Here is a 201,888-nt window from a genome sequence, read left to right on the forward strand (position 1 = left end):
TCTCACTTCTTCAATTCATGTTTATAATCCCTGACTTTTAAATTGGGCTGGTAAGTCTATTATGTTTCTCCTTTTCTGCCTTCTTTTGGATTAGTATCTTTTAAAACTCCTTTTAACTTATACGCTGACTCATATTTTTTATTAAGACAGTCTCACTCTGTCATTCAGTGTGGAGTGCAATGGTGTGATCTTGGCTCACTGCAACCTCCACCTCCCGGGCTCAAGCGATCCACCTCAGCTTCCTGAGTAGCTGGGACTACGGGCTTGTGCCACCATGCCCGGATAATTGTTGTATTTTTTGTAGAGATGGGGTCTTGCCATGTTGCTCAGGCTGTTTTCAAACTGCTGGACTCCAGCAATCCACCCACCTCAGCCTCCGAAAGTGCTGGGATTACACATGTGAGCCACTGTGCCCAGCCTATATTTTTATTTGTACTGCTCAGGACTCAACTGTGCTTCCTAAAGCTGAATATTTGTCTTTTTCAACTCTGGAAATCCCATTAGAAATTGATTGGGGCCGGGCACGGTGGCTCCAATCTCAGCACTTTGGGAGGCCGAGGCGAGCAGATCACCTGAAGCCAGGAGTTCAAGATCAGCCTGGCCAACATGACGAAACCCCTTCTCTTCTAAAAGTACAAAAATTAATTAGCTGGGTGTGGTGGCGTGCAGCTGAAATCCCAGCTACTTAGGAGGCTGAGGTAGGAGAATTGCTTGAACCTGGGAGAGAGGTTGCAGTGAGCAGAGATCACGCCACTGCACTCCAGCCTGGGCGACAGAGTGAGACTCCGTCTAAAAAAAAAAGAAAAAGTTGACTGGAGCTTTTCATTCAACTTTTTTTTTTTTTTTTTTTGACCCTGTTACCCAGGCTGGACTGCAGCGGTACCATCATAGCTCACTGGAGTCTTGCTCTTCGGCTCCAGTGATCCTATCTTTCTTACCCTCCTGAGTAGCTGGGACTACAGGCATGCACCACCATGTGGCTAATTTTAAATTTTTTTGTAGAGACAGGGTCTTCCCGTGTTGCTTATGCTGGTGTTGAACTCCTGGACTCAAGCAATCCTCCTGCTTTGGCCTGCTGAAGTGCTGGGATTAGGAGCCACCCCGCTTGGCTTTCCTTTCCTTCACACTGCATGTTTGGTCATTTCACTATTCTGATCACTGATTTTCTCTTCTTACCTGCTGCTGTTTAGCTGATCTTTTGGAGTTTCTCTTTTGTTTCAGGTCTTTATTCCTATCTGCTTCAGATGCAGGGCCTCGGTGGGTGGGAGTAGATGCTTGCTGGGTCTAGTCACACAAAGATTTTGGAGTTCCAGAGCACAGCACTTCAAAATGAGCAAGAGGGAAAGACTAGAGCAGTGGGAAGATGCTGCGGAGAGCCACAGACAGGCCCCCACGGCAGCCCTGAGGGAGACAGTTTTGGAGCGGGCAGACAGCAGTCAGGACAAACACAATGTGTGTTTTGGTGCACCTATGCCGTGGTGAGATTGTGGGAATCTCATGTTTGTTAAGCCACAACCCGTGCTCCTGGGCCCCAGCCTATGAGTGCAGCCAACACTGGGCCCCCCTCTCTAGGGGCAAATCCAGGAACTGCCCTTTGGCTGAAGGTGGACTTAGGACTTGACACAAAACCTCACAGATTCCAACACAGCACTATTTTGGGTTTTTATTTTGTTGATGTTGGTTAAATCTTATCTCTTTTTTTATACACAATACTTCATGTACCTATGAAATAAGACAGGTAGGGAATATGTCCAGTGCAAACAGAGGACTCACACCTGTGCATAGACAGCACCATCCATTGATTGTCGCTGCAGTCCATGGCGTTACCAAGGCTGCGCCACCCACGTGCTGCCCCAGGAGGCGCTACCAGGTTCTTTGGGCCACAGGCCTCTCCTCCACTGCATGTGGCGGCAGGGCAGGGAGGTCGCAGGGCTCCATGATTGTGGGACAGCTTTGAGGGCACATGGGGCAGAGGCCCTCGAAGGTCCCCTCCTCAGTAGGGGATGTCATTCTGATAGTACTGGATCATGTCGTAGGTCCGGCTCCTGAAAGGCCAAGGAAGAGTGAAGGGAGATTCGAGGAGCCAGCAGGGTCTGGGGTCCCTCCCCACAGGGAGCCCTACCTGTCCAATCAGCCCCTTATGGCTGCCCAGCACCTGAAGGTACAAATGTCCCAGGCGTGCCCTCCCCCACCCAGTGACCACATCTCCTGCTCCAACCCGGGGGACTCCGAGGCCACCTCATGCTCCTCAGCCAAACCGCTTCCATCCGTGGGAGCCACTGCTCTGCCCCATGGGACTCGGGCCCCTTGGCTCGTCCTGGCCAGATGCCTCCAAGGGGTCTGTACGCTCTCCTCGCACCTCTGGAGAGCCCCTTCTCGCCCTGCCCCAGCCCCTCTTGAGGTCCTGGCCGCCTGGCTTCTCTGCTTCCTATCAGCAAGAGCTCCTTCCGTGCCCAGCCTCCACAGTGCCCTTGTTAGGGTGCCGGACCCGGGCGCCACCTGGGGGCAGGTCTCAGCTTCCTCTCACGCTCCTCCGGCAGTTCCCCATGCAGATGGCCACACCTGGGCCCCTCCTCCTAGTCTGTGAATGTGGTCTGTCCCATGGCACAGCCTTGGGCTCCCACATGCCCCTCAGGGCCTTACCAACCCCACATGTTTAAGTGCTGCCCCCTTCGGGGATGGCTCACTTGCTGGGATCGCCATCCTCCCTTTGTTCAGGCCGGACCCCTCAAAGCCACCTCTGACTCCCACAGCAGGGAGCCTGTCAGCCCGGTGCTCTGCCTTCAGACCCTGAGCCAGCCCTCCCCAGGGCCCCCTGCACCCATCTCCTCCCACCACAGTAGTGACCAGCAGCCCGGCCTGCACCTCCAGTCACTGCCCACGAAGCAGCCCGAGGCAGGCGCAGGGAAGGAGTGGGCTCTGACTCCTCAGCCCTCCTGGGAGGAGGGAGGCCTGACACCACACTCAGTTCTAATACTCCTGGCCTTGTGTCCCTATTGCTCCTTCGGCCTCACGAGCCCTGCCCAGGTGGGCCCGGCCTCTGCCAAGTGTTCCCCTCGGCACACCACAGCCCCCTAAACCAGCACCCCACTGCTCCTCAAGAGCTCCTGTCAAGACTTGGGTCTTCATGAGAGGGGCGGCTTGGGGACAGCAGAATCCTCATCGCCTGGTGCAGGCAAGGCCCTGCAGGTGCCCAGTGGCCACCGAGGCAGTGGGAGAAGGCAGGGGGGCGGGGCACTCACCTGTTGCTGAGGAAGCAGCTCTGGATGACCTTCATGATGAAATTTGCAGCCTCGCGCTCAGTCATGTTGGGGCTAAACCTGTGCCTGGGGGAGAGGCTGTGTCAGGGCTGCCATGGGCAGGGCCGTGCTGGCTCCCTGGCCCAGTGGGAGGAGGGTCTTCCATGGGGACGGACTTCAGCTGAGAGCCACGCCCTGGAAATGTACCTTTGGGGTCCACATGTTGGAAGATGGGGTGCTGTGAAGGCCACGCCTGGCCTATCATGGGCCCTGTCCCCTTCCCAGCATCACCTGAGTGGCCCCATGGCATTAGGGGACTAAGCATTGGGGAGCTAAGCTACTGCAGCCCCAGACCTTAGGGTGGAGGTGGGTTGGGCGTAGCATCCTTGACATAAAGAGGCCCCTGGGTGGGTCTCTGGTGTGGCCGGCACAAGCAGGGGCCCCTCACAGTTGTGGTCTAGGGGCAGAGCCTCACCCAAGAACCCTGTCTGCTCTGAGGTTCCAAGGAGATGACAACCACAGTGACAATTACATGAAAGGTACCTATCTTGGATGGAGCCTCAGCTAATGGACAACTGTCCCCCAGATGGCCTGCGTGTCCACCAAGGAACCTACTTCAAGAGCTTGATTGTCTGGCCGCGAAAACAGGGCAGGCCCGTGTCCAACATGAGAGTGACCAGGGAGACGACCGCGTCCATGTAGGGCCTGGGGAGAGATAGGAGGGAGCGGTGGGCTGAGGCCAGCCTAGGTGGTGGCCCTGCCTGTAGTCCTGTGGACTGGCTGATGCCAACAGCCTCAGGTGTGGGCTCCTGCCACCCACCTCGCCTGCCACATCTTGCACATCCCCGAGGCAACTTTCGATCTGCTGCACTTGGTAACCCATACCGCCCAGGCAAGGGCTGCCCACACGCACTCTGGACAGGCTGAGTGTCCTGCCCTGTCCCCCACATAAGGCTGCCGGCCATGGCTTCTGCACTTGGGTGGGATGCAGACACGCTGACCTGCCTTTCTCTGCAGGGCAGTGGGGATGAACCCAGGTTGGACTGTGGCCTTGGCCAAGTGACCTGTATATGAAACTGGGACAAAGCCCATCTTTGGCACGTAGCCTGTGGGGTGGCAGGTGCTCAGGCTTTGGTGACAGGGTGGATGGGATGCCCAGAAAGGGAGAGCCCATGGCTGAAGGCGTGGGCAGGATCGTGGGGAAGGTGGTTGGAATTAGATGTCCAGAGCAAGAATTTACTGGCACAGGTGGGCAGACAGAGGTGACCAAAGGACAGGTGTAGGTCAGCAGGTGGCTGCTAGCACCTACCTCACTCTCTGGAACCGGATTCCCTTCATCCTAAAGGGGATCTCAGAACGTTCCACACACCCCCTCCGCCTCCACCCTGGCCCTCACCCAGGCTCACCGCACAGCCAGGTAGCCTCGGACACACATCTCCATGAACCACTTGAAGGGTGTGGCCTCCATCTTGCCCCCCATGATCATCACCATCTCATCCGTCAGCTTGATGTCGGGTTCCCAGCCGAGATTGCCGCCCGGCGAGCTTTCAAACATGAAGCCAAAGTCTGCAAAACCCCAAAGAGCTGCCTGTGACTGGGTAGGAGCCAGGGCGGGCAAGGACAAGTGGTCTGTTTTGAGGAGTGGAAAAGGACTGCAACAGGAGCACCCCCTCCACCCCCAACAGGCAGGTTGTGTTTTCTTGGAGACAGTGATGGGGTGGGTGGTGGGGCAGCAGGCAGAGAAAGAGAAGGGAGGAAGTGGAGGAAGGAGCCAAGCTGGGGCACTGAACCTGGACCAGCCCCACTCCGCCCAGCTCCAGCTTCTGACTCAGAGCAATGGCGGCTCTCGCCCTAGCTCCCTGGGGCCGGGGCCAGGCACCCTCTACAGCAGAACAGCTTGGTGGCCGACAGTTCGGACCTCAGAGCTGGACCCTGACACTCCTGGCAGGGTGGTCCTGGGCATTCTCCTCTCTGTGGGGTGGGGATCCCTATCCACCCCTGGGTGCCAGGGGTGAAGGGAGAGGAGGGTGGCGCTGTGGCTGGCTGACCGATGTGGATGATATGACCCTTCTTGTCCAGCATAATGTTGCCGTTGTGTCTGTCCTTGATCTGCAGCAGGAACAGCAGGAGGCTGTAGGCGGCCATGCTTCGGATGAAGTTGTAGCGGGCCTGTGCAGAGAGCGCCCTGGGCTCAAAAAGGCCCTGGGGCCTGTGGGCATTCTCCCTGGTCCCACACCCAGGATCCCTGGGCCTGTGGGCACTCTCCCTGGCTCTGTACCCCCACTGTGGAAGCAGAGCCCGAATCAGCAAGCCAGTCTTCGGTAGCAGGAGTGACAGGGGCTCTCTGTGGAAGTGGGCGTGCAGGCACTTCCTCCCACACTCAGAACTTAACTTTCTTCTAAGGAGTCCAACCCAGCCCTACATTCTTTTGACTCCCAAAGTGGCTTACAGATGCCCTGGTGTTTTTTTTTTAAATGGAGTCTCGCTCTGTCGCCAGGCTGGAGTGCAGTGGCATGATCTTGGCTCACTGCAACCTCTGCCTCCTGGGTTCAAGAGATTCTCCTGCCTCAGCCTCCCGAGTAGCTGGGACTACAGGTGCCCACCACCATGCCCAGTTAATTTTTTTACTTTTAGTAGAGATGGGGTTTCACCATGTTGGTCAGGATGGTCTCGATCTCTTGACCTCATGATCTGCCCATCTTGGCCTCCCAAAGTGCTGGCATTACAGGCGTGAGCACTGCGCCCGGCCAGGTGCCCTGGTTTTTTTGTGTTTTTTTTTTTTTGAGATGGAGTCTCACTCTGTTGCCCAGGCTGGAGTGCAGTGGCGCAATCTTGGCTCACAGCAACCTCTGCCTCCTGGGTTCAAGCGATTCTCCTGCCTCAGCCTCCTGAGTAGCTGGGACTGCAGGCGCGTGCCACTATGCCCAGCTAATTTTTGTATTTTTAGTAGAGACAGGGTTCACCATTTTGGCCAGGATGGTTTTGATCTCTTGACCTCGTGATCTGCCCGCCTCGGCCTCCCAAAGTGCTAGGATTACAGGTGTGAGCCACCGTGCCCGGCCCAGGTGCCCTGGTTTTAACCCTTAACAAAGGATGACTGAGGAGAGCAGGGTGTGGGTGGAGGCTGGGTATGGGTGGCTGGGGTGGGGTGGAGCACACACGACCTCCCCCGGCCTGTGGCCACCCTGGCTACCTGCTGGAAGGCCAGAGTGGACTCATCCCCGTACTGGCGTGTGAAGTAGTCGTACATGCCGAAGTCTGTCTGGCGGCCCAGCTGGTCCCGGGAGGTGCAGTCGGGGATGCACTCGATCACCCCGCACTAGGAGGAAAGGCCAGTTCTGAGGCCCGCTGGGTGCGAGGTGCCCAGGGCTGCCCTACTGGCTCCACTCAGGGAACTTACCCCAGGGGCAGTGGCCACCACGCGGTAGGGAAAAACAAAGAGGTCCAGGCCGACCAGCTGGAAGATGTTCTTGAAGAGGTCGATGATCTGCAGGGCCAGCATGTCCTGGGAAGCCGGGAGGCGCAGGATGCGGTCAGTTGGCGTCCTTGCACCCCAGCAGCTCTTCTGGCTCATGCAGGGCAAAAGCCAAGCACCCAGAGATGGAGTGAGGTGGGGAGACCACAGCCGAGCAAGAGTCTGGAAGGCCTTCCTTTCTGACCACCGGGGGCTGGACTCAGGCTGCTGGGACCACCAGGCCCTGGGCTGAGCATGAGGCTGAGCTGTCTGGTGGGGTGTGTGAGATAAGGCACCCAACCCCTGGACAGTTCCCTCAGGTGGGCACTGGCATGGCGGGGACAGTGGGAAAGGGGCTGGAAGGAGAGGCCTCTGGGTTTTGCAGAAGCCCTAATTTACCCCGTGGCACCTGAACCATATAAGAGAAGGAAAAGATTCACATTTCTGCATATGAGATTGGACTCTGGCGGGCCTGGAGCCTTGGGGAGCAGCAAGCCCAGTCCCCAAGCCTACTCGAGGCCTGACCCTGCTTACCTGCCGGCAGTCGTCTCCCACCTTGAAGATGGCTGCCTGCCAGGAGATCTTCTGGCCGTCGGCCTCCTGCGTGCTGCACTCATCCTCGGAGTCTGAGCGGCACCGCAGACCTGCCCGCAGGGAGAGAGGCCGCTGTTAGCCTGTAGGCAGTGAGAAGCCCTCTGAGGGGGCCAGGGATGAGTCCTCTCACATGCCTGAAAGGAACCCCAGCAATCTTGGGGATCACTTCTTCAAAACCCCAAGGAGGCCAAGGAGGAGCCCAGCAGGGCCCAAGGAAAGCCTTGGAACAGCAGGTGGAATCCAGGGTTGGAGTCTAAGAACATTTAGGCTTAAATGGAACTAAAAACAGAGCCCCATTTCATCTGCAGTGAAGACCCAGGTGTGCCTGGGTCAGTGTTGGGTGCTGTGAGCTAGGGGGCAGGAGGAATGTGTCTGTACACTGGGGTCCTGGGAGGGCTCGGGGCCAGCGTGCAGACATGGCCATGGGAGGCAGGTCCCTGCAAGGGGTGGCAGCCCCCTCTCCACAGCTGGCCACACCGTCTGTACTGGGTTGAAGAGTGTCTCCCTAAAATTCATGTTCACCCCAAACCTTAAAATGTGTCCTTATTTGGAAACAGGGTCTTTGCAGATGTAATTAGGTTAAGACAAGGTCACAGTGGATTAGGACAGTCCCTAATCCAATGACTGATGTCCTTCAAGGGAGATCATCATGTGAAGAGGGAGGCGGAGATGGGAGTGGAGCATCTGCAGGCCAAGGAGTGCCAGGACTGCTGGCAACACCACCAGAAGCTGAGGAGGCAAGGTGTGACCTGCCCAGAGCCTTCAGAGGGGGCACGGCCCTGATGATGGACTCCAGCCTCCAGAACTGAGATCGTCCGTACGGTAGCCCTGGGAAACTAACACCCCCCAACAGCCCCGGGCCCCTCAGCCTCAGGAAGGAGCCTGCTGGAGCATGCCAGCTGACTCACGGCAGACAGACCTCTGGGGTGGCACATCTGTCAGTGCATTTGAGCTCCCTGCCATCCCCCAATGAGGGATCTGACTGAGTGAGGGCAGACAGATGGACAGACATCATCTTTTATGGAGAGCTATACTAAATTTAACACATGCCAGAAGAAACTGGCATTAGCAAGGAAAAGCACTGAGCTCCCAAACAAAATCAGGGTTCTTTACTGACCTTCTTTTTCAAGTTCACTAACTCCACATCGCTTCACCTTGAACTTGGCCAGATATGGGGCTTTTGCAGCACTGAAAACAACAAAAAGAATGTGGCACCCATGATGCAGCCGAGAAAAACTTCGCACGCGGACGCGTGGAAGTGGGGGATGGGTAGGGTGAGGCGCCCACCTCTGCATCGGGGTCCCAGACTTGTAGTCGATGTCCAGCACAATGGCCTCAGGGTTGCTGGGCAGGTAGCAGCCTGTGCAGGGACAGAGGCAGTCACAGGGAGTGCATGTGTCACCACAGGTGAGCCAGAGTCAGTTTCCAACACGGATGTTACATGCGTGTCCACCCTGCAGGCACACCCCGCCCCTGTGGAGGGGCCTCTGGTCCTTGTCCAGGGCACCACTAACTTATTATTCCATGGCCGCTAAGGGTCCGTCCTCCTTGACTCTTCGACTCTTCCAGCCATCAACCAAATAAGTCTGCACCTTCTGGGAAATGCTCTTCCTGGAGGAGCACTGAGCCCCATCCTCACGGATACAGCCCTACTGCTTCTGGGGGTGCGTGTGAGGCCTGTCCTGCCTCCACCTGCCTGAGCAACCCTCTGAACAGCCCTCCATTCTTGGAGTCCTTTTTTTTTTTTTTGGATAGAGTCTCACTCTGTCACCCAGGCTGGAGTGCAGTGGTGCGATCTTGGCTCACTGCAACCTCCGCCTCCCAGGTTCAAGCAATTCTTCTGCCTCAGCCTCCTGAGTAGCTGGGATTATAGGCGCCTGTCACCATGCCTGGCTAATTTTTGTATTTTTAGTAGAGATGGGGTTTCACCATGTTGGCCAGGCTGGTCTCAAACTCCTGACCTCAAGTGATCCACCTGTCTTGGCCTCCCAAGTGCTGGGATTACAGGTGTGAGCCACTGCGCCTGGCCTTCCTTACCCATTTGAATACTACTCTCTCAAAAGGCTTACTTAAATGTCACTATGTCCATGAACTGTCCTTGGTTCTCCCAGCCTTTAGGACTTTTGTCTAAGACGTTTCTTTTTTTCTTTTTGAGACGGAGTCCTACTCTGTCGCCCAGGCTGGAGTGCAGTGGCTCGGTCTCAGCTCACTGCAACCTACGCCTCCCGGGTTCAAGCGATTCTCCTGCCTCAGCCTCCCGAGTAGCTGGAATTACAGGCGCCTGCCACCGCGCCTGGCTAATTTGTGTACTTTTAGTTGAGACGGGGTTTCACCAAGTTGGCCAGGCTGGTCTGGAACTCCTTACCTGAGGTGATCCACCCGCCTTGGCCTCCCAAAGTGCTGGGATTAAGGCATGAGCCACCGCGCCCGGCCAACATTGTTTCTTTATGTTTATTTTATATCTCTGTGAGTTCAAGCTTCTTCAGCTCAGGGACCATGTCTTACTCATCTTTTTAACAGCTACAATACCTAATGTCATGCCTTTTCTTTTCTTGTTTTTGCTTTTTTGAGATAGAGTCTCACTCTGTCACCCAGGCTGGAGTGCAGTGGTGCAATCTCGGCTCACTGCAACCTCCACCTCCTGGGTTCAAGTGATTCTTGTTCTCAGCCTCCCAAGTAGCTGGGATTACAGGCACGCGCCACCATGCCTGGTTAGTTTTTTTTTTTTGAGACCAAGTCTTGCACTGTCATCCAGGCTGGAGCGCAGTGGCGCAATCTTGGCTTACTGCAAGCTCTGCCTCCCGGGTTCACGCCATTCTCCTGCCTCAGCCTCCCGAGTAGCTGGGACTACAGGCGCCCGCCACCACACCCGGCTGATTTTTTGTATTTTTGGTAGAGACGGGGTTTCACCGTGTTAGCCAGGATGGTCTTGATCTCCTGACCTCAGGTGATCCACCTGCCTTGGCCTCCCAAAGTGCTGGGATTACAGGCATGAGCCACCGCACCCGGCCCAGGCTCCCCTTTCTCAGTGAGTGCTCAGTAAATGTGTGAAATAAGAGGACAAGGGAAAGCCTGTTTCTGGCCAAGGAACTGCCAGTCCCCAAGGGGGATGTGTGCTCCTTGAGCCCTGAGAGGTGGGCTTTGAGGGGAGCCAAGCTTGGCCTTGCTGTGGGGTACAGGGAGAGGGGGGCATGCCATCTCCTCCTCTTCCTCACCTGCCCTTCTTCCTGCTCCAGGCTGTGGCTCACACTCAGGCCCCTCTGTGCTCTCCTGCTAGAGCCCTGCTGGCTTCCCTGACCTCTGGGGCAAGACTCAGCCAACACAATCTAGAGCCAGGGGCTGGGGACTTCTGTGCATGCCCCCTGCAGTACAATGCTTCCAGCTCTTTTTGCCCCTCCCCAGCAGTTGTGGCCTTCCCGATGCGGGAACAGAGGCCCTGCATACATGTCCTGCCCTCTCTGGGAAGCCGTGCTGTTGTGTGAGCTCAACACAATGTGTTGGGAAGAAATGGTTAAACCGGGGTCCTGCAGGGCACTCCACAGCTGAGACCAGCCGCTGTGAACATCTGCACAGGACAGAGTTTGGAAGACAAGTTTGTGCCAATAGTTAGAAATGCAGAGAGAGGCCGGGCACAGTGGCTCATGCCTGTAATCCTAGCACTTTGGGAGGCCGAGGCGGGCAGATCACAAGGTCAGGAGATTGAGGCCATCCTGGCTAACACGGTGAAACTCTGACTCCACTAAAAATACAAAAAAATTAGCCGGGTGTGGTGGCGGGTGCCTGCAGTCCCAGCTACTCGGGAGGCTGAGGCGACACAGCGAAACTCCATCTCAAAAAAACAACAACAAAAAAAGAAATGGAGAGAGAGCTGCCCAGTGAAGTCTGGATTTCCATCTTCTCTTGAAAAGCTCAGCTTGAATTCCCATGTGGCCACAGCCACAGGCACCCAGGAGCGACTTCCCATGGAGGCGGTGGGGGGGTGGTGCTGATGGGTCCCAGCACACCTGAGCCGTCCCACACTGGGCCCGCCATCCCCTCGTCTGTGTGACCTGCTCCTGTAATGCTGGAGCCTAGGAACCCTCTTCTAGAGTAACAGCTACTGAGGTCACTGTCAGCCTCCAGAAAAACAGCAGGCAGCAAGGAAGATGAAGGGCACCCACTGACGAGCAGCTCCCGCTCACTAGCGGCAGATTCTGGGGAGGGGCTGGGGTCCTGGGGCACCAGGCACCGTGGGCCCAAGCAGGTGTGGGGCTGGCCAAGCCACTGTGTCCACATCCTGCAGTGCCTGGAGAGGGCAGCAGCCTTCACGCCCCGCCGCCCGCCTGCAGGAAGAGGTTGGTCTGAGCCTCCAGAAGCCACCTGCTCACCCGGCTGCACCTTCACTTCAGACAGGGCCGACAGACAAGCCTTCTTTCTCTCGTCGCCTTTAGGGTAGGGCCTGAGAAACAGGAAAGAAATTCTTGCTTTGTCTCCTGGAGGAACTGGCTGCTGGGGGACAGCCCAGGGCCCCTCCTGCCTGGATTGCCCTCTCTGTCCCTCTCTTCCCGGCTCTAGCTGCTCCTAGCGCAGCCAGGCACCACTGGCAGCGATTCTTGCCCTGCATTCCTCATGGAGAATCCCCGACAGCCCCGGAAGGGCTGTTTTCTGGCAGGCTCTGCCCCTGCTGTGTGCGGGGGTGTGTGGCTGGGGGTGGTGGGGGTAATAATGCCTGCCACCTGCTGCCACCCAGGAAACGCTAGCTCCCGTCCTTCATCTCGTGGGTTAGAAGCTGCCAGCACTGCTATTCTCAGCACCCAGCCCAGAAAAGGACCTCAAAGTGACCAAGGTCAGAGCAGTGTAAGCACTGGAGACAGCCCAGCCAGCGTGCCCAGCATTGATGACTCCAGGGTTTCATCCCTTATGAATGCACAAAGCCATCAACATCCAAGGATGGTGTCAGGTCCACATGAATGGAAGGTCTAGGAAAACGATGACAGGACCTGCAAAGGCAGTCTGGTTTTCCTGACACCATGAGGATCGATCCTTCAAAGTGTGGAGAGGGCAGGGTGGCCTCAAATTGTGGAGCCATGTGCTAAATTCCACAAACCTCAGGAATGAAACTAAGCTGTGTTTCCTGAAACTGGCGTGGCCGTGCATTCTGCCATACCTTCAAGAGCCCTGGCTCACCCCAAGCAGTGCTTCCCCACCCACCCTGGCTGTCCATCAGAACCACCAGCGGCCCCGCTGCTAGAGACTCTCATTCATCTGGTTGGGGCCAGGCACGGGTATTTTTAAAGCTTCCCAGGCAATTCTGTTAAGCTGCAGGGACTGGAAGGAGATCCCAGAAGGTGGTTTCTGAAGCACTGCACTTACTTGATGATAGCCGACACGTTGGTGATCTTGTTAAAGAAATCAAACTCCCGCTGGTAAAAGTCCTTCGCTGGGCCGGACAAGGAGCCTGTGATCTCCTCTACCAACTGATCCAGGAGGTCGCCGATGTCAGCTGCCAAGGAAGCAAAGAGGCTTAAGTCTCTGTGGCTGTGGCAGAGGCCCCTCAGGAATACCAGCCCTGTTTCCCAGGCCCCAGACTGGCAGTGCCCAGAGTATGCTCTGCAGGCTTGGTGAGACCATAACAGCTGCCGTGTGCCCCTTTTGCTGTGTTGACACAGCTGACGCTGCTGGGAAGCTAAGCTGGTGCCTAAGCGGAGCTCAAGGCAGGGGCCAAGCGCACAAGTGGACGTGGAATCCTCACTGCTGCACACGCTACACACGCAGGAAGAAAAAAGCCCGTGTCATTTATGAATGTCACAGGGCATAGAATCCTCACTGCTGCACACGCAGGGAGAAAAAAGCCCGTGTCATTTATGAATGTCACAGGTGAAGCAATGAAAACTAATTCTTATTAAACTCTACCCTGAATACATGTCTTTTTTTTTTTTTAATAGAGGCACACAGTGGGCGGGGCTCTATATTAAATAGTGCCTCTCACTATTCAAATCCCAGGCTGAATTTAAATTCCTGGGCTCAAGAGATCCTCCTGTCTCAGTCACCTGAGTTGCTGGGACTACAGCTAGTAGGTGGGACTACAGGTGCGCATCACCACATCTGGCTTTTAAAGTATCCTTTGTGATGAAATGGGATGTGCACGAAGCACTCTTGCCGCATCTAAGGCAGGCGCTGTCCTGAGAAGCACCTGGAGCTTGTCTGATTTTGGAGCCTGGACTAACCTTTTTCACAGACCTTTGTTTTTACTTGAAGAAATGACTGACAGACAACATATAGCTATTCAGACTTAGGGATGTGGCAGATGTTTTCCTGAAAATGAACAAAAAATAAATCTTCCACTCAAAGGAACTGAAACATTTTTTTGGAAAACTTGGATCTGCTGCTGTGAGCTCAACAGCTTCCCTTAAAAACTCTTTCTGGGCCGGGCGTGGTGGCTCATGCCTGTAATCTCAGCACTTTGGGAGGCCGACGTGAGTGGACCACAAGGTCAGGAAATTGAGACCATCCTGGCTAACATGGTGAAACACCGTCTCTACTGAAAATACAAAAAAATTAGCAGGCGTGGTGGCAGGCGCCTGTAGTCCCAGCTACTCGGGAGGCTGAGGCAGGAGAATGGCGTGAACCTGGGAGGCGGAGCTTGCAGTGAGCCGAGATCGTGCCACTGCACTCCAGCCTGGGCGACTAATCAAGACTCTGTCTCAAAAAAAAAAAAAAAAAAAAAAAAAACCCTTTCTGGTAAGACTGGCAGATGTGAACAAATATGATTTTTCCACACTGTACAAAGAAATGCATCAACCTTTGAAAGATGTGCATAACTCACTGGCCTATATTTTACAAATGCCCACCGTTTGATGTTATAAAAGCTTTTGTGGGTCCAGGTGCGACGTAGACAGACTTGAACAAAACACAGCATGAGAAGTTTACTGCCAAGTTTAAGATGCCACACTGCAATTAACCTTTTTTTTGGCGATCCTCCTGCCTTGGCCTCCCAAAGTGTTGGGATTACAAGCATGAGCCACCATGCCCAGACTGCAAGTAATCATTAAGAAGCTAGGCTGAGCTACAAAAAATTAAAAATTAGCCAGTCGTGGTGGCGTGCACCTATAGTCTCAGCTACTTGGGAGGATGAGGCAGGAGGATCGCTTAAGCCCAGGTGGTCAAGGCTGCAGTGAGCCGTGATTGCGCCACTGCATTCCTGCCTGGGAGAGGGACCCTGCCTCTAAAAAAATAAAACAAAAGCTACCACTTCTCAAGTGTGGTGCAGTATCAAAAAGAATCTCCACAATGACCTGAGAGACTACTAACATACAACTTCCTTTTTCAACTACATTCACTTCAACTGAAACAACACTGCAACAGATCAACTGCAGAAGTGGAACGAGAATGAGAATCCAGCCGTCTTCTACAAGGAAATGCCACTCTTTTGGCTCATTTTTTAGTTTTTTGGGGAAAGTTATTTTCCCAAAAAGATGTTATTTATATTAACATGTAATGAATGGGCTTACATTTTCTGAAATTCTGTCTTAATCTCTAATACTCGTTAACACTGACAGCTAATGCTCACATTAAACAGCGCTCTTTGAGGACCTCAATAAACATTTCTGACAGTGCAGGGGTCCTGAGGCTGTGCTATTTGGGAACCGCTGCCCTGGGCTGACGGCCCCTTCCTCACATGCAGTCACAGTTGTGTTGACCATGGAGACTCTGCAGAAGCAGCCACTGGAGCAGAAGGGTCTCACTCGCACTTGGGAGTGCAGGGTGGCATCGGACAGCAAGTTAGCAAAGGTGTCATGAAGGAGGGGTCCTGCTCCCCTGTGTGCTGAAAGGTGAGAAGTGCCCCAGCAAAGGGTGGGAGTGGAGGGGTCGGTGAGCTGGGGCAGTGCAGGCTGGCGAGAGCCCTGGGGGCTGTAGAAGGTGCTTGGCAGTGCACTGAAGACAGTAAGTGAGGCCTGTGGGAGGACAAAATACTCACGGTCTTTCTGGTGGCCCTCTTCATCTAGATAAATGTTAGTCTTCATGTTCCAGATGAACTGGTGTGCCAGAAGCTGGGATTTAGACGCTGCCCACAGAATATACTCCCGCACATAGCCCATCTGCAGGAGAGCAAGGTCCCTGTCAGCCAGGCTCGGCCCTCTCCATGAGGAGGGCCTTGTCAGCAGCTGCTGACTCCCGGCATTTGGTAGACCAGGCAAGGGTAAGGCCCGGTGGCTCTAGTGGTGTGGACAAGCTCTCCAGGATTGATGTTGAGTCCAGCCAGTGGCCAGGCCAAGTTCCAGCTGGCTGGGGGCTGGGACCTGGGGGGCAGGGTTGCAAAGCGGGCGACAGTCAGCCTTTGTCTCCTCTGTGTCTTCCCATGGGTTTAAGAAGCACAACTCTCAAACCAATTTCTGGAGTTGTCAAGTACGAGAAAAAGCAGGCTGGGTACTAAAAACTCACTTGTGAGCTGGTTGTTTAGAACAATGTTCCAAAGTGACAGACAGGTTCCAGAAACATGCAGAGATACCTCCTTCACAAACTGACACACTGATATGATTAGGTTTTGTGTCCCCACCCAAATGTCATCTTGAATTGTAATCCTCAGGTGTTGAGGAAGAGACCTGGTGGGAGGTGACTGGATCATGGGGACGGTTCCCCCTTGTTGATCTCATGACAGCGAATGAGTTCTCAGGAGATCTGATGGTTTTATAAATGTTTGACAGTTCCTCCTACACACACACTTGCTCTCTTTCGCTTGCTGCCAGGTAAGACGGACCTACTTCCCCTTCCACCATGATTCTGTTTCCTGAGGCCTCCCCAGCCACGTGGAACTGTGAGTCAATTAAGCCTCCTTTATAAATTACCCAGTCTCGGGAAGTTTTTTTGTTTGTTTGTTTGTTTTTGAGACAGAGTCTCGGTCTGTCACCCAGGCTGTAGTGCAGTGGTACAATCTCAGCTCACTGCAACCTCCACCTCCCAGGTTCAAGCAATTCTCTTGCCTCAGCCTCCCGAGTAGCTGGGATTACAGGCGCACACCACCACATCTGGCTAATTTTTGTATTTTTAGTAGAGACAGGGTTTCGCCATGTTGTTCAGGCTGGTCTTGAACTCCTCACCTCAGGTGATCCACCCACCTCAACCTCCCAAAGTGCTGGAATTACAGTTATGAGCCACCGCACCTGGCCAGGAAGTTCTTTATAGCAGTGTGAAAATGGACTAATATACACAACTGTGGTCACCATCCTAAGGACCTATCCTCCTCTTCCTTCTTGGTCATTTTCCGCCACTCATAGTAGTAACTCCAGTTTTTCTTTTTAATTAAAAAAATTTTTTTTGTTCCTAGAGCCATAAGTTTTGAAACTCCAGTTTTAATTCCATGCCCTAGGTTTAAAAAGGTGAGCTGGCCTTTCTGGGCAGCCTCCTGGAGTCTGTGGCCACTGATCTGGTGAAGTGTCCCTTGGATGGACATTTTTGACCTGGGTGAGTCGGGGGTGGTCTTACCACACAGGCAGAAGTCTTCACTTTGGGTTTCCCAATTCTAACCCGGCAAATGGATCTAAAGACAAACTATGAATGTTCAATGTGTAGTGTTTTTAAATATAAGTTTGCTTTTTAATTATGTAAACACTGACAGAGTTCCAAAGTCAAAATTATTAAATATGGTACATATCTGTCAGTTCCATCCTGATCTCTCCCTCTTTGGCCATTTTTATTAACTTTTGATTTACTGTTCCTTTTTTTTTTTGAGACAGAGTCTCGCTCTGTCTCCCAGGCTGGAGTGCAATCTCAGCTCACTGCAAGCTCCGCCTCCCGGGTTCACGCCATTCTCCTGCCTCAGCCTCCCGAGTAGCTGGGACTACAGGTGCCCACCAAGCCTGGCTAATCTTTTTTTGTATTTTTAGTAGAGACGGGGTTTCACCGTGTTAGCCAGGATGGTCTCGATCTCCTGACCTCGTGATCCACCCGCCTCGGCTTCCCAAAGTGCTGGGATTACAAGCGTGAGCCACCGCGCCCGGCCTACTGTTCCCTTTTTTTGTAAAAGTATAAACAAATATGTATATACATTTGTATTGCCATAGTGATATAAATTTTTTTAAACTTAAAAAATATTCCAGGCTGGGTGTGGTGGCACACGCCTGTAATCCCAGCATTTTGGGAGGCCGAGGCAGGTGGATCACCTGAGGTCAGGAGTTTGACACCAGCCTGACCAACATGGGGAAACCTCATGTCTATTAAATACAAAAATAGGCTGGGTGTGGTGGCTCACGCCCGTAATCCCAGCACTTTGGGAGGCCAAGGCAGGTGGATCACCTGAGGTTAGGAGTTCGAGACCAGCCTGGCAAACATGGTGAAACCCTGTCTCTATTAAAAATATAAAAATTAGCCAGGCGTGGTGGTACACGCTTGTAATCCTAGCTACTCGGGAGGCTGGGGCAGGAAAATCACTTGAACCTGGGAGGTGGAGGTTGCAGTGAGCCGTGATCGTGCCACTGCACTCCAGCCTGGGCAACAAAGACTCTATCTCAATAAATAAATAAATATTTATTATTTTTTTGAGACGGAGTCTCACTGTATAGCCCAGGCTGGAGAGCAGTGGCATGATCTTGGCTCACTGCAAGCTCTGCCTCCCGGGTTCATGCCATTCTCCTGCCTCAGCCTCCCAAGTAGCTGGGACTACGGGCTCCCGCCATCACACCTGGCTAATTTTTTGCATTTTTAGTAGAGACGGGGTTTCACTCTGTTAGCCAGTATGGTCTCGATCTCCTGACCTCGTGATCCGCCCGCCTCAGCCTCCCAAAGTGCTGGGATTACAGGCGTGAGCCACTGCGCCTAGCCATTAATTAATTAAAATAATTAACCAGGTGTGGTGGCACATGCCTGTAATCACAGCTGCTTGGGAGGCTGAGGCAGGAAAAGTGCTTGAACCTGGGAGGCAGAGGTTGTAGTGAGCTGAGATCACACCATTGCACTCCAGCCTGGGCAACAAGAGCGAAACTCTGTCTAAAAAAAAAAAAAAATTCTGGCTGAGCGCAGTGGCTCATGCCTGTAATCCTAGCACTATGGGATGCCAAGGCAGGTGAATCACCTGAGGTCAGGAGTTTTGAGACCAGCCTGGCCAACATGGTGAAACCCTGTCTCCACTAAAAATACAAAAAATAAGCCGGGCGTGGTGGCATGCACCTTCAATCCCAGCTACTTGGGAGGCTGAGGCAGGAGAACTGCTTGAATCTGGGAGGCAGAGGCTGCAAGGAGCCGAGAATGCCACTGCACTGCAGCCTGGGCAACAGAGCGAGACTCTGTCTAAAACAAAACAAAACGAACAAAAAAAAATTCCCTAAAAATGGAAAGCAAGAAAGAAACCAGTGAAACTAGCTGAGTCCTGAGTTGGTACAACCACACACAGAAGAATCATTTCAGGCGGCCTTTCTCTGGTAGCCACCACCAAGAGTTCACACGGAGGCCCTGGGTACTGGCTCCCCTCCCCACTGCCTCTGGATCTCACCCTTATGCTAGGCCTGTATGCAAGCAGAGAGCCAAGCAGTCAAGGGAAAATAATGTGGGAGGGGAGCCAGGGGGAAGGAAACAGGTTGCTGAAGAGAAGGTGCCTCATGACAATCCTGTAAGTTGCCACCAGTGTGAAGGCTCCGGCTTGGTGAGTGTGGCTCCACACATATCACCACTCAGAGGCGCAGAGAGTGTGGCACTACCTAGTGAGGGCAGTGAATGATTCCACAGGACTCAGTCTTTCAGCAGAGGCTGGCTGCTGTTCTAGAAGCACTTTGGTCTACAGACTCCAAGGCTAGCCCCTGGGACACCCAGCCATGTAACTCAGCCAGCCCACAGGTGGGCCAGAGTGGTGAGGACTCAGCCAGGACACATGGAGTCTGCTGCCCAATTCATCCAGGGAAATGAGGTCAGCCCTGGGGTTGGGGAATAGGGCAGACAAGCTGCACTCAGACACAGGGTGCAGTGGGCAGGCTGGCGCGAGGGCAGAGGCGGCTCGGGCTCCTGGCTGTGGTCATTCCCATGGATATTTTCTGTGCCATGACCTGTGCTGAGCACTTTATGTCCATGGATACTGTTACGGGCTGAACTGTGTCCCTTCAAATTCATATGTTACAGGACCTCAGAATGGTACTGTATTTGGAGATAGGGTCTTTATAGAGATGATTAAGGTAAAATGAGGTCAATAGGGTGGGTCCTAATCTAGTATGACAGGTGTTCTTATAAGGGGAGATTAGGACACAGACACACACAAAAGGATGACCCTGTAAGGACTCAGGGAGAAGATGGCTATCAATAAGCCAGGGAGATGGGCACAGTGGCTCAGGCCTATAATCCCAGCACTTTTGGAGGCGGAGGTGGGCAGATTGCCTGAGCTCAGGAGTTTGAGACCAGCCTGGGACAACATAGCGAAACTCCATCTCTACAAAAAATACAAAAATTAGCTGGGCGTGGTCGCACACGCCTGTCATCCCAGTTACTTGGGAGGGGTAGCGGGGAAGGTGCTGAGGTGGGAGGATAGCTTGAGCCCGAGAGGTTGAGGCTGCAGTGAGCTGAGATCACGCCACTGCACTCTAGCCTGAGTGACAGAGCGAGACCCTGTCTCTTAAAAAAAAAAAAAAAGCCAGGGAGACAGGCCTCAGAAGGAAACAACCCTGTTCGAACAATGACCTTGGACTTCTGGCCTCCAGAATTCATGTTTTTTGTTTGTTTGTTTGTTTTGTTTTTTGGCCTCCACAATTCTGAGAATGAGAATAGACATTTCTGTCGTTTAAGCTGCCCAGTCTGTGGTGCTTCGCTATGCAGCCCTGGCAGACTAATGCATATGTCATCTCGTTAATTTTCCTCACCACTTCCGGCTGAAGAGGGCAGGATTCAGGGATTTGAGGGGACCCCACCGATGAGAGGGAAGCCTGGCCAGGCTGCCTAGCCAGGCTGGCAACAGCCCCAGAACCGGCTCGCTCCACAGAGCATGCTTGGGCCTCAGGGTGAGGCAGTGGGTGAACATGGGTATCAAGGGACAATCACAGGGCCTGGGGTAGGGGGAGCAAGGGGACTGCTGGGCAGCCCTGCCCCTGAGGAGGCTCTGAGGAGCCTGTGAGGGCTGGGGACAGACCGGGCACAAGCTGGTGTGGAACACACTCTGTGAGTGAAGAGGACGGCCATGCAGGTGCAGGCTTACCTTGTCGTACCTGAGGGCCTGCACAATCTGGGGGATGTAGAAGAGGATGGCGTCCTGTGGAGGTGGAGCAGAGTTGGCCATGACTTCTGAGAGCAGAGCCACCCAACCCTACGGCCCAGGCCCTGCCTCTGCTTCTGCTCTGCCCACAGCAGGGCTGAGAACTGGGGAAAGCCCAGAGGATGGCAGGCAAAATGACCGATGGCTCAGAACACAGGAATGGAGGAAACAGGTAAAAGGAGCAAGGCTCCCGCTCTACAGCGGGCGAGGGCCTCGTGCTCCTCACTAGGGAGCCTGCCTCAGGGAATGGTCTGCTGTGGGTCAGACTCTAGAATATTCCAGAGACCCTTCTCCACCATCATCATGGCTATCTCGTGGGCTCCCTGGGCTCCCACAAGGAGTGAGGGACCCTCCACGGGTGAGGTCACTGTGGGGTTCCAAGGCACAGCTAGCTGCACTGCTGTGTGGGGTGTGCACAGCTGCCGCGCCGCCTCGTAATCAAACTCAAGTTAACTTTATGTCTTTAACTCAAACGCCTCACTAGATTAAAAAACAAATGTAACTAGAGAACACATTTGAATTAGAACTAAATCCATCTTCTACAACTACTTGAGCAAAAAACAGGGAAAGGACCAGTATGTAACGGGGCGACCTCATGGCCAATGGTGGGGCCTGTGCCTCTCACCAGGTAAGACCCCTCCCAACAGTCCTACCAGAGGCCAGCTCAGCAGGGCCCTGGGCTCACCGGAGGGAAGGACCGCAGGACTTTCACCCCGTACTGCGCCGTGAGAGGGTGCGGCGGGTACATGCTGGAGAAGTAGGAGAGGCCTGTGGGTGGGTCCGTGGGCGCCCAGCACAGCACATGGCTGAGCTCTGGAGCATCGGCGTCGATGGTGTGCCAGGTGACCAGGAACTGCAGAGAAGGTGGGGAGATGCTGTGGCTTGGGCAGTCCCGGGACCTCTGGAAATACCTGGTCCACGGGCCACACAAGGACGGCCATGAGAAGTGATGTTTCTAAGCATCGGTAACCATGGGGAAGATGCTTCTGATGTGTTATGGAAAACAACGTAACTGCAATTAGGGTGAAGTGCATTACATTTTTTTCTACTGTGAACAAAATAAATGCTACAGACAAGAAATAGAAAACACAGGAAATCAGAAAAACCATGAATAGCACTGAAGTTGCCAAGCGGCTGTTTTTGTCTCATTTCTAGTTTCAGGCATTTCTGGGTGCAGTGTGCTATTTTGTGCAGTTTGAACTCAGGCCCTGGTACGTGGGCTACACTACCTTGATTGCTTCAGGCACATCACTAACGGCTCCCGGGTCCAACCGAACGAGACGGGTCACTTCGTTCCCAATGGCTTCTGTGTTCTTAAACCTACAGTGCACAGAGGGTATGGGTGGTGCTGCCTCGCCAGGGAACCTGCACTCTCCCACCACACTGGAGTGAGGGGAGCCAGGGGGAAACACTGAACTGGAGGGATTCACATCAATACCAAGTGACGGCTTGGGTACAAACAAATAGAAAGAATGAAGACCTGCTATTTGATAGCACAACAGGGGGACTACAGCCAATAATAACTTAATTGTATATTGAAAAATAACTTTAAAAGAGTGTAACTGGATTGTTTGTAACTCCAAGGACAAATGCTTGAGGGGATGGATACCCCATTCTCCAAGATGTGCTTATTTCACGTTGCATGCCTGTATCAAAACATCTCATGCACCTCATAAATACAGACATCTACTACATATGCACAGAAATTTAAAAAAAAAGTTTAAATAAAAAAATGTTTAGCCAGGTGACGGCTAAATGTTCTATTATGCCACTAACTAGTAGGTCTGAACATTAGTGTTTTTTAAAAAGAGGATTATAATCTGCTGTGATGAAATGCTGGAACTTTCTTAAAGAAACAGGAATTTTTCTACACTTAACTGTTTAAAGGGCTTCCTTTCACCATCCTTGTCTTAAAACCCCTGCCTCTTACTCCTTTTCCTACCATATCCTCTCCTGACTCTCCACAGCTGCTCATCCAGTGAGTCAGTGTCTCAGTCAACAGTCCAGGGGCCACAAGGCACCTGGTCCATGAAGGGGCAGCTACTGGTTTCCAGGTGTTCCCACCTCAGGCTAATGCAAGGCGGATGTCCCATGAGCACTGTGCTTTGAGACAATGCAGAGCTGCGCTGCGATCCTATTCCAGAGGATCAAAGTAGGGCTGGAGAGAGGATGCAGTACATTGGCAAGTCTGGGCTCACAATGGAGAATCACCCACCCTGGACACATTCACAGGAGGCTGTGGACCATCTGGTGGGATTCTAAACAGGGACTCTGCAGTCCCTCTCAGCCACCATCGGTCTGAAGTTCTGTCCCCATAAGAGCTGCCACAGAGAGATCACAGGAATGTCACTGCTGTCTGCAGCATGTGCCTCCTCCAAATACTCTGCCACTGAAAGGTGACATCCAGGAACAAACCCAAACCCTCCCCAAGGCGGTTCCGGCAGCCACCTGCCAGGAGTGACAGCCTCCACATGCTTCCTATCCGGCAGGAATCAGATCTTGGCTCTGAATTCACCCTGCTGCTACCTCCCTAGGCTCCAGCTGCTGCAGCACCCCAGGCAGGCATCTGAAAAGATCACGAGGGTTGCTGGGTTATCTCTGCACAGAAGGGCTCGGGGAGTGTCCTGGGGCTCGAGGACTAGACTACTTCCTGACTATCCTTGAAAGGGGCTGCAGGGCACTCCTGAGAACTCATGACCCAGCTGGCAAGCACCCTGCGCTGGACCTCTGGTGAGGCCTGTGTCAGGCTGTGGTGCCCGGGGGCCCACCTGGCAGGCAGCTGCACGGCTAGGTAGGGAGAGATGCTCCAGGCGAGGTTCACGTTGTCCTTCCACTGCTTCTCACTCAGGCTGATGTACTTAGATCTCCAGTTGGCCACGCTGTTCTCTCCGGCCTGGTCTAGTTCCAGTTCCGGGGCTGACAGCGGGTTGTACCATGTGATGAGACGCTCGATCTCAGTGGCCTGGCAAGATAAGACATAAGGCCTGATATGCACCCCTTCTGTGAGTGCCCACACACTGCCCCGGCCACCAGGTGTCGTACAGGCAGGTGGCGGGCAGCAGGCACAGCTGCACCTGTGGGCCTTACCAGCAGGGACAGCAGCAGCGTCCTGCGCTTCATGTAGTATTTGTGCAGCTGGGAGCCCCGGTTGGTTTTCTTAGACATGCCTAGGAGGAAAGACAAAGCACAGGTGTAGTCCTCAGATGCTACCTGTCTGCCCTGAGATTCTAAACCTAGAGGAAGCTTGCAGTGCTCTGTTCTGCTGTCTGAGCAAGTGTCCATCAAGCAGCTTGCAACTAGAATGATAGCTTGCATGTGATGGCCCCAGCAGCACACCTCCCACCGACCTGATTTCTTGGAGATGGTGGACATGCCGCTGGACAGGGGGTATGTGTTGATCCAGCCTTGGGTGGCTTGTTGCCGAGAGCCGACAGTTATGTCCAGGTTGCTCCGGGTGTCCTGATTATCTGAGGGCAAACACATTGTTGATTCTAGAGTGAGGTGGCTCAAGAAAAGGTACCACAAAAAATAAACTACTATTCACCAGAGATAAAGCAATTAGTGGCAGAGCAGGCATTTTCTGGAGTCCTGGAATCGACTGCAGGAACAAATCTGTCTGGATGGTGGGTTTTCCAAAAGCATGAGAAGTTCTTTATTTTAACTATTCTAGATGGAATGTTTAAACATTTTTATTATATTTCTTTTAACCTTTTCAAAATTTATTTATTTATTTACTTATTTATTTTTGAGATGGAGTTTCGCTCCTGTTGCCCAGGGTGGAGTGCAATGACGTGATCTCAGCTCACTGCAACCTCCGCCTCCTGGGTTCAAGTGATCCTCCTGCCTCAGCCTCCCAAGTAGCTGGGATTACAGGTGCCTGACACCATGCCCAGTTAATTTTTGTATTTTTAGTAGAGACAAGGTTTCACCACGTTGGCCAGGCTGGTCTCAAACTCCTGACCTCAGGTGATCCACCCACCTCGGCCTCCCAAAGTGCTAGGATTACAGGAGTGAGCCACTGTGCCCAGCCTATGTTTTATTTTTGAGAAGGAGTCTCGCTGTGTTGCCCAGACTGGAGTGCAATGGCGCGATCTCAGCTCACTGCAACCTCTGCCTCCCGGGTTTAAGCAATTCTCCTGTCTCAGCCTCCCGAATAGCTGGACTACAGACGCCCACCACCATGCCTGGCTAATTTTTGTATTTTTAGTAGAGATGGGGTTTCACCATATTAGCCAGGCTGGTCTCGAACTCCTTACCTCAAATGATCCACCTGCCTTGGCCTCCCAAAGTGCTGGGATTACAGGCGTGAGTCACTACACCTGGACTTCTTCTAGCCTTTAAAATAGAATAGGCTGAGCACAGTGGCTCATGCCTGTAATCCCAGCACTTTGGGAGGCTGAGGCAGGTGGATTGCTAGACGCCAGGAGATCGAGGCCAGCCTGGACAACAAGGCAAGACGCCCTATCTCTACAACAACAATAAAAATTAGCCAGGGGACCTGGCATGTGTCTGTAGTCTTAGCTGCTTGTGAGGCTGGGGTGGGAGAATTGCTTGCACCCAGGAGTTTGAGGCTGCAGTGAGCTATGATTACACTATTGCACTCTAGCCTGCGCGACAGAATGAGACTGCATTTCTAAAAAAAAGTAGAAAATAAAATAGAATAAAACAAATATCATAATTTTCTTGATAAAAGATGGCAGTTATCTGATCACCGGCAACGTATAGTCCTTTAGTACGGTGACAACTTGAGGGCCTGTGGGGGCAGACTGTAAGGACTGTTTGCCCTCTTCTAAGTGGAGCCAGAAAGCTGCCTTAGAAAGTCACTGCATCTGCTTTTTTCTTTCCTTTTCCTGCTAGTTAGGTTGTCAGCCGTGGGTCTGCTAAAGAAAACCATCTCAGCCAGGCAATGTGGCCCACACCTGTAATCCCAGCACTTTAGGAGGCTGAGGCGGGCGGATCAGAAGGTCTCAGCCAGGCAATGTGGCCCACACCTGTAATCCCAGCACTTCAGGAGGCTGAGGCGGGCGGATCAGAAGGTCAGGAGTTTGAGACCAGCCTGGCCAATATGGTGAAGCCCTGTCTCTACTAAAAAATAAAAAAATTGGCCGGGCACGGTGGCTCACGCCTGTAATCCTAGCACTTTGGGAGGCCGAGGTGGGCAGATCACGAGGTCAGGAAATCGAGACCATCCTGGCTAACACGGTGAAACCCCATCTCTACTAAAAATACAAAAAATTAGCCAGGTGTGGTAGCGAGCGCCTGTAGTCCCAGCTACTTGGGAGGCTGAAGCAGGAGAATGGTGTGAACCCGGGAGGCGGAGCTTGCAGTGAGCGGAGACTGCACCACTGCATTCCAGCCTGGGCGACAGAGTGAGACTCCGTCTCAAAAAATAAAAATAAAAAAAAAAGTCTGGGCGCGGAGATCGAGACCATCCTGGCTAACACGGTGAAACCCCGTCTCTACTAAAAAAATACAAAAAATTAGGCAGGCGTGGTGGCAGGCGCCTGTAGTCCCAGCTACTCAGGAGGCTGAGGCAGGAGAATGGCACATACCCGGGAGGCAGAGCTTGCAGTGAGCCGAGATTGTGCCACTGCACTCCAGCCTGGGCGACAGATCAATACTCTGTCTCAAAAAAATAAAATTAAATTAAATTAAAAAATAAAAATAAATAAATAAAATTAAAAAATTAGCCAGGCATGGTGGTGAGCACCTGTAGTTCCAGCTACTCAGGAGGCTGAGGCAGGAGAATCGCCTGAACCCAGGAGGCAGAGGTTGCAGTGAGCCAAGATTGCGCTACTGCACTCTAGCCTGGGAGAACAGGGCATGGCCTCCTTACAGAGGTTTGCTGCTTCTTTGCGTGGCATGTTTTCATTCGGCATACCCTTCCCTGGAATGCTTTGCCCTGTCCACCCTGCATGCCGGTGCAGCCATTCAGACTCAGCTCAACTGTCTCTCTTCCAGAAAACCATCTCTGATTCCTCAACTCTGGATGGGCCAAGTGCCTGTCCCCGAGGAGTGCTCCCATAGTTCCCTCATATTGAAATCACCTGTCCATTTGACTGCCTCCTACAAGACAACAACAGACCATACCCCAGTCATGTGGGTGTGCACCAGCCTCAGCCCAATCCTGGGCCGTCAGCTGCTCAGAGGGGTGTGTGAACGCAGCTGGTGCCAGTGCAGGGAAAGTGCGGTGAGTGGAGTCTGCTCAGCTGCCTCGGGTGCGTGTTTATGCTTCTCAGCTCAGGCCAGAGGAGAAGCAGAGCCAGGCATGCACCGGCCTCCAATGACCGTGCAACACAGCCAAGGCCAGGGCTCAGGGGGGTCTAACTGCTTTTCCGTCCCTACCTCTGGCACCCTCGGGGCAGCCCACGTGGCACCCCTGTCCTGCCTGCCTCCACCATGAGCAGCTGCACTGTTGAGGGTTACCTGGGGGAACAAGCTGGCTGGCGGTCAGGTACTTCTTATCTGAGAACATGGCGGTCCAAAATTTAATCATGATGCTTATGTCTTCACGCAGCCGCTTCTCTCCTTGAGTAGGGAACTTTGGGGGACAGCTTCAAACAACCATAAGAGGACAAGGGCTGAGTGTCTGGAGTCAGGGACTAGAGGCCAGTCACACAAAGCAGTGAGAAGGTGATGCAGACAGTTTCTTAATGACAAAAGGTCAGCCCAAAGCCAGTCATTAGCAAGGATGATCTGGCCCATTCCCATGGGAAGGTGTGGTGGCTCGGGAGCCCTCTTATGCCCTCCTCCCTCACTGCCCACAGCAGCCCCTACAGCTTTCCACTGAAGCTGCACTTGTGGCAGATCAGGGCAAGGAAGCTGCACTCACACAACAGCACAGCCTATGGGTGCAGAGCCCCAGGCAGTGGGTGTTTGCAATTCTTCGTGCAATAAGCCTTCACATTAACAGGGAAATTAAATGGACGCACTTAATCTCCTAAATCAGTTGAACTGAGGGAAAATTTGCCTACATCTCGCTGGGAGGCTAGCTCTAAGTACACGGGACACATGCACAGGGCTGAAGGGTATTTAAATCCACAGGGCCAGGGATACTGAAGGAGGAGGTTGGTGAGCACAACTGGGCAACTGTGTATTCCTGTGAGTGACTTCCTGGGGGTTTGGGGCGATGGAGCACTTGGAGGGGCTGCGCCGTCCCTGGACGCTGCACAGCACATCTTGGGGGAGTACCTGAAGTAGTCAAAGGCAGTGGAGTAGATCTTCTCGCGAAGCACATTGCGGATGGTTGCATTTGGAACCACATCGGCATGCAGGAGGGACAGCCCCAGGGTCAGCAGCCTGTGAGGGAGCCCCGGACCCAGTTAGAGCAGGAGCCTGGCCTGGGGCCAAGTTCACCTTATGGACTCTCTTCCCTGCCCTTCCAGGAGCAGCTCACTGAAATGTGTTCCCCGTCTACAGAAGTACCGTGATACACAGACGCCCCATGACACACTGTACACACCAGGGGCCCTGTGCTCCCCAGGAAGAGGGCCCTCACTTGAAGCGGGGCCCGATGGCCGCCACGTGCCGGTTCATGCTCCCCTTGGCCCCGCCGATGTTCAGGGACATGGAGCGCTGCAGCAGGCTGGAGAAGATCTCCACTTGGTCAGAGCTGCAGTACTTGGCGATCTCAAACCGCTGCACCAGGAACTGAGCGAAAAGAGGAAGACGCTGTGGTGGTGGGGCTGAGCCGGGCTAACCCTGGGGCCGGCAGAGACAGCTGAGGAGGGGTTCTGGGCTGACTGGCCGAGCTTGCCGAAGGCCTTGGGCTCGGCTACCCCCACCCCAGGAACAGTCCTGGCCCCCCAGGTGGAGCACCCCACAGCCTTCGTGGGGGAACAGGCACGTACGTCGATCCAGATGTAGTGGGGGGTCACTTCGGGGGGACAGGGTTTGGGTTGACTTGCTTCCGAGGCAGCCAGGGGGTCTGCTTCCTTTATCTCAGCAGAAAACAGGCCAAATTTCTGCTCCACCGTCATGTGCCAGGCCCCTGCCATCTCCCGCATGAACTACAGGTACAGAAGGAATGTTAGCTCCTCTGTGAAACACAAAAAGGGGCTACTGTCAAGTTTTCTCTAATTAAAAAAAGGAACACGTGCTCACTGAATAAGATTTAGAAACCAAGAAAAGTATGAAGAAAAAAATGAAGATCGCCTATAGTCCCACATCCCAGGGTCATCTGTGTCAGTGCTTGGTGTATTTTCTCCAGCCTCTCGAGGCTGCCTTCTGTTCAACCCGGTTCACCGTGTGGACATTGCAGGTGTGAGGTGGCAGCACCCGGGATGTACCTGATGCCCTGACAGGCACTGGGTAGGTGACTCTTCTCTATAACCCTGATAACCCTCTGTGGCTGTGAGCGGGAAGACCCCTCTGTGGGATGCTGAGCTGGCAAGGGCAGAAGAGGGTTCTGGATCCAGAGCCTGGCTCCTCCTCTCCACCCCACACAGACCCTACCTGATGCCTTCATCCCGCTAACCAGATTAGGAAAGGCCCATGGAGCCGAGGCGAGCCTGCAGCCACCATGGCCAGGCCTGGGAGCCCAGGGTCAGGCTGCTCCCATGGCCCAGTCATGCTCAGCCAGGTCCCCATTCCGTGGGGGGGCATGAGGGGTGCCCAGAGGGAGCAGCATGGTGCCCGGGAGACACCTGGGTGCTGCAGAGAGTAAGAGGTGCAGCTCACACATGGAAAGCCCCCATGATTTCTGGGTGTTTTTACAAGGAGACCAACAAACAGCATTTGGCATCTGGCCAAAGAGGATTCTATCCCTCTGTTGTCCCAGCAGCACCAGCTTCTACAAGGGCTCCAAGCGCCTGTGCAGAGGTGGCAACGAGGCCTAGTGAGTAGAACACACACCGCGGCTCCCTCCCCAGTACCATCCCCTCCCTTCTTCCTCATGAGGTGGATCAGGGTGGCCACGTGGCCAGTCACAGGGCTCTCAGCCAGGGTCCCTGCTGGCTGAGGCGGCCACTGTTCTCCCCGGCCACTCTAATGAGCCAGGGAGAGTGAACTGGGCAAGGCCCTGGGAACACATGCCAGGGTGAGCTTCATAAGGTCAAGGCAGCTGGCCTCTGCCTTTTGCACTCTGTCCTTGTCTTCCTTCCTGCTGGGAGGCACAGAAGCCATCTGGAGGCTGTGAGGGTGGAGACAAAGGCCACATAAGCCCAGGATGGCCAGGAGCCGACGGGAGCCCGGGGCGGGGCTCTGTCTGCTGCTTCCCTCTAAGCTGCCCATGGGGTGAGGACTCCTGGGGGACGAGGCACTAGAGCCTGCTTTCTGTTTCCTGCAGACCGATTAGTCTTATGGAAGCAGACAAGGGAGAAAAAAATGGGGGGGACCCCAGAACTGCCATGGACAAGAAGCCATGGAAGAGACACACTCCCACCTATTTGTTACACAACCACATCCTGGTGGCTGCCTCTGTGCCAGGGCCTCGTGGACTCTGGGCATGGTGCTCTGAATGAAGACAAACATGACCACACAGTCTATGGTGGGGACCACAGACAACAAGAAATAAGCTACACACACTGAGAAACACTAAGAAACAGCAGTGCGAGTGAGCGTGTGACAGACCAGGTGGCCAGGGAGAGCCCTGGCAAGGAGGGGATATCTGAGATGAGCCCTGGAGGAGACGCAGGAGTGAGGCGCAAGGCACGGCCATCTGAGAAGAGGGAATGCATGACGCGGCCTATGGTGGGAGCAGCCCAGGAGGGCAGCTTCAAAAGTGAAACTGATGGGATGTGCTGAGAATCATCCGTGGGAAGTGCAAGCAGGACCCCAGCATGGCCACAGCACAGCAAGCAAGGGGAAGAGAGAGGATGGAAGTCAGGTGGGAAGGGGGCTTGCAGGTCACAGAAACAAGCCCACCTTCGAGTCTGTAGGGGGGCTCTGATTCCCCCCTGGCTTGCGCCAACCGCATGTGGAGAAGGGGAAGATGCCTGGGGTTGGGGAGCAGGAGGCCAGGCCAGAGGGCAGCAGCTGGGATGCTGGGACTTGTCAGATCCTGGATAAACCTCAAAGGTGAAGGTGATGGGATGTGCTGAGAGTCATCTGTGGGATGTGCATAAGAGGGAGTCAAAGACGTCTGAGCAGACAGAAGGACCTCGCTGGCATCTACAGTGAAGGGAAGGGCCATGCTGGCATCTACAGTGAAGGGAGGGACCTTGCTGGCATCTACAGTAAAGGGAGGGACCTCGCTGGCATCTACAGTGAATGGAGGGACCTCGCTGGCATCTACAGTGAATGGAGGGACCTCGCTGGCATCTACAGTGAAGGGAAGGGTCACACTGGCATCTACAGTAAAGGGAGGGACCTCACTGGCATCTACAGTGATGAGAGGGACCTCGCTGACATCTACAGTAAAGGGAGGGGCCACACTGGCAGCTACAGTAAAGGGAGGGGCCACACTGGCATCTACAGTGAAGGGAAGAACCACCCTGGCATCAACAGTGATGGCGGATGGGCGACCAGTGTAGCGGTGTCTGGAGCTGTGGTTGGACCCATTAGTTGGGGCTGCTAATCAGTTCACCATGCAGGCTGTGGGCCAAGCCACTGAAGGGATGCACCTGGACTAGGAGTGACTGGGCTGGGTAAGCAGTGGAGCTGGCCAGAGTACCCAGGCAGGGAGGAGGAGCCCTGGGGCATGCCAGTACTGAGAAGGCCCTGAGCTCAAGAAGGTCCCTTTATTCTGGAGGATGAAAGGGCTACAAAAATTACAAAGGCCTTAAGTCCCTGGGAAAAGCAGTTAGGCTCCCAGAACAGCTGCTTTCAAGACCCAGAACTCTGAAGGAGGCTGTGAGCAGCTTTCCCTAGGCTGATCTGTCCTCCTACCATCTGGGGCCTGCTAGTGATATCTGTACTCCAACTGCCCTGCCCCCAGGGGTCAACCAACCCACTCCTATCTGAGGACCCACTCCTATCTGAGGACCAGACAGGGAGGCCAGAAGTTCAAGGGCACCTGGACTAAGGAAGTGGAGAGGAGAGAGGTGGATCTGGGCTCCAGAGCCCCAGGTACAATGTGAGGGCTGACACGTGGTCAGGAGCACCCCCAGTGCCCTATGAAATGGGAACGGCTACAGCCCCTACTCTTTTTCTTTTTTTTTTTTTTGAGACGGAGTTTCGCTCTTGTTGCCCAGGCTGGAGTGCAATGGTGCGATCTTGGCTCACCGCAACCTCCGCCTCCTGGGTTCAAGCGATTCTCCTGCCTCAGCCTCCTAAGTAGCTGGGATTACAGGCACATGCCACCACACCTGGCTAATTTTGTATATTTAGTAGAGACAGGGTTTCTCCATATTGGTCAGGCTGGTCTCGATCTCCCGACCTCAGGTGATCCACCCGCCTCGGCCTCCCAAAGTGCTGGGATTACAGGCGTGAGCCACTGCGCCTGGCTGAGCAGCCCCTACTCTTAAGGCCCACCGAGGTCTGAGGCTGAAGCAGCATATGGAAAGGAATCCTGACCATAGCAGCACTGTGTCCTGACAGTCACAATTTGTGGTGAAACCAGGGCTTCCAGAAGACCCTGAGAGGAGGGCACACTTGTCCTCTTCTGGGAAGTGGAGAGTCCCACCAAGAGATAGTGTGTAGGCAGGTGTGTGTAGGCAGGTGTGTGCAGGCAGGTGGGCACCTGGGCCCACACAGGAGTGAGCGTGGCTAAGACTTCCCAGGATCGGGTCCCTCCTGAGCCCACAGGAGGACAGCCTCAGGGTGTGGGGGAAACTGCAACCATCAGCCTAGACCCCAAGGCCTGGGTTCAATGGACAGGAGAGTAATATACATATAATGCCCTGCTTAAGTTGGGCACACAGCAGGACCAGAGCAAGTTATCAGTTACTAGTGCAGCCCACATGCATTTATTTTGGGTCATGAATTTTAAGTATCATACAAGGATCATGAATCTTTCCCCTCTCAGTGAAATGAAGGTCCCAGACCCCTGTAAGGAGGTCAGGCTCCCCACTGTTCCCACGCTGAGATGCGAACAGCAAGTGTGACATCTCTTCATCTCCTGGGCACTATGGGACCTGGACAGGTCAGGTCCTTGTGGAGGCAGAGACAGGGAGTGAGGACCTGAATGACCACGTGCTGCTGGGGCCAGTGCCAGGTGTGAGTGTGAGTGGGTGGAGAAGCCTGACACAGGCCAAGGGACCTGAGGCCAGCTGAGCCACTGGAGATGGTAGGAGCAGGAAGTGCAAGCTGGACTCCAAAAGACCCCAAATGAAACAGTAATTTGGTTTGTATAAAAATCCCTTTAAGACACCTTTCCCAATTTTGCTTAAAATAAAAAAAAAAGGAAGTGGGGTAAAAAGCAGGAAGAACCCATACTTCCTGCCAAGACCAGCTATTGAGTAGGAGGAGGAGCCACCAGACATAAGAAAGACATCTCGGACAGGCGCGGTGGCTCACGCCTGTAATCCCAGCACTTGGGGAGGCCGAGGCAGGCGGATCACAAGGTCAGGAGATCGAGACCATCCTGGCTAACAAAGTCAGGAGACTCAGTCACAAAAAAAAAAAAAAAAAAAAGCAACTGGCTGGGCGCAGTGGCTCACGCCTAAAATCCCAACACTTTGGGAGGCCGAGGCGGGCGGATCACAAGGTCAGGAGATCGAGACCATCCTGGCTAACACAGTGAAACCCCGTCTCTACTAAAAAATACAAAAAATTAGCCGGGCGTGGTGGCAGGCGCCTGTAGTCTCAGCTACTCGGGAGGCTGAGACAGGAGAATGGCGTGAACCCGGGAGGCGGAGTGAGCCAAGATCGGGCCACTGCACTCCAGCCTGGGTGACAGAGCGAGACTCCATCTCAAAAAAAAAAAACAAAAAAAAGCAACAACAAAAAAAGTCCCAGCTACTGGGTCAGGAGGCCGAGGCAGCAGAATCACTTGAGCTCAGGAATTTGACGTCAGCCTGGGCAACATAGCAAGACTGTCTTCAGGAAAAAAAAAAAAACAAAAGAAAAAAAATAAAGACCTCCTTCTCTCTGGGAAAATATACAGCAGTCCTCCTCAACTGTCAGTTTTATTTAAATGTACAATGTCCAGTATAGAAACAAAAACTTTCAAACATTGAAGAAAAAAGATAAAAAGAAACTGACCCAAGATGACTCAAATACAAGAACAGACCAGATAACGATATAAAAATAATTACAATAAATATGCTCAAAGATTTATAAGAAATAATGGAAAGAATGCATGAAGGTAAGAGAATCTCAGCAGCAGAAAATGCAAACTATAAAAAAGAATTAAATGGCTGGGCGTGGTGGCTCATGCCTGTAATCCCAGCACTTTGGGAGGCTGAGGCAGGTGCATCACCTGCGGTCAGGAGTCCAAGACCAGCCTGGCCAACATGGTGAAACCCTGTCTGTACAAAAACACAAAAATTAGCCAGGCATGATGGCTGGTGCCTGTAATCCCACTTACTTGGGAGGCTGAGGTGGGAGAATCACTTGAACCCACGAGGCGGAGGTTGCAGTGAGCCAAGATTGTGCCACTGCACTCCTGCCTGGGCAACAGAGTGAGACCCCATCTCAAAAAAAAAAAAAAAAAAAAAAAAAGAATTAACTAGAAATCCTAGATCTGGAATTGTTTCTTTTTCTTATTTTTAAATTAAATATTTATTTTTTGTTTTGTTTTCTAGACCTGAGAATTGTATCTGAAATAAAAAATATACAAGATGGTTTTACAGCAGAATGAATAAAGCAGAAGAAAAGAACAGTGAACTGGTATACAGGTTAAAAAAAAAATTAACCAAATGAAAGAGTGAGAAAAACCCTGAAAAACTGAAAAAGACTACAGAGAATGTCGATGATCTATGGGACAATACCAAGTCACTAATATATGTGTACCTGGAATCCAAAAAGGAGAAGAGAGAGAGAATGAAGTAAAAAAAAATTAAAAAAATATTGACCTTAAGAGCCTAGGAAGTAAAAAAAAAAAAGAAAAAGAAATGACAAAGAAATACTGACCTCAAGATTTCCAAGTTTGATGAAAATCCTAAATCCCTGAAATTAAGAAGCTCAATGAATTCCAACAGGATAAATACAATGAAATTCACACACAGTCAAACAACTAAAAATGAAAGATAAGGAGAAACATCCAACAAGTAGTCAAAAGAAAAACAATAACATATACAGTCATCCTTGGTATCCTCAGGAGAACTGGTTCCAGGATGTGGAACCCATGGATATGGAGGGCCGGCTGTACTGAGAAACAAAAAGACTGTTGACTTCTCTCCAGAAACAATGCAAGCTACTAGACAATAGAAGATAATATCTGAAATGCTAAAAACAATAAAACAAAAAACTATCAACCTAGAATCCTGGGCCTAGAAAAAATAATCCATATGCATCAAAGATGAAGGTGAACTAAGATGAGAGAATTTATTTCCAGCAGACCTGCATTACTGGAACTGTTAAAGAAAATTACTTGGCAGAGGAGATCACAGGAAGACTGTAAAAGTGTGAGTGATGAAAAACATTTGGATAAATTATAATGCTGTAACAAAGCCTTGTCTTAATTTCTTTGAAAGACTTTTGATTTTTTTGAACAGAAACAACATTATAAGGTCTAATGCATATAGTAGTAAAATATGAAAACAGGACACAAGGAATTAGAGGGAGAAATTGGGTGTCATAATGGCAGTGGGTATCCACAGTGGCAATGGTATACAGCTGTCTCTGCAGAATCCTCTCCCTGGCAAGAACTATAACTGATGTGGCCACTCCAGTTGTCATTTACTGACAGCTCACTAGGATGCAGGTGCTCTTGTAATGATGTCCACCATGCAGGTGAGGAGCCCCGCCCAGGAATCAGAGCCCTGCAGGCTGAAGCGTGACTTCCACAGGCCCTTCTGCATATCTTTGATGGGAGCAGGCTGGTCAGGCTGAGAACCCAGCACTCCCCTGACTTCACAGGTGTCCCCCTGACTAGACAACCTCCCCCAGGCGCCCACTGGACCAAAATGTTTCCTAACAGCGCTCAATGGTGTGATTGATACAAACCCCACGAGGTTATAAAATAGCAGGCAAATGTGAGATATTATCATCACTGCCACCACCACCAGCCCGGAACATTTTAATTACATTTTTGGAAATATTCCAATTTTCCTGAGGGAAGAAGAAAATCAAAATCCCCCTTTTTGACCACTCATTTCAACTAATCCTAAGAAATACAGAAAGAAAACATGTCAAATTCCCTGCTACCCTGACAGTTAACAGAATCTTTGAAAAATAAAATTGTTCTTAAGCGTTTATCTAATCAGCTGAAACGTGAGTATAAACTTCCTTGTGGGCACCCCCTGCAGTAGCAACTCCAGAAATACGGATGCAGGGAAAGGGGGCTGATCCCAAGATTAGGTCAAGAAAAACATTCCCGTGGACAAACACAACTGCTCCCAATCAAATTCAAAGTTAACAGGTGTTCAAAAAGCTGGATTTCCAATTTCAGTAGAGAAATGGCTCCCCCTACCGAGGTTTTGGGAGATAACGGCTTCTAGGCACCAGTGGGATGCTGTTAACATATATTCTATTTTCTGTGACTGTCAGGTATAATAATAGAATCTGTAAGGAGACTGAGGCTTGAGAAGGTGAGGGGCTTGCCCAGTGTCTCCATGCTTGGTGGTGGCGGCACCAGGGAAGGCTCTTCCCGTCTGTTATCCCATCCCATCCTCACTGCCAACCCGAGGTCAGGGTCCTACCGGCACTTCCACTCCATCCTTGCCAGCCAGCAGCCACTCCCAGCAGGCCAGGGCCGTCTCCATGCCATGCTCATTGAACATCCGGAGGGGACCCCAGCACAGATGATGAAGGAGCTGCGGGTCACAATCTGGAACCAAACACACGTCAGTCAGAGGCCTCCAACAACAGCTGAACCCCAAAACAGCTTCCCTGGGCCAACAAGAGTTGACCAGCTGGGGCCAGTGATGGCCTTTTATTGACTTTCCACTCATGAGAGATACTCCTCTACTGGGGGAGCTCCTGCTCTTTCTCCGGCCAGTACTCCAGCTGGCTATGGGTCATCAAGGCCAGCATTCATTTAGAAACGAGCCCAGAATTCCACAGTGCTTCAGTGAGTTACCTTTACTGCTAATGAGCATTGCGGTCAGCTTGAACATGGCCTGCGTGTAGTGCTGAGGATGACTGCGGTCTAAAGCTGAATGTAGATCCTGGACCATCATTTTGTTCAGGTCAGACATCTGGCCTGTGGTGCCTGAGAACCGAATCATTCCATACACCTGCAAAAACATTCTCATCAGCAACTAAGCATATAATCCAGGCAATGTGGGTAAGGTTCTGGAAGCCACCAGACCACACTTGTGGTGGCACTGGTGGGTGCCTCGCTGCCCCAAAGTGGAGCTCATGCATGCAGAGAGACAGGCTCATTTCAATGATGCTACCACTGATCACAGCTTTTTTTTTTTTTAAAGAACAGCTCCTCTAGAAATGCATGTTGGCAGTGCCACCACTGCAGATGTTCCCCAAGGGTGGGAACCTTGTCCCTCATCATTGTACCCAGCAGTGAGCCCGGGGTCTGACCCATGGTGGGACTGCATGAATGTGAGCTGGATAAATACATTTCCTCAAACTCAATTAATGACTCAAACAACAATATCAGCCTCATTATTATTTTTTGAGAGAGGGAGTCTCGCTCTGATGCTCAGGTTGGAGTGCAGTGGCGTGATCTCGACTCAGTGCAACCTCCGCCTCCTGGGTTCAAGTGATCCTCCCACCTCAGCCTCCCAAGTAGCTGGATTACAGGCATGCGCCACCACGCCTGGCTAATTTTTCTATTTTAGTAGAGACAGGGTTTCACCATGTTGGCCAGGCTGGTCTTGAACTCCTGACCTCAAATAATCCGCCCACCTTGGCCTCCCTAAGTGCTGGGATTACAGGCGTGAGCGGCCACACCCAGCCCTCCTTACTATTATTAATAATTTTTTCTTTGAGACAGAGTCTTGCTCTGTTGCCCAGGCTGGAGTGCAGTGGTGCGATCATAGTTCACTGCATCCTCGAACTCCTGGGCTCAGGTGATCCTCCTGTCTCAGCCTCCCAAAGTGCTGGGATTACTGGCGTGAGCCACTGTGCTTGGCCAACCTATCTATTTTTAAAGACAAATATAACTTTTTTTTCCAGAGAGAAGAACATACAAGTGACAGAGTGCTAAGAAGGAGTGAACTCCCACTCAGACCAGGCCACTGATAGACTTTCAGAGTCACCAGGGAGCTTAGAAATGGCATAGACTAGGCTGGGCGCGGTGGCTCACGCCTGTAATCCCAGCAGTTTGGGAGGCCGAGGCGGGCAGATCATGAGGTCAGGAGATCAAGACCGTCCTGGCTAACACAGTGAAACCCCGTCTCCACTAAAAATACAAAAAATTAGCCGGGCGTGGTGGTGGGTGCCTGTAGTCCCAGCTACTCGGGAGGCTGAGGCAGGAGAATGGCGTGAACCCAGGAGGCAGAGCTTGCAGTGAGCCAAGATTGTGCCACTGCACTCCAGCCTGGGCAACAGAACGAGACTCTGTCTCAAAAACAAAAACAAAAACAAACAAACAAAAAGAAATGGTATAGATTAGCTTCTGAGTTTATGGAGCAGGAAATGGAGGCCCACAGATGTGATGGCACTGGTGAGGCTGGAATAAACTGTGGTGTGGTGGGTGAAAGCCCACGATGTGGAGTTGGAAGATGTGGTTCCAGACCCCACTCCACTTGTGCGACTTTGGCAAGTTACTTAATCTTGGGAACCTCCGTTTATCTATAAAACTGGAATAATAATACATACATCTTACCGAGTGCCCAAGAGCCTATGGCATGTAAGTGTTTGTTACTGCTGTAAAAAAAAGCCAAAAAAATTAAAAACCTTCATTCAGTGTAGCCAAAGTGTACACAGAGTTACCCTCTTGTGGAAAAAACAAGTAACTGGTCATTAACACTCTGGAATGTGCCAAGAATCCTCCTAAAATGTGCTCTTTAAATCCTCCTAAAATATGTTAATTCCACATCACCGGGACGCTTTGTTCATTTTCCACTAGGAAGCGGCCAACAGGCCTCAAAACAAGAGGACACGTTAAAGGCCCTAGGGCGCAAGGACAAGAGAAGCACCTCGCCCGCGTAGCGGTTGCGCAGATTCAGGGATGCCATGAAGTTGGAGTAGTCTTTCTTCACACAGGCCGGGCGCTCGCTCAGCTGAGTTGCCTACAGACAGATAACCATTATTGTAGACTATGGCAGCACTATCCTTTCCTCGTGTTTACCATGGCTAAGCCTAAACCCAATGAAGCAGTCACACTCGGGTCTGGGGGTTACTATTAATAAAAATCTTCACTGCTGGCAAGTTAATAAAGCAAAATATTTTAGAATACCCAGCAGTTTGATATGTTCCATAAGAAATTAAAAAAAAAAGTCTCTGGAAGGCAGTTTCTGCTACTGGTAAATAGGCCTTTGCAAGAAAAAGAATCACTAGATTGTGAGAGCAATGTCACCTGTGATGGAAACGCCATGAAAGCATTCACAGCCGTCTCCTTGAGAGTTGCGTGTGCAGCTTATAAATGTCACTTACAGACCGTAAAGGGGCTGAAGGGGAGAGCCAAGGCCAGCAGGCTCTTAAACATCTGCTGGCTGCTCTTCAGTCTAATGGGAAGAGACAGAAAAGGGTACACCTTGAATACAAAGGCAACCCACAGAATGGGAGAAAAATATTTGAAAACTACCGCCCACCCACTCCACCCCTCCAGCCACTCTCTCTGCTTCAGCCTCAGCCTCCCAGCCCCAGGGCCTCAGTGACCTGGCTTCCTAACCCAGGCTGGCTGCTGTGCCACACCTTTCAGTTCCTGTTCATCCACGGTCACTGCAGAGTACAGCATGCATTGAAAAGGACCTCCTTTCGCATTTCCCTTTAGCATCAGTACTAATGGGGAAAGTGAGCTTCTCAACTGTTTTGAGTTTAGAGGGATTTTTTTTTGAGGGGACATGGTGTGGAGAAAGAGGACCAGGAGAAGAAAATACAGATGTTGGGGAACATCAAAATATAAACAAGAACAAAAATACATGATTTCTCTCATGAAATTATTAAACTGGTTTATTTAAAAAAATAAATTACGTGAAACTGCTTTACATTTTCTGGAAACAATGCGGTCTTTGGCACCAAGCAGGACTGAGTTAGAGCTTGGCTCTGATACTAATCAGCTGTGAGACCTTGGGAAGTCAATGTCTCTGAGCCTCAATGTGCTCATCTGTAAAGTGGGCATAACCCTCTCACAATGTTGTTACACGTTCAACGTAATGACACACACAATGTCCTGGCATGGCAAACAGCACCTGGTGGGCAGTGCAGGCCGGCTCCCTCCCTTCCACCATCACTCCTCACTGCCCAATGCGATCTCGGCTCACTGCAGCCTCCACCTCCCTGGTTCAAGTGATTCTCCTGCCTCAGCCTCCCGAGTAGCTGGGATTACAGGTGCATGTCACCACGCCTGGCTAATTTTTGTATTTTTACTAGAGATGGGGTTTCATCAAAAAAAAAAAAAAAAAAAAGAATTTTTTTTTTTTTTTTTTTGAGATGGAGTCTTGCTCTGTTGCCCAGGCTGGAGTGCAGTGGCGGGATCTCGGCTCACTGCAAGCTCCGCCTCCCGGGTTCACACCATTCTCCTGCCTCAGCCTCCCAAGTAGCTGGGACTACAGGCGCCTGCCACCATGCCCGGCTAATTTTTTGTATTTTTAGTAGAGACGGGGTTTCACCGTGTTGGCCAGGATGGTCTCGATCCACTGACCTCGTGATCCGCCCGCCTTGGCCTCCCAAAGTGCTGGGATTACAGGCATGAGCCACCGTGCCTGGCCCCAGAATTAATTTTTAAAAATTAAAAAAAATAACTTAGAGAAAACCTAACTTACATCAAATTTTCTGGGGAAAAAGAACAAAATATTTTAGGCAAAACAGATCTTTCACAAGTCAGCTGGCTAGAGTCTAGAAAAGGCTTACAAATGAGAACACATATTCTATTTTATGTAATAAAGCTTTGCTCCTACCACCCCCAAAAAGGAAAAGGCTTATGACTATCATAAACACTTACAGTCTATGAGTTCCGCCTCTGGCCTCTGTGGCCACCCAGTGGCAGAGACGTCCAGGTCAGGGCACTGATACCTGGTGCCCCGTCAGAGTAGGAGGCCCAGGGCGGGTGGCCCTGCAGGTGCAGGCTGGACCCAGCTCAACCATGTCTGCTAGACTGGTGTCTTTAGAGATAGTGCAGTGACCTCGAGGAGAGTGCCCTGATAGCAAAATGAGGCGAGAAGACACCAGCATTCTCTGGCACATCCTCAGGCCCCACAAAAGCCAGAGGGCACTCAGGCCCCTCTCTCCCGCCGGTATCCCAAGGGAGGCCTGTCACCCTTCCTCCTGGGTACACAGCCTCTGCACCTCCACATATCCCATCCCATGCTCCATTTGGAGAGAGTTGGGAAGCACACATGGCCAGGCTCTAGATTCACATTAACCAACAAAATCTCTGACCAGCCCCAGTCACATGGCCAGGTGGAACTGCCTGCTTTAATCCTTTTTAACTCTTAGCTCTAATTTAACTCAGAAAGTATTGCTGTGTGAACCCTCTGTCCTCTAGATTAATCTCTAGCAGAACAAGAAGCTGAAGGCATTCATGTGCGGTTCAGCACCTGCAGAAAACAGAACTGTTCAGGAGTCCAGTATACGCTCCAGATAAGTGCAACTGTGGCATCGCGCTGCCCGTGTCAGGCGGAGCTCTGTTTCCATCCTCTCAGATGGGGACATTCAAATCAAAATCTGATCACTGACATATCAAGCACTGATCCCCATAAATCCATAAATTTAAAAAAAAAAAAGCACAATAAGGAAACACTCATTTCAATGGCCACCTCTTCTTTGGGCCAAGGTGCGGCTTGCACCACTACCATTGTCAACAGACATCCACAGCACCCTGCATGTACTCATGTGCGTCATGAAAAGCGACAGCCGAGCTCTAAGCCTTCCCCTGCACTGTGGCTCCTATGGTCTAAGGGGTCACTGCTCTTCAGAAGGCTCGCACATACCCCAAGAGTTGTGTTCTGCTTGTTGTAGCCAGCAAAGTGAAGGATGCTCTCAGTGGCCATGGCCAGCCCCGTGTGCTGGGACAGTCCCGATACCCAGTTCTGATGTTTGTTCAGATATTCCTGAAATAGGAAAAACACATGGGGTTTCAGTTATTTATCTGATTTTTTTAGAGGCAGGGTCTCGCTCTGTCACCCAGGCTGGAGTGTGGTGGCACGATCATGGCTCATTGCAGCCTCGACCTCTTAGACTCAAGCCATCCTCCCGCCTCAGCTTCCCAAGTAGCTGGGACTATAGGGGCACGCCACTATGCCTGGCTAATTTTGCAATTTTTTTTGTAGAGATGGTGTCTCACTATATTGCTCAGGTTGGCTTGAATTCCTGGGCTCAAGTGATCCTCCCGCCTCAGCATCCCAAAATGTCAGGATTACAGGCATGAGCCACTGTGCCTGGCCTTGCTATTTCATTTAAAGGGGAAAATAAAACTTTATAAATTAAGGTGTGGGCAAATGGACCAAACACTGGGTTTCTGTCCTGGGTCTGCCCCTCCCTAACTAGCTGTGGGACTGTCAGTAAGTCAAAGCCCCTCTATGACCAGCTACTGCTCATTTGACTGAGGACAAGGCCAATTCCCCGAGCGGCTGTCATGCAGTCACTGCGGTGTTGCACCGTCAATGGGAGAGGGCCATTTATTCTTTCAGCACATCCTTGCTGAGCATCTGCTGTGGTAGCCACCAGGCAAATAAGCTACAAAGCCTTGGCCTTGCGGTCAACAGGCAGGCTGTGTGGTGTGGAGCCTCGGTTCTCTACTGCAGCATACCAGCAGCCTGGTGTGGGTGAACTGGACAGCAGGAACGAAGAACAACACCTGTGTCCACCTGGCCACCCAGTGGGAGAAGGGTGCTGGGCAATGGGATACCTGGCAGAGCCCAGGGGTGTGAGGGAGGCCTCCTGCTCTGGGGACCACAGGGGGCTCAGCCTGCAGGAGTACCAAGGACAAGGGTCTCGAGGGTGGGGGCAAGCCTGGAACAGATGCAGGCCCTGTTTACAGGCGTGAACCAACTAATTCCCTTAAGAAGAAATGTACAGGAGTATATACATGCAGAATTGTCTCAATGGTTTTGGGGGACTCCTGGAGCTCCAGAAACCCATCCTTGGACACTATGACGATGAAGAGTGACTAATAATCAAGTTTAAAAGGGAAGTACACTGACCAGATACCCTATTAAAACCAGACTACTCTGGTGGGTGGAGGAGAGGGCAGATTCGGGGAAGGCTGAGGCTGGGCACGGAGGGTGGGGAATAAGCACACTGCAGGGGAAGTGAAAGGGCAGGCCTGGGGCACGCCAAGGGGACACCTGGTGGAAAAATCAAGACCGCTTCAAGCCTTTTCATTTTCCATTTCCTTCTTAGGCCAGACCTGCGTGAGAAAGTAAAAAGCTCTATCAGCTGCTTTTTTTGTCCACTTAAACTTTCTAGGCATTAGAGGGGGCCTCCCCTCTTCAGACGACAGACAGCCTTGGGACCTGAGGCCCTTTTGCTGTAAATGAACAAAGGGAAATAGTTTCTTGCCACTGCGTTTCCACACAGCTCTCAGGGCTCTTGGAGCTGGCTGCTCTATCCTTCCTGGACTCCACAACCAGAAACACTTTTGAGCCTGTTTCATCTTTAAAGTGCTGCCAGGGTAAACCTCACAAGAGTTCCTCTCAGCACACCCACTCTCTGCTAACACAGATTCCTTCCAGAGGTATTTTTCTCATCTTTGATTCCTTTTAAGGCAATTCTTTCCTCTCACACCCTGTGGCATTACATGGTTTACTTCGTGGCCATCTGAGTTTCCAAACCAGTGTTTTTGTCTGAAAGACTCCCATGCACCTACATGTGCAGCTTATGTGGAGCTTTAATGGGACACAAGTCCCCAACTCTGCCTCTGCTCCACCAGCCTTGGTCAGGCCCCTGCCTTTGGGCACAGGTGCCAGCAATGCACTTGGCACTTAGAGATGCTGCCATCTGGCAGCCTCCCACATCCACCACACAAGCCCTTCCTCTCGTGAGCAGCCCCCAAGTCTTGCCACAGACCTGGCACCTCACCTGGTGTGAGCCGTCAGATGCCCTCCTTGTGCCCTGGCCAGCACTGGCCCCACAGGCGCTCCTAACACACAGAGCAGCCTCTGAGGCATCTATTATTCTCAGGCCCTAGACTGATGCTTCCAGTCTCCATTCACACTAGTGCTATTTGGATTTTGAGTTCTTCATGTCTCTGTAAAGCTTTTTTGGGAGTTTGAAGGAGCTTATGGCAATTGCCTTTTGATGGTTTCAAGTACCTGCAGGTGGGACTTGGTGACGGTAGGTGCCCACTTCATGGCCTCCTGGAGGATCATCCCACAGCGTGCAGCGAAGTCCTTCACAATGCTCTGGAAGAGGGTGAAGCTGCTTCTCAACAACCCGAGGTCAGTTCATCTGAGCTGCCGTAGTGACTGTCATGGGCTGAACTATGTCTCCCCAAATCCCTATGCTGCGCCTTAACTGGTACCAGTACCTCAGAGTGGAACTCATTTGGAGATAGGGCTTTAAAGAGGTGATTCAATTAAAAGGCTGATAGGGTAGGTCCTGATCCAATCTGGCCAGTATCCTTCCTTACGTGTGTGCAGAGGAAATCTGGACACACAGAAATACTGGGGCAGGGAGGAGGGTGTGCACAGAGGGAAGAACACGTAAAGACACAGGGAGAAGGCTGCCATTCACAAGCCAAGGAGAGAGGTCTCCACAGAAACCAGCTCTGCCAACACTTTGATTTTACACTTCGGCCCTCAGAACTGTAAGACAATCAATGTCTGTCAAGACCTTTCAAGCTGCCCAGTCTATTGTCTTTTGCTACAGAAGCCCAAGAGACTAGCACAGCCACTAAGTTTGAACCTCAAGGCCCCTGGGGCCAGGAAGCCCACACACACTATGATCTGTATGTAATTCCTGCACAAGGTTTGTGGCAGAATCTACAAGAATAACATGTCACAGGGACACTGTGCAACTTGTGTCCTGGGTCTGGGACTGGATGGAAGGGCAGGCTCTGCGTGGCAAAATCCTCTTCGGTGCCACACCACTCTGTGGGAAACTCCCCATTGACAGCTGGTCTGGCAGAGGTCCAGAGGTAGGACATGACTCAGCCCAGGCTGAAGGAGCTGTGAGCTGAGTTGCAGTCTTGCCACAGTGAGGGCTCTGAGACCGAGTTGGGGAGAGGAGAGACCCAGTACATCCTCCTCTTTTGGAGTGATTTATTCTGCCAGTTTCCCCATTGGATAGCACAAGTCAAAGGCATGATCCCCTATTACCACAATAACAAAATGTCAGTGCACCTCAGAGAAGTGAAGTCCACCTGAAAATCATGCTTGTGCGACGCAGACTCGAGAGGCTATAAACTGGCTGGTAGCTGAAGACCTCTTTGGCAGCTAAACCGAGAACACAGCTGAGTCAACATGGCTGAGGTGGGGGAGCTGGGCTTGGAAGACAGAGCGACCTGGGGGCAGCCAGCTCCCCTTGCACTCGGTGGAGCCTGGCAATGGCTTGGTCTCCTCACTGGGGGATGGGGCCAGCACCACCCACACCTCAAATTGCTGGGGACTGGGTGAGCTCATGCAGGTTGACCATCTCGTGGAAATACTCAGGGAATTGTGGTAAAGATGGCCCTTAGTGCAGGGGATCGTGTCGGGCCTACCTCACGGGCTTCGTACGTGTCAGGAACCGTGATCCGGTAGGGGGCGTCGGGGATGTCATAGTAAGGCTGATCCTTGTGAATATCCTGCAAGCACAGCAAGACTCCCTCTTCCAAACTGCCTTCCCCAAGTTGCCACTAGCAACCACATGGGCCACCCCTACCCACCACCTGTCTGTCTGTGACAGGCCTCCATACTTGATGCAACTTATTGCAAAACACCAGGTGGATTTGGGCCCCCTCACCCCCAACTCGACACCTGTAGCATTAATTATGTTCAGGCTTATTGTCAGAGAAGCATGCCACAACACAGGGCGGACAGGGCCGGCGGGGTGGTGGTAGAGCGGGTGGTGTTTGGGCCCTAGGTCTCCTGGGGACACTCACAGCGCTCAGTGACAGTGACAGGGTCTGCAGGATGTCCAGCATGGTCTTCAGCACAGTCCCGCTCCAGAGCAAGTGGGGAAACCTGCACCAAGAGCCAGCTCTCAGGACCAAGAGCCAAACCTCCAAGGAAGGTCTGCTTCTAGGAGCCCCCTCAGCTGCCAGCCCGAGCCCATATCTGCTTCAGGCCAGCTGAAGGAGGAGGTCGGGAGGCCCTTGCAGCAGGATGCCTGGCCTCCTCAGGCTCATTGCAGTAAGGTGAGCAACGCCTGGTCAGAAAGGCTCCCCAGGCCCCTGCCAGCCCCACTTCTTAGGGCCAGACAAACCTGACACCAACTGCCTTGGTTATGCACTGGCCAGGACACCCCTCACTTTCCAAAGCAATCCTCTTAGTTTCTGACCAGGGTTCTCCATTATTTCTCACATAATGGAGAAAACAACAGTATCTACCTGACACCCTGGGGTAAGACAGGCCATGGGCTCCGATGGCCCCAGGGCTGAAGGAGAGGTGTCTCTGCACAGCTGTGACCCACCAGTGGCCCACTGCTCAGGAAGCCCAGCTCAGACACACGCCACGTGTGTGCTGGACTCGTTCTCGTGACCCCTGGCTGGCTCCTGACCACCTGTGGTGGCGCTGCTGCCTGGACCAGGCACACAGTATCTGCAACAGGCTCCAGAACCACTGGATACCTCTGGGGAGCTGCAGGCAGCCTCCATGTGGGTGTTTTGCTGCCTCTGGCCTTCTCACCTTGGAGAAGCTGGTCCAGCCCACCTGTGAGAGTTCTCATCAGTGTGGGGACATGTCCCAACAGGGTCTGTTTTGGCTCCCAGAACAAAGAGTATACAGCACAGAAGGGTCTGTGTGGGCTTTTGTTCCTGAGAAGCCCAAAGATACTGATCCTACCAGGGGACCTCTGGCTGGGCCCTGGGCTAGAAGATGGTGCACCAGGTCATGCCAGAGTGGGTGGGACTGAGAGACACAGGGATGTGGCACCCAGCAAATGTGCTGTAAGTAACATCGATAGCTCAGAATGAACAGAAGTTTCTGCACCAAAATTCAGACTCTGCAGGAAACTCACAGACATTGGAGGGAGGCTGCATCACCCTTAGGAGTTTTCATTCTGACTCCATTTTTTCCTAGATTAATAATATAAGGATGATTTTTCCCAGCATTTGAAATCACAGAAGTTTATATACATACACACAAAACATTAGCAGGAAAATGAGCTTACTTATCCACCAGACCAGATAGATACTTGTCTGCCACCCTCCTTATCCTCTTGTGGATGTGGTTGAAGTTCACCAACAGGAACTGAGCGTGCCGCTCCAGCTCCTCCTCGTTCTCCTTGGTCTTGGCCTAGAGATGCAAAAGAAACAGGTACCGCAGTGCCCCAGATGCCTCCAGCAGACAGACACGCATTCATGCTGGAGAGGCTTACTTTATCCGCCATCATGTTCAGGAAGGCATCGAATACTTTGTCCGCGACTGCAATCACACACTGCATCATCCCTGAAACGAGAAGGTTTCCATGGATAAGGTGCAGCAACAGAGAGAGAATCCTAGCAACTTTCAATCATTTTCTTTTGAAATGATTTTAGACTTACAGAGAGTGGCAAAGACAGCACAGAGCTCCCATATACCCTTCACCTAGCTTCCCTGGATTTTAACATCTGCAGTAACCAGGCTGATGTGTCAAAACTGAGTCAGATATTGATATAATCCTATTACCTAAACTTCAGACTTCGTCTGGATTTCCCAGGTCTCCCACACATGCCCCGCTTCTGTTCCAGCATCCAACCCAGGACACCAGGTGGCATTTAATCTGTGTCTCCTACTCCTGTCCAATATGTGGTGACTCCTCAGTCTGTCAATGTCTTTTGTGACTTTGACACTTTTGAAGAACAGTTATTTTGTTGAATGTCCCCTAATTTAGGTTTGTCTGATGCTTGTCCATGATAAGACTAGGGTTACAGGATTTGAGGGAGAACTCCATAGAGTGGATGTGCCCTTTCTTTTTTCTTTCTCTTTTTTTTGAGATTGAATCTCGTTCTGTTGCCCAGGCTGGAGTGTGGTGGCGCGATCTTGGCTCACTGCAACCTCCGCCTCCTGGGTTCACGCCATTCTCCTGCCTCAGCCTCCTGAGCAGCTGAGACTACAGGTGCCCACCACCACGCCCGGCTAATTTTTTGTATTTTTAGTAGAGACAGGGTTTCACCACGTTGGCCAGGATGGTCTTGATCTCCTGACATCGTGATCCGCCCGCCTCGGCCTCCCAAAGTGCTGGGATTACAGGCGTGAGCCACCGTGTCCGGCCTGGATGTGCTCTTTCTGCATCACGTAAGTGGTATGTGATAACAGTATCTCTTATTACTGGTGAAGCTAACCTTGATCCCTTGGTTTGAGTTACCGTTTTTCCCTTTTTCTATTTTTTTTGAGACAGGGTCTCACTTTGTTGCCCAGTCTGGAGTGCAATGGTGAGATCATAGCTCAGCTGCAACCTTGATCTCCCAGGCTCAAGGGATCCTCCCACCTCAGCCTCCCTGGTGGCTGGGATTACAGATGTACAACACCATGCTCAGCTAATTGATTATTTTTTGTAGAGACTGGGAGTCTCACTATGTAGCCCAGGCTGGTCTTGAACTCCTGGGTCAAGCAATCCTTCTGCCTCGGCCTCCTAAAGTGCTAGGATTACAGGCGTGAGCCACTATGCCCAGTCCCTTTCTCTATTCTTTAGAAGCAAGTCACTAAGGACAGCCCACACTCAGAGCCAAGGAATTAAATGCTACCTCCTGAAGGAAATTTGTGAATGAGAATTACAGCCACCACAGCGATTGATATTTTGGGGAAGATACTTTGAAGTTATGCAGAGATCATGTCTTTTAAGATTTTGCCCCTTCACTTTGGCATCCACGAGTGAATTCTGCCTGCAGTAGTTACTGTGGTTGTCATAGGAATTTTCTATTTCCCTCAATTCTTTCTACTTTTTAAAAAATGTTGGCCAGGCATGGTGGCTCACGCCCATAATCCCAGCACTTTGAGAGGCCGAGGTGGGTGGATCACGAGGTCAGGAGTTCGAGACCAGCCTGGCCAACATGGTGAAACCCCATCTTTACTAAAAATACAAAAATTAGCCAGGCATGGTAGCGTGCCACTGTAATCCCAGCTACTTGGGAGGCTGAGGCAGGAGAATCGCTTGACCCCAGGAGACAGAGGTTGCAGTGAGCTGAGATCATGCCACTGCACTCCAGCCTGGGTGACAGAGCGAGACTCCATCTCAAACAAAACAAAAATTTATTTTTTAGGGACAGGGTATCGCTTTGTTGCCTAGGCTGGTCTTGAACTCCTGGGCTCAAGCAATCCTCCTGCCTTGGCCTCCCAAAATGCTAGGATTACAGGCATGAGCCACCGTGCCCAGCCTCTTCTATTTTTATTAATAGTAACTGGAATTCTGTAAGGAAGGTTCAGCCTTTTTCCCCATTTTTTATTTATTCGGTAGTCTAATCATTACAGAACCGTGGATGTTTATTCGTTGGGTTATAATCCAATACCATTTATTCTATTCAAATCATTCCAGCTTTGGCCACTCGGAGCTCTTTCAGGTTGGCTCCTGTGTCATTCGGACAGGCCCCATGTCTTGTCTTTTCTTCTTCTTTCTTGGCGTGTCCTTACTTTCTGGTGTAACAAGGTGCCCCAGGCTCATCCTGTACAGGCCTCCCTAGAATCAACCATTTCTCCATGGAGCCCTGGTTCCTTTTATTGGAGAATACTATTTAGAAACCAAGATCTGAGCACCGGATATGCTCATTGTTACAGAGGTGCCAAGTAGGCTGTAAAAGGCAACAGAATGGGCTGGGCACAGTGGCTCATGCCTGTAATCCCAGCATTTTGGGAGGCTGAGGCGGGTGGATCACTTGAGGTCAGGAGTTTGAGACCAGCCTGGCCAACATGGTGAAACCCCGTCTCTACTAAAAATACAAAAATTAGCTGGGCACGGTGGTGCACACCTGTTAATTCCAGCTACTTGGGAGGCTGGGGCATGAGAATCACTTGAGCCTGGGAGGTAGAGGTTGCAGGGAGCTGAGATTGTGCCACTGCACTCTAGGCTGGGTGACAGAGCGACACACTGTCACATAAAAAAAAAAAAAAGAAAAGAAAAAGAAAAAAAGCAACAGAACACAGTGATCATCACAGTGCAGATGAAGAAACTGTAATAAAATGCCAATTCACACTCCATAATGCTGTTTCTCTATCCAGTGTTTTTAATTTGCATGACTACATGCTGGGTCTGCCCTCTGCCTCCAGGCAGAGAGACAAGGCAGGTGCTATCAGCTTGGCACCTCACACCCAGCATGAAGCCTGAGACATAAAGAGGCCTTTCATAGCTATCTGTTATAAGGGTAAGTGGGACCGCAGCAATTTGAAAAGTTATCAGTGTGACCTGGACAGATGCTCAAGGGTAGTGAGAGGCTGCTTTCTTAAGAGGCTGGGTTGGGTGGGTGAAATCTTATTTTGGGCCATGTGTTTAGTATAATAGCTTTTTTTTTTTTTTTTAATTTTTTGAGACAGAGTTTCGCTCATCGCCCAGGCTGGAGCGCAGTGGTGCGATCTCAGCTCACTGCAACCTCCGACGGGTTGCATTCCCAGATTCAAGCAATTCTCCTGTCTCAGCCTCCCGAGTAGGTGGGATTACAGGCATGCGCCACCATGCAGGGCTAATTTTGTATTTTCAGTAGAGATGGGGTTTCTCCGTGTTGGTCAGGCTGGTCTCAAACTCCTGATCTCAAATGATCCACCCGCCTTGGCCTCCCAAAGTGCTGGGATTACAGGCGTGAGCCACCACACCTGGCCTAGTATAATAGTTTTTTCATATAGTTCTTTGGAAACTGAAACTGTAAATTCCTGATAATCAGATAGACATCAGATGCCAATCAATGTCATGTAGTAGCATCTAAGGAGATTAAAAAAAATTTTTTTTTTGAGACGTAGTCTTGCTCTGTTGCCCAGGCTGGAGCGCAGTGGTGTGATCTTGGCTCACTCCAACCTCTGCCTCCCAGGTTCAAGTGATTCTCCTGCCTCAGCTTCCCAAGTAGCTGGGATTACAGTCACCTGCCATCACACCCAGCTAATTTTTGTATTTTTAGTAGAGATGGGTTTCATCATGTTGGCCAGGCTGGTCTCAAACTCCTGACCTCAAGTGATCTGCCCACCTCGGCTCCCAAAGTGCTGAGATTACAGGTGTGAGCTACCACACCCGGCCCTAAGGTAAGTAAGATTTTTACTTTAAAAAGGCCACTCTCCTCTTAACCCCTTAGTTTAGCTCTGGATTACTGGTGAACTGACTCACAGGATGGTGGGCAGGTGAGCAGCAGGCTCCTGCCCTCACGTTCCTGTGCAGCTGAGAACATAACAGAGGCTCATCTTATACCTGCAGAGAGGAGGCAGAAGTCCCCACTTTAGTGGGGCTGCTAGATATTTCATATACCCTCTCCTCCTGGTAGGTTCTGAAAATTCAAGAATAATATATGTCTCCAAAGACATTTCCTTCTTATCTTTCATGTTTTAGAGGAAAAATATAAGAGGGATATACACTCAATAGCTGTACATTTACTGGCTAAGTGCCACGCTCAGAACAAAAATAATCAGTTTGAAACCATGTGGAAGAGTACAATGTACTGCAAAAATGAAAATCGCTTTATTTTGAATTAAGGTGAGGAGGAACAATCAGTCCCCCGGAACAATTTAACGTCCTCTGATGTCACAGGAACAGAAAAACAGAGCTCAGAGAGAAGGGCGAATGAGACATCTCACTTCAGAAAGGGATCTGATTCGGTTTATGAATATTCTCTAGAAGGCTGGCAAAATCTGCTAGGTTCTCCTTCCTTTTTTTTTTTGAGATGGAGTTTCACTCTGTCTCCCAGGCTGGAGTGTGTGGTGTGATCTCAGCTCACTGCAACCTCTGCCTCCCAGGTTCAAGTGATTCTCCTGCCTTGGCCTCCCAAGTAGCCAGGACTACAGGCACACGCCACCGCACCTGGCTAATTTTTGTATTTTTAGTAGAGATGGGGTTTCATCATGTTGGCCAGGCTGGTCTCGAACTCCTGACATCAAGTGATCCACCCACTTCAGCCTCCCAGAGTGCTGGGATTACAGGCGTGAGCTACCGCACCCAGCCTTTTTCTTCCTTTTTTTGTCTCCTCAGGTCTTGTCTGAATAATGTGCTAGGTGCTTAATTCTTCTAGAGGTTGGCAGTTTCAATTTTGTTGTTGCTTAGTCTCTCTCCTAGAACCAAAGAATCGCAGGGTGGGCCAATTGTCTAGCACAAGCTTTTCCAATCTGCAGTCCACACACAGCCCAGGATGGCTTTCAATGTGGCCCAACACAAATTTGTAAACTTAAACATTATGAGATTCTGGGCCGGGCGCAGTGGCTCATGCCTGTAATCCCTGCACTTTGGGAGGCCGAGGCGGGCGGATCACGAGGTCAGGAGATCGAGACCATTCTGGCTAACACAGTGAAACCCCGTCTCTACTAAAAATACAAAAAATTAGCCAGGCGTGGTGGTGGGCGCCTGTAGTCCCAGCTACTTGGGAGGCTGAGGCAGGAGAATGGCATGAACCTGGGAGGCGGAGCTTGCAGTCAGCTGAGATCGTTCCACTGCACTCCAGCTTGGGCAACAGAGCAAGACTCTGTCTCAAAAAAAAAAAAAAAAAAAAAAAAACATGAGATTCTGTGTCTTAAATGTCTTAAAATATTATAAGATTTTTTGTGTGTGATTTTTCTTTCTTTTCTTTTTTTTTTTTTTTTTTGCTCATTAGCTATCGTTAGTGTTAGTATGTTTTATGTGTGGCCCAAGACAATTCTTTTTCTTCCAATGTGGCTCAAGGAAGCCAAAAAATTGGACACCCCTGGTCTAGCACAAAACTTAGCACAAAATCTGCTACTACATGGACAAATGCAAGGTGGACGGATGAGGGGAACAGATCAATGAACAGTTCAGCCAGAGCTTGACAGCATCTCTCTTATAGCCCCAACTGGTCCTGGGGCATGTGTGTGAGACTCTCTGAATGTGGCCCCCACCCCGCCCTGTGTCTACATCCCCTCTGGAAGAGGCTTCTCTGTAGAAACTGCCTGCCTGCACCTCCCATCCCTGGCCTCAAATGGGCTCCTTGCTCACTCCAATCCCCTCCTTACTGCCAGAAGGGGGAGCTTCCAGAACCCTCACAGTCTTTCCTTGCCAACTCCACTGGCTCCCAGCTGCAAAAATAAATTCATGCACCTGACTTCCTGACTGTTGTACAGCAGTGTGAAGTGCTCCACAAAGGACTTACTAGAAGAGTCTTACCTGAAGCAGTATCTCAGAGCCCCTGGGGCATTTTTTTGTTTGTTTGTTTTTTAAGAGACAGGGTCTTGCTCCGTCACCTAGGCTGGAGTGCAGTGGTGCGATCCTGGCTCACTTCAACCTTGAACTGGGCTCAAGGGATCCCCCTGCCTCAGCCCCCAGACTAGCTAGGACGACAGGCATGTTCCACCATGCCCAGCTAATTATATTTTTTGTACAGATGGGGTATTGCTATGTAGCCCAGGCTGGTCTTAAACTCCTGGCCTCAAGTAATCCACTTGGGTTGGCCTCCCAAAGTATTGGGATTACAGGCGTAAGCCACTGCACCTGGCCTGGGGTGATTTTTAAAAAACATTTCTTGAAGCGTTGATTTTTCTTTTTCTTTTCTTTTCTTTTTTTTTTTTTTTTTTTTTGAGACAGAGTCTCTCTGTCACCCAGGATGGAGTGCTGAGGCACGATCTCGGCTCACCTCAACCTCCGTCTCCCAGGTTCAAGCAATTCTCCTGCCTCAGCCTCCCCAGCAGCTGGGACTACAGGCGTGCACCACCACGCTCGGCTTATTTATTTATTTTTGAGACAGAGTCTCACTCTGTCACCAAGGCTGGAGTACAGTTGCGTGAACTCCACTCACTGCAAGCTCCACCTCCCGGGTTCATGCCATTCTCCTGTCTCAGCCTCCCGAGTAGCTGGGACTACAGGCGCAGGCCACCACGCCCGGCTAATTTTTTGTATTTTTAGTAGAGACAGGGTTTCACCGTGTTAGCCAGGACGGTCTTGATCTCCTGACCTTGTGATCTGCCTGCCTCGGCCTCTCAAAGTGCTGGGATTACAAGTGTGAGTCACCGCACCCAGCCAATTTTTTTATTTTTAGTAGAGACGGGGTTTCACCATGTTGGCCAGGCTGGTCTCAAACTCCTGACCTCAGGTGATCTACCTGCCTCAGCTTCCCAAAGTGCTGGGATTACAGCTGTGAGCCACTGTGCCCAGCCTGATTTTTCAACAAAAGAAAAAATGGTACAAGAAGTATCGGAAATAATTTCTCCATAAGCAAGAACAAGTTGATAGATTCACCAACCTATCAAAGGCTTCTGGTGCGGAAAGGACTACACACTGTTAGTTGTACTTCATTAATACTAAATTTGTCAATCTCAAGAATTTATCAATAAGCATGCCTCAAAGAATTTATTCATACAGTTAATCAAAATTTGTGGATTCTCCCCAATTCCCTTGCATATTTAAACATGATTTCATCATAATTACAAAAATTATCAAATTATTCTAAGCATTTAATTAAAACTTAGGTCTAACATTTCAGCATATTTTAAATTTTTGATTTTAAACACCTTATAAATCAGACTTCTTAGTGCCCTTACACTAAAACTGGCCAAAAAGTGCTTATACGCAGCATTTAACTTTTTCCTTTGTTGTCTCTATTTTAATATCTTTTTATTGGCTAAATACACTTTTGTAAAACTAATATTAGCCTTTTGCAATTTAAAAAAATTAAGGTATAATTTGCATATAATAAAATCCACAGGTCTTATGTGCTCAATTCCATGACTTAACAACTGTACACACTCACGGGACCACTACCCAAACAATCTAGAGGACACTTCCATCAATCCAGAGGGTCTCCTGGTAACCTTCCCAGTTTCCATCTCTCCTTTTTATTCTTATCTTAGCTTTGTCTTCATAGGGTTTTGATCATTGTAACATTTTTATGCCTTCCTACAGTTTCCACCATTTCTCTGTCTTCCCAGGAGTTGGTCTCCTGGGCTAGGGCTGGTAACAGCTGAGGCCCTCTGTGCACTCAGGGTCTGACGACAAGTTGCATCTGGAAGCAAGTGGCATGATCATAGCTCACTGCAATCTTGAACTCCTGGGCTCAAGCGATCCTCCCACTCAGCCTCCCAAGTAACTTGGGACTACAGGCACAAACTACTGTTTCCTGCTCCTGACGTTTAAAAACCATGACTGCTCTCTGGCAACAGCAAGTTGCTGCAGGTCCATCAGTGCCCATCCGAGGAGCCCTGGTCCCTCTAGATGAGTGCTGGAGCACACTTGAGCATAGATAGTGGGCTAGAATGACCATCCTTCTGTTCGGGGCCCTTGCACCAGCAGTAGAACCATTAAGGCGTATATTTGAAGGCTATATGTTTTATACTGATCTTTCTCATGCAATATTTAACTTCATAAAACATTTTCTACATGTAGACAGAAAAGAGGAAGTAGTACGCCTTTTTACCCTATTAAAGCTCAATTCATCATGAAAGCACCATAATAATGAGCTTACCAGATTTGTCTTTCTGAATAGCTTTATCCTCAAAGTAGCAGAACATTACCTGGAAGCGATCAGGATCTGTTGAACGCAGTACCCTAAGAAGAAAACAGCTTTAAATAAATTTTGAAAAATCTGGGCCCTCCCTATCACAGATTTGACACTGCCCATAAGTGGTAAGGATGTGAAGAACATTTGCCCTCTGTCATTCATAAGGGTGCACACTGAGGTGGACTTTTTGGAGGGTGAGGTGCACCATCTATTATACATTCCCATATTTTTCACTCCAGCAGCCCCACCATTAGGATATATCTTCAGGGTTACATGCACAAGGATTCTCCTAACAGCACTGACTGCATTATCCAAAATGGAAAGACTCTGAATGCTCACCAACAGGAGACTGGGCAGATAAGCCAAAGCATACCCATTCGATGACACATCATGCAGCCACCAAACGAGAGGCAGCTCTCTATGTGAGCTGTTACAAAAAAAGTCTGAGACATACTATTAACAGAAAAAAGGAAGGTGCAGGGAACACATGTCCAGCATGACCCCACTTACAGGTTTCCTAAAGGTCTGTCTTTGCATGTGTATGTGTAGGCTATGCATGCTTGCCTATGCACAGAAAATTTCTAGAGGAAAATTAAGAGGCCATTAACAGTAGGATAGTAGAAATGAAGTATTCACGTCTACAAAAGTGATACCTGTATTTTTTCATCTTTAGTATCTTCTGTACTATTCCAGTGTTTTCTCTTCTCTTTTTTGTTTTATGCACTCTGTACATTTTTCTTTTATGGTAAAAAAAATATCTTTAACCTCAGGGGGAAAGGGAGAAAAAGGAAAAAGCGCATGCACTTGTCCCATGGGTGCTGTGAAGGGCTGTTCAGAGTTCCAGGGGCTCCACTAAGGCAGCAGCGGCTCGGCAGGCCATGTCTTTTGGCCTCTGCACCAACCTGTCAAGAGTTAAGCCTCAGGAGGGCAGGCCAGGTGACTTTCAGCACACGCATTCGAGTGTGCACGTGCACACACCTTTAACTTGATTTCCCAAATTCTCCACTTTGTGGTTTTAAAGCTCTCTCAATACCCAGTGGCTGGGAACCTGAGCCAGGTTCCTGAATAAAGGCTTTGAGGTTGCCTCTCTATGCTAACAGAGTGCTCTCAAGGGCCTGGTAGGCAGCCCGAGGTGGAAGGTGGGCTCACAGGAGCTGCTATGGGCTGCGTCTTAGAGTCTTCCTCTGCCAGTTAAGAGCCCGTCCTGAGAACCTGAGAAAACTACTCAGGGGCATACTCATGGGAAAGGCAGAGGTAGCTCTGCCTTCAAACCACATGAGGTTGAGAGGGTCTGGAGATACCTCTTCTAGCCGTACATGCTGGGATGAAAGCCATGTTTTTGCTCTGTTTGGGTCTGGCTTGTTTTGTTTTGGCTGTTTTTTCTTTGAAAATACATTGTTTAGAAAAAAGACTACAAACAGCTATACTAACAGGCTATAGGGGATGACAGTGAGGTCAGTGTTTTTTCTCTCTCTACTTATTTTGCAAGATTTTGTATAAATGTTTTGTTTTTATAAGACAGGGTCTTTTGCCCAGGCTAGAGTGCAGTGGTTTGATCATAGCTCACTGCAGCCTCAACCTCCTAGGCTTAAGCAACCCCCTTGCCTCAGTCTCCTGAGTAGCTGGGACTACAGGCATGTGCCACCACAACTGGCTAGGTTTTTTTGCTTTTTTTTTTGGGGGGGGGGGGGGTTAGAGACAAGTTCTTGCTCTGTTGCAGAAGCTCAAAACTTCCGGGCTCAAGTGATCCTCCCACCCCTCAAAATGCTGGGATTAGCCATTTGTTTTTTTGAGACAGAGTCTCACTCTGTCGCCCAGGCTGCAGTGCAGTGGCACCATCTTGGCTCACTGCAACCTCCACCTCCTGGGTCAAGCAATTCTCCTGCCTCAGCCTCCTCAGTAGCTGGGACTACAGGCATGCACCACCACATCCAGCTAATTTTTATATTTTTAGTAGAGACGGGGTTTCACCATGTTGGTCAGACTGGTCTCGAACTCCTGACCTCAGGATCTGCCTGCCTCGGCCTCCCAAAGTGTTGGGATGACAGGAGTGAGCCACTGCAACCGGCCGTGCCTAGCCATTTTTGTGCAATGTTCTTTTTTTCTTTTTTTTTTTTTGAGACGGAGTCTCGCTCTGTCGCCCAGGCTGGAGTGCAGTGGCGCGATCTCAGCTCACTACAAGCTCCACCTCCTGGGTTCATGCCATTCTCCTGCCTCAGCCTCCTGAGTAGCTGGGACTATAGGCACCCGCCACCACATCTGGCTAATTTTTGTATTTTTAGTAGAGATGGGGTTTCACCACGTTGGCCAGGCTGGTCTCGAACTACTGGCCTCAGGTGATCCACTCGCCTTGGCCTCCTAAAGTGCTGGGGTTACAGGTGTGAGCCACCACATCCAGCCAAAATAAAAGACACTTACAATGAAAAAAGAACAAAGTCAACACTCCCTTGGCTCTGTGGGACTTGGGGAGAATGCGTCACTGATTTCCACATTTGGCTGTGTGTGGAGCCCCGGGCTGAGGGCAGGGAGGAGGAGACTGAGCAGGAGGGTAGGGTGCATTCCCATGCAACCAAAGCACTCTGCCTTTCTTTTATGTATTGAGCTTTCAAGGACTATTTTACTAGAGGGTTGGTGGCAACAATGAAAGGCTAAAATAGTGTTTTCCAAATAGCCTTTCTCTCAGGAACACTTTCTTTTTCAAATCATTTGGGAAAGAAATTATTCTACGACTTATTTGCATCCCTCCCGACTTAAGCTGAGTGTAATTTGACCTTTTCTTGACAACAGGAATCATCATTTTGTAGCCAATGTACTCAGCTGCTGTCCCAGGGCGCCTGAGGCCTCAGCACAGTGGGTCTGTATAGCACTGCCTACCTCACAAGCATGTCGGGGAGTGCGTAAACATGTGTAATGCAGCACAGTACCTGGTACAGCACAGACACTCAATCCAAGCTTACTTCTGAGGTCAACATGATAACAGCTGTAGATCCTAAGTGTCACTACCACTGTTAGGACTGCTGTGGCCACAGATGTGTCCTGAGCATCGGGCCACATGCAGGACTGTTTTGGAGCCGGCCCCACCCCATGTCGCATTTGCTGTTTGTACTCAACCATGGTCCTGGGAAACAGCTCAGTGAGTGTCCTAGACACGCACTCAGCGAGGCTGGGTCCTCAGAAGGGCCTCGCTCAGTCCGTGGGCTGAGTTCACAACACTGACTGCAACTGCTCAGAAGCCTGTTTCCTATCAGAGAGAAGATGATGCGGAGCTTAGATACTGGGAGGTGTTACTATACGTGGTGTCTGGTGGTCATGAAGGAGGGGCATACGAGAAAAGTAGAGGGTGTTTTTGCTTGGTTTTTCAGAAAGTTTGCATGTCTTGGGAGAAGTTGAAAAAAGTCTCATGCTTACGAGGGCACAAAAATGAAAACCCTGCTCAAATGTGGATGTGCATGTGCATGGTGGTGAAGGCACGTGTACCTCATGTACTCCAGCCGGTACACAGAGAGGAGGTAGGTGGACATGGCGAAGTCCAGCTTGTTGATGAGTGCGGACACCTCGGGAGGGGGGTCCAGCAGGTTGATGATAGTGCTGCGGAGCTCACTCAGCTCAGCCTGGAGGGAGAGAAACATCCGAGGGCTCATGGGGCATCCCCCAGGACAAACAGGTCCCAGTGGCTGGCAACATGTGTTAATAATGACAGTGAAAAGATCTGCCCTAATTGGCACAGAGAGCATGGTAAAAATGAGATGTGAATCCTTACGGGGGTGACCGTGTCATTCTTCATGGCTGAGTTATACTGGAGGACGGACCGCAGTGGCTCCTTGCTGGGAAAGGTGAGCAAGGGGGACTTAGTGGCTATTTCACAGACCCCCTCGTACCATTCTTCTGGCCAGAGTCCTGCAATAAAGTGAACATAAATGAGGAAATCACCTTGGTCGGAAAGCACTGCAGTGAGGTTGACTGACAATTTCTATAGTCATGGGTCCTTTGAGACAATTATCCCAAAAACTAGGCACAGAAACGAAGTCTGTTACCTGACTTGGACAGACTTTTCCTAAGGTGTATGGCATTCTCAGCACCCTAAACTACATCTGGGGACAGTAACACTTGCTAATACTTGCAGAAAGAAGCAGCTGCATGTGGACTCATTTAAACATGCTCACATTCATAATTACGTGGGCTCTGACCTCACCTTTACCTTCACTCTGCACTCCGTCTTCACTGGGAGAGAGATGATCCCCCTACCTGAGCCCTCCACAGCGAATCCCATCAGAACGGAATACAGCCAGAAGTCTCGGAAGAGCTTCTGTAACCGAGGCTTAGCTTCTTTGATGGGTGGCAGTCGTCGGGTGAGCTGATGTGCCAAGAAGAGAGGGAGAAAGGAGGTTATTTGCTGAGGAAACCCTAAGCCCTGTAGGTGTAAAATCAACCACAGATTCATTCTCTAAGAGCATTCTCAGAAACTCAGACTGGGTAGGAAAAGGCACACTGAGCAGTGATGATTCTGCCAATAAGCATTGTCCATCCACTCATTTACTGAGTCCCTAGTGTGCACCAGGTGCTGTGCCAGGGAGGAAAAAGCCCTGTTCCTGCACTTGAAGGACTTCCTGTCTAGTTTGGAGGCAGGTGAGCAACAGTTACAGTGGGGTGGAGTTCCCAGAGAAAGTGTCATGGGTCTCAGAGTTAACATTTGAGGAAAACTTAGCCAGGAAAGAAGAGAAGGCAGCCTGTCCAGCCACAAGAGCATTAGGTCCTAAGCCTGGCACTGTGGAGGGTAACAAATGCTCAGGAAAGGCAAACAATGGATGCGAGCCAGAGCTTGAGGAAGGGATGCCACTGGGGAGGCAGGGAGAGCACAAGAACTCTCATGGGCCAGGCAGCACAAATTTTCCAAACAGTAATCTTCGGCAGAATCCCCATATATGTAACAGGTAAAGCAGAGTTGCTTGGGTGCAGGTGAGGGGCTATTGTCCTTGTGTTCCTGCTCCAAATGCTGGGGGGAGGCAGGGAGAGACTCATCAGTGGTATAAATGGCTAAACTTGGCCAAGCACGGTGGCTCACGCCTGTAATCCCAACACTTTGGGAGGCCGAGGTGGGCAGATCACCTGAGGTCAGGAGTTCAAGACCAGCCTGGCCAACATGGTGAAACCCCATCTCTACTAAAAATACAAAAAATTAGCTGGGCGTGGTGGCAGGCACCTGTAATCCCAGCTACTCGGGAGATTGAGGCAGGAGAACTGCTTGAACCCAGGAGACAGAGGTTGCAGTGAGCCAAGATCGCACCATTGCACTCCAGCCTGGGCAACAAGGGCGAAACTCCATCTCAAAAAACCAAAAGGTTTAACTTGTGCACGATGCCCAGCTGGACAGGCTGATCCTTACGGACCCCCCAGTGGATGTTGAGCTCCCATCAGTGATGTTGAGCCTGTGGTAAGCGGGGGCTTTGCTACCCCCAAACACTTATGAGCACCTGGTATGGGCCAGGCACTGGGCCGGGAGAGAGGTGGGAGAGATGAAGACACCATCTCTTGAGGCAAGGAGGGCACAATGGGATGGGCTGTGACACATCATGCACAGCAGGCAGGACTGTAAACTGTCACAACACTTCTTTGAAAGCAATTTGGTAATATGCATCAGAAATTCTAAATATCCCCACATATTTCACCCAAAATCCCATCCCTGAGAAATCTATCCAAAAAATGTTAAAAAGCTGATTTAGGCACAAAAATGTTGCAACAGCAAAATAAATAGAAACACACTAGATGTCTACCTGAAAGGGACATTTAAATAAGTAATGGTATATTAAAAGTATAATAAATTGGCCGGGCACAGTGGCTCTTGCCTGTAATCCCAGCACTTTGGGAGGCCGAGGCAGGTGGATCACGAGGTCAGGAGATCAAGACCATTCTGGCTAACAGGGTGAAACCCTGTCTCTACTAAAAAATACAAAAACATTAGCCGGGCGTGGTGGCAGGCGCCTATAGTCCCAGCTACTCAGGAGGCTGAGGCAGGAGAATGGCGTGAACCTGGGAGGTTGAGCTTGCAGTGAGCCAAGATGGCGCTACTGCACTCTAGCCTGGGCGACAGAGCAAGACTCTGTCTCAAAAAAAAAAAAAGTATAATAAATTAATTATTTTTGAGATAGGGTCTCACTCTGTTACCCAGGCTGGAGTGCAGTGGCACAATCATCACTGCAGCACTGACCTCGATCTCCCAGGCTCAAGTGATCCTCCCACCTCAGCCTTCCCAGTAGCAGGGAGGACAGGTGTGCTCCACCATGTCCAGCTAATTATTATTTTATTTATACTTTTTGAGATGGAGTCTTGCTCTGTCGCCCAGGCTGGAGTGCCGAGGCACAACCTCAGCTCACTGCAACCTTTGCCTCCCAGGTTAAAGCAATTCTCCTGCCTCAGCCTCCTGAGTAGCTGGGACTACGGGCATGCACCACTATGCTCAGCTAATTTTTGTATTTTTAGTAGAGATGCGGTTTCACCATGTTGGCCAGGCTGGTCTCAAACTCCTGACCTCAAGTGATCTGCCCGCCTCAGCCTCCTAAAGTCCTGGGATTACAGGTGTGAGCCACCACACCTGGCCTAATTATTATTATTATTATTATTATTATTATTATTATTATTATTTCCAATTCAAAAATTTTAATTTAAAAGTAAACTTTAATGTCAAAAATGCAAACTTGGGGAGGGGAGAAAGATCACACGCAAAGCTGCCACTTCACACTTGCAGGGCTGCACGGCAGCTAGGCAAAGGTGTTCCTCAATTCCCAGACGGTGCGGCGGCCAGACAGAGGTGCTACTTACTCACTTCCCAGATGGGGTGGTGGCCAATGCCCGGCTTAATTATTGTTTTTCTTTTTTTCATACAAACAGACACCTTACTGACTTTTTACATTTTTTTGTAGAGAAAGGCTCTCACTATGTTGCCCAGGGTGGTATTAAACTCCTAGGTTCAAGAGATCCTCCCGTGTTGGCCTCCCCAAGTGTTGGAATTACAGGCGTGAGCCACCACACTCAGCCAAGAATCATATTTTCTAAGACTATTTGGTGACACATGTAGAACTCACAATATGTCAAGAGAAAAAAATCCAAAACGTATAAATAATATGATATAGATTTTAAAAAATCTAAATATATACATATAGAACAAAGATGGGAAAAAGCAGCCACATGTTAAGATTATTTCTGGGTTGCTAGGGATTTCACTCTTCTTCTTTAATGTCTATATTTCCTGGAGCTCTTCCATCAACATGTTCCTTTTACAATCAAAGGGAGGGTGCAGGTGCCGGTCCAGGGCTTGGCAACCTGTGTGGAAGAAGGCTCCACACCTCTGCTTGAGAGCCGCCAGGGCACTGTGTCCTTGGGAAGAGTGGGCCAAGACCTGGGGGTGCAGGGCAGGCTCTGGGTAGGTGCTGAGGAGGTGGGGCACTTTGGAGAGGGCTGTGTGGAGGGCAGCAGCAGACGGAAGCGACACAGGGCAGGAAATCTAGAGCCACACAGGATGTGGCCACAAAAGGACAGTTGACAAGGGGCTTCCAGTTCAGCTAGTGGCCAAGGACAGTGACAGTAAGAACACGCAACTGTGGGACTGACTGTCTCTGAAGTGACCGGCCTCCCAGGATAAGGTCCCAAGTGATGGTGGAGATATGAAGGGGTTTCCAGACTACAGAATTCAAGGCCTATGTGGCTAAGAGGTTCTGGTACCTTCTAAAGAGAACTAGACTTTGGTGGTTATGGAAAGGGTTGCGCTTCTAGAATGCTTCCCTCTCAATGAGAACAGTAGCTCCACGTGGCTGGGAAGTTCAAAGTGGTTTTGACACAGAAAAGAGGAAGTAAGTGGACTCTATCTTTGATTTGGGATCCTACTCCTGACCCTGTGAACTTCTTGGCTCCCTCTTGAGGACGTTGGCTTGAAAGTGGCTCTGTGGGTTCTCCCTGCTCTCTGACTTCTCCGAGCCTGCTGGCCACTGTCTTGGCTGAGACTGCTCTAGTCTCCAGAAAGGAGATCTGCTCACTCCTAAGAAGTATCAAGGTCAGGCCAGGTGTGGTGGCTCACGCCTGTAATCCCAGCACTTTGGGAGGCCAAGACAGGCAGATCAGGAGGTCAGGAGATCGAGATCAGCCTGGCTAACACGGTAAAACCCCATCTCTACTAAAAATACAAAAAATTAGCCAGGCGTGGTGGCACACACCTGTAGTCCCAGGTACTCGGGAGGCTGAAGCAGGAGAATCGCTTGAAACCAGGAGGCCGAGGTTGCAGTGAGCCAAGATTGCGCCACTGCACTGCAGCCTGGGCGACAGAGCGAGACGCCATTTCAAAAAAAAAAAAAAATCAAGGTCAGGGGGGAAGTGGGAAGACTGAAATAGATAAAGGATTCTAAAGAGATATAACAGTCAAATGCGACACATGAAACCCTGACCAGATAAAAATTAAAAACCCATAAAATACATGTTTGAAGTCATAGAGTAATCTGACTTGGACTAGACATGTGATATATGTGAGGCTTGTGATCTTCCCAGGAGTGATGGTAGCACAGCACAGGGCAGAGACCCGTCCATGGAAGAAACACTGGTGCTAGTGCCCAGGGCAGAAGTGAGTGATGTCTTTAAGTGGATATGGAAAAATATTAACTATTCTACCTAGGTTGTGGGTGTATGGATATTTAGTATTCAATTATTCCAATTTCTCTGTGTATGTATACATATTTTTTTTAGAGACAGGGTCTCACTCTGTCGACCACACTGGAGTAGGGGGTACAATCATAGCTCACTGTACATACTCAAGTGATCCTTCTGCCTCAGCCTCCTGAGCAGATGGGACTACAGGTGTGCAGCATCATGGCCCAGTTTTTTTTTTTTTGGTAGAGATGGGTTTTGCTAGCCGGGAGCAGTGGCTCATGCCTGTAATCCTAGCACTTTGGGAGGCTGAGGCGGGCAGATCATCTGAGGTCAGGAGTTCAAGACCAGCCTGGGCAACATGGTAAAACCCTGTCTCTACTAAAAACACAAAAATTAGCCAGGCATGATGGCAGGCGCCTGTAATCCCAGCTACTTGGGAGGCTGAGGCAGGAGAATCGCTTGAACCCAGGAGGCAGAGGTTGCAGCAAGCTAAGATTGAGCCACTGCACTCCAGCCTGGGCAACAGAGCAAAAACTCCGTCTCAAAAAAAAAAAAAAAAAAAGAGAGAGAGAGAGATCGGTTTTGCTATGTTGCCCAAGCTGGACACGGACACACACACACACACACACACACACACACACACACACACACACACACACACAAGCTGGACACAGAGACACACACAGTGACAGGGCAAAGGTTCCAAAATTTTAAACCTGGTAAATCTGGGTACGGGTATACAGGAGTTGTTCTACTACACTATTCTTTCAACTTTTTTGAAAGTTTGAAGTTATTTCAAAAGAAAAAGTTTTCCAAACTTTAGTGATCCTCCTGCCTCAGCCTCCCAAAGTGCTGGGATGATAGGCATGAGCCACCGTGCCTGACCCCTCTGTATATTTTTAGAATTTCATGTTAAAAGATGGAAAAGTCTGGATGAGGTAGTTCACGCCTGTCTTCCCAGCTCTTTGGGAGGCCAAGGTGGGAAGACTGCTTGAAGCCAGACGTTCAAGACCAACTTGGCCAACATAGTGAGACCCCGCTTTTTTCTAACTAAAAAAATTTTTTTCCAAGTTGGAAAAAATATCTAGCCATAAGACAAACCTTGAAACTGCAAAAGAACAATGGAGTATGTGTGACAGGAGGTACTGCTCTACAGTGGGGTTAAAGCCATACACAAGCTGTGGTGGCTCACGCCTGTAATCCCAGCACTTTGGGAGGCCGATGCGGGCGGATCATGAGGTTAGGAGTTCAAGACCAGCCTGGCCAGCATGGTGAAACCCGTCTCTACTAAAAATACAAAACATTAGCCAGACGTGGTGGTGGGCACCTGTAGTCCCAGCTACTAGGGAGGCTGAGGCAGGAGAATGGCGTGAACCCAGGAGGCGGAGCTTGCAGTGAGCTGAGATTGCGCCACTGCACTCCAGCCTGGGCGACAGAGCGAGACTCTGTCTCAAAAAAAAAAAAGCCATACACAAGCTGTTACCACTAAATGGGAAAATGACTGAAAAATGTCAATGTCAAGAGGGACTGAAATCAAATTTTTCCAATAGTGGGTTACATGATCAGAAATCCAAATAGACAGGAAATATGTTGGCTTTATTTATTTATTTATTTATTTATTTATTTATTTAGACAGAGTCTCACTCTGTCACCCAGGCTGGAGTACAGTGGCATGAACTCGGCTCACTGCAACCTTCACCTCCCAGGTTCAAGCGATTGTCCTGCCTCAGCCTCCCGAGTAGCTGGGACTACAGATGTGTGCCACCACACCCAGCTAATTTTTGTATTTTTAGTAGGGACGGGGTTTTACCATGTTGGTCAGGCTGGTCTTGAACTCCTGACCTCAAGTGATCCACCCGCCTTGGCCTCTCAAAGTGCTGGGATTACAGGTGTGAGCCACCACACCTGGCCGGTACTGGCTTTAAAAATAACAAAAGTAATACATACACATAGAAAAAGGTCAAACAAAGAAGTACATAGAATGAAAAATGAATGCTGTGTCCCCTCCCAGACCATTTCTGTGAATAAATATGTAATACCATGAAATGATGAGGACTAACATTTTCTGAATGCCAGGCACCACTCTATGTGCTTTCCACACATTCATTAACCTCATTTAATTTTCTCATTTAATTAATGAGATAAATTAATGTATCTCATTTAATTTTCACAACAACCTCATGCAGTAGGTGTAACTGTCACCCTCATTTCAGAGAGCAGAATACTGAGAGCTGGAGGCCAAGGGGCAATTTCAGCCAGGGTGGCTGGTGACGCCTCGGTGAAACCAAGAGCGAACAGTGAGAGCAGCGGCCACCTGCTGGTCTGCAGGGATGGTGTCCTGGGCAGAAAGAATAGCAAGTGCCAGGGCTGTGCTGGGGCCGGGCTTTGCATGTGTGAGAACAAGACAGAGAATGAGGGAGGTGGGCCCACGAGGAGTGTGGGCACAGACAGCAGCCTCTGCCTGTGGTGCCACGCTGAAGACTCAGTATTGTATGTGACAGATGAAGGCTCTAAGAAGACAGCTCTGACAAAAGCTAGAGTGCAAAATCAGACTCAGACACAACCACCGGTCTGTGTCCTGAACACAATGGACCTTTACACTCTGGAATTTCTCAAACGGAGCAATGCACAGACACCCCCATGGGCCCCTTGCACACCCGCAGATTCTCCTAGGAGTCACATTCTCTCTTCAGATAGACTCTGGGTGCCGACACTCCCAAACATGCTCTTGAGGAGCAGTCTCTGTGATAAGCTGATCTTCCAGACAATCCAGAATATTCTTAAAACTTTTTAGATCATAAAATTTAAAACACAAATTAAAAAACAAATTATCATAAGGCCGGGCACAGTGACTCATGCCTGTAATCCCAGCACTTTGCAAGGCTGAAGCAGGAGGATCACTTGAGCCCAAGAGTTCAAGACCAGCCTAGGCAACATAGTGAGACCCTGTCTCTACAAAAAAGTCAAAAGTTAGCTAGACATGGTGGTGTGCACCTGTATTCCCAGCTACTTGCAGGGCTGAGGTGAGGAGGATTGCTTCAGCTCGGGAGGTTGAGGCTGCAGTGAGCCAAGATCACGCCACTGCACTCCAGCCTGGGTAACAGAGTGAGACCCTGTCTCAAAAAACACATAGGGCCAGGCGTGGTGGCTCACGCATGTAATCCCAGCACTTTGGGAGGCCGAGACGGGAGGATCACTTCACTCCAGGAGTTCAACACCAGCCTGGCCAACATAGTGAAACCCCGTCTCTACTAAAAATACAAAAAATTAGTTGGACATGGTGGTGTGCGCCTGTAATCTCAGCCACTCAGGAGGCTGAGGCAGGAGAACGCTTGAACTTGGGAGACAGAGGTTGCAGTGAGCTGAGATCGCACCACTGCACTCCAGCATGGGCAGCAGCGCGAAACTCTGTCTCAAAACAAACAAACAAACAAACAAACACCCATAAACACAAAATGTATCACAGCCTCAGAGATCCCCACGAATGCCTAAGTGGCCCTGAATTTGGGAGGCACTGCTCAGTAATAGTCCTATCTGTCCCACAACAGACAGGAGTGCTGGGCTGCACCTACTGGCAACAAACACAGCAACCCTTGACTGAAGAAAGGTCCATGCCACAATCCCCTTATTCTGTAAGCCACTAATTTTGTCCTCTCTCCTCCACCTTTCACTGAGGAACGAGCTCTTGGAAGGACAGGGACACCCGCCTAGTAGCTGAGCCAGCCACATCAGTCCTGGAGAGCAGGTGGAGGGCAGATGCTGTGATCATCCCAGAAGAGAGGACACAGTTGGAGGCAGATGCATGGTCTCTACTTTCAGCTACCCTCAATGCAGCCTGGTCCCCAGAGGCCTGAAGAGCGCCTTGTTTATGTGGTGACCTCAAGAGGGGCTGCTCCTGCACCAAGGCTATGTGTGCATGCTAACACAGTAACCGTCATATACTCAAAGTGTCAGCTCTAAGAACTGGAGATGAGGAGCTGCAAGCCACTCTACAGTTATCAAAGGCACAGCTGAGGGGGTTTGTGCTGACCAAGCTGGTTGCCTGGTGTTTGGATTGGGACTTATTTACTTTGGAAAATATGCAGCAACAGCCCAGCACCAAAGTTCACATCAAAATCCCACTGATGACCTTGGCTGCTTTCATCTCTGAAGCGCCACTTCTCAGAAACACAGAGGTAAGTTGGGTTTCTAATGTTTCTGCTGATTATAAATTATTTTTGGTGTTTACGGATAGGCAACTGGTTCATTTTTCTAGCAAACTAAGAATTCAGAAGCTTTCTACACTGTTTTAGAAGTGGGAAATGGTTTCATTTTTCAGTGTGCCTATTATAAAATTGTGTCAGTTCCATTGTTGGGAGAGTTGACAAACTTAGAATAGGAGCTGTGGAATAGATGAAAATATTGTACTTATATTAAATTAATCGAATTGGATAACTGTCCTGTGATTATGTATGAGAATATCCTTGCTCTTGGGTATTTTCCCTGAAGTATTAGTATTAAAGGTTAGAGGGGCCGGGTGCAGTGGCTCACGCCTGTAATCCCAACACTTTGGGAGGCCGAGGCGGGTGGATCACGAGGTCAGGAGTTCAAGACCAGCCTGACCAACATGGTGAAGCCAAGTCTCTACTAAAAATACAAAAATTAGCTGGGCGTGGTGGCACGCGCCTGTAATCCCAGCTACTCAGGAGGCTGAGGCAGGAGAATCGCTTAAACCCGGGAGGCAGAGGTTGCAGTGAGCGGAGATCGTGCCACTGCACTCCAGCCTGGACAACAGAGTTAGACTCCGTCAAAAAAAAAAAAAAAAAGAAGAAAAAAGAAAAAATGTTAGAGGAACAAGATATAGGAGACCTACTCTCAAATGGTCTAGAAGAAAAAATGTGTATGTGCATGCCTGTGAGAACACACACGTACGTACACACACACACAGATAATGACAGGGCAAAGGTTCCAAAATTTTAAACCTGGTAAATCTCGGTACGGGTATACAGGAGTTGTTCTACTACACTATTCTTTCAACATTTTTGGAAGTTTGAACTTACTTCAAAATAAAAAGTTTTCCAAACTTTAGGCAGTTACTTCTCTCCCATTCTGCCTGCTCTGTTGGGCCTGGAGACCATACACCAGGAGGGATGACGGTTTATCAAGTGTTATGCTCTGATGCGTGACTGAAAAGGCCAACCCAGCTCTGGCAATTAGCAAGAAAGCACAATATGAAGTTCCCAGGAAAAAAAAAAAGCAAAACAAACTTTTGAATGATTTATCTTTAAAATATATTGTTTCTCTTCAAACAGTAATCTGGATTTAATCACAACCTAGTGATAGTTTTTAAACGTCTTCTACAATGTTTGTTATACTAAATAGCAAAACATCAGGAAGATTTACCTTCAGATCTTTAATTTCAATCCATAAAAGATATCAGAGATATTTTCTCCTTCCTCTGGTAAGGGAATGACGAAAACTATTTTTGGCTTTTTATCAGATAATGTGGGAACAGGGTATAAGAAGTTTCCAAATATAACTTCTGAATACCGGGATAAAACATGCATGTCTTTACTCTGCCACTCTATCTGGCCTCAGATACGTTTTCCTGAATGCTTATTTATTCAAGTTGGTTTTTGTTTTGTTCTTTAACCTTATTTTTATCTGAGAAGAAAACATTTTCCCCCTTTGTTCCTTCTTCTTTTGGCTTTCTTTTTTAAAATAGAGATGAGGTCTTGCTATGTTGCTCCAGCTGGTCTTGAACTCCTGGGCTCAAGCGATCCTCCTGCCTTGGCCTCCCAAGATGCTAAGATTACAGGTGTGAGCCCCTATGCCTGGTCTTCTTCTTCTTGATCTTAGCCAAAAGGCCAAGAAGTGATAAGAGGAGGACACTTGAAGTGTAGTTGGGCAAGGAGCCTTCTACCAGCTGCTTACTTTCTTTGTTCCTGACTTTTAAAAGTGTGTTGCTATTGATACACAGTCTCCTGATATGTAAAATGCTGGGAGGATGAAGCTAAGTTACTCAAAGTGCCATTCAGAAACTGGGCCCAGTTCTATTTGCAGCTACATACATTAGAAATCATTTCTAGAGGCTGAGCATGGTAACTCATACCTGTAATTCCAGCACTTTGGGAGGCCAAGGCAGGAGAATTGCCTGAGCTCAGGAGTTTGAGACCTGTCTGGGCAACATGGTAAAACCCCATCTTTACCAAAAACACAAAAAATTAACTGGGTTTGGTGGCACACACCTGTGGTCCCAGCTACTTCAAAAGGCTGAGGTGGGAGGGTCTCTTGAGCCTGAGAGGAACAGGTGGCAGTGAACCAATATTGTGCCACTGCACTCCAGCCTGGGTGACAGAGTGAGACCCCGCCGTCTCAAAATAAAAATAAAAAGAAATCGTTTCTAGAAACTGTTTTCCCGTGTGTAAACTAGTGGCACTGCAGCCTGAGGCAGGTGCTGAGATGGGGACCTGGAAAAGGCAACAGGCATTTTGAGTCAGAAACAATGTGACTTTCCTGCTCCAAAATGTGCAATTCAAAAGTCTTTCTTAGTTGTGACTAAAACAAACTTTGAACTTACTATTTCAACAGTATTATAAGGGGAAGACCCAAGGAATGGGACTGGCACTGGGAAAACAGCTAGGAAGCTGCTCTGCACGGCCAGGGAGTCTGGAAGCATCCTGGTACTCCAGAGCGAACAAGGCTGAGCGCTTGATGTGGGGCTTAGAGGCTTAACCAACTTGGTTCGAATCTAGCCACTGCCACTTATTAGTGACAGTGACGAAAGGCTCAGTCTCCTGATATATAAAATGTTGGGAGGATGAAACTAAGTTACACGAAGTGCCTTATACAGCGTGTCAGGCATCCAACAGAGGCCATTATCAACATTAACCACACTGACAGCATTTCAAGCAGAGTATCCGAACAGTTACCCCATCTTCAGGCCTACTGAGTTCAAATATTTGCTTAACAAGAGCAGCCAGTAACTCTTACCTGGCCTCAACTGGCAGCAGATATTCTGGGCCTCAAATATCTATCTAATAGGAAATGGTCACAGACACAAAATAAGCTTAACAAAAGGCAGTTTTTTTTTGTTTTTTTTTTGTTTTCTGTTTTTTGAGATAAGGACTCACTCTATCCCCCAGGTTGGAGTGCAGTAGTGGCGTGATCACGGCTCACTGCAGACTCAAGTGATCCTCCTACTTCAGCCTCTCAAGTAGATGGGACCACAGGCGTGTGCCATCACACCAGGCTAATTATTTTTCTTTTCTTTTTTTTTTTTTTGAGACGGAGTTTCGCTCTTTTTGCCCAGGCTGGAGTGCAATGGTGCGATCTTGGCTCACCACAACCTCTGCCTCCTGAATTCAAACGAATCTCCTGCCTCAGCCTCCTAAGTATCTGGGATTACAGGCATGCGCCACCACGCCGGCTAATTTTTTTGTATTTTTTGTAGAGACAGGGTTTCTCCATGTTGGCCAGGCTGGTCTCGAACTCCCGACCTCAGATGATCCGCCCACCTCGGCCTCCCAAAGTGCTGGGATTACTGACCTGAGCCACCGCACCCAGCCTATTTATTTAATTTTTCACAGAGATGAGGTCTTGCTATGTTGCCCACACTGGTCTTGAGCTCCTGGGCTCAAGTGATCTTCCTGCCTTGGTCTCCCAGTGTTGGGATTATAGGCGTAAGCCACAGCGCCTGGCCGGCAGTTCTTTCTGGGGTGATTAGAAGTTGGGACCATGTATTACCTGTCTGAGTCAGCATTATAAACACCTATGGTCACTGTCCTGGCAAAACATGGAATCATCAAAGCTCATCTAACCAGAGTGCAGTTAATAACCAGGAAGTAAGCAAGAGAAAGACAAAGGATTTGGCAGTCAAAACAGATTTGACAGGCCAAGTCAGATCCTCCTCTGAACGAGTCAGAGGAACAAATAAAGACAGGATTGCCATAATGCCTCTGTGCTAAAAGCTTATCTTGTTTACTTAAATAAAGGGAGTGCCCCTCAGGTCTTGAGTAAGAGCTTGCTGACATCACCCTCACACAGACTTTATCTCTTGTTTCTAACCCTGTGTTAGAAGCAGTAACACAGAAGATTTAGTTGCTCCTGACAGCAGTGGGAGCTATTGTCTAAGAGATACAAAGGAGAAAAAAGTATACCTGCAGCAAGTGATATCACCTCTGGGGCTGCCACCACATCACCTCACTACGCCCTGAGGGGGTCTCAGCACTAGACAAGTTCCAAATCTTTTGCAAATTAAACAACCCCAGGTCAGGCGTGGTGGCTTATGCCTGTAATCCCAGCACTTTGGGGGGCTGAGGTGGGTGGATCACCTGAGGTCAGGAGTTTGAGACCAGCCTGGCCAACAGAGCAAAACCCCATCTCTACTAAACAAAATACAAAAATTAACCAGGCGTAGTGGTGTGCACCTGTAGTCCCAGCTACTTGGGAGGCTGAGGCAAGAGAATTGCTTGAGTCCAGGAGGCCGAAGTTGCAGTAAGCCGAGATCGCGCCACTGCACTCCAGCCTGGGTGACAGAGTGAGACTCCATTTCAAAAAATAAAAACAACAAAAGCCAATTACAACAACAACAACAAAAAAACAACGAATTAAACAACCCCAAAGATTGCACAAATTTCAAGTATCTTTAGAATATGTTTTCAGAAAGCCTGGCCCATGGACATTTTTCAACAGCATCTCCATTGCAAAGGTGGAATGGTGTGAGTCACACAGGCATGGCTGAGTCCCACTAATGCACATCCCTTCTAGGTACTCTCCAATCACCAGCCCCAGGTGCCCACTCAAGCCCAGCTCTTAGTGAGGTTTCCCTGACTCTCTGGGCACTTCCACTCCTACCACACAGGGTAGAGCCACACCCCTTTCCGTACCCCCATGTGCTCTGGCAGCATTATTTTGAGAGCCTTCGCTTTACTGCACGTCTGTCCCATCTGTCCCCTGACTGGTCCATGAGCCCCTGGTGGGAACTTTGTCTCTGGTAACTAAACACTGTCTGGAGGTGGTGGACAAGGTGTCTGGAGAAAAACAAACTCCTCCCTGGGATGCCTGAGCTCCCAGGATTCTAGAAGGTTAGTTTTGCAAACCTTTAAAGAAGGGATTTTCATCAAGGGGCCCACAGATCCTTCATTGAGGTTTATGAGTCCCACATCAAAGGTTGGGTGTCTATCTACATCAGATTCTCTTAAAGTCCATGATCCTAAAACAGTTAAGAACTAATGCTGTGAGGGCCTCTTCCTGGGTCAAAGCCACAGGGAACCTGCCATGTGGATGCTGCAGCGGGGTGTGGATCAGCCAGGCCGCCTTTCACTGTGTTCTGTTTTCCCTCCCAGCTTTAGCTCCGCCAAAATGAAACACTCATTAAACGCACTTCTCATTTTCCTCATCATAACATCTGCGTGGGGTGGGAGCAAAGGCCCGCTGGATCAGCTAGAGAAAGGAGGGGAAACTGCTCAGTCTGCAGATCCCCAGTGGGAGCAGTTAAATAACAAAAACCTGAGCATGCCTCTTCTCCCTGCCGACTTCCACAAGGAAAACACCGTCACCAACGACTGGATTCCAGAGGGGGAGGAGGACGACGACTATCTGGACCTGGAGAAGATATTCAGTGAAGACGACGACTACATCGACATCGTCGACAGTCTGTCAGTTTCCCCGACAGACTCTGATGTGAGTGCTGGGAACATCCTCCAGCTTTTTCATGGCAAGAGCCGGATCCAGCGTCTTAACATCCTCAACGCCAAGTTCGCTTTCAACCTCTACCGAGTGCTGAAAGACCAGGTCAACACTTTCGATAACATCTTCATAGCACCCGTTGGCATTTCTACTGCGATGGGTATGATTTCCTTAGGTCTGAAGGGAGAGACCCATGAACAAGTGCACTCGATTTTGCATTTTAAAGACTTTGTTAATGCCAGCAGCAAGTATGAAATCACGACCATTCATAATCTCTTCCGTAAGCTGACTCATCGCCTCTTCAGGAGGAATTTTGGGTACACACTGCGGTCAGTCAATGACCTTTATATCCAGAAGCAGTTTCCAATCCTGCTTGACTTCAAAACTAAAGTAAGAGAGTATTACTTTGCTGAGGCCCAGATAGCTGACTTCTCAGACCCTGCCTTCATATCAAAAACCAACAACCACATCATGAAGCTCACCAAGGGCCTCATAAAAGATGCTCTGGAGAATATAGACCCTGCTACCCAGATGATGATTCTCAACTGCATCTACTTCAAAGGTAAGAGGCACCTTTACAGTTCTCACAGCAAACCCACAACATACTATTTTTGTATGTGGGTAGATTGAATGCCAAGAACTGTACTGTAGCTATAATTTATCCAGGAAAACTAGACACAAGATTGACTCTGGAACGGGGACAGGGAAGGCCAAGCTGAAGTGACAGTAGCATCTGACACTTACTGAGCCCTAACTCTGTGCTTTAACACAGCCTTGTGAGGTCATCACTGTTATTAGCATCCCCATTTTACAGAGGAAGCCACCAACACATGAAGTAAAAGGATGGGCTGGGCGCGGTGGCTCACGCCTGTAATCCCAGCACTTTGGGAGGCCGAGGCAGGCAGATCACTTGAGGTCAGGAGTTCGAGATCAGCCTGACCAACAGACCAACATGGTGAAAACCTGGCTCTACTAAAAATACAAAAATTAGCTGGGCCTGGCGGTGGGTGCCTGTACTCCCAGCTACTTGGGAGGCTGAGGCAGGAGAATCACTTGAACCTGGAAGGCAGAGATTGCAGTGAGCCGAGACTGTGCCACTGCACTCTAGCCTGGACGACAGAGTGAGACTCCATCTCAAAAAAAAAAAAAAAAGAAGTAAAACGATGCTCCAAGGGCACCCAGTTATTAAGGGGCAGAGCCAAAGCTGAACCCAGGGAGGCCAACCCTAGCAATCTGTTAAATTGGAAGAAATAATACAAAAACTGTTTTAGCATTTGGCCAGCCTGGATTTGAGTTTTCTCTTTTCCTTTCCCAATTATCAATAAGCAGGAATATAGACAAAAGGCTAAAGAAATGCACCTGTGAACTATTCAGCTTGAGCAGCTGACATTGACACCTACAAGTGCTTTTCAGGATACTTTTGAACTACTGGGCAGGTGGGATGGAGAAATAAATTACTATTTCCCCAGCAACTGTTCTGGGCTGAGCACAAGGGCACTTTTTAAGGAGGTCACCCCACACCCATCACACACACATAGGACCCCTGGAATCCTAGGAATAAATAAGCATGGATTTGTAAAATCCAAACCTCTCTTTTCAAATATCCTCACCTGGACCAGACCAGAAGAAACCTCTACTTTACTCTCTAAGCTGAGAGTGTGGAAGGGGAAACACGAGGAATGGTTCGGCTTCAGGACTAATTGCGGTGACACACAACCACTTCTCTTTGCCACCAAGGACTACCAGGTACCTGCAAAGGGCAGTACTTGGAGGCCAGTGCTTTCTGCTAGTTAGCTCCCGTGGTTTTATAGCAGCCCAGGCGAAGGAAGGAGACCCCCCCCAGCTCCTGGCTTCTGTTCAGGGAAAGGGGGCCAGAGCCCCTCCTGATCTGTCCACACACCTGCTCTGTGCCTTGGCTGAGGCCCCTGCAGCTCTACAAGGCAGGCATTCTGCTGGATAGGCCAAGCAGGGTCACTCTGACACCCAGGTTTCCACCCCAAGGCATGGCACAATGCTGGCCTCCTGTGGGTGGAATCAAAGGCTGAGTTCTAACAGGCTTGCGGCAGACACACACACAGAGACCACATGTACATGATGAACACACATATCCTTTTCATTACAGGTTATTAGTACAAGTTTTGGAATTGAGCAAACAAGAGTCTAAGCGCTGGTTTCACCACTTCTCGTTTGTGTGACCTCAGACAAGTCATTCAACATCTCTATGACTCAGTTTCCTTATCTTTATCACAGAGATGACACCCACTCTGACAGGGCCGAGGGAAGAACCATAAGCGATGGCAATGCAACAGAGTGGCACATGACAAGAGCTCAGCGAATTTGAGGGAATGAAACTGTAGATTACAATACTAGTACAATATGATAAACATATGATATTGTTAGTGACATTTATTTTACTTCTACTAGCAAATAACCTATGTTTAGGACTGACTTTAGAACAGGCTGGCAGAAGCATTTTTGGCAGCATCAAAGTCCTCCAACCTACTGGTCTGTTGGAGCCCCCCAAGTACACCAAAGAGCCTCTGCATTAGCCCTGGCTGAGGGTTCAGGGACAGGCAGAGAAGTACAGCAGTGAGCCATCCCTGCCTGCATGGAGGTGGAGAAATGATCAGGCATGGTCAGTTGACAATCTCCTAAACACAGTAACCCGTGTCATACCACAGTGTAAACACACGTGCAAATGCTTCTGCTTCCTTTCCCCATCATGAGAATAGTCACTCAATGCCGGGCATCACAAGGGATCAAATGCTAGGAGTACCCAATCATTCATGGATGCTTCTCAAAGGGGACGAGTGTCTAGAAGTGTAATTTTAATTTCACTTAATTTCATATGGAATCATCTCCATTACTAATTTTGTTCTAATTTTAATGTGATAATCACTTTGTAAAGCACAATAAACAGAGGCAGGCTCTCATGAGGAAGTCAGAAGGAAAGAATCCCAAGAGACATGGGACAGCTCCATCCAAACTGAAAGGGCCGTGATTCCCAAAAGAGCAATTTTGTCCCCAAGGTCTGAAGACACTTTTGGTTGTCACAACCTGGGGGGTTGGAGTAAGCATTACTGGTATCTAGAAGGGGGAGGCTGGGGATGTTGCTAAACACCCTACCATGCACAGGGCAGCCCACATTGCCACAAACTATTATGTGGCCCAAATGTCAAAAATGCTGAGGTTGAGAAACCCTGGGTGAGGCAGACTCAGGGAGAAGGGAATCGAGCTTCACTCACAGGCAGGCAGGAGCTGTCTGGTACTTCAACCTCCAAGACACCTCCTGCTCATCTCATCCTGGCTGCTCTACCCACCAGCTAGAAACCTTGAACAAGTTACTTCACTTCTTTGTGCCTCTGTTTCCTCATATGTAAAAGAGGGATAACAAAACGCACACAACTTGCATGTTGCTAGGAGCAGAAATGAGATAATACAGGAAAGGTGCTGAGAAGAATGCCCGGCACATGGCCAGTTCTCAACTACTAGTCACCCATTACTATTAGTTACTCACATCTTAGAGCTAACATAGACATGGGCTTATTCCTGGATACACAGCACTGTCCCCATATCTACAGTGGTGATCCTAAGGGCAACATGGCATCACCCAAATGTCTTGTTAGTCACTACAGAATCACAGTGTGAGGGATGAAGGCCATCAAGACAGAGCTGAGGCTGGCAGGGTGGCTCATGCCTATAATCCCAGTGCTTTGGAAGGCTGAGGCAGGAGGATTGCTTGAGGCCAAGGGTTTGAGACCAGCCTAGGTAACATAGCAAGACCCCATCTACAATTAAAAAAAAAAAAAAAAAGACAGAAAGAAAAAATAGCCAGGCGTGGCATGTGCTTGTAGTCCAAGCTACTGGGGAGGGAGGCTGAGGCAGGAGGATTCCTTGAGCCTGGGAGTGTGAGGCTGCAGTGAGCTATGATGGCATCGCCGCACTCCAGCCTGCATGACACAGTGAGACCTGGTCTCAAAAACCAAATAATAATAACAGTAATAAAAGCTGGAAAGAGCTCAAAGTTACTCATTTGACAGATGTGACAGATGAAGAAATAGAAGCGAGTTAGGTGCCTTACCATGGTCAAACAACTAGTTCGTATCAGACCCTACTCCAGAAACTATTCCAGTCCGGGTAACCTCTCGTTAACCTCTCTTGTTAGAAATGCAAATTTCTGCCCAAATCAGGCCTCAGGAATCAAGAGACTGTGGGGTCGGCTCTGCAGGCTATCTGAATGAGGCCTCCAGGGAAATCAGATTCACTCTCAAGGGTGAGACGATTTCCCTAAAGGAACCTTCTCATAACAGCCTCTTCCTGTGGCCTTTACAGGATCCTGGGTGAATAAATTCCCAGTGGAAATGACACACAACCACAACTTCCGGCTGAATGAGAGAGAGGTAGTTAAGGTTTCCATGATGCAGACCAAGGGGAACTTCCTCGCAGCAAATGACCAGGAGCTGGACTGCGACATCCTCCAGCTGGAATACGTGGGGGGCATCAGCATGCTAATTGTGGTCCCACACAAGATGTCTGGGATGAAGACCCTCGAAGCGCAACTGACACCCCGGGTGGTGGAGAGATGGCAAAAAAGCATGACAAACAGGTATTTCACACTGTGTGTTTGTTCTTTTGAGCTCCCAGATGCTGGGGGTGTCTGGGAATACTGGAAAATGGATCATTTTTTTAAAAAGGGAGAATTATGTACAAGTACCCAAGAACTTCCATACAGGGCCACTCTGTTAATTCAGCCCCAATTTGTTGCTTGAGATAAGAGATGATTAGAGAGCATTCATAAGGGACACATCTGCCCTCTAGGGGCCAGTTTCAGAAGTTAGAGGCAGATGACTTAGAGACAGCTTGGTGCTTGCTTTGTGGCTTCGAGTCCCAGCTTCATCATCCCTAAAATGGGTATAATTCCATTACTTCCCCGGGTCACTTGAGAAAATAACAGAATCAGCGATGCTGAGCGCCCCTCCCAGTACTTGGAACCTAGGAGGCACTCAAAAAAAGATTGGCTCAACTCTTCCCTGCCCAGGAAATTCCAAGGTCCTCTTAGCCTACCGAGGACACATCATTCATGATTTCCTCTATTATTATTCGTTACTTTGTAGTTAAAACTGCAGGTGTTAAGTACTTATTGAGATTATTATTGGGTCATGGCAGAAAGAATGGAGAGGTCTTATTTCTGTCTTACTGGATACTGGCTAGGCCCATATGAAGAAGTGATTCTGGTTTGAACCTCCTTATAGGACAAGAATACAAACATATGCAACCAAACTGAGAAAAGTAGGCTCTCAGAGGAAGGTATTTGCCCGGGTAGCCAGTCATCATGCTCTGTGAATTTTTCCTTAACAACGTCCCTTCTGTACCTGCCTCCTTCCATTCCTCCCTGCAGCCCGGCAGCTCTTGAGAAAGGGACTGCATCTTTTTTTTTTTTTTTTTTTTGAGACAGGGTCTTGTTCTGTCACCCAGGCTGGAGTGCAGTGGCATCATCATGGCTCACTGCAGCCTCAACCTCCTGAACTTAAGTGATCCTCTCACCTCAGCCTCCTGAATAGTTGAGACTACAGGCGTGCACCTTCATGCCCAGCTAATTAAACTTTTTTTGGTAGAGATGAGGTCTCGCTGTGTTGCCCAGGCTGGTCTTGAACTCCTGGCCTCAAGCAGTCCTCCTGCCTTGGCCTTCCAAAGTGCTGGGATTAACAGGCGTGAGCCGCTGTGCCTGGCCCATTTGACTTTTAATTGAGATCTTACTTGGTGCAAGGTATGAGCTAGGTAAAAGAGTGAAGAAGATCAAGCCTTCCTGCCCATCCAGCTGGGATTGCACCTTAAATCTCTTTATCCCCTGCAAAGTGCCAGACTAACTCCACAGGCACTACTGTTGCTATCCGCCCCCTTAGGGATTGAGTAAGTTGAGGCAAAGATTGAGAATATTCAGCATTGTCTAGTATATACAGGAAAGGTTCTTTTTAAAAGTACACTACCAGATATTCGACTCCTTAATTACAAAAAAAAAACCAAATGCCTAAAATTGGGAAACCAAACCAGAGAATTATTTTAGATGCCTTTTTAAACCATAAACCAGGAAAAGTTCTGCTGCTAACCTTGAAGATAGGAAACGAACCATACAGTCTCAAGGAAATAATCATGCAACAGAAAACACACCTCAGTTTTCAGTAGCGGAATTACAAAGGAGTGTGCTTCCTAAAATCCTCAACTGACAGTCCCGGAATATAAATTTTAATAAGTGCTATATCAATTCTGTGATAAATATAACCCGTGGCCCTTTAAAGGGAAAATCATGATTCTTTTGTAACTTGTGGTTCAATAAAACTGGGCCCCCCTTTCCTTTTCTGTCTAGAACTCGAGAAGTGCTTCTGCCGAAATTCAAGCTGGAGAAGAACTACAATCTAGTGGAGTCCCTGAAGTTGATGGGGATCAGGATGCTGTTTGACAAAAATGGCAACATGGCAGGCATCTCAGACCAAAGGATCGCCATCGACCTGGTAACCACTCCCTTGTCCACCCCCGACCCGTCCCCAGGGTCTGCCTCAGCACAGCCCCACCTCCACTTGCCCTTCCTACCCACCCCCCAATCTCATGTCCCAGCTTGGGGTGCTGAGTCTGCTCTTCGGCCTGGGTGGGATACACAGAATGCCTAGTTTCATGGATGCCAGCTGGAGAGCACGGCACCTGGCAGACACTTACTGGGCAGGGGGGATCCCAAGAGCAGCCATGGGGTGAGCCCCACTCCCGCTGACACCAGAGACAGGGGAGACATGTGCTGCGGTCTGGGAAATAGCTACCCCCAGCCAAATCATGAAAGAGCCATTAAACACCGCACTATACACATACTTAACTTAAACCAATCGGGCGCTCAGCAAAAGAGAGAGAACACCAGTCCAAACAGTGCAGCAGACCCAGTTCCCCATCCCGGAGAAGTGCGCAGCAGTGTGGGGAGCTGGAGCTGGGGTGGCTGTCCTGCACCAGCCCCCACGACCCTCAGACCACAGGCACTGCCAAGAGGGAACATGAACCTAGCCGGCCTCTAAGTGCAACGGCTGCCCCTGACAGGTGGTGACAGATATTTTCAAGAGTGACTCTGACCAGCTGTGATTTCCACCTTACATGTTGTCTTTGGATCCTTTCCCTGAATGATATGAGATTGTGCTGGGAACTCTAGCCCTCTGTGTGCTGACCTCCAGAATCTGACAACTTTCCTTTCCAAACAGTTCAAGCACCAAGGCACGATCACAGTGAACGAGGAAGGCACCCAAGCCACCACTGTGACCACGGTGGGGTTCATGCCGCTGTCCACCCAAGTCCGCTTCACTGTCGACCGCCCCTTTCTTTTCCTCATCTACGAGCATCGCACCAGCTGCCTGCTCTTCATGGGAAGAGTGGCCAACCCCAGCAGGTCCTAGAGGTGGAGGTCTAGGTGTCTGAAGTGCCTTGGGGGCACCCTCATTTTGTTTCCATTCCAACAACGAGAACAGAGATGTTCTGGCATCATTTACGTAGTTTACGCTACCAATCTGAATTCGAGGCCCATATGAGAGGAGCTTAGAAACGACCAAGAAGAGAGGCTTGTTGGAATCAATTCTGCACAATAGCCCATGCTGTAAGCTCATAGAAGTCACTGTAACTGTAGTGTGTCTGCTGTTACCTAGAGGGTCTCACCTCCCCACTCTTCACAGCAAACCTGAGCAGCGCGTCCTAAGCACCTCCCGCTCCGGTGACCCCATCCTTGCACACCTGACTCTGTCACTCAAGCCTTTCTCCACCAGGCCCCTCATCTGAATACCAAGCACAGAAATGAGTGGTGTGACTAATTCCTTACCTCTCCCAAGGAGGGTACACAACTAGCACCATTCTTGATGTCCAGGGAAGAAGCCACCTCAAGACATATGAGGGGTGCCCTGGGCTAATGTTAGGGCTTAATTTTCTCAAAGCCTGACCTTTCAAATCCATGATGAATGCCATCAGTCCCTCCTGCTGTTGCCTCCCTGTGACCTGGAGGACAGTGTGTGCCATGTCTCCCATACTAGAGATAAATAAATGTAGCCACATTTACTGTGTATCTGTTATAATTCTCTATTTTTTGAAGCTCAAATATCAAAAGCCAAATCCAAATTCCTGGATAACTCCAGGTATGATAAAGGCTGAGAGGAAGTCACTTGAGCACCACAATGTGCCACAGCAGGGCATGTTCTCAGGACAGGACAGGTGTGTGCTGAATCCTGGGGAGGGTCTGTGCAGTACCCCAGAACTGTGGGGTGCTAAGTGGCACACAAGCCCCAGGGCTCCCACAGTCTATGCCAGGCTGCTGCAGCTTTCATCCCTCATACCTGGTCCTGCAGTGGGTCTGGTTTGACAGAGCAGATGACACCTGAGGAATATGTTTCTGGATCCTTCAATCCCTGGGTAAGACAAGTGAAATCCACAGAGGCTGTTCAGCACGCAAGAGTGCCAGTGCTCTTTCAGTGAGGGGATGACTGACGGTCACAGGTGCTGTGTGTGCAGGTGTCTAACTGTAACCCCCACAGCCTGGCAGATGAGGAAGACAAGGGTTGGAAGAGTTCTGAAACCTGTCCAAGATGCTGAAGTAGTGGGGCTGGGTTCAAGTGCAGGTTGGCTGGACTCCAGGGACCACACAAGGAGTCCTGTCACAGGCTTCTGACCCCATGAGACCAATACCAGTAAGAAGAGTGGTAAAAGGGAGTAGGGACGGAAGGGGAACGTCACTGCCCTTTGTAGGCATGCCTGTGGGTTATCTCACAGAGTCTCCTTACCCTCAATCCCTAGGGGGCTGGCACTGTTACCCCTCCTTTTTACAGCTGCAGAAGCAATTTCAGCTCACAGAAGGGAAGGCCTCTGCCTGAGGCCTGAATCCACACCCAGGCAGGGGGACCCTGCAGCCCTGCTTTCCCCTGCTCCCTTCCTGACTTCCCACACTGGGCTCTGCCTCCTTACTCTGCTGAGAGCAGATGGTGCAGGGGCTGGATGAATTGCCCCAAGCCATCCTCTCGGCTTCCTGGTGAACCCTGATGCTGCGGATGGCCCACTCCTTCAATTCATTCTCCAATCTGCTTCACCCCTCTTCTTTTCTGTCATTCTCCAAACTGCTTCACCACTCTTCTTTTCTGTCATTCTCCAACCTGCTTCACCACTCTTCTTTTCTGGTGCCTGTCCTATATTTCTCATCTTGCTGCAGCTTCCTTTTGGCTCTTCTCATTTCTAAATGTAATAATCTCAAAAAACCCTTTTAGTCCTTTGCCATGTCTGTCCCATACCCAGAAAGGCAGTGGTCACTTCTGCTCACCCAGCGCCCTCTCTGCTACAGCCGGTGTGGAGTCCTCCACACTCTTGAGCATCCAGACACCCCCGTTTCAATGCCTTTTGTTCATGTACACCCACTCAGAATCTCTCAGATCCCCTCTTACAGAAACTAGCCCATCTGTTACTCAAAGCAGGAGAGTACTCATTCAGAACACAGGCTCTGAGCCAGGCTGCCTGGTTTGAATCCTGGCTCTGCCATCTAGTAGCTATGAAACTCTAGTAGCAGGTTCTGTGCCTCAGTATCCTCATCTGTAAAATGGGGAGACCAGCAGCACTTACCTTGAGGGATTGCTGTGAGGATTAATCAAATTAATGTCTAGAAAGCATTTATTTATTTATTTATTTATTCATTTATTTTATTTTTTTGAGACGGAGTCTCGCTCTGTTGCCCAGGCTGGAGTGCAATGGCACAATCCTGGCTCACTGCAACCTCCGCCTCCTGGGTTCAAGCAATTCTCCTGCCTAAGCCTCCCGAGTAGCTGGGACTACAGGCACGTGCCACCACGCTTGGCTAATTTTTGTATTTTTAGCAGAGATGAGGTTTCACCATGTTGGACAGGCTGGTCTCGAACTCCTGACCTCAGGTGATCTGCCCACCTTGGCCTCCCAAAGTGTTGGGATTACAGGTGTAAGCCACCATGCCTGGTCTGGAAAGCATTTAGATCACTGCTTGGTTTTAGCAAGAACTAGGAAAGGTTGTCACATTATTCTCAATCTAAGAGAGTACATAAGCCAGGCCTTCTTAACTGGGGAGCCTTGGGTAGATTGCTTCCATTTAACTTCCTGAGGTTACATGCAAAATCTTGAGAGTAATAAGGATTTCCATGGACAGAGAGTGCACAGTTTTCGAAAAGGTTCTCTGTGACCTAAAACATGTTAATCCACACACACCTGGTTTTGCAGGCACTGAGAAAATAAGTAAACCTTCCAAGGCCACAAAAGTGACTGGTGACACAAGTAAACTTGCTCTCAGTGAAATACATGAATGTTTTTCCAGAAGGAGGTGCATCTTATTAAATCACTATTATATGACAGTGGAACAACTAAGTCTCTAAGCATTAGATACCATTCAAAACGTTTAACTAACAAGCTAAGTAACAACTGAAGTAATTTAATCAATGATATCTCTGAAGAAATATTATTCACAAAGTTGCGGTACAAAGATCACCAAATCTAGCCAGGAAGGAGCCTCAGAGATTGTATGACCCAGCTTCCTAGCAACTCCCTCAAAGTCACTGAGAACAGCTGCATTAGGGCCAAAACCCAGGCTTCCTGCCCCAAATCCACTGGTACTTCCATTCAACAGAGTAATCTGAGACACTGTGTCATCAAAGGTCACAGAATATACTCTATATACAAAATAGAGTATATCTTTCTTTTAAAAAATAAAATAAGTAGGCCAGGAGTGGTGGCTCACACCTGTAATCCCAGCACTTTGGGAGGCTGAGGCAGGTGGATCACTTGAAACCAGGAGTTTGAGACCAGCCTGGTGAACATGGCAAAAACTGATTTCTACTAAAAATACAAAAATTAGCCGTGCATGGTGGTGCACACCTGTAATTCCAGCTGCTTGGAAGGCTGAGGCAGGAGAATAGCTTGAACCCAGGAGATGGAAGTTGCAGTGAGCCAAAATCACGCCACTGCACTCCAGTCTGGGTGACAGAGTGAGACTCTGTCTCAAAAATAAAAATAAAAATAAAAAAATTTAAAAAAAACAAACACACACACACACACACACACACACACACACACACACACACAACAAAAAAAACCACCTCTGGAAATTAGTTTCTTCCAGAAGGTCCAAGGGGTAACCATAAAGTAAATGCAAGGACCCATGATCTCTGTGCTCTTTGTTGAGCAATAAAATCAAATATTTGTTTCCTCCTCCATAATATAACCATTAACTTTCACTAAAAATACACTTATTCTTCTCATGTAAGAGGTCACATCAGGGGAGTATTTAAATGAGCATGTGCTAAGCTATCACAGATAACAGTTCTGCCTGTACCACCCACCCCAGCAGCCCGGAGAGGCGCAGGCTCACACACGATCCCACATGTAGGACCAGGAGTCCAACCTGGAACCCTGTGACCCTCAAATTTGTGTAATTTCAACCAACCTCACCACTCACTGCTTCCCTAAAGTGCAAAGTGCCCGACAGATTTCCACTATGCATATATTAAGCTCTAAATGACAACTGCTCAACATATTTGAAAGTTCACAAGAATACAGGTCATCAAGTTCTGATGGTCAAAGATCCTGGAACTCACTGATTTTAGTGTTGCCCTAAGCATCCTCCCTATCTGCCTAAAACTTGCTCTCCTGCAGAGCCTGCTGCCAACAGAGTGGCTTGGGCTTCATGCCCCTTACTTTTCCCTCCAGGCCACATAAAAGGCCCACATACAACAGCACTTTAAACACACAAGCATACACTACTCAACATTAGCTACACAGTGGGAAAATTTCTGTTTTGAAAAATCAACCAATGGGGCCAGGCATGGTGGTTCACGCCTGTAATCCCAGCACTAAGGGAGGCTGAAGTGGGGCAGATCACTTGAGCTCAGAAGTTCGAGACAAGCCTGGGCAACATGGCAAAACCCTATCTCTACAAAAAAATAGAAAAAGTAGCTGAGAATGGTGATGTGCACCTGTAGTCCCAGCTACTTGGAAGGCTGAGGTGGGAAGATTGCTTGAGCTCCAGAGGTCCAGGCTGCAGTGGGCTGATACTCTGCCACTGCACTCCAATCTAGGTGCCAGAATGAGACCCTGTCTCAAAAACAATAAAAATAAAAATAAATCAACCAATGGGGGTGTCCATGAAAAATACCATGGCAGGCCGGGCGCGGCAGCTCATACCTGTAATACCAGCACTTTGGGAGGCCAAGGCGGGTGGATCACTTGAGGCCAGGAGTTCGAGACCAGCCTGGCCAACATGGTGAAACCCCATCTCTACTAAAAATACAAAAATTAGCCATGCGTGGTAGGGCGTGCTTGTAATCCCAGGTACTCGGGAGACTGAGGCATGACAACTGCTTGAACCCAGGAGGTGGAGACTGCAGTTAGCCAAGGTCGCACCACTGCATTCCAGCCTGGGTGACAGAGTGAGAATCTGTCTCAAAAATAAAAAATAAAATACAATATAATAAAAAATAAAAATAAATAAATAACATGCGACATATGACATTTTACTACTAAAGATAAATAATGGCAAACCAGTCAGTTACTATTTTTCATCTACCTCGGCCAGCCAAAACTGGACACCCTAGAAGTCCCCAGGTTGGGAATAATGATGAACACTCAGATGGTGTGAGCAGGGGAACGACTTCAATGAGACCAGGAGAGGTGCCTCTCTGTGCCTGCAATGCCACCTGTCTGCCTGACCTCCACGTCCCTAGGCTGCCCTAGCAGTTCTGCCACCAGGCCCACCCCTCTGGTGTACAAGGTGAAGGGGACACATGCAAGTGCTCAAGACTCAAACTACTATGGGGTGAGGAGGAGGGAAGGCACTGTAAGGCAGACACAAGGGATGGCCTAGAAGGTTGGTTAAATGGAAGGGAGAGAATATGGAATGAAAATAAATACTGGAACATAGGTGCTGGGCTTAGGACTTGCAGCTAGGAGTGACGAAGAAAGGGAAAAACAACTTCTACAAGTCATTTGGGAAGAAGCGGACCCAAGCTGGGACAGGACAGGATGGAAACAGGCTCTCCAACACGATGGTGCCACACAGGAGGCAGGGACTGTGCCCGCCATGCCAACAACGTCCCCTGAAGGAGACTGGGGCCATAGCTCCGAGGCCTGAGCGCCGACAAGAGGCTTCCAGGCCTGCACTTGTGGGAAGGAGCCAAGGAAGGGATGGAAGCAGGGAGCTGGCCCAGCATCAGTCACAAGGGCATGAGACACAGGATGAAAGTGGAGTCAGATTTAGGACCTGGGAGCCACCCGGCAGGGAACCAAAGCAAGTGCCCTTGTCAATTGGTTGAGGGGGTTCGGGCAGGTCATGGAGAAAGGGAGTGAAGGATGTGCCATGGTGGACACACCTATGGGGCTGTCATGGAAAAGCTGGTGATGGCTGCAGCAGTCACATCTAGAGGCATAGGGGCCTCAACACTGCACCTTTCTAAGGAATTTACTGTGCGTCACCAGGCAACACTTAAAGCATGAACACAGTATCTGCAGTTTTTATCATTCAATTAATGAATACTCACCACAGCTATTACAGGAATGAGTACTCCCAAGTTCCCTGCACTGCTAGAAGCCTAGAAAAGAACAGAATTATTGTCATTAACGAGTATGTGTTTCTTTTATTAAAAAAAAAAAACACAAGATACAACATAGTGTTATGTAAACCTGGAATGTCTTAATCTAAGAGAAATGATGAGAGATATGCAGAGAGAGGCAGAGAGATGCTCATCCAGCATAATTTTAATAGCAAAAAATGAAAACAAATGTGAAAAATAAACCATGGTTACATAAATGATTACATAAATCATGGTACTTCTGCATAATTAGATATGACACAGCTATTTAAAATACAACTTTCTGAAAAGCATTTAGTCACCATGGAAAGAGCCCACAGCACATGTCAAATGAAAAAAAAATCAAGATTTAAGACTATGCTATGATTCAATCCCAATTATGTAATAAATACATATGCATAAAAAAGCTAGGAAGAAATCTGTCAAAGTGTTAGTAATGATTATATATCTGAGTCAAGGGATAAGTGCTTTTTACTTTACTATTTATAGGCTTCTGTATCTTTTCTAAAATAAACATATATTCTTCCCAAGTTAGGGAAATTTGGGGGGTTACTTAATAAAAGATAGACTCTCTGGCTAGACACACAAATGTAGCTAATCTTCAGTACACACTGATTAGTAAAAATTCTGGAAGCACTGGCCTAAGCCGACTTGATTTATGCTCTTAATCTATAATAACAGCAGCTGAAGACCTTGAGCATACACTGCGGCCAGGCACTGTGCTCAGTGCTTCGCATGCACTAACTTCTGGGACGATTCATGGGAGGTCTCAGTAGCTTGCCAAGGCCACACAGCACCTCAGTGGTGGGGACAGAATGCCAAGCTGTAAACATATACACCTACTATGTACTCACAAAAATTTTTTTGAAAATTTAAAAAGAATGCCAAGCTGTTTTCCCTGGGCTGGGGGCCACAAGGGTGGCCCTGCCTGGTCCCCTCTGGGAAACCGATAGCCTAAGGGATGCGTGATGATGGAGAACAACCCACAGACCTTAGTTTAATTTATAATTATAGCTCCTTGTCCTCCACAAGGTGGGGCACTGAGGTCCAATTTCCAGGGGAGAGCAGGCTCCTGAAACGCCCCTCAGACAGGTTACAGCCTCTGCTTTCTCAGGTGCTCAGCACCACCTTGTATCATCAGTACCCCACTCTTATCCTGATGCCTAAGGTCCCGCTAGACACGCGGGACACACTTCTCTCCTGTGCACTGAGGTGGTCCCAGCTGTGTACCCCACTGGGAGACTTGGGAAGTTAGTCAGCCACATGACTGTCGGAGGGCCCGGCATAGCAAGGCTGAATTAGGGACAAGAGTCTTAGGATCCCTGCTTGCATCGGCCACTCTCTCTTGGCTGAGACTTTCACAGGGGGACTCCTTCATGCAGTTGTCATCTCAAATGCCACTCTTCAGAGAAGCCTTCTCAACCAGCCCAATCTAAAGTGCCCCTCACCACCCTGCCCTGTTTCACTCTCCCACTCAGCGCCACAGGCAGAGAGGACCCTGTCTGTCTCGTTCACTTCTGTAACACCCTCATCTAGAGCAAGGGCTGGTAAACTATGGCCCATGAACCAAATCCAACCCAACACCTGTTCTTGCAAATACAATTTTATAGGAGCACAGTCACGCCTGTTCGTTCATAGACAGGTGACCACAGAAGAGTTGAGTTGAGCAGTTACAACAGAAGCTGTATGGCCTGCAAAGCGTAAAATATTTACACTCTGGCCCTTTACAGAAAAAGTGGGCTGACCCCTGACCTAGGACAGTAGCTGGCACAGAGTAGGTGAACAATAACTGTCTGGGGGAAGGGGAAGGAAGAAATGGAAGAGAGAGGAAATGACAAAACAGGGTGGAAGTAGAGATATGGTTGTGGGATACATTGGGGTTTTTCTTTAAATAATCTGATCAATCTTTTATTTTTTAATTTATAGTACCCCCGACTTTTTCTTTTTTTTCCTTTTTGCCTTTATTAAATGCCTAAACACGCCTCAGTACCAAGTGTTATCAACACCAACTCATATTCCTTTCCTTATTTAAAAAAAAAAACTTTCTAGCTCATTACAAACACCCCCTTCCCCTTTCTCTCCACTTTCTTTTACATACCCACCCTATCTAAAAAAATCAAATGTTTAGCCAACCAAAATTAGTTTAAATTATATGACCCAACCCCAGCCAATAAAAAAAATACAAAAACAAAACTTGAGTCAAAAATAAAAATTCTCGTGCCCTTTATTCAAATATGCTCTTATAACAGCTAGCCCAAAAGACACCCCTCTACGCAAAAATAAAATTGCTTTACTAAAACTCTTCTGTTCAAATATTCAATTTCCTTAAAATTTTAAGGGTTATTCCTAACATGGTAGAGCGACTAGTGCCCACGTGACATGCTACTGGGGAGTTACGAAGGAAGAGGCCTCACCTGCCTCGGCCCCACCATGAATGTATTTGGGGATTCAAGACATGACGTTTATCTCAGTAGACCTGTCTTCCTTGGGAGGCCTGAGATTAGGTGAAATCTGGCCCTTCTCATGTTGCCACTGTGTTCTGATGATGGGCCCTTAAAGTCCTCCTAGGCCCAGCTACCACCCCTGGGCTTCATGATAAAGGCAAGGACAGAGAGAGGTGCCCGTGGGGAGCTGAGGCTAGACTGTTGTCATGTCACCACCCTAGGATGGGTCGGGCAGCTTTTATGAGCTGGATATAACCCAGTGAGAAAACTGCCCTCTCCCCTGATCCCCACCAGCATCCTTGAGAAAGAACCCCACCCCTTCTTACTTGCATTCCAGGCACATTTAAATCATTCACAAAGAAAGTGCCATATTCCAACCAAGATGGTGCCTGAAGACTAAGCCTTGGCCAGCAGGGATAGGACACTGATGGGGAAGGCATAGCCATCCTCCTTCCTACCTTTAGGGCAGGGCCCTTCTCGCTTGCCCTCTCGCTGGCTCGCTTCCCCTCCAGCCCCAGCTGCACAAACAACTCCAACAGGTTCATGAGCAGCTCATCCACCAGGTGCTCGTCTTGGATGTTGGCCGCGATGTTGGCCAGGGCATTAATCACTGCCAGGGAGCAATGCCTGAAGAAGAAGGAGTGAAATAACAGCCACTGCCAGGCCCTCAACCGTCCCCAAGGGACGGCACTGCAGGGGTGAGGCGAGCTGAGCGGGCCAGGCCCAGCCTGCCTTACCACACTCCTCCCAGTGTCTGTAAACCAAAGAACTCTCAAGTGGAGAAGAACATGTCATCTTCGTGAAAAACAACCTGTAGAATAAAGCCAACTGATGCAGAAATGACTGCAATCCTCTCTCCTGAAATGTAGTAAGGACCTCCAGGAGACTAAGTTCTAGGCATCTGCAACACTGGGTACCTGTGAGGGTCTCAGGACACTTCCCTCAGGGCTGAAAATGAAAGGGCCCATGCCCAGGCATTCCAGGTTGGATCTTGCTTCCCCCCTACAAATCACAAAGAGCCTTAAAGCATCATTTACCACCCACAGAACTTTCACCTCATGACCAGCTTCTCCCTAACGCTGCCTCCACCTTGGAGCTGATGTCAGTATTTTTTCACATCCAATGCTCAGCAAGTGTTCCAGGGTCCTGCCTCAGGATCTTGGCTGGCCCAATGTAAACCCCGGATGTGAAGCTGACATTGCCCCTTTGGCCAGAAACCTGAAACCACTGAGGCCAACCAGGCTTCTGTGGCCCTGGAGACTGCCAGACTCTGTCATGTCCAAGCGGCACGACCCTGGGTAAGTCTCTTTAAGTCTTTGAGCCTCAGTTTCTTCCTAAGTAAAACAAGGATGATAATTTCTCTTCGTAGGATCACGGGAAGAGTGAAACACCACGTGAAGCACTAAGCATGTCGTCTGCTCCACTAAGAAATCCCAGAGCAACGGCAGCCACGGCAAAAGGCACTGCAGTTAAGTAATACCTGGTAGGTCAAGGGCAAACAAAGGGCAGTAAATGCTTCCACTGGTGAGGAAGACGACAAATCATTTTTGGTGACAATATGAGAAAAGGCTTTATGGAAGGAGAGGCAAGCTGAGCCAGAACTGAAGAACTGGAAGGATGAAGACTGGCAGGTGCTACAGACACAGGGTAAGGCATGGCAGAACACCTAGGAGGGGTGGAAGCAAAGGAAACCGGGGAGGCAGCTGGCGAGGCAGCTGGGGACACTCCTGGAGAAAGGGCCCAGCAGTCACATAGGCGCAAGGAAGCAATGTGTTGGCCTGTGTGCAGGTTCCATGGCAGAGAATGGGACAGAGGAAGGAAGGAAAGGAGAGCCTGACCCCATCCCCAATCCAGTCTTCAGGCTGTTCTAGTAGCCTGGGCTCATGACGGTGGCAGCAAGAAGGCAATGAAGTAGTATCGATGCGAGAGACAGCTCTATTGATTGGGAGCTTTCACATATGCAATCTCATTCCCAACTGCAGGCAGGTTCTCATTTGGCAGATGAGGAAACTGAGGCACAGAGGTTCAGCATTTTCTGAGGTCATGCAGCTACATGGCATGGCTCCACAGCTGCACTCCCACCCACTAAACTGACATGGAGAGAATCCAGAGGAAGGCCTGGACTTCACAGTCAGAAGGGAGGAGCCCGGAGGTCAAGAAGAGTAACGCCTGCAAAGGGGCTCTCTTCTTCCCTCCCCACCCTCCTGTCCTCATCTGACTTCACCTCTCCCCTTCCCTCTCTTCCAAACACGGATGAACATGTCCCTGTCCTCAAGGCATTCCTAGAGGAGGGTAAGGAATAGCCAAGAAGCATCTCTCAATCTGTCAGGGAAAACTGGTCAGACTTTATACAAGTATCAAATGTTCAAGGACGTTTAACGCCTACTTCCTTGGACCCAAAATCCTACTTCTCTGAATCTAACCCACAGAAAGCATCAAAGATGCTCAGAGATATGTAGCTGTTAGGCTGTCAATGCTGCATTTATTAGTGGGAAAACTGGAAAACACCCTAACATCCAAGCTAGAGACTGGCTGGTTAAATCTTGGTTCTACTATAGGATAGGACGCTCCACAACCTCTAAAGGCAACCTGCGCAGGATCATTCATGGTGTGGCTGATGTGCTGCCCCATAAAAAAGCAGGTCAGCTGCATGTGCAGCATGGGCCCAATCAGAAGGAGAGAAAGGAGCTGAGACCTCGTGCGCTGAGATGCTCAGTGGTCACCTCCAGGTGGGGGCCACATTGGGTTTTCACTTCCCCCCTTATGTGTGCACTGATCTGTAGCATATAGTTTTCTTGCAAGAAGAGTTTATTTAAGAGACAAATTCACAAACCTCACATTTTTAAAGTAAGTTAAATACTGTCATGATAAAAAAGTGACAATGAGGTCCAGTTACCTATAGCCGTGGTCCTTGTAATCTTTGGTGGCTGAGTATACAACGGAGCTGGCCTTCACACTGATCTGCTGGAAGAGGTTCCACACTTCCTGATAGATGTATTGCTGGGAGAGAGCAAGATGCACTGTCACCATGCAGGATGCCCTCATGAGGCCCCTCCTGTCATCACCTAGAGAGAAAGCTCTGGAATCCTGGGGCACAACAGCCCAAAGACTATCAGCCCAAAGATCATCCATTTCTAAAGCTTTAATCAAACCTCAAATTAAAAGCTAAAAGGGACATGGCTTAGATTCAAATCTTCTGTTATAATACACTGACAAGAAATTAAACCTCTTTTTCCCCAGCACTCACAGCATCTTACACTATTCTTACTACTCCGCATTAAAACCGTTGTCAGCATTTAGCTCATCTGCAAGGTATATTTAATCTGTATTTGTACATCCCTTATAGTCAAGAGTTTAACGTAGCTTGCACAGGGTTAGTGGTGTTCTGGCTCTGGCCTCCCTTACATTTCCGGTGATAACCAGGCAGCCCAGCTGGTCAATAATCAGCACATCGAGGGGGGAGGGTGGCTGGCAGAATTTCTGCTGTAGGATCTGCAGAATGGGCTCCATGACCTTCGGGGTGTCCCTCAAGGCCACCGCAATGTGTCCCAAGGCTCGGATTGTGTGGTCGGGAATCAAGTGAGCGTCCCTACAGAAGGAAGAACAGAAGCGCCCTAGCAACAGTCCCTCCAGCATGCAGTAGTGAAACAGTACCCAGAGACTACGATCTAGACCTTAATTTCATAACAGTCTTGATGCAGTGTTCATCTGAAACTGACAGCCCAGGATTTTAACCACGGGCAGAAACATAAGCCCCAGGCACTAGTCTGGATGACAAAGATCTTTCTCGACTTCCACACAGTGGTCCAGGAAGTACAATCCAAGGTGGGCTTCACCTTAAATCTTGTGACAACCCTGATACATGCCTATGCTCTGAGACAAGGAGATAAGGACAGAGGCATGCATACGCACAATGCCAGGTGCCCCACACGAGCCTGCTGAGAACAATGGGCTGCCTCTGAGAGACAGGAATAGGGGCGTACTTGTCGCTCTCCTGAGAGATGTAGAGCCGGTTGGACAGGCTGGCCAAGAACGCCTCCACAATCACTGGGTCCACCGTCAATCCAGCCTTCAGGCACCTGAGGAGCAAGAAAACCCATGTGGCACTGAGGCATCAAACCAAGATAGGTTTTTTGTTTTTTAATTTTTCCTTCCTTAGGCCTACAAAGTTTAAAGAACTGCTCTGAATTTTCTTCCCCCCAAATTGGAGGTCATAACACAGAATGAATTCAAAGAATTACTCCAGATTTTGCCCACTTGATAAATGTCTCAGTCGGAAACAATAATTTCATTATTTTGCCCAGAACAGTTTCCTTTGGAATATCATGCTCACCCTAATTCCAATTTCAATCCCTTGTACTGTTTCTTAAGGTCACAGTGACTGATTCCAAAGACAAACGGTCCCAAGATAGCATAGTAAACATCACAATTATATACCAAGGTTTTCATGGTAAGGAGAAACATTTACGTTACAGAGAAAAGGGGAAAAATTTAAAGCCCCTAAAAACATAAAATCTTGTAAGATGTCCTAGCTCTCCACATCTGTTTGGCTCCTGGGCCAGAGTTTGGAAAACAGTTTGAGTCTGACAGACAAGCTGCCATCTTGATTTAGCTTCTAAGGGCAAGGAACCAGAATCCAGGGAAAGAAGTATTTGCATGGAAATCAGACTGTATGTAGCTCTCAAGTTGGAAGAACAAGAGTCCACAGTGCAGGAGTCTGGGCAGCAAGGGGTACCTAATCATATTTTAAAACCTCACATTTATATTAAACATTCCACAGAAAACAAGGTAAAGAAAATATGATGATACGTTACTCTGGATGTTGAGCTAATGGATAATCCTTCTCTTTTTACTTTTCTATACATTACAATTTTTCTCTAGTAAGAATTTCTTAGCCAGGCACGGTGGCTCACACCTGTAATCCCAGCACTTTGGGAGGCACAGGTGGGCGGATCACAAGGTCAGGAGATCAAGATCATCCTGGCTAACATGGTGAAACCCCATCTCTACTAAAAAAAAAAAAAAAATACAAAAAAATTAGCTGGGCATGGTGGCGGGCACCTGTAGTCCCAGCTACTCCAGAGGCTGAGGCAGGAGAATGGCGTGAACCCAGGAGGCGGAGCTTGCAGTGAGCTGAGATCGCGCCACTGCACTCCAGCCTGGGCGACAAAGCAAGACTCTGTCTCAAAAAAAAAAAAGGAAGAATTTCTTTTTTTTTTTGAGACGGAGTTTTGCTCTTGTTGCCCAGGCTGGAGTGCAATGGTACAATCTCGGCTCACCGCAACCTCCGCCTCCCGGGTTCAAGTGATTCTCCTGCCTCAGCCTCCCGAGTAGCTGGGATTACAGGCACGTGCCACCACGCCCGGCTAATTTTTTGTATTTGTAGTAGAGACAGGGTTTCACCATATTGGCCAGGCTGGTCTCGAACTCCTGACCTCATGATCCACCTGCCTCGGCCTCCCAAGTAGCTGGGATTACAGGCTTGAGCCACCACACCAGGCCTCTTATTATGTTTATGATCAGGAAAAGAAAAGAAGTAACAAGAAATAATTCCTCTTTATAGATCAAGTGTAGGTTTAAAATAATCAGAAACAAGCTTTAAAAAAGTATAAATGCAGCCAGGCACGGTGGCTCACGCTTGTAATCCCAGCACTTTGGGAGGCTGAGGCAGGCGGATCACGAGGTCACAAGTTTGAGACCAGTCTGGCCAACATAGTGAAATCCCATCTCTACTAAAAATATAAAAAATTAGCCAAGAATGGTGGTGTGTGCCTGTAATCCCAGCTACCTGGGAGGCTGAGGCAGGAGAATTGCATGAACCCAGGAGGCAGAGGTTGCTGTGAGCTGAGATTGCGCCATTGCACTCCCGCCCCAGGCAACAGTGCAAGACTGTATAAAAAAAAATGTATAAATGGGGTGGGTGCAGTGGCTCACACCTGTAATCCCAGCACTTTGGGAGACCAAGGCAGGTGGATCACCTGAGGTCAGGAGTTCGAGACCAGCCTGGCCAACGTGGTGCAACCCCATCTCTACTAAAAATACAAAAATTAGCTGGGCGTGGTGGTGGGCGCCTGTAATCCCAGCTACTCGGGGGAGGCTGAGGCAGGAAAATAGCTTGAACCCAGGAGGCAGAGGTAGCAGTGAGCCGAGATTGTGCCACTGCATTCCAGCCTGGGCAACAGAGCGAGACTCAATCTCAAAAAAGAAGTATAAATGTCTCTTATTTTGTAATAACCCGCTTGTCTGGAGCACTGCTGTCTACTCGCCACTTGCCCAGCTTCCCACCTGCAGATGTTGTCAATAGCGATGTCTCGGAGCTGCTCGTACATGGAGGGCTGGCTCTTCTTACCCGACATGACGTTCAGGGTTGACTCGGAATGCTCATTGGTCACACTGATTTTTATATCATTGCCAGCAACTGAAAGTAAAAAATTCAAATATATACCTAGTTAGGCCTATCATTTTCCATCACCTTCTTTGTAATTCAAAAACCAAGATAATATGCTGATCATTTATAAAAGCAAAATGATCACTCTAAAAACATCTGACCAAATATTTCAGAAAGAGAAGAGTCTAAGAGCAACAGGAAATAATATGTTTAAATCAAAAGGAAGAATATTCAAGTTAGAAAGTGATAAATACAGAAAACTACCAATTTCTCAATCAACTGTTCAAAAGTACTGATGACCAACCACCAAAGGCAGCTCTGAGGGCGACTGAGGCATGGCCCTGTGCTTGGAGTTACCTCACTAATATGTACAAAGCCTGGTGAGGGTTAGGGATGCTTGCGGGAGCAGGGGCCTTAGAGCCTGAGAGAACCCTCCCCACTACGGGGTTCAGGGAAGTCTTGTTTTTTGTTTGTTTTTGAGATAGGGTCTTGCTCTGTCACCCAGGCCGGAATGCAGTGGCGCTATCACAGCTCACTGCATCCTCAACCTCCTGGGCTCAAGCCATCCTACAACTTCAGCCTCCTGAGTAGCTAGGACTACAGGTGAGCGCCATCACGCCTGGCTAAATCTTTAAACTGCTCTGACTTTAAGTCTTCATCTGAAGGGGAAGATAAAAACAGCCACCTTCATGAGACTGTGGGTAAGAGGGTGATACTACATCAGAGACACTAGCACACAGCAGGTGTTTAATTAATTAATGTTAATTATTGTTTCATCATATGTGGAAACATCATAATCCATTCTCGCAGGGGTAGCAGGGACTGGGCCCCTGGCTAAGTGTTTGGGGCACACAGGATTTGCATTTCAGACTTCCACAGTGAAAGATGTCAAAAAGAAAACAGGACTTGAAGGGGCCTTTGGTGTAACAGGAATACAGGATGAGAGAAGGCCGGGGAAGAAAGGCCTGGAGCTTGGAGGGGACGCAAAGGGAAAGACAGAAGGAAAGGTGTGGCGAAGGAATGCACCCAGGTACAGTCATGAAACCTGTGTGAGGCTCACACACAGTCACAGAGCCCCTTTCTCAGGGCCTGAAGGGCACATAGTCTGTTATTACCTGTGTGGTACTGACTGTGGTACTTGTAGAGCTTCACCAGAACTGGGGACGGGATGACCAGGAAGTCTCGCAAGGACGGTGTCACAGAGTGCACCACCACCGGGAACCTCTCGCACAGGCGGCCCAAACCCTGCAACACACCATCAACCTGTCACATGGCCTGTGGTATGGGACCATCTGAGTAGGCCCTGAGCAGGGAGGTGCTCAACCCTTCAGTACCCAAGTCTGACCCAAAACTTCGAAGGTCAAAGCTCCCACAGGCCACCTGCCCAGGACATAAAAAGATGGAAGCGATGGTGCTGACTCTCCTCCACCTATAGGGGACATCAACTACTATTTTTTTGTTTTGTTTTTGAGACAGGGTCTCGCTGTCGCCCAGGCTGGAGTGCAGTGGCACGATCATGGCTTACTGCAGCCTTGACTTACTGGGCTTAAGCAATCCTCCCACCTCAGCCTCCTGAGTAGCTGGGACTGTAGGCACACACCATCATCCCTAACTAATTCTAATTTTTTAAATTTTTTGTGCAGACGGAGTCTCACTATGTTGCCCAGGTTGGGCTCAAGCGATCCTCCCACCTCTGCCTCCCAAAGTATCGGGATTACAGGAGTGAGCAACCGTACCTGGCCAGGGGATATAGATTGTTAAAGTGTGCTCATCTCTTTTGGAAGCATACTAAAGAAGAAAGGGACAAAATATAATTTTTAAACAATGGCAGGTGTGGAGTCAGTGGGATTGTGACAAGGTTAAGAGTCTCGGCAGAGCAGAGCTAGCACTGTGGGTGTCAGGAGACATCCCCTTGCGTGGCCCCATGGCACATGTCCACAGTCCTTCCCCCACAGGCCTTGGGAATGGCCCCCAGCCTCACAACAACGGAGAACTGAAGCCAGCTGCACCCATATGCCACTGACAGAAAGCCCTGGCATCCTGCAGGGGGCAGCCCACACTCAGTGATGAACTGTGCACAGCACGCACTGGTTAAAGCTCCTAAAGACAGAACCGGCAGGGTCTCCGCTGCTGGTGTGCCCACCACAGCCTGAACAGCAACAGCGTGACAAGAGGGAGGCCCTACAGGTGGGATCTGAGCCTCTCTGGGTTCAGGGAGACTGACCTGCAGACAGCAGATCAGCAGGGGCAAGTGAGCAATAATGACTTTGCTGGACGTCTTGGACTGCAGCTTCTCAGATAGCTTGATGCAAAGGTTTTCTGCACCTTAATTCAAAACCAGAAGAGGAGATGAGTGATCAGCACAGGCCAGTCTTTCTAACACACTTATCCACCAAGTAAGCACAGAATTTAATAAAACCCCAGAGACATACTTTAGGCAGGGCTTATTCATACTGAGAGGTCACACAGTGTGTGACACTCTCTCTCTCTTCTCCGCTGGCCCTAAGCCCCCTTGTCCCCGCAGTGTTCATTCCACAGAAAACTTCCCATTCTACTCCTCCCCCAGAAAAACACTTCACCTGAAGGCACTGAGCTTCCATGTCACCACAGAAAAGCCTAAAGAACCAGCAAGATGCAGCAGAGAGCATACACAGGCCCTGAGGCCACGGGCATCCCCATCCTCCCAGGTCCAGTGCCCTCCATGCAGGACAGGACACCAGACGTGCAGAGCACAGCAGGGGCTAATGCTCCACTCTGCACGTGCCCAGGAGGCCTACTGCAACTGCCTGTGCTGGTAACAGAGCCAAGTGTTCTAGAAGTAGTTTGGGGAAACTTGTGGCAAGAAAGCCTCTGGGTCATGCCTGGAGCTCACATGAGAGGCAAGGCAGTCTGTCTCACCCTGCTCGTCCTTCACAGCCCACACCATGAGGTCCACACAGGCAGCATTCGCCTGACAGCGCAGTTTGAGGGGGCTCAGCTCATTGTGGATCCGGTCTGCGTCATGTAGAATCTTCTGGAGCTCCCCCTGGCTCGTGTTGAACTGCTCCAGCACAAAATCATGGATCTCCTTCACAAAAGAGGTCGGGAGGTCTGTAGGAAAGAGTGTGGCATCACAGCTGGGAACAAAACTACAGTAGAACACAGGCAGTGCTAGCAGCGGCTACAGTCTTCCCCTTTTAACAAAAACCCCAGAAAAGTAGCATTTGCTACTGGCCACTGTGGGTCCTAGAATGCCCACTGGAAAGAAGTTGGATAGGAATTGCACAGCTGTCCTCCACGTGCACACAACCTGGCAATCAGAGGAAATGATCATTTCCCAGGGATGTTACAGCCATGCTTTGTTTTAAGCAGTCAACGTACTAAAACCTGAATACATGAAACATATAAATTGGGAAGTATCGTTGCTGGAACTACTTCCACTGACAATATGAGATACTTCTGTGATTTTTTTTTCTTTTAAGAAAGAGGTTGTCAGGGCCAGGCGCGGTGGCTCACGCCTGTAATCTCAGCAACTTGGGAGGCCGAGGCGGGCAGATCATGAGGTCAGGAGATCGAGACCATCCTGGCTAACACGGTGAAACCCCATCTCTAATAAAAATACAAAAAATTAGCCGGGCGTGGTGGTGGGCGCCTGTAGTCCCAGCTACTCGGGAGGCTGAGGCAGGAGAATGGCGTCAACCCGGGAGGCGGAGCTTGCAGTGAGCCAAGATCGTGCCACTGCATTCCAGCGTGGGCGACAGAGCGAGACTCCCATCTCAAAAAAAAAAAAAAAAAGAAAGAAAAAGGTTGTCAGATAAGGGCAAAAACTGGTTGCAGCCTTGAGAAGAGAATTATCTGGATCTTCAGAGCACTCACCCTGAGTTTGAGAGACTTTTCAAACTCTCATCCCCAGGGCCTGGAAAATTCAGGAGAACCACCATGATGCACGCACAAGTCAGCCCAGCCAAGGCAGCCAGCAACACACAGCAGGGGTGGTGGGGAGGGCAGGGGTAATCCCTGATGCCCCTTCTTAGGGAGTTTCAACCCTTGCCGTGGCCCAGATGACTCAGCTTCTGAGGAATGTTCAGAATCAGATTAGGAAAGTGGTTACTAAATTTTGGTATACCTTCCTGACAAAATATTATGTGCTCATCAAAACTTAAGCTTACGAAGAACACTCAACAGTGTGAGGGGAGAGCATAGGAAAAACATTTTGTAAAATGCATAAAAGATTGTTTCCTCACTTCTGGGAAAAACAAAATTCATGAAAGAGGGACTAGAAGAAAATGCTAAATTGTTGTGTGTGCATGTTAACTATTAAGCTATTGTCTCAGGTTGGGTGCAGTGGCTAACACCTGTAATCCCAGCACTTTGGGAGGCCAAGGTGGGTGGATCATTTGAGGCCAGGAGTTCAAGACCAGCCTGGCCAACATGGTAAAACCCCATCTCTACTAAAAATACAAAAATTAGGCAGACGTGGTGGCACATGCCTGTAATCCCAGCTACTTGGGAGGCTGAGGCACGAGAGAATTGCTTGAGCCTGGGAGGCAGAAGTTGCAGTGACCCCAGATCATGCCAATGCACTCCAGCCTGGGCGACAGGGAAAGACTCTGTCTGAAAAAAAAAGCTAGTACCTCTACATTAACAGATTACATGTATTACAAGTACTTCATTTTCTTTTTTTTAATGTTTTTGAGATGGAGTCTTACTCTGTCACATAGGCTGGAGTGCAGTGGCACGATCTGGGCTCACTGCAACCTCCGCCTCCCAAGTTCAAGCGATTCTCCTGCCTCAGCCTCCTGTGTAGCTGGGATTACAGGTGCATGCCACTGCGCCTGGCTAATTTCTTTTGTATTTTTAGTAGAGACAGGGTTTCACCCTGTTTGGCAAGGCTGGTCTCGAACTCCTGACCTTAAGTGATCAGCCCACCTTGTCCTCCCAAAGTGCTGGGATTATACGCATAAGCCACTGTGCCTGGCCTCTTTTTTAATTTTTTAAACTATCTAAATGGATATGTAAAACTGTATCTGTCCTTAGGACAATATAACATGCACATTTTAGATAAACACCTTAGGAAATAAACTCAGCAAAGGAGCCATCATCGATGGTACCGGGGTTGCAGGATCATGGACAGATTTTTTAAATTTGCTTTTTTCCCAAAATTTCAGTAACATGACCACTTTGCTCATATGTGTTTTTCAGTGGCCCCAGCAGAAAGTGAGTACCAGTCTGCAACCACTAGCATGCGACAGTGGCCTGGGAGCCAGTCTTGCTGTACTCACAAACACATGGGCAAACTGTCCTCACCCTTCATGTAGTACAGAGTGTCACGCAGCATCTTGAACATGGTCAGGTAGAGAGGGTCACTGAAGGAAGTGTAGTAGAGATCAGCACTGGGGTTGGCCTGCAGGGAAGGCAGACACACATGACTATAGAACAGAAATGCCCTTCTGCCCACCCTTTGCCTTCACAGCAAGGCCCAGCGGAATGGTGATTCGTGACTTAGCATTCTAAATGAAGCAACTGTTTATCATGACTCATCACTTGGACACTCTACTGTCTTCATCCTCTTAAGCATCAGACCAAGGAAAACAGGAGGCTCATGCAGTCCAGAGATGCCTGCGGGGGAGCAGCCATCTGCACCCTAGTAGGAAGAACCTCCTTGCTGTGGCTGAAGCTCACCATCTTTGGCCATCATTGGCCCAGACAGGGACATGGGAAGTGGTGAAGGAGGAAGACTGACAAAGGCCACCAGAGTAAGGGATCCACACTGTCCATCATCCCAAGGATACAAATTACAGCCAGGACACCTTCAGATACAACTTATGTTTTGTAATTAAAACTCATTTTAAATTATTCTTTAGGAATCTATTTGAAATGTAGCACTATTCTTCTTCTGAAAAAAAAAAAAAAATTCACACAAGGTCTAATGAGTTAAGAAAGATAATAGTCCAGCCCGGGTGTGGTGGCTCACGCCTGTAATCCCAGCATTTGGGGAGGCCAAGGAGGGTGGATCACCTGAGGTCGGGAGTTTGAGACCAGCCTGACCAACATGGAGAAACCCTGTCTCTACTAAAAATACAAAATTAGCTGGGCGTGGTGGTACATGACTGTAATCCCAGCTACTTGGGAGGCTGAGGCAGGAGAATTGCTTGAACCTGAAAGGCAGAGGTTGTGGTGAGCAGAGATCGCGCCATTGCACTCCAGCCTGGGCAACAAGAACAAAACTCTGTCTCAAAAAAAAAAAAAGGCTGGGTGCAGTGGCTCTCGCCTGTAATCCCAGCACTTTGGGAGGCCAAGGCGGGTGGATCACGAGATCAGGAGTTCAGGAGTTCAAGACCAGCCTGTCCAACATGGTGACACCCTGTCTCTTCTAAAAATACAAAAAATTAGCCGGGCGTGGTGGCGTGCACCTGTAATCCCAGCTACTAAGGAGGCTGAGGCAGAATTGCTTTGACCTGGGAGGCGGAGCTTGCAGTGAGCCAAGATCACGCCACTGCACTCCAGCCTGGGTGACAGAGTGAGACTCCGTCTCAAAAAAAAAAAAAAAAAGATAACAGTCCTTAACTTCTATATACTCCTAGTTGAGTAGGATGGAAAATTATGGTTTATCATAACTCGTTTTTTTCATTTTTTTTTTTAGAGATAGGGTCTCACTCTGTACCCCAGGCTGGAATGCAGTGGTATGATCACAGCTCACTGCAGCCTTGAACTCCTGGGCTCAAGTGATCCTCCTGCCTCAGCCTCCTGAGTAGCAGGGACTACAGGCATGTACCACCATGCCCAGCTAATATTATAATTCTTGACAAGTATAAAAGTGGTCTGCAAATATAGCAAATCTTTAAGGCGCCAGAAGTTGGCCAGAGTGGGATAGGGCATGCAGTGTGAGGTTGACAGAGGGTGAGTGAGCAGGTGGAGAAAAAAAGAATCATGTGGAGAGTGTGAGAGTCATGCCAATTCCCAGGAGGACACTGACAGGAAGAGCTGTGGTTGACAGCACTGCAATGATGGCTTTACAGACAACGTCTGGTGGTCCTCACAGGGCAGAAATGGAGAAATGAGACTGGGAGAGGTTAAAGCAGTTCAGGGCTTTGACTCTGGGAGTCCAGACAACACGAGTGTTAAACTTTGGAGCCTTGGAGACCAACCATCTTACAAGCCCACAGCCCAGCTCCATCACTCACGAGCTATGTAAATAAAGTTCCTGAGCTAAGCCTCAGTTTCCCCATATGTAAACTGGGGATTGTTGTGAGATTCAAGGAGTGAGTGAGTAAAGTTCTGGCACATAATAAGCATGTAATAATTGGTAGTGGTTATTACACTGATTATGGATACTGAGTAATATATTGCAGACTCTAGGTCAAGATTACAAGAAACTTTTTTTTTTTTAGCTATGAAACTGTTTCTTCAAATGGATGTTTATGCTAAAGAACAAATTACAAAACAAAAAATACCAGAAACTGCCCTGGTTCAATGAGAAGGAGGGTCCCAGAGGTGGAGTGCAGGCCCACTAAGTCTCCACTTGTCTAACTGCCCAGCCCAGCTCTCGCCCTGGTCCTCCTGGTCTGCCCTCAGTCACAAATGATCAAACACTTATGATGGAAAACCAAAGGTCTCTGAGACCACAAGCTCAGTCTATAGTGAGTGAGTGAGAGAGTTAAAGCTCAGGCCAATGGGCAGAACGACAACCTGAAAAAGGGTTGGAGACAAGGTAGGAACTGCCCAGATGCAACTTGGGGAGTTATAAGAACTCTGTTACTTAACCAAGAACCAACCCAGACCAAACCACGGCCAGCACATACATCTCACATCTGCAATAGCTCGTTGGCAGGGGTACGAAGCAGGAAGAGACATGGTCTACAGCACATGAAGGGCCCTGGTAGTTCCTTCCCTGCTTCATACCTGAGCCCCAGGTACAGTGGTATCAGGCACTGTGTGTCTTAAAATCAGGTGAGAGAAGGAACACCAGGCTTCAATAAGGAATCTGGGTCAGGGACATACCCATGGTAATAATTAGCCTGGCAAATGACAACCTGTCTGCATCCTAACCCTCAAGAGGGGCCTGACCCAAATGTTCCCCGAGATTTTTGAGACCTCCCAGCACCAATGTAATGATTTCATAAATAATGCTGTAGGCCTTGGTTCCAAATACATTAAAGACAAGAGTTCCAGCCGGGCATGGTGGCTCACGCCTGTAATCCCAGCACTTTGGGAGGCAGAGGCAGGCAGATCACGAGGTCAGGAGATTGAGACCATCCTGGCTAACACGGTAAAACCCAGTCTCTACTAAAAAATACAAAAAAAGTTAGCTGGGTGTGGTGGAGGGTGCCTGTAGTCCCAGCTACTTAGGAAGCGGAGGTAGGAGAATGGCGTGAACCTGGGAGGCAGAGCTTGCAGTGAGCCGAGATTGCGCCACTGCACTCCAGCCTGGGCGACAGAGCGAGACTCCATCTCAAAAAAAAAAAAAAAGTTCCCTAGTTACGCACCCCTTACACTTAAAAACCAGGACTTGCATACGCCTAGAAAAGTGTAGCTCTGAGCCCAGAGGAGCAGCTTTGGAAGCACCAAAGGAGTGAGGAAGATAAAAGAGTAGGAGAGACCCAGGCCAGACTCCCAGCTCCCACAGTAACTATGTGATGTGGGCACGTTAGTGAGTTCTCACTAAAACTCTATCTTCTGTCTGTAATGCCACCAGTCAGAGGCACCCTGAGGTGACGTATTTAAAAGAGCATGCAACGGTACCTACCACAGACCAAGCCCTCCGCGGCAGGTGGATTGTTACCACATGAACAAGGAAAGTGAAAACACTGCAAAACCCCTTCCACTCCAGCCCCCGCTCAAACTCTTCCTGCTTTCTCTACACACGTTTAAGTCAGGCTGATCTCATGGTAATGCCCTCAGAAGCGACATACCTCCATCACACTGGCTACAATGGCATCCAAAGATTTGAGAACAGCCTCCTCAACGATCTTCTTCACCTACCAAGGAAACAGAACCTCATGAAGCAACTGACATACACAGAGACAGGAATGCTAGCTCCTTCTACCGAAAACCCATGACAAACTCACATGGTGAAAAATGTGATGCAGATAAAGGCCAATAAATACAAATTATGGCTATGTATCAAACTATATGCACAAAATGCCTTTAATTCTGAAGTCACTTGGGACTGCTTTTCTACCTTAGATAGCAATGACATAAAAACAAAGGAAAAAGGCCAAACTCCCTCAGATTTGTTGACCTGAGATTTCTGTTTCCAGGATGTGCAGACCTCAGGCCTTGCTGCCATTTCACCCACTCATGGTTAACAGGCACAGTTGTGTGACATCCTCTTGCAATCCCCTCCCAGACATCAAGGACACCCTCACAGCCAGTCCTTGGAGCTCATGGCACCTCCTTCCTCTCCGGGCCAGGTGCACTGGCTCTTCTACAACTGCTTAGGTACTCAAACTAGAGCTCATATTTTAAATTTTCAATAGAAGCAATTATTTTCACCAGTTATCTGTACAGTATTTAGTGTAGGAATGAATTGTTCTGTCAACTGCAGAACCACAAAAAAAAAAAAAAAACTGCCCACATCCACAATTGTAGTATTTGATGAAAGTCATTTCCAAAATGTATAGATAATGATAAACATCCTAGGAAAAGAAATGAAAAACCGCCTAAAAGAAAACCTAGGCCAGCCGTGGTGGCTCACGCCTGTAATCCCAGCACTTTAGGAGGCCGAGGCAGGCGGATAATGAGGTCAGGAGATCGAGACCATCCTGGCTAACAAGGTGAAACCCTGTTTCTACTAAAAATACAAAAACTTAGCCGGGCGTGGTGGTGGTCACCTGGAGTCCCAGCTACTCAGGAGGCTGAGGGAGGAGAATGGCGTGAACCTGGGAGGCGGAGCTTGCAGTGAGCCGAGATCGTGCCACTGCACTCCAGCTTGGGCGACAGGGCGAGACTCCATCTCAAAAAAAAAAAAAAAAAAAAGAAAACCTAAACTTGAAGAAAGTTAAAAGTTAAAATATACTGCAAAAAATAATACCCCAAGAAAGGATGTGAAACAGTCAGTCTTCAGTTAGAATTTCTGACATGGTACTGGGAACAGCCATCTGTGAAGGTCATGGCTCTACCAGGCCACCATTCTATCTGGGGCACTGACACTGAGAAGCAGTTTAGGTAGTTTTCCTTCTTGACAGCAACTTCAAAAACATCCTAGCCTATTTAGTAATTCATTATGGTTCCATCCTCATTAATTATTACCTATGTTGTAATGTCTTCTTACATCTTCAGCCTGAAGCCATTCTCTGAGGGATTTCTATTCACACTCCACACAGCAGGGAGGTGGCCACTCCTCAGCACATGCTCCATGCTATCCAAATTGTTCTCATTTCCAAGACAGCAAGCCCAATCTTGAGAGTCTGGCCTTGATGACATCATCACCCGTACCTATTCAAATCTGTCTTGAACCATCCTAGCTTGATTGTAACAACTTCAGGGCCCCTGGATCTTTATTTTGTAATTTTTTTTGAGATGGAGTCTCACTCTGTTGCCCAGGCTGGAGTGCAGTGCTGCGATGTTGACTACTGCAACCTCCACCTCCAAGGTTCAAGCGATCCTCCTAACTCTGCCTCCTGAGTAGCTGGGATTACAGGGATCCACTACCATGTACAGCTAAAGTTTTGTGTTTTTTAGTAGAGATGGGATTTCACCATGTTGGCCAGGCTAGTCTCGAACTCCTGACCTCAAGTGATCCGCCCACTTTGGCCTCCCAAAGTTGGGATTACTGGCATGAGCCACGGCGTCCAACCAGGGTCCCTGAATCTGACCAAAGCTCTGGCCATTTAAGGAATCGAACAATGGCCCTGGTGTTTTCTCTGGTATCACCCTCAATGTCATCCAAAGGTACCCAAATATGAAAAAGTCAGGTTTTGTTATTAACCCAAATAGAGCCACCCCTTAGAGGAAGTCAAGCCCAGGAAAAGCACTGGACTTGGAGTCAGAATCCCTGGACTGGATGCAGCCCAGCTGCTGGCCTACATATCCATGACGTGTTTGACACCGATTTCCTGACCTCCAAATGGGGATGCATGGGTGCCTCCCCAACATGGTTGCTCAAGAATGAAATGAGAAACCAGTATACAATGATTCCATGAATGTTACTCTACTTCCTTCATTAATCTGCAAGTTTATGACTATTAAATTGTACTTTGAAATACTGGTACTCTGAGTTTTTCTTTTAAAAATACAAGTTTCACCACTAGCAATTTTACTGACATATCCATGGTCTGTTCATCCATCAGTTCTTTGCTTACCAGGTTTAAGAGTTCCCGAAGCATTTCCAATGGAATGTTAAACTCCTTATATGTGACACCGTTGAAAAGGGGAGAGACTGAGAAGCTGGAGCTGATGGTTGAAAAGTAGTACTCAGGCTCTAGGGCAGTCCCATCGGGCAAGCAGGAGGCTGGTGGGAGATAAAGCTGGAAACTCAGCCGTGGTGACAGGCAACTAGGGTACTTCCTCAAGCTGACTCCCCCAATAACCAACAAAGGTGCAGATTTTGCCTTTATTTATATCCCAATTCTCTGCATGTTTTTAAATTAACAACTACAGGGTAGATTGCAAATCCTTGGGGACTGATGCCCCTCACCTGTGTCTTTCAGGTCAAAGACTCAGATATGATGGTCCTAATATTTCCATCTTAGACAATATAACTTAGTATGTGGGAAGTGAAAAAAGAATTGTATCTTTTTTATTTTTATTTTTATTTTTTTGAGACAGAGTCTCGCTCTGTTGCCCAGGCTGGAGTGCAGCAGTGTGATCTCAGCTCACTGCAACCTCTGCCTCCCAGGTTCAAGCAATTCTCCTGCCTCAGCCTTCCGAGTAGCTGGAATAACAGATGCCCGTCGCCACACCTAGGTAATTTTCGTATTTTTAGTAGAGATGGCGTTTCGCCATGTTGGCCAGGCTAGTCTCGAACTCCTGACCTCAAGTGATCCACCTGTCTCGGCCTCCCAAAGTGCTGGGATTACAGGCGTGAGCCACCATGCCCAGCAGAAATACACCTTTTTAAAGGTGAAGAGATATGAAAGCTTGGGGTCCACAGGGCCTCAGAGATATTTTCTCACCAAAATTAGAAAAAAAAATGCACACTACTAGAAGTTTCAAAGTCAGAGCAACTAAGTGAAATACACCTGTCACTAAAAGACAAATACTGTACGATCCCACTTATTAGAGGAACTTAAATCATACATAGAGGTAGAATGGTAGCTATCAGTGACTGGGGGAAGGGGAAATGGGGAATAATTGATGTATAGTTTCAGTTTCACGAGATGAAAAGAGTTTTTGAGATGAATTGTAGTGATAGTTGCACAATATTATAAATGTATTCAATACTACTAAACTATACACTTTAAAATAATTAAGGCCAAGCATGGTGGCTCATGCCTATAAACCCAGAGTTTTCGAAGGCTGAGGTGGGAGGATTGCTTGAGTCCAGGAATTCAAGACCAGCCTGGGCAATATAGGGAGATCCTGTCTCTACAAAAAATAAAAATTAGCCGGATACAGCACCATGGGCCTATAGTCCCAGCTACTCAGGAAGCTGGAGCAGGAGGGTTGCTTGAGCCTGGGAGGTCGAGGCTACAGTGGAGCTATGAATTTGTCACTGCACTCCAGTCTGGGTAACAGAGTAAAATCCTGTATTAAAAAAAAAAAATGACATAGCAAATTTTATGTTATGTGTATTTTACCACAATAAAAAAAAAAGAAGGAAAAAAATCAACAAAAATAAAGTCATTCAGTCATTTGACATTTAATAAATATAAACCCAGACCCAATGCAGTGGCTCACACATGTAATCCCAGCACTTTGGGAGGCTGAGGTGGGAAGATCGCCTCATCCCAGGAGTTTGAGACCAGCCTGGGCAACACGACGAGACCCTGTCTCTACATAAATAAAATTATTTTAAATTAAAATAGAAATATAGTAAATAGGAACCCAAAAGCATATAATTGTTTGAAAATCCATTATTTAGAAACTATAATAGAAAACTATGAGGCCAGGTGTGGTGGCTCACGCCTGTAATCCCAGTACTTTGGGAGGCCGAGGCGGGTGGATCACAAGGTCAAGAGATTGAGACCATCCTGGCAAACATGGTGAAACGCTGTCCCTACTAAAAATACAAAAATTAGCTGGGCGTGGTGGCACGTGCCTGTAATCCCAGCTACTTGGGAGGCTGAGGCAGGAAAACTGCTTAAGCCCGGGAGGCTGAGGTTGCAGTGAGCCAAGATTGCACCACTGCACTCCATTCTGGTGACAGTAGGAGACTGCGTCTCAAAAAAAAAAAAAAAAAAAAACAAATCAAAACAAACAAACAAAAAACTATGATTGAAAAACAGATGAATTTGTAATATTTTCATAAGACAGTATCAATTCATAAAGAAGTGAATACTAAATTTTATGACTTTTTCAAGCACTAGAGAACAGACTCAAAGAGTTTAGTTTAGCTCCAGTTGTGTCAAAGCTGGTATCTCACAGCTGGCAGCACACTGCCAATCTGTCTAAAGAGGACGCAAACCAGCAACTTACAGCAGAAAGGATGGGCAACAATACCACTGGGAGCTGAGACGCCAAGAGGCCAACATAAGAAATGGCCACTGAAAGAGGGAACAAGTAAGGAAAGAAGGGAGGGAGAAACAGCCGGATTAAAAAGGGTAGATGAGGGAGAAGGGAAGGTTGTGATTATCGGGCACTTCTCAGAAAGACACCATGAAATATGGGCTAAGTCCTGTGTGGCTGAACCCCACAGAGGACACAGATGATGGCAAACGACAGGGGCTGCAGGAACTAGGGACCTAACATTTGGGATTTACGCAGGGGGTGTCATTGAAACTTCTTTTTTTTTTTTCCTGTGAGACAAGAGTCTCACTCTGTTGCCCAGGCTGCAGTGCAGTGTCACGATGTCTGCTCACCGCAACCTGCGTCTCCCAGGTTCAAGTGATTCTCATGTCTCAGTCTCCTGAGTAGCTGGGATTATAGGTGTGAGCCACTGCACCCGGCTAATTTTTGTATTTTTAGTAGAGATCGGGTTTTGCCATGTTGGCCAGGCTGGTCTCGAACTCCTAGTCTCAAGTGATCCACCTGTCCCAAAGTGCTGGGATTACAGGTGTCAGCCACTGTGCCCAACCTGAAAGTTTTTAAGCAGGAAAAGAAGTGATCAAATTTGCGCTATTAAAAATAATTCTTATTTATTTTTTATTTTATTTAGTTTTTAAGGGTCTCACTATGTTGCCCAGGCTAGTCTCAAACTCCTAGGCTCAAGCAATCCTCCTACATGGGCCTCCCAAGGTGCTGTGATTACAGGCGTGAGCCACATCTCCTGGCCTAAAAACAATTCTTAAAAACTAAATTCTTACAGCAGTTTGGAAGAGGGCCTGGGAAGGGAGATAGAAGGACCGGCTGTAAGAAAAGTCTTAGTATGTGGTGTTGTATACCTGAAGTCCCAGCTACTTGAAAGGGCAAGGCCAGAGGATCATTATGACTGCACCCCTGCACTCCAGCCTGGGTGACAGAGCAGGACCCCAACTCAAAAAAAAGAAAAAGTCCAAGTAAAACAGGTAGTTTGAGAGGAAACTCAGAAGGCACAGGGTCTGCTGCTGTCTGTCCTACAGTGAGGCATTTCAGAGAGCAGGGCTCGCTTGTCTCGTCACCACTACAGGCAAAGTGGGCGGCAGCCAAGTCTGATGGAGTGATACGTGGGGATCTCGCAGTCAGCCACATTAGTGTGCTCCCATCTGCCACTTACTGGATGTGCTCAAAGTGGGGCAGCGGTCATGGAGAGGAGCCCTCACCACAGAGGGTGGACAATGAGCTGTTTACCAGGAAAAGGGAAGCCTCCAAGGGCACATCATGGCCATCCTAAAATGCCCCAAAGGCAGGCAGGTGGCAGTGAGATTTTCAGAGCCTGGAGGAATACATTCTATACTTAAACAAGGAGTTGTCTCTAAGAGGTGCGATTCTGAGTGGCTGAAATTAGCTCTTATATTCTAACACATATATAGAATGTAACCTGTTACATTCTCACAGATCTAAGAGATGGAAAGCTTCCTACATTTATGTAAGCCCAGATATTCCCTTTTTCCTTCAAAATTCCCCTCACATCTCTCGAAACTGTCTTGAGACATGCTCTTTTAACAAATAGCATTATTCAAAAAAGGAGAGACTATACTGAAGCATGGAATTCTGCCTTCCCCATTTGCTGTCCCTTAATCTGGGTCTTACTTCCATCAAGTAAGGTAGAAATAATTTTAACATGTGTCTGACATGGCACAGGGTAGTCACATGAATCCAATTCAGTAAATTATGTAAAAGTACTTTGTGAACAGCAGAGCTCTATAAAAAGTAGTAATGGGCTGGGTATGGTGGTTCACGGCTGTAATCCTAGCACTTTGAGAGACCAAGGCAGGCGTTCCCTTGAGCCTAGGAGTTCCGGACCAGCCTGGGCAACATGGCAAAACCCCATCTCTACAAAAAATACACAAGTTAGTGGGCGTTGTGGAGGGTGCCTATAGTCCTAGCTACTTGGGAGGCTGAGGTGGGAGGATCACTTGAGCCCAGAAGGTTGAAGCTGCGGTGAGCCATGATCATGCCGCTGCACTCCAGCCTGGGTGGCAGAGTGAGACTCTCTCTCCAAAAAAAAAAAAAAAAAAAAAAAAAAAAAAAAAAAAAAGTAGTAACAGTAGTATTACTACATTCTTTAATATTATCTACATACTTAATGTCATTAAAAAAAAATGTCCAGCCAGGTGTGGTGGCTCATGCATGTAATCCTAGCACTCTGGAAGGAAGAAATGGGTGGATCACTTGAGGTCAGGAGTTCAAGACAAGCCTGGCCACCATGGTGAAACCCTGTCTCTACTAAAAATACAAAAATTAGCTGAGCATGCTGGTGTGTGCCTGTAATCCCAGCTACTTGGGAGGCTGAGGCAAGAGAATTGCTTGAACCCAGGAGGCAGGGCCTGCAGTGAGCCGAGACTACACCACTGCGCTCCAACCTGGGCAACAGAGCCAGACTCTATCTCAGAAAAAGAAAAGAAATATCCACCATTAGTACTTCCACCTGAAAAGAACTTTTACAAGTTAAAGTGCAAAAATTCTGATGGCAGGTATATAGGGGTCTGTAAGTTATTTTCTGTACTTTTCTCTCTAAATAAAATATTTGAAAATTAAATGTACTTTTCTCTATATATAAAATATTTGAAAATTAAATTTTAAGAAACTTAAATGAAAACAGAAAATAAATGCTTCCTAAAAGCTTGGCACTCTAGGTCCATCCATGACAACAGAGTTAGTATCAGCATCCTTAATATCACGAGAAGTCACTGTGAGCCTGTTCTCCAAGTATTACGTCAAAATATTCTTCGGAAAGGTGAAGCCCACCTTCAAAGTAGTGAAAGGCAGATCCTCCAGGGGAACTGGGAGGGGGCATGCCGCGTTCAGGGCTGACCTGAAACACACAACCACAGTTACATATCAGAAAAGACCAGTGAGACCTCCATCAGATTTGTCTTAGACAAGGTCCTCTCTGCCAGCCCAATGTTTGTACTTCAAGTTCTGGTTGAAGCCTCATTTCCTTCCTAAAGCCCATCACAGCTACAGCATTCTCTACTACATGCTATATCACTAAATTCTTTGTGTTTAGCCGTATATTTGACACTTGATTACTGAGCTGAATTGTCCTCAGTGTTTTGTGTTTTTGTCTTTTCTCCATGAGTCAATTATATACTTCTTAAGGGCACCAACTGTCTTCCAGGCAAAATAGCATTTGGCACCCAACTGCTATGAAACATATACTTTATGACTATGAAATCACTTATAAATCTTATGTTGGGGACTAGCCTCAACACCACCTGTAGGGTATTTGATGTTTGGTGGCGACAAAGGAATGAGAAGAAACAGGTTAAGAGTTTATAAAGGCGGGAGCCAGGGGACCAGAGCAAATCAGAGGCCGCAAAGGCCTAGAGTTTTGGTTTTTACACTATTTATTGAGTATAATCACTTAGATTTAAGAAGCAGATGTTTAGGGCGAAACGGTGAAAGGGAGGCAGTGTGTCATATGTGTAATCTATAGTAGCGGCAGTTTAAATGAATTTTTTTTGTGTTTAAACAGTATATTTTCAACTTATTGGACAGCAGTTAGTGGGAGCAGGCTTAACTAGGAGTCTGTATGTTTGGCCATATTTTCATGTTTTAAAGGAGTGGTTTTTTTTTTTTTAACACAGTGTTTATGGATAAGAGAGTAAGTCTTGCTCAGAGTATGGGAACATAATGGCGATAAGGCTTTTTTTTTAGAGGCCTTTTGTGGCTTTTTACACCTCATTGTTTTATATTTTTATGGCCAGTTTATATGTGCACTCTATAAGCCCTTCCCCCCAACATCTTAAGAGGGACAAGACAAGTCTTTGTATTAAAGAGAATTCTAGTGAAACATTTCACGTTACTTAAGTTTACTCCAACTACAAAGAAGAGGGATTTTCTTCGCAGGGGAGCTTAACAGGGTCTTTCTCCTCTGCTCTTTCCCCAGTAGCCCAGGCCCACCTGAGAGATGCTGGACACACTGCTGGTTTTCCTCTTCAGGGTACCCTCCTGACAGACAGTCAGCAGATTGCTGGGGAGGATGGAGCGGAAGTCATTAAAGGAACGCCTTCGAACACCTTCAAGCTCTTCCAGGACACGGAGGGAATGAGGAGGGATTTTGGGAAAGAGCTTTGAGAGGAGAGACTCTTCCATGTTGCTGTAACGCCCAAATGCTCGCGAGATTCCTATCAGGCATGGGATAGCATACTTGCAAAGGTATTCTAGAAGATCAAGTGAAAACGTTACAATATAAGAAAGTATCCTGATAGAGTCATATAGTAAGTACTAACTTGTAACATTGACTAAGATTTCACAACCCACCCACTAATAACTGTGAAGGTTCACAATAAGCCACAATAATGGGGTCCACCCCAAGGGCTGACAAGTGATATCTTCAACCTGTCATTAACAACTTCAGACTATGACTTCAATACACCCAGCTGCCCTGCTTGGAAGGTCTTCATCTATTCATGGCACACCCAAATCAATAAAATAGCTAGGCCATATTATCAAGTACCTTATACATTTATTCCTCTTAGGAGCATATTGGTAGCCTCACAACACAGAAAAAATGACCTTTGGAAGTCAACTAATCTACCCACAGATGTTACAGGTGAAGAAACTGGGGCCCAGAAGGGTGAAGTTACTTGTCCAAGGTGACCCAGCGTCTATGTAGCAGAGCAATGCACATGACCCCATGTGGCCTCTGAGGATACTAACACACAACAAATCAAACTAAAATAGGAAGGTTTTCTCCCATCATATATATTAGGTACCCAACAACAGAAAAGACTGGAGAAAAGCAAGGGAAAGAGTAACCACAAAACCATTTTAAGAAAAACCTTAAGGATACTCGTACCTTTGTCTTGAATCTCCAAGGCCTGGCACATCCCCAAGAGGACATGCAAAACCTGCAAAAGCACCTCTAAAATCTGTAACAGTCAAGGAAACAAGAAAAAAAAAACATAAACAAAATTAGGTAAATATCACGAAACTAAGTCAGAATTAGAAGGCACTTCAGACATTATCTTAACCAACCCCATATATGATACATCCCTCCACAACGACTGTGCCAAGTGGCCAACCAGCTGACTTTCCAGGGACAAAACCCTCACTCTCTGGGCTGGTTCCGAGTTCCTCCCAATACTGGGCCAATGTTGTCCTCCTGGGGCTTGTACCTACCAGCCCTTGGGGCTGCTTTTTCCTCTATTAACATATTCTGTAAACAGGTGATGGGTCCCCAAATCTTCTCTTTTCATGGGTAAACGCCCTAGCGCTTTTCAACCGTATTCTTCATGATCATAAATCCTTTGTAATGCTAATTGCCAGCTTCTGATTTTACGGTAGTCCAGTTTTCTGTCTGGAAGTGTAGTGCTCAGAATAAAATACATTAACATCTGGGATGCTGGAACTCACCCAGCATACTCACCAAACTCATCACAGATTCTACACTTCTATGTATGTGACATTAGCTTTTCTGCAGCCACTTCACACTGCTTATGTGAAGCTCATCTCAATGAGCTTATACATAATTTTTAAATTTTTTTTATTTGTTTGAGACGAAGTTTCGCTCTTGTTGCCCAGGCTGGAGTGCAGTGGCATGATCTTGGCTTACTGCAACCTCCACCTCCCAGGTTCAAGCGATTCTCCTGACTCAGTCTCCTGAGTAGCTAAGATTACAGGTGCATGCCACCATGCCTGGCTAATTTTTTGTATTTTTAGTACAGACAGGGTTTCACCATGTTAGCCGGGCTGGTCTCGAACTCCTGACCTCAGGTGATCCACCTGCCTTGGCCTCGCAAAGTGCTGAGATTATAGGCGTGAGCCACTGCGCCCAGTCCATAATTATTTAAGTTAAGAAATTTTTTTTTGTTCCTGGAAGGGTGGCTTATGCCTATAATCCCAGCACTTTTGTTTGTTTGTTTGTTTTGAGGCGCGGTTTCACTCTTGTTGCCCAGGCTGCAGTGCAATGGCATGTCTCGGCTCACCACAACCTCCGCCTCCTGGGTTCAAGCGATTCTCCTGCCTCAGCCTCCTTAGCAGCTGGGATTGCAGGCATGCACCACCACGCCTGGCTAATTTTTTATTTTTAGTAGAGACGGGGTTTCTCCATGTTGGTTAGTCTGGTCTCAAACTCCCAACCTCAGGTGATCGATCCACCCACCTCGGCCTCCCAAGGTACTGGGATTATAGGCATGAGCCACTGTGCCCAGCCAATCCCAGCACTTTGGGAGGCTGAAGCGGGTGGATCAGTTGAGCTCAGGAGTTCAGACCTGCCTGGGCAAAGTAGCAAAACCCTGTCTCTACAAAACATACAAAAATTAGCCAGGTGTGGTGGTGCGTGCCTGTGGTCAGGAGGCTGACGTGTGAGGGTCACTTGAGCCCAGGAGGCCGAGGATATAGTGAGCCAAGAACAGTGCAGGGGTTCAATGATAGCTCACTGTAGCCTCAAACTCCTGGACTCAAGCAATCCTCCTGCCTCAGCCTCCTAAGTAGCTGGGATTACAGGCATGTGTCACTATGCCCAGCTAATTTTTATTTTTATTTTTGTAGGGATAGGTTTTGCTATGCTGCCCAAGCTAGTCTCAAATTCCCGGGCTCAAGTGATCCTCCTGCCTCAGCCTCCCAGAATGTTGGGATTACAGGCGTGAGCCACCATCCATGACAATAAGCTTATAGATGAGGAAGATACCTAAGTCTTCTTTCGCACCTGCTTCTCCTGAACTATGTAATCTCTACTAACGTAGTTGGTATTTTTTATCTTTCATCTACCCCTACAAAAACTCATGGTATTAGCTTTAGCTCACTGTACAAATCTGTGATTCCCAGCTTTGTGCCTTCTCCAAATGAAATCAACTTGCTTTCCAGATCTTCATTCACAGCACTAGCTTGTTTTGCTCCAATGACAGGAGGGTCCTGCTAGGCCGATACCTCACTGATCACCCTTTGGGACAGTCCTTCAGGCAGTTCTGCAAACCCTCCAAACCATTTGGCCCTCAGCCCATATAACTGGTCCAGGATGTCAGGAAAGGTGCTTGTCCAAAGCATTTATGAAGATCCACTAGAATGCAGCAACTTCATTTCTCTCAACCATTCTTCTTAGAAAACCCAGGCAAAGAAAAAATGAAGTTGGTGTGACATGACTTGTTCATAACCAAGTCAAATCTCTTACATTTTCCTAATATTAAGTAATGCTGAATAATCTACAAAAGCTTGAAAAGCAATAGTTTTTCCATTTTATTTATTTATTTTGAGACCGAGTCTCACTCTGTTATCCAGGCTGGAGTGCAATGGCATGATCTCAGCTCACTGCAACCTCTGCCTCCCAGGTTCAAGTGATTCTCATGCCTCAGCCTCCCGAGTAGCTAGGATTACAGGCTCCTGCCACCACGCCCGGCTAATTTTTATATTTTTAGTAGAGATGGGGTTTCTTCATGTTGGCCAGGCTGGTCTCAAACTCCTGACCTCAGGTGATCCACCCGCCTCAGCATCCCAAAGTGCTAGGATTACAAGCCTGAGCCACCGCACCCAGCCACTTTTTCCATTTTATATGTTAAAGTCATGTTATCACCTTTGGTGTTGACCTCTTTATTCTGATAAATTTTATTCATAGAAAAAAGCCCTTAATGTCCAACTTTTTAATAAAAACACATTATTCTAACATATTTAAGTATTTCTTTAGCCAACCTACAAATAAATGAAGAATCTAAATTAGTCAAAATACATCACTAACTGGGAACATTTAGAATGCAGACAAGCAACTAGGCACTGTTTGGAAGAACCTAGGAACAGCAGCATACAAAAACTAACTTTCTAAGCGATAAATTTAAGAAAAAGTTGTATGATTACATTCTTTGTTTAAAGAACAGGAAAGTATGAAATACATGTTTGTAACATTTCTATCAAAATTAACAAAATCTAAAGAAAGTCTGTGCCCTTAAAGATAAAAGCTTCAGCTACCTAGAAGATTCTCTTCTAGCTGGGCACAGTGGCTCACACCTATAATCCCAGCACTCTGGGAGGTCGAGGCAGAAGGATCACTTGAGGCCCGGAGTTCAAGACCAGCCTGGGCAACATGGCGAAACCTTGTCTCTACAAAAAATACAAAACAAATTAGCTGGCATGATGGTGCACGCCTATAGTCTCAGCTACTTGGGAGTCTTAGGAGGGAGGCTGGCTTGAGGTGGACGGCAGAGGTTGCAGTGAGCCAAGATTGCACCACTGCACTCCAGCCTGGATGACAGAGCAAGACTGCCTCAAAAAAAGAAAAGAAAATGATCTTCTATGAATGACTTCAATCCCCAACAAAGAGCAAGAAAAATGAGCTGCCTCTGCCTTTTTCTGCCGCCTACCTTAAAGGACTTTCTGAAAAGCTGAAAGGGATAGTGCTGCTCATGTCTCTGCAGCCCCTGCCCTTCATTAGAAAAAAGAAAAAAAAAAAAAGAAAAGTTTAATAAGATAAGACTCGAGATCCTAAAGAGTAGTGAAAGACCTAAGCATGTCTTAGGTCTGCTGTCAACAGGATGAAATAGATAAATATCAACAAACAATTCAATCACATTTCACGTTTTTAAAATCTTTTCATCACTTTGGGACTCTATTCAATCTAATAGAAATGCATACCAAATCAACCAACACATGCTTACCTCATCCCTAAGTGAAGGATCCCTATAGGCCACATCAGACAGCAGAGTTACCAAGCAGAAGCTGAAGCTCTCTGCAACCGGGAGGGCACCTGGAAGATGTAAAAACATAAATCAGATAACCAGGAACCAGATACTGGGTCACACCTCTGGCCATCCAATTCAATATGTTCCCTCTCACCATGACCTGCCAAGGGACCAGTTTACAGCAGCTGCCCTCCTTGAGACGAGTCTCAAAAGAACAGCTATGGGCCCAATGAGTTTGCTGAGAAACACCCTTACCTTTCCTTTAAGTAAATGTTTTGGTTCAATAAACTTAAATGTTTCCTGAGCCAATAGCTAGTGTGAGATAACAAAGCCTCTCAACATGACAGATTCAATTTTTTATTCCCTAAGTAAATGTGATAAATCACACACACACACACACACACACACACACACACACACACACACACACAAAACACTCGGCTGGGCGAAGTGGCTCAAGTCTGTAATCCCAGCACTTTTGGGGGGCCAAGGCAGACGGATCACCTGAGGTCGAGTTCAAGACCAGCCTGGCCAACATGGTGAAACCCCGTCTCTACTAAAAATACAAAAATTAGCTGGGTGTGGTGGCGCACACCTGTAATCCCAGCCACTTGGGAGGCTGAGACAGGAGAATAGCTCGAAGCCAGGAAGTGGAGGTTCCAGTGAGCCGAGATCGCACCACTGTACTCCAGCCTGGGTGACAGAATGAGACGCCATCTCAAAAAAAAAAAAAAAAATCAATTTTGAATATTGAATGTTGAATCAAGGAAAAAAGAGTATCCACTATTTAATAGCTATATTCATAGTACATGACAGAAGACTTACATTTCTACTCCAGCACTTAAAATTTTAAAGTGCAGCTCTAGGCTGTTCTCAAACTTGAATGTGCCCATGCCCGGCCTAAAATTTGACCTTTTAGTAATGATGCTCTATTTAATTTGTAGTCCATCAAATTGCAGGACAGACTGGGTGCAGTGGCTCATGCCTATAGTCCTAGCACTTTAGGAGGCCAAAGCAGGCAGATCACTTGAGGCCAGGAGTTCAAGACCAGCCCAGCCAACATGGCAAAATACTATCTCTACCGAAAATACAAAAATTAGCCAGGCATGGTGATGCATGCCTGTAATCCCAGGTACTTGGGAGGCTGAGGCACGAGAATTGCTTGAACCCAGGAGGTGGAGGTTGCAGTGAACCGAGGTCAGGCCACTGCACTACAGCTTGGAGTGCAGACAGAGTGAGACTGTCTCAAAAAAACAAAAAACAAACAAAATCCTAACAAATTGCAGGTACATGCATAATTTGGGATCTGTCAGTTTTAGGCATGTTACCAGAAATGATGAAAACCCAAAGGTTAAGAGGAATACTGGCACAAACAGAATGTTTTTTAATTTTTATTTCAGGTTCAGGGGTACATACGCAGTTTTGTTATACAGGTAAACTGCATGTTACGGGGGTTTGGTGTACAGATTATTTCATCATCCCCGTAATAAGCATAGTACCCAGAAAGTAGTTTTCCCATCCTCACCTTCCTCCTATTCTCCACTCTTAAGTAGGCCCCAGTGTCTGCTGTTCCCTTCTGTGTTCATATGTACTCGAAGTTTAGCTCCCACTTACAAGTGAGAACATGCAGCGTTTGGTTTCCTGTTGCTGTGCTAATTCTCCCATAACGGTCTCCAGCTCCATCCATGTTGCTACAAAAGACGTGATCTTGGCCAGGTATGGTGGCCTCACACTTGTAATCCCAGCACTTTGGGAGGCTGAGGCAGGCAAATAACTTGAGGCCAGGAGTTCGAGACCAGCCTAGCCAACACGGCAAAACTCCATCTCCACTATAAATATAAAAATTAGCCGGGTGTAGTGGCACATGCCTATAATCCCAGCTACTTGGGAGGCTGAGACAGGAGAATCGCTCGAACCTGGGAGGCGAGGGTTGCAGTGAGCAGAGATCGCACCACTGCACTCCAAGCTGGGTGACAGAGCGAGATCGTCTCAAAAAAAGATAAAATAAAATAAAAAATAAAAGGACATAATCTTTTTCTTTTTTTATGGCTACACAGTACTCCACGGTACACATACGACATTTTCTTTATCCAGTCTTCCACTGATGGGCATTTAGGTTGATTCCTTATCTTTGTTATTGTGAATACTGCTGTAATAAACATACTTACGCATGCATCTTTACAGTAGAATGATTTACATTCCTTTGAGTATATACCCAATAATGGGATTGCTGGGTCAAATGGTAATCCTGTTTTAAATTCTTTCAGAAATTGCCAAACTGCATTCCACAATGGCTGAACTAATTTACATTCACACCAGCAGTGTGTAAGTGTTCCCTTTTCTCTACAACCTCACCAGCATCTGTTATTTCTTGACTTTTTAATAATAGCCATTCTGACTGGTGTGAGATGGTATCTCATTGCAATTTTGATTTGCATTTCTCTGATTATTAGCATCAGATGATGAGCATATTTTTCATATATTTTTGGCCACTTGTATGTCTTCTTTTGAGAAGTATCTATTCGTCCTTGGCTCACCTTTTAACGGGGTTTTTTTTTTGTTTGTAAATTTAAGTTCCTCATAGATTCTGGACTTTAGACCTTTGCATAGTTTGCAAATATTTTCTTTCATTCAGTAGGGTGGCTGTTTACTCTCTTGACAGTTTATTTTACTGTGCAGAAGCTCTTTAGTTTAATTAGGTCCCATTTGTCAATTTTTGTTTTTGCTGCAATTGCTTTTGGCATCTTTGTCATTAAATTTTTGCCATTAAATCTTTGCCAGGGTCTATGTCCAGAGTGGTATTTCCTAGTATCTTCCAGGGTGTTTATAGTTTAAGGTTTTACATCTAGATCTTTAATCCATCTTCAGTTGATTTTTGTATAAGGTGTAAGTAAGGGGTCTAGTTCCAATCTTCCGAATATAGCTAGCCAGTTATCCTAGCGCCATTTATTGAGCAGGGAGTCCTTTCCCCATTACTTGTTTTGTTGACTCTGTTGAAGATCAGATGGTTCCAGGTGTGCAGCATTATTTCTGGGCTCTCTATTCTATTTGTCTATGTGCTATTTTTTTTACCAGTACCATGCTGTTTTGGTTACTGTAGCCCTGTAGTAGAGGTGAAGTTTGAAGTTGGGTAATGTGATGTCTCCAGCTTTACTCTTTTTCAGACTACCTTAGTTATTCAGGCTCTTTTTTGGTTCCATAAAAATTTTAAAATAGTTTTTTTCTAATTCTGTGAAGAATGTCATTGGTAGTTTGATAGGAATAGCACTGAATCCATAAATTGCTCTGGGTAGTATGGCCATGTTAACAATATTGATTCTTCCTATCTATGAGCATGGGATGTTTTTCCATTTGTTTGTGTAAGCTCTGATTTCTTTCAGCAGTATTTTGTAATTCTTGCTATAGAGATTTTTCACCTCCCTGGTTAGCTGTATTCCAAGGTATTTTATCTTTTCTTTTTTTTGAGATGGAGTCTCACTCTGTCGCCCAGGCTGGAGGGCAGTGGCACAATCGCGGCTCACTGCAACCTCCGCCTCCCAGGTTCAAGCGATTCTCCTGCCTCAGCCTCCCAAGTAGCTGGGATTACAGGCGTGCACTACCATGCCCAGCTAATTTTTGTGTTTTTAGCAGAGATGGGTTTCACCATGTTGGCCAGGCTGGTGTCGAACTCCTGACCTCAAGTGATCCACCTGCCTCGGCCTCCCAAAGTGCTGGGATTACAGTCGTGAGCCACTATGCCCGACTGGTATTTTATTATTTTTGTGAATATTGTGAATGGGACTGTGTTCTTGATTTGGCTCTCAGCTTGGATGTTGTTGGTGTATAGGAATGCTTCTGATTTTTGTACATTGATTTTGTATCCTGAAACTTTGCTGAAGTTGTTTATCAGATCAAGGGGCTTTGGGCAGAGACTATAGGGTTTTCTAGGTATAAAATCATATAATCTATGAAAAGAGATCGTTTGACTTCCTCTCTTCCTATCTGGATGCCTTTTATTTCTTTCTCTTGCCTGATTGCTCTGGCCAGGACTTCCAGAACTATGCTGGATAGGAGAGGTGAGAGAGGGCATCTTTGTCTTGTTCTGGTTTTCAAGGGGAATGCTTCGAGCTTTTGACCATACAGTATAATGATGGCTATGGGTTTGTCATAGATGGCTATTATTACTTTGAAGTATGTTCCTTCAATGCCTAGAGTTTGTTGTGGATTTTTTTGGGGTTTTTTTTTGAGACAGAGTCTTGCTCTGTTGCCAGATTGGAGTGCGGTGGCGTGATCTCGGCTCACTGCAACCTCTGCCTCCCGGGTTCAAGCGATTCTCCTGCCTCAGCCTCCCGAGTAGCTGGGACTACAGATGCCTGCCACCATGCCTGGCTAATTTTTTGTATTTCAGGAGAGACAGGATTTCACCATGTTGGCCAGGATGGTCTCAATCTCCTGACCTCGTAATCCGCCCACCTCGGCCTCCCAAAGTGCTGGGATTACAGGCGTGAGCCACCACGCCTGGCCTGTTGAGGATTTTTAACATGAAGGGATATTGAATTTTATGAAAAGCCTCTTCTGTATCTATTAAGATAATCACATGGTTTTTGTTTTTAGTTCTGTTTCTGCCATGAATCACATTAATTGATTTGCATACATTGTATCGATCCTGTATCCCAGGGATAAAGCCTACTTGACCTGGTGGATTAGCATTTTGATGTGCTGCTAGATTCAGTTACCTAGTATTTTGTTGAGGATGTTTGCATCTATGTTCATCTATTGGCCTGAAGTTTTCTTTTTTTGTTGTGTCTCTGCCAGGTTTTGGTATCAGCATGATGCTACCCTCATAGAATTAGGGAGGAGTCCCTCCTCCTTAATTTTTTGTAATAGTTTCAGTAGGAGTGGTACCAGCTCTTCTTTATGCATCTGGTAGAATTCAGCTGTGAATCCATCTGGTCCTAGGCTTTCTTCAGCTGGCAGACTTTTTACTACTGACTCAATTTCGGAACTTGTTATTTGTCTGTTCAGGGATTCAATTTCTTCTGGGTTTAGTCTTGGTAGGTTGTATATGTCCAGGAATTTATCCATTTCTTCTAGGTTTTCTGGCTTGTAGGCATAGAGGTGTTTGTCTCTCTGGGTTGGGTTTTTTTATTATTATTATTTCTGTGGAGTCACTGGTAATGTCCCCTTTATCAATTTCTGGTTGTGTCTATTTGGACCTTTTCTCTTTTTTTCTTTGTAAGTCTAGCTAGTGATCTTTTTTTTTTTATTCAAAAAACCAACTCCTGGATTTGTTGATCTTCTGTATGGTTTTCATATCTCATTTCCTTCAGCTCAGCTTTGGTTTTAGTTATTTCTTATCTTCTGCTAGCTTTGGGGTTAGTTTGTTCTTATTTCTTTAGTTCCTCTAGTTGTGATGTTAGGTTGTTAATTTGAGATCTAACTTTTCAACGTCAGCATTCATGCTATAAACTTCCCTCTTAATTCTGCCTTAGCTGTGTCCCAGAGATTCTGGTATGTTGTATCTTCATTCTCATTAATTTCAAATAATTTCTTGATTTCTGCCTTAATTTCATCATTTACCCGAAGGTCATTCAGGAGCAGGTTATTTAATTTTCATGTAATTATATGCTTTCAGTGATTTTCTTAGTATTTAATTCTATTTTTATTGTGCTGTGGCCCTATGAGTTCAGTTTTTCTGAATTTGCTGAGGCTTGTTTTATGTCTTATAGTGTGGTTGATTTTAGAGTATGTTGCATGTGCAGATGAGAAGAATGTATATTCTGCTGCTTTCGAGTGGAGTGTTCTGTAGATATCTATTAGGTCCATTTGGTCAAGTGTCGAGTTTAAATCCTGAATATCTTTAACAGTTTTCTGCCCTGATGATCTGTCTAACACTGTCAGTGGGGTGTTGAAGTGTCCCAGTTATTATGTGGTTACCTAAGCCTCTTCATAGGTCTCTAAGAACTTGCTTTATGAATGTGGTTGCTTCCGTGTTCGATATGTATAAATTTGCTCCCGTGTTGGATATAGTCAAATCTTGCTGAATCAAGCCTTTTACCATTATGTAATGCCTTTCTTTGTCTTTTGTGATCTTCGTTGGTTGGAAGTCTATTTTGTCTGAAATCAGAATAGCAATCCCTGCTCTTTTTTCCATTTTCCATTTGCTTGGCAGATTTTTTTCATCCTTTTACTTTGAATGTATGGGTGTCACTGTATGTGGGATTGGTCTCTTAAAGACAGCATACCATTGGGTCTTGCTTCTTTATCCAATTTGCCACAATGTGTCTTTTAAAGGGATATTTAGTCCATTTACATTCATAATATTGATATGTGTGGCTCTGTTCCTGTCACCATATTGTTAGCTGGTTATTATGTAGGCTTGTTTGTGTGGTTGCTTTATAGTGTCACTAGTCTAGGTACTTAGGTGTGTTTTGTTATTGTTGTTGTTTGTTCTTTTTTTGAGACAGAGTTTCATTCCTGTTGCCCAGGCTGGAGTGCAGTGATGCGACTGTGGCTCACTGTAACCTCCACCTCCTGGGTTCAAGTGATTCTCCTGCCTCAGCCTCCTGAGTAGCTGGGACTACAGGCATCTGCCACCATGCTCAGCTAATTTTTTGTCTTTTTAGTGGAAACGGGGTTTCACCATGTTGGCCAGCCTGGTCTCAAACTCCTGACCTCAGGTGTTCCATCCGCCTTAGACTCCCAAAGTGCTGGGATTACAGGTGTGAGCTACTGTGCCCAGCCCTTAGGTGTGTTTCTGTAGTGGTTGGTAATAATCTTTCCCTTCCATGTTTAGCATTCCCTTCAAGACCCTGTAAGGCAGGTGGTGGTAAAGAAATCCCTTAGCATGTGCTTGTCTCAAAAAGATCTTATTTCTCCTTCACTCATAAAGCTTAGTTTGACCGGATATGAAATTCTTCGTTGCAAATTCTTTTCTTTAACAATGCTGAATATGAGCCAGGCCCAGAGGCTCATGCCTGCAATCCCAGCACCTTTGTGAGGCTGAGGAGTGGGGGTCACTTGAGGCCAGGAGTTCAAGACCAGCCTAGTCAACATGGCAAAACCCTGTCTCTACTAAAAATACAAAAATTAGCTGGGCATGGTGGTGTGTGCCTGTAGTCCCCAGTTACTCAGGAGGCTGAGGCATGAGAATTGCTTGAACCTGGGAGGCGGAGGTTGTAGTGACCCAAGATCGCACCACTGCACTCCAGCCTGAGTGATGGAGTGAGACTCTTTCTCAAAACACAAACAAAAACAAAAACAAAAACAAAAACAAAAACAAAAACAAAACAAAACAAAAAGGCTGAATGTAGGCCTCCATTCTCTTCTGGCTTGTAGAGTTTCTGCTAAAAGGTCTGCTGTTAGCCTGGTGGGACTCCCTTTGAAGGTGACCTGTCCCTTCTCTCTAGCTGCCTTTAACATTTTTTTTCTTTCATTTAGACCTTGGAGAATCTGATGACTATGTGCCTTGGGGATGGTCTTCTTGTGTAGTATTTCATAGGGGTTCTCTGCATTTCCTGAATTTGAATTTTGGCCTCTCTAGTGAGATTGGGAAAATACTCATGGATAATATCCTGAAATACGTTTTCCAAGTTGCTTATTTTCTCTCTCCCTATCTTTCAGGGACACCAATGAGTTGTATATTTGGTCTCTACATAATCCCATATTTCTCAGAGGTGTTCATTCTTTATTTTCTTTATTTTTGTCTGAGTTATTTTGGAGAGCTGGTCTTTGAGCTCTGGGATTCTTTCCTCAGTTTGGTCAATTCTGTTGTTTATTTTGAAATTCTTTTTTTTTTTTTTTTTGAGATGGAGTCTTGCTCTGTTGCCCAGGCTGGAGTGCAGTGGCGCGATCTCGGCTCACTGTTGCCTCTGCCTCCCGGGTTCAAGCGATTCTCCTGTCTCAGCCTCCCAAGTAGCTGGGATTTACAGGCGTGCGCCACCACACCCAGCCGATTTTTGTATTTTTGGTAAAGATGGGGTTTCATCACCTTGGCAAGGCTGGTCTTGAACTCCTGACCTTGTGATCCACCTGCCTTGGCCTCCCAAAGTGTTGGGATTACAGGTATGAGCCACTGCGCCCAGCCGAAATTCTTGAAGTGAGTTTTTCAGCTCCATCAGCTCAGTTTGGTTGTTTTCTTTTTGAGACGGAGTCTCACTCTGTTACCCAGGCTGAAGTGCAGTGGCATGATCTCAGCTCACTGCAACCTCTACCTCCCAGGTTCAAGCGATTCTCCTGCCTCAGCCACGCAAGTAGCTGGGATTATAGGAACCTGCCACCACACCTGGCTAATTTTTTGTATTTTTAGTAGAGATGGGGTTTCACCATGTTGGCCAAGCTGGTCTCGAACTCCTGACCTCAAGTGATCTACCCACCTTGGCCTCCCAAAGTGCAGAGATTACAGGTGTGAGCCACTGTGCCCGGCCGGTTTTTTCTTAAAATGGCCATTTCATCTTACATCTCCTATATCGTTTTATTGTATCCTTTACAGTCTTTGGATTGGGTTTCAACTTTCTCCTGAATGTTGATGATCTTCGTTCCTATCCATATTCTGAATTCTATTTCTGTCATTTTGGCTTGGTTAAGAACCACTGCTGGGGAACTAGTGCAGTCAACTTAGCAGCAAGAAGACACTGGCTTTTGGAGATGCCAGAGTTCCTGTGCTGGCTCTTTCTTATCTTCATTGGCTAATGTTCTTTCAATCTTTGAAGCTGCTGTCCTTTGGATGGATTTTTTTGGGGGTGGTGCTTTTATCTTCTTTGATGTCTTTGGGGGTTTGATTGGGTTCAGTCAACTGGCTTCATTTCTGACAGATTTTTGGGGGACTAAGGCTCAGCTCAGCACTCCTGGGCTATGTCCTCCAACACTGGGGGGCTGGTATTGGGCACTCAGCTTTGTTCTCTGGCTCTCTGAGGTTGAGAACATGCAGCACTGGAGGGGTTGAGGTGTTCTTGGGCCACAGCCACAACACTCTGAAGGGTAGTGCCAGCCAAAGCACTCTGTCGGATAGTGGCAGCCTATTTGCTTGTGACAGCAGCACCAGCAGTGCAATGGGGTGCATGCTCATTGGCTGAGGCAGGGTGCTAGGAGGCCTGGGGCTGCCTGCCTCTATGTGGGCATTGGCAGTAGCAGTGGTGCACGGCCGCTGGGGTCTGTGTGCACATTTGCACCAATGGCAGTGGTAGCACAGAGTTAGAGCTGGTGACCTCTGTGCATGCGTTCATGCCTGTGGCGGTGGTGTTGCGGGGCCCAGAATGTTAATGAGAACAGCAAAACCCATCTTTAGCAGACTGGGACATGTTGCCCAGACTAGTTTTGGTTTGTTTTTGTTTTTTTTTTTTTTTTTTTTTGAGACGGAGTCTCGTGCTGTCGCCCAGGCTGGAGTGCAGTAGCATATCTCGGCTCACTGCAACCTCTGCCTCCTGGGTTCAAGCAATTCTTCTGCCTCAGCCTCCCGAGTAGCTGGGACTACAGGCACACACCACCATGCCCGGCTAATTTTTGTACTTTTAGTAGAGATAGAGTTTCACCATATTGGCCAGGCTGGTCTTGAACTCCTGACCTCGTGATACACCCGCCTCGGCCTCCCAAAGTGCTGGGATTACAGGTATGAGCCACCACGCCCGGCCGACCCAGACTAGTCTTAAACTCCTGAGTTCAAACAATCTGCCCACCTCGGCCTCCCAGAGTGCTAGAATTACAGGAGTGAGCCACCATACCAGCCAATTTATTCCGTTTCTAAAGGTGCAAAGTTTAACTGGAACTTAGAAACAAAGTGATGAAACTATTTACAGTGAACATTGCTGTTGGGTCTCCAACCTCCATCTCACCCTTTTTGAGCAGCAGCAATATAATCTGGAAAACTGACCTCACTCCAGGAGTGAGCCTATAAATTCTAAGGGTAACAGTGACTGATTTGGGGACGGGCAGATGACCCAATTCTGGCCAATGAGACATGAGAAAAGGTTCTTGAAGGTCTCAACGTTCTTGCTCACTCTCAGAAGAATGCAATGGAAAGCTGGCCTACCCAGGCCTACCTTCTCCCCAACTCATCCATGGGCTGTGGCCAACACATGGATGTAAGCTCAGCCCACAATGCTGCAGGCAGTTGTTTCCCAGCCAGGAGGGAGACAAGATGCATCTGATGTGTCAGTATGAATAAACACTTGATCCTACAGACACTGAACATGTGTATTTTCTCTTATATTCAGGGAAAACATTATATACAATTACCTCTGCCTTTCCGAGCTGTGCTTTCTTCTACCCAATACACTTTTGGAAGACCTTTGAGAAGTCGAAGAAGGTAAGGAACCACACAATCTTTGTGCTAAAAAATAATAAGAAGAATAATAAATTAGATTTAATAAAATAAGTGATTGGCAGCTTTTTAGCCCAGATTAAGCCCAAAGCAAAGCATATCCACATCCTAATCATCTCAGAGATTCTCCAGGGATAATGTAAAGTGCATGTAAATTCACATGGCATCACTCCATTCCTGTTTTCACACTGCAGAGTCCAGAGGCTGTCCTATCAACCTGTACCACAGGAGCCTAAGGAAGGGTTCGCACCTGCCTTCTGGAGCTGAGGGTCCAGCCTGCTCAGGCCTCTTCTGGGGGCTGGGCCTCTCCAGGAGGTACACGTGTGTACACACTCAAAGCTGTCTTCAGTGAGAATGGTTTAGAGCCCCAAAACCCATCCATGAGCCCCAGAATAAGATCCTGGGGATGGAGAGAAGCTCACAATGCGGGCATCTCAACTGGGTGATGCTTTTTTCTGTTCATGTCCCTTGTCCATTTTCCTTGTGTTTTTTTTTTTTAATTTTCTACTTCATGTTTCCTCTTGTTCTTCTCAAGTTGAGCATCAGACTTTATAGCCAACTTTAGCCCAGTGAAAAATTTTACTTTCCTCTAATTTCTGAACTAGCCAATCAACACCAATATATAGCTTCGTAATCTTCCATCATTGGCTTTTGGAGCTATTTCCCTATTTACAGATGTTCCAGTTAAGGATTAGATGTGCTCCAGAGAAGAAGTGTGCTCTAGAGAAGAGGAGTACTATTTGATGTTTTGAAATGCTGACAAACCACATGGTAGTTTTAAAAACATGGCTGCAGCCAGGCATAGTGGCTCATAGTGGCTCACACCCGTAATCCCAGCACTTTGGGAGACCCAGGCAGGTGAATCACTTGAGCTCAGGAATTTGAGACCCAGCTGGCCAACATGGCAAAACCCTGTCTCTACTAAAAATACAAGTATTAGCTGGGTGCAGTGGGACGTGCCTGTAGTCCCAGCTACTTGGGAGGCTGGGGTGGGAGGATCGCTTGAGCATGGGAGGTGAAGACTGCAGTAAGTCAAGATTGTGCCACTGCACTCCAGCCTGCGCAAGAGAGTGAAATCCTGTCTCGAAAAAAATTAAAACATAAAAGCATGGCAGAAGGTGGCCGGGTGCGGTGGCTCACACCTGTAATCCCAGCACTTTGGGAGGCTGAGGCAGGCGGATCACGAGGTCAGGAGATCGAGACCATCCTGGCCAATATGGTGAAACCCCTTCTCTACTAAAAATACAAAAAATTAGCCAGGCATGGTGGTGGGCACCTGTAGTCTCAGCTACTTGGGAGGCTGAGGCATGATAATGGCATAAGTAAACCCAGGAGGCGGAGCTTGCAGTGAGCCTAGATGGCACCACTGCACTCCAGCCTGGGCGACAGAGAGAGACTCCATTTCAAAAAAACAAAACAAAACAAAACAAAACAAAACAAAAAACAACAAAAAAACATGGCAGAAGGCATGCAGCTTCCACCTGGCTCTTTTTCAGGACATTTGCCCTGGAACCTAGACACTATGCTGTGATAAGACCCATGAATGAGACTTCAGGTGATTCCTGCCCCCAGCTTTTGAGCCACCCCAACCGATGCTAAATGGAGTCAGTTGAGCCCTGTCTAAATTGCAGATTCACGAATCAAACAAAATGATGTATTAAGCACTAAGTCTGGGGGGACTTTGTTATACCATAATAGATAACTAAAAACAAAGAACTTTATCAAAAACAAAAGTTTTTTCTCTAAACCATAAAAAGGAACTGGCTAAGACATCTGTCGAGGATCCTAGTGTACAGACAGGAACAAAACTCCATAAGGCCTGAACCACATGGCCTCCTGCAGAGGAAGTGGCTCCAGGTGGCTCTTTCCTATATAAACTGTGATGACATTAGCAGCACAGGGTGAGTAAAACCACCTCAGCTCCTCTGGCCACAGCTGCTACCATGGCAGCCCACTGCTGGGACCTGAAGGAGGTCAATGCACAGCCCATCCTGGAGGGAAGCAAGGAATATAAGCACCAGGTAAAAACCAAGGTGGTCCCTAGGGCTTTCTCAGGGGGCTGGCAAAGCATGCTAGGCTTCTCTCCTAGTATATGCAAGGCCGGTGGGCTGCCCTGGACATACAGGCAAACTCTATGGTCCAAGGGACAACATCACATGCCACCTGGGACCCTGCTAGTCCTTACCCAGAACCTGAATGACACTTGTGCTCATCTATTTGTTGTCATCTTAAGAAGTCTAATACAAGTACAACACTTTCAGGACTTACAGGTAAATCTATCAAGAAACGTGTTTGCCAAAGATATTATCAAGTAATCCACATTTGAACAACAATAGTTTCTTATAAATTTTTTTAAAATTATTTTTTGCCCTTTATAATTCATTTTATATTTATGTAGGATATGGTAAACAGAAAAAAAAAATGGTTTTCTTTCTTTTCACATTTATAAATAAACAGGCAAGCTGGGTATGGTGGCACATGCCTGTAATCCCAGCACTTTGGGAGGCCTAGGCACGAGGATCACTTGAGACCAGGGTTGGAGATCAACCTGGGCAACCTAGCAAGACCCTCATTTCTACAGAAAATTAAAAAATCATGCCAATGCCTATAATCCCAGCTGCTCAGGAGGCTGAGATGGGAGAATCCCTTGAGCCCAGGAGTTCAAGGCTGCATTAAATAATGACTGTGCCACTGCACTCCAGCCTAGGCGATAGAGTGACACTCTAAGAATAAATAAATAAATAGCAGAAGAAAGGCCAAAATGTAGCTTATGTATCTAATTTTGGTTTTTTATGTAACCTTGATCAGGTAACCTATTTAATTATTAAAATACTGCTCTATAATTAAAATTCTTATTTGTTTCCAATGTACAAATACTGTTAAAATATTAATGCTTATTAGAGCAAAATTTCCAGGAGATGGAAGCAACCTGTTCTAGATAAATATTCAAATATCTAACATCTTTATTTACCTAACACAGCATAATTAACTTGGAATTTAGAAATAGTATCTAGTAATGATAAAAATAAATAAATAAATAAAAGATTCAATATCCAATGATCAATCATTTGTTTCAAATAGCTTTGGTAAATATAAAAATACACATACACAACAGTCACACTATTTTTTTGTTGGAGCTACAGGGCTAGATTTTAAGTCCCTATTAAAAGGTACACTGAGGCCAGGCATGATGGCTCACACGTGGTTCACGCCTGTAATCCTAACACTTTGGGAGGCAGAGGCAGGCGGATTACCTGAGGTCAGGAGTTTGAGACCAGCCTGCCCAACATGGAGAAACCCCGTCTCTACTAAAAATACAAAAAAATTAGCCAGGAGTGGTGGCTGGTGCCTGTAATCCCAGCTACTCAGGAGGCTGAGGCAGGAGAATCACTTGAACCCTGGAGGCAGAGGTTGCAGTGAGCCGAGATTGCACCACTGCACTCCAGCCTGGGTGACAAAGCAAGACTCCATCTCAAAAAAAAAAAAAACAAGATACACTGATACATACTCTAAAAGTTTATATACATAATCGCAATTTTGAAAAAGATGATATTATATCAAAATTACCTAAAATGATTTTGTCCTTTTGGAAGGAGAAATACAATACCCCTGAGTCTGACTGATAAGCATTTTACCTGAGCTTGAAAACCAAACCTACCCTGGAAGGCACACAATTACTTCTCAAAGCATTTTAACTTACTCTGTGGCACATAATAACAAACAAACAAAAATACACTTTTTTTACAACATAATATATGCACACAATTCTAAAAAACTCAAATTTTCTAAGAAGGTTTACATTAGGAAGTTTCATTCCCACCTTGTCCTACCCTCTCCACTAACCACTTTGATTAGGTTCAAATGTATTCTTCTACTATTGCTTTAGGTAAATATAAGCAGATACAAACTTAAACGCTCACTACACCCCCTTTTACAATGAAGAAACTTTTAATTTCATGAAGACTTACCTGAAGATCAGATTCAATCAGAAAAATGCCCAATGCAATCACTGCATCTCTCCGTCTTTCATCTAACTGGAAGATCCCATGGAAATCCACTGGACACATGCAAAGAAGCTTTTGGACCTAGAAAATGAGACCCCCCCAAAAACAGCTCTACAAAATAGAAAACCACATTCAAAATAAAGCAAGCTGAGTGCAGTGTCATATGCCTGCAGTACCAGCTATTCAGGAGGCTGAGGTGGGAGGATAACTTGAGTTGGGAGTTTGAGACTAGCCTGGCCAACATAGTGAGACCCTATCTCTTAAATAAATAAAAATAAAAAATAGGCCAGGTGCAGTGGCTCACACCTGTAATCCCAACCCTTTGGGAGGCCAATACAGGTGGATCACCTGAGGTCAGGAGTTCAAGACCAGCCTGGCCAACATGGTGAAACCCCATCTCTACTAAAAATACAAAAATTAGCCAGGCGTGGTGGCGCACACCTATCGTCCCAGCTACTTGGGAGGCTGAGGCAGAAGTATCACTTGAACCCAGGAGACAGAGGTTGTAGTGAGCCAAGATCGTGCCACTGCACTCCAGCCTGGGTGACACAACAAGACTCTGTCTCAAAAACAAACAAACAAACAAAACCACTACCATAAACCCCAAAGAGTCCATGTAACCAATAAGTCATAGTTTTTTTTCAGTTAAAAGATCACAGGACATCTCCAGCTGCTGAAACAATTGTACACGTGCCCCTCAAAACACATAAACTCTGAGTAATATGAGCTGAAGGTTAAAACTGTGTATACTCAGAGGGGGTAAGACACAATGGCTAAAGTTTGCATTTTGGTGTTAGGACAGTCTAAGTGGGTGTCCCCACCCCTTGACCACGAACAGGTTACCCAAACCAACCTGCATTAACAATGCCTCACTGACTCTTTTAAAAAATCAAATGCATGGCCAGGAGCGGTGGCTCACGCCTGTAATCCCAGCACTTTGGTAGGCCGAGGCAGGCGGATCACGAGGTCAGAAGTTTGAGACCAGCTTGGCCAATACGGTGAAACCCCGTCTCTACTAGAAATACAAAATGTAGCCAGGCATGGTGGCGAGCGGCTGTAATCCCAGCTACTCAGGAGGCTGAGGCAGGAGAATTGCTTGAACCCGGAAGGCGGAGGTTGCAGAGAGCCGAGATGGCACCACTGCACTCTCCAGCCTGGGCGACAGAGCAAGACTCCGTCTCAAAAAAAAAAATCAAATGTGTGAAGCAGTTGGGACTGAGCACAGCATATAGTAAATGCTCAATAAACATTATCTATTGTTATTGGATATACTATAATAGTGGCTAGTGGAAGGCAAAAGCAGACAATGAGATTCAAAGAATGCTGATTAATGAGTCAATCACTGAAGCACAGGGAAGAACTGGCCCTATCAAAGCCTATGTACTTTGCTCTGTCCTATGCAATACTTTATCAATACCCTGCACTAAAACACAGAAGATACATTCCACTACAAACCTGGCAGATGAAACTAATGTGCTAGAAGACAGCACGAAGACTTGAAAACTCATCAAAATTGGCATAACATCATTATTTCTCCAACAATAGTGCCTGAAAGACAACTTTTGATAATGTGATCAGGGAGGGCCTCTCTAAGATGGTTCCTTAAATTGGGATCTGATCAAGAAGGAAGCCAGGACAAATCAGGAAAGGCTGCTGCTGCAGCAGCACAGTGGAAAAGAAGAAGCAAGGAGGCCCAGGAGTTCAGGTCCAGACAGAGAAGGTCCCCAGAGGGCCCCACAGGCCAGGTCAGAAGCCTGAATTGTATCCTAATAACAAACACATAGAGGCCTTAGGGCATCAAGTTTAGAACTGAAGTCTAGAAGAATCCCTCTGGCTGATACACAGAAAATGGATTTTGGAGGACAAGAGTGAAAACAGAGACAGGTGAGGAGACTCCTGCAGCAGCTGAGGAGACTCCTGCAGCAGCTGAGGCGAAGATGTTAGCATGGTAGCAATCAACGAGTAGAGACAGAAACAGACCAGTTCAGGATGTGTTTTGAAGGAAGAGTTAAGAGGACTTGATGATGGACAGGATATGGGAGAGATTACTTTAGTTGCCTCTTTACCACACTAGAAAGTATCCAGGCCAGGTGCAAGGCTCATGCCTGTAATCCCAGCACTTTGGAAGGCCGAGGCAGGAGGATCACTTGAGCCCAGGAGTTTGAGACCAGCCTGGGCAACACAGTAAGACCCTGTCCCTACAAAAAAATAACAAAATTAATCAGCTATTGTCAGAGGCGTGTGAACCAGAGCAACTCCATCCTGAATAGGGGCTGGGTAAAATGAGGCTGAGACCTACTGGGCTACATTCCCAGGCAGTTCAGGCATTCTAAGTCACAGGGTGAGACAGGAAGTCAACACAAGATACAAGTCATAAAGACCTTGCTGATAAAACAGGCTGCAGTAAAGAAGCCAGCTAAAACCCACCAAAACCAAGATGTCTGGTCTCGAACTCCTTATCTCAGGTGATACGCCCACCTCGGCCTCCCAGAGCGCTGAGATTACAGGCATGAGCCATCGCACCCTGCCACCAAGGCTTTCTTTTTTACATAAAGCATAAGAATGGATTTCCTCTCTCAGGCCAGGTGCTCTGGGTTGGGCTCTAACAATATCCCAGGATCAGAATTCAGCATCATCAACACAGTTTAGCCATACTGCCAGTGCAGCGGTCACCCCACCCAGTAGAAAGAACTGAAGGCAGCATTTTTTACCATCCTCAATTCCTCTGGACTGCCAGGGCCTCCTCTCTTTCAAATGCCCAGAGGGGCTCTGGGGTACTCTGACTTCAGACCTTCCTCCCCTATCCCCACTCAACTAAAAACATTTAAATAGAAATAATCTGTGACCATTCAGAAATTACTTTAAAAGCCAGGCATAGCTTTAAATGTGAAGTGAAGATACCAAAAAGAACAACTCAGAGATCCATGTAATGATTCCATGATTTATGCACTACACTGGCATGTCAGGCAGAATAATGGCACCTCAAAGATGTCCACACCCTCAATCCCCTGGAAGCTGTGAATATGTTACTTTACATGGCAAAAGAGACCTTCCAGATCTAATTAAATTAAGAACCTTGAAATGGAGGGATATCCTGGATTATTTAGATAGGCCCAGGGCAATCACAAAGGTCATTAAAAGGAGAAGAGAGAGGCAGAAGAGGGAGTCAGAGTGATGTGAGATGGGGGCTTGGCCAACCATTGCTCCCTTTGAAAATGAAGGAAGGGGCCAGAAATCAAGGAATGTGGGCAGCTCTAGGAGCTGTAAAAGGCTTGGAAATGATGGCTGGGTGCGGTGGCTCATACCTGTAATTCCAGCACTTTGGGAGGCTGAAGTGGGTGGATCACCTGAGGTTAGGAGTTCAAGACTAGCCTAGCCAACATTGTGAAACCCCATCTCTACTAAAAATACAAAAATTAGCCGGGCATGGTGGCAGGCCCCGTGGCAGGTGCCTGTAGTCCCAGCTACTCGGGATGCTGAGGCAGGAGAATTGCTTGAACCCGGGAGGCAGAGGTTGCAGTGAGCTGAGATTGCGCCACTGCACTCCAGCCTGGGCAACAGAGCAAGACTCCATCTCAATATATACATATTAAAAAAAAATGAAAAAGGCTTGGAAATGAGTTCTCCCCTAGAGTCTCTAAAAAGATACACAGCCCTGCCATCACCTTGATTTCAGTCCAGTGAAACACAGGTTGTGTTTCTAATCTACAGAACTGTAAAATTATAAACGTGTTATTCTAACAACAAGTCTGTGGCAATTTATTTACAGTAGTAATAGGAAACTAATGTAATTGGTCACTGGTAATTAAACAAAACTCAAAGCCTACTGGACTGCCTATCAAGAAAAGTATCAAACTGAGTAATCAGATTACAGGCAATAGGCCGGGCACCGTGGCTCACACCTGTAATCCCAGCACTTTGGGAGGTTGAGGTGGGCGGATCACATGAGGCCAGGAGTTCGAGACTATCCTGGCCAACATGGCAAAACTCCATCTCTACTAAAAATACAAAAATCAGCCAGGTGTGGTGGCCTGGGCCTATAATCCCAGCTACTCGGGAGGCTGAGGCACAAGAATTGCTTGAACCCAGGAGCCGGAGATAGCAGTGAGCCGAGATTGTGCCACTGCACTCTCCAGCCTGGGCCACAGAGCAAGACTCTGTCTCAAAAAAAAAAAAAAGGCCGGGCGCAGTGGCTCACGCCTGTAATCCCAGCACTTTGGGAGGCCGAGGTGGGCGGATCACGAGATCAGGAGATCGAGACCACAGTGAAACCCCGTCTCTACTAAAAATACAAAAAATTAGCCAGGCGTGGCGGCATGCGTCTATAGTCCCAGCTACTTGGGAGGCTGAGGCAGGAGAATGGCGTGAACCCGGGAGGCAGAGCTTGTAGTGAGCCGAGACTGCGCCACTGCACTCCAGCCTGGGCGACAGAGCGAGACTCCGTCTCAAAAAAAAAAAAAAAAAATTACAGACAATATTTAGTTCCTTCTTTATTATTTTCTGTATTTCCCATATTTTCTATAAAAAATATTGATAACTTTAGAATCAGAAAAAAATACGGCCAGGCATGGGCTTACGCTTGTAATCCCAGCAATTTGGAAGGCTGAGGCAGGAGGGCTGCTTGAGCCCAGGAGTTCAAGACCAGGCTGGGCAACATGGCAAGACCCTGTCTCTACAAAAAATTTAATAATTAGCCAGGCACGGTGGCATGCCCCTGTAGTCCTAGATGCTCGGGGATCCGAGGAGGGAAGATTGCTAGAGGATCGCTTGAGCCTAGCAGGTTAAGGCTGCAGTGAGCTGTGATCACACTACTACACTCCAGCTTGGGTGGCAAAGCAAGACCCTATCTCCAAACAAAAAAAGAAAAAGAAAAGAAATACAGAATATACCGAAGTTCATGTGCTGCACTGATATGCTTACCTGAACTGCAGGCCTAAGGATCACTGACAACTCCCAAACATATGAAGAAGTGTAGGTCTAAGGTCAGGAGAGGTTGCACAGATGCAACCAGCAAACGTTCACTTTCAGGCAGGCCATGTGTTATCCTATTCCTGTTTTACAGGTTAGGCAACTAGGTCCAGATAAGTTAAGTGCACCTGAGGCAACAGGTTCCTAACTACATCTTCCTTCTCATTTTGTCTCTTCCTACTCCAATATTTCCACTTCTGGTTCATATACCTTCAATGGTTCCCCATTGCCCAATGAACACTCAGTGCACACTCCCAGCCCCAAAACTTCTCTCATAAACCCAGGCCGCTATGTATCAATTCTCATTTCTCCCTGCCTGGCCTCTTCCATGGTTTTGACCCATCTGAAACATTTTGTCCAACCTGCCCTATCTCCCCTATAAAAATTCAACCCATCCTTCCAAGATCCATCTCAACTGTCTCAAAACTCTCAAACATTTTCCAGACCCCAGCAACTTGATGTAATATCTCCCATCATATCTCTCAATAGCTCACATAGAACTCTGTATTTCTCAAGATAATTACCTTCCTGATGTCTTACAGTTACTTGTATACTTATCCTCTCACTGCAGAGAGGCCTGTGACCTCCTCATCACTCCACTGCACCCTACACATTTCAGAACTTTAACAACTACTTAATGGGACTAAAGCGGCCAAGGTCACAGACATTTGATAAGGTGAGGAGGAAAGAAAAGAGGTACAGGGCTACTAGAAAGCAGGGTTTAACTACACTGTGATAATTGTCATATAGTCAGTACCAGGCACAGTGCTGGCATGCAGTTGACACTGAACAAGTATCTGCTGCCTTACTGAATGAATGGAGGGACGGATGGAAGAACTCTCAAATGAAGTAATATATAATGTACAGTCACTCCCTCATGAGCGTTACAATCCAGCAGGAGTTACAAAACTAATAAAAATAATACAACTAGCAAATAACACAAGTCAGAAACTAAACGACAGAGGGCCCTGAAAGCCTGGAGCAAAATGCTCTTGGAAACTGGGACTCTTATTAGAAAGACATCTGAAAACTTGAACCTGGGTCCTACAGAAACCATCACACCCAGTTCTGGTGGGTGCCATTCTCCAAATAATGACAGCTAACACATATTGAACATTTATCATGTGTTCATCTATATTATCTTATTTAATCCTCACAACAGCTCATTAGGTAGCTATTATTAATCATCCCCCTTTTACATATGATGAAACAGACACAGAGAGGTCAAAGTCCTAATGCAGGATAAAGCATTAACCCTCTAGTCTTTGAAAAAATGAAAAGAAAAATAACATCAAATGGCTTTTCAGAATCAGAATTTTACAATAAACTAGCAAGTTGTTTGTTTTTAGGGGTCTTAGGGGGAGTGGGTCATTATAAAAAGTCATTAAGCCCAAAATCTGACCACGATGGCCAGGGTTATTCCCATTTACAAAAAGGATCCAGAGGGCTTCTACCCACCACTTTCAAAAGGTTGTTAAGTCAATGGACCACAGGGAGGCAACAAATATGACTGACTTAGACTTTGATAAGAACTCTTGGCAATACTTTAACCCAAGGATATTAAAAGACAGGTATCTCAAAGATGTGAATTTTGACTGCCAAGGTAAGGAAATGCTAAACCAAGGAGAAAATAAGATTCAAGGAGAAAGTAAGTCTGGATGACTGGGCAGAAAATTGCAGATGAGAATCAACCATAACAGAGGGTATTTGTAAGGTATTTAGGTCAAAATAAAGCTACAATAATAGCATTATAAAAGTTGGATAATTAAATGATTTTTTTAAAAGAGTACTACTTGTTATTTAAAACCTCTGGGAATTGTCTTCCTGGAGAAACAAAATTCTCTGAGAACAAAAGACTAAGATTTAAGTATTAATGGTATATTTTTCTGTTAAAACCATTTGTAATTGTCTTTCTCAAATGTACCATCCCCTCAGACAAAAAATATTGAATATAAGCTGATATTTTCGAAGTGACTCAGAGCTATCATGATAAACAAAGGTGACTGTGACATGATACACATGGACCTACAAATGTAAATGGAACAGCACCTGATCCTACAAGCACCCTGGATCAGAGTTTCATTAGAGATGCGCTTTTGAGCTGAGCGCGGTGGGAAGTGCCTGTAATCCCAGCTGCTTGGGAAGCTGAGGTGGGAGTACTGCTTGAGCCTAGGAGTTAGAGGCTGCAGTAAGCTATGATCGTGCCACTGCACTCCAGCCTGGGCAACAGAGCAGAATCCTGTCTCCAAAAATACAAAATAAAAAAGATGCTCTTTGGTCATCTGTAGACAGATTCATGACCTTCTAACAAACAAATTCAGCAAGGTTACAGGACACAAGATTAAGATACGAAAATCAGCCGGGCGCTGTGGCTCACGCCTGTAATCCCAACACTTTGGGAGGCCGAGGCGGGCGGATCAGGAGGTCAGGAGATTGAGACACCATCCTGGCCAACACAGTGAAACCCTGCCTCTACTAAAAAAAAATACAAAAAAATTAGGCAGGCTTGGTGGCGGGTGCCTGTAGTCCCAGCTACTTGGGAGGCTGAGGCAGGAGAATGGCATGAACCCGGGAGGCAGAGCTTGCAGTGAGCCAAGATCGCGCCACTGCACTCCAGCCTGGGCAACAGAACAAGACTCTATCTCAAAAAAAAAAAAAAAAAAAAGAAAAGAAGAAAAGAAAATAAATTGTATTTCTACAACGCAGCAATGAGCAAATTAAGAAAACTATTCCATGGTTAATTTTATGTTATATGAACTTTATCTCAATTATTAAAAAAAAATAATAAAGAAAAACACTAACGCAGGAACAGAAAACCAAATACTGCACGTTCTCAATTATAAGTGGGAGCTGAATGATGAGAACACAGGAACACACAGTGGGGGGAACAACGCACGCTGGGGCCTGTGAGGTGGGGGAGGGAGAATATCAGGAAAAATAGCTGTCAGGCACAGTGGCCCATGCCTGTAATCCCAGCACTTTGGGAGGCCAAGGCGGGTGGATCACTTTAGGTCAGGAGTTCAAGATCAGCCTGGTCAATATGGTGAAACCCCATCTCTACTAAAAATACAAAAATTAGCCAGGCGTGGGGGCAAGCGTCTGTAGTCCCAGCTAATCAGGAGGCTGAGGCAAGAGAATCACTAGAACCTGGGAAGCAGAGATTGCAGTGAACTGAGATCACCACAGTGCATTCCAGCATGGGCAATAGTGCAGGCTCAAAAAAAAAAAAAAAAAAAAAAGGGTGGGGGGCCAGGTGCGGTGGCTCATGCCTGTAATCCCAGCACTTTGGGAAGCCGAAGTGGGTGGATCATGAGATCAGGAGTTCGAGACCAGCCTGACCAACATGATGAAACCCCGTCTCTACTAAAAATACAAAAAAATTAGCTGGGTGTGGTGCAACGCGCCTGTAATCCCAGCCACTCAGAAGGCTGAGGCAGGAGAATCACTTGAACCGAGGAGGTGGAGGTTGCAGTGAGCCGAGATCACGCCACTGCACTCCAGACTGGGCAACAGAGCAAGACTCCATCTCAAAAAAAAAAAAAAAAAGTAATAGCTAATGGATGCTGGGCTTAATACACAGGTGATGAGAAGATCTGTGCAGCAAACCACCATGGCACACATTTAACAAACCTGCACATCCTGCACATGAACCTAAAATAAAAGTTGAAGAAAAATGAATAAATAAAAATGTAAAAAGAAAAACAACTGTAATAATCCCAGCACTTTGGGAGGCCAAGGCAGGAGGATTGCTTGAACCCAGGAGTTTGAGACCAGTCTGGGCAACATAGTGAGTCTCTAAAAAAAATTTTAGAAATTAACCAGGAGGCTGGGTGCAGTGGCTCACGCCTGTAATCTCAACACTTTGGGAGGCTGAGGCGGGTGGATCTCTTGAGCCCAGGAATTCAAGACCAGCCTGGGGTACATGGTGAAACCCAAGACCAACCTGGAGTACATGGTGAAACCCAGTTTCTACAAAAACTAGCCAGGCCATGGTGGCTTGTGCCTGTAGTCCCAGCTACTTCAGAGACTGAGGTGGGAGGACTGCTTAAGCCTGGGAGGTCCAGGCTATAGTAAGCTGTGATAATACCACTGCATACCACTGCTCTCCAGCCTGAGTGATAGTGAGACCCTGTTTCAAAAAAAAAAACAAAAAAAACCAGTAGAACAATTTCATTTAAAATAGCATCAAAAAGAAAAAGTACTTATGAATAAAAACAAAAGAAGTGCAAAACTAAGAAACATTACAACATTGCTAAAAGTAAAGAAAACCTAAATAAATGGAAAGACATCCCATGTTCATAGATCAAAACAGTTACTATTGTTTAGATGGCAATACAGGCCGAGCACAGTGGCTCACGCCTATAATCCCAGAACTTTGAGGGGCCAGGGTGGGTGGATCACCTGAGGTCAAGAGTTCGAGACCAGCCTGGCCAACATGGCAAAACCCTGTCTCTGCTAAAAATACAAAAATTAGCCGGGCATGGTTGTGCACACCTGTAGTCCCAGCTACCTGGGAGGCAGAGGCAGGAGAATTGCTTGAACCCAGGAGGCGGAGGTTGCAGTGAGCTGAGATTGTGCCACTGCACTCCAGCCTGGGTGACAGAGCGAGACTCCATCTCAAAAAAAAAAAAAAAAAAAAAAAGGGACAATATAGCAATACAGTCCAAACTAACCTACAAATTCAACACCATCCCTGTCAAAACCCTAGGTGAGTTCTTTGCAGAAACTAACATGCTAACCCTAAAATTTCCATGGTAATTCAAGGGACCCAGAATAACAAAAACAATCTTGAAAAGGAAGGACAAAATTGGAGGACTCATTCTTCCCAATTTCAAAACTTACTACAAAGCTAAAGTAATCAAGACAGTATACTAGCCAACATCAGGAAAGACATACAGACCAAATAAACCCTCACACTTACAGTCAACTGATTTTTGACAAGGGTTCCAGGACCCCTCAATGGAAAAAAGAATAGTCTTTCCAAGAAATCGTGCTGAGACAACTGGATATTCACATGCAAAAGAATGAAACTGGACCCCCATCTCATATCACATAAAATCTTAACTCAAAATGGATCAAAAACTCAAATGTAAGAGCTAAACTATAAAACTGCTAACAAAAAACACAGGTGTAAGTCTTTGTGACCTTGAAATTAGACAGTGGTTTCTTAGATACAACACAAAAAGCACAAGGGACAAAAGAAAAAAAAAATGACAAAATGGACATCATCAAAATTTAAAACTTTTGTACTTCAAAGAACACCATGAAGAAAGTGAAAAAGCCCACAGAATGGGAGAAAATATTTGCAAATCATATATCTTATTAAGAAACTTTTATCTAAAATAAAGAACTATTACAACTTAATTAAAAAAATACTACAATTTAAAATTGGGCAAAGAATCTGAATAGATATATCTCCAAAGAAGATCTACAAATACCCCAAAAGAGTGGCTGTTCTAGGATAGAATAGGCTGGCTCAACATCATTAACCATCAGGCAAATGCATATCAACAACAGAATAATAAGATCCCACTTCACATCCACTAGGATGGCTATAACTGGAAAGACAGACAATACAGAGTGTTGGTGACAATGTAAAGAAAACAAGCCCTCTGTACACCGTTGGTGGGAATGTAAATGGTGTAGTAACTTTGGAAAACAGTCTGGAGTTCCTCTAAAGGTTAAACCTAGAGTTATTGTATGGCCCAGCAATTCCACATCTAGTTAAAGACCCAAGAGAAATGAAAATATGTCTACAGAAACACTTGTACGTGAATTTCCATAGCAGCGTTATTTATAATAGTCAAAATGTAGAAACAATCCAAACATCCACCTACTAATGAATGGATAAAATATGGTATATGCATACAAATATTATTTAGTAATAAAAATGAAGTAATGAGATGCTACAACATGGATGAACCTTGAAAATACGCCAAGTAAAAACCATCATGGCAGGTGCAGTGGCTCACACCTGTAATCCCAGCACTTTGGGAGGCCGAGGCAGGTGGATCACAACAAGGTCAGGAGATCAAGACCATCCGGCTAACACGATGAAACCCTGCCTCTACTAAAAATACAAAAAATTAGCCGGGCGCAGTGGCGGGCGCCTGTAGTCCCAGCTACTCGGGAGTCTGAGGCAGAAGAATGGTGTGAACCTGGGAGGCAGAGCTTGCAGTGAGCCGAGATCGCGCCACTGCACTCTAGCCTGGGCTCCAGAGCGAAACTCTGTCTCAAAAAAAAATAAAAATAAAAATAAGCCACCACAAAAAACCACATCTTATAGAATTCTATTTCTACAAAATGTTCAGAATAAATCTACAGAGACAGAAAGTAAACTAGTGGTTGTCTAGGGATGGGGCTGGTAGGGCTGCAGGGTAACAGCAAGGTTTCTTTTGAGGGCAATGAAAATGACCTAAAATTGATCATGGTGATGGATGGACAACTCTGTGAATACACTAAATATGATGAACTGTACATTTTAAATGGGTAAATTTTGTGGTATGTGAATTATATCTCAAGAAAGCACTATTGAAAAACCTAGCCTATGAAGGATCAAATCAAACCACAAGCAACTGCCGACCAGAACAAAGCCCAACATTCCCTAAAGTAACACAACAAAAATCTAAACACTCAAGCCAGGCACGGTGGCTCGCCTGTTAACACCAGCACTTTGGGAGGCCAAGGCAGGTGGATCACTTGAGGCCAGGAGTTCAAGACTAGCCTGGAACCCCGTCTCTACTAAAATACAAAAAATTAGCTGACTGTGGTGGCGCATGCTAAAGGAGTCCCCATAGGTCTCTGGGACTATAAATACTCATTTAAAAAAAAATTTTTTTTTTTGAGACGGTGTCTTGCTCTGTCACCCAGGCTGGAGTGCAGTGGCGTGATCTCAGCTCACTGCAAGCTCCGCCTCCCAGGTTCATGCCATTCTCCTGCCTCAGCCTCCCCAGTAGCTGGGACTACAGGCCACCACGCCCAGCTAATTTTTTGTATTTTTAGTAGAGACGGGGTTTCACCGTGTTAGCCAGGATGGTCTGGATTTCCTGACCTCGTGATCCGCCCGCCTCGGCCTCCCAAAGTGCTGGGATTACAGGTGTGAGCCACCGCGCCCGGCCTACTAAAATTTTTTAAAATTTTCGCTGGGTACAGTGACTCAAGCCTATAATCTCAGCACTTTGAGAGGCTGAGGTGAGTGGATCACTTGAGCCCACGGTTTGAGCTAAGCCTGGGCAAGATAGTAAGACCCCATCTCTAAAAAAATTTTTCTTTTTTTACTTAGCCAGGTACAATGTGCGTGCCTGTAGTCCCAACTACTTGGGAGGCTGAGGCAGGAGGATCCCTCAAACCAAGGAATTCAAGGTGGTAGTAAGTTATGATCATGCCACTGCACTCCAGCCTGAGTGAAAAAGCAAAACTGTCTCCAAAAAAATGTAATTTCTATTTTTAAAAATGTCTAGGCCAGGCACAGTGGCTCATGCCTATAATCCCAGCACTTTGCGAGGCCGAAGTGGGCAGACGGCTTGAGCCCTGGAATTTGAGACCAGCTTGGGCAACACAGTGAGACCCTATCTATTTTTTTTTTAATGTCTATTTATCCACCCCTCTAATACCAGGGCCTAGCACAGTGCCTGCAACACAGCAAACCCCCAAAGATTTATCATATGAACGGATGGTGCCATCTTTTGCTTTCATAATAGTATAGCCTTGGGTTTTTTTTGTTGTTGTTGTTGTTTTTTGTGTGACGGAGTCTTGCTCTGTCGCCCAGGCTGGAGTGCCGTGGTGCAATCTCAGCTCACCACACCACCTCCCGGGTTCAAGCAATTCTCCTGTCTTAGCCTCCCAAGTAGCTGGGCTTACAGGCGCACACCACCACGCCCTGCTAATTTTTGTATTTTTAGTAGAGACAGGGTTGCACCATGTTGGCCAGGCTGGTCTCGAACTCCTGACCTCAGGTGATGTGCCTGCCTCAGCCTCCCAAAGTGCTGGGATTACAGGCGTGAGCCACTGTGCCCGGCTGCGTTGGTTATCCTGAATCCAGGCTTCCAGATAAGCTTTAAACACAGAAAAACATTCAGGAAAAGAGAATGGCTTCTGCAGCAGAGACAGAGCCTCTCAGGACTCAATAAACAAATGCAAGTGAGACCTGAGGATTTCTGCCTCAACTCTGTATTTATTTGTCAGTTTACCACACAAATGAAAGTAGCGTTCTGGCCAACTTGGCAATGTTCATGAAAGGCCAAGCTTTTCTCCAGCATGCCAACATATACAACAAAAGCAAATACAAAAATAAAAATATAAATAAGCCATCCTGGCTAACACAGTGAAACCCTGTCTCTACTAAAAATACAAAAAATTAGCCGGGCGTGGTGGCGGGCGCCTGTAGTCCCAGCTACTCGGGAGGCTGAAGCAGGAGAATGGCATGAACCCAGGAGGCAGAGCTTGCAGTGAGCAGAGATCACGCCACTGCACTCCAGCCTGGGTGACAGAGCAAGACTCCATCTCAAAAAGTAAATAAATAAATAAACAAATAAGCAATCAGGAAGATAAAATGCATAAATTTCAGCAACTGACGTCAATGATGGAAATAGCTGCTGGTGGGAAAGATTAGAGGCAACCACACCTCCAATGAGTGCAAACTGCAAACACAGACAGCAGAAAAGAGAATCTGCAGTAAGGAGTGAGAAATAGAACATTTCTGCCCCCTGGGGAGACAAACAGCTGGTGACACAGGAGGGCACTGAGGGAAGGCTACGTGAAGGCAGAGGGAGAAAGTGGCCTCGGAAGAAATCAACATTGCTGACACCTTCATCTTGAACTTCTAACTTCCAGAATGAGGAGGAAATATATCTGTGTTGTTTAAGCCAGTCTGTGGTACTTTGTTATGGCAGCCTAGCAAACTAATAGTTAATATGGCATGGTTACAGGTAAAGATTTTTTCTTCTTCCAATTTCTTCTTAAAATATTTTCTAGTTGATTTAATAACAATGATTCTGGCACCGCGTATACCCTCCGCTGACCCTCATTATCTCTCTCCTCTCGCTCTACGGATGGCTCTTCTTAACATAGCCTCACAAAGCAAAGGGAAAGAGGATAGGAAATTCTTGGCTTCATGATACTGGAAAAACGCCAACACTATGATTTTTACTCCATGGCAGACCACTCTAAAGTACAGACTGAATAACCATGAACTCCAGAAAGCCCACTACCCTAAGCACCAAGCCACATATTCTCCCAACTACAGATTAGAATTAACTCATCTTATGGAGCACATATGTCCACCAAGGAGGGTTCAGCCTGTCCCTAATGCCGCAGTGCCATTTAAACATCAGATCGGGCTGGGTGCAGCAGCTCACACCTGTAATCCCAGCACTTTGGGCGGCCAAGAAAAGAGAATCACTTGAGCCCAGAAATCTGAGACCAGCCTGGGCAAAATGGTGAGACTCCGTCTCTATTTTCTTTCAAAAACCAGATCAATAGTTAGCTACGACACCTCAGGATTCTGGCATTCTAACTGAAGAAAACAAAGAGAACATTTTAGGACATGGAAAAAGGGCTCTGATCAAAGCCTCCTGAGGGTGGGGAGAGGAATAGAAGGACAAGGAATGCTATCTACTTTGCAGCTCTGCCCATGACTCTCGGTATCCCAGGATCGAGGGCCCACTGGTTTAATACAGGCCTATAGAGGAGAGACACAAACAGGCCACTGAACTTCCCTGACAAAGGAAGATTAACCAGGCAGGGCCAGGAGGAAGCTTAGTAGGGGTGGCTCAGCAACATTCTGAAGACAGGTGAGAACCAGGAAAGCAGAACAAGACTAGCGGGCAGATAGAAATCAGGAAGGAGGAGTCTGGAAGCCAACTGTATATGGAGATCCCAATGTTGAAAAGCCTCACTTTCTTTCTTGCCTATTTTTTTCTTCTTATCTTTCTCCCAGAGGGAGAGGGCTGAGGACTGGGTAGGATTTGGTTCAAAGGGCTTCACAGACAGAGTGTCCTCTGAGGTGGGTTCCAATCCTGGGGGTGGGACCCCAGTCTAAAGCACAGCCTAGCAGGAAAAGCTCAAAGCTCAGCCATGGATCAGAACAGATGCTCAAGGGTCTTGGCTTTGGCTATGGGAACATGGCAGGAGTCTAGTCACCAGACCTGAAATATGAGAGTAGAATGGGATCTTGGTCAGGTTGGGGTAGCTCACACCTGTAATCCCAGCACTTTGGGAGGCGAAGGCAGGAGGATCCCTTAAGCCCTGGAATTTGAGACCAGCTTGGGCAAGATGGTGAGACCCCCATCTCTAATTAAATAAAAAAAAAAAAGTAGATGGGATTTATGGTATTTCATTGGTTCATTAAAGGAAAGAGAAAAAAAAAAAAGAGTAGACGGGAAACTTGTAGCAAGGCTGACTTGCTGCTGTTCACCTGAGCAATCAAATTAACACTGCTTCTGATTTACCTGGGGCCTAGCACATACCAAGGAGCAGCAGGAGCTCAATAAATGTTTTCTGAAAGTAATTTTGTTTTTTTTGAGACAGAGTCTCCGTTTGTCGCCCAAGCCAGAATGCAGTGGTGAGATCTCGGCTTACTGCAACCTCAGCCTCCTGGGTTCCAGTGATTCTCTGGCCTCAGCCTCCCAAGTAGCTGGGATTACAGGCGTCCGCCACCACGCCTGGCTAATTTTTGTATTTTTAGTAGAGACGGGGTTTCACCATGTTGGCCAGGCTGGTCTCAAACTCCTGACCTCAAGCGATCAGCCTGCCTCAGCCTCCCAAAGTGCTGGGATTACAGGCGTGAGTCACTGTGCCCAGCCTAAGGTAATTTTTTTTTTTAAGTAAAGTCCACAGAGCAGTAATAGGCTTGGTTTCATGGACTGGGATTAGAGTGAGTGACTAGAGTAAGTAAACACAACTGTGGCATGTAGAGAGACAAAGGTAGGGAAGGTTATGTCATTAATGTACCTCAAGTGTCACTAAAACCATGTCAGGGCTGCCTGAGTTACCAATGTCTGAGCTGAGATGTGAGGTCTGGTTCTGCAAACTTAGCCTTCGCCAGGTCAACCCTATCTAGATCAAGCCCCACGCAGTCCTCCAATCTCTCAGGAAGAAAGAAGAGAAAAAAATAGAAGCAAAGAGAAGGGGAAGAGGGAAGAGAGAAGGGGAGGGATTGGGTTTTAAATACTCATCTCCCCCTATAAGTCTCCATCTTTATTATCTCAGGTGCGTACTCTAAAATTCCTTTACTCTTAAGAACAAGAAACTTGGCCGGGCGTGGTGGCTCACGCCTGCAATCCTGGCACTTTGGGAGGCCGAGGTGGGCGGATCACCTGAGGTCAGGAGTTTGAGACCAGCCTGGCCAACACGGCGAAACCCCATCTCTACTAAAAATACAAAAATTAGCTGGGTGTGGTGGCAGGTGCCTGTAGTCCCAGCTACTCAGGAGACTGAGGCAGGAGAATCGCTTGAACCCGGGAGGTGGAGGTTGCAGTGAACCGAGATCATGCCACTGCACTCCAGCCTGGGCAACAAGAGTGAAACTGTCTCAAAAAAAAAAAAAAAAGAACAAGAAACTTTTCCTTGGGAATGCTAAGGGCTTTTTGTCAATTGCTTCAAAAGGAGGAATGTAGTAAAACACATATTATAGGACTACATATTTTATATATATATATTTTTATTATACTTTAAGTTCAAGGGTACATGTGCACAACATGCAGGTTTGTTACATATGTATACATGTGCCAGGGACTACATATTAACAATGATCCCTAGCATAATCAAGTCGCAAGATCTTAGATAAGGATGAGAGGAATTCACATATATTTAATGGGGTCAGCCACTTACAGAAGCCTCCTCTATGAAATAAGGTGCTTCAGGGGTCCCCAGACTGCCCACATGTATATAGTTGTACTCATGGCTAAATTTTTTACAGTGAATGGATATCAGCAATAGGAAAGGACCTCAAGTGTCACTAAAAGCATGTCAGGGCTGCCTGTAGAAACCCATGCACAGGCTTCCTTATGTTCTCTCCCTCCTGTGAGGATATACATCAAGCTTGCTCCTTGCTACAGCAGCAAAATATTCAATACATGTGTGCAGTTTGTGCCCAGGAAAGTCCATTAGAGAATCAGCACCCTAAGTTTTTAATTTATGCACCACCAGCCTAGCCATCAGATTCCCAGAAGGAAAGCAGGTATTCAACATAAATCATAGTTTGTAAAAAGGATCTAGGCATAGTGAACCATCTTTATTACTAATAGTTACAGGATTGAGGAAAGCATTCAAGTGCTTATTTCCCAGATGCCAGCCAAAGGCCAACTTTGTAAGCAGGCTCTTGTAAAAACAGCAGCCCCAGTGCTGCTCTATTCACTCTTCTTCACAGAAGTGATTAGTAATAGCTAGGCACAGTGGCTCATGCCTGTAATCCCGGCACTTTGGGAGACCAAGGCGGGTGGATTACTTGAAGTCAGGAGTTCAAGACCAGCCTGGCCAATAGGGTGAAACCCCGTCTCCACTAAATACTAAATACTAAACCCCGTCTCTACTAAATACTAAAAAATTTGCCCGGGGTGGTGGCACACGCCTGTAGTCCCAGCTACTCAGGAGGCTACAGTGGAAAAATAGCTTGAAACTGAGAGGCAGAGGTTGCAGTGAGCCGAGATCTCACCACTGCACTCCAGCCTGGGCAACAGAGCGAGACTCCCTCTCAAAAAAACCAAAAAAGTGATTGGTAAATGTTGCCAATGAGACTGAAGTACTTCCTAAAGTAAGTGGCATTAGGGAGCTGCCAACCTGTGGCTATGGCTGTGTTCCTTGTAAAATATAATCTTTTTCTTTTTTTTTTTTTTTTGAGACAGTTTTGCTCTTGTCACCCAGGCTGAAGTGCAATGGCGCAATCTTGGCTCACTGCAACCTCTGCCTCTCAGGTTCAAGCGATTCTCCTGCCTCAGCCTCCCAAGTAGCTGGGATTAGAGGCACGTGCCACCACACCTGGCTAATGTTGGGTTTTTAGCAGAGACAGGGTTTCACCATGTTGGCCAGGCTGGTCTCAAACTCCGACCTCAAGTGATCTGCCTGTCTCAGCCTCCCAAAGTGCTGGGATTACAGGCATGAGCCACCGTGCCCCATCATAAAATATAATCTTGACAACTGAAGCAGTTATTACTACAAAGCTAAGAATGTTGCAATTACAGAATGTTCTCGTGACTAGTGAACATGGCTGAAGAAGCAAATTGAGCTCAAGGTGCCCTTTTCTGAGTTACTGAGTGGAAAGGGTGCTACCACTGCTGGAGCTGCAGGACCAGCTTCTTAAAGATCATCCAATTCACTGCATTCTCTTCTCTCTCCTCCCAGAATCCAGCAATCAGTCATAAGATATATTTGTTGGCTCTCCTGCTAAGAAGCGAATGTGCTGACTAGCTAGCATGAGTTTGATTCAATAAAACAGCACTACACTCCATTAGTCAGACTATCTAATGATAACAGTGCTCATACATTAGGTACCCACGTGCCTTTTTGTTGCTCTTCACAATACTCCTATGAAGTACTACCTTGTATTTGACAGAAGATAGCAAAGTATCAGAGAAGGGAACTGACCTGTCTAGAGTCACACTAGTGAAAGCAAGTGATACAGGATTTAAATTCAGAGGTTCCATTTTCCAAACTCATGTCCTTTCCATTGCATTGTACTCCCTCTTTAGCTAGAAGTCAGGTTAGCACCAATCTGCCGGGACCTTCTCACCCCGAAGGTGCATGATAAAATCAAATATGAGAACCGACAAGGCCAAGGACCAGGTCACTCTGCCAAAAGTGCCTAAAACAGCCTTTCAGCTTCATCCATCAGCAGACAGCCACAAAACCACTCCCAACTGCAGCAGGCTGGTCTCCGGTCACCACTGTCTTATCTTGTCGGAAAACATCCTCTCTCCATGTGCCAAAAAGTTGAGTGGGAAAATAATTCCATCCTTTCAGAGCTAAACACTGTGCTGAGTCTCATCGCACACGGGTGGGCAAAGAAAGTTGACATTTACTGCTCACCCACTCTGTGCCTTGACCTGTGCAAGATGCTTTATGCTAGAACTCATTTAATTCTCAAGAACAACCTCATTTTACAGATAAGGATACAGAGGCTCTAAGAGTTAAATTTACCCAAGAGGACATGGTAAGTAAGTGCCAGTGCAGGGAACAAATTCAGGTCCCACTCTAAAATCTGTCTCTTTCCAGATCTCAAGGCACACCACTGAGTTGCCTTTCACCTTTCTCCCAAGATGAGGATTGCTCTGGCATGACTTCACCTTTCTCTTCTGAAGCAATTCCAAGTTCACTTCTCTGCCCACTGACAGTTCACTCTCCTTTCCCTGCCACTGTCCCTTCTGCAAACGCACAATCTTTTACCCAACCTAACGCCCCCAGCCTCGTAGAATAACACTGCGCAGTTGGTTTACAGTCACAAAGCACTTTCAAGACAGTGTTTCGTCTCCTGGTCACCACAGTCCGGTGAAGCCGGCAAAGCAGATAAAAGCATCCCCATTTTACAAGAAAGCCATCTTCCCAAGGTCGCGGAATAAAAAGCAGGTGAAATCGGAAGCAGAACCCCAGGTCTTGACCCCTGGTCCTCGGCTCATCCCACTGCTCCGCACAGCCGCCCACGATCCAGCCTCCACCTCCGCGATGTCACAAGATGCTCCCTGGGCCAGCAGCTCACATCCCCCACCCCCATCCCACAACCACCCACCTGCAGCGGCCCTGCAGGCCCCGCCGACCCTTCCCCCACGGTCCCTCTCTCTTCACCAGCCCCTCCCACTAGGGCCTCCTTCCCCCGCTAGATCCCTCCGCTCAGGCGCCCCCTCCCGCACAGGCTGCCGGCGAGCCCAGCCTCGGCCTCCCACAGACCCTCGTCCCGCCTCCACGCTTCGTCACCCCAGCCCCTCCTCCTGTCAGCCCGCGGCCCAGCCCGCCGACGTTACCTTCTCCAAGGATGCTGGTCTCTGCACCGCCAGGGAGCGGGCCAGTGACAGGACCGTGTTGAAATAGAAGCCCCGCGAGGCGCTGGAGCCGGAGCCGGAGCAGCCGCCGCCGCCTCCGCCTCCGCCTCCGCCTCCCCGGGCCGGGGCCGCCGCCATCACCTCACGAGCCGCGGCGCTGCCCGCCGGCTCCCCGCTCCTGGCCCGCGAGCGCCCGACCTCAGGGCGCAGGCGTAGGTGCATCCGGCTTTCCCGCCACGTGACCTCTCAGTTGCTGACACTAGATAGGGCGTGGCTGCGGGGCGGGCCCACCGCTGCAGGGGAGAGAGGGGATGGACAGTAGGCTGCGGTTGCGCGCGCCGGATGTGGGCCCCCCCCAGCCGACCTGCGCGATGGTCGGCTCCGAGGGCGGGGCCACCTGCGCGCGACGCGCGGAAGGAGTTCGCGCGACGACCGCGGGGTCGGCGGGCGGGGCGAGGCCCTGGACGGCGGCGGCAGTGGGGCTCCTCCTTCTGTTTCCCAGACCGAGAGCCGCGCCGGCACCATGTCAGCTTACCCTAAAAGCTACAATCCGTTCGACGACGACGGGGAGGACGAAGGCGCCCGGCCGGCCCCTTGGAGGGACGCCCGAGACCTCCCCGACGGGCCCGACGCGCCCGCGGACAGGCAGCAGTACTTGCGGCAGGAGGTCCTCCGCAGGGCTGAGGCCACGGCCGCCAGCACCAGCAGGTCCCTGGCCCTCATGTACGAGTCCGAGAAGGTTGGGGTCGCCTCTTCCGAGGTGAGCCTGGGGCAGGGCTGGTGTGGACTCGCCGGTCTCTGTGCTGTCAAACGGAGACGAGAAATGTTTTGCTCACAATCTTTTGAGAATTCTCAAGTTGCCTAGCATAGATTCTTGCACCTTAGTGACTCGATGGTGGTAACAATCTGTTAACTATGTAAAGGTATGTGCATCTGGAGTACTTGAAGAGGGCAGTTTACCCCAGAAATCTTCCTTAGCTATTAGTCTGCTTCGTTGATTTTTTTTTTCTTACGCCTAGCTCACGGGGAAACGCCAGATTATTTTCTGTCCAGGTGAGTAAAAATTCTGAACAGCAGGTCCTAGGTTTGGGAAATGGAGAGTCCGTTTCTTCGACATTATTTCCTGTGCAAAATCTGGCACAGGGTTTTGGCCATTCCTTCCGGAGTGAGCCAGAAAGAGAGGACTATGTGCCTGCGAGTGTCAGGTGATACCCTGAAGCATCAGGGCAGGTGGTCCACGAGTTCTTCCCGCATCATTGACATCTCCACCTAACCAACCAATAGAGGTATTGAAGTCCCTTCAGCCCAGACAGCTGCCTAGTTGACCAAAGCCTGGGTTTGATTGAGTCCAGGGTCTTACCTTTACTTCCCAAATCCTAGACAAATAGTGTGCGGGTTAAGAGTTTGTTGCTCCAACTCATCTTCATCAGTTCTTCCCATCCTTAGATTTCAGAGAGTAGTACCTTCAATAACAATTATTCTGGCCGAGCGCAGTGACTCACGCCTGTAATCCCAGCACTTTGGGAGGCCTAGGCGTCGGATCGCCTGAGCTCAGGAGTTCGAGACCCGCCTGGGCAACATGGTGAAACCCTGTCTCCACTAAAATTAAAAAAAAAAAAAAACTAGCCGGGTGTGGCGGTGCGCCTGTAGTCGCAGCTACTCAGGAGGCTGAGGTAGGAGAATCGCTTGTACCCGGGAGGCAGAGGTTGCAGTTAGCTGAGATCGTGCTGCTGCACTCCAGCATGGGCAACAGACCGAGATCCTGGAGGGTCTTTTTCTTTTTCTTTTTTTTTTTTTTTTGAGATGGAATCTCGCTCTGTCGCCCTTGCTTGGGTACAGTGGCATGATCTGGGCTCACTGCAACTTCCGCCTCCGGGATTCAGACGATTCTCCTGCCTCAGCCTCCCGAGTAGCTGGGACTACAGGTGCGCCGCCACACCCGGCTAATTTTTTTTGTATTTGTAGTGGAGACAGGGTTTTGCCCCGTTGGCCAGGCTGGTCTGGAACTCCTGACCTCAGGCAGTCCGCCCGCTTTGGCCTCCCAAAGGGCTGGGATTACAGGCGTGAGCCACCATACCGGTCGAGAATGATTCTTTATTGTACACCACAGTCTCTCTTCAGCCTGCTAATGAAACAGTTTTGTTTGGACAGAGAAAAAAAAAGGTTTAAAAAAATGTATAAGCCAGGCGCGGTTGTACTTCTGTAATCCCAACAATTTGTAAGGCTGAGGTAGGCAGATCATTTTAGCCCAGGAGTTTGAGACCAGCAGGGGTAACTGCGTCTCTACAAAATTTGAAAAATTAGCCAGGCATGGTGGCACACACATGTGAGTGCAGCTACTGAGGAGGCTGAGGCAGGAGGACCGCTTGAGCCCAGGATGTCAAGGTTGCAGTGAGCCATGTTCATACCACTGCACTCCAGCTTGGGCGACAGAGCAACACGCTATCATTTCCCCTTGCTGTTTTCTTGGGTTAATTCCCTTCCCCACCTCTCTCTGTTCATGTATCCCTCATTGATCCACCTCCCTGTGGTTTTTTTTTTTTTTTTTTGAGACAGATTCTCGCTCTGTCACCAGACTGGAGTGCAGTGGCACCAACTTGGCTCACTACAGCCTCCGCCTCCTGGGTTCAAGTGATTCTCCTGCCTCAGCCTCCTGAGTAGCTGGGACTAAGGCGTGCACTACCACACCCAGCTAATTTTGGTATTAATAGAGTTGGGGTTTTGCCATGTTGGCCAGGATGGTCTCGATCTCTTGACCTCGTGATCCACCACCTCGGCCTCCCAAAGTCCTGGGATTATAGGCGTGAGCCACTGCACCTAGCCCACCTCCCTGTGTTTAACTGTTGGTTTTTTATTTTTGTTTTGTTTGAGACAAAGTCTTACTCTGTCACCCAGGCTGGAGTGCGATGGTGTGATCTCGGCTCACTGCAACCTCCACCTCCCCAGTTCAAATGATTCTCCTGCCTCAACCTCCCAAGTAGCTGGGATTAGAGGCACCTGCTACAACACCTGGCTAATTTTTTTGTTTTTGTTTTTGTTTTTGTTTTTTTGGTGTTTTTTGTTTTTGAGACGGAGTCTTGCTCTGTCTCCCAGGCTAGAGTTCAGTGGCGCGATCTCAGCTCACTGCTACCTCTGCCTCCCAGGTCAAGCGATTCTCCTGCCTCAACCTCCTGAGTAGCTGGGCTTACAGGCACCCGCCGCCATGCCCAGCTAATTTTTGTATTTTTAGTAGAGACGGGGTTTCACTGTGTTGGTCCGGCTGGTCTTGAACTCCTGACCTCATGATCCACCTGCCTTGGCCTCCCAAAGTGTTGGGATTACAGGCGTGAGCGACCACACCTGGCCTCTGATTTTTGTATTTTTAGTAGAGACAGGTTTCGCCATGTTGGGCAGGCTGGTCTCAAACGCCTGACCTTAGGTGATCTGCCCACCTCAGCCTCCCAAAGTGCTGGGATTACAGATGTGAGCCACTGCGCCCGGTCCTAACCTTGTTAGGGAGGTTTTGCCTGTAGTTCTTACATCTCATACCTACTGGATTCCTATGTTCCATTCTAAATGGGAAGTCTTGGCTTAGATTTGAGAGGATTGCCTGAGGTTTTAGGGCCCTGGTGAATGGGTCACATGATTGAGGATCTCAAGCCCAAGGAATTCAACTAACAACTATTTAAGGAGACATCTTTGTAAACTGAGAACAAATGAAGTAGGGAATCAATGATTCAAAGTAGGGCATTGTGGCAGAGGATAAACTTGAATCTAGCTTTTAAGGCTGAGGTTTACACAAGAGGAGTGAGAATGAGGGATGTTCTTAGGGAAGACAGGAAAATATGCAAATGCACTGGCCCAGCAACAGAGCTCCTGGGTCCAGAGGAGGGACATGATAGACTGGGTGTGTTAGAGGACAGGGGATGGAGGAGGTAGCTTAGGAGCCCTTGGAGGTCATAGGGAAAGTTCTGGTCTCATAGCGCAGGAGAGGCAAAAATGTAATAGTGGTGAGTTTGATATAGATTGTGATGACATGCCCCGTGCTGCCCCCAAAGGTCTTTCTATGCAGTGGGGACAGTGAGAGCTGAGGCAGAGTGGCACTTCAGGCATATCAGGCTTGGCCAGGCCAGGCATTGCTGTGAGAAGTACAGTGTGGTCATGACTGGGCAGGTGACAGGTGCTCTTGTCAGTGAGACAACATGTTGGAATTTTCCAGGATTGGGTCAGTTCTCAATTATGAGAAGCCCTGGGAGTCAGGGATGACCTACATCTCCACCACACCCAGTGTTCTCCAAGCTGTCTTTGTTTTTGTGTTTTGTTTTGGGGGAGGTTTTTTGAGATGGGGGTCTCACTCTGTCAACCAGGCTAGAGTGCCGTGGTGCAATCTTGGCTCACTGCAGCCTCTGCCTCCAGGTGCAAGTGATCCTCCTGCCACAGCCTCCCAAGTAGCCAAGACTACAGGTGCACGCCACCACACTCGACTAATTTTTGGTATTTTTGGTGGAGATGGGCTTTCGCCATGTTACCCAGGCTAGTCTCGAATTCCTGAGCTCAGATGATCTGCACACCTTGGCCTCCCAGTGCTGGATTACAGGCTCCAAGCTGTCTTTGAATCACTCTAATCACTCTTTCATTCCCTTTGGTGTTGGGATGGGAACAGAGGAGTATGAGCTCTTCCAACCCTCAGTGCACAGTGTGGCTTCCAGCAAATTCCAGCATACCCTGCTAATCACCCAACTTAGGTGCCTGGTTACCCCAGCACTGTGAAACATGCCAACACATGACAGATTTATGTCAAAGATGAGGACTTTACAAATTATATTAGGTTGGGAAGATTATAATTCAGTCCCAGCTTGGCAGGAAAATGGCTTAGTTAAGTCACCTCTAGCAAAGAGAGCTGCCCTTCTCCTACTGTGAAACCTGGCAAGGATTGTTTCTCACAAAGGCTCAGGCCACAGGCTATGACCACAAAAGAACAGAGGAGAAGTAGTGGGAGCAGGGCGGTTTCCCCAGGCCGACCTGGTAGGCGCTTTGTAGAACTACAGGGAGACTTGTAAGCCACTCGTCTCTTTCCCTGTTTAGTAAGCATGATTTCTTCTTTTTTTTTTCCTAAGGTTTAATTTTTATGAAGAGAGATTCCAATCACATGGTTCAAAATTTCAAAACATACAAAAGGGTGTAGTCTTCTCCCACTTCCCTCCCTATCATCCCTCTGCCCCTAAGGCAGCCAGGCACTTTCCCTCCTTCAGTGTTTTGGGGAGATAATGCCGTGGATAAAAATGGGTTTTTTTTTTTAAGTGAAGTATTGTATACATTCTGGTCTGCATGTGCTTAATAGAATGGAGTTTGTTCCACACTAGTATGTAATGAGCTGGGCTTTCTTTTTGGCTGTGTTGTATTCCATTGAACAAATGACTTCTATTTATGCAGCCTGTCCCCTAATGATGAGCATTGAGGTTGTTTACACCTTTTGGTGAGTCTATTTGCATCCTACTTGGACATGGTTTTTGTACACCTTTTCATCACTCCAGTGGAGGAGACTCACCTGCCCAGGACACTCTGCTTCCCCTCTTGTAGCTGAACTTAACTCCACTGAGGTTTTCTGGGGCCCGAGATCTCGGTTCAGGGGAGTCCAGCAACAAACATTAGACCAGGGTTGGAACGGCTGGCACAGTAACATCAATGGAAAGGGACAGAGTTTGAGAGTTCAAACGTGATGCACTCAGCAGCCACCGCCAGCACATCCTCCACACCGTCTCGTGCAGGGGCCCACCCATCTCTGTGTCTTTCCAGCACACAACAGTCACCCACACTGGGCATTCCATTCAGAGGTGGGAGAGAGGAGGACACCCCTCCTGGCCCAGGAGCAGAGGCCATCAAGGTGTCCCCGGAACTTAGAGTAGATACATTGCCAAAAGGTGATATCCTCATTCTCAGGGATTCTGGTCTTGGAGCAGCCCACTCCAAATGAGGGGCCGTACAGACCAAAGTCACCCCTCTGAGGCAGCGTGTGGTGATACTGATGCAGCCAGAGTTCTTAGCAAAAGTTGATGGATGGGGACAAGCAGCTGCTAGATTAAGTAATTCCTCAAATTTGTAAATGTCAGCAGTGGAAGAGGAGCAGTCTCTTACCCATCTCTTGCTCAACTTTCTACCCCCACGCTTCTCAGCACAATGTCCTTAAGCGTTATTGGCGCTCCCAAAATAGTTGCCAAATGAATAAGTGACCTGGGGAAGGAAAGGAAGGAGGGAGGGAACAGAAGATTGCCTGAAAAAGGAGGAGAGAGTTGGGTGGAAAGAATGCATTGAGCTGTGTGCCTTGGTTGCAATGCCTGTCCTGTGACCAGAAAATGCATCCCAACACATGTCAGGCTGTGTCTAGCAGGTGGGAGGGAGTCTGGTGGAGAAATGGCATTGGACCACATACTCACCGCTAGGTCTGTTCGGGATTTATTTTTAATTAATTTTTGGTAAACTATCAATGATTGAATTTGACCATTGATGGCCAGGTGTGGTGGCTCACACCTGTAATCCTAGCACTTGGGGAGGCTGAGGCAGGTGGATCCCTTGAACCCAGGAGTTCAAGATCAGCCTGGGGAATGTGGTAAAACCCTGGCTCTACAAAAAATACAAAAATTACCTGGGCATGGCGGTGCATGCCTGTAGTTCCAGCTACTCAGAAGGCTGAGGTAGGAGGATCTCTTGAACCAGGGAGGTCAAGGCTGCAGTGAGCTGAGGTCATGCCACTGTATTCCAGCCTGGGTGACAAAGTGAGACCCTGTCTCAAAAAAAAAAAAGAATTAGACCATTGATCCCAGGCCAATTTGCTGGCTTGTTGGCTGTAACAGGATGCCTTCTGAGGATGGGCTGGTTGTTCGAGCTTCTGGCTTCTCCTTCCTGGGCACATCCACTCACAGCTGCCACATTGTCCCAAGGAACCTTGCTTTGCTGACCAGGAAACATGCTGTGACAAGCTGAGCGGCCATCTGCTATACAGCTTTCTGCCTCTGAGGTGTTCTTAGAGTGGGAAGTGTTGTAGGGAGGTGTTTGGGGGTTCCCAAGACTACCCTCAACTTCACTGATTCACTGGAAGGATGCACAGAACTGTTACACGTATGGTGATGGTTTCTTACAATGAAAAGATGCTGATTAAAACCATCAAATGAAAAAAGTGCATAGGGCAGCGTCCAGGGGAAACCAGGCACAAGCTTCCAGTTGTCCTCTCCCCATGGAGTCATGTGGACAACACTTCTCCAAGCAGTGCGTGACAACACACACAGAGTATTGTCAACCAAGGACCCTCACTTAAGCCTGGGTGTCCAGAGTTTTTTGGGGAGTCTGTCACATAGGCATGGCTGAGTATAGTCTCCAACCCCACCAGAGGTCAAGCTGATAACGTGTAGCCCAAGGCCACCATCATATATCACATTGTTAGCATAGTCTGTCTGACCTGGTCTAAGCTTAGGCTCACTTGAGCAAGGACACTCTTATCAGGCAGGATATTCCAAAAACAAGGAACCAGGCTAGGGCCACACCTCTCTTTGGAATGTGGAGTGTATGGACAACCCAGAGCTGCTGAGCTAGCCTTTTGCTCAGCCCCAGGTTGGCCTGCACACAGACGGCGAGGGGCACCAGCACTACCGCCTTTGCCCTTGGTGGTTTTTCCTGCACCCTAAGACCCGATTTGTCTCTGAATCCACCCCATACTCCAGCTGCCACAGTCAGAGCCCCGGGTTTGAGCATCTGCCATGGGTGCTCACGTATCCCTGCCAAGGCTTGTGCCTGTGCACACTCCCTTGGGAAGGGAGAGATGGAACAAAGATAAATTTCAGATTTCTAGATTCAGCTCACTGACTCCAGATTGGCCTCCGTCTACTTATGATGAACCTCATTTATCAGAACCTGAGTTTACGAGCTCAGTATGAGAAACACAGTATTGATGCCCTTCCGTCAGGAACCTGGGGAGGTCTCGGTCACGGAAGCCCACCTGATGTTATAAGATGTGTTGGCTGCGAGTTGCAGTTGAGATCTGTTGGTCACTGCTGCCCTTTGAAGGCCTTAGTGACATCCTGTGGGTGTTCCCTGCCGAGTCCTGTGGGTAGCCCCGCTCACTCCCCACACGGTTCCTCTGCCCCTGCACAAGCTGCACCCTCTGCCTGGTGCCCTTGCCCCACCCCAACTCTTCGTTGTGATTTGTTTTTAGGAAAACTAAGTCCAAATGGACAGGACCCCCAACTTTCTGACTGCCTAACTTCTCAGTCTCTCCTCCAGCCTCAACAGGGAGCCTCTCTGACCCCCACCTTAAGCTAAACAAAGAGTCTGCAGGGAGAGGTGACTCTGTGTGTGTATGTGTTTGTGTGCACGCGTGCAGTAGCTTTAGTTTCTGCCTCCCCCACAGGACTGTAAGCTCAGTGAAGCAAGGACTCATCTGCCTTTCTTGGATTCCGAGCATTGCAATGTTGTCAACAAATGAAAAGCTGAGATTGAACCTCACTCATCTTGCTCTCTGTTAGACTGTAAACACCATCAGGACAGAGACTTGGGATTGTTTCGTGGACAAAGAGAGAACTCTTGTTGGGGTTCAAGGGAGTAAGAAGGGCATCACCTGTAATGCTTAGTAATCACTGAAACAAGGAAGCACTTTGCATGTGCGTCCTTTACACTGAGGGCACCTGCGGAGCTCACTCCCCTAGCAGCCACCCAAGTCCGTTCAGGGACCTCATTCTCCCACGGGAAGTTGGAGAAGATGGGCCGTGGCTCTGCGGAGGGGGGTGTGGACCTGCCTCGGTACCTGGAGCGGTTGAGGCCTGTCTTGGTGGTGGCTGGGGCACAGGTGTCTGCCTGGCCTGTCCTTACAGACTGTCAGTGTTCTCTTTCCTGGTATTTTGGTGTTTGCTCTGTCAAACCCTTCTTCCTCATTGGTTGGAACTAGGTCACAAGCACATTAAGTCCGGTCATTTCCTCTGCCTTCTGGGGGTGGATTTTAGCAGAAGAAACAACTCCTCCCTTGCTGGCCTCATGACCTCTGGTGAACACTAGCTTTCAGCAAACAGAAACTTCCAGAGGCCAGAGCAGCACTCAGTCGCCTGGCCTTCCAGCCTCACAGGCAAGATAAGCCACCCTCACAGACTTCTCTGTGCTCCCATCTAAACATCTAAATCAGCCATCTGGTTTCCTTAACAGTAGCACAGACTCTGGGAGTTTGAGAGAATGTGTCTCTTGTGAATAAGAGAAAATAAGTCCATACTGGGGAAGGTAGCTCTCCAAATTGAGATGAGGAGGTCAGGGTGGGAGGGTGAGTGGTCGTGGGTTGGCCCTGATGGGAGGAGCTCACCATCAGGGAAGCTGAGGACCTCCCTCCTAATGTGACAGCAGAGTCTTGGCCACCTCTTCATTCCCCAGTCCCCAACCTGGCTGCTCTGAGTGTCTTTCCAGCTACTGGAAAGCTTCTTCTGCAGCCTGCAAAGCTAGCTGGAACTGGACTGTCAGAAAAACATGTAGATGCTGGAGAAAATCTGTTAATCCTAACGTATAGCTCTGCCTTATTCCAGAGAAGACCGCAGTGTGGACATGAAGATGATAAACTTGAGGTGATGGAAGGAGCAGAAATGCCAGATACATTAGCAGCTCTTTTTTCTTTTGAAAACTAGCCCTTGCAAGATTTGCTTGACATACTGAGTGACACTATCCAGAAAACATCTTTTTTTTACTTAAAAAAGGCTGATGGTTTGTTCAGACATCTCTTGTGAACTAGTGAAAAACATAAACGTTGAAAGCTGTAAAATTCAGCAGTTCTAAGTTTATTTCCAGCAAGAGTTAAACAAAGTTTAATAGTAAATTCAACCAACCAGTGTTTTAGCTTTTTGCCTATACATTATGTTTTTAAATTTCACCCATTAAACAAGGACTCAGGTTACACATTGATTCCTTAAGGACTTTAAGGAAGCCACAACCATTTATTTATAGTTGCATTTTGCTCTTCAGGTTTCCAGGATGTTTAAAATTTTTTTTGACTTTGTTTTTAGGCATCAAGAGAGAATATATCTAAAAAACATTTGCATAGTTAGTGTAATTGCTAAGCCACAGGGTGATGGGTGGATAGATTCAGAGGAAGGCAGCTGAGGGCAGAGGCTGCCTGACAGAGCAGGAAAAATGAAGCTCGAGAGCCTTCTGGCTGGAAAGGCAGCTCACAGATGGGCCGCAGCTGTAGATCAGTTCTGAACTAGGGACTGAAGCAAGTTTGTCGTAAATAAAGGAAAGTGGTAGTGTTGATGTTGTGAATGTATATCCACAACCAGAACCATCAGCTCTGGAGGGACCATCAGGCTGCCACTGTGGCCACAGAGCATCACTCACGTCTCCATTGGGCAGATTTGCAGAGACTCAGCAGTGAACAGAGCAAGTCCCTGCCTCGTGGAGCTCATATGCTGTGAGCGGTGGCTCATGCCTGTAATCCCAGCACTTTGGGAGGCCGAGGCGGGTGGTTCGAGACCAGCCGGGCCAACATGGTGAAACCCCGTCTCTACCAAAAATACAAAAAACTAGCCAGGCATGGTGGCAGGCGCCTGGAATCCCAGCTACTCAGGAGACTGAGGCAGGAGAATCGCTTGAACACAGGAGGCAGAAGTTGCAGTGAGCTAATATCACGCCACTGCACTCCAGCCTGGGTGACAGAGCAAGACTCCATCTCAAAACAGAAAAGGAGGTGGAGAAGAGGGGTAGTGGTTGGAAGAAGGAATTCTCCTTTAGGGAAGATGTCTGGGAAGGCCTCTCTGAGAGAGTGGCCTTTGAAAGGAGACCCTAATTGGATGAGGGATGAGAGGCTGAGCCATGTAAGTATCTGGATGGAAAACATTACAGGCGGAGACAGTGGTGTGTGCAAAGGCCCTGGGACAGGGTCACCCGTGTTAACAGGTTTTAAAGCTGGAATTGTGGATGGGCTAGAGTCAGACACTAATAGGGCCCAGAGGGGACACTGGTCCTTGAAATAGAATTTGAGGATTTGACCATGGCCAGGAGGCTCAGGTGGCCCAGTGGGAACTCCTTAAATGGGAACTTCCTAAAGGAAGAATATAAGAACCAAAGTCCAGGGGGCAGTGCCAGGCCCAACCTGTGAGGGTTCCCAGAGTTGGAGGGCTAGAGAGAATCTGCTTCCAGTTCAGGCCATAGACTCTGAACCTCACAGGCACATTGCCATCCATCTCCCCTCACCCCCAACCGAGACGGAGTCTTGCTCTGTCGCCCAGGCTGGAGTACATTGGCACCATCTTGGCTCACTGCAACCTCTGCCTTCAGGGTTGAAGCAATTCTCCTGCCTCAGCCCCCCGAGTAGCTGGGATTACAGGTGCCCGCCACAACACCTGGCTACTTTTTGTATTTTTAGTAGAGAGGGGGTTTCACCATGTTGGCCAGGCTGGTCTTGAACTCCTGACCTCATGATCTGCCCGCCTCAGCCTCCCAAAATGCTGGGATTACGGGTGTGAATCACTGCGCCACCCTCTGCCATCCATCTTAACATGGCGCCATGAGCCAGCCTCTCAGGAAAAGGGTCTCATGAACAAATGAGGAAAGCAAGTAGAGGTAGGGCAGGGAGGGAGAGGCAAAGGAATGTGTTGTTGGAAAGGGTAGTGTGCCCCTCACAGATGACAGTACCCGTCTCCAGATGTGCCCACTGAGAGTTTATGAAGGGGCTGCTCCATGTGGTCCTTGACTGCCCTGGGGGAGAGTCACAGAAAGCTATAATGCCACTGCCTCTCGGTTTCCCCAGGAGCTCGCCCGTCAGCGAGGAGTCCTGGAGCGCACAGAGAAGATGGTGGACAAGATGGACCAAGATTTGAAGATCAGCCAGAAACACATCAATAGCATTAAGAGCGTGTTTGGGGGGCTGGTCAATTACTTCAAATCCAAACCAGTAGAGACCCCACCTGAACAGAATGGCACCCTCACCTCCCAGCCCAACAACAGGTGAGTGCATCTTCTACCATCTGGGTATAAAGGAGCAGAAGTGGGGATTAGTGCAAATGACCAAGACTTTCAGTCCACGTCAGTGCCATGAAGGGATCCAACAACCCTTTAAGTTACTCATCAGGGGATATTTGTCCTCAAACATTGTGAAACCAGGAACTGTTCTTCCCTGATCCCATGTTCACTTGATTGACATCTAGTCTGTCAATAGCTTCTCCAATAATTGTGACCCCACTACTTTGAAAGAGAGGGTGTTCACCTCAGCGTAATCTGTACAAATGTGACTCACTTCACATAATTTTTGCTTTAAAAAATCTTTAGGGCTGGGTGCAGTGGCTCACACCTGTAATCCCGACACTTCAGGATGCCAAGGTGGGTAGATTGCTTAAGCCCAGGAGCTCGAGACCAGCCTGGGCAACATAGTGGGAACCCAGTCTTTACAAAAATTACCCAGGCATTGTGGTGCACACCTGTAGTCCCAGCTCCTCAGGAGGCTGAGGTAAGAGGATCTCATGAGGCCTGGAGATCAAGGCTGCAGTGAGCTGTAATGGTGCACTCCAACCTGGGCTACAGAGGGAGGCCCTGTCTCAAGAAAAAAAAAAAAAAAAGTCTTTATGTCTAAATTTGTCATATCTAATCCAATTCGCCCATTGATTTTTATTTGAAAATTATAAGGCTGGGCTCAGTGGCTTATCTGTAAAATCCCATGCTTTCAGAGGCTAAGGTAGGAGGATTGTTTGAGACCAGCCTAGACAACATAGCAAAGACCCGTCTCTATAAAAACTAAAAAAAAAAAAAAATTAGCCAGACATGATGGCACGTGCCTATATTCCTAGCTACAGGGGAGACTGAGGTGGAAGGATTGCTTTAGCCCAGGTGTTAGAGACTAGAGTTAAGCTATGATGGTGCCACTGCACTACAGCATCAGTGACAGAGTCTCCCTGTCTCTAAAAAAAAAAAAAAAAAAAAAAAGATTTAAAGCTAAATAATTAAAATCAAAAAAATAAAGTTAGAAGTTGCTTTCCTCAGGTTTTGGCTCGAAATATAAAATCATACATGAGACTGGGGGCCAGGCACGGTGGCTCACGCCTATAATCCTAGCACTTGGGGAGGCCGAGGCGGGTGGATCACCAAGTCAGGAAATCAAGACCATCCTGGCTAACATGGTGAAACCCTGTCTCTATTAAAAATACAAAAAATTAGCTGGGCGTGATGGCGGGCGCCCGTAGTCCCAGCTACTCGGGAGGCTGAGGCAGGAGAATGGTGTGAACCCGGGAGGTGGAGCTTGCAGTGAGCTGAGATCATGCCACTGCACTGCAGCCTGGGCGACAGAGCAAGACTCCGTCTCAAAAAAAAAAAAATTCATGAGATTTTGGTAGACTTCAGTGTTACATGTTCAAGGATAAAGGAATGGAGTTTCTGCTGAAGTAGATTACTATTGTTTGTATTTCAGATCACTGTGTCTGTTTTTATTACAAAAACAACATGGCCACATTACAGACAATCTATACTTTACCTACCGCAACACAAAAACAGAAAATTTCATTTTCCCCTTATTCAGTATTTTCATAGTTGTAACCATAGTATTCTTTTGGTTTGATAGCCTTTTTCTTCCATTTAACCCAGAAAAACTGCTTGATATTATGTGATAACTCAGGTTCCATAACCATCTCTCTCTCTCTCTTTTATTTATTTATTTTTTATTTTATTTATTTATTTTTTTTGAGATGGAGTTTCACCCTTGTTGCCCAGGCTGGAGTGCAAAGACGTGATCTCAGCTCACTGCAACCTCTGCCTTCCAGGTTAAAGCGATTCTCCTGCCTCAGCCTCCCAAGTAGCTGGGATCACAGGTGCCCACACCATGCCTGGCTAATTCTTTTTTTTTGAGACGGAGTCTCACTCTGTCACCCAGGCTGGAGTGCAGTGGTGCGATCTCGGCTCACTGCAAGCTCCGCCTCCCGGGTTCATGCCGTTCTCCTGCCTCAGCCTCCCGAGTAGCTGGGACTACAGGCGCCTGCCACCATGCCTGGCTAATTTTTTGTATTTTTAGTAGAGACGGGGTTTCACCGTGTTAGCCAGGATGGTCTCGACCTCCTGACTTCGTGATCCATCCGCCTCCGCCTTCCAAAGTGCTGGGATTACAGGCGTGAGCCACCACATCCGGCCTAATTTTTGTATTTTTAGTAGAGATGGGGTTTCACCATGTTGGCCAGTCTGGTCTCAAACTCCTGACCTCAGGTGATCCACCTGCCTCAGCCTCCTAGAGTGCCGAGCCACCACGCCAGGCTTTTTTTTTTTTTTTTTTTTTTTTTTTGAGACAGAGTCTCACTCTGTTGCCCAGGCTGGAGTGCAGTGGCACCATCTCAGCTCACTGAAACCTCTGTCTCCCAGGTTCAAGCAATTCTCTTGCCTCAGCCTCCTGAGTAGCTGGGATTACAGGCATGTGTCACCATGCCTGGTTAATTTTTGTATTTTTAGGAGAGATGGGGTTTCTCCATGTTGGCCAGGATAGTCTCGAACTCTTGATCTCAGATGATCCGCCCGCCTCAGCCTTCCAAAGTGCTAGGATTATGGGCGTGAGCCACCACACCTGGCCTCTCTCTTTGTTTTAATTCTGTAATGTGGAGCTTTTCTTTTTCATTTTATTTATTTATTTTTTAAGAGATGAGGTCTTGCTGTGTTGGCCAGGTTGGTCTTGAACTCCTGGCCTCAAGCAGTCCTCCCACCTCGGCCTCCCAAAGTGCTAGGATTACAGGCATGAGCCACCACACCTAACTGCAGAGCCGTTTTTTTTAATGCATCACTAAGGTACAGTAAAATATGTGCATCTTAAGTGGAGAGCCAGTGACTGTGAACCTGTGTACACTAGTGTGGCCACCACCCAGATCAAGATGTAGGGTGTGGCAGGGAGGAAATTAGATAACTACTTCAAACTCAGAGTGGGGCTGGGGAGAAACCAGTGTAGGTAACAAAGCTGGTGGTGATGGCAGAAAGAACAGGCAGGCGAAGCCATCAAGAGTTATGGAGAGGTTCAGGCATGGTGGCTCATGCCTGTAATCCCAGCAATTTGGGAGACTGAGGCAGGAGGATCACTTGATCCCAGCCTGAGCAACATGACAAAACCCCGTCTCTACAGAAAAACACAAAAATGAAGTTGGGCATGGTGGTTCAGGCCTGTAATCCCAGCACTTTGGGAGGCCGAGGCGGGTGCATCGTTTGAGGTCAGGAGTGTGAGACCAGGCCAGCCAACATGGTGAAACCCAGTGTCTCCTAAAAATACAAAAATCAGCCAGGCATGGTGGTGCCTGCCTGTAGCCCCAGCTACTTGGGAGGCTGAGGAGGAGAATCCCTTAAGCCTGGGAGGCAGAGGTTGTAGTGAGCGGAGATTGCACCACTGCACCTCAGCCTGGGTAACAGTGAGACTCTGTCTCAAAAAAAAAAAAAAAAAAAAAAAAAAAAAGGCCGGGCATGGTGAGTCACGCCTGTAATCCCAGCACTTTGGGAGGCCAAGGCCAACGGAGCACGAGGTCAGGAGATTGAGACCATCCTGGCTAACACGGTGAAACCCCGTCTCTACTAAAAATACAAAATATTATCCGGGTGTGGTGGCGGGCGCCTGTGGTCCCAGCTACTCGGGAGGGTGAGAAATGTGTATGGCGTGAACCCAGGAGGCGGAGCTTACAGTGAGCTGAGATCACGCCACTGCAACAGTGAGCTGAGATCACGCCACTGCACTCCAGCCTGGGCGACAGAGCAAGACTCTGACACACACAGACACACACAGACACACACACACACACACACACGAAAATTAGCCACACACACACACACACACACACACACACACACACACACACACACACGAAAATTAGCCGGACATGGTGGTACGTGCTTGTGGTCCCAGCTACTGAGGTGGCTGAGGTGGACCCGACCTTTTGGCTTAGGTGGGAGGATCACCTGAACCCAGGGAGGTTGAGCCTACAATGAGCTATGATTGTACCAGTCTACTCCAGCCTGGGTGACAGAGTGAGACCCTATCTCAAAAAAAAAAAAAAAAAAAGTACTGCAGGAGGGACCTGCAGAGTTGGCCCTGGGAACCTGCCGGCCTCAGTGAGTGCCCTGGGGAGGCACTAGCTAAGGTTATGAGGGTTGGTTGGTTTTTTTGGCTCAGCCATAATCACCATTCTGGGTTCTCCAGCTCAACCCTAATTTTAAACATCCGCCATTTCCCTCCAGTTCTAGTCGTTGCTTGTTTTTTGTTGTTTTTTTTTCAATATACATATCAGAAAGATGTTTTATATCCTAATCTTTGGCCACATTTAATTGCCATAGGAGAAGGTAGGATGTTCATTTGTTTTGGTCTAAGACATCCTCCATGTACAAACTCAGGAGCAGAGTGAGCCCTTGGAGGAGTGGGAAGCTGGCAAGTTTGTGACTAGCACCCTTTCACACCCTTCCACATCCTACATACCTCTTCACAAAGGCTGCTTCTGGGGCTCTTGGAGGCCCCTGCATCCCTGAACATAGCTATGAAAGCCATGGAAGTCCTGTGGCTCCAGGGGCAGTTTTCTTTTTTTGGAGCATCATGAAAACTCAGGGGCTTCCCAGCAAAGGCTTCCATCAGTGAGGCAGCCATAGTTATTTCAGTGAGGTGGGCTTTGTCTCTTGGGAAGTCCTGTTTGTCCTTGCTGACAGCTTTCCAAGCTGCTTGTTCTCATTTCCACTTAAAGCTGATGCGTTCCCGTCAAGGTCCCCAAAGTCATGTACCCTGCCTGGCCTGCCCCTAGATTAGCCCCAATCAGTTGTAGCATTCTTGCCATCTCTTAGTAAATTCAAGAAAGCAAAACTTTCACCCACACTCTGCAGTTCTGTGGGAGCAGAAGCTGCAGGAATGCAGTCTGTCTGTTGGAAGATATGGGGGAGGCAGACAGTCCACAGGGATGCAGTGGGGACCCAGAGGAGAGGGAGGTTGGCCCTGGGAACAGAGGAAGGCTGCACAAAGGACCTGACTTTTTGCAGAAGGTGAAGGTTTTGAGGGAACCCACCAATTGAAGGAGGGGTTGGTGCAGGCACATGGCAGTAAAAGCACAGGGGAAGCCGGGATGAAGGAAGTTGTTGGCCATTTCAAGGGCCCAGCAGGGCCAGACACAGTGGCTCATGCCTGTTATCCCAACATTTTATAAGGCCAAGGCAGGACAATCACTTGGGGCCAGGAGTTGAAGATCAGCCTGGGCAACATAGCAAGATTCTGTCTCTACAAACATAAAAAATTTTTAAAGCTGGGCATGGTGATACAGGCCTGTAGTCATATTTACATGGACGACCAAAAAAAAAAATGGGGGGGCGGCTGGGTGCAGTGGCTCACGCCTGTAATCCCAGCACTTTTGGGAGGCTAAGGTGGGCGGATCACGAGGTCAGGAGATCGAGACCATCCTAGCTAACACGGTGAAACCCCGTCTCTACTAAAAATACAAAAAATTAGCCAGGGGTGATGGTGGGCACCTGTAGTCCCAGCTGCTTGGGAGGCTGAGGCAGGAGAATGGCATGAACCCGGGAGGTGGAGGTTGCAGTGAGCCAAGATCAAGCCACTGCAGTCCAGCCTGGGCGACAGAGACTCCATCTCAAAAAAAAAAAATGCAATAAATTGTGAGTAAAATTTTTGTGATCCTGTCAAAACCTTTAATCCATAAATGCAGGAATACTGTCACTTAAAAACTTTGCCTTTTTTTTTTTTTTTTTTTTAAGACAATGTCTCGCTCTGTCGCCCAGGCTGGAGTGCAGTGGTGCAGTCTCTGCTCACTGTATCCTCCACCTCCCAGGATCCAGCAACCCTCCCACCTCTGCCTCCCAAGTAGCTGGGACTACATGCATGGGCCACCATGCACTGCTAATTTTCGTATTTTTTGTAGAAACAAGGTCTCACTTTGTCTCCCAGGCTGATCTCAACCACCTGGGCTCAACTGATCTTCCCGCCTCAGCCTCCCAAAGTGCTAGGATTGCAGGCATGAGCCACTGTGCCTGGCCCACTTAAAAGCTTTTTTTTTTTTTTTTTGAGATGGAATCTCGCTCTGTCACCCAGGCTGGAGTGCAGTGGCGTGATCTCGGCTCACTGCAAGCTCCGTCTCCCACGTTCACGCCATTCTCCTGCCTCAGCTTCCCAAGCAGCTGGGACTACAGGCACCCGCCACCACGCCCGGCTAAATTTTTTTTGTATTTTTAGTAGAGATGGGGTTTCACCATGTTAGCCAGGATGGTCTCGATCTCCTGACCTAGTGATCTGCCCGCCTCGGCCTCAAAAGCTTTTAAAATAAGTTTCTCCTATCAAACTTCTGTTCAGTCATGCATTTCCTGTGTACATCATTATCACACAAACCCTTCGGCCTTCTCTGAAGTTTTGTCTCTTGGGAAGCCCTGTTTGTCCTTGCTGACAGCTTTCCAAGCTGCTTGTTCTCATTTCCACTTACAGCTCATGCGTTCCTGTCACATATGCACCCTTAATTTGAAATTCTCTAACTTATTTAAGACTTGGTTTCTGACCAGGAACCACCCTCTCTTAAACCTCTACTGTCTTATCACTTTTCTCAGTCTCCCTAGAAATTGGCTTTCTTGGCTGAGCGTGGTGGCTCACGCCTATAATCCCAGCACTTTGGAGGTTGAGGTGGGCGGATCACAAAGTCAGGTGTTCAAGACCAGCCTAGCCAACATGATGAAACCCTGTCTCTACTAAAAATACAAAAATCAGGCCTGGCACGGTGGCTCACGCCTGTAATCCCAGCACTTTGGGAGGCCAAGGAGGGTGGATCACCTGAGGTCAGGAGTTCGAGACCAGCCTCACCAACATGGAGAAACCCTGTCTCTACTAAAAATACAAAATGAGCCAAGCAAGGTGGCACACACCTGTAATCTCAGCTACTTGGGAGGCTGAGGCAGGAGAATCGCTTGAACCAGGGAGGCAGAGGTTGCAGTAAGCCAAGATCGCACCATTGTACCCCAGCCTGGGCAACAAGAGCAGAACTCCCTCTAAAAAAAAAAATTAGCCGGGCGTAGTGGCGCTCACCTATAATCCCAGCTACTCAGGAGGCTGAAGCAGGAGAATCTCTTGAACCAGGGAGGTGGAGGTTGCAGTGAGCCGAGGTCATGCCCCTGCACTCCAGCCTGGGAGACAGAGCTAGACTCCGTCTCAAAAAAAGAAAAAGAAAAAAATTGGCTTTCTTTGTGGGGGAGCCATTTTTCACAAAGAAACCATTGTTTTCCTCATTTATGTATTACCAGTATATATGTGATGGCACATAGAAAGAATAAAGCCAGCGTTGAGATGTGCAGGCTGAAAGGTGGCCAGGCAGACTCAGAAGCCAAGTGTCTCTTCCTACTCCCAGCATGGCAATGCACTGCCCACAGTGGTGCTTAGAGGAGCCAGTTCTGTGTTCTAGACTTTCAGTCACAGCTTCCGTGGGGTGAAATCCTGGAGTGTTAAATCCTTCCATTCACCAGGCTCTGCTGCATTCTACCCATAGCTGGAGCCCTGGGCCTGCAAAACCCTTAGCTTGCGGGAGTCTGGACTTGCTCTTGCAAGTTGGGAGTCATTAAAGACTTTAACTGAAGAGGTGCTTGCCAGTATTGCTTTAGAAAGATGCGCAGCACCCATGGGGAGTAAGGATTGGAAGGGAGGGAATTGAATTGAGAGGCATTGCCATAATCCTTGTTAAAGGTAAAGAAAAGCAAGGCAGGCCGGGCACGGTGGCTCAAGCCTGTAATCCCAGCACTTTGGGAGGCCGAGGCGGGCAGATCATGAGGTCAGGAGATCGAGACCATCCTGGCTAACACAGTGAAACCCTGTCTCTAAAATACAAAATACAAAATAAAATACAAAAACCCTGTACTAAAAATACAAAAAATTAGCCGGGCGTGGTGGCGGGCGCCTGTAGTCCCAGCTACTTGGGAGGCTGAGGCAGGAGAATGGCGTGAACCCAGGAGGCGGAGCTTGCAGTGCGTGGAGATCACGCCACTGCACTCCAGCCTGGGTGACAGAGCGAGACTATGTCTCAAAAAAAAAAGGCAAGGCAGAAGGAGAGGCTGGGTTTCTGGGCTACTTAGGGGGTGGGAGATCAAGAGGGCGTTTGTTTTGCCTGGATTACTGGGAGTAGCGCTGTGCAGGGGGAGGGCAAAAATTGCGAGTAACCCTGATTCCCAGATTGGCTGGCGAAGTGGTCAGGCTGCTGTTGAGATAGAGGAGAGCAGGCTGTTGGGGAGGCACAGCTCCCAGCTGGAGGCACCTGCCATACCTTAGGGGGCTCAGCAGGATGTCGGGGATCAGCAGGGCATCAGGCATAGTCTAAATGACTTTGAGTTGCAAGAGCTATCCCTGTCTACAGCCAGAGTCAGCAAACTAGGCCACGGAGCAAAATCAAAGATATTTTATAGGGACTTACGTGATGAGAAAAAAACATACTTTCACAACTTTTTAGTGACAAAATTTAAAATATAAAAACAGTGGCCGGGTGCAGTGGCTCACGCCTGTAATCCCAGCACTTTGGGAGGCCAAGGTGGGCGGATCACGAGGTCAGGAGATCGAGACCATTCCGGCTAACACGGTGAAACCCCGTCTCCACTAAAAATACAAAAAATTAGCCGGGCGTGGTAGTGGGCGCCTGTAGTCCCAGCTACTCAGGAGGCTGAGACAGGAGAATGGTGTAAACCTGGTCAGCAGAGGTTGCAGTGAGCCGAGATCGTGCCACTGCACTCCAGCCTGGGCAACAGAGTGAGACTCCATCTCAAAAAAAAAAAAAAAAAGTAATAGGCTGGACACAGTGGCTCATGCCTGCATGGCTGTAATCCTGGCACTTTTGGAGGCTGAGGCAGGGGGATCACTTGAGTAGGCACCTGTAATCCCAGCTACTCAGGAGGCTGAGGCAGAAGAATAGCTTGAACCCGGGAGATGGAGGTTGCAGTAAATCGAGATCACGCCACTGCACTCCAGCCTGGGCAACAGAGCAAGACTCTGTCTCAAAAAGAAAAAACAATTTAAGAATTGGCCAAGCATGGTGGCTTATGCCTGTAATCCCAGAACTTTGGGAGGCTAAGGCGGGCGGATCACCTGAGGTCAGGAGTTCGTGACCAGCCTGCCCAACATGGTGAAACTCTGTCTCTACTAAAAATACAAAAAATAGCCAGGTGTGGTGGGGGCCTGTAATCCCAGCTACTCAGGAGCCTGAGGCAGGAGAATCACTTGAACCCGGGAGGCAGAGGCTGCAGTGAGCCAAGATTGCGCCACTGCACTCCAGCCTAGGTGACAGAGCGAGACTCTGTCTGAAAAAATTTAAAAAAAAAAAAAAAAAAAAAAAAGCCAGGCAGGGTGGTGAGTGCCTGTGGTCTCAGTTACCCAGGAGGCTGAGGTGGGAGGATCACGAGCCTAGGAGTTAGAGACTTCAGTGTTTGCACCACTATACTCCAAACTTGGTGACAGAGAGAGACCCTATCTCAAACAACAACAACAAAAACAGTAATAGTTGAGTACAGTATTCTGGTAATATAAGTGCACTAATGAGAGGAATGAAACTCTTGAGGTTCTAAGTTTGTCATCTGAGGTGCACATGGTCATCTCTAAGGCCATTCTTTGCTCATGGTCATATAAAAACAGGTGAAATTTTGTTTTGTGTATTTTACCATAATAAAAATAACTTGGGGCCAGGCGCAGTGGCTCATGTCTGTAATCCCAACACTTTGGGAGGCCGAGGTGGGTGGATCACTTGAGATCAGGAGTTAGAGACCAGCCTGGCCAACATGGTGAAACCCCATCTCTACTGAAAATACAGAAATTAGCTGGGGATGGTGGCACCTGCCTATAACTGTAATATCCCAGCTACTCGGGAGACTAAGGCGGGAGAATCACTTGAACCCGAGAGGCAGAGGTTGCAGTGAGCCAAGATCACGCCACTGCACTCCAGCCTGGGTGACAAAGCAAGACTCCATCTCAAAAAAAAAAAAAAAGAACGGGGAAACAGTACAAAAACAGGAGGTGAGCCAGATGTGATCAGCAGGTCATTGTTTGCTGACTGTAGTCTAAAGTACCGGTTTGGTTGTTCCATGTGCTTTTCATCTGCCTGGTCCTAGGAATCCAGGTTTCCCTGAGAGAGGGCCACCTAACTCGATGCTACACTGCTTTTTTTTTCTTTTTTTTCAGTAAAGACAAGGTCTCATTATGTTTCCCAGATCTCACACTCGTGGGCTCAGGCAATTCTCCCACCTCAGTTTCCCAAAATGCTGGGATTACAGGCATGAGTCACCACACCTGGCTTAGCTGCCACACTTCTGAGGCAGGGGTCTTCATAAGCTTACTGCTTGGCCCACTGTGCTCCTGGGAGAAGCTGTTGAAATCCCTACTTTGGTCAGAAGGAGTTTGGCACAGAGGAGGCATTTGATTTTTAGCACACAGGCATTATGTGAAAAGACTGATAACATTGTCATAGGGGTTTTTCCTTTTTAAACGTTTTCTTTTTTGTGAACTTTTATCCAAAGATTGAAAGAAGCTATAAGTACAAGTAAAGAACAGGAAGCAAAGTACCAGGCCAGCCACCCAAACCTTAGAAAGCTGGATGATACAGGTAAGTGGATACCTGTGTGCACAGCCACATTTGAATTCTGGGGGGAGACCTCTAGGTTTGGCGTTGGTCCTTGGGGGGCAGTGGCAACCTCTCTGGGGAGGTGGGCAGGGGCCCCAGCTGCTGGCATCACCCATGCTAGCCAAAGGGCCTTAGGGACCCCGCATGCTCTTGCGGAGCTGGGGGTGTGCATTATGGTGGGGCTCCTCCTTCTCTCCCTCCCTCCCTCCATGGAGAGGAGAACAAGGAAGTGAGGGCCTGCATTCCATTGAAAATGAGCCTGCCCGGCCAGCCTGGTGCAGTAACACACGCCTGTAATCCCAGCACTTTGGGAGGCCAAGCTGGGTGAATCACCTGAGGTCAGGAGTTTGTGACCAGCCTTACTAATAACGTGGTGAAACCCTGTCTCTACTAAATACAAAAAAATTAGCCAAATGTGGTGGCACATGCCTCTAATCCAAGCTACTTGGGAGGCTTGGACAGGAGAATCACTTGTATCTGGGAGGCGGAGGTTGCAGTGAGCTGAGATCACGCCACTGCACTATAGCCTGGGCAACAAGAGTGAAACTCTGTCTCAAAAAAGAAAATGAGCGTGCCCATCATTGGTTCCTGCCTGTGTCATTCTCAATTGTTCCAGCAGTAAAAAGCCAACTGCAGAAAAACCCCTTGGTAAATAGAATACTGGCCCCTCAAAGCTGTCCACGTCCTAATCCCCAGACCCCGTGAGTGTGTTAGGTTATATGGCAAAGGTGGAATTACAGTTGCAGATGGAGTTACAATTGCTAATCAGCAAGATGGGGAGATTATCCTGGGTTGTCCAGTTGGGTCCAGTGTCATCACAAAGGTCCCTTTTAAGTGGAAAGAGAAGCAGGAGAGAGAGCAGCAGAGTCAGAGATCTGAAGATGCTGCTGGCCTTGAAGATAGAGAAAGGGGCCCACCTGCCAAGGTACACGGGTGAACTGTAGAAACTGCAAAAGGCGAGGAATTAGATTCTTCCCAAGAGCTCCAGAAGGAGTGCAACCCTGAGGACACCCCGACTCAGCCCAGTGAGACCCATGTTGGACTTCTGACCTCCAGAACCGTAAGACAAGTTTGTGGTCATTTGTCACAGCATCAGTGAGGGACTAATACAGCCTCCAGCCCAAGCAGAAGGAGCAGCAGCCACATGGACAAGGTGTGCAAGACAGTGTTGATCGAATCATTCCACTTCTATCAAGTGATAGGCCCAGAAACATCCCTTATCTGGAAAGGAATTTAGGGCTCCTGGGGCCTCCTCCATAGGCCCCCACAATAGCCAGGTACATTGAAATTGGTGCTAGAAACCAAAGGCTTACTGTGCTGCCTTCAAGAAAACGATACACCATGGAAGCTCTGGAACCCACCATGGTTGTGGTTGATGCAGCTGAGGAGAGCCCAGATGGAGGAAGAGCGGGGAGCAGGAGAGACTAACATCATCAGCACAGTTCATTCTGGAAAGGCAAGTGGAGGAAGTGAGTGTAAATTGAAAGGCAAGGGCTGGGAAAACCGGCCTCATCACACCCTGGAGAAGGGGCACAGGACACTGCACCCAAGACACAATTTTAAGGAATTAAAGAGAGTTTTTATTTGTGCAGTATATATTAACTTAAAAGACTGAAGAAAAAATCGACACAGTTTGCAGAATGGTTTCAGTTGGTTGGTGCTGGAGGAAATGTGCTAAGTCTAGAAAGTGAAGTTTCCCTGAAAGAGATAAACCGGGATGACAGGGCTTTTCCGTGTGCGTTTAGAAACTGAAGTTCATTCAAGCCAAGAAAGATAATTTTAAAAAAGAAGAAACTAAAAGTTCAAGGAAGATTTCTTGTGGCAAATGTGCATTATTTAACATTTCTTTTTTTTTTTTTTGCGTATTTGTTTCAAGTGCAAAGATAGTGTAGAAATAAATTTCAGAAAGAAACGAAATTACCCATAATTCCATTTATGTAACGTAACAATTTGTATTTTTATACTTTGTCCACAGACTGTGTAGTTTTGCATTATTGCAGTTCCACTTCTGTATTGTCACTTGTGTGACTCTGTCTTTCCTGAGCTTGTGCACCAGGAGTTAGGTGACCCTTAATTTGAGGGTGTTTGATCTCCCAAGTACTGAGGGAAAGTGAGAACCCTCTCCTACCCCGTGGAAGCGTCTCTTCTTCTGGCCCATGAGCCTGCGCTGTGCTCCTCCCTCATCCCTCTGGATAGCCTCAGAACCAACCCCTTCGTTCCTTCCACCCATTTTCCAGATGAAATTGTTTTGGGTGTGTGAAGCAGCATTTGAAGGAATGTCAATTAACCGCTCTCCTGGTGTTTCCTTCTAAACTTAGACCCTGTCCCCAGAGGGGCTGGTTCTGCCATGAGTACTGATGCTTACCCAAAGAACCCACACCTTCGAGCCTATCACCAGAAGATCGACAGCAACCTAGGTAAGACTGAGCACCACACCAGCTTCTGTAAGCCACTGTCCTTCAGGCAGCTTACGCCAAGCATAGCCCCTGCATGAGCATCCTCCAGCTTCAGTTCCCTCACCACACATCACATCCCACGCCAAGCTGGGTCCATCTTGCCACCTCACTGTCTCTGGAATCTCTCCACTTCTCACCATTTCCTACTTCTAGCCCAGCCGAGCCCTCCCCACCTCTCACTTTCATGAACAGCACCAGGGACCCAGGAGTCCCTGAGAGGCCATAAAGTATAGCCTGGACGTGACCGCTCACTTCATCCTTCCCACCTGGCCACTCAGAGCCCTGTTTTCCTCCTTGTGAAATGGGCTACCTCTGAGAACAGTGGAAAGGTTACCTGAGCCAGAAAGTGCCTGGGATGGTAAGAGTTAGTGCTCGTGTTGCAATTGGCACTTTGGCCACACAGCCTCCAGCATGATGTTTCAAAACGGAAGGGTGTGCAGGGGGCCGGGCGCAGTGGCTCACGCCTGCAATCCCAGCACTTTGGGAGGCCAAGGCGGGTGGATCACCCGAGGTCAGGAGTTCAAGACCAGCCTGACCAACATGGTGAAACCCTGTCTCTACTAAAAATACAAAAATTAGCCGGGCGTGGTGGCAGGCGCCTGTAATCCCAGCTATCGGGTGGCTGAGGCAGGAGAATCACTTGAACCCGGGAGGCAGAGGTTGCAGTGAGCCAAGATCGCACCATTGCACTCCAACCTGGGCAACAAGAGCGAAACTCCACCTAAAAAAAAAAAAAAAGAAGAAGTGAAGGGTATATTCTTCCAGAACTCTCTCATGGAACCCCACACACTCACAGTGCAGTCCAGGCTCTCTTTGGCTGCCCTAGTCCCTTCTGCCCTCATCACCTGCAGGCTCGTGTGGGATTTCTGATGTGAGTTCTTTCTGCCTCGTGGCCCCTATCTGCCTGGATGGGCTCCCCCGACTCTCTGTAGGCTGGCTCCTTCTCTTTCTGTCAGTCTTGCATTAGTATGGCCTCCTCTCCCTGTCTCTCAGGACCCTTGTGTTTCCAGGGGGCTGCCCTGGCCGTTTGTGATTGTGTATCTGCTGGTTTGCCTGCTGTCTTCCCAATCAGACTGTAGATTCCAGGACAGCATGGGAGTGTTTCCATTTTGTCACTACTTTGTATCTGGGGCCCAGCAGGCAAGCACTTAGTGATTATGTTTTGTTTTGTTTTGTTTTGTTTTGAGACAGAGTTTTGCTTTTGTTGCCCAGGCTGCAGTGCAATGGTGCAATCTCAGCTCACTGCAACCGCTGCCTCCTGGGTTCAAGCGATTCTCCTGCCTCGGCCTCCCGAGTAGCTGGAATTACAGACATGCACCACCATGCTCAGCTAATTTTGTATTTTTAGTAGAGATGAGGTTTCTCCTTGTTGGTCAGGCTGGTCTCGAACTCCCGACCTCAGGTGACCCGCCTGTCTCGGCCTCCCAAAGTGCTGGGATTATAGGTGTGAGCCACTGCGCCCTAGCCAGTGATTATTTTTTGAATGGAAAAGTCAGTTACTTGAAATTCAAGTAGGTGTTGGCCTGTGGGCAGTTCTGTGAGTTTATTCTAAGTAGTGTCTCAGACTTGCTGCCTCCTCCTACCGCTACTCCCTGAGCAGAAATCTCCCCCGTGGTGACCTGGGTCACCCTGTCAGTCTCCCACCCCCTGTTAGGAGTTGGCAAAGTGTAGGGGACAAATAATAAAATCCTCCCCTGCTGTAAAGGTATCTAGTGGAAGGCAAAACTGAAACCCATGAAGATGCACATGGAGTGTCTGTGCACGGGTTTTCTCCTGCTTGCTGTCTGGGAAGCCCCAGACAGCTGCCACCTCCTTCTATGCCCTGGACTCTGTCCTCCAGAGCCAAAGACTTATCTGAGGCAGAAGGTGTGTCTGCCCAGATCTAACCACTCCAGAGAAGCCCAGAGAGGCGTGAAAGCCCTTTGTCCTTCACTGCGAGAAAGGGAGAGGTTAGGGCTAGTGGTATGGTTGGTGCCTGCTGGCAGAAGTGGGAGAAGGGACTTTGAGGAAGGATACTGCATTCAGAGGCAGGAAGAAGTGCTGAGTACTGCCCGCCACTAGGAGGTGCTGAGGGTGCACAGTTGGCACTGTGGACGAGCAGCTGGGCAGTTACCGGCAGGACGCAGTCTAGAGTAGGAGGTGGGCCTGGGCAGAAGGGCGAGTGGCTAGTTCAGAGCTCAGCCCTCTGGCCCTGCTGACACAGGCCAGGCCGGTCCACTCTGGTGGGGCAGGGAGTGTTGCCTTTGTTCACACTCTTCCCGTCTTAACACTATCTCCCTGCTATTTCAGGATCTCAGGCAAGCTCTCTGGACTCCAGCGCCCTGGCCTGGTGGTTTTACATTATCACACATTTTATCTCAGCCTCTCTGTTTGCTTATCCTTTGCTGCCCTGGCTGCCAGTGAGCTTCCTCCTGAGGCCTGAGGCAACCACAGGCTCTGCTCTCCATGGAGCACGAGGCCATGAATTTTAGTAAGCTTAAGAAGCAAAGAGCTGAAGACTTATCTTTTTTTTTTTTTTAATTTTAATTATACTGTTTTTCTCTTTCTTTTCTTTTCTTTTTTAGAAATGGAGTCTCGCTTTGTTGCCCAGGCTAGTCTCCAACTTCTGGGCTCAAGTGATCCTCCCACCTCAGCCTCCCAGAGTGCTGGGATTACAAGCATGAGCCACTGTGCCTGACTTGAAGACAATCTTTTTATTTTTATATTTTTTAATTTCTTTCTGAGAGTTTTACTCTGTCGCCCAGGCTAGAGTGCAGTGGCACAATCTCAGCTCACTGCAGCCTCTGCCTGCTGGGTTCAAGTGATTCTCATGCCTCAGCCTCCCGAGTAGCTGGGATTACAAGGTGTGCACCACCATGCCCAGCTAATTTTTGTATTTTTAGTAGAGACGGGGTTTCACCATGTTAGCCAGGATGGTCTCGATCTCCTGACCTCAAGTGATCCACCCACCTCGGCCTCCCAAAGTGCTGGGATTACAGGCATGAGCCACCACACTCAGCCTATCTTTTTATTTCATTTTTTGAGACGGAGTCTTGCTCTGTCGCCCAGGTTGGAGTGCAGTGCATTGATCTCAGCTTACTGCAACCTCCTCCTCTCAGGTTCAAGTGATTCTCTTGCCTCAGCCTCCCGAGTAGCAGGGAATACAGGCATGCACCACCACATCTGGCTAATTTTTATATTTTTTAGTAGAGATGGGGTTTCACCATGTTGGCCAAGCTGGCCTCAAAATCCCGACCTCATACGATCCACCCACCTCAGCCTCTCAAAGTGCTGGGATTACAGGCATGAGCCATTGTACCCGGCCAAAACTACCTTTTTAAAAAAACTGATTTTGGCCGGGCGCGGTGGCTCACGCCTGTAATCCTAGCACTTTGGGAGGCCAAGACGGGCGGATCACAAGGTAAGGAGTTCGAGACCAGCCTGGCCAATATGGTGAAACCCTATCTCTACTAAAAATACAAAAAAAATTAGTCGGGTGTGGTGGCGTGTGCCTGTAGTCCCAGCTACTCAGGAGGCTGAGGCAGAAGAATTGCTTGAACCCAGGAGACGGAGGTTGCAGTGAGCCGAGATCATGGCACTGCACTCCAGCCTGGACAAAAGAGCAAAATGCTGTCTCAAAAAAAAAAAAAACAAAAAACTGATTTTGCTTAGATTTGTGGTACCAGTGCTAAGCCTTTGTGTATCCTGATCCTTTTTCTCTTAGTGTTTTATATTTAATCTTGCAAGTAAGAAGGCTTACAAAGCACCACCTCTTCTCTCTCCTCTCTGGCTCTTTCCTGGCTGCTGTTCCTAGTAAAAAGGCAGAAAGCAGCCCTGGGCATATCTCCCTACCCCCAGCGTGCACAAACACACACACACATACACACACACACACACAGTCACAAACCTGGGAAAAGGCTTTACTCTTCACCCTGACAGAATCAATTAAGTCAAGACTCATCTCTGCAGTGGGTGCAGTCCCCCCAGGCAACACAGATCCCTGTCTCTCCCACTTACCCACACCATCAAGAAGCATTTGCAGGTGCCGTGACTGTTTGCTCATGCCTGCGTGTCATTTCCTCCTCCTGCAGATGAGCTGTCCATGGGACTGGGTCGTCTGAAGGACATAGCCCTGGGGATGCAGACAGAAATTGAGGAGCAAGATGACATTCTTGACCGGCTGACAACCAAAGTGGACAAGTTAGATGTCAACATAAAAAGCACAGAAAGAAAAGTTCGACAACTCTGAAGACAGACGGATTTCCACTCTATTGTGATGAAAAGATTTGAAAGATCTTTTTTTGAACTTCCAAGAAATTTCATTTACTATTTTAGTATGTAAATTAATGTGTGTTTGCAAATGTTATAATAGAGTAGGTCTTAAGACATTTTTGCTGTTATAAGGAAGTGTTTGTCCCACATTTTCCTAGGGTTAACACCTCACCAAGTTCTTCCAGCAAAATGCTTATTAGAGTTTTTGTCTGAGCACAGTAGCCTGGCCCTGCATATCTTGGGCGTTTGATTACCATGCTGGAATAAGAAGAGTTGCATTTCTCATTTTAATGAGCATATGGAAAGATGGGAACAGAATTTCAGTCTTGCAGCCATGAGCCTCTATTTCTCATTCCTAAGCCTTACCATGAGTCAGAGTGTTAAGGGGGCCTGTGAACCAGTCGTTTGGTGGAGGAGGGTCCTTCCCACACCTTTGTTTAGGAGTCATCATTCACACACACACACACACACACACACACACACACACACACACACACTCTCTGAGCACATTATCTGTGATTCTTTCATCCTCCCAGAAAGGATCAGTGTTAGAATGGGAAATAGAGTGTGCCATCTTGCTCTTTTGTTGGCAGATGTCCCCGCTTCCCTCCAGCCCCCCATCCTTGGCATGTATATTAGTAGGAGGGCTTCACACCAGCACTGCTCACTGCGACTCCTGGAAATGTGTGGGGAATTGGGTGAGCCCCTCTTCCCCACGTGCTCCCATCTGTAACTCTCCATCTGTGATTTGCAACAGGTCTTCCACTGGCTCGAGGCTGCGAGGCTGACCGACAGGGGCGCCCAATAGAGTTTGTGGGAATGGAGTATTGCACAGATGCAGCTGCACAATGGTCTTCCTCCACCCCTCTGGGAATCACCATTAGGCAGGCCTCAGTAGGGCAAAATGTTTATTTGGTACCGGGGGTCTCCTGACCTGTCTAGCATTCCCACCCACTCTTCTGCACTTCTTGCAAGGTAACTTGAATCATCACTTATTTCTCTGCCACCTGGTTTTAGGACTGGCACTCTATAAATGACGCTGACTTTGTATAGAAGGATTTTGCTAAGGGGGCAAAAAGCCCAGATACCATTTTAACTGGCCCAGTTCATTTTCTCCTTTCATTTTACAAAAGAAATCATGCAGAAGCATCAATTAAAACTGATTTATTTATGTTGGTACATCCAACAAAATAGTTGGAGCCACAAGGCCCTTGTCTTTTTAAAAAAACAAAATATTTTGAAGATGGTGAAAGTGACTGATTTTAATAATGAGATAGGTCACTTAAAATAACAGTGCCTTTGACCTTAAAACATGGCACTGGCCCATGTGACCTTTGCCATTTCCCAGTACTTCCCTTTACAGTCTGCAGCCTATAAACAGTGGTGTCTCAAAGCAAAGGAAACCTCCACAAGTGCTGCAACAGTGCATTAGTTTTTATGTAGCAATTTGTTTATAAAAATTCCCATCCCATAATGCATGACCTTCCTAAAAATATCCACAGCCTCCATAGGCAAGGTGAGCTTTCTGTGCTACCCACTTGTTAGATTCCAGCCACCTCAGGGATTCTGATCCATGTCATTAACGACCATCCCAGGGTGTGAGGGCCTGATTAAAGCTTATCGAACTAGACATTTGTTTATTAGATGAGCTCGGCATTATTATTTTCTCAATAACTGGTAGAAGGGAAATTTTAAACATAACACTCAACCCAAACAAAACTACTTCGTGAGGCTTTCAGCAAAAAGGCTGCTTAAAAGCATGAACCCGGGATGCAGAGCAGCTTTTGTGCACGGTTCCACTTACTGTAATTGTTTCTGGTTCTTTCCTCTAACACCTTCCATGTATGTCAACTTTTTATCACCGTCAGGCATAGACTCGTGGAGATTAGTCATTATAGCTCAGACCTAAGCTAATTATTTAAAATAAATACATGTAAAGGCCACTGCCACATTCTCAGCAGACTTCCACTTGCCTAATGAGATTAGTGATTCAACTGACTTGAAGCACAGTAACATCTTATTTTATGCACATTCCCTGTCTTTTGCTGGACTGATGAAGCCAGTCACCCGCCCTTCTCTGTTTTTTGGTTTTTTTTTTCTTAACCCCAGGTATATGGAAGGGGAGTTGCCTTCACTTTTCTGGAAATTTGTCTTCGTCTGACATATTAGAGGGCCTCGTTTTGTCCTGTTCTTGTTCAGACCCTCTCGTTCTACGTCCTGTGCTGAGGGGACTGTCCGTAAGCTACAGGACAGCGAGCTGGTCCTTTCTGCCACTTCTTCCCCACTCCCATGCCCAGGAAGGCCTGGTTGCTGATGCTACTTTATAAATGAGTTGCTTGCATTTTCACAGAGAATGAAGGAAGACGTAACATGGCTCCAGAAACTTTTCACATGATGATTGGGATCGACAAAAAAATGCTACCCTCTAGACTAGACACATTTCATGGAGACAAGCAAAATGGTGCCAGGGCTGGGCTGACTGTGGGATGGGATTTGGTACTGCAGACAGATTTTGATTTCCACAGTTGAGCTGGAAACAAACTGTGCCTTCAAAAAATGACTTTTCTAACTTAAGGTTGGTTATATGTTAAGTGTGCTACTAACTTAAAAAATAGTGGCTGGGCGCGGTGGCTCATGCCTGTAATCCCAGTGCTTTGGGAGGCCAAGGCGGGGGGATCACGAGGTCAGGAGATCGAGACCATCCTGGCTAACACGGTGAAACCCCATCTCTACTAAAAACACACAAAAAATTAGCTGGGCGTGGTGGTGGGCGCCTGTAGTCCCAGCTACTCAGGAGGCTGAGGCAGGAGAATGGCATGAACCTGGGAGGCAGAGCTTGCAGTGAGCCGAGACAGCGCCATTGCACTCCAGCCTGGGCAACAGAGCAAGACTCCGTCTCAAAAAAAAAAAAAAAAAAAAAATAGTGCACTCTCTGGCTGGTCACGGTGGCTCACGCCTGTAATCTCAGCACTTTGGAAGGCCAAGGCAGGCGGATCACGAGGTCAGAAGATCGAGACCATCCTGGCTAACACAGTGAAACCCCGTCTCTACTAAAAATATAAAAAATTAGTCGGGCATGGTGGCGGGCGCCTGTAGTCCCAACTACTCGGGAGACTGAGGCAGAAGAATGGCGTGAACTCAGGAGGCGGAGCTTGCAGTGAGCCAAGGCGACAGAGCAAGACTCTGTCTCAAAAAATAAAAAATAGTGCACTGTCCTTCGAGAAAGTTTTCTAACATCTAGTAATTTGTAACTTAGAAGTGGAGTTGCCTTGTGGATGTCTTTTTTGCATTCTGTAGGAAATGAAACGTGAATTTAACTCGGGTTGCAAGAAATAAAAATGTCAGTGCATTTAAATTTCTCTTTAACCTCTTTTTGTGAATATGTAATTTTAAGTGTACACTATACCAATTTAGTAATAATCTTATACTTTGCCCATATGGGCCTTTTCTGCAGATTTTTTTTTTTTTTTTTTTTTTTTGAGATAGAGTCTCACTCAGTCACCCAGCCTGGAGTGCAGTGGCACAATCTCGGCTCACTGCAACCTCCGCCTCCCAGGTTCAAGCAATTCTGCCTCAGCCTGTCGAGTAGCTGGGGTTACAGGTGTGCACCACCATGCCCGGCTAATTTTTTTATTTTTTTAATACAGACAGGGTTTCACTGTGCTGGCCAGGCTGGTCTCCAACTCCTGACCTTGTGATCTGCCCGCCTCAGCCTCCCAAAGTGCTGGGATTACACGTGACCTGTAGAATTTTAAAGTTACAAATGTTGTTCAGCATCTTCAGCTCTGATGAATGCGGTGTCAGTACAAAATGATGAGCTAGAGCCAGGGCATGGTGGCTCATGCCAATAATCCCAGTGCTTTGGGAGGCTGAGGCAGGAGAATCTCCTGAGGCCAGGAGTTTGAGACCAGTCTGGACAACATAGTGAGACCCCACCTCTAGAAAAAATTTTTAAAAATAGCTTGGCCTCTAGTCCCAGCTACTTTGGAGGCTAAGGTGGGAGAATTGCTTGAGCTCAGGAATTTGAGGCTGCAGTGAGTTATGATCATGCCACTGCACTCTGGCCTGGGCAACAGAGGGAGACCCTGTCTCTAAAAAATAATAAAATGATGAGCTAAGTTCGAGACCAGCCTGGCCAACACAGTGAAACGCTGTCTCTATTAAAAATACAAAAATTAGCCAGGCATGGTGGCATGTGCCTATAGTCCCAGCTACTCAGGAGACTGAGGCACGAGAATCACCTGAACCCGGAAGGCAGAGGTTGCAGTGAGCCGAGACCACACCACTGCACTCCAGCCTGGGTGACAGAGCGAAATTCCATATTAAAAAAAATTGATGAGCTAGTCATTAAAAGTGCTCATTATGGCTGGGCATGGTGACTCGCCTGTAATCCCAGCACTTTGGGAGGCCGAGGCAGGCAGATCATGAGGTCAGAAGATCAAGACCATCCTGGCTAACACGGTGAAACCCCGTTTCTACTAAAAATACAAAAAATTAGCTGGGCGCAGTGGCGGGCAGCTGTAGTCCCAGCTACTCGGGAGGCTGAGGAAGGAGAATGGCGTGAACCCGGGAGGCGGAGCTTGCAGTGAGCCGAGATTGTGCCATTGCACTCTAGCCTGGGTGACAGAGTGAGACTCCGTCTCAAAAAAAAAAAAAAAAAAGGAAAAAAAAAAGTGCTCATTATGTGGGGATGGGATGGGCTCTTTAGTTCGAACTGTTTCAGAACAGCACTTTTCCTCCATGCCTTCAACTCAACAAGTGACCATATTCCATCAAAATGTGAAGTTGTTTTTTTAAACAAATTTTGTCTCCTGTGTAGTTATTTCTTAGTGAGTTGGTGGAGGGGATCTTCCTCGTTGAGTCTTCATGCATTTGGTCTTTGATGCCACGTTTAGCCCTATGAACTACCTTCTGTCCTGAAACCCTCTCATCAGTTTTCCGGTGTGTCTCCTAGCTCCCTACCCGCTCTGCAGCACTATCTAGACCAGGGCTCAGCAAATTTCTGTAAAGGGCCGGAGAGTCAGTGTTTCAGGCTTACAGGCCAAACCATCTCTATCTCTATTGCAGCTGCTCAGCTCTGCCATTGTTGCATAAAAGCAGCCAAAGATCCGGGCGCAGTGGCTCACGCCTGTAATCCCAGCACTTTGGAAGGCCGAGGCGGGTGGATCACTTGGGGTCAGGAGTTTGAGAACAGCCTGGCCAACCTGGTGAAACCCTGTCTCTACTAAAAATGCAGAAATTAGCCAATCATGGTGGGGTGCACCTGTAGTACCAGCTACTTGGGAGGCTGAGGCAAGAGAATCACTTGAACCCAGGAGGCAGAGGTTGCAGTGAGCCGAGATTGTATCACTGCACTCCAGCCTGGGCGACAGAGTGAGTTTCAAAAAATAAAGAATAAAAGCAGCCAAAGACAATACGTAAATAAGTGAGAGTGCGCGAGAGTGGCTGTGTTCCAAAGCTTTATTTATGGAGACTGAAATTTCACATAATTCACATGTGATAAAATGCTATGAATTTTTTTTGTTTTTGAGACAGCATCTTATTGTAGAATCAAAAGGTCTGAGAAAGCATCTGTAGGTTAGGCTAGGCCATTTTGGAATTTTTTTTTTAATTAATTTTTTTTTTTTTTGAGATGGAGTCTCACTCTGTCTTCCAGGCTGGAGTGCACTGGTGCAATCTCAGCTCACTGCAACCTCTGCCTCCCACATTCAAGCGATTCTCCTGCCTCAGCCTCCCAAGTAGCTGAGATTACAGGCGCCCACCACCACGCCCAGATAATTTTTTGTAACTTTAGTAGAGACAGGGTTTCACCATGTTGGCCAGGGTGGTCTCAAACTCCTGGCCTCGTGATCTGCCCACCTCAGCCTCCCAAAGTGCTGGGATTACAGGTGTGAGCCACGGAGTCTGGCCCATCTTGGAAATTTTTATCTGTCAGTGGGCTAGCTCCCCGTGTCCCAAAAGCCACTGTGGTTTTAGTGGAATATCATCTTTATTTATTTATTTATTTATTTATTTATTTATTTATTTATTTTTTATTTTTTTGAGACAGAGTCTTGCTCTGTCGCCCAGGCTGGAGTGCAATGGCGCGATCTCGGCTCACTGCAACCTCCACCTTACGGGTTCAAGTGATTCTCCTGCCTCAGCCTCCTGAGTAGCTGGGATTACAGGTGCATGCCACCAAGCCTGACTAATTTTTTGTATTTTTAGTAGAGACGGGGTTTCACCCTGTTAGCTAGGATGATCTCGATCACCTGACCTGGTGATCTGCCCGCCTCGGCCTCCCAAAGTGCAGGGATTACAGACGTGAGCCACTGTGCCCGGCCAAATATCATCTTTAAATATCATCATTATAAATAAGGAATGATGAGGATTTGAACCCAGGCAGTGGACTTTTCTGGGGAGACAAAGAAGTGGACATTACAAGCTGGATGCGGTGGCTCACGCCTATAATCCCAGCACTTTGGGAGGCTGAGGTGGGTGGATCACCTGAGGTCAGGAGTTCGAGACCAGCCTGGCCAACATTGTGAAACCTCGTCTCTACTAAAAATACAAAAATTAGCTGGGCGTGGTGGTAGGCATCTGTAATCCCAGCTACTCAAGAGGCTGAAGCAGGAGAATCTCTTGAACCCAGGAGGCGGAGGTTGCAGTGAACCGAGATCGCACCACTGCACTCCAGCCTGGGTGACAGAGCGAGACTCCATCTCAAAAAAAAAAAAAAAAAAGAAGAGGACATTACAGAGGAAGAAGCATAAGTGAAAAAAATCAAGGCGGCTCACATTTGGCATCTGCAAGTAGGGAACTGGCGTTATGGGTTGTGGGTGGGAGATGACATGAAAGGTAGGCAGGATCTAATCTAAGAGGCCTTATGAGCCATACTGAGGAGTCAGAATATTGCACTTCAATGACAGGGAGGTACTGATGGAGTCTAAGCAAGCGAGTGACGTGACAAGATTCAGATTTTGAAAGATCATAAAGATGCATCACCGCATTATTTATAAAAGCAAATAATGGCTGGACGCGGCGGCTCTTGACTGTAATCCCAGCACTTTGGGAAGCCAAGGCAGGCAGATCTCCTCAGGTCAGGAGTTTGAGACCAGCCTGGCCAACATGGCAAAACCCTGTCTCCACTAAGAATACAAAAATTGGCCAGGCGTGGTGGCAGACACCTGTAATCCCAGCTACTCGGGAAGCCAAGGCAGGAGAATCGCTTGAACCCGGGAAGCAAAGGTTGCAGTGAGCCAAGATCACACCACTGTGCTCCAGCCTGGGTGACAGAGCAAGACTCTGGCTCAAAATAAATAAATATAAATATAAATAAATAAAAGCAAATAATAAGCCTAGAAACAACCTGATTAGGAAGATGATGGAGTCAACTATGTTCACCCATAGCTGCAACAGACAATTGCATCTATGAAAAGTCTTCAAAGATAATGCTTGCAAGATTAACATAAAACATTATATGGTATGGTCCCAACTTTGTGGAAAAGCAAACCAATATATGAATTTCAAACAAAAAAAAATCACTCTTGCATCAGTGAGGAGGACAAGCTGGGAACAGAGTAAGGAAAAGACTTTGGTCATGGTCCAAGCAAGAATTGAAGAGGGGCCCAAACTAGAGTGGTGGCAGGACAGAAAGGGAGAGATGGGGCAGACTGCAGAGCACTGGGTAGGACAGGCTTTAGTGACCAACTCACCAATGTAGGATGACGTAGAAGGAGGAAGCGAAGATAGCACTCAGGCTTCTGGGCAAAGGAATTAGTAGACAGTGTTTTTCACAAAAGGAATACAAAAACAGGCCAGGCGTGGTGGCTCACACCTGTAATCCCAGCACTTTGGGAGGCCAAGATCAATGGGTGGGTGAATCACATGAGGCCAGGAGCTTGAGACCACCCTGGGCAATATGGTGAAACCCTGTCTCTATTAAAAATACAAAAAATTACCCACGTTGGTGGCGAGCACCTGTAGTCCCAGCTTCTCGGGAGGCTGAGGCATGAGAATTGCTTGAACCCAGGAGATGGAGGTTGCAGTGAGCCAAGATTGACCACGCACCCCAGCCTGGGCAACAGAACAAGACTCTGTCTCAAAAAAACAAACAAACAAATAAACAACAACAAAAAAAACATGGCTGGGCATGGCAGCTCACACCTGTAATCCCAGCACTTTGGGAGGCAGAGGCAGGAGGATTGCTTGAGTCCACGTGTTTGAGACCAGCCTGGGCAACATAGTGAGACCCTGTCTTTACAAATAATAAAAAATTAGCCAGGCATTGTGGTGCATGCCTGTGTTCCCAGCTACTAGAGAGGCTGAGACAGGAGAACTGCTTGAGCCCAGGAAGTCAAGGCTGCAGTGAGCCATGACCATGCCACTTGGGCAAGAGAGTGTGACCCTGTCTCAAAAAAAAAAAAAAAAAAAAAGCACAAGCAAGTTTGGGGTTAGGGACATTGATGAACTAGGTACTGGACAGGTTAAGTTTGAAGACCTTTGGGACATCCAGATGGATCCCAGGTGCTGCACCAAAAGTTATGCACAAAACAGATCAGAATCCCTGCCCTCATGGAATGGACAGAGAAGACAATGAATAAGACAAGTAGAAAATTAATAGGCTGGGCGCGGTGGCTCACGCCTGTAATCCCAGCACTTTGGGAGGCCGAGGCGGGCAGATCACGAGGTCAGGAGATCGAGACCATCCTGGCTAACACGGAGAAACCCCGCCTCTACTAAAAATACAAAAAATTAGCCGGGCGTGGTGGTGGGCACCTGTGGTCCCAGCTACTCGGGAGGCTGAGGTGGGAGAATCGCATGAACCCAGGAGGCAGAGCTTGCAGTGAGCCGAGATCGCGCCACTGCACTCTAGTCTGGGCAACAGCGAGACTCCATCTCAAAAAAAAAAAAAAAAGAAAGAAAATTAATAGGCCAGGCCAGGTGTGGTGGTTCAGGCCTGTAATCCCAGCACTTTGGGAGGCCGAGGCAGGTGGATCACCTGAGGTCAGGCGTTCAAGACCAGCCTGACCAACATGGTGAAACTCTCTCTCTACTAAATATAAAAAAATTAACTGGGCATGGTGGTGCATGCCTGTAATCCCAGCTACTCAAGAGGCTGAGGCAGGAGAATCGCTTGAACCCGGGAGGCAGAGGTTGTACTGAGCTGGGATCATGCCGTTGCACTCCGACCTGGGCAACAAGAGCGAAACTCCATCTCAAAAAAAAAGGAAAGAAAACAGGCCAGGCGCAGTGGTTCACGCCTGTCATCCCAGCAGTTCGGGAGGCCGAGGCAGGCAGATTACCTGAGGTCAGGAGTTCGAGACTAACCTGGCCAACATGGTGAAACCCCCTCTCTACTAAAAAATACAAAAATTACAAAACAATTTAAAAAACTACAAAAATTAGGCTGGGTGTGGTGGCTCACGCCTGTAATGCCAGCACTTTGGGAGGCCGAGGTGGGTAGATCACCTAAGGTCACGAGTTTGAGACCAATTTGGCCAACGTGGCAAAATTTGTCTCCACTAAAAGTACAAAAATTAACCAGGCGTGCTGGTGGGTGCCTGTAATCCCAGCTACTCCAGGGGCTGAGGCAGGAGAATCGCTTGAACCCGGGTGGCAGAGATTGCAGTGAGCCAAGATTGCCCCACTTCACTCTAGCCTGGGCAAAAGAGCAAAACTCCATCTCAAAAAAAAAATAAATAAATAAAAATACAAAATACAAAAATTAGCCAGGCATGGTAGTGGGTGCCTATTAATTCCAGCTACTTGGGAGGCTGAAGCAGGAGAATCGCTTGAACCCAGGAGGCAGAGGTTGAAGTGAGCCGGGACTGTGACATTGCACTCCAGCGTGGGTGACAAGGGCAAAACTCCCTCTCAAAAAAAAAAAAAAAGAGAAAAGAAAATTAATAGAATATTAAATGTGACCATGGTGAAGTATTTGCATATGACCTATGTACATTCTCCTGTATACTTTTTGTTGTTGTTTGTTTTGTTTTGTTTTTGAGACAGTCTCACTCTGTCACCCAGGCTGGAATGCAGTGGCTCGATCTCGGCTCACTGCCACCTCGGCCTCCCAGGTTCAAGCAATTCTTGTGTCTTAGCCTCCTGAGTAGCTGGGATTACAGGCATGCCACGCCTGGTTTTTTTTTTTTTTTTTTTTTTTTTTTTGCGACAGAGTCTTGCTCTGTCACCCAGGCTGGGGTGCAATAGCACAATCTCAGCTCACTGCAACCTCCACCTCGCAGGTTTAAGCGATTCCCCTGCCTCAGCATCCCAAATAGCTGGGGTTACAGGCACCTGCCACCACGCCCAGCTAATTTTTTGTATTTTTAGTAGAGACAGGGTTTCACCATGTTGGCCAGGCTGGTCTTGAACTCCCGACCTCAGGTGATCTGCCCGCCTCAGCCTCCCAAAGTACTGGGATTATAGACATGAGCCACTGCACCCAGCCATATACATATTTTGAGACAGTGTCTCACTCTGCTACCCAGGCTGGAGTTCTGTGGTGGGATCACGGCTCACTGCAGCCTCAACCTCTCAGGCATAAGTGATCCTCCCACCACAGCCTCCTAAATAGCTGGGATTATAGACATGTGCCACCACACCCAACTGATTTTTTTATTTTTTGTAGAGATGGGGTTGGCCAGGCTGCTCTGAAATTCCTGAGCTCAAGTGATCAGCCTGCCTTGGCTTCCCAAAGTACTGAGATTATAGGCATGAACCACTGCGCCCAGTCTAGAAATTTATTTTCTCACAGTTCTAGAGGAACCAAAGTGTTGGGTCCCTTCTGAGAGTGGTGAGAGAAAGATCTGTTCTGGGTCTCTCCCTGGCTTGTACAGGGCAGTCTTCTCCCTGTATCTTTATATCATCTTAAGGACACCAGTTATACTGGATTAGGGCCCACCCCAAAGACCTTACTTTCAGTAATTACCTTTGTTAAGACCCTATCTCCAAATAAGGTCATATTCTAAGGTACTGGGGATTAGAACATCCACATATGAATTTGGCAGGGGAGTCAGGGGAGCACAGTTCAACCCAGAACCTATACAAATAAGTTTCAGCTGGAAGGAGCTGACATCTGACGGCCTTTCTTTTCTTTATTTATTTTTTATTTTTTCTGAGACGGAGTCTCGCTCTGTTGCCCAGGCTGGAATGCAGGGGAGCGGTCTCAGCTCACTGCAAGCTCCACCTCCCGGGTTCATGCCATTCTCCTGCCTCAGCCTCCTGAGTAGCTGGGACAACCGGTGCCCGCCACCACGCCCGGCTAATTTTTTGTATTTTTAGTAGAGATGGGGTTTCACCGTGTTAGCCAGGATGGTCTCAATCTCCTGATCTTGTGATCCACCCGCCTCAGCCTCCCAAAGCGCTGGGATTACAGGCATGAGCCACTGCACCTGGCCTGGCCTTTATTTTCTTTGCGTGGCTGAAATTGGATGGAGCAGAGATAGATGACTGGAGAGTTAGATCACCAAGGATAGGGCTGTCATAGACCCAGCTAAGACAGGGCACTTAGAAGGACCCTGGTCTTTAACACATTTCATGGATTTAAAGAAATAGAGTAGCAGTTTCTAGCCTTAGAGTCACTAGTTAGCTTCGCAGCTGCTTAGCAGCAGGTAGTAGAGGACCTCACCAATACGGCTGAAGTTCAAGAGCAGGACTCCTGAACCAGGCCCTCTGTCTTGCACCTATAATCCCAGGTACTCGGGAGGCTAAAGCGAGAACACTTGAGGCCAGGAGTCTGGGACCAGCATGGGTAACACAGCAAGCACTGGCCCCCTACACTTCTTAGAAAATTAAATTTTTTTTTGGAGACGGAGTTTCATTCTTGTGACCCAGCCTGGAGTGCAATGGCGCAATCTTGGCTCACTGCAACCTCCACCTCCCAAGTTCAAGCAATTCTCCTGCCTCAGCCTCCCGAGTAGCTGGAATTACAGGCGCACGCCACCACACCCGGCTAATTTTTGTATTATTAGTAGAGAAAGGGTTTCACCATGTTGGCCAAGCTGCTCTTGAACTCCTGACCTCAGGTGATCCACCCGCCTTGGCCTCCCAAAGTGCTGGGATTATAGGAGTGAACTACTGTGCCCAGCTAAAAATTAAATTTTAAAAAGATCAAGCCTCCTGTCCCTGGGCTGACCAGACAGCCAAGAAAGGCAAGTTAGAAATCAGGGCTCTGGCTTAAGGCTTAGGGCAAAGGTCTGGTTCCCTGACTACGGTCACAAGGCAGAAGTCTAGGTGCCAGACCCAGGGCTCAAATCAGAGAAAAAGTAAAGCTGACTTGACATTGATCTTTGCATTTAAGTGCTTTAAATATTCCCCAAAAAATGTCCCAAAATCCGGATAGGACTTGACTTGACTGACACTTGCTTAGTTGCCCATGCTGGATTGCAGTGATGTAATCATGGCTCACTGCAGCCTCGACCTCCCAGGCATAAGCGATCCTCCCACCTCAGCTTCCTGAGTAGCTGGGGCCACAAGCACATGCCACCACGTCCTGCTAATTTTCTTTTTTTTTTTTTTTTAGACCAGGTCTCGCTGTGTTGTGCAAGCTGATCTTGAACTCCTAGGCTCAAATCATCCTCCCACCTCTGCCTTTCAAAGTGCTGGGATTCCAGGTGTGAGCCACTCCACCCAGCCAGGACTTGACCATAGACTAAAAGCAAAAGAGTGAGGCAAGCCATTTATAAATAGGAAAGAAACTGCTCACCCGACCCCCACCAATGCTGAAGGAAGCACAACAACACCCTAAAGAAGATACAAACCTTGGAGACAAAGAGCACCTCTAGGTCATTTAGAAATTAAACCAAGCTGGGCATGGTGGCTCACGCCTGTAATCCCAGCACTTTGGGAGGCTGAGGCAGGCGGATCACGAGGTCAAGAGATCGAGACCATCCTGGCCAATATGGTGAAACTCCATCTCTACTAAAAATACAAAAATTAGGCCGGGCGCGGTGGCTCACGCCTGTAGTCCCAGCTACTCGGGAGGCTGAGGCAGGAGAATGGCGGGAACCAGGAGGCAGAGCCTGCAGTGAGCCAAGATCGCGCCACTGCACTCCAGTCTGGGCGACAGCGAGACTCCGTGTCAAAAAAAAAAAAAAAAATTAGTTGGGTGTGGTAGCACTTGCCTGTAGTCCCAGCTACACAGGAGAATCGATTGAACCCGGGAGGTGGAGGTTGCAGTGAAGTGAGATCGCGCCACTGCACTCCAGCCTGGCAACAGAGCGAGACTCCATCTCAAAAAAAAAAAAAAAAAGAAAGTAAATCAAGGCCAGGCGCAGCGACTGGGAGGCCGAGATGGGCAGATCACCTGAGTTCGAGACCAGCCTGACCAACATGGAGAAACCCTATCTCTACTAAAAATACAAAATTAGCCAGGCGTGGTGGTGCATGCCTGTAATCCCAGCTACTCAGGAGCCCCAGGTGGGAGAATCATTTGAACCCAGGAGGCAGAGATTGCAGTGAGCCAAGATCACATCACTGCACTCCAGCCTGGATGACAGAGCAAGACTCCATCTCAAAAAAAAAAATTAAATGAAAACAGATGGGTGCAGTGCCTCATGTCTATAAATCCCAGCACCTTGGGAGGCCAAGGCAGGAGGATTACTTGAGCCCAGGAGTTTTTATTTATTTATTTATTTTTGAGATGGAGTTTCACTCTTGTTGCCCAGGCTGGAGTGCAATGGCGCAATCTCAGCTCACCACAACCTCCACCTCCCAGGTTCGAGCTATTCTCCCGCCTCAGCCTTCTGAGTAGCTGGGATTACAGGCATGCACCACCGCACCCGACTGATTATGTATTTTTAGTAGAGACAGGGTTTCTCCATGTTGGTCAAGCTGGTCTCGAACTCCTGAGCTCAGGTGATCTGCCCTCCTGTAATCCCAACACTCCCAAAGTGTTGGGATTACAGACATGAGCCACCGTGCCCGGCAAGCCCAGGAGTTTGAAACTAGCCTGAGCAACACGGCGAGACCCTGTCTCCACACACACACACACACACACACACACACACAAACACACACATAAAAAATAAGAATAAAAATAATTAGCTGGGCGTGATGGTCTGCACCTGTAGTCTCAGCTATCTGGGAGGCTAAGGCGGGAGGATTGCTTGAGCCCAGGAGATTGAGGCTGCAGTGAGCTATAATCCTGCCACTGCACTCCTGGTCGACAGAGTGAGATCTCATCTCAAAAAAAAAAAAAAAAAAAAAAAAGACCTGTGTGGTGGCTCATGCCTGTAATTCAAGCACTTTAGGAGGGCAAGGCAGAAGGATTGCTTGAGTACAGGAGTTCAAGACCAGCCTGGGCAACATTGAGAGACCAAGTTCTGTTGTGGGTTGATTTGGCTTTTTTTTTTCTTTTTTAAAATGTGGTTTGTTTCAAGTTTCCCTTCTCCACGATAGGCTAATACTGATCATGTCATTCCACCACTTAAAACTTCTGTTGGGGCCGGGTGTGGTGGCTCACGCCTGTAAGCCCAGCATTTTGGGAGGCCAAGGCGGGTGGATCACAAAGTCAGGAGATTAAGACCATCCTGGCTAACACGGTGAAACCCCGTCTCTACTAAAAATACAAAAAATTAGCCGGGTGTCGTGGCGGGCGCCTGTAGTCCCAGCTACTCGGGAGGCTGAGGAAGGAGAATGGCGTGAACCCGGGAGGTGGAGCTTGCAGCGAGCCGAGATCACGCCACTGCACTCCAGCCTGGGTGACAGAGCGAGACTCCGTCTCAAAAAACAAAAAAACAAAAAAAACATCTGTTGGGGGCCAGGTGCCTTGGCTCATGCCTATAATCCCAGCACTTTGGAAGGCCGAGGTGGGTGAATCACTTGAGGTCAGGAGTTTGAGACCAGCCTGGCCAACATTGTGAGAGACCCTTTCTGTACGAAAAATACAAAAATTAGCCAGCCATGGTGGCAGGAGCCTGTAATCCCAGCTACTCGGGAGGCTAAGGCAGGAGTATTGCTTGAGCCTGGGAGGTGGAGGTTGCAGTGAGCCAAGATCATGCCACTGCACTCCAGCCTGGGTGACAGAGTAAGACCCTGTCTCAAAAACAAACAAACAAACAAATCCCACTTCTGTTGGCTCCTATTAACGTGTCATTTAAGGAAGCCAATTGGCCAGTTTAGGCAGCACATGACACAGTCTCCACTGATGGCCCTGAGTGTGGCCCTGGGTTCACAGGACGAGAGGTGGCTAGCGTCTTACAGGTACTAACCAAAATCACAATAAATCTTATAATCAGAAGACCATTATTACTCATTTACAATAAGAGAGATAACTGACCAGAATGTAAGTTTTCTGATGCGAGCGCAGAGCATTGTGCCTGGCACAGAGTAGGCACTTAAGAAGTTTTTGTAGGATGGATAGTAAGAAAAGGAAGGGAGAGAAGAGGGGGTGGGGAAGGAGCAAGTGAAAGGGGAAAAAAGCTCATTCTCTTTCTGTAGGAAGGCTATTTGAGGAGCCAAGTTAAAATCAGATTGAATAGTGCTTATTCCTCCACTAGACTAAGTACCACCAAGCAGGACCATATCACATTCACTTTGCATCCCCAAGTCTAGCTCCTGGGAGATGCTTAATACAGGTGTGCTGAACCTATTTGTCACTTAAATGTTCATTATCTCAGGATCTTACAAAGGGCTTCTTTTCCTGAAATCCAGCAAGGAGGAGTTTTAGTCCGCATGTGTCTGATTACCCAAAGAAATGTTTCCTTCCGCTTGAAGGCAAAGCCACAGTCTTTCTTTTTTTCTTTTTTCTTTTTTTGAGACGGAGTCTCAGGATCTCAGCTCACTGCAAGCTCCCCCTCCCAGGTTCCTGCCATTCTCCTGTCTCAACCTCCCAAGTGGCTATGACTACAGGCGCCTGCCACCGCGCCCAGCTAATCTTTTATATTTTTAGTAGACACGCGGTTTCACCGTGTTAGCCAGGATGGTCTTGATCTCCTGACCTCATGATCCGCCCACCTCGGCCTCCCAAAGTGCTGGGATTACAGGCGTGAGCCACTGTGCCTGGCAATTTTTGTATTTTTAGTAGAGAAGGGGTTTCACCATATTGGTCAGGCTGGTCTCAAACTCCTGACCTGAGGTGATCCACCTGTCTCGGCCTCCCAAAGTGCTGGGATTACAGGCATGAGCCACCATGCCTAGCAGGAAGCCAGAGTCTTGTATGAGCTCAGTCAAGCACAAGTGGTCCCATTCTTGCTGGTCCTTGCCTTAGGAATGGGCATGTGCCCTGATGGGATGGGATGTAAAGGGAGAGCTCTCAGGTTTCTGGAGGAAGTGCTCTTTGCCCTTAAAAAGGGACACAAGGGCTGGCCTTGGTGGCTCATACTTGTAATCCCAGCATATTGGGAGGGCAAGGTGGGAGGATCATTTGAGGCCAGGAGTTTGAGACCAGCCTGAGCAGCATAGTGAGAGACCTCATCTCTGCAAAAAAGAAAAAAATAAAAGAGGACACAAGGCCAGGCATGGTGGCACATAACTGTGGTCCCAGCTACTTGGGAGGTTGAGGCAGGAGGATTACTGGAGCCCAGGAGGTTGACGCTGCGGTGAATGATGATCGTGCCACTGCACTCCAGTCTGGGCAACATAGTGAGACCCTGTCTCTAAAAAAAGGACACAAGGAAATGACTGTCCTTCTCCCACTGGGCATTGGCATAACTGGATGTGAGGCCTGGGATAACCAGCCAGAGGATGAAGCCAAAACCTGAAAGAAATTAGAACCAAAAAAAATCACACAGAAGCAGACCCACGGCCTGGACATCCTGCATCTTGAGCTGCCTGCTACAGAGTTCATGTTATGAAAAATAATAAATGCCCTTGCGCCTGGCTCAAACTATTTTGAATAGGGATTTCTGATATTGCAGCCAAAGCATGCTAATACAGCTTGTTAGTTAAGATGATTACATCATGAATCCATGGCGAGTAAACTTTTGTAAGACCATTGAGTCACTCTGGTGTTGCAAGTATAGACGGATCTGATTGCCTAATTCCAGGAGGGTTAGGCCCTGACCTCAGTCATGACTACTTTCTGAATAGGCTTGGCACCAGGAATTGAGTGGGAGGAACCTAGGTGATCTAGGAGTTTAAACAAAAATAAAATCTTCAATTTTAGAAGAAAAGATGTCCCAAGAAACTGCTCCATGATGGGTAGGAGATAAAAAAGTGGAAACAGGTACCTGAGCAGGAAAAACTATGTTCATGATTTTATACTAGCTCTTGAGGTTTTAGTCTTGTGTTAGGAAAAGTGGATTTAGGATTAAAGTCTTCTGTCCGTACACAATCTACAGCATTAAAAGATTTTACCCTATCAGATTGGCACATGCCTGTGGGAACAGCTAATCGGGAGGCTGGTGTGGGAGCATCACTTGAGCCTGGAAGTTGGAGGTTGCAGTGAGCCAAGATCAAGCCACTGCACTCCAGCCTGAGTGACAGAGTGAGACCCCTATCTCAATTAAAAAAAAAAAAAAATCTTACCCTATCAAAGATTCGAGTTCAGTGAAGATCCATTATAAAATACTTCCTCCTTCAAATAGAGATGATGATAACAGGCATCGATGCAATACTCTTAGTAAGCATTGACTCTTGGTTGTTTTTTAGTCAAAGATTTCTAATTCTGGCTCTATTACTGAAAGACCATCTGGCCACCCATTATGGTACACAGGTTATATAACAAGAATGCTATGGTTATTGACTGAAAGCCATTTTATAATGAGACACCCTATTGCTATTACATAAAAGGCAGTCTCAGCTATAGAACGAATTCTCCCTTGGTCAGTCACTGTGGTCCTACTAATCATGGAGGGAAAAGATGTTTCTCTCAGAAAATCTAAACTGAGTAGGAAAGCCCCAGGAGGTGCAAGCCTGGTTGCACATTAGAATTGGCTAGAAGTTTTAATAAATACTCATGATAGCCCTTGAACATATGAAAAGATGCTTGACCTCACTCCTAATAAGAGCAATGCAAAATAAAACTACTTTGAACATTTTTTTTCACCTATCAGATTGGCAAGAGTCTAAAAGTTGAACATAAAATTTTATTAATATCCAGTTCTCCTCTACTTCTGAGAATATGGACTATACAATTTCCTGCACCCCCTGAATTTAGGCTTAGCATGTGACTCATTCTGGCCCATAAAATGTGAGCAGAATTAACATATTTTCCTCTGGGCTGAAGGATTTAATAGCTGGTGCTATTAATCAAACTATGGGGATTCTCCAGTTCTGTTCCCCAATTCAGCTACTAAGTGAGAAGGTGAAGTGTTCCATTTGGTGCAGCCTCAGGATGGGGGAGTTTCACCACCCTGGATCTGAGCCGCTGCACCGAGGAACATTGCCCTGTGTCAGAAATAGTTAAGCCACTGCTGCATAATCCCAGCCCATTGTGACACACGCTGTTGATGAAGCTGTGAGTAAACAGGTATTCTCCTATATTGCTGCAATAGTACCAAATGCTAAAAGCATCATGGAGGGCAATTTGACCATAGCTATAGATGCACATTTATCATTTAATCTATCATTTAATTCCACTTCTGGGAATTCATCCTACAGAAATGCCTGCATACATATGAAATGATGTATGCACAAAGTTATACATTATGGCATTGTTTGTAACGAGAGTTTGGAAATAAATATCTAAGTATGGAGACTGGTTAAATAGACTATGGTCTATCTTCACAATGGAATAGTATGCAAATATAAAAACAAACAAACAAACAACAAGGAAACTCTCAAAATGCTGATGTGGAAATTATTCCAGGATATATTGTTAGATTTTTAAAAAGCAAGACGCAGAAGAGTGGATATGTTTCCTTTAGTGTAAGAAAGGGGGAAAATAAAAATATTCTTACATAAACATTTGTGTGATACACAAGAGATGAATAGAAGTAGTTAACTATAGGGTCCTCCAAGTCGGATGGGATGGGAGCAGGACTTCTCAATAAATACCATTTGTATCACTTTATATTTGAACCATTTTAATACATTATTTTTTTTTAATATAGTACTCAGGTCTCCCTGCAAGCCAAATAAATAAATCAGTCTTCTGGGATCAGGACTGGGCTTTTTGTTGTTGTTGTTTTTTTATGCTATGCAGGTGATCAAATGTTCAGTCAGCACTGAGAATCGGTGTTTTAAGCTTCAGTCTCAGATGAAACACGATATCTGAGAGGCAGTTTTTGTGTTGTGGGTATGGGTAGTATTTGGCCTTTGCTCTGTGTTCTAGAACCTAACTCTGATGGCTCAAGTAACCCTTCTGGTTGGAATACTATAACTAGATGAGGGAGCTCCATCTGGCACAGATGTTGACAGTGCTGTGGGATATGCCCGGATCATGTGCCAGGCTATCTGGAACTGAATACTCTGAACTAGAGAATTGGGCTAGACACAGAGATGAAGTAAGATGCAAACCAATATTGAATTTATCAAGGCTGTGTGGTTATAATCAGGGGTCTTTTTTAGGGGAAGACATCTATTAGAAGTTGTGGTAGTAGGTTGGGCACGGTGGCTCACGCCTGTAATCCTAGCACTTTGGGAGGCCAAGGCGGGCAGATCACGAGGTCAGGAGTTTGAGACCAGCTTGACCAACATGGTCAAACCCTGTCTCTACTAAAAATACAAATATTAGCCAGGCGTGGTGGCAGGCGCCTGTAATCCCAGCTACTCAGGAGGCTGAGGCAGGAGAATCGCTTGAGCATGGGAGGCGGAGGTTGCAGTGAGCCAAGATTGCGCCACTGCACTCCAGCCTCGGCGACAGGGCAAGACTCCGTCTCAAAAAAACAAAAAAGAATTTGTGGTAGTGACCTTAAAAAAGTTCTGGGTCACACTGGGAGCAACACAAAAGGCACACATTCAATATAGAAGATTTTTGACCTAAAGTTGGCAAACAATGGCCCATGGGCCAAATCTTGCCCATCAACTCTACCTTTATGGCTTGTGGGCAAAGAGTGTTTTTTTGTTTGTTTGTTTGTTTTGAGATGGAGTTTTGCTCTTGTTGCCCAGGCTGGAGTGCAATGGCACGATCTTGGCTCACCGCAACCTCTGCCTCCCGGGTTCAAGCAATTTTCCTGCCTCAGCCTCCCAAGTAGCTGGGATTACAGGCATGTGCCA

At 47.8% G+C, this 201,888-nt stretch overlaps 3 protein-coding genes across 11 annotated transcripts, besides 18 other annotated features; 2 read left to right on the forward strand and 1 right to left on the reverse strand.

Moving 5' to 3' along the window:
• PI4KA (phosphatidylinositol 4-kinase alpha) lies at positions 1,638-152,758 on the reverse strand. 9 transcript variants are annotated; one of them, NM_058004.4, is made up of 55 exons: positions 152,517-152,758; positions 132,562-132,678; positions 128,509-128,602; positions 118,273-118,361; positions 114,486-114,558; positions 113,588-113,847; positions 112,430-112,496; positions 107,305-107,453; positions 104,914-104,979; positions 101,309-101,405; positions 98,921-99,112; positions 98,247-98,347; positions 97,138-97,267; positions 95,920-96,052; positions 93,618-93,713; positions 93,040-93,223; positions 92,531-92,634; positions 90,093-90,261; positions 87,140-87,190; positions 59,532-59,640; positions 59,047-59,183; positions 58,764-58,897; positions 55,251-55,333; positions 47,057-47,127; positions 46,850-46,974; positions 45,621-45,702; positions 45,240-45,323; positions 43,852-43,941; positions 41,530-41,649; positions 38,575-38,667; positions 36,555-36,711; positions 36,175-36,302; positions 28,342-28,500; positions 27,990-28,141; positions 27,683-27,790; positions 26,918-27,045; positions 23,839-23,958; positions 23,579-23,658; positions 23,260-23,453; positions 21,721-21,811; positions 21,177-21,344; positions 20,435-20,488; positions 15,245-15,365; positions 12,640-12,769; positions 11,655-11,725; positions 8,575-8,647; positions 8,405-8,475; positions 7,228-7,337; positions 6,640-6,744; positions 6,433-6,558; positions 5,288-5,408; positions 4,646-4,805; positions 3,855-3,944; positions 3,243-3,326; positions 1,638-2,045 (listed from the first exon to the last, which is right to left on the reverse strand). In NM_058004.4, exons 1-55 carry the CDS (start codon positions 152,670-152,672, stop codon positions 1,994-1,996), a joined length of 6,309 nt encoding a protein of 2,102 aa, NP_477352.3. In that variant the 5' UTR covers positions 152,673-152,758; the 3' UTR covers positions 1,638-1,993. The 9 variants fall into 9 exon arrangements, with proteins under 9 accessions (NP_477352.3, NP_001349792.1, NP_001349791.1 ...); NM_001362863.2 differs by lacking the exon at positions 104,914-104,979; NM_001362862.2 differs by lacking the exon at positions 38,575-38,667.
• Positions 28,894-29,395: an enhancer, noted in NCBI's record as "H3K4me1 hESC enhancer chr22:21089235-21089736 (GRCh37/hg19 assembly coordinates)". NCBI's record gives its function as "activates a minimal SCP1, AML or CMV promoter by ChIP-STARR-seq in naive H9 embryonic stem cells {active_cell/tissue: H9 hESC(naive)}" and the evidence as "EXISTENCE:reporter gene assay evidence [ECO:0000049][PMID:30033119]".
• Positions 39,250-39,299: a silencer, noted in NCBI's record as "silent region_13499". NCBI's record gives its function as "represses an Ori minimal core promoter by ATAC-STARR-seq in GM12878 lymphoblastoid cells {active_cell/tissue: GM12878}" and the evidence as "EXISTENCE:reporter gene assay evidence [ECO:0000049][PMID:35858748]".
• Positions 42,511-42,560: an enhancer, noted in NCBI's record as "active region_18684". NCBI's record gives its function as "activates an Ori minimal core promoter by ATAC-STARR-seq in GM12878 lymphoblastoid cells {active_cell/tissue: GM12878}" and the evidence as "EXISTENCE:reporter gene assay evidence [ECO:0000049][PMID:35858748]".
• Positions 42,571-42,750: an enhancer, noted in NCBI's record as "active region_18685". NCBI's record gives its function as "activates an Ori minimal core promoter by ATAC-STARR-seq in GM12878 lymphoblastoid cells {active_cell/tissue: GM12878}" and the evidence as "EXISTENCE:reporter gene assay evidence [ECO:0000049][PMID:35858748]".
• Positions 42,821-43,180: an enhancer, noted in NCBI's record as "active region_18686". NCBI's record gives its function as "activates an Ori minimal core promoter by ATAC-STARR-seq in GM12878 lymphoblastoid cells {active_cell/tissue: GM12878}" and the evidence as "EXISTENCE:reporter gene assay evidence [ECO:0000049][PMID:35858748]".
• Positions 44,273-44,392: an enhancer, noted in NCBI's record as "active region_18687". NCBI's record gives its function as "activates an Ori minimal core promoter by ATAC-STARR-seq in GM12878 lymphoblastoid cells {active_cell/tissue: GM12878}" and the evidence as "EXISTENCE:reporter gene assay evidence [ECO:0000049][PMID:35858748]".
• Positions 45,414-46,211: an enhancer, noted in NCBI's record as "H3K27ac-H3K4me1 hESC enhancer chr22:21105755-21106552 (GRCh37/hg19 assembly coordinates)". NCBI's record gives its function as "activates a minimal SCP1, AML or CMV promoter by ChIP-STARR-seq in naive H9 embryonic stem cells {active_cell/tissue: H9 hESC(naive)}" and the evidence as "EXISTENCE:reporter gene assay evidence [ECO:0000049][PMID:30033119]".
• SERPIND1 (serpin family D member 1) lies at positions 68,060-81,667 on the forward strand. The gene is made up of 5 exons (NM_000185.4): positions 68,060-68,092; positions 73,244-74,148; positions 77,919-78,192; positions 79,951-80,095; positions 80,822-81,667. Exons 2-5 carry the CDS (start codon positions 73,260-73,262, stop codon positions 81,011-81,013), a joined length of 1,500 nt encoding a protein of 499 aa, NP_000176.2. The 5' UTR covers positions 68,060-68,092; positions 73,244-73,259; the 3' UTR covers positions 81,014-81,667.
• Positions 71,748-72,042: an enhancer, noted in NCBI's record as "tiled region #10582; K562 Activating DNase unmatched - State 25:Art". NCBI's record gives its function as "activates a minimal TATA promoter and a strong SV40 promoter by Sharpr-MPRA in K562 cells {active_cell/tissue: K562}" and the evidence as "EXISTENCE:reporter gene assay evidence [ECO:0000049][PMID:27701403]".
• Positions 152,367-152,416: a silencer, noted in NCBI's record as "silent region_13500". NCBI's record gives its function as "represses an Ori minimal core promoter by ATAC-STARR-seq in GM12878 lymphoblastoid cells {active_cell/tissue: GM12878}" and the evidence as "EXISTENCE:reporter gene assay evidence [ECO:0000049][PMID:35858748]".
• Positions 152,437-153,196: a silencer, noted in NCBI's record as "silent region_13501". NCBI's record gives its function as "represses an Ori minimal core promoter by ATAC-STARR-seq in GM12878 lymphoblastoid cells {active_cell/tissue: GM12878}" and the evidence as "EXISTENCE:reporter gene assay evidence [ECO:0000049][PMID:35858748]".
• Positions 152,437-153,685: a biological region, named in NCBI's record as "H3K27ac hESC enhancer GRCh37_chr22:21213217-21214026".
• Positions 152,876-153,685: an enhancer, noted in NCBI's record as "H3K27ac hESC enhancer chr22:21213217-21214026 (GRCh37/hg19 assembly coordinates)". NCBI's record gives its function as "activates a minimal SCP1, AML or CMV promoter by ChIP-STARR-seq in primed H9 embryonic stem cells {active_cell/tissue: H9 hESC(primed)}" and the evidence as "EXISTENCE:reporter gene assay evidence [ECO:0000049][PMID:30033119]".
• SNAP29 (synaptosome associated protein 29) lies at positions 152,954-185,161 on the forward strand. Its single transcript, NM_004782.4, has 5 exons — positions 152,954-153,294; positions 164,284-164,480; positions 174,996-175,081; positions 177,418-177,516; positions 181,626-185,161. The coding sequence occupies exons 1-5, from the start codon at positions 153,058-153,060 to the stop codon at positions 181,781-181,783; spliced, it is 777 nt and encodes a 258-aa protein (NP_004773.1). The 5' UTR covers positions 152,954-153,057; the 3' UTR covers positions 181,784-185,161.
• Positions 161,368-161,662: an enhancer, noted in NCBI's record as "tiled region #10319; HepG2 Activating DNase matched - State 5:Enh, and K562 Activating DNase unmatched - State 25:Art". NCBI's record gives its function as "activates a minimal TATA promoter and a strong SV40 promoter by Sharpr-MPRA in HepG2 and K562 cells {active_cell/tissue: HepG2 | K562}" and the evidence as "EXISTENCE:reporter gene assay evidence [ECO:0000049][PMID:27701403]".
• Positions 161,368-162,054: a biological region, named in NCBI's record as "Sharpr-MPRA regulatory region 10319".
• Positions 161,523-162,054: an enhancer, noted in NCBI's record as "H3K27ac-H3K4me1 hESC enhancer chr22:21221864-21222395 (GRCh37/hg19 assembly coordinates)". NCBI's record gives its function as "activates a minimal SCP1, AML or CMV promoter by ChIP-STARR-seq in naive H9 embryonic stem cells {active_cell/tissue: H9 hESC(naive)}" and the evidence as "EXISTENCE:reporter gene assay evidence [ECO:0000049][PMID:30033119]".
• Positions 166,709-166,898: a silencer, noted in NCBI's record as "fragment chr22:21227050-21227239 (GRCh37/hg19 assembly coordinates)". NCBI's record gives its function as "represses an EF-1alpha promoter that drives an FKBP-Casp9 reporter gene in an ReSE screen in K562 erythroleukemia cells {active_cell/tissue: K562}" and the evidence as "EXISTENCE:reporter gene assay evidence [ECO:0000049][PMID:32094911]".
• Positions 170,914-171,114: a silencer, noted in NCBI's record as "peak4460 fragment used in MPRA reporter construct". NCBI's record gives its function as "represses an SCP1 promoter by STARR-seq MPRAs in K562 erythroleukemia cells {active_cell/tissue: K562}" and the evidence as "EXISTENCE:reporter gene assay evidence [ECO:0000049][PMID:32103011]".
• Positions 179,718-180,218: an enhancer, noted in NCBI's record as "H3K4me1 hESC enhancer chr22:21240059-21240559 (GRCh37/hg19 assembly coordinates)". NCBI's record gives its function as "activates a minimal SCP1, AML or CMV promoter by ChIP-STARR-seq in primed H9 embryonic stem cells {active_cell/tissue: H9 hESC(primed)}" and the evidence as "EXISTENCE:reporter gene assay evidence [ECO:0000049][PMID:30033119]".

Source organism: Homo sapiens, chromosome 22 (assembly GCF_000001405.40).
Source record: "Homo sapiens chromosome 22, GRCh38.p14 Primary Assembly".
In the NCBI taxonomy this organism is placed as follows: Eukaryota; Metazoa; Chordata; class Mammalia; order Primates; family Hominidae; genus Homo; species Homo sapiens.

Coding starts and splice junctions, on each gene's coding strand:
- PI4KA (NM_058004.4), bottom strand. CDS start 152,672: ATGGCGGCGGCCCCGGCCCGGGGAGGCGGAGGCGGAGGCGGAGGCGGC. Junction 114,559..118,272: donor ATCCTTCACTTAGGGATGAG/GTAAGCATGTGT, acceptor TGACTGTTACAG/ATTTTAGAGGTGCTTTTGCA. Junction 90,262..92,530: donor TACAAGGACCACGGCTATAG/GTAACTGGACCT, acceptor CTTCTTCTTCAG/GCATTGCTCCCTGGCAGTGA.
- SERPIND1 (NM_000185.4), top strand. CDS start 73,260: ATGAAACACTCATTAAACGCACTTCTCATTTTCCTCATCATAACATCT. Junction 78,193..79,950: donor CAAAAAAGCATGACAAACAG/GTATTTCACACT, acceptor TTTTCTGTCTAG/AACTCGAGAAGTGCTTCTGC. Junction 80,096..80,821: donor AAAGGATCGCCATCGACCTG/GTAACCACTCCC, acceptor CTTTCCAAACAG/TTCAAGCACCAAGGCACGAT.
- SNAP29 (NM_004782.4), top strand. CDS start 153,058: ATGTCAGCTTACCCTAAAAGCTACAATCCGTTCGACGACGACGGGGAG. Junction 164,481..174,995: donor ACCTCCCAGCCCAACAACAG/GTGAGTGCATCT, acceptor TTTTATCCAAAG/ATTGAAAGAAGCTATAAGTA. Junction 175,082..177,417: donor TAGAAAGCTGGATGATACAG/GTAAGTGGATAC, acceptor TTCTAAACTTAG/ACCCTGTCCCCAGAGGGGCT.